Source organism: Carassius gibelio, chromosome B18, assembly GCF_023724105.1.
Source record: "Carassius gibelio isolate Cgi1373 ecotype wild population from Czech Republic chromosome B18, carGib1.2-hapl.c, whole genome shotgun sequence".
Taxonomy (NCBI): domain Eukaryota; kingdom Metazoa; phylum Chordata; class Actinopteri; order Cypriniformes; family Cyprinidae; genus Carassius; species Carassius gibelio.
Genome location: NC_068413.1, coordinates 21246755 through 21535112, shown reverse-complemented (window position 1 = coordinate 21535112; position 288358 = coordinate 21246755). Strand labels below are relative to the sequence as shown.

General features: G+C 38.5%; 1 protein-coding gene across 4 annotated transcripts; it reads left to right on the top strand.

Annotated features, from left to right (window-relative positions):
* The first annotated feature begins 53760 nt into the window (after window positions 1–53760).
* On the top strand, window positions 53761–268522 carry nectin1b (nectin cell adhesion molecule 1b). Of its 4 annotated transcripts, XM_052582556.1 has the most exons (10): window positions 53761–54516; window positions 113767–114135; window positions 116843–117142; window positions 118942–119059; window positions 125715–125866; window positions 206155–206302; window positions 228425–228518; window positions 243226–243327; window positions 250592–250776; window positions 265494–265629. In XM_052582556.1, the coding sequence occupies exons 1-9, from the start codon at window positions 54462–54464 to the stop codon at window positions 250730–250732; spliced, it is 1479 nt and encodes a 492-aa protein (XP_052438516.1). In that variant the 5' UTR covers window positions 53761–54461; the 3' UTR covers window positions 250733–250776; window positions 265494–265629. The 4 variants fall into 4 exon arrangements, with proteins under 4 accessions (XP_052438516.1, XP_052438513.1, XP_052438517.1 ...); XM_052582553.1 differs by lacking the exon at window positions 250592–250776 and having other exon boundaries at window positions 265494–268522; XM_052582557.1 differs by lacking the exon at window positions 243226–243327.
* The last annotated feature ends 19836 nt before the right edge of the window (window positions 268523–288358 follow it).

Here is a 288358-nt window from a genome sequence, read left to right as displayed (position 1 = left end):
GAAACTCGTGAATGCTTTTACTGCCATGAGCCTAGCCACTTGATTGCGACGTGTCCATCATTGAAAAAGAAAAACAAGGGGAAGTCAACTAAAAGTGTCGGTTTTGTCCATAAGATCGGTGGCCAACTTAATTCGGATATTGATGCAGCGTTTGATCCTTTTGTGTGTGAGGGAATGATTTCCCTTAGTGGATCTGAAGAAGATTTGGTTCCTGCAACCATGTTGCGTGATACAGGGTCTAATCAATCGTTCGTGTTAGCTAGGGCGCTGCCATTTTCTGAGAAAAGTTACTGCGGTTCTGATGTTCTTATTCAAGGAATTGAATTGGGTGTGTTGAAGGTACCGTTGCATAACATGTACATTCGATCCGGGTTAGTAACAGGCTTTGTAAAGTTGGCAGTACGTCATGAGTTACCTGTAAGTGGTGTTGCATTAATTGTAGGTAACGATTTAGCCGGGGAAAAGGTACTCCCAATCCCCGAAGTTATTGAAAATCCTATGTTGGATTCTGTTATTTCCGGTGAGTTAGCATCAGAATTTCCTTTGGTTTTTATGGCGTGTGTAGTTACACGCACTCAAGCGCGTAAGTTTGATGATTCGATTGGTCTTTCGGGTACCTTCATGGCCGCAGAGGGTAGAGCGAAAACTGAGTGTTCTGTGGTAACAGCTGAGTTGCCCGACTTTGAGGCACTGTCTAGGAGCAATGGTGCTGAAATGGAGTCGGCTGAGTTGTCGCTGTCCGCTGACAAGGTTCTGATCTCTGTTGAACAGCAGAAAGACCCTTCTTTATTGTGCTGCAGGAAAAGGGCGCTTACTCTTATGGACATTGAAGGTAAATCAGTAGGATATTTTTGGGACAGTGTGTTGAAGAGAAAGTGGACTCCAGCAAGGTCGGATGGTTTAAGTTGGGATACGGTTTACCAGCTCGTAGTACCGAAATGTTTACGCAACCAGGTTTTGAGCATAGCTCATGATAATGTTGCTGGCCATTTGGGAATTACTAAAACCTATTATCGAATCTTACGTTATTTTTTTCTGGCCTGGTATTAAATCCGATGTGGTTCAGTATTGTCGTTCGTGTCACGTGTGCCAGGTTGTAGGAAAGCCTAATCAAATCATCCGTCCTGCACCTCTTCAACCTATTCCTGTTTTGGGAGAACCTTTTGCTCTGATAATCTTGGATTGTGTTGGGCCGTTACCGCGAACTAGATCGGGGCATGTCTATCTGCTTGCGCTCATGTGCACGACTACTCGCTATCCAGAGGCAGTACCGTTACGTTCTTTAAAAGCGAAAGCTGTTGTGAAAGCTCTGGTTACGTTTTTTTCTACTTTTGGTTTTCCTAAAGTGATCCAAACGGACCAGGGAACAAATTTTATGTCTCGACTGTTTAAACCGTTATTGTCTCAGCTGAAGATTACGCATGTTACGTCTAGCCCGTACCGACCTGAGACGCAGGGAGCGCTCGAAAGGTTTCATCAAACCTTAAAGTCCATGATGAGTAAATACTGTGTCGAGTCAGGAAAGGATTGGGATGAAGGGCTGCCTTTACTTATGTTTGCTGTCCGTGAGACCGTTCAGGAGTCGCTGGGGTTTAGCCCGGCGGAATTGGTTTTTGGGCACACGGTGAGGGGCCCACTGAAGATGCTGAAAGAGAACTGGCTCTCTGAACAGCCATCCGAGTGTAATCTGCTGAATTATGTCGGTTGCTTTCGGGAGCGACTGCATGATGCTTGTAAACTGGCTCAGACTGCTTTGGAGAGTACGCAGACAAAAATTAAAAGACGTTTTGATAAGACTGCTGTGGTTCATTCATTCTCTGAGGGGGATAAAGTACTAGTTTTACTGTCAGTTCAGGGTGCTGCACTACAAGCTAAATTCTCTGGTCCGTACGTCGTTGACCAGAAGCTAAGTGACACGAATTATGTTATTCGAACTCCCGAGCGACGGAGAAAAACCCGTGTGTGTCACGTAAATATGCTGAAGTTGTATGTTGGTCGTGTGGAAGATGTGGAGTTTGCCAGTCACAACCCAGTCTTTTTATGCCCTATTTAGAGTTTTCTACTACCCTTAGGCGCAGGGCGTAATAATAATAATAATATATATATATATATATAAAGTTGTTAAGTGTGTTAATAACTGCTTTATTAACATATATCCCTGCTGTAATTCATGATAAAGTCATGTTTTTATAAAACATTTAGTAGTTTCCAGCTATCTATTTTTGTAAACTCATCTAAAGTGAGGACTATTTATACATTTAAAGCACAACAATATATATATATATATATATATATATATATATATATATATATATATATATATATATATATATATATATATAATATAATATAATTATGATCATTAGCTGGAGTGCCCATAACTCCAATAGAGGGCACTCCACTTAGGACTCTGGTATTTTTGTTCCCTTCCTCTTTTTCTAAATCTATTTCCCATCCTGCCTCATTCCTGGGACTGATTGCACACACACATACACCTCCATCTAATTACACACAACTACTACTAATACACCTGCAACTAATACACACACACACACACACACACATTTAAGCAGCACAATCACTCTCAGTCTTAGTGTAGTCTTGTTTAGTTCTGTCTGGCATGTCCGAGCGTTTTCCTAGTGTTTGTTGCTTCTGTGTTTGACTTTGGATTGTTAATACCGACTGTGATTCTCTGCTGCCTGCCCTGACCTCTGCTTGTGTCTGTTTTCGATTTTGGATGTCCTTTGATCATTGCCTGTTTGACCATTCTGAAAATAAACCACTGCATATGGATCTGAACGTCTCTGACTCCATGTTACATATATATGCTTCAACACTGTTCCTCAAAACACTTTTACTGTACAGTGCATGATTTAGTAGTTTAATATATACTACCATTTTTCATCACACGTATGGCCTTTACTGGTTATTTTGCTTTGAAAGTACTGCAAATGAGCCTGGGTTGCTTTTTTTGTTGTTGTTTACTGTGCCTGCACTTATTTTGTAACTTTGTAATATTTAAAATATTCTACAATTTAATAATTTTATTTTAAAATAATGGTTTTAATGATTGCATCAGTAAAAACAAATGCTTTGTTAAATATAAAATATTTGCATTTTACTTTATTGTGGTGTCCATACTATATGAAGCAAAATGAATGAAATTAATGATTTATCAAATAAATCACAAACTATTAACCTATATTTGATTACATAATCCATGTAATCACTGTGGTAAAGTAAATTAAAATATTGTAAAGCCGATGACTACTTGACCACAACTACAAAATAATGGTCAAATCAACAACATTAAACCAATTAAGCATCAGCTGGTTCAAATCATTCTAGCCTTTAACTTACCTTGCCATTTGGTTTAATAGGTGAGGCTTGACTCACAGAGACCACAGCTGTCACTGACTATTAATGTGTCACATTGAGTGGGATAAAAAATAATAGCAGTAATTTCAAAATGTTGCCAGCCAGAGAGGTTAAAGAAACACAACACCATGTGAATGCTTATCGGCTCTTTAATTAAATATTCTGTTCTGTACCATGCAATAATTATTCTCTTATGGCATTTTAAAGGGGAAATATTAGACAGTCACAAGCTGGTACAGCTCAAGTAAAGCCATTATAGCTTACAAAACAATGTAATTGTTCATGACATCAGAAACAGAACAGTCCAGAGAACTGAACATTTAATGAATGTGCCACTAAAGGCACTATTTTCAAATTTTAATGAAGTCTGTGCCACTAACAAAACTGCAGTATCACATGAATACTCATCTCCAACTGCCATATGAATCTGCATCTATTCACAATGCTGTTATTGCCTCACTGATGCGGAACAGAATGGTAGAGCAGCCTTTAGAAAAATAAAAAGAAGAAAAAAAGTAAAGACATGATGACTGAATATGCAATGACACTTGATTGCCCTTTGAAATGAGTCAACCTGCATATTAATACTCTCCTTAGTAGAACACATAGGGCAACAGACTCTACCAAACAAGTATAGTTTGATTAGTTGTTCCTCAAGTGCTGCAAGAAGTATTTGAAGACACATTTAAAATGTATGAAGAAAAACATTAAGAATAGCCCACTTCCAGGCAAAAAAACTAAAACAAAAACTTTCCCTCGGGGAATCATAAAATCACCAAATCGACCAATCATCAATTTATGTTCCTGTGGCTCAGTGGTAGAGCATTGCGTTAGCAGTATAAAGGTAGTGGGTTCAATTCTCAGAGAACACACATACTGGTAAAAAAAATAAAAATAATAATAAGTTATGGTAAGATGGAAAATAAATAAATAAATGACATAGCATAACATAACAACATTAAATACTGTGGAAGTAAATGGCTACCAGCAACTGTTTTCTAAAAAAAAAACTATTCCTTCTGGGTGAACTATCCCTTTAAGAACATGGGGAAATGAGAGTGTTTCATCTCTATTTCAAAAAAGTATAATCTAACACAGACATTAAAGTAAGACATAATGAAATGACAGTGAGAATTACTAAATTTTTATGTAGCTGTGAGCAGGTTAACTCTAGTTTAAATTTAGAAGTCATGGTATATAATTTTATGGGTGGGCCCTTAACCCTTGTGCCTAATGACCTTATCAAAGGGCCTGATACATTGTTCCAAGTCGGCCCAATGTCCATACAAAAGTGCACATTCCTGCATTTAAAACAAAATGGAATTTGACACAAAGTTCTTGGAATGTATTTGAAAAGTTTAATTACCTGACACTTCGCTTTAACAGACATTGCAATGATACAACCTTTGTGAATGGCACTTCGATTATGGTGGCTGGCAGCTCTCTGTCTGCATTCCCATTGGTTGTCGCCGCATTGCACCATTGCTCATTGGCATAAAGTTGAACTCTTCTCAACATTCGCTGTTCCTCACGTCACCTCAAATACTAAATGAAATTGAATTACTTCTTTGCATATGCTTTATTACTACTGTATGTTGCTGCAAATTACTGTCATTTCGAACACAACTTTAGAGTGATGTTTGGATTAGAGTATGTGTAATACATTTGCAAAAAACACATAATGCTGTTGGCTACTTGTACAACTCACTCAACAATTTAACATCTGCATATCTGTTCTCCAAAATTCATGTAAAGAATGTTTTGGCACTCTGAAATACAACTGTCAAATGAGAATGAATCATACTGATTGTTGTCATTCAACTTGCAAAAAATACCTAGAAGCTGAACTGCATTGAGTTTTTGCATAAGCTCACGACTTAAAGACTGCATATGTGTGTGGTCTTTTTAAGAGCAAGAAGGTTGCCATGTATTTGTATATAAGTCATTATAATGTGACTGAAAACAGTCTGCACCATAAGAAACAGCTAGGTGAAGTCAGTGAACCCCTAAAACTCTGTTTATATCCTTTTCAATTGCAGTCACAAACTGGTGGACATAAATTGTGTAATAAGAGCTCCTATTACACTGGTGCAACTCAGTAATGAATACAGAAAATTGGCACTTATAGTGTGATCTATAGCTCATTGTACACACATTCAGCACTCTCATTAAATTTAAATAATTACTCAAAAAAAAAAAAAAAAAGCTATTGATGCATTGAAAATACATAGACTATTTCTCTTTTCCTATCATAAATTGTGTTGAGTACTTTTAGACACTTACTTAAAATTGCATAAAGACATTACATTATTGTCTTCCTACACAAACCGACAGTTATAAACTCATCTACAAAGATCCCTGTAAATTATTATTTTTCACCAGATCAATTAGATTCCAGAAAGTCCTATTTCTCTTCTTGCTAACATCTGCTTCATTAATCCACAGGGCCTGTGATATGTCAATGTATTGAGTCATGTAAGCTGCTTCAAGATTAATTTAATTTTGAGGGGCAGATTTATTAACAGCTTGTGCCAATTGCGCAAACCCTGTTTTGGCGTTAAAAAACAACTGTCAGGATGTACTGAAAACACACAGTGAAACAATAGTAATGAAAAGGAGTCGACAAATTTATTGCATATGCACTTGTAGGAGTTTCCCACATAATTTATGGGAGGAGAGTATTTAAATAAATCATAGAAAGTTATTTACTAAAGTTTGTAGTAGTCCGTTTATTAGTATTTGTGGCATTATTTAACCCCCGAAAAGCAAGTCTTAACCCATTTTGCACCTGAGTTCTTAGTATATGGCCGATACAATAGAGTATAGAGTGAGTGAATCCAGCTATGGAAACAGCAGCATACTGGACCAGGACACCCAAAGATGTGACACTACCAACCGTATAATTAAATAGAAGTGCTTCTGCATATGGAGAAACAGAGAAGACCCAATATTGAAATAATGCACTTATATGCATATTAAATCAGTGAAATTAATTTGTGCAAAATGTAATACATTTAGAATGATTGTTGCAAAAAGAATGGATAAAACGACAAAATTGCATAGTATCAATTCTCTGCTCTTCTGAACTAAGATAAGGAAAATGAGCTTTACTCTTTCCTTTAATCGGATTGAGAAAAATCATCATCCTCTTTGCTTTTCTCCCAGAAGTAAGTCCTATTATCGGATCGGTGTTCCTGTGCTTCCATTCGCAGTCTTTGCTCTTTAAGTGTGGTAGGCTGATTCTGGCTCTGAGGTTAAGCCTGTTTTATGCAGGAGTCTTGTAGTATCACATGTGTTGCTGGGAATGTGCTTGTCCAATAGAGACTTCAACAAATATCCACGGATTATATATACAGTATATATATACTTATATAAACATGTACAAATTGTATTGAAGGAATTATTTCTATGAGCCCATCTTTTGAAATAAGAGCACAAAATGTCATTTCAAGACTAAATAACTGAAATGAGAATTTCAATTGAATTATTGAAATAAGGCTGCAAAATTTAATTTAATATTTTTAATGAAATATGATATGAAACTAATACATTTATTTATTTGCCGCAAATAAATAACAGATATATATTTATATATAGATTTATTATTATTATTATTATTATTATTAGTAGTAGTAGTAGTAGTAGTAGTAGTAGTAGTATTGTCACAGCCACACCTTCTACACTCCCGGAATCGGACACTTACGCCACACCCACTCGTCCCCAATCACCCGAATTCTGAACTCCTGTGCATCATCACCAGAACCACATATAAAGCCATCAGTCACCATCACTCATCGTCTGGTCTTGCACCGATCTCCTCACTTGCCTGAACGCCATTATTAAACCTACCTGAACTCTTGAACCCTCTTCATCCTCGTCAGTCTTCCTGTCCCCATCGTCTTCATCTGAGCACCATCTGGATCACCGTTCACCATAAGGGAAGTTGTGTTGTCACCATTCTATCCACGTGTCAAGATTCACCTGTGTCTGAAACCTCTGATTCACATTAAACTACCTTATCACTGAATCCTCTGTGTCCTCGTCTGTGTCTGACAGAAGACCAGACCGCATGCAGAGCTCTTCGGACACGGGCGAAGTTAAAATCCGTCTTTGGCCATCAAACTTCTGCATTGTCTGTCCATGACCAATTATTTACCATTCACCAACAGAGAGATGAATCTGTGAGTGATTATGCCATACGCTTCCGTACTCTCGCTTACATAAGCGGCTGGAATGAAACTGCCTTAATTACAGCATATCGCCACGGATTGCATGACAAGATACAAAGTTTGATAGTTGTTTACGAAGACTCACTAGGACTAGAGAATCTCATTCAGAAATCCATTCGAGTTGCCCAGAGACTCACTGCCTGTCATCCGCTCACTCCCGCTGTACTTCCTCCGCCCGCTATACCATCTGTCGCTCCTCCAGCACCTGAACCCATGCAAGTGGACTCTCACCATCTGTCCGCATCGGAACGTCAGCGGAGGATCAACGCCGGGCTATGTCTCTATTGTGGGGGAGATGGACACCTCTTACCATCCTGTCCAGTTCGACCTCCACGCCCAGCGGTGAGTACCATCCATATACCTCCTCAAACTGCTCATCTAACTAAGACCTGGGTTACTCTAAGACACCTTTGCTCTTCTGTTTCAGTACAAGCCCTCATCTACTCCGGTTCGGCGGGGAACTTCCTCAACCGGCAAACCTTAACTCGTCTAAAACGCCAAACATCACCGAAGCCCTGTCGAACTCAAAGTTACCACCATACAGGGAAAGCCGCTGGGCAAGGGTCGTGTCCACTATTTCTCCCCCACAATCATCCTCCGCGTGGGACTCCTGCACGAAGAAGACATCACGTTCATGGTGCTGGAGGAATCCACCGCAGACATCATCCTGGGACGCCCCTGGCTTAACCTCCACCAACCTCACATCCATTGGCCCACTGGCGAGATCCTGAAATGGGGAATGTCCTGCCATCATACCTGCATCACTCCTCCAGCTAAAATCCCCAAGGTCAGTCCTCCCGTAAGGAAGTCTTCCCTACCGGTCCAGTCCACATCAGTGGAGAGCCCCGACACGAAGATGGATCATATCATCCCTCCTGAATATCGGGCGTTCCAGGATGTGTTCAGTAAGCGGTTGGCAACGAAGCTACCACCTCATAGGCCATGGGACTGCGCCATTGACCTCCTGCCTGGAGCAACCCTTCCTAAAGGACGAATCTATCCCCTGTCCATCCCGGAGCAGAAGGCCATGGAGGAGTATATACAGGAAGCCCTCGCTCAGGAGTTCATCCGACCATCTACTTCCCCTGCCGCTTCCAGCTTCTTCTTCGTGGCCAAGAAGGACGGAGGCTTGAGGCCGTGCATCGATTATCGCCACCTCAATTCACAAACCATCAAATTCAGTTATCCTCTTCCCCTGGTCCCAGCGGCGTTGGAACAACTACGTGGAGCCAGGATCTTCACGAAACTGGACTTGAGGAGCGCCTACAACCTAATCCGCATCCGGAAGGGGGACGAATGGAAGACCGCTTTCATCGCTCCTTCCGAGGACTATGAATACCGGGTCATGCCGTATGGGTTATCCAACAGTCCATCCGTCTTCAAAAACTACATGAATGAAGTCTTCAGAGATTACCTTAACAAGTTCGTAATTGTCTACATCGACGACATCCTCATCTACTCCACATCCAAGCAAGAACATATCCATCATGTCATCCTCGTACTCCGAAAACTCCGGGAACACCACCTTTACCTCAAATCCGAAAAATGTGAGTTCCATACGCCCTCAGTCCAGTTCCTAGGTTACATCATCGACCCATGTGGCGTGAAGATGGACCAGGGGAAGGTGGACGCCATCACACACTGGCCTCAACCCGGCTCCATAAAAGAACTTCAACGCTTCCTGGGCTTTGCCAACTTTTATCGAAGATTCATCAAGGACTACAGTTTACTCAGCTCCCCTCTAACTTCTCTCCTCCGGAACCGGCCCAAGTCTCTGTCCTGGAACCCCGAGGCCACTGAAGCTTTCCACCTGCTCAAACAAGCCTTCAAGACCGCTCCAATCCTCATCCACCCTGATCCCAGCCACCAGTTCATCGTGGAAGTGGACACCTCATCCACCGGGGTCGGAGCAGTCCTCTCCCAGCGGCAGGGGAATCCACCACGACTCCATCCATGTGCCTTCTTCTCGAAGAAGCTATCCCCGGCGGAGCAGAATTATGACATCGGTAACCGTGAACTACTGGCCATTAAGCTGGCTCTGGAAGAATGGCGTCACTGGCTGGAGGGAGCCCAGTTCCCTTTCGAGGTGGTAACCGACCACCGGAACCTGGAATACCTCCGTGAAGCCAAAAGACTGAATCATCGCCAAGCTAGATGGGCCTTGTTCTTCACGAGATTCAACTTCAAGGTCACCTATCGCCCTGGCTCCCAGAACAATAGAGCCGACGCCCTCTCCCGTCTTCATCAAGCAGATCCCGAACCCGAATCTCCAGAACCAATCCTCCCTCCAGCCATGATAGTTAGTCCTATCCAGTGGAGTATTGATCATCTGATTGCACAGGAAAACCTTCAACACCCTGCTCCGCCGGGAGGTCCAGAAGGGAAACTCTTCGTCCCCCCTCAACATCGGATTACCCTCCTGGACTTAGCTCACACCTCTCCGGGCTCTGGACACCCAGGCAGGAGGCGGACCCTCTCGCTCCTACAACAGCGTTACTGGTGGCCATCGATGGCTCTGGATACGGTCCGCTACCTCAAAGGATGCTCCGTCTGCGCCATAGCAGACACCCCTAGAAGACTCCCGGAAGGTAAACTGGTGCCTCTGCCCATTCCTGAACGTCCATGGACCCATATCGGCATTGATTTCATGACTGACCTCCCTCTCTCTCAAGGCTACACCTGTGTACTGGTAGTGGTCGACAGGTTTTCAAAATCATGTAAACTCATCCCTCTCAAAGGACTCCCCACTGCGTTCGAAGCGGCAGAGGCACTATTCCACAACGTCTTCCGTCACTTTGGCATCCCAGAAGATATCGTCTCCGACAGAGGCCCCCAATTCATCTCTAGAGTCTGGTCAGCTTTCTAGGGGTGTCCGTCAGTCTCTCCTCGGGATAACATCCTCAGACCAACGGCCAGACGGAGCGTAAGATTCAGGAGCTGGGGAGGTTCCTGAGGATTTACTGCCACCGTAACCAGGACTGTTGGAGCCAGTACCTACCCTGGGCCGAATACGCTCAGAACTCCCTCCAGCAATCTTCCACCGGGCTCACCCCCTTCCAATGTGTCCTTGGATACCAACCTCCGCTCTTCCCATGGTCAGGTGAGCCCTCGCAGGTCCCAGCGGTAGATCACTGGTTCCGACAGAGCGAGAGGGTCTGGGACTCGGCTCACGTGCATCTCCAGCGGGCAGTGCGGAGGCATAAGGAGCAAGCGGACGCTCGTCGAGGACCCACGCCGCAATACCAACCTGGACAACAAGTCTGGCTCTCGACGAGGGACATCCGCCTCCGACTGCCCTGCCGTAAGCTGAGTCCCCGATACATCGGACAATTCACTATTGAACGGCAACTGAACGAAGTGACCTATAGACTCCAACTCCCTGCACAGTACCGTATCTCACCTTCATTCCATGTCTCACTCCTCAAACCCTTCACTGAACCTTTGTCTCCTCCATCCACAGAACCTGGTGATGATGCCGTACCTCCTCCTCCGGCCATCGAAGACGACAACGACATCTTCCGGGTGAGAGCTATCCTCGACTCTCGACGACGGGGTCCTCAACTGGAGTACCTTGTGGACTGGGAAAACTACGGCCCGGAGGAGCGTTGCTGGGTAAATCGTAACGACATCCTGGACCCCAGCCTTCTCACTGACTTTCATCAAGACCATCCAGACCGCCCCGCTCCCTGTGGCCGAGGTAGACCCCGTCGTCGCACAAGATCCCAGCCGTCAGGAGCCGCCCGTGGAGGAGGGGGTACTGTCACAGCCACACCTTCTACACTCCCGGAATCGGACACTTACGCCACACCCACTCGTCCCCAATCACCCGAATTCTGAACTCCTGTGCATCATCACCAGAACCACATATAAAGCCATCAGTCACCATCACTCATCGTCTGGTCTTGCACCGATCTCCTCACTTGCCTGAACGCCATTATTAAACCTACCTGAACTCTTGAACCCTCTTCATCCTCGTCAGTCATCCTGTCCCCATCGTCTTCATCTGAGCACCATCTGGATCACCGTTCACCATAAGGGAAGTTGTGTTGTCACCGTTCTATCCACGTGTCAAGATTCACCTGTGTCTGAAACCTCTGATTCACATTAAACTACCTTATCACTGAATCCTCTGTGTCCTCGTCTGTGTCTGACAAGTATTGTATAAAAAAAAAAAAAATAAGAAAGAAAATGGGAAACTGTATGTATTAAGGACAATTTTGCTTTGTGCTTAAGAGTTATTTTTAATCTTATTTAAAAAAAAAAGAAATAATAATAATAGTAATAATAATAATAATAAAACATTCACTATAGTTGCATAGAGATACATTTTCAAATGCCTTTTTATTAATTTCTGGTACATATGAATTATGTAAGAAATAATTGATGATGGGCCATTGTATTATTAGAAGTAAAAAAAAAAAAAAAAACACCTGAGGTGTTGATGCAGCCACGAAAGCAAAAGCGCTTTATTAGTCGTAAGTCATGTTAACAAACAGTCTACATACATGAATAACATATCAGTTGATATTCAGATGGTTTCCACTGTAGTATTAAGCTTACCAGTAGCTTTAGCGTTAGTACAAGTTAACATTAATAAAGATTAAATAATGGTGAACAAATGTGTTGTTCATTTCTTAGTTCATGTTAACTATTGCATTAACTAATACTATCTAATATACCCTTATTGTAAAGTATTATCAAAAAAGGTAATGATATGGTGGAAAGAAATTATATATAGGCACCATATGTACTATAAAAAGCTGAAGCACTGTTGCTGATAGTAGATATTCTTTCTTTCTTTCTTTCTTTCTTTCTTTCTTTCTTTCTTTTTAAATATATATTTTTTTTTCAAAACCAACAATATTGTAGGAAGTCAATAAACAAAAGCCTTTATGAAATGCAAATCGCTGTTTAAGCCAAACTCTCCATGAAACAGTTGAAAGGCCTGCCACAATCACAAGTGCAATTTATTTCCATCACAGATGTTTGTATTGACAGTGTTCATCTGGATAGTGTTTGGCTATGATTAACTCTTCACCCATGCCAGCAAGCACCTGCCATTGTTTATTGAGCCCTGTGCTACAACAATGACAATGTTCTCGCCTGAAATGACTTTTGAAAGCTTGTCTGATAGAGCCAAGATTTCCATTTTCTTGTTTCTGTCTCACTCTCGCTTTTTCTCTTTTGAAGACAAGATGTCGTCTGTTCTGGCAGCCTGAGAGAGGACTAGCACACGGCCCTTTCCCTTAGAACATTAGATACAGACCCGCTGCCATGCCAGCTCCACCAAAGAACCAAAGTTAAAATGGGGGATGAGGAATTTTCCTTTATACCCATGGTGAAAGAATATTTTCTGAAGTAAAGTATCAAGCAAATTTGACTAAAAAGATTCAACCTCCTTTAGCAGAACAAGTAAGTGAGTTAACCTCATTCATAGTTCAGTTACTCTTTTCAGCCTGTCTGTCTTAAAGTAAGGGTCTGGCTGCAGACTTGCACTTGCACTCTCAGACTTGAATTCTCAGACTTGCACTCTCAGACACTTGCACTTCCGCTAGCGACGTCACTTGCAGTCTTTATTTTTATGATTTTGATTTATTGATAACTTTTTGTTTGAATCTCTCAAAATTTTACAACAATAGTCAGGTGGTGAAGACAAGAAAAAAGAAACTAAATTACAATGTCACTTGCAATCGGCACTTGCACTCTCCGCTATCTGTGACGTCACTTGCAATCAGCACAAATCGTGCATGTTTCCGGAGAAAAGACGCTGTGGTGGTGATTAAACAATTAAAACTAAATTAATAAGCCTACTACTGTAACGTACAGGGACCTGCAAGAAAAAGACAAGACCGGCAAATCCGTAGCCACAGAATAGCAGAATAGGAACGCAATGCACAAAGTCTTTCGTGAAGCGTTTTTCTCCTGTATAGAAAAAACAAACACTTAATATGGCATAATGTATTAAGATACATTAAGTTCAATTAAATAGACCAATTTTTATATATAGTTATTATTTAATGTAAGCAGCAAATGGCTATGAACACAAAATGCGCAAACTTTTGTCCCCCCATACAAAAAACGCTTAATGCGGCCTAATAACAGACTAAGCTGATAAAGACAATGCAGTAGCTCTACTGTCTTGTTGTTGACTTAACGTATAAACAGACCAGCAAATATGAACGTGCATTGTGAAATGCATTAAGTGATTTTAAAAGGATCAACTCCGTACAGGCAAGCAGACGAGTACAGAACGCAGTGCGTTAAATTGAACATTAAACGAAAATCATTATAAATAAAACACGTAATGTTGCTTAATGGACAAAGCCCATTGCTATAAACAAGACAGTTTATTCTATATGGAATAATGCTTAGCGCGAAACTTTGCGTGTAGCATTTATTCTGGGCTCTCCTGCTTGCCTGTACACATAGGTTATGTATTTTAATAATGTAGAGAAGCATATTGAGTTTGGCCTTTATCATCTTAGTCCATTATGCCACATTTTGTGCTATGTGAGGAAAATGATATATACATATTCATTAAAATTATGAACTGTATATTTTATTTGATGTTTTAATAGCATCTTAATACATTAGGCCATGTTAAGTGTTTATGTTTTTTTTCTACTGGAGGAAAACGCTTAGCGAGAGACTTTGTGCAAGCATTCATATTCTGGTGTTCTGGCCACGGATTTGCCGGTCTTGTCTTTTTCTTGCAGGACTAAATTAGGTTTAATTCTTTAATCGGTAGCACTTTATTTTACAGTCCTGTTCCTCATGTACATACTATGTACTTATTATAGTAATTACAATAACTATGTAATAACTAGGTACTAACCCTGAACCTACCCCTAAACCTAACCCTACCCCATGTAGTTACCTTGTGTTACCAGAACTTTCTTATATAAATAGACTGTAAGTACACTATACGTACATGTTAGTACACGTACTGTAAAATAAAGTGCAACCGCAGAGAGTGCAAGCAGCGATTACAAGAGACATTGTAATTTTGTTTCTTTTTTCTTGTCTTCACCACCTGGCTACTGTTATAAAATGTTGGGAAATTCAAACAAAAAAGTAATAAAAAATTAAACAAAATAAAAAATAAAGACTGCAAGTGATGTCACTAGCGGAAGTGCAAGTGATTATGATAGATCATATATAGAGTTGCAAATTATTCAACCCCCTTGACCGGCAAGACATTTTGCTGTGGAGAACATTTTATGAAAACAATTCAACAACGGCATCAGTAAAGCATTAGAGAAAGTTTATTAATAAACTTTTGAGTGATTCTGAGAATGGAACATTGATGAATCATGATAAAATTCAAATTGGCTCTAAACATTCATGTTCAATATTATTCAACCCCCCCTTGTGCAGAATCTTTTATTCTTTAAAATCACCAATAAATGCTGTCTGTAAGTGCTTAGAAGCTTCTGTCACCTATCTACTACAGTCTTGGAACCCATCCCTCATCTGAAAAACTTCAAGATCACTAATTATCTTTGGTTTTCACATTGCCACTGCTTTCTTTAAATTCAACCAGATATTTGTAATGAGAATTAAGCCTGGAGACTGAACAGGTCACTCAAGCACATTCTATGACTGATCCCAGAACCAAGCAGTAGTAGATTTGGATGTGTACTTTGGGATGACTGTCCTGCAGGAAAGTCCATTGATCATCAGCTTCAGTCTATGCACCAAAGGTATCACAATTCTTGTCAAAATGGCCTGATATTTCAAAGAATCCATGATGTCCTTCATACAGTCATGCTTTCCACTTCCTTCTACAGTAAATAAACCACATCTCCAAGTTTGACGATGGAGATGGTTGACGATTCTTCTGCTTTTGAGATTTGCCCCTTTTTGCAGCAGACATACCGCTGATCCATGGGTCCAAAAAGTTCCAGTTTGGTCACATCACTCCATAAAACATTCCTCCAGAGCTCCACAGGTCTACACAAATGAATTTGTATCAAGTTCAAGTTGGCATTTTGTTCTTCTTGATCAAGAGTGGTATTCTGCAAGATGTCTCATCATAAAGGCCATACTTGTCTAGTGTTCTTCTTCCACGCTGCATTGAAATGGATTTCCTCCATTCTTCGGGTCATCTTGCAAGTCTTCGGCTGTACATTGCAGGTTTTTCTCAGTTGCTCTGATTAAACTTTTTTTTATGATATTCTGCTTTTTCTTCCACACCCTCAAAGGTTTTCTGGTAAAACACACTTTAAGCTAAGGAATAAGGCTGAGAGCTGTGTCTCTAGGGACTTTCAATGTCTTGGAAATCTTCATATAGCCTTAGCCTTTCTAAAGTAATATAATATTTATTCTCTTTAGCTTTTGTGAAATCTCTGTTGACATTTTTGCTACTCAACCTCAACACATGCATGGGCTAACTGTATGTGTAACAGCTCAAGCTAATTCTGTTTTTAATAGAGTTTCTAAAGGCTTAATTGTGTTTTGAGACTGTTTTATTCCCAACCATGTGAATAAGTGATTTAAAAACAGCAATGTTGAATAGGGGTTGAATATTTATGACATAGCAGTATTATTAAAAAATCTTAAAAGTAATACATTATATATTGAAAATATCACTTTAATATGCCAGTGAACTGTTATAGATGCAATTTTTATTTTATCCTGGATCTTCAGAAAAGCTTGTATTTGTAAGGGGTTGAGTAATTTTGATTGCAACTGTATATATATATATATATATATATATATATATATATATATATATATATATATATATATATATTACAAAAAGCAGGAAGAATTAAATTTGATTCATTCAACATAAAATATATTACACATAAGACCCAAATGGTAAGAATACAATGGCCTAACATAAACTATGGAACATAATAATTTGAGAAACACCTCAGTATTTTTTGTTCATACAATGAAAGTCTTTGGTAACCAAATCAACTTGGTTAACACCAACATTCTTCTATTCATGATATCATAGCCCAACTGAAATATAACACAACTTAACAATTTAAAATGGTACCAGTGTAAACATAAAATATATATTGTGACAAGTGTATTTTTTTTTTTTTTTTTTTTTTTAACTGCATTTTCTGCATTTGTTTTTCAGGGATGCATGTTTTAAAATTTAGTTTAAAGTTAATCGGATGCGCTCATGTAGAGCTGTCCAATAACAGTTCCTTGTTGGCAATTAGGTAAAAATAAATAAATATATATAAATTAATTAATTTCAGTGTAGGGCCATATTCGTTCAGTAGGTTCACTTTAGTGTCAGTACATGAATAAGAATGAACAGTGATTTGTTCATGACCAAAACACCACGACTTTGCATCCAAACATCAAGGTTTATATTATGATACTTCAATTGACTTAATCTTGGGAAGGAGGATTATGCATGGACATGCCAGCTGATATCTTGGAATTTCTTCATCTGTAGTGGTTAAATCAGCAGATTCGGAGTGCCGAGGAAAGGCAAACTTTAATCAGTGTCATGCAATAGTTGCCTTACCTGCAAAAGCAGATGCTTGCCATGCTATTTATATTTGCTTCCTTCTTTGCTTGTCACTTTAGTGTTCAAATACAACTGTTGTGGGCCGGGAGGAAACATCTTATTCTTTAATAACTACACAGGTTTTGTAGGCAGGTTTTAAAGCTGAGGTTGAGAACTGATAACCTCCTGCCATGTCTAGAAGCCATTGTTCAAAGCCACAGCGAGTGGCATGGGTCACTCAAAGACCTGAACACATTAAGAAACTTACTTACTCTGCATGGAGGAGGAAGGTGATCTACACAATCACTGGAATTGTTGACTAGAATTTTCAAAACAAGTGTCATAGTTCATCTCACGTTATCTGATGCATGGATTGCTGTTATCGGCGGAAACAGCTGTTGCTGGGGAAATCTGGGACGCTGAGGTGGACAGAATACTTATTAATATGGAGTAAAGTCTAGCACATTTGTGTCATTAGTTCGCAGTGACTGCTGCTCTGAGACAGACCCCTGCTGTAAGATATGTTGAAGAGCTCATTGAAATTCAGATGCTTGCCTCACATCCGTATTCAATGATAAATCATTTCACAGACTCCTGAGACATGGGACAAAATGTCCTACAACATTACCTGCCATTAGTTATTAAAATAGCAACATTTCCACTTTGTAATTTATCAGAGATGATCACTAGAATATTCTTAACACAGATGTATACTGTTTCAGTTTGAGATTCTTATTATTTTACATAAAAAAGACATTATCATTTACAATTGCTAAAACATATGATCTATTTCCGCAAAGAGTGACCATATTTATCACATATCAAAACCAATTTTTAATATATATATATATATATATATATATATATATATATATATATATATATATATATATATATATATATATATTAGGGGTGCTCCGATCACGATCGGCCGATCATTAATGCGCATCTCGCTCTAGGTGAAATTCAGTCACCTCATGGAATTAACCGCTGATTAGATAACCGGCTTTACTTACGAGATGCGCATAACGATCGGCCGTTAATATATATATATATATATGTGTGTGTGTGTGTGTGTAATACATATATAATATATAGAATTTTTTTTCTCAGTTTTCAGGTTGATCCTTGTTTTAAAAATGCCTTTTTGCCTTTTAAATAGAGGCTTATTACCTTGTTTTTTTATATATATATATGGCATGAAAGTAGCTGTAATCCTGCGTGGTGAACAACCAAGTATTTTTATTTATTTCTTTGATGGTTACGAATAACAGCTGAGGAAAATAAAAAATCAGTATCTCAAAAAAAATGTTATATTAAATTTTGATCTTGATTAATTTTGAGTATACATACTGGGTACCTCTTGGGTTAGTTTAGAACATGCAACCACAATTATGGGAAAGACCACTGACTTGATAATTATCCCGAAGACAATCATCGACACCCTCTAACAAGGAGGGTTAACCACAGAAGGTCATTGCTGAAAGGGCTGGCTTTTCAGAGAGTGCTGTATCAAAAATATATTCATAGAAAGTTGATCTTTGAGAAAATATTATATATTTTTTAATTACTGAATTTGTAATTTTCATAAGCTGTAAGTCATAACAATAAGAATTAAAAATATTTCAGTTTGTGTGCAATGAATCTAGAATATAAGAAAGTTAGCTTTTTTTATTATTATTAATTGCAAACAATAAACAACTTTTCCATGGTATTCAATTTTTTTTTGATGTACCTGTATATCTCACACTGTGCTTTTATATCTTGCAGTGTGAATTTGTGTTTTTGTAATTGCTATTTGCTTTTTGTAATTGTATTTCTTGTAAATTACTTAATGATTCACAATGAGACTTTATCTTGATTTTATGGCTTAGTTTCTACTTTGTATCTCACAATGTGAGATTATATCTCACATCTGTAAAATCTTGCATGTGCAACTTTAATTTTAATTATCTCTTTGTTTATGGTGTGACTTTTTTCTGTAATTGCGAATATATTATATATATATATATATATATATATATATATATATATATATATATATATATATATATATATAATATATTATAAGAACTATTTTAAGAAAGCTAATTTGCTATTTTAACAATATATCTTAGATTTGCAATTTTATTTTGTGTGAATGTGACTTTATAGGACTCACTGTTTCTCAGAAAGCTACTTTGCATATCACAACATGACTGTCTCTCAATTATAACTTCAAATATTGTATTTGTGACTATATTTTTCATAATTGTGATTTTGTCACTTTATACCTTGCACTCTGACTTTGTTCTTGTAATTGCAGCAATAATATCACAACAATATCACATCTTGTTATACCCGACTTTGTTTCATGAATGCTGCGTTTTTGTTAGAATGCTAATTTGGATCTCACACTATGACTGTATCTTGCAGTTTTTGTAATTACGGTTATTTCTTGTAATTGCAACTTTTTATACGACTTTTTATGCGACTTTGCTTCTCATGATTGTCACTATAATATTTTAACTATATCTTGCAATTGAGACTTCATTGCTCATAATTGCGCCCTCATAACAAATCTATTTTGGAAAAAGGTTGAAGTTCCTTCTCGTTTTCACTCTCATTTGAAAAGGAGGAAACATAAGGCCCTTATTCTGTTTACACATTTTGGCACACAATTTTCATGTTTGTAAGTGAAACACGAGAACAGGCTGGCGGAGGGCACACATCAATATTAATTACAAACCTCAGTCATTATCAAGGAAATCACTTCACCATTAACTCTCCAGCGCTGTATATCAGTCATTTACCTCACAAAGGCTCTAAAGATCAATGGTGGGTGTCCAGGAGAAAATGGTGACAGTGATGTGACATGCCCACAGTATTTTAACAGATACTCTTTTCCCTGCTGGAGGCTCTTGCCTAATAGAAGAACAAAAGCAGAAGATAAGAGCACCACATAAATCATGTCGTCTCTCTCAAACCACTGCAGTGTCCTCAGGAACAAGGCTGGAATGAAAACAGATTACCACTATCAAAACCTGTGATGAAAACAATTAACACCTGAGGCTTCTGACAGATCAGCTCTGTGATCGAGACAATGTTGTTTCAGTTAGGTAATCAATTTACCTCATTGCCGTCAAATCACTCGTAAAGCAAGTATTGCCTGATGGCAATTTCAAACTGTGTTGCTAAATAGTTTCTTGATTGGCTCTCTGGTTTGCTGAAGAATAAGGAAGCGATACGCGTAAGTCAAATATACAATTATTTTGCACCAGTGTCCACAACATAATTTTATCTACAAACGGCTTTGACAGACTACTGGCTGGAAGCACACCATATTGAAACACACACACACACACACACACACATACAAATGTAATTAACTTCTGTGCGGCTCAATTTGCCTGTTTGTGAACATTGTAGAGGCCAGACTGTTCTCTCCACCCGTCTGTTCACAGCAAGGAAGCATGTGACACCATCTTGGTCACTTTCTCTCTCCATTTGCGCAAGGTCTGTTGAACTGTCATTGAACTGGGAGTCCATCTATTTGCTCACTGCAGAAGCAATTTTGCTCCCTGCACTTTCATGCCAAGAACACATACTCTGTGACATCTAATAGGCTTCTCCTGAGGTTTGAAACGGCAGAGAGGGACACACTTCAAAGATAACCCTGAATTTCAGCTTGCTAGCTGTAAATAAATGCTGTTCGGACAATTGGTTCCAACTCAGAAGTCAAACCCGGCTTCAGCTGCAGCTTAAATTAACTGGTATTAAATCATTATTTAGGATAATTTATGGTATCAACTGGGATGTTTTTGCTAAATTTGTTCACTTTGGCTTAAGCATTTTTTTTTTCTTGCCAGTTTTTAACTCATAGTTTTGTGTTTTGTGGAAATATACTTTAAATGCACTTTTTTAAATATACTTTTAAAAGTCATAATCTCCATATAATGCCATATTTGTTTTATATTACTCAGTTTTACTCAATTTCTATCTTTTAAACATATGGTATCTACTCTGTCAAAAAAAATAAATAATAATAATACTAATGACAAAATGATTATATTATATTATATTATATTATATTATATTATATTATATTATATTATATTATATTATATTATATTATATTATATTATATTATTTTATTTGAAATTGTCATATTTATTGTAGGTTTTCCTTCCAAATCAATAATCTCATCTTCACGGTTATTGAAAAAAAAAAAAAAAAAATGTTAGTAATTTTGTTGATTAAATAAAAACTAAAACAACTCTTTATCGAAGAACAGTCTTTTTAAGCATCTTTTGGAGTGGGTTTTGTTATTCAAACTCCTCCAAATCTACATATCTTTAGCTTTACGGGGTGGATCAGACTGGCTATTTCATGTGCATGAATGACTTACACTGTAGCATTATCTTCCATAATGCTTTGCACACAGGGTTTCTTCGTTGTGAGCCAAGGCTCGCTCGAGTAATGTTTCGACACTTAAGCTTCGTATAGGGTGTTTCATTTCACAGCAGGACCCTCTGTGTTAATTCCTAACATCACTACGGTGGATGTATGGTCTGTAATCACAGGGTGGACAAAGAGCACTGTTGCGTGGTTCAAGTCTTTGGTGCTCTTTTGGCAATTTTTTGGTTTCTTTCTCCCTCCTTACTTTTCAAAAGCTTTTAGTTGGAGAAGTCTGTAGTGTTGAAGGACTGATATGGGCTGAGGAGAATGGCCGGGTCACAACAGGCATGTGGCATATCTGTAAATCTTAAATTTGAAGCTAAAGCTTCAAAGGACTCACTGCGAGGAATGTGTGCACTGTAAGTGACTAACTGCTATATGTGAAAATGGAAAAATTGATGGTCGGTCTAAATGGTGGATACACTGTGTAGATGCTCTCTGACGGATGTAGTCTGAATTATATGCTCGCGTGAAGTGAGAAACAGAGGATGAGGTGATCGAAAGATTCTGGCTGTCCACACACACTTTACGAGTTGATGTTAATAATTTTTAAAATGGTATTATTGACTTTCAAAGTGCTCAGACAAAAATAAAAAGGGGATTAAATGTGCACTTGTACTATAAAAAAAAAAAAAAAAATCCAAATGTCAAAGTTTAGAATTTTTATCATTAGCTTTTGTCATGCTTTAAAGACATACACTTATTTTCATGTGTTGACTAACATAGCTACTAAACAAATGTAAACTACTTTTTAACTTTAATTTAATTTTAAATATTGTGTGCCATTTGATATTAAATTTGATATCACACAGAAGTTATTATTTTATCATTTAATTCATTTTAATTCATAAATTTATTTTTTTCTTATGTTCTGAATTGTATCATCAATTACAACTTTGCCATTACAAACATATTCAAATACATGATATACAAGTTTCAGTAGACATTACATTTAATTTTAGTTTACCATAAATGATGTTACAATCAGCAGTATACTTTATCTATTTCAAAGACAATAAAAGTAATTATGAAATTACATATTAAAATGGTACTTTATATTAAGTTTAAATTAAGTGTGTGAAAAAAACAACAACAACAAAAACACTGAACTAAGCTTAACTAACTGCATTTAATAAACATTAACTATAATACTATAACACATTTTCATCTAATTGTAAATAACATTCATTAAGAATCTGAAAACATTACATTCATTTCACACTTAGGTATATTATTTTAAAGTATTTTACTTCCATAACAAGCACTCTTCTTAAAAGTATGCTAAAGTTTATTCTCTTTTTTTTTTTTTCATAAGAGAACTCTTGGGATTTTCCTGACTTATTATTTAACATCAGCATAGCTTAATTCACTCAGTGCTTCAAATAATTTCGGCTGGCTAATAATCGGTTTACAAAATAAATCAATATAAATTAAATGCCAGAAGAAAATGAGAGTACAGATGTGGATTTCTGGATTTGCAAGATGGTGGGATGTTTTCTCCACTAATGTTGTTAAAGAACATTAAACCCTGCAAAATCACATCTGTACATTTTCATGCTTCCATGTGAGTGATCCCTGTGAACGTTCACATCAATAACTGTGATTAGTGTTAACAACACAGGTCTCCATGGATGTTTGGAGCATTAACACACCAGCCTTCTTTAATCTGAGCATTACATGTGTTCTGTGTTTCACTGCTCCTGATGGAGCGCTAGTCTTCCCTCTGCAGCCATACGTACTCATCAGATTATCAGTGTATTCATCTTTGATAACGCTCATGTTAATGGACCAGCAAGGTCAGAAGGAGGTAATACATTTTGGAGCAATAAATCTAAAGATTGTAAGGCAGTTTATGAACAGTATTAACATAAGCTGGACAGCCTCTCAGCAATGACCAGGGCAAAATATGATAATATATGCAGTAATGTAGAGTTTGCCATTTATATACAAACACTTTTAACATTAAAATGATGTAGGATTTACTTTGAAAAATTGACTTCACTTTTTACACACATGGAAAGGGATGTGCTTTAGTCCAGCTGATGGGTTGATTTAAGGCCGTCTCTTGATCTAACACTTACAAACTTCTGTTAAACTCTTATCCAAATTAGTATTATTAAATAAAAATAATAGTATTCAAACTTTTCTAATTAGCATACTTATTATTATTATTATAAATGTAGTTTAAAAATAGGCTCCAGCCCACTGCAACCCTGGAGAAGATAGTGGTATGGATGGATGGATGTAGTTTAAAAGAAGAAAAAAAAAAAAAATCAGTAGTCAATCAGTAGTGCCATCATGTCCACCAGTCACATTTACCTTACCAAAAATGTGTGGGCAAAATCCAGAAATTCCATTATAAATCTGTACGATTCGAAGGGTTAAGAAATTTCCAGAAGCAACATTAGTTTGACCCTTTCTTTATAGACTAATAAAGAAAGAAAAGTTACTTAACAAAACAATGTAATAACAAATACATTCGCACAGTGTGATATATTGTCAGAGTTAAGACAAATTAATTTGCAATTATGAAAAATAAAGTTGCAATTACAAGGTAAAGAGTCCCCGTTGAATCCTGGTTGGTCATCCTCTCATTCCAAGTATGCAGTACTCCTTTCCAATCTCTAAAATAACATAATGGTGATAGATAACATAGCTGATACATAAATTATGAAAACATAAGTAGTAACCAATGGTGACAGAATATAATGTTAATGATGCATCCTTTTGAAATAAGGAAATTAAAGTGCAGCCTAAGGGTAAAGTCTGGGTTGGATTTTAATTTGGTCGTTCTGGGCTTTGACCATTCTAGTCTCATAAAGATGTCAAAGCAAACAGGTTTCACACATAATTACTGGCCTTGTACAAGGGCAGTTATTTCAGGGCTTTTTTTCTGCATTTTCATTAATATTCATGCATATAGCAGGATGTCAGAGTGTTTGTGAGCTGCAGAAACAGATTGGGCTTTACAAGAACAAAGCCAAAATTAATTAATCGGGGGCAATTTTGAACTGAACAAAATATAAACCCCGACCAAACACAAAAACATGTGCCACATAGTATCCATGTACTGTATTTTAATTTTAGGAGTGCACACAGGTATTTTGACAGATGGATTTATGCTTTTAGTTGGTCTACTACCATGTAGATGGGTGGTTCTGTCATTCACTGTGATAAGATTAATGGTTTTCAAGTTTGTTCAAGGGCCATGTAGAACCGTGATCTCTGGGCTTAAGTGCTCATTTTTTTTAATTGGTGTGATGTCATTTTGAACAAAATCTGGCCAAAGTGAAGTTCATTTGGAGTGTCAGATTGAAGTTTGTCAAATTGAAGTTTCCAAAAATGTCTACTCCATTTTGACCTTTGAACTACCACTAGTTGTGCTCTATGCTCCACTCTCTTTGACATTGAATTATTTACCAAATGATTTCTTCTAGAATGTTTGCAAACAGTATAGTCTACAACTGATATATATATATATATATATATATATATATATATATATATATATATATATATATATATATATATAGCCTGTGAATTCGAGGCATTCTATGTTGCCCTCTCTCTTTTCCCTCTTTCACTGCTTTCAATCACTTTCACTCCCTCTCGGGTTGCTATGGTACCTAATGTGGGTGGGAGTGGTCAGAAATTGGGAACAGGCAGGTTTATAGGCACCTGGGGTCCTCATGCTGGGAGCGATACATTGTAGTTAGCTGCTAACGTGTCAGAGTGCAGCAGTGCTTTGGGGTGCTGTTTGTAGCGCAAGGGGTTGTAGAGTGCTTGCCAACGGGCGCTATTGTTTGTGTGGGTGCACTCTTTCGAAACAACATGTTTGGAATGCCTAGACTGACGAGCGCAGAGGAGTACTCCGTGACCTTGGGGAGATTGTGACGTACCGGAACACGGTCTGTTCACCCAATCGCTAGATTGTAGGCAGGGGCTGCCACAATCCGATTGTCGGCTGCTGTTCTCTCGAATGTGTGTAAATGTGTATGAATGTACAGGTGCTGTGTTTTTTTTTTGATAGGCACGTTTCCGACTCTTTATTTATTTTTTTTTATTTATTTTTTTTTTCTCCCGCTACCCGGTGGATTGTAAAAGATTGATGTTAGTGAACTGATTGTGACCACCGGCTAGCGGTTTCCCTTTTTTTTCTGTTGTTGTTTTGTTCCTTCCCCCTCCCTATTCATAGTCTTGGGGTGGATTGGGCCCATAGGATAGACAGGCTTATTAGGGTCTAGTCTGGTTTCCTTAGTGTTTCACCCATTTTGAACTGATGTGTGCAGTGTAGTGCTGTGATGTGTGTATCAAGTGGCATGATTGCTGTGGTTATGTAGGCTGAGTTTGTAGTGTTGGTTCTACCATAAGAGTGGTGTGCTTTAGTTCTACCAGAAAGACTCGGAGAAGATATTGAAACAATTCATACATTTATTTATGACCCAGCAAGCTGTATGTTTGTATTTGGCGTAGGCCCCATTCGTAAATAGCTGTCCGAGGGTACGGATTCAGTATTTCCTGCCTGAAGATGAAGGCAGGGGCGCAGCCGACCCCCGTGACGTTTTAGGAGGGACCATCCTGGTGGTGGTGGGATGGTTGGAGGGGAAGAACATCCTGTGGTGGTAAGGGAGATGGAGAGAAGATGCTTGTTATTGTTGAGGGAGGAGCCAATCTTGGTGGTGGAGGGGTGGGTGGTGGCGAGTGACGTGTTCAGCATCTGCAAACTCAGACAAGTGTAAGCACAGGTTCTTTTATACTTCTATTATTAGAACGTGATTGGACGATTGAAAAGGTAATAGGTGACGCTAACAATTGAGTCTTCCTGGCAGAACTTATGCTAAAGCTTCCATTTCTACCAGAAAGACTCGGAGAAGATATTGAAACAATTCATACATTTATTTATGACCCAGCAAGCTGTATGTTTGTATTTGGCGTAGGCCCCATTCGTAAATAGCTGTCCGAGGGTACGGATTCAGTATTTCCTGCCTGAAGATGAAGGCAGGGGCGCAGCCGACCCCCAAAAACTAGTGGAAGAATAATTCTATTGGAATGGAGCATACCCCCAGAAATGGAAAATTAATATACTTGCCGGCTGTCTATCTTGACGTACCTAAAAGAGAGAAAAATGAATAAATAAATAAATAAAATAATTAGCAATGAACAATCATGATAGACATGAAAACTTCAATAACTTGTTTTAACAGTTTATAATAGGGTTCCAATTATGAATTATATATATATATATATATATTTTTTTTTTTTTTTTTTTTTTTTTTTTTTTTTTTTTTTTACACGTGACGAGCCACACATAGACAAGGCCACGCTGAGCCACACATAGACAAGGCCACGCTGAGCCACACATAGACAAGGCCACGCTGAGCCACACATAGACAAGGCCACGCTGAGCCACACATAGACAAGGCCACGCTGAGCCACACTTGGACGAGGCCGCGCTGAGCCACACTTGGACGAGGCCGCGCTGAGCCACACTTGGACGAGGCCGCGCTGAGCCACACATGGACGAGGCCGCGCTGAGCCACACATAGACAAGGCCACGCTGAGCCACATAGACAAGGCCACGCTGAGCCACATAGACAAGGCCACGCTGAGCCACATAGACAAGGCCACGCTGAGCCACATAGACTAGGCCGCGCTGAGCCACATAGACTAGGCCGTGCTGAGCCACATAGACTAGGCCGTGCTGAGCCACATAGACTAGGCCACGCTGAGCCACATAGACTAGGCCACGCTGAGCCACACAAGACGAGGCCGCGCTGAGCCACACATAGACAAGGCCACGCTGAGCCACACATAGACAAGGCCACGCTGAGCCACACATAGACAAGGCCACGCTGAGCCACACATAGACTAGGCCACGCTGAGCCACATAGACTAGGCCACGCTGAGCCACATAGACTAGGCTACGCTGAGCCACACAAGACGAGGCCGCGCTGAGCCACACATGGACGAGGCCGCGCAGAGCCACACATAGACGAGGACGCGCTGAGCCACACTTGGACGAGGCCGCGCTGAGCCACACATAGACGAGGCCGCGCTGAGCCACACATGGACGAGGCCGCGCTGAGCCACACATAGACTAGGCCACGCTGAGCCACACATAGACAAGGCCACGCTGAGCCACATAGACAAGGCCACGCAGAGCCACATAGACAAGGCCACGCTGAGCCACATAGACAAGGCCACGCTGAGCCACACATAGACAAGGTGACGCAGAACAACGCAACTAATACATGGCATGAATTATGAAAACTGTACTTTGACAGATAGATAGAGCATGGCACCACCACCAGTAGTTGCATAGGAATTTACCTGAATTATTATTGCAGAGCTTGCTGAGCTTCGAGGATGGTCTTAAGGTCAGGTCTTATGTAAGACTCAAAAGCGGAGGAAGACCATCTTCCCAGAATCTTAATAGCTGCTGTAGGAACGCCGCGTTCGGCTGCTGTAGTAGCTGCTCCTATCCTAAATGAGTGTCCAGTATACAGGGAAGGGGATAGGCTACAGTTTTTAAGGACAGAAACTAGATGAGATCTGAACCAGGTTTTAGAAAGAGGAGCTCCATTAGAGAGTGAGAATAGGGGTGAGTGATCTGAGGATCTAGGGCGAATTTTGAGGAATCTAATCATAGATGTGAAGGGACAGAAATTATTGCTTATTTTGGATATTGTTATGGAAACACCAGAACCAGAAGAGTCATTTTTAGAGTGTTTAAGAAAAAGTGTAAAGAAGTTAGGAGAGAAATGTAAGTCAGAGAGACAGAGACCACGGACAGGATCAAAACGTTTAGATGCTGAAGTGAATTCGCCTGGGCGCATAAATCCATAGAAAGCAGTTAAGAACACTGCTTCTAGCAGAATATTGGAGTATATGGAAAAAAGGCCATTGCGTAGGGAAAGGATTAATCTTTGCAACAGAGGCAAAGAAAAAGGCAACCTTTTGTCGGGGGAATTCGTAGAGGATTTAGCGAAGCCTTTGAGCAGTAATCTAACGGAAGAATCAGTGAAGAGACTTGGAAAATCGGGATTAAAATATTTAACATAAAATTGAATCCCAGCGAGCAATCTGCGAATTGAGGAAATTTTTAAATTGCGATTTTCGAAATTAAAAACAAGGAACGAGCAAACCGTGGTAACCAGAATAGGAAATAAAGGTATCTGGAAGGAGTAGCAAAACATTAGAAAAGAAGACCAAGCTGAAGTGTAAGCTTTAAAAGTTGAAGGAGCAACTCCTTTAGACATGTAATGCCTAGCTGATCTTTGCAAATCGTCTAATTTAACATAGTTGCTGATAGGGGAGGGCAGGGTGTTGGTTCTGTATTGGCTGAAGGGCAAAGTCGTCTGAACGTCTGAAAACGAAAGCGGGAGAGCGCGTCAGCAATAACGTTGCAGTGCCCTGGTATATGAGCAGCTTTAATAATAAAATTGAAAGTGACGGATTGCCAGATTAAACGCCTCAAAAAAGGCATGATCGTTTGGCACGATGACCTGCCTTTATTGATAATGGCAACAGTGGCTTCGTTGTCGCAAAACAGCAAAATGCGTTTCCTTGACCACGCTGAACCCCAGATTACACTAGCAACTACCAGAGGATAAATCTCGTAGAGCGCAGAAGACACGGAACCTGATTCTTTCTTAGGGAATTTGTTTGGCCACTTCTCTGCGAACCATTGCCCTCGAAAAAACCCACCGAAGCCGATGGATGGGGCAGCATCGGTAAATAAATGAAGGTCTGCGGAGGATTCAAAGGCGTCATTGTAAAAGAAAGAAATACCGTTCCAATCATTAAGCAACTGAGTCCAAAATTTTATATCGGAGAGACAACCGTCATCTAACTGGATCGGATCGCTTAATTTTTGGACGGAATGGGCCATAGTTAACAGCCGAGAGATAAATGTTCTGCCTTGTGGTATGATGCTCATGGCGAAATTGAGGTGACCGAGCAGAGAGAGCATGTCTCGTTTCGTGACGCAGTGTAGAGAGGAAAAAGATTCCAGAAATGACCTGATCCTTAGGAGTTTCTCTTGTGGCAAAGAAGCTTGCATTTTGACTGTGTCAAGGGAAATGCCTAAGAATTCTAACGAAGTAGAAGGGCCTAATGTTTTTTCGGCAGAGAGTGGAACGCCGACGTCGCTAAATATTTGTTTAAGAATACTAAGGATGGAAGATTGTGAAGATGGAAAGTCGACTAGCAGAAAATCGTCTAGTAAATGCAAAACGAAAGGAAGCTTACAGATGTTCAGTAGAATCCAACACAGAGCTTCTGAGAGACTGTTGAAAATATGCGGGCTACTTCTACAACCGAACGTCAGCCTCACAGCGAAGTAGAATTTTGAGTTCCATTTCACTCCAAAATACGGCCAATCAGATGGGTGAATTGGAATAATTTTAAAAGCGTCGGTAATGTCAGCTTTGGCTAACCAAGCGCCAGGACCAGCTAATTTTATTAACTGGATGGCGTTATCCACCGTAGCGTAATGAAGAGAAAAAGGTGTTAGGGGAATGTTTTCGTTAACGCTAGCTATGTTGGAGGAATGTGGAGAAGACATATCAAAGATTAGACGTTTTTTACCGGAATATTTGCGAGTTGCGATGCCGATGGCATTAATCCGAAAAGGAGAAAAAGGAGGAGAAGTGAAGGGGCCGATAACATATCCTTTATTAACCTCTTTATCTAAAAGAACTGACACCACTTCAGGTTCCTGTCTTGCGGATTGCAAATTTTTTGCAACAAAAGAGGCAGAAAGAGGAGAGAGGATACCCACCCGAAACCCTTGGGACAAACCGGTGATTAAATAATCAACAAATACCGGATCGGGGTGAGAAGAGAGGTAGCTTGAAAGGTTGGGAATATTAATAGGAGTAGATGGGTGTTTATTCAAAATTTTTTCCGAATTAGGGTTTTCCCTCGGGGTGCAGGTTTGTACCGGCGTGGACAAACAGATTTCGGGTGTGGATCCTTGCAAACACTACAAATATGAGCAAATTTGCAGTTAGGAAAAGAACAAACGGCCTCATTAAATTGAAAACATAGAGCTACGTTATTGAATTCTGCCGTAGTAGAGCGACCTCTGGAGTTTGAAGAGAGGCTTACATTTTCAGGACCGTGGACAGCGGCTGGAGCGTTACTAGCAAACGCTTTAGGGCAAAATGAAGCCTTGTGACCGTGAGCGCTGCAAATAGCGCATGTTAAGCTCTTTTGGCCTCCGAAATGGCGGACGAGCAGTTCGGTGTCGGTAACTGACCAGTCTAGTCTTGAATTAAAAAGTGAGATAAAGGAGGCAGATTTTGCTGAGAAGGACTTGTGGTACTCGTAAAATAGAGTTCCCCCGTATCTTTGACTGAAGTCCGCCATCATTGATAGATAAAGATCTAGCTCTTCCCTTCTCTCGGGGTATGTTTGACACATGTTGTCTCTATAAATACTGAATGCAATGACGAATTCGCCAAACGAGAGATTTCGTTGTAAACGGGGATCGGAAGTTTTAAGAAGTACTGCCACGTCACCACAGTCGACCATTTTCCTGTCGGCAGCAGGCGAAGGAAGCAGTAAGGTAGCAAGATTGATGTCCTTACCTTGGATGATATTGCTTCTTAAATGGTTAGACACTGTTGCGGCGGCTGGTGGAACAAAACGCCTACCAAATGCTTGTGCTGGAGTTGCTGTGGAAAGGTTGAAGTTTGAGGAAGCCGGTGAAGCGGAGACATTTTGAAAAGGCGTCTGGATAGTGAGCTGAGAAGGTGGCGAGGAAGCTGAAGTCGATGGCATGCTCTGATAGTTACTAATTCCAGAAGGAGGAGGACGAGATTGTGGAATAGCTGAGGAGTGTATTGCCGGATCTGTACTTGAGTGGGAACTGGTAAAAGAATGTTCGAGGTTAGTCATTTTTGTTTGTAGTTCTTTGACTGTTTTGGAGAGATTTTGAACAGCAGAGATGAGATGGAGATTTGTATCGGTGGATTCGATGCATTGAGGTGGAGACGGAGCTCTGGCAAGTTGTGATGTTCTTTTTGCGGGAACGGGTGAAGATGATTTAGCCGTTCTTTTCCTTCCGGATTGTTTTGTCTGAGTTGTCGATGTTGAAGGTTTTGGAGTTGTTTGGGTAGGAACCGGGGGATAGCCTAGCGTGTTATAGGCGAGGGAAAGTATATCTTCTCTTGAGAGACCTTGGCTTATTGGTATTCCGGCGTTTTCGAGAGCTTTGTATATATTTTCCGAAGACCACTGAGCCCATGGTGAAGTGCGGCATTGTAAACGCGAACTTCGGCGAGCGGTAACAGGAGATGGCGGGACGATTTCATTGTCGGAGTCGGAGTTATCACAAATGTATTGCGAGTTTTGAGACATTTTTTTTTTTTTTTTTTTTTTGGTCGGCAACTGAACGCGAGCAACTGAGTGACGTGTTCAGCATCTGCAAACTCAGACAAGTGTAAGCACAGGTTCTTTTATACTTCTATTATTAGAACGTGATTGGACGATTGAAAAGGTAATAGGTGACGCTAACAATTGAGTCTTCCTGGCAGAACTTATGCTAAAGCTTCCATTTCACTTGTGGTATTGAAACCTAGGCTTGGTCCAGCTTGTAACCCGGGGCCCGCCCTCCTATGACTTATCCCTTTGTCAAATTATGTATATATTTTTTTTTTATTTACTGATAACCAAAAGCGACTGAATTTTAATTCAAGAAAAAAATAAAGATTGTACTTTTCTACTTTGCTAAACAAAGCCTGTGCGTGTGCTCTTTTTGTAACCGAATCCCCTTGCCATTACGGGTTTGGTCCAAGGGGTGGTGTAGTTAGCATTGCCATAGCCCTTCTGGGGGGCTACATTTTGGCGTAGTCGGCAGGGTAGCATTTGTGTCGCTAGGTTAGTTTATTTGAGCAGCACCTGTGTGTGTGTGTGTGTGTGTGTGTGTGTGTGTGTGTACGTAAGTGTTTATAGAGAACAGCAGCTGGCAGCAATATGAGTGAAGGAGAGGAGTCCGCAGGGGAGCTACAGCAGCTACGACAACGTTTGGTGCAGCTCCAGGCTGAAAATGAGAGACTTTCGGGGGGCGGGACCGTGGGCAATGCTAGTAGCAGTGCTACTGGTACCCAGCCTGTTCGACGGGAGCAAGCGCTCTTTATACCTCGAGAGCGGCGGTGCCCGAAGTTTTCTGGCTCTGCAATGGCAGGGTCTTTGTCTGTTGAAGAATGGATTGAGGAAGCTAAAAGTTGTATTCGGGCGACGCATATGTCTAATTTTGACAAGGCATTGTTTTTGTTTGATCACTTAGAGGGCGAAGCCCGAAATGAGGTTAAGTACCGTCCTACAGCCACACGTGAAAACCCTGAGTTAATAATTGATGTTTTAAGAGAAGTGTATGGGTGTGCTAAATCATATGTTTACTGGCAACAGCGTTTCTTTAATAGAAAGCAAAAGGATAATGAAAGTTTGTTTGAGTTCTCTCATGCTTTAATGGAAATCTTGGATAAAGTAAAACAGTCAAATGAAGGTGCCATCAGAAACCCAGATGTGGTTCTGCGAGACCAGTTCTGTGAAAATGTCTCTGATCCTATGTTACGTAGAGAACTCAAGAGATTGGTACGAGCAGATAGTGGGTTGACTCTTCTAGCTGTACGGAAAGAAGCTATAAGGTGGGTGCAGGAGGGTCAGTCCAATCGAGATCGTAGTTGCCGTGCTCCAGGTGTAAGCAGTGAAGCTCAGGTTGTGTCGCAATGTGTTACAGCTCCCCTGTCCTTAGAATTCGCTGAACTAAAAGACTTAGTCCTTAAGCAACAAGCTCAGTTGGATATGCTCGTAAGGCAGGTAGGACACCTTAGTAGTAGATCACAGGCTCCTCCACCACCCCGGGATGGGCGATACAAACGTGCCCCTGATGGTCAGCCCATTTGTCTACGGTGCAACCAACCAGGCCATATAGCCCGCTACTGTCAGGCAGCTACTTCCACCAAGAATAGTGGGTCAGCTTTACGTCTGCCCCCTGACATCCCCCCTACTCTAGCACCAGGCCCCGAAAATCTCCTTAGCCAGTCGGGAAACTAGCAATTCCCAGTGTGCAGAGCCACACGCTGGGAAGGGATGTGTATGGCTCATTGCATTCTCAAATATATGATAAGTTAGTCAAAAATTGTCCTGTATTGTCTGTTTCTATGGGAGAAGTAAAAGTTCCCTGTTTAATTGACACTGGGTCAATGGTGACCACCATCACTGAGAGTTTTTTCCAAGAGCATTTCCATCACCTACAAAAGAAAGATTGTAGATGGCTTGGGCTTAAGGCCGCTAATGGGTTAGATATCCCCTATGTTGGTTACCTAGAGTTGGATGTGGGGGTATTGGGGCAATGCATTCCGAGGAGGGGAATTTTAATTGTTAAAGACCCAGAGAAGGGCCCTCTTAAAGACCGCAAGCTTATTACACCCGGGATACTGGGGATGAATGTGATCGGGGAATGTTATCAGGTCCTTTTTGAACAACATGGCTCTCAGCTCTTCCATTACCCTCCAGTGAAATCGGCGGCGCCAGCAGGCCGACGTGCCCTGAGACATTGTGAACAGATCCAGGCCATTGTAAATGCAACGAAGCCGTTTAAAGTGAAAGTCCATGGGAAAGGGGCTGTCTGTCTTGAGGCGGGAGCCCTAACCATGGTCCCGGTTACATGCCCCCAGCTTGAGTCCGTAGCGTTTTTGCTGGAGCCCTTGGGCTTTGATGAGGAGCAATTGCCTGAAGGCCTACTGGTGTCCCCCACCCTGGTGCCGGCGAGAAAGGGTTTGGTATATGCACCTGTGGTGAATGTTGGTAACACAAAGGTATGGTTGCCCCCACGCCACCCTATTGGCACTGTACAAGTTGTGGCGGCGGCTGTGACAGGAACAGCTGCCTCTATATCAGTTGACCCTTCTTGGGAACAGTGTCAAGCTTATGTCTCCACTCAGGAGGTGGTTGAGCGTTGCAGTCTCCCTGAGTTTACGGTGCCAGATTTTCCTGGGTTGACCCAGCAACAAGCGGCTGAGGCAAGGGCCCTCCTTGTCGAGTATAGTAACATATTTTCCCAAGGGGAGGGAGACCTAGGATGTACGTCTTTAATCAGCCAAGAGATTCCCCTGTTGGATAATGTTCCTGTTCGGCAGCCATACCGTAGAATTCCACCCTCCCAGTATGAAACGGTAAAAGCACACATCCAACAGCTCCTGGATAGTAAAGTCATTAGGGAGAGTAGCAGTCCATATTCTTCTCCGATAGTCCTGGTGACCAAGAAGGATGGGAGTTTGCGCCTTTGTGTAGATTACAGGCAGTTAAATGCAAAAACCCGCCGTGACGCATGTCCCCTTCCCCGTATAGAGGAATCGTTGGATGCACTTTCAGGAGCAAGATGGTTTTCCACATTAGACCTCGCAAGTGGATATAATCAGGTTCCAATGGTGGAGCAGGATAAATCAAAGACTGCCTTCTGTACACCTTTTGGCCTGTTTGAGTTCAACAGAATGGCTTTTGGACTGTGTAATGCCCCTGGAACGTTCCAGCGTTTGATGGAGCGTATGTTTGGCGATTGCAGATACCAGTCTGTTTTACTGTACCTGGACGATGTGATCGTCTTTTCCGCTACTGTTCAGCAGCATCTGGAAAGGCTGAGAGAGGTATTTTCCCGTTTGCAAAAACAGGCACTAAAAGTGAAACTGTCAAAATGCCATTTCTTCCAGCATCAGGTTAGTTACTTGGGTCATGTGGTCTCTGCTGAGGGAGTTTCCACGGATCCTGCCAAGATAGAGGTGGTTAAGGAGTGGAGACGCCCTGGACATCTGGCCGAATTGAATCCTTTCTTGGGTTCGCAAGTTATTATCGGCGCTTCGTGGAGGGGTTTTCAAAGTTGGCCGCCCCACTCCATCAGTTGGTGGGTAGACTCAGCGGACCTCGAAGAAAGGGAAAGACCCTCCCCCTTCCCCTGGAATCGGCTTGGGACGAAGGATGTGAGCGAGCGTTCCTGTCTCTGAAAGAGCGACTTACCTCGGCTCCAGTGCTGGCATATGCTGACTTTAAGAAGCCATTCATCTTGGAAGTAGATGCCAGTTACGGAGGCCTTGGTGCGGTCCTCTCCCAAGAACATGAAGGGAAGGTACGTCCAGTCGCATTTGCCAGTCGGGGACTCAGACCTGCTGAAAGAAATATGGAGAATTATAGCTCCATGAAGCTAGAACTACTTGCGGTCAAGTGGGCAGTAACAGAGAAGTTCCGTGAATATTTGCTGGGGAACCATTTTTCAATATTTACTGACAATAACCCCTTGAGCCATCTGCGTACAGCAAAGCTGGGCGCGACCGAGCAGCGGTGGGCTTCCCAGCTGGCATCATTCAACTTTACCCTTAGATATCGGCCAGGCAAGAGCAACCAGAATGCGGATGCGCTTTCTCGTCAGTATCTAGAACGCTTCACCTTCGGGACAGAGGTCCCCGCATGGGGTGCATTGACAAGACCTGGTCCAACGCCGGCTATAGAGGGCCAATGCGGGGAAGTGGTGGCCTTACCGGGGCGTTCACCTCAGGATCTCAGCTTGCTTCAGGAAGCTGACCCAGTCATTGGACCCTTGAAGAAGTACTATCAACAAGGGCAACGGCCAGGTGTAAGAGAGCGTGAAGCGTTACCCAAATCCAGCCGAGCCCTGCTCCGACACTGGGATCGCCTAGTCGACGAAGGAGGTGTTCTTTATCACCTGATTTATGCAACAGGGGGAGGGCCAGAGACTCTCCAATTATTGCTGCCCCAGTGCCTGCAAACAGAAGTCCTACGGAGTGTCCATGACGAGCAAGGGCACCAAGGCACGGAAAGGACACTCCAGCTACTTCGGAGCCGATGTTTTTGGCCTAGTATGACTAAAGATGCTGAACAGTGGTGCCAGCAGTGCCAACGATGTGTTGTAGGGAAGGCTGTCCAGCCCAAGGTTCGTACATATTGGAGCACCATGCAGGCTACTCGACCAAACGAAATATTAGCTCTAGACTTTACTCTGCTAGAGCCGGCCAGTGATGGACGAGAGAATGTCCTGGTCCTTACCGATATTTTCACGAAGTACTCGCAGGCTATTCCTACGAAGGACCAAAAAGCACACACTGTGGCCAGGGCCTTGGTGCAAGAATGGTTCCATAGGTTTGGTCCCCCAGCTCGTATACATTCCGATCGGGGACGAAAATTTGAGAGCCTTCTGATCCAGCAACTGTGTCAGATGTAAGGGATACAAAAGAGCCGTACCACTCCATACCACCCTCAAGGGAATGCCCAGTGTGAGCGGTTTAACCGCACACTCCACGACTTGCTGCGTACCGTACCCGAGACAGAGAAGCGTCGTTGGCCACATCATCTGTCTCAGCTCACCTTTGCTTATAATGTTACCCCCCACCAGACCACAGGGCATACCCCATATTATCTGATGTTTGGCCATCATCCAAGACTGCCAGTTGATTTTTTGCTTGGTACTAGGGAGGCTGACCCAGGCATCAACAGCTTAGAAGAATGGGTTGAAAAGCACCAACAAAGCGTCAGGATGACTCATGAACACATCAGACAGAGATCAGAAGAACTGGCCCTCAGGCGTAATCAGAGCCATAATGAGCAGGTGAACGATGCCGGGTTCCAAGAAGGGGATTTGATCTATCTGCGGAATCACCCATGTGGGAGGAATAAAATTCAGGATTACTGGAACTCTGCGGTCTACCGAGTGGTACGCTGCCCTTCTGGGGCAGGGGCGGTATATACGGTGATCTCTGCAGATGCAGGTGGATCTGTTCGACAAGTGCATCGTTCTGAGATGCGTATCGTTCCTGCGGGTTTGAGGTTGGGGCCAGGTGGGTGTCCTGGTCCAGCTCGGGGAGAAGAGACCCCCAAAGACCCTCCGGCTGGGGACGATGGTGATGCCCAAGACGTGATCATATGGTATGGTGCTGAACCAGAGCCCCAAGCTGTACCTGCTTTAACCGACACCTTAGCGGTGGGGGAAATGGACGGTGAAGATACAGCTGAGGTGCCTGAGGACAATACTGTGGCCATGCGCCGTTCAGCAAGGTCTACAGCAGGACAGCATTCCAATCCTTACCATCTACCCCGGTCGACTAGAGGCATAAATTATGATTCATCAGGAATAGAGGGTGAAGCCTCCCGGACATGAGGTATCATCGTCGGGTCGCCGATTCATTTGGAGGGGGTGGATTGTAGCCTGTGAATTCGAGGCATTCTATGTTGCCCTCTCTCTTTTCCCTCTTTCACTGCTTTCAATCACTTTCACTCCCTCTCGGGTTGCTATGGTACCTAATGTGGGTGGGAGTGGTCAGAAATTGGGAACAGGCAGGTTTATAGGCACCTGGGGTCCTCATGCCGGGAGCGATACATTGTAGTTAGCTGCTAACGTGTCAGAGTGCAGCAGTGCTTTGGGGTGCTGTTTGTAGCGCAAGGGGTTGTAGAGTGCTTGCCAACGGGCGCTATTGTTTGTGTGGGTGCACTCTTTCGAAACAACATGTTTGGAATGCCTAGACTGACGAGCGCAGAGGAGTACTCCGTGACCTTGGGGAGATTGTGACGTACCGGAACATGGTCTGTTCACCCAATCGCTAGATTGTAGGCAGGGGCTGCCACAATCCGATTGTCGGCTGCTGTTCTCTCGAATGTGTGTAAATGTGTATGAATGTACAGGTGCTGTGTTTTTTTTTTTGATAGGCACGTTTCCGACTCTTTATTTATTTATTTTTATTTATTTTTTTTTTCTCCCGCTACCCAGTGGATTGTAAAAGATTGATGTTAGTGAACTGATTGTGACCACCGGCTAGCGGTTTCCCTTTTTTTCAAGAAAAAAATAAAGATTGTACTTTTCTACTTTGCTAAACAAAGCCTGTGCGTGTGCTCTTTTTGTAACCGAATCCCCTTGCCATTACGGGTTTGGTCCAAGGGGTGGTGTAGTTAGCATTGCCATAGCCCTTCTGGGGGGCTACATATATATATATATATATATATATATATATATATATATATATATATATATATATTATAATAATTTTTTAAAATAATATATAATATGATAATATTTCTTTCTACTCGTAAATTAAATTTTATTTGTAAATGCTACTGCTTTATGTTACCCTTTTTATATTGTTTTATCCTGATTAAAGCTTTAATATTGCATGAGAACTGCTTGCACGGCCATGTTTAACTCTTCTCATATCTATGTGAAAATAAGTGTGTATAATTGGAACAGTTCATTGTTGGAGCTGAGCTGAATAAAAGAGAGAGACAAAGTGAGAGAGAGAGAGATGCAGAGCATGTACAAAGAAGTGGGATGTGAGAAACAGTATTTAGAACCACTGCTTTAGAACATAGATTTTGAAACTTTGTTAGAAGACAGAATCGCAATACATATATGAATAGATTTTTACATGCTCCTCTAGTTTTCTCTCTCTTCTTAAAAAAAAAATGCCAAAGTGTAAATCAAAAGAAAATGTGACGAGCGGACGACGTTTCAAGTCATGTGTTTCTCCCTATATAGAAGTGAGAATAGACACGAATTGACATGAAGAATAAAAGACTCGGGCCTCACCTGTCGATTCAGAACCCATATGTTGTGTAATGCACATATGCAGTCAACACACAATGAACGACTCACTCTCTGAGACAACTCGGTAGTCCTGAGTCATATTAAAGATTCGTTCAAAATGAACGACAAGTAACAGACTGCATCAAAATAAAATGAATCTGTCTGTGTCATTGCAGTCTGTATCATTGATAAAATATATGAAAGACAAAAGTAAAAAATATTTGATTCCAGCTTTGTTAATTGTGAATATATTCTAGTGTCTTCTCTCCTCTGTGGCTATCAACTGAATATCTTTGAGTTGTGGAAAAAACATTTGAGGACCATTCCTGGGCATTTGGGGAAACACTGATCCACATTTTTCTGACATATTATAGACCAAACAACTAACCGATTAATTGAGAAAATATTCAACAGATTAATCGACTATGAAAATAATCCAAAAACCCTAATCATTACGTACAAGTGCATTGCATTGGAACCCCTGGATATAAGCCTCCCTCTCTATTCCTCTTCTTCTTTTTTTATTCTCTCTGTTTTGTCATTTAGTAAACTTTATAGATTTCAACCTTATTATTCCTTCTTGAGTCTCTTTTACAAGAACTTAGATTAATGTATGAATTGAATAGTGATTGTGTGACCTATATGAGGGAACAACCAGTGATACCCTTGGTAGTAATATCAAATGATAGCCTATAGTGATGTCATCAGGATACACATACACTGGTAGGCAGTGGCCCACCTTACCGTGACCACGATGAGGTCACCCAGAATTTATAGTTTACCCACCTCTTTTTTTTACCACTTCACCTCTGCACATGACCAGGGCTCTGTACAAATAAACCTGACTGTCTTACCTTATCTAACAAGCACAAACTATTAATATTGAATATGAATGGCAAGACAACTAACGCTGTGATGTCACAAGTAACAGCACTGCAAGATGGCAGAAAAGTAGCTACAAAAGGTGTCACGGTGCAGGGTGCCGTCTCAGCTTCCCCTGTGATCTGTGTTGTCCTGTCTGTTCAGTAGCTCGTGGTCTGGGCAATCAGCGCTAATCATGGCGGGGTTGTGCAGATCACGAGCTTATTCTCCCCACCTGTTGCTCATTCCCCCACTCCCTTTATATGTCTCTACTTTTCTGTCTGTGGTCGTGAGTAGATTGTTTTTTCTTTGCCCATATTTTGCACTGTTTCTCAGTATCAGTCTCACCTTCTGTCCTTGTGCCTAACTCGGAGATCCGGCAGCGCGAGTGGTCCGCAGCTTCTCGTCGCGCCTACTCGGAGATCGCTCTCCAGCTCAACCGGCTAGCCGAACGGCTTGAACAGCTGCAGGCCAACCCCTCAGCTGCCCCGTCTGTTCCGGATGCCCCGTCTGTCCCACCTGCTCCTCGCCACGCGGAACCGCGACTCAATCCACCTGCTCCATACTCGGGTGAGCCCGACTCGATCATTTCTGTCCCAGTGTTCACTGACTTTTACTCTCCAGCCTTCCTGTTTCCCCACGGAGCAATCCCGGGTGGCATTCGTCATCACTCTCTTGGTTGGTCAAGCGAGAGAGTGGGGAACGGCTATGTGGGACAGCAAACATGACTGTTGTGCGTCGATTGAGGCATTCTCCAGGGAGCTGCGCAAGGTGTTTGACCGCTTGGCACACGGTATTGAGGCAGCACGAGCATTGTCGCTGCTTCAGCAGAGAGAGCAGTCGGTGTCCGGTTATTCTATTCAGTTCCGCACGCTCGCCGCGTCCTGCGGCTGGAATGAGAAGGCTCTCTGGGATCACTTCCTCCACGGCCTGGCTGAGTAGGTGAGGGACGAGATCTATTCACTAGAGCTGCCCCCTGGCTTGGATGGGCTTATCGATCTCGCCATTCGGGTTGATGACCGGATTACTCTCCGTTCTTGGCACCATAGAGAGGGGATTCCCCATGAACACGTCACTGGGGTTCCGTATGCTGCAGCTTGTGACACGATGTCTCAACGCCGCATTTTTGCAGCTGTATTTACAGGTTTCAGCATTGATTGACTCTGGAGCGGAGGGCAACTTCATGGATTCCAGACTGGCAGCTCGTCTGGGGATTTCGGCTGTTGCACTGGCCGAACCTATTTCTGCCAGGACACTTTGTGGCACCCATCTCACACCACTCAGTTTGTCACATTAACTTTGTCGGGTAATCATGCTGAGGAGATTAGATTTCATCTCATTCACTCGCACACCGCTCCAGTGGTGTTGGGTCACACCTGGTTGGTTAAACATAACCCTCATATTGATTGGGCCTGTAGTTCTATTTTGGCTTGGAGCCCTTTTTGTTTAGCTCAGTGTTTGGGTGCTGCTTTTCCCCCTGTCTTGTCTCATTCTGTTTTGCAGGAGGAGCTGACTAACTTGGTGGATGTACCGGAGGCTTACCATGATTTGAGAGCGGTTTTCAGTAGGTCCCGAGCTTCATCTCTGCCTCCACACCGTCCGTACGACTGTGCGATTGACCTGCTTCCTGGCACTTCTCCACCTAGGGGGCGCCTTTACTCTCTGTCGGGTCCGGAGCGGGAGGCCATGGAGAGGTATATTCATGATTCTCTAGTAGCAGGCATTATCCGTCCCGCATCCTCTCCAGCCGGGGCGGGGTTCTTCTTCGTGGAGAAGAAGGATGGTTCGCTGCGCCCCTGTATTGACTATCGGGGGTTGAATGACATCACGGTAAAAAATCATTATCCTTTGCCGTTGATGTCATCGGCCTTCGAGCTCCTTCAGGGGGCAACCATCTTTACGAAGTTGGACCTACGCAGTGCTTATCACTTGGTTCGGATTAGGGAGGGGGACGAATGGAAGACCGCCTTTGACACCCATACAGGGCACTTTGAGTACTTAGTTATGCCGTTTGGGCTTTCCAACTCCCCGGCGGTCTTTCAGGCACTCGTCAACGACGTGCTCCGAGACATGGTCGATCGGTTTGTTTTTGTTTATATCGACGACATCCTTATTTTTTCCCAGAATGAGCGCGATCATGTCCAGCGCGTCAGGCGAGTGCTCCAGCGGCTGCTGGAGAATCGTTTATTCGTTAAGTTAGAGAAGTGTGAGTTTCACGCACAGTCGGTTCCGTTCCAGGGTTTTATTCTCTCGCCTGAAGGTATCCGAATGGATCTCGCCAAGGTAAAGGCAGTTGCTGATTGGCCCACCCCAGATTGTCGTAGAGCGGTCCAGCGCTTTCTGGGGTTTGCCAATTTTTACAGGCGGTTCATTCGGAATTTTAGCCAAATCGCCCTTCCTCTGACTGATCTCACCTCCACAAAGAGATGATTCTGATGGTCGTCGCAGGCCCAAGCTGCGTTTGAGAACCTTAAGTGTTGATTTGTTTCGGCCCCCATTTTAACGACCCCTGACCCATCTCGTCAGTTCATTGTGGAGGTGGATGTGTCTGAGGTGGGGGTGAGGGCAGTTTTGTCTCAAAGATCAACTTCGGATGAGAGAATACATCCCTGCGCTTTTTTTTTCCTCATCGTTTAACCCCCGCGGAACGGAACTATGACATTGGGAATAGGGAGTTACTAGCTGTCAAGCTGGCCCTGGAGGAGTGGCGTCACTGGTTAGAGGGAGCACGATTTCCGTTTATCGTTTGGACTGATCATAATAATCTTGAGTACATTCGCACCGCCAGGCTCGCACCGCAGGCTCGCTGGGCAATATTTTTCGGACGTTTCAGGTTTACCATTTCTTATCGCCCAGGCTCTAAGAATGGTAAACCTGACGCGCTGTCGCAGGTTTTTGAGGCTGAGGCTAGTCCCACCCTCCCCGTGGCCATTTTGCATCCCGAATGGGTTGTGGCTGCGGTCACCTGGGGGGTGGAGTCCAAGGTCCGCGCGGCACAACACCATGCTTCTGTTCCCACAGGATGCCCAGAGGGTTTGCTCTTTGTACCTGAGTCAGTCCAAACTAGCGTACTTCAGTGGGGCCACTCTTCTAGTCTAGCTTGCCACCCTGGAGCGACTCGTACTTGTAAGTTAATCAAGCAGCGGTTTTGGTGGCCGTCCGTGGCTCAGGATGCTCGACGGTTTGTGTCGGCCTGTCCAATTTGCGCTTCGGGTAAGGGATCCAATCGACCCCCTGTAGGGCTACTTCAGCCGTTGTCGGTCCCTTCGCGGCCCTGGTCACACATAGCGATGGACTTTGTGACTGGCTTGCCTCCATCTAGGGGCAAGACGGTGGTTCTCACTGTGGTGGACAGGTTCTCAAAGGCGATCCATTTTATTCCCCTCCCCAAATTGCCGTCTGTGAGGGAGACAGCGACTACGGTCTTAGATCACGCTTTCCGTATTCATGGCCTCCCGGTGAACGTGGTTTCTGACAGAGGTCCCCAGTTTGTGTCTAGGTTTTGGACAGAGTTCTATCGACAGCTGGGGGCGACTGCAAGCCTATCTTCCGGTTATCACCCACAGACTAATGGTCAGGCCGAGCGTGCAAACTAAGATTTGGAGAGAGTCCTGCGCTGTGTGGCGTCTGCTGAACCGTCATCTTGGAGTTCCAGGTTGACCATGGTAGTGTACGCGCATAGCTCCCTCCCGGTCTCATCTACGGGTTTGTCTCCCTTCCACTGCTGTTTAGGCTACCAGCCACCTCTATTCCCCTCTCAAGAATCCGATGCCGTTGTTGGGGTACTGTCACGGTGCAGGGTGCCGTCTCAGCTTCCCCATGTGGTCTGTGTTGTCCTGTCTGTTCAGTAGCTCGTGGTCTGGGCAATCAGCGCTAATCATGGCGGGGTTGTGCAGATCACAAGCTTATTCTCCCCACCTGTCGCTCATTCCCCCACCCCCTTTTATATGTCTCTGCTTTTCTGTCTGTGGTCGTGAGTAGATTGTTTTGTCTTTGCCCATATTTTGCACTGTTTCTCAGTATCAGTCTCACCTTCTGTTCTTGTGCCAAAGGATCCGTAACTCGGAGATCTGGCAGCGCGAGTGGTCCGCAGTGCGCCGTCAAGCTCGGAGATCTGTGTGGGCCAGAGCTTTTCGTTATTGTTTATGTTATTTTGTGTTTTGTGGCGAGAATAAAGATTCTCCTTTTCTAAACTCTGCATCTGAGTCCTCTGTCCAGTACGCACCCCGTGACAAAAGGTATATCAGGACTTATTTTCTTTTCTTTTAAATGTTTACATTTTAGTATTCATTATATAATTGTCGGTTATAGAGGTAAGACAATTTAATAAATTATGCTAACTTGAAAAACTGCTTCATACTTCAAGATATTGCAAGATGATGCTGGCTGGCTGATGCTTCAAATGTACATGGATTACTATTTTTACAATCTTAAATTGCATTAACCTGGAACATTTTGTGTGTGTGTGTGTGTGTGTGTGTGTGTGGTGGTGGTGGTGGGGGGGGTGTATTGGGGGCCCTGATTCATAGCTCACCTTTATTCTCTGAGAGTCCTCATGTTAAGGGAACAGTTTTTGAGCACTTCAGGGCCAGGGTGCCCTAGGTCAGTATTTGCTAGAGGGCCCTAACGCTTTATGCATGACATACGCGAAGGGCCATGGAGTTCAGCTTTCTTTGACAGTCTCAGGTTTTGGAGGGCACTAACAATTCAAGGCTCAATGAATAATGACCCCGTAATGAAGAAAAGAACATAATCAGGAAAACTAATATTTTAAATTTAGTGTCACAAGATTTTTGCATGTATCTGATATGAGAGTAAATTTGGTGTGGATTTATTTAATTTTTTATTTTTTTTTCTCCTTAAGAAAATTTATTCTAAAAAATAATTTATAAATAAATAGGCCATCTGTAGATTTCCAGTGGTTTCAATATATCAGGACAATCTCTTTCAGGACAATCAAAAAATTTTGACATAAGTTATGGTAGACAGTAAAGATATATAATATAATATGATATAATATAATATAATATAAATAATTTTCAAAGTTGTAATAAAACAAAATATTATTAGAATATGTTGTACAACAAAATACGGTTTAAATCTTTCTGCTTAAAAATGTAATGTTTAATTCAGTGTGTTACAAATTTATTTGTAATTATTTGTAAAATTTTCTAGCAAATTGTTCCAAAGTAATCCTACACCTTTTTCTTTATTTCTTTACTTATTAATAATTTTTTTTTATTTTGTTTTTATTTATTTTTTATTTTGTTTGTCAGTGCATCACTGGGTATGCAAATAATGCAGTTCTTGTATACTAGTTTCATTTATTTTGAATGTAGTTACTTGTCAAATATTATTATACTTTTAACTGAGCGCCCAAAGCTTCTGTCAGTGAGTCTGTATTAGCTGACAAAGCGGGGCTGACGTGCTGTCTGTTGTCTTACCTGTAATCACAGGAGACTGTCAGAGCGTTGACCCGACAGTTGCGTGAGTTTCCCCCCTACAGAGTCACAACGGCAGGGAGCTGCATGAGCTGCAGCACTGATAAACACCCAATGAAGTGATATCAAGGACAGAAAAGCAAATTCATCCCAGATGGCAGGTGGTTGAGCGGGCAGATGGCACTGACTTCGCCTTACAGTCATGGCAAACAGTCAGACCTACGTGGAATATGTTTTTTTTTTTTTTTACTTGTACACACTTTCAAGTTTAATTAATAAGCAGTTGGCATGTCTCCTTAATACAGTTGTCTTAATGTGACTACGCTTCAGTTGGATCCAGTGAGAATTGTGGACAGCATGTGTTTACTTTTTCACTGTGACGTCTCAGTTCAGAAGTCTGTTTTTTTTTTTTTTTCATAAATAAATAAGTACATGTAAGAGCCCGCTGACATCAAACTAGAAAATACAAATTGCAGTGATCATCAAATGCACAACAACTGAACAATTCATCTACATGCATGTCTTGCCTGCTGTTTGTTACAACATAAAATAATGAATGTTCCACAGCGAGAAGGAATAAAAATATATCTAAGTTGGTGCATAATGTTAGATTTGATTGTTCTATCAGTAGAAAAACAAAGAGAACTGAGATTAAAACTGATAACTGATTCAGACTGGTGAAGTGAGATTGTGTCTATTTGAACTAATCATTGAAGATGCTAATCATTTGTGAAACAGATTGTGCAGGTGGCGATTTGTAAATGCAAGTTGTGCTCACCATTTACTGTTTTTTTTTTTATTTGTTTGTTTGTAATCTACAAGCAGTTTAAAACATGCCACTGTAGATTATGTCTGCATTTTTTCTATTGACTGTCTTGTGTGAGATTTTCAGTCTTTAAATTTGATCCAATTGTGTTTCCTTTCACAAACCCTTTGCGAAGCACAAACTACTTCTTAGTGGTGAAAATATTATAAAACATGAGTTTAAAGTATTTATTGCCATTCCAGCTCAAGGACAATAAAGGAAGTTTTAAAAGACCAACAAAACTAACAGACATAGGGAAAACTGAGATGTTCTACATGTTTCTAATGTGAAAAAAAAAAAAAAAAAAAATGCATAACCTTCGGCTTACGTATGTCAATTATACTTATTACAAAGTATTTTTCTCTGGTGTAATGTAGTTCAGCTTCTAAGTCTTTCTGTGAATTTATAATGAGGAAATATGTTCTATGCATTTTTTCTTAACACCACCACCAGCAGCAGAAGAAGATACCATTTATGGTTTGTCCAGCAAATCTTAGCATTGACTGTTTTGTGAACCTGTTGTGATGTTATGCTGATGCAAAGAGCTGTTGTCGAAGGATGGGCTGGGTTGTTACTTACATACTAAAAATATGTTTACATGGTCTTAAAAGCCTTGGGGGGAGGGAGGGGCTTTTCAATTACATGGGTGAAAACAATGTGTTCTCACTAACAGAATTTGTTTCTACCACATGTAAATGTACTTACTTCTGCATAGACTATTAAATATGTCATACCGAGGCATTTTCTCAGGGCTTTACTCCATATGCGGTGAAAAAACCATAGTGGAGCAAAGAGGAAATTGATAATATGCGATAGAAAAGATATAGTATATAGTACTGTGCAGCAGCGAGATATTCAGACCAATTGTTGAAAGGTACAACTGACAGCATCTAAAATGTTACATATTTATGTATTGTATAAATAACTTTTTTTAGATGTACACATTTAAATGGGTCAAATGATGTTGCTAAAAATAACATTATTTTATTGTTTGGTGTAATGAAATGTGGTTTACGGTTCAAAAAACATCATTTCCACGTACTGTACATTATTGTTTCTTCTCTATGCCCTGTGTTTCTGACACGCATTGTTTTTTGCAAAGCTCATCGGTCTGAAAAGCGAGGTGTGCTCTGATTGGCCAGCTATCCTGTGTGTAGTGATTGGCCGAATGCTGTGACTGGGTAAATGAGAAGCAACAAGCGTTCTACTCTACACTGCTCAAAACTCACATTTGAATTATCAGTTGCAAATCCTTTACAAGTGTAAATGTACTCTGAAAGTCAGAACAGCCGGCATTGTAGTCTAACATACTGTTCCATGATCAGGAAACAGTCCTTCATTAAATGTGCTGCACACATCTGAACATTTGAGTCTTAACTTTTTTTAAGAATATCTCTTTGGGTTTGAGATGTTAGTCTTTACAACTTTTAGGGTCTTATCTTTCAAAAACAGCTTGTAACACCCCAAAGAGAAAGGAAAACTTGAAACTGCATAATATGACCCCTTTAAAAATCCTTATTTCTGAAGATTGAATTAATGGAATTCATCAGCTAATACAATTGTATTTGTGATCACTGAGATACTTTTCAATAGCATCTATTTAATGCCTTTGACTTATTTACTAAATTGTTTAAAACAAGATTATAGTTGAAGAGTAAATCATAAAATGAATAACATTTCTGTAGAAAATGTTTTCTCAATATGCTGGGAAAGAAATTTTTTAATAAAATTAGCTATTTGATATCATCTTAAAAGTTCAACCCATTCATTTGTGCACTGTAATCTAAATCGTCAGAATGCATTGATTTGTAAGAAACTCAAATTCAAAGCTTTATTCAACAATCTTCAATCATTTGGACTACTTTTACGCCTTTTTAGCATTTTTTTGCAATAAACTATTTTGATTATACTTGTGCTGTATTGTGATCTCTTTCATACTCTATATATTCACATTATATTATATTATATTATATTATATTATATTATATTATATTATATTATATTATATTATGTGCCCTCTAGAAGCTTGCGTTCTGCAAGTGAACGTTGCTTGATTGTGCCACCCCAAAGAAGCACAAAGCCACTTTTACGAACTTTAAATTAAATGTTCCCTTCTGGTGGAATGACCTGCTCAACTCAATCGGAGCAGCTGAGTCCTTAGCCATCTTCAAGAATCAGCTTAAAACACCATCTTTATTTGACCCTCTAACTTTCTAAAAACTACCTTTCTAATCTTTTTGTATTCTATTTTCTTTTAATTTATTATGCAATTGTATGTGTGTGTGTGTTTGTGTGTATGTGTAAAGACCTCTTACACTAGCTTGCTTTATTCTTTTTTTATTATTATACTATATGTTTTCTTTTTATTTATTATATCATTTTAAATCCCATGCTACGTGTACTGTGTTAACTTAACTGAGACTTGGTATAGCACTTATATATCATTGCTCTTTTTGTTGTTTTTGATTGCTTCCACTGCCCTCATCTGTAAGTCGCTTTGGATAAAAGCGTTGTCACGCTGTCAGTCTCTGTTTTCCTGGGTGTTCCCTAGTGAGCTCACTTCTCCATAGGCACTTCACCATAGGCACTTTAATTCTTCTAGTCTGGTTCTGTCTTCACAGTAATTGCACTCCAATTATATCGCACCGGTGCTGACAATCCTTTGTCATTAGTCTCCCTATGTATAGCTGTCTTTCTCTGTCATCTGTATGGAGTCCTTACCCTATATGCCATATGTTCTCATCTCCCGAGACTTACCCCTACCTTCTCGTTCCTCCGAGTTTGTTCTTACCGTCTCATCCGGTTTCCTCTTTTGTTTTGTTTTGTTTGTCTCTCAAGACTGTTTATTTTGTATTTAACCTTTTTGTTACAATAAACCATACTTGCATTTGGATCCTACCCTCTCCTTGTGTTTCTCCTAAACCCAATCGTCACAAGCGTCTGCTAAATGAATAAATGTAAATATATTATATTATATTATATTTACACACGAGTAAGAAATGGTTAGGGCTAGATGCAGGAGTGGTATTAACGACTAAAAACAATCTATTTAGAATTTATTTTAGAATTTATTTTTTCATGATGATGATTAGAGCTTACAGCTCATGAAAATCAAAAATGCAGTATCTCAAAATATTATAATATTTCCTAAGATCAATCAAAAAAAAATAAAAAATAAAAATAATAATAATAATAATAATAATATATATATATATATATATATATATATATATATATATATATATATATATATATATATATATATATATATAATAATAATAATAATAATAATAATAAATAAGTGTGTTCATTAATGCACTCAATACTTGCTCAGGGATCCTTTAGCACAAATGACAGCATCAGTGAGGTGTGGCATGGATATACTGTGACTCAGCCTGTGGCACTGCTGAGTCACAGTATATATTGCAAATGGTTATACAGTATGTTTGGGCGTAGGGTTAAGGGATCAAAAATATAACTATAAAATGGTATATATATATATATATATATATATATATATATATATATATATATATATATATATATATATATATAGTTACATAATAATAATAATAATAATAATAATAATAATAATAATAATAATAATTTTGTATAGCTAAATATAATGTTTACATTTTATGTCCCTAATACATTTCATTATCTAGCCAAAAAAAGGTAAAACAAGTATGTTTTATAATGCAGTAATGCATAGACAGTGGGACAGGACTGGTTAAAAAATACAGGAAATGGCCATGTTAAACTGACCTTAAAATAATATTAAAATTCTAAGACATGTAGCTTAATATTTGTAAATATCCGTTTATTAATAGTGCAATGCGGTCTCATTTGAAATATGAGAGATGTAGGAACAAGAATGTAACACATCTCTACTCAACGACAGGCATGTTTCCTCTGTTTGGTCTTCTGATCCTGCGTATCATATTGTTTGTATTGAATGTCAATTACAAATTCAGTCATATGTATTGGGTTTCAACTGCTGCCCGAGCTGCATATCTACAACACAGCATTGTTGGTCATGATAAACACGTCCTAACACTGTTGCTGTGTCCCAGAGAAATCAATTTAATGGTGACATCCAAAGTGGAAACACATTCTTTTATTCTCTAACTTCCTGGAAATCGCTCAGATCCTGACACAGTCCAGATACACCATACATCATTCTGCTCTTGGGACGCGCAAAATGACTCGGAGCACTGCGTGTGAAGTCTGTAGTGTTATCCTTGCAGTTCTATAAGTTGTTTGTTGGATTAAACACTGTCAGTGCATTCTAAATATAAATTGGATAGTGCAAAAAGCATTTTTTTAAATGCATTATGATCAATATTCTTCCTTGCAATTCACTCAATCTTCATACATTGAGTTCTAGTCCTTTTTTTTCTTCGAAATTGCATTCTTTTGAATACTTGGTGACCATTAAAAATGTATGTCCTATATAGTGATCTAATATCAACTCCTCTCCCATGGTATAGAGTGTCCATTGGATGAGCATTTTTGTCATCTTGGCGGAAGTGAATTTGAACATAATCACCTTTTTACATATACCGTTCTTCACTATACAGTGGAGAAGTATGCATATTTGCATACAGCCTTACTCCACAATCGTTAAATCAGTCATGAGTTGAGTAATATCCAATAGCCAGGTCATTGGTGTTGATTCTAATAAATGATGTTCATCAGAGTGTAAATCTTCTGTAATTTTGACACACATACATCGGTGCACACAATATTGACAAGGTGGCCCGTTCAGTACACATTAAATGATTTAAGAGACTCAAATGTGCATGTGGTCCCATTCTGCTGCTGAAAATTGTTCAGTGCACAGCTGTGATTGCTGGTATTTTGATGGAACAAACTGTAATAAATATTGTGTATTTGTGATTGCTTTTAATCTCCCCTGGGCGTGATGTTTAGAGATGTGTGTACATACAATCTCACACAGCTACACAATGGATGGCTAAACTGCATGTTTGAGTGTGTCTAAACTAGCACATTTGTATTTGTGGCAAAGAAAATGGGAGGAGAAAGGAGTGTCTGTTTATTGTAGAAACAAACAGTAAACTCTCATGCGATGGGTATGTCATGTGTTTGTTTCAAGGGTCGATTGGTACAATTTATTTTTTTATTTATTTTTTAAGGTTTGTCTGTTTCCCTGGACAGAGCATGAAGAGCTGGTTGTTTGGGGGGGCTCTCATTTTCTTCCGAGTAAAAAAAAAAAAAAAAAAAAAAAAAAAAAAAAAAACTCCATGCATCAAACACCAGATCCTACAAACTAAACAGTGTTGTTCCATCAACACTTCAGAATGGATGTTTTGATGAATAAAATCATTCATTCCAATTTGTAAATTGTTGAGAGAAACTCCCACCCACCGCGCATGGGAAACTGGATTGTGTGCGTGCATTTAAATTAAATATCGTCACAATATTTTAAGCTCTTTTTTTTCACATGAAAATGGCATCTGTTACTAGCACTTTTTCATTTCAAGATTACTATGACTGTGGCAGCTGGGCTGGGTGGTATGATATATATATATATATATATATATATATATATATATATATATATATATATATATATATATATATATATATATATATATATACCGTGTGATGGTAGAAATTGTGTAAGCCAGTAGATATTTGGCTGCATCATTTATATCACTGTAGATATATTTGTGCAGCTATCACTGGGCAGCACTGCTTTTCACTATTTACACATGATAGTGATAAAAGAAACAATTAATAATATAAAAATAAAGAGCTGGATAGGTCCCAAACAGTTCAAGATGAAGGAGAATGTGTTATTAAAAGGTGTCAGGCAAATAAATAAATAAAAACATAAATAAAATGAATCGCACCATGCTGCATTCATTTATAATTCAATGCACGTGCAGTTACATGTGTATTGGCTATTTTACAGTGGTTTCAAATGTGGCGTGAAAATGGCATCCGTATCATATAGAAGAGAGTACCTATACCTACAAATACTCAACTCCTGTATATAAATAATGGCATTATAATTAGTAAATGCTGACAATTAGTGTAAAAAATGAATAATACTTAGTGATATTTCTGATATTAAGGTTAGGTTATGTATTTATTATTATTAATATTTTAACAGAAATGTGCTATCTCCTTGTGGTCTTCTTTTAGACCAGGGTGTTTATTTTCTTGCGAGATCTGGCAACAATGAACTGATTGATATCAATGAGAAGTACCTTATCTTCACGTGAGGTAAACTGATGCTGTAGTTCTGTAAAGAGAAGGATTTCGGTAACGGTAAACTCCCACACCGCTGTCTAATGCCCTGTCCGTTTGCCCAGAGGAACTCACGAGAGGGTGACCAGCAGAGGGAAGTGTTTTACTACTTCCACCTCCTCAATCACCTCACATTCTGTCACACTGACTGTCCAACCTGACTTGGATTTATGAAGTATGAAGAGTTACGACTGTTAACAAATTATAAAGTTAGATCAAATGTTAATTGACAAGGCGAGTAAAGCAACGCGCTGACTTCAAACCTCAGCGTTGTGACCGCAAAGTCTCTTAAAGTTGACCAGTGAGTGTTGGCTAAATTTAATGTAGAATAAAATAGGCAGTCGGTGAATAAAACAAGTTTTTCTCATCAACATTTTACCTCACAAATGTCCATTTCATGATGATCTTCCGGTTTATCACGCAGAAAATGTTAAGCATATATTTTTTCATCATGTCTGCGAATTTAATCCTCCCCTCAGAGTCAACTTTGCGCAATGGCGACTAAATCAGTGTTGCCAGATGTCAGTCGGGAAAATACATAGTCTGAGCTAACAATAGTGTGCAGTAGCAATCCCCCCCCCCCCCCCCCGTTCTCTTTCTTTCTCAAATATTAAGGATCATCGAGATTTGTTTTATTTATTTTATTTCATGTTTTGTATGGCGTAAAATAATCAGTGCATTTGTAAGAGAGGGACTGCATGGCAAGTCCTGTTCACAATTACAGTTTCTAGTTTGCCTTTGTGCTTTTCCATTCTATCCTGTATCAGATAGTTGGCCATTGCACTCTTACTGGTAGCTATTTGTCCATCATGTTGCTGCTTATTTACATACAGTTGTGCTTGTGCCCTGTTAGTCAAGTCAGCCAAAATCGCTAACTCTTTACTGAATATGAATGATGTCAAGTAAATTGCTTGGTCTTTTGAAGTTACTGTAAGTATGAACACCATTACAAATTGTCACAACATTAAAAACATCACATAGCGTACAGTGTGGCTAAAAAAGTCATTGGGTAGGCTATATTTGTCAGCTGCTATTTATTTGTGTACCAGCAAACCTAAGAAACCTACCTGTGTGTTGGGGAAATAATCCAAAATACTGTAGACCATCATTGTTCATAAGCTAAAACAAGAACAGAGCCGCTTAATATAAGCGGACATGGCAACAATGGACTAAATCCTCCTACTCGCGCTTCAAGATAGTGTAAGCCCCGCCCTTTTCTGACGTCACCCTGATTCGGATCTTTCTGCTCGCGCTGGTATCAGCTACACTAGAACAGTTCAGGTTGTGGCAGCAGTGCCCGGAGTGCGCCTAACCGCGGAATTGTTGCCATATTCTGGAGAATCGGTCCGTTTTCTCGGAGAAAAATAATAATAATAATAATAAATATAAAAATACTTGGAACGGATCTCACGTCCATTGATACATCTTCAGCACCCAACTAAAAAATAATCTGATAATCCCCAGACTCCCAAACTGGAACAGACCGGGACCGTTGGGACTTCTAGGACATTTTCTGATTACTACTGCGCAAAAAAAGTACAGAAGAATCGTATTATACATACTTGTATTGTGGAGCAAACGGATCGGATGCATTAAACGCCCCGTTATCCAGGGCACTATACACTTCTGTTTCGAGGGGGTTGAGCAGCCGCACTGGATTCAACGCTTGGGATGCGGGATCCCTGAACTTATCTGCTTCTTATGCGCCTCGTCGAGCGGACTTTTCATCTGCAGAATCAGTGAGAGTCGATGCGCATTTTATAGTCGGGCTTTGGATTTGATCTAGATTGCTGGCTGTAAACTCTCCTGCAGAAGTTGCACTGAATACAGTTTTATTAACAGTTGACTTTCTGTCGTATAGTGAAGGGTGGACAGAGGTGGATTGTGTTGAAGTTGCATGAATCACCGGATCGCTCTTTGCAGATCGCGATATATCAGATCGGATATTTGGCGCAAGGCGTGAAGAGCGATGGCGATGCTGGCGACTTTTTGGATAGTCCTGCTGGTCGCGTTAAACGCTCCAGGTAAGTCCATGAGCTCCATTGAAGCTTGTTTGGTCAGTCAGGAGTCTCAAAAAGACTCAACCGATCTATGCATGGTTCATAACTGTGTAAAGTTAAACTAAACAATGTTATGATACAGTGTTGACATAATTAAGATAAATGAACTCAAACTCAACGCGTGAAAGCATAAAATGCAGGCAGATGGCGATAGTGGTGCTAGAATATGTGTGCTGCTTGTTAGTTGTGAATTATTGGAGAGCTCAGGTAAGGTCCTATAAGGGTACAGAGAGATGAGTAAATTAGTTTTCAGGAAATAAAGGGTATTCATGCTTACACATAAAAGTGAGTATTGTGATTAGTGTATATCTTTATTTAGTTATTTATTGGGTTTTTATTTATTTATTTATTTATTTGACGGTAGCCTATCATTTGACGCCAGATATCAAATGAGTGGCATAGATGAGAAGGATCAAGTATCCCGAAGCGATGAATCATTCTCGTCACAAATTGATATGGAAATAGCTGCTGCTTTAATCATTACATAAACATTTTGTATCAAGTGTTTACTGTTTGAAAAAAAAAAAAAAAAAAAAATATATATATATATATATATATATATATATATATATATATATATACGTATATATATATATATATATACGTATATATATATACGTATATATTGTTAAAATATAAAACATTAAAATACAAAAAAAAAAAAAAAAAAAAACGCAGTTATAACTAGAATGCACCTCTTGATGTCTGCAAACTGTAAAAAGTAACTCGGGCATATTTTTTTTTTATCATTATTTATTATACTGTTAATAAATTAGCTATTTCAGGGGGAAAAAATATTTGCATCATTCATATCACCTTTGTTTGTTATCATTGGTCTATAAAGTGAACACTGAAAAAGCAATCAATTGAACTTAAATAATAATAATAATAATAATTGTTTTGTGTGTGTGTGTGTGTCAAATTGCACACAAATATTTTATTTTAGCATTAAAATTAGCTGCATTTCTTTCTTTCCTTTTTCTCCCATGACTCAACATTCTGTTTATTTATTTATTGTAATAACCAATTAATGCTGGCAATTAATACAGTTCATAATGTTCTGAGGTGTAGCAGCTATTGTTGTAGTCAACAATGGTTTGCAATTAGTGAACTTTCTCTTGGCTGCCAGATTAAAGCACTTGCTTTGTCTGTGATTGATATATGGGTGTGACTCCTCTGTGAAGATCAGAGAAGCTGCCTTCCTCGTTCATCCCCTCTACCTGAACCTTCCTTCCTGTGAAACAAATGCAACACATGCAGTGACACAATAACCTGATTTAAACAAACAGTCCCCCTTTTAAAAAGCATCCTGTTCTTTTATCAGCAAGTGTATTCAATTCATGTGCATCCCCCAGAGTCTCTAACAGTCCTACTTTTGGCCCAGCATTAGGTGACTTTTAATAAACCGCTCTTGAGAGTATATTTTCCAATCAATACTGCACTGCTGACCTCTAATGTTGTAAACAAACCGTCTGATGTATTGGCTGGTCTTAGAGCACATCTCTGACCTGCCCCCAGTGGCTCTGTAGAGGAAGTTAATCCAGTCAAAACAGCTTTTAGGGGCCAGCTGAGTGAAAGGCTTATATGATAACACTTTCATTGGGTGATTATTCCTTGTATCATCTCACTTTTAACACTCTCGAATGATGGAGAGAATATCATTTAAATGATGTTTTGCTTCTCAATGTACTGCTGCTATTTGGAGTGATAGAATGCTTTTGATTTTATCGCAAAGTTTTTTGTCATATATGGCACCTTGTACTGTTGCAAATATCTTAGCTTGAACATGTTGCCTTTGGCGTGACTCCAGAAACAAAACAGCCTTGTTTGAACCACACAGTGGATAAATGTTTGTTCGTCTCAAAGGGCTGCTTTCAGATTAAGTTCTTGTAGACTTTTGTTATGTAATCTAAACTTGCATGGCAAGATGATACAGGATCTAGAGCTAGAATTCTGCCCAAGCAAAAATTGTCGATGGTAGCACACAGTATTAACAGAGTCAGCAAATTTGAGCATTTGTTCCTGTGGGTAAGTTATGACTTCAGAAAAAAATTATCTGGCTTGCGTTTCCCACTGTTAGCAATGACGGCTAACTTAACATAGCAAAATATTTCACCTTCTTGGCATTAATGACATGCACAGAACTATTAATTTCTTCCCAGGCTATAATTTAAGACTTCAAAGTCGTACAGAATAAAATCCCAGGGCTTTTTTTTATACAAAATGTCACAAAGATCCGTTCAGACAAGATCCTTGAGCAAACAAACCCAAGCATGCCCTGTTGACAAGACACCTTGCAAATCTAAATGATATACACAAGCTGGGCACACTGAACACATCCCTCTTTGTTCACCTCTGCACAGTGTTTACTAGACACTTGCCATGCAATTAACAGCTGGAATAGGGGTCTTAGAAGACATCTGGTTATTGTTTCTCCTTCTGAAGCAAAGCAATCACTCAGCATAAATAAACTCTATGTGCACATGTACATGTCAGAGCTGGCAGGGCTGTCCTCTGTCTGCATTCGCAAACACGTGCAGCTACACGTACAGCTGAATGCTTAATGCTGTTTCGAAATCAAGTAAAATAATGAAGCGTAATGAATTATATGGATGCTGTGATTCGACGCCAAAGGCCCTTCCATTGAAAAGCATGGACAGAAGTGTTGAAATGTATAATGTTATCTGCTCTGGGAGTTACACCCCCATTTTTGCCAAGTTGGAACCCGCCAGACTAATCTATTAATAGGACAATTTGCATCGTGTTGATTGTAATGCAGCCAGAGGAATTAATCGGGAGCATTGATAAAGCCTGAAATGGCTCAGCACTAGCACAGATCAGTCAATAGATTGACACGTTATGAACTCGCAAGCTTTTTTTCAAAGCAATGTTCACCCAAAAATGGAGATTCTATCATGATTTACTGAGCCTCGTGCCTTTCCGAACATGTGTGACAAACTTTCTTTTGGGAAACGTAATGGTCAGTAGTCATGAAAACTGTTTGCCAACATTTTCAAAATATGTTCTTTTGTATTTCACATGCAAGTCTTGCAGGTTTGGAATAACATGAGGGTGGGTAAATGATTTTGGGTGAACTATCTCTTCTACTTTGTTAATAGGGCTCTTCTACTTTAACATGATGGTTTTCTTCCAGGAATATACAAATGCTGCTATAAAGCAAGTATGGTAAATTTAACCAACACATGTTGGCTGTGATACAACATGCCTGTGCTGCAATTCCCCTTGTTCATATAAAAACAGATCTAAATCTTCTTTGTGGCTAAAATTCTTCAACAAAGCAAAAAGATGGAAGACAAGAGTAATGGAACGGACTGTGCCGTTTGATAGTGATTACATGACTTACGACTCTCCCTTTAGAGTAAAACAGATGCTACATGGATAATTTTGTCTAACCTCCATTGTCTGGCGAACCATCATTCGTAAATCATAATTTCCTCCAGTGATACCTTTTTAGCAGTACCTTTTCTATTTACAGAATGGAAAACGTTTTAAAGCTCAGAAATAAGCATTCATCATGGTTTGGCCCAGTTTAAGGAGTACTTCATGGAGGAGCTATGATCTATACCTTAATTATTTGAACCCACCACAAACATCAATTTTACTAAGAAGGCTGGTTCAAGGTGAAATACCCAGGAAAATAGTTTGTGAGTGTGTGTCACAATCAGCAGAGTTAATCTAGGGTAGAAAAAAAATGGCTAAATGCCAAAAAAAATGTTTTTTTTCAGCTGTTTTTAAAGCACTTTCAACTACTGCATGTACAATATGAAAGGTGGTTTTATCAGGAAAATTTATGTACGAAATATGTTCAATATAGATGCTGAATTTCTTCAAGAATTGAGTCAATTAAAAAAAATTCTGGTGCATTGTGTGTGTGTGTGTGTGTGTGTGTGTTGGTGATATATATATATATATATATATATATATATATATATATATATATATATATATATATATATATATATATATATATAAAATAATAAGCACAGTAACTTCTTTATTTCCCTTTCTTTGAAATAATGTGCAATGATGAAATGTTCAATATTGTGGTTAGAATGAAAAATCAATAGGGTCAATTCTGATTTCAGGTCTAATATTTTACTAACCAGAACGTCACACAATAGAACTAATACCCGGTTGGCCTTTCCTAACCCATGAGTCCTCTTTCCTCAGAGCACGACAACTGATTCTGTGCGTTCTGCTCTTTGATCACAAAGTCTTGCCTGATTTGTGTAGAGATGATCCTGTGGTTCATGTAAAAGATCAGGATTATTTTCCTGGCTGGAGGAATCGTGTTTGAAGTGGTTCAATCAGAGAGAGAAGAAGAACATCTTGTGATATCCCCCCCTTGCGTGTTTTGATTATCCCATTGACTGTGAAAGCCATATTTGAGTGGCATTTTAAATTTGTGAGTTTTGCCAACGCTCTCTAAATTGCTGCGATGAGCAATATCAGATCGCCCGGGGTCTTCACGAATGTGCACAAGAAAGAATACAAATCCGTAAAAGAGTTCAGCAAGGGGAAAATATATGTCGTTTGCTGCAAAAGCTTGGCTCTGTTTCACGTCAAATGGCTTTACGCTTTTCTTTATGTGCAACAACAGGAATTCGGTCATTCAGTTTGAGGCCAAAAGGTCAGCCTATTAATGTCAGCCTGGTTTGAAGGTCTAAGTGATATATAAGCTGTTGTGACCCCAACAATAGATGGCTTAAATAGCAAACAAGTGTGTGTGTGTGGGTGTGTGTGGGTGGGTGTAAAACCATCACTTGCTCCACTCCACCCATGAGAAACTAGGGTAAATTCAGGCAGATGGTTAACACTCCTCAATTGTATATCCAAATGTGTTGAAAATCTGTTTTATTCCCAAGTAAACCGTTCATTACTTTTGCATTAGGTTACTCGCTTTGACGTGAGTCCCATAGCATTTTAAACCGTTTTCAGTTCACATAAGAATATATTATGTAAGCGTGAACTGAAACGGTTTGGGTTAAGGGACTCGATTTAAGCAGTTTCCGTCACACTTTGAGGCCCTTTAACACTTTTATAACCGCTTTCTTTGACTGTGTTTAACAATGAGGTGCATTAAAAAAGCCACTTTCTATTTATTGATTTCATCTGTCAGTGTCCTCATTCATCGAACTGGAGTTTAGTCATGCATTTTAAATGACTTAAGATGGCAGTTTTATTTATTTATTATTCTACTAAGAGAATTGTGTTATTCCTCCCAGTAACCTTGTTTTAATATGCTCTATGCAAACTGTTGTTTTATTTAATTGAATCTGGCCTTGTTCAGTATTAAACACTCTTTTCCACGATCCTGTACTGAAGTCTAGTTATCGAAGGCATCTGTTTGCTCTATGCAAATGCTGCAGACTTGGCGTAGATGCTGGCTCCTTTGTAGACACGATTTAAGGTATCATAGGTGAGCTCCCAACATGAAGCCTGTCCCAAAATATAATTATGTTGCCTTATAATCTAAGGTGATGTCTTGTAGCCAAAAGGAATCATCACACATAAGCTTTTTATGGAGAGAGCACTCCTACAATTGCATTTTGACCAATACAGCAATGTGCAAGTATGCATGAAATCTGTTCAGTATTGAAAACTTGCTTAAGAACATTCAGTAGACTGTTTTACCCAATAATTTGTGCATTTTATTTTTAGTGTACCATGTTGTTATGATGGCAAAATGCTAATTACATCTCTCACGCAGATGTCCTAATCATTCGCTTATGGGGGTCAGTTTCAGTTAGTAGCAGTTTTGGAACAGAGCCATTGGTATTGTTATCTGGGTAAATATAGCTTTTAATTACTGCAGTGTAAAACAAAGTAAGGTGTGATTTACAGGTGAGAGAGCAGGTTATCGTATACCCCTCATCATCAAGCAGCTGTGATCTATGGGGTGTGCCCAGCCATTCCTGAAATTAACAATCTAGAAAGCTATTAACATGAACCGTAGTCCTCAGCGGTGCTCAAGATGAAATTGACTGTGCCAAAACAGCAGCAGCATACTATATCCATTAGGCTTCAGTGAGCAGTGTACATTGTCTGCACAAATGTAAGAGATCACAAAAAAAAGCATCATTCAAATATGTCACACTAGATGCTAGTCCGTGTAGTTCTGTTTTACAGTTGTGTCGATGGGTACTTGCCTCCAGTCCTTCATCATGATGAGAACATGGTTGCAAAGGTGAGGTTTTCACAGCAGAGCATACATGAATTTGCTGTTTGTCAGTGGCGACACTTTTGAATTCTTCAGATACACTGAAAAAGAGCTGTTTTAGATTTGAAGAGCTGGAAATGATCAAGAAATGTGCTGTGTGTGGGGTTTTCAAAAAACTAGATTTCTATCATTATTAGATCATGAAAAGTGCGGGATTCAGCAAAATTGATCACGATTATCATCTCGCATCCCGATGGTGACCCCCATTGTCCAAGGTGATCGCAAAAACCTTGAAGTTGGAAATGGTTTATTGTAACTTTCAAAGCAAATTAAAATTGTGTTTTTGCATTGTATTTTAATGTTTAAATTGATTTATTATGACACTAAAAGCTGCTTGTCTGAGGATCCCGGAAACGCAGGTGACGTCATGATAATTTCCCTTCCGTCATGATAATTTAACTTCCTTTCCCATTGCTGTTTAATAGTCTAAACTGAGTTGTGCATTCTGGGGATGAGGAAGGCTGGGAACAGTCTATCCAGTATACTCCCTCATATAGATGATTGCCTTTCAGGCTGGTTAAAGCTATTTCCTCAACTCCAAATGCTCATCTTAGTTGGATTAAACATTCTGGGGGAATGAACACTTCCAATGATTGATGAGCATCAAGCGCAGAAATGCAATTATTCAGGATGTGAATTTGTCTAGCTCTGAAATGTAATCCAAGTAATAACTTGGCACCATGCAAACTTGATTCCTCAAAATGTGAATAATCTTGCTTTCAGACACCTTTGTTTACCCACTAGGCTTGTTGCTTATTGGTGCTTACCTTGTGAAAAACTATCTGTGGAGGTTCTGGTATCCAGGATTTACTTCAAGTAGTTGCTCTCATTTTTGGTTTTGTAATATTTGCTGTATACAAAATGTAGCATTTGATTAGGTTGTTTACCATGGCCAAAAACACTTTTCTTGACTAGCTGATTTCAGATGTTTACAATTGGCTCGTTCGGACTGAAATTGGCCCAAATGGTCCACAGTTTCATGTCTTTGAGCTGATTGGCTTGTTACATGCGCCTGCAATTTCCAGTTGAGAAGAGTTCTTATTTGAAGTGGATCTTTAAAAAAAAAACAAAAGCCAGATGAAGCAGGGTCATAAAAAAGGACGTTGATCCGAAGCAGGTGTCTCCCAAAGGGTCATGGAGCTTGTAAGGGTGAAAAACCTGCAGAACTCATCAGCCAAACCTCCATAAGCTCTGCTTAACCCCAAGAGGTCACAGGAAAAGTCTTTTATTGCATGTCTCTCTGTCTGTTTGTCTGTCCTCCTTAGAGAGAGATAGTCATAGCTGCCTGACAATGACACATGGCTCTGTGTTTGGCGGGGGCCGCTCACTGGATGGAGTTCTGCTGTGAAAGTGATTATACAGACATTTGGGTTGGATGGTTAAACATTAGCATGCAGATGAGAGCTCCATCCAATTCCCTTGGAGTAGCTGGGTTTATTTGGTACTGGGGTGATGCATGGAAAGCCGCCCCGAGCAAAGGAAGAACACTGAGAGTGACGGCCAAATAATATTACTATGGTGAATTTACCTCATGGACCACTGCTAGCAAACCCTGCAGACTGTTAATGCAGCATTTAAAATGCTGGTTGGAACTCCTGTGTTGTGCTCAGTGGGAATTTTGATGCAAGCGCAATTAATTTTTGTATCTTATTAATACGGATTAGTATTTTTTTTTCTTTTTTTTTTAAGCCAAAAAACGTGAATCTTATTCCTCAACCACCAATAATCAAGTTTAAATAAATACTTCCTGTGCTTGCAAAGCTTTTTAGCCTGTTTCTGCCACACAATAATAATAACAATAATAATAATAATAATAATAATAATAATAATTTTGACTTTTTATTATCTATTATTTATTATTTTTGACTTTGACTTGAGAAAACTGAATTCAAATGTTTTTAATTAGTTTTTTTTTTTTTTTTTTTTTGAATCAAGGAACTCTTAGTGTATATTTTGCAGTTCTAACTTTTCCCTCCTCAGCATTGCAATAAAAAAAAAAAAATATATATATATATATATATATATATATATATATATATATATATATATATATATATATATATATAATAATTTGTGAGATATAAGAACTGTACAGGTAATTCTGTATGGAAACATGCTTCCATATATATCTGCTTTTGGCACTTTAAAAAGTCTCAAATTGAAAACTGAAGTACGCCAGATTATCATAGTCAGCTGAATCCTTAGTTTACAACCAGCCTGCAAGATGAGAAATTGCCATGTGCATCCTGTGTGCCTCGTGATTTGCATATTTTGTGTGCAAAAAAAAAAAAAAAAAGAACAGTAATTTATTTTTATTTTTTTTTGCCCAGAATTCTTCCTGAAAAGTTTCTTAGTGGTACACAAATATATATATATATATATATATATTTTCTTAAAAGGCAGTTTCCTTTTGTAATGCAAATATGTTGCATCTGCAGGACTTCCGCTGTTGTTTTTCAGCTGAGTCTGTAGTGCACATTTAGGCGGTGCTGTCTAGATGTGGCGTAGCCCCTCGATGGTGAATTAAACATGAGTGAGAGCTCCTGATCTAAATAATGGAGTGGATGTGACAGCACAGAGTGTTTCTGCACTGCACAGCTGACTGCACAAATAACACTAAAAACAGAGTAAGTGCTAAATTAACACACATGCGCACACATACAAGCATGTCCTTTTTCTCTTTGTTTGTGGAGGGTCTTTAGGTAGGTCTGTGAAGTTTGTTAGTGGTTTGGGTTTTTAGGATAAGGTTGACCTGAAAGTGACATTCAGCATCCTTGTGACGTCTCAGTGTCTGTGTGCACCTGTGTCCGTCTCTGCGCATCTACACACACTTGTTTTCCAGGTTCCTGATCACACAAAACTCTCTGTTCCAACCGTCCAAATGGAGTTCTTGTTTCATCTGCAAAGCACAGGAGCAATTTTCTGCTTCAAACCCCTGAAAATCCCGTTCTGTTTCAAGTCAAAATGCTTCAAACAGCCGACTGAAGAAATAGGAAATCAATAAATGGGGGCCAATCTTGCTTGTGCTGTTCTGATTTGGTATTAATCTGATTTAGCGATTCTCATCTCGATTTAGAGATTAAATAGTTAAGCCCACCCATCCTCCCACCCTTGGTGTTCCACTTACTGAACAGATACTTCAGCTGTATTACAGCAGTTTCCCCTCCTCCTTCTGTTGGCTTCTCTTATTTTCTCTTCTTTTTCTTGCAACATTTCCAGAATTGGCTCCTTTTCAATTTATAACTAGAAATTTGAATTGAACTGGCCAGAGGATGATGAATTAGAAAGGCAGGAAAAGGAATTACAACTGAATGAATTTTAACACAGTCACTCGAGAGGAATTTCATTAGTCCAGTATTCACTAGTTAATTTTGCTTAATTATGGCTGTTTATTCACTGAAATGCAGAATATGAGACCACTAGTAGATCTTTTAATACATTTTATTAACTAAAAATTATATTATTAGCATAATAAGAATGTGTTTTTGCTTTTATAATTACTATTTATTTTGGTCACACTTTATTTTAAGGTCCAATCCTTGCTATTAACAAACCATTATATGACTTTTGTCATAATAAACTCCTAATTTGCTGCTTACTATTAATTAGTAAGGTAGCTGTTGAATTTAGGTATTGGGTAGGATTAGGGATGTAGAATATGCTAATGAATATTATGTGCTTTATAAGTACTAATAAACAGCCAAAATGTTAATAACAGGCATGCTAACAATTAGTTGGTTAATAGTGAGAACTGGTCCCTATACTAAAGTGGTAGCCTACCATTATTTTCTTTATGCTCATTTCTAGGTTTAAATCAGATCTTCAGTTCAGCATCCTGTTTCCTCAATCATTTCAAATTCTGGAATTGAATTTGAATTGTCAGTACATTCTTTATTCGGTTCTGAATGGTTTACAACCCCGGCTGTGTCATCCATGGATCAGCTCATTAGGATTCCTCAGGTCCTTTCCTTTCAGAGGTCGGCATAAATACGCCCACACAAGGCACACATTTCTCTCTCTGTTCTGTCCTTCACTATCATCTCTCTCTCTCTCTCTCTCTCTCTCTCTCTGTCTTCATGAAAGTCTTAACTTTGCTCAAACTCATGGTCAGCACAAGATTGAATGGTTTAGGGTGCCAGGTCACCCATTGCTAGTAAATAACTAATCTAAGTCACGTGTCCACTTTTATTAACTTCTGGATAAAAAAATAAATAAAAAATACCATATATATCGTCAGGCTGATTTGGCCAAAATTGGAAGCAGATAACATTTTGCTTTATATTCCTTTCAAACAGGATTCTCCTTTTCTATGCCAAAAGAGCTAAACAGTGATCCATCATCACTAATTTACCTTATAATGTTTAGATTTTAATTGAAACATGATATTGTAGATCAAAGGTTTGGTTTGAATTGGATTGTTACAAGTATATTAATACATTACATTACATTAATTTATCATTTTAAAAGTATATAAATCATCTAGTGAAAATATTTAAGTCATCTTATATAAAAAACTATAATTATTATAAATGTTATAATGTATTTTGCATAATACAGGTTTAAGTTATCATTGTATATTTATCATTATTTTACAGATTTCGGTATCACTGCTTCTCTATAATAAAAAAAAAATATTTCTGAAGTGAGTAGGAGAACTTTATAGCTGTCTATCAAATGCTGTCTATGTAAGGGTTTATGTTGAGTCTATATCAAGTCTTCCACTTCATAGGCTCCATATGAGATAAACCAGTGAGGGCTCTGCTGAGAGGCATCCAGCAGGGGTAATGGTGTCACGCTAGAGAAGTGGGGCGGTTAGTCAGAGCACTGATCTAGGATTGAGCGATTGGATAATTCCAGGCCTGCCGTTAAAATCCCGTGTATGCCTCTGAAATAAAATAGATCAGATTCTCACACATGTACACACACACACACACACACACACACAGGCCCTTCAGACTGAACAAGTCAATTTACTACAGGCAGCTGGGCTGATGTGCCTCCATTAAAAGAGACATGCACTGGCGATTACTGGACTGCGCAAAAGCATCAGTCAGGGGAATAGAGGGGAGGAATTCTGTGAATATGGCTGCAGTTTCCTGCCTGTTCTCTCTTTAAGGGGACAGTAAGTCTATGGGACCTGCATTGGATCGATGTGTGTGTATGTGTGTATGTTCTTGTGTAATTGGCAAATAAAAGATCGGATGAAGGGGCAACAAGGACTGGGGTTGCGTATCATGAATTTGGAATTTGATCAACCTAAGCCAAAATGTACCAATAGAAAAACACTTGAATTGTAGTCAGATTGAAAACAGTAATGTACTCTAAATAAATCGTATTATTAGAGCCACGTTTGAAGAAACTATAAAGTAGTGATGTTTTTATTGGATGAAATATTTACATTAATGAGTTTTGATAGTTTCTTGTTTAATATTTACAGGCTGCAGATTGTTAAGAGTTCAGACCATGGTTCAATCCAACAATATAGTTGTAGCAAGAAAGGTAGGGGAAATGGGTCTGCTTTAGAAAACAAAAACAGGCTTTAGTTATCCTGCTTGGCAGTGCACGTCTGCTCCCACTGCGTCCCGCTAAGACACTACACTGACTCGGGCGAGTGCTTGGATAGACCTACCTAAGATCAATACCTTCTCAGCTATCTCCAACTGTTCTGAAATCCCAAACCAGCTACCGATTGAGATGTACAATTTGGAGGTGAGGGAATTTTCTCTCTTATATCTGCTATGGCCAAAAATCCAGATCCTTGTTTTTTGGAAGGCTGTCTTTTTCCATTACTTGCCCAGAATTGGAGTAAACTTTTAATTCATGCTGATTTTTTTTCTGATTGGCCAGACAGGTAGAGATATAGACAGTTGCAGAGTGTAAGAAGAAAATAAACTGAGGGATGGCTTGCTGTTTTGGCATTGATCCTGTTCTGGCCTGGCAGGCTCTGATGCCAGAGTAACTAATGTAGTCTGATATTGATTCACCAGTTTTAGGCATGGCTGCACAGCTCCATGTTGCCGCTTCATTTAAAGAGGGAAAATTTCGGCCCAAATGCACCCACACATCCACCACCGTTCTAGCACTTTCTGTGTTTCACATGTCTGTGGGTAGTGGGTTCACAACAAATTTCACCTTATTGTGTATGTGTGGGGTTTAGTATAGGGTGTCAGTGTGTAGCTCTGCAATAAACGTCTGCTGAATTGTTTTACATCAAACGATTAACAGTAGTTATGCAAAGTTATCATGTGATGCCTCAAAATGCTGCCTACGTACACAGCTCACTAGATTTTGGAACATAACTTGTGATTGTGAGTGACAGATGGAAAGCAAAAAATAAATAAATGAAAAATAGAAAGAAAGAAAAAAGGAAGAGAGAAGCTTATAGATGTCATCCTTTACTGTGGTAGAGAAGGGATAGACAAAGGGTGAGAAATAATAGTGAGGTGTTAAAAAATGAGGGAAGAATATTCTGTTCTGCATTGTGATGGCCACGCTAATGCCACAGACTGCCGATATGTTCCACAGCACAGATTCATTGCCCCAGCATAATCATTCAACCCTGACTTGCCCCAGGCAATTTTTACTCTTGGCCCGGGGTGACTCTTTGTCCCCAAATGCATTATAAAGCCTGCCGCCTCACCTGTGATTAAATCACCCGAGAGCCACCTGCAACAGGGTGTGGTTCCTTTCTTTCACAATAATAGTGCATGTCCCCAGTGTCTCAGACAGCAGTGTGTATTGACATTAAAAGCCTTGAAATCTGATCTAGTGGATCGTTTTATCGCAAGCTGAATGTGTGATGTAGATAAATGCCCCAAGTAAAAGATAGGACCATTTGTAATATTGCTTTAGACACATTGACTCATGTTTGTTTATGAAATTGATAATCCACATCTTAAGTGTGTGGTTATATGTGCAGTGAGGTACACTGGCACATTTCCATTCAATGGGGGTGGCCTATGTATGATACGTCTGGTCATATGGAATTTTTAAGGTTGTAATCTTGACTGGTAACTCATAAAGTTGCTGGATCAATCTCCTTTGTGCAGATGAGCAAGACACTTAACTCCAGTTTGCTCTTTGGGGCTTTTCCCTGCCCAGGTCCAGATGCTGTGTCATTGCATGCATATCATGGAAACAGGCGACAGAGAAATGCATGCTTTTATCTAGATAGGTGGAGGATTGGCACTCCTAAAGCGAACAACTAGGCATGGTTCCTGTCACTAAGGATAAGCCAAAGACATAATACTCTTCCTTCTCCAGAACCCTTTCACCTCGTTCTCACAGAGGATCCACCCTTGCCCCTTCCTTTCGCACCTTCTGAGAGCAACTGTAATGTGCTGAGCTGAATGGGAGGTGTATCTCTGGCTCGTTTCTTGAGGCGTTGTGGTTTAGCTGTGCCATCAGCCAGTGTGGAAGCCACAAAAAGCTGTGATGCCAGTTAAAGTGGGGAGCCAAGTCCTTGTTGTGCTTCAGTCTGTTCCAAGAGTTATATCTGACTAGGGAGAGGGAGGGGCATTCACTCATACAAGCTAAACAATCTACCTCCCAACAACATGCACATAGTTAGAGACAATGTAGCACCCTGTGATGCCTATGGAAGCATGGGTTCTGATTCTACACTTCCAGCAGGTTAAAAAGAGTAAGAGGCAAAGTTTTCCTTGCCACGAAGAACGTTGGTGCCGTCACCGTTTGCCTCTCTCTAAATCCAAACAGATAATTTGTTCTCTCCCAGCTGTTGTTTGTCTACCCACAGTTGATGGACCAAACTCATATTTGGCTGGTTTGTCCTGCTAGGAGCCCAGAAACTGTACTCAGGAAAGGGCAAAGTGAATTTCATGGTGAAAATTAAGCAAAAAAGGAACTCAATTCAGTGCCCCATACTGTTCCTATGACTGCAAAAAAAAAAAAAAAAAAAAAAAAAAAACTGCAAGGTCTTGGATGTGACCCATCCATGCTTCCAAGTTCTGAGGTACACTGTAAAATGACTTAAATCTAAATGTTTCCTTTGTTAATTCACGGAAAACAGATTTGCAGGGGGGATGGGAGGGCTGATCTACAGACATGATCTGTAGGGATATACTAGAGGTGCTAGGGGAGTGTTATACCTTTTAATGAACGTCCATTCCAGGGTTGACCACAGTTCACGCTTAGATCGTCTTTCTGGCCCAAGCCGTGTTCTTAAGCAGCAAGGGACATCTGAATGGTTCAAGTCTCAATGGTTTTCCCTGTGTCGTTAATCTTTTTGACTTTTTTTTTCTCCTGCCTTTCCCCTTGTTTCTCATCTGGATCGTTTGGACCACAAAACCCCTTAAAGTTCCTGCAGCAAACACTTGATCTCTGCCACATGTTTAAGCAATATGTATAAATTTATGGATTCATAAAATGATGTGGTCATTAAACTGGCTTGTTTAATCTCAGGTTGAGCCTGTGTTTGAATATATAGATATATGAAAGTTCTGGTGGAACCCACCTGGGAAACTCAGAACTTGAATTAGGCCCATGGTGTTAAAGGGGAGCTTCTGGCCCTACCGTTTGTGAATTAACTACTACTAGAATAAGACGAAGAAGAAAATGTGGAGGCAGTGCCAGGATGCTACTCTTGTGGAAGTGATCATGTGGTGTAAAGATGTAGGGGCGGGGAAGAAGTGGAAAGGGTTAATCCAATTGGCTGGGATTTGGTAACATAATTCTCTTCACTAGGGCTCCCGACTTCAGATGTTATAGATAGATACTCTTTATTTTTTTGGGAATGAGTTCTCAGTGCTTTTTCTCCAGTAGGATCCAAAGCATTTGAGCCCTGCACAGTGTTCCTGCTGTGCCTCAGTGATGTGAGGGGGATGGATAGGGCATTTGTTTTTGTTAAGGGAACGGAGAGTTCGGCGAATGAGGGATGCGATGATGCATGAGTCCATGTGTGCAGAGACACACATGTCAGTATGTTTATGAGTACGTAAGTGTGCCTGTGTATGTGTGTTTATACTGTGGACGTGCAGCAGAGTACAGTCGGACACATTCCCTTTGATCCTGACCCACTTTCTTCATCTCTCTTTCTCTCTTTCTCTCTCTTTCTCTCTCTCTCTACTCTGCACTCTCCCCCTCTTTAATTGCTGCTCAGCACACTGAGGCCATCTGTTCCGCCAGGGCCAGTCGCCATGGAGATGCTGGGAGGCTTTTCGGATTTGTGACGGCACTGACCAACAGGGAAATAGGGGTCAGGGGTGTGTAGTATGAAGCAGTCATTGGGGCACTAGAACTGTGCCACAACAGTGCCATGCCTGGGATTCCAGCATGGGATTGGCTGACAGACGTACATACCCTTCCTCTCCTGCTGTTAGCCATTAGCACATTAGCATCTGCATAAATAAACACAGCCATAGTCCTATAGATTAAACTGACAGTAAACAAGTGAACCGTGTTACTGAAAAAAGTAACCTTAGTCAAGCTATGTATTTGATGAGGTACTTATAGAAGTATTTCGTTATTTAGCTGTGTTCATCACAGAACAATGAGGATAACAGCATCTGTCAATGTTAAACATCTCAACAAACCAACACATTACAATTAATCAATTAATTTGTTCAGATGATCGGTGGATAAAAATGACTTGTTAGTCCTGAAAAAGCTAAGTATATATAGTCCTGTTTAGTAATGTAGTTAGGTTAGTTGCAACATATTCAATGTCTTACTGCCAAAAACAAAGTTATTTTATTTTAGTTGTTTGAATAAGCTGTTTCAGTGTCTTTATTTATGCTGGGCTTTATATGGTAAAAAGAATGAGTAATAACAAGATAAGGTGTGAAGTCTAATCCTGATTACAGTCATTAAAAGTGATGTTCATAATTTCAGTAATCATATTTTTAAACATTCACTGCATGAACAATTCAGTATTTATTCAACTGATTTAAGAAAAAACTTGCTGTATATTTAACTATGAATATTGATAATTCCTGCCCAGGACTTTGGACTTCAGAGTTCAGCTGGGTTTACCTCTTTTAACCACATTCATTATAAAATATACAGTTCCTGCAGAATGGAAAACTTTAGGTTGACTGACCACAGATAAATATATTTATTAGTCACGCAAAGGCAGCTTCTACTTTTACCAACCACAGCATGAATAATTCTTCATTTCATGGACAAACCCAATTGAAAGGCGGTGATTTCTCATCCAAATGATGTGTTTATTAAGGGTCAGCGATACCGTTTGTTTGTTTGTAGTCTTGTTTGAGGTTTAATGAGATTGTCTGATCCCGGTGCATGGAGATTAAGCCGGTCCCTTGTATGAAGATGCCTGTGTGTTTTTGTATTGCTTTTTCTTTAATTGCCTCTCACTGACACACATCACTGGAGTGAGGTGTTAAATACAACACTCTCAGTTTCATTTTCCCTTCATGTCAGAGTTGCCACACCTGCCCTGTGACGTTCTGGAGCATCAGGAACATATTAGCCTCATGCTCCCTGCTGCCGTGAAATATTCAACCATTCTGAACATCCTCCAGCGATGCTCCCGAAGCTTGCTTCTCTAACTTTCAGCTGTGCTTTGATCTATGCCATTCGTGGGCTCAACAATTGTGTTTGCTTGGGTGTGCACATGGCTCGTGGTGTTCATGCGAATCCCGTGCAATTAACGACGGCTGCCTTCCTGGCATCTTGGATGCATGAAATGGAAAAACTGTACTTTAGATGATGGATTTGAGTAGCGAATGAATCAGTGCGGTGTGCTTGTTATATTTTTGCACCATTTAGTTATTCCATGTTTCCTTTCTTCCTGTATCAGTGGTTCTCAAACCTCTCCATGAAGTACCCCCAGCAACTGCACATTTTGTATGTCTCCCTATGTCTGACTTCAGGTCTTGCAGTCTCCATTAATGAGCTGATGAGTTGAACAGGTGTGATAGATGAGGGGACATACAAAATGTGCAGGACTGGGGGTACTCCTATATTATGGGAGTTGGAATCTTTGTTGATTCTGTTATTGACTGTTCACATTGTATGTAGAATTACGATTACTGACCAAGCTTCCAGAGCATTTCTTCCTGTTTCTTTAGTCAGTTTGGCTATTTTGAGCCAATTCTGCTCATATGTATACTCCATTTCATCAGGAAATGGTTGCGACTTTAAACTATGTGTACATTATACTTTGTATATTTATTGAGCTTATAGTTTTTGAGTCCATTAAGTGCCAGAACCAATTGTGTTCATCATGTTTTATTCCACCTGTGTAACATGACAAATCCAGATGTTTCTGTGCAAATGTGGGGGAGGGGCAGTTGGGGGTGGTCCTGTTTGGTCGTACATGCAGGGATCAGGATTAAAGCGCTCTCTCTGGAATTAATCAAGCCAGTGTCTGGACAAAGCAGAGAAGGAAGTGAGTGCAGGTGTCACCACGGTTAGCATGGGCTGTAAATAATGCTGCATCTCTCTACCACTTTAAGCTAATATTTTTTTGTCTTTGTCACTTAAAAAGTTAGTGTATGTGTGTGCATATGTTTGTTTGGACTTTTAAAATGCCCTGGAATTAAACTTCTTGTTGTACACATTTCAGCAGCAGGGTTTCGCTGAGCCAGCTATATGTAATGATTTGAGAGATGAAGCAGAGATTGAGAGAACTGCAGCTGCCGGCCCATTGCCCAGGTCTTGATTGTGTGTTGATTTGGGGCCATGTTGAAACGTTGCTGTAATTTATGTGATACTCCGGAGTATTTGCTGACTCTGCGGTTGTGTGATCTTGATTTGATACAGTACGTGTGTTTGTGTGTGTCTGTGCGACTAGATGAGTGAGTAATAGTGGGTGTACATGGGCTGTGATTTGTTTAATACATTCTCCTTAAGATAATGAGAGAAAAATCTCAGAGGAAAATTGTACTGCTCAATGTTTACTTTGTCATCGCACAAGATACTTTATATAGTTCTCGGTTAAGTGTTCATTGAAGAATCAATTTAGTTTCAGAGGTTTCTATTGAAATTCCCTGGTAGAAATAAAACTATAAACCATGTCACTTGAGGATATACAGTACAATTGTATAGTTATAAAACTATTGTGGATGTCATCAATGTCAGATCATTTGATCTCAGAAAAATCTGATGACAATTACTTGAGTTCATATTGAAAACTATTCCCATAAGAAAGACAAATCACAAATGAAAGAACTTTAATATCCCAAATTCTTAAATTTGATGAATGTTTCTCCTGAGAAAAATCCTACAGTAATCATATGTCTCCTCACTTAAATTCTCAAATGCTCATAAATTTGCCAAGGTTCCTTAAAAAATTTACAATCAAAAGTCATAAAGTAGATCTTAAAATGTACTATTCATATTTATTTACCAAGATAAAACATGGCATAAAATGCATCCTCTGAGAAATAAACAGTTCATCTTTTCACTGCAGATGTAGCAGTTTTAGACATTGTGATAGTTTTCTAACTCTTAAATTCTAAGAGAAACAACTCTTATGAGTAATTGGCCGAGCTGGTCATTTGCTGATGTCCATCTCTCAAAATGGCCAGATCATCCAAATAATCACTGTGGCCAATATGTTGATCCATCATTAACATCCATGTGTGTGTCCACTCATAATATGTGGGCAACCTGAGGATATCCTGCATAAATTGCAAGCCTACCTTTCCTCTTTGAGATCTTCTGGTTCTTGTTATGTATGAGACCTGCCTCTCTCTCTCTTTCTCTGGCCTGGGAGGTCCTATGGGAACAGAATGGAGATGCATTAAGCCACTCACTGTATTTACTTGTGCTGAATTGATGCTGTTGGGTGGGGGCAGGCCCAGGGCGGCGGAATAGGAGATTGATCAGCACTGAATGTGTGTCAGGGGAGTCTTGACATCCACAACTGCTTTTCACGCATCCAGGCTGGAAAATCCATCATTCAAGAAGCCCCACGCCAGTCCTGACAGCTCACGCTTGCCACAAAGATTAATCAGATATCAACGGTGGAGCCAGGATACATGGTCAGCACTTTATGATAGTGTTTTCTTGACAAAAACATTGTGTTTGTCAGATTTCTTGATAAATGACAGCTCATCACCCGCACTGTGACTTGAACGTGTGTGGGTAAACTGAGAGCTTGATAAGTACAGGAGAATAACGCAGCATTATTCGCTGCCGTAAGCATGTTGCTGTTCTTTGCATATGCAAAGGTGCGAACGAAAGGAAGCACTAGAGGTGTTACAAATCATGAGGCATTGCAAAGCTGCAACTACACTACATATCATAGGATTTTAAACTGTCCCTTGGGGCTTTTATTTCACCTAAATGAAGAGCCTTATTGGGTTTGTGTTCAGTACAATGTCAGTGTAATACAACTTATGCCATCCGTGTTTGGGAGTGTCTGTTGTATTCATCAGGAATGGCTGCAGACATACTGAAGCATCTCAGTTTTGATGTTAAAACCTGTTATTATAAAAAAAAAAAAAATTGAACCGCAGACAAAAAAAAAGTTCAAGTGAAGACTTTTTGCTAGATTCTGGTAGTTAGCTTGAATCTATAATTGTCACTTTATTGCAAAAAAAAAACAATTAAAAAAAAAAAATGTATATATATACCATTGTTTAGATTTGTATCGATTTTAAACCATTTTAACCATCCTTGAGTTTCCATCCAAAAGTAACCGTATTATGAAGCATAACATTACCGTAATTTAAAATTACCTATCTATGATAATAATAATGCATGGTGAACAATTTACCACCCACGTCCTTTTTTTAATTGAATTTATAAAATGATGCTGCATACAAAGAGTTTAGTGCAAAGAGAGAGCGAGAAAAGCCACATTTAGGATATTCCAGTTGCACTCTTTATCTACCATTACAAAGAGGGTTTTGCCATCCTCTTCCAGAGAAGGAGTCTGCTTTTTCCAACAGAAAGCAATTCCCTTCCACAGTGAAAAGCTGCCCAGCTGCGAGAAAAACAGATAAACTGTCATTAAATGCTACTTTATATTTGAATTAAACGCATTTCAAGCTCTGTTTGGGGTATGATAGTGCCTCAAATGCTTTTGTTACCTCTTACTTTCTTTATGTGTTTGCAAATTGGAGATAATGACTACAGAAGAGCCTTTTCAGATGCCAGATTTAAGGATCGTAACTGTGCATAAACAAGAAAAATGGGGATCAAAGCCATTTCAGTTTAAATCCATAATGCTGCTGTAACCCTCTCTGGCGTTTTTGACTTATATCTTCTCATTTAGATCTTTTCATTGAGACATAATCTTGCTATTTACGGTCCTTTTTTGGTTTGGCTTTGCCAAATAACTGGTCACTTGTCTGCTGAGATGCTTTGCTTCCAGAGCTATCTGCCATCTCTTTATGGACTGCTTTATTTAGTTGACGTATTTATTAGCAGTGTCTGCAATTGCCATTTTGTATTCCACACCTGACATGAAAAAGTGTATATACGTTTTATATTTATAAAGAAACGGTGCAGCGAGAGACCCTTGGACGTTTATCAGTGCCACAGCAACTTGAAAAAAAGCTGATTACATGCAACTGACTCAAGGTTCCTGGGGAAGAAGGCCACTGATTAAACCGCGAATGGGTGAAAGGTTGCATAGGACACAGGGAAACGCTTCCTCTGAAGGTGAAGATGAAAGATATCTCTTGCTGCTCTTTCTTTTCACTTGCCAGCCATTTAGTAGTAATGAAATGCGGAGTGATTTCGCAGCTACAAATCTGTGACGGTCTATGCCCTTATCATCGCAGAGGGCATTCGTCTACCCAGTGAAGTTCACATACCCGTGTTGGATATTTCAAATGAATGAGCCCTCTGCAACTGCAGTCGATCAGGTTTACACTGCCTCGGTTTGTTTCGGTTCAGCTCTTTAGAGTACATGATGTATATTTAGCTGCTCGGGCTGCGCTTTGTCCTCAGTTGCAGCTCGGCTTGTCGGAATACTGAATGGCGTAAAGCAAACTCAGATGGTGCTGTGTGTCCGGCCCCGAAGCGTTGCAGAAGGGATGCTCTACGTGCTGGAGGGGGTCACGTGTTGACCCCATTGTGCGCACGAGTTAGTGCTCGACAGAAGCACGCACCCTGCATATCGCCCAACCCCTCGCTTCCTCGGATTCAGGCCACTCCCCCAAGCTGCCACGCTCAGACTGAACTCAGCACATACAGCTAATTGATTGATTTGCTTGAATATCCTATATGGAGATGTCCCCATCCCTGCTCTGAGCCATCGGGGGAGAGGAAAGGATTAAAAAAAAAAGAAAAAAAAAAAAAAAAGAAAAAAAGACGGAGGCCTAGATTGAGAGTGAGAGACTGCATTAAAAAGGAAGGGTTTAATATTTTCATCCCTGGGAAGGAGCTGTCACAATTCATTACTATACTTCATTGCCCACACCCCCGCAGTTTTTCTTCTTTTTTTTCTACACTAAATGCGGCACACAGGGTTGATGTGCTTCAATATGGCAAGAAACAACGAGAGAGAACAAGTAGAGCACATTGGGCAGTGCTAATGACAAAAGCACATTGCTCCTAAGTCAACATAAACATTAATAGGTTTTACACCCCATTGCAAGCTGCCCTCTGTGTGTTTAGATAAGCCATTGATGACCCCTTCATTTGACTACGACCCCCTACATTTGGTCAAAAGTTGTTCTAGTCATCCTTAATGTCTTGACCATATGGTGCTTACATCATCTCAGCTTCGCCTCCATTCCAGTTGGTTCACAGCCTCTGAGTGTTGCACTAACTGTACCAACCCTTGTCACTTGATCAGGACTTGAAGTAAAAGCCAGCAATGGGGCCAAAAGTGTGAGTGAATCCTTTCCACTTAAGTGTCATTTCTTAGCACTGCCAGGTGTGGGGAAGACCACTTGGCATGTAAGGGCCTTTCAATTTATTTCCAGAGGTGAACTACACAGAGAAACGTTCAGAACTTGACTTATTTCTTTCTGAATTGAATCTGAATTGTTGTTGTTTTTTTTGTGCTCCGCAACACAATACATTTTTGCGGTCAAGATTATTAAATGTGAGCCTGTCGCAGATTCTACCTCCTCGAAGAGCACTCAGAATATAGTTTTTATGTGATTCTTCTTCTCCAAATTGAGTTTTCCTTCTGTTTGTGAAGCCGTGAGTCAGTGGGAACAGATTAAAATGATGCAGCATCTCTAGAGATACTGTTTTCATTTCATCGGCACAACTTCCTGCATCAGGGAAAGGAATGGCCTGTATTTGGTGGCATATGTGTGATAAGATATTACATGATGTATTTTGCCAAGGTCAAAGTTGCACTTGAGGTGCATAGTGTTTTTCAAACCCTATTCGGTTTAGATCATATAAAGACAACCTAAAATGAATTTACAATGACAAATAAAAATAAATAAATATATAAATATTTTGTCTGACATTGCTGCTTTATATATATATATATATATATATATATATATATATATATATATATATATATATGTATATATATATATATATATATATTTATATATATATATATATATATATATATATATATATATATATATATATATATATATATATATATATATATATGTATGTATATATATATATATATATATATATGTATATATATATATATATATATATATATATATATATATATAAAACCAAATGCATTTCACACTGTGCTGCCATTATGGCAATACCCTGCAAATGATTCTCATCGTACCTCTAATCTGACAGCTCAGCCAAGCGTAACAGTCATAGTTCATTACTTTTCCATCTATTGCTGTAATCTTCCACCTCACGCGGGTGAACCCTGCTGTCTATAATGCATGTGGTGAGCCATTGCCATGCATGTAAGGGGCTTTTCGAGAAGGATGTTGTTTTTGAAGATGACAACGATGATGATGATAGTGATGCTGAGCTGCCTATGCTTCATGCCCCGTTTCGTGCAGAATGGCATGGTACCATTCTTCCTAGTCCTAGAACCCTTGGGGCTGACATGTCACTCTCTGACGTCTCTCACACATGCCGCATGGGTCCTAAAGCTCCACGTGAAGTTCCACAAGAGGAGATGCAAAGACTCTGCTAAGAATTAATGATTTTGCATGCGGTTTTCGAGTACCAGATCGTCTTACTTTTAATACAGAAAAACAGAAAGAATGTTCTAAATGTTTTATCAATGTTGAAGTTCTGAATTTATTGTATTACACAAGGCGACCTCTTGAGTATGCTAGTATACAACCAGACAAGATTAAAGCCTATCATTTTATTATCAATAAAATGACATATCCATAAGAAAATGTTTAAGAATATTTCAAGAACTTTCCTAAAGGAGTTTCTGTTTTTTGTGCATCTGGCATTTGATTGTTCTAAAAGTATGTAAAGCTACACTGCATGTTTGGATGTATGCCCAGTATAATGTTTTCTCCTTGATTTGATAAAATACTGCTGCCATAATTGCAATGAAATGAGACAAATTAAATGTCTGTCTTAAAATTACAATATAGCGAAAAGCAGATGCTAATAGTGAAATGGTAAGTGCACCATGCAAAAAAGCACTGTTTTTGTGAACAAGGCACATTCTTTAATGAACCAAATTCATTCTAAAAATAAAGACAATTATGAAAATACCAGCCTTGTTAAACTAGATTGTGGATGGGTTATGAATAAGATACAAATGTTTGCATCAAAAGATTCTTCAGCAAGCAAGATTAGGATTTGTAGACAGGAAACACTCTGTTTAATGTCAGGTGTGATGAATGTTCATGTACAAGTTGCTCATGTTCACTCACTTAATTTATACATGTCATTACATGATTTAATTCACATAATCAAGATTACTTGGTGCGTTTGCGTATGACTAATTACATAACTACACTATGCAGCTAACATGTGAACCTGCGATTACATAGAACCTTTTTTCAGTTTCAAGCCTCTGGCAGTACAGCCTTTATAGCCTCAGTGTACTACCCAGAATTCCTTCTCTGCAACATTTTATTCTGCATGCGTGGATGGTACATATATAGAATCCGATCAATCACAGAGTTTTCGTTTGTGCGCACTAAAACCGCCTCACGTGAATAGTGCAATCTATCATATAGGACGCCTTCTCATGGTATTTCATCCCTGTTTGGGAGCTGCATGTGCTGTGGCACGTTCAAGAGAGATATTCCGCCTGATAGGGAGCCGCAGATGTTAAGTGAGTGTGACGCAGCAGGGCTGGAAGACTCACAGGGCCTGACAGCGTTCCCAACTACTGAACACAAGCACCCTCCACTATGGACGTGGAGAGAGGAAGTGGGGGTGGACATTTTGTTTTAGCACACGCTGACTCATGCCGTTGGATATGACAGTAAGCCAGGGGTTAAGGTTAGGACACGAAAGAGGGAGTAACACAACAAAGGATCTTCTGTGTTCATCAAACGTTCAGGCAGGCGTGCTAGTAATAGTTAACTCTACAGTGGTAATGTCAGGATTTTAAATGTTTGCTCTTTAAAATGAGTGTTGCATCAAATACCATCTGAAATGGTTGCACGGTTCACGTGTCTTGCTCTGTTTCTCCTGGCTTCACATTTGGTTTGGTAACATGAAAGACTGTGCCAAAATGGCTGCTCTGGTGTTTTTGTCTTTTTACTAGCTTTGAAATCTTTTATTAGGGAAGGCCTTAGATTTGGGAAAATAAGACCATATTTCTCATTGTGTGCCTTTTACTCCATTCTTTTATTACGCCTGGAAAAATGCTCACACAGACTGCAATGAAACAGTGGGATTTAAACGTGACTCTTGTTTACTTTGCTTTTCTTTGTATTTTTGGTGGCTTTTTTTCAGGTTGCAGCTCTCATTTTCCAGAACAAAACAATTTAATGCTCCAATAAAACTGTCACTTTTAGCTCTGGGACTTGTGGTCTTCCACATGCATGCCTTCAGCTTCACAGGTGCTGCTTACCCAGTTTTATGCTTTTTAATGTCCTTATGGAATGGCTGGCCTAGTGCAGTTTTCTTTCCAGTGTTCACTTATATTCCAGTTGAAATGTGAAGTTGAAGAAGGGCATATCAAAGGTGTCTTAAAAAGAATATGGTGTTTAATTGAAAAGTGTGTAAAAAATGGATATGGCTCTGCTTATTAATTATAAACTGCATGCAGTATGTAAAATGTACACTAGCATATAATGAACAACGCTAACAATAATGAGCTACTGGGCATATTACTTCAGTTTTGAAGTCTGAATATCTGACAGTCTAACTTAACTAAGCCTGCATATTCAGAAGAGTATTTTTAGCAAATAAATAAATAAATTGGCTACAAAAATACTTTCTAATGGACTTATGTAGATGGAGGCTTATAAGCTCACGTCTGATCTTCAGTTAAGCCCTTTTCACACTGCACGTCGGACCCGGCAAATTGCCGGAACATTGCCGGGTCGCCTTCTTTGTGAAAGCAAACACGTCCCGGGATTGATTCCGGCATTGAACCCGGGTCGGGGACCTAGTATCATTGCCCGGTTCAATCCCGGGACGAGCGCTGTGTGAACAAAAGCCAAATCTAATGCCGTGTTGAAGTGATGATGCACGTTATTGCGTGACTCTTTTACCAGCTGTTTTGAAGAAAGATCAACGTTCGCGACAAAAGAATGTGCAAACTCTAATGAAGCAGAGATCAGTTAGTTCCTCACATTCCGCTGTGATGCCGAGATCGTTCGCTTGTCGCTTGGTTCAGTTAAAGTATAACGTGCCTAATGTTTTCGACTCGTACATTACACGTCACACCCTGATGTCATGTGTCGTTTACGGGACCTTTAAGGATTGTGTGTGAAAGCACGCACATATTCAGGGTAATCACTGCCAGTGTGAAAGTGCAAAATATAGCGACATGGGAAAAAATTCCGGAACACTTTACCCGTGTATTTGCCGGAATCGAAGTGTGAAAGGGGCTTTACTTTCAGAGTGTGAGAATATACCAGACCAAAAAAACATAAGCAAAAATGATTGCTCAGCAAAGTATTACAAGTATTAATGACAGTGTGTCCTATGTGCTTCAAACAGTGATTTTAACTAGGTCCAACTGTTATTTCTGAAAAGTTATTTCTCTACAGAAAATCAGTTGAAATTCGTCTGACACAACACGAATTCTCTTTTGTCCTTCATAGCGTAGTCGGCAAACTTGACACCAACCATATTTTTAAGCAAGGAAAGGAACGATTTTTGTGATGTCTTAAATCTATAATAAGGTGATAATCACAGTACTTACATTTTGCATTTGGGGAACATACTGTTGCTGTGGTTACCACCTCAGATTTCTTTTCACAAGCACTTATTTACAGTGAGGTGAAAGTACACACTTTTACACAATTGTAATCCATCTTTGAACTTGTTGCTGAAATGTTACATTAAACTTTCCTTATGAATGATGTAGATTTAGGGCTGATTTAAATATTTGCATTTCATGACCCTTTCAAATCTTTTGTTTTGACTTTTTTGGTCCGGTTCATCACTTAATCAGGGGTGTCAGTTAATTTTTATTTACATTCAGAACATTTTGCGAAGAAAAATGATAGCTATTTAGCAATTAGCTTTTTTTTTTTCAGGACATTCTTGTCAGTCTGTCTAATTTTTCATCTAATCTGTCACAACAGGGGGATAAAAAGATCAGTCTCACTGCTCTGTCAAACAGTCTATGAATTAATAAGGTTGTATCTTTTATTTTCAAGGTTTCTAAGTTTAGCCCGTGTTGCTATGGAGCAAATGCTAATGTGTTTGGGGAATTAGGGTTTTACAGCTGGGGTTTAAACACCTCTCGGGGGCATTGTCAACTCATTTACATGAGAAAACCTTTTTAACCTTAATTCCAAAGCACACGGCTCTATTCAGTGTGGAGGCTAATGACTTTTGCTGCTCCCTGCGACCGTTTGATTTGCGTCAGCATTTTAAAGGAATGGTGCTCAGTGTTTCAACAAAGACAAGCTAACACACAATGTACAAGCACCATGGGAAAGGAAGGCCGGCATGGTGCACAGGTGAGACAGTCACTAGGGAGCCAGGACTTCTGTGTGATTCAAGATGCCGAGGACAGCAAATACAGGTGCATGAGTGTCGGAGAGCACAAGAAAGGAAAACTTACCAGGGGCTTGTAACCTGAAGTTGATGAGAAGTCTCTTTCAAACTTTATATTTTGCATGAAAATCTTGCAGGCTATTTAAGTGGCTCCTTTTTTCATGTGCATTAATAGATCAAGGTGTTTTGCTCTAAGAATGTTGTGGGCACTCAAACAACGTGGATAATGATAGAGGCAGAACTATCAATACAATTCTCATGTTATATGAAAGAGCAAGCCACTTGTATTTCATACAATGCAATGATCTTTTCATTTATATGCAGTAAAGTGCATTATCTCTGGCAAGTGGATGTATCTCAAGTCCTGTTTACAAACCCTAACCCAGAATTCATAAAAGCAGTAAGGCAATTCAGCCTCTATTTTTCTATCCCATGTCCTCAACTTCAAAGACCCCTCTTCCTGGTTCCATAAAGTGAAGCTGACTTCGCTGTGTCATGTCTTATCCATGTAGCCTCTCTGTTTTATTCACTGCACTGGTATAAAAGACCATCAGACTTGCACTGAGGTCGGCCTTTCTTTATTGAGTGGGATTGTTAAGAGGTTCCGGTGCTCAAGGTCTAAGCAGGGACAGCAGTGCTGGACTGCTACTGCTCACTGCAGAGTGCACACACACACACACACCCAATGATAAGTGTGTGCACATTCTTCTTATACTTCCAGTTATAGTTTTTCATCATCTCAGCACACAGTATTTCAGCCCATCACAGTCAGACTCCCTCCTGAGTTCACCTGGAATGACTGGGACACAGAAACACCTCCCAGTACATGGACATTGTTACACTCTGTTCTGACTTCTGTTTTCTTGCAGCGGTTCGTTGATCTGACACACACTCATTGGCTTCAGTCTTTTCTGGTCTGCTTTACGTTCTTTTTTTTTTTCACCAACCGCACAAGTTAAATATATTCCAATGTTAAACCATTAATGTAGATTTTTTACTTCATTATCTCATCTATCTATCTATCTACATACCTGCTTATCTACCAGGGTGTCACCATTTGTTTGGACAAGTACCAATGTAATGCTATTTTATTCTTTGAAGTCCTATCTAAAACCATCATATGTGGACGTGACAGTCATTCCACACCATTTTTCTAGAATATCTCATTGACTTGAAATCTCTTCTTTACATGAATCAATACATGAATCACAAGGACATGAAAAAGTCACGGGAAATCAATTGATGCGGAGTGTGGAAACTTTGAGAAGCAAAGCAGGGATGCAAGACAACGGCAGAGAGAGAAATGAGGCAAATGCACTAACACGGATAATACCTTTCCAACATCTTCATTTCCCACTTCATATTTCCCCTACAGCATGTAAAGTCAGTGGCCGGTTGAGAAGCTTGGTAATGTATGTGCAATTTAATAGGGTGCTAGAGGAAGTGAGTATAGAGGGGGCATTATGGCAGACAGATAGCAGCGAGAAAGACTCTCTATTGCATAAGCTCTTTCTATCTGATCTCATCTATTAGGTCTCTCACTATTTCTTCCCATGAGTTGCCCTGGGATCAGTAAGAGCGTTTAAGATTACATGTTTGCTGGCAGAGGCCAACCAAAGAGGTGAAAATAATTGGCTCTGTAGCCTAACCTCCATCTCATCTTGTCCTCTTCCTTTCCACCTGCTGCTGGCTGTCCTCTTGTGAATAACAACAAACATATGCTACAGTCCATGCACCTATCCCACGATTCCGCCCTCAATCCGTCTCTTCTCCATGGTGACTGATTCCCAATCGAGAGCCGCAACCAGCCTCCCCCAGGCATGCAATCAGCGTTGCTGGATATGGCTGCTGATTGGGTGCAAGGCTTGCTGGGAAATCCAGCTCAGGGCAATTAGTTGAAGAATGCCAGTATATAATGCCACACTGACGCTCAGGCCAGCCACGATGAGCTCGGTGTGTGAATAAGGCCAAGTGTAGGAAACAATAACAGCAAGCGCAAAGGCTTCTGGGGCATGGAGATCAAGGCCGCAAAACAATGCAATCTCAGTGGAGGGGAAAAATGCGCAAGAAGGGGGAAATCAGGAGGGGCTGTATAAACGAGAAAGTGTGATTATGGGAAAATGGGTTGTTTGGAGAAGGATGATAAACATTATGAAGGTGCTACAGATGGTTGCGGGTAGGGGACTGATCTGTGGGGGGAAACAATAGTGAATGGGCAACACTGTGGTCATTAAAGTCTAATTTAGGTTGACGGCAGAGAGATGTTGTTGATGTGTTTTCCCAGAGAGTGAGTTTACAATGCTGATGAGATCCTCATTGGTGCAAACTGAAGGTGTGACCTCACCTCAGCCCCACTTTTCTTCCCATAATTGCAATTTATGAATGTATGATTTTCTGCATGTAAAACTGGCCCTCTGCCTCCAAAGGGTTGTGTTAGTTCACCAGTACTTTTTCTCTCTATACAAATTATTGTTACCAGGCCACCCAATTGGTCTCAATAATAATAACCTAAAAATGTATTTATTTCATTTTTTTATTTTTAAGGGGCTCCATGGGAAAAGTTCATTTATTTCAGTAATTCAACTCAAATTGTGAAACTTGTGTATTAAATAAATTCAATGCACACAGACTGAAGTAGTTTAAGTCTTTTTTTTTTTTTTTTTTACAAAAACCCACAAAATTTACTATCTCAACAAATTAGAAAATGAGCCTTCAAAATGGTCTCTCAGTGTGGCTTACTAGGCTTTTGACCAATAGGTTACACTTTTATAAAATTAATGTGGCGTGTTCCATGTGAGGAAACAATGGCATACACAAAGTTTGGTGTCAATGTGTCAAAGCTTTGCAGAGATACAGCCTTTAACATAATCTGGTATTATGCCTCAAATTTGTTACGTCACTGTAGAAAAACGGTTTTGTCTATCAAAGGAAGAAATTCATATCTTTTTGTCATCATTGTCTGGTAATGATCTGATCCAAAATACAGTTTTGGTGAAAATTGTACCAAGGTCAAGAAGGAGTTTGAAAAAAGATTTTCATAAATCATAGGTTTTCAAAATAAATCTAAATAGCGTACAGGAAGTTCGCCCCACAGTGGCATAATTGTTATCTATGTTGTCGGCATGACCAAATAAATATTTTGAAACCAGTTTCAATATAATAAGCTAATCCAATCAAAAATGATAAGCATTTTTGGAAATTTCATAATTAATGGTTAATGAATGGTTCAAAAATCTTTACTAAATAGATGGCGCTCTTATCAATAAGATGCGGCCTGGATGGTGTGAAGTTTCAATGGCACATACAAAGATTTGCAGAAAAACAGCCTCAGATGCAATTTGGTATTTTTCCAGCAAATCTATTGATGCGCTAAACAAAAACTGTTTCATATATTGACGCAAAATCCAGAACTTTTTGCCTGCTTGATCTGAAGATGATCCCCTTCAAATTTGGTGAAAATCAGACCAACGGTCTAATTGGAGTTAGAAAAGGTAGGTTTTTAACATTCATTAAAATGGCAGGCAGGAAGTTAAGGCCAATTATGGAAAAACTGGTTTCAATGTTCTGAGCATGATCCAAGGAATCTATTAACAGTCTCAATACAATAAGTTGATGTAATTAAAAGTTATTAGCATTTTTAGAAATTTCATTATTACTTTTGACCACAAGGTAATGCTGTCCCCAAAATGTTTGAGTACCATCAGGACATGGTGCTGAAGTCACAGCGAGATTCGTAACGATACGTCTATGCACCTTCGTTGCTTGGCCCCTAATAATTAATAATCATAATTATATATATATATATATATATATATATATATATATATATATATATATATATATATATATATATATATATATATATATATATACATATATTTCTTTTTTCACCACATTAAGGTTTGTTGGTTGTGGCTAGAATTTGACTTATAATCAGTTTGACTGATATTATTAACTGTTTCATTATCTATTTTCAATTGATTGTACATTCATTTTACAATCATTAATTTTTCAAATGAGAAAGTCATACCATTTTAATCTTAACAGTTAAACGTAGTAAAATAGAGCAAAATTTGCATCCTTTAAGGTCACAATACAACTTTGCATACATGTAATGAAAAGTTGCTGTAAAGGCAATGTAATGAGAGATCACACAACAAAGTATTATGATGGGGAAAATGTAAATAAGGATGATGTTTTTTTATAGATGAATATGTAATTCTGCTCCATGTGGTGAGCTTGGACACAACACAAAGGTTTTAATAGGAATGTCGTTGCAGGGTTTAAGTCATCAAAGAGACCTCTTTTGAAAATAATGGAGGTTACTGAACTGTAGTGTAATTAACCATGAAGGCTATTGCGACTAATGGTAGAAAAAAAAAGGATCTTACGTAATTGCTTTTATATAACTGAAGCTCGGCTCAACATAAATGGCTGTGTTTTAAAAAATCTCCATCCCACCTTTGCTGTTTGGATCCAGCAAATTGTCAAGGGCGGTAATATCCGAGTGATTTGTTGAGTGGCTGATCATAAGAAAATGGGTCATTTCCATTTATGTGTGGCCTCACAGTAAAAATGCCTAATTGGGAATGATGGATCTGGGCATGTAGTTCCTAAATTCTGTTTCTGAGGGAGATGAACCAATGATAAGTGTCACTGCTCTAACTTTTCGCATGCAGGATTTCGATGAGCGATTACAGTTAACACAAGAAATCAGCACACCCTGTTGTCCCAATTTTCCATATTAAATGTCGTTACAACCCCCAATGATTATTTTAATGAAGGGAAATCTGAACAAACAGGAAAAATAATATTAAAGTAGGTCCATGATGTCCTGTGTGCTCATGAACATGGTAGTCGTCTGAATACAAATGGAGATCAGGTTCTATTTTTATCAGAGGAGCTCCTAGCGCACTCAAACTGCATGTTCTACCACTCCTCCTCAAGTTGTATTTTGAGCCAGTGTCATCAGAGAGATTAAATAAATTATCACAACATACATTTATTGTGCGATCACTGTCTTTCTTCGCTTTATTTGAGATGACGATGTAACTGTGACAGGAGGAACAAGTCTTTTCTGGCATCTTCAGCCCAATCGAAACACCCCTACGGCTATGCTTCAAAAATGAACCAAAAACACTCATCATTCCAGTTGCGCAGCCCAGATCAAGCTATTGTTCGCCATCACGTACTTATTCTGCTCTCTTCAGAGGCTGCGATTAGTGTGTGAGTGTTTGTATTCTGTGGGAATTGTAGAGACCCCGGCACTGTTTCCTGATCAGCGGAGTGCAAGCCGGGTTCAAAGATAGAGATGCATTTAACAGAGGCACCCTGCATTTAACTGGCCTGCAGCCAACAGCTACAAAACTGCTGTGTGCAGAGGATAATAACAAGCACAAAAAGGGATGGAAGTAAAACGAGAGTTTTTTAAACAGGAAATGCACTGTTTTTTTCCTTGAAGCATTATTAGTAAACTGGACGCTGTAGCCTACTTGTAAACTTTCTCTGTTTATAAGGGCCAGAAATTGCCATGGTAATAGTGGCATCATGGTAATCATGTTTCAGACGTGATATCATCATGGTACATGTCTAAAAAACATGGTAATACCATGGTACATGTTCAACAAAAATGGTATAGTCTTGGTAAATGTCCTTAAAGTATCATCATGGTACATCTCTAATAAACATTGTATTTTCACATTACATTGAAGTGTGACTTTGCAACATGTTGGCAGTACCAACCAAGCAACTTTATTTTGTCTTTAGTATCACTGAAGCATCTTGAATACCATTGTCTGAAGTACCTTGAATAGTTTTAAAATACCATTGTACATGAACATAGTAATTATTCAGTAATGTTATTTTGAAAATATATATATTTTTAGTTTTCTGCGACTGTGAAAACTGTTTTGTTCAGCCCTTACCATGGTATACAAAGTTGTGAACCATCTGATACCAACTGTAACTTACAGCCTATCACCACATCATATTTATAAAGATCTCTTTCCATCAGAACAAGCACATCTCACTTGCCTTTATCCTCAGTTGCGAATGTCCTTGATGTAGTGATTTGTCCCCTTAGGTTAACTGCATTCTCTTGCCCAAAATACACAATATCTTAATATAGAGTACAGCTATCAGCCACAGAGCTTGAGTGACACACTTAATGTGAATCACAGAGGCTTTTTTTCTGGCTTTTGGTTCTACTGGGTTTGTAGCCTTCTCATATTGGCGATGTTGTGGTCTTGCCAATATGTAGACAATTACAGGGAGGGCAACTACAGGAACAACTCTGTGGCAAAAACGGCCATTCCCGTCTTCCTAAGCGAGTCTGGGAAAAAAAGAGAGATCTTTCAACACACTGCGCCCGTTAGGTTGTGTCATTAATGCTGTCTCCTGCTGAGGACGTTAAAGTCAGGGAAGCGGTTTAACTGGTCCTCAGGTGAGATTTTACTGGCGTGGGCAGATTTTGTGTCTTATGTATACGTCCGTTTCTTTGCAAGAGAAGCAAATTTCAAAACTTGTTGACTGTATTGTCATCGCACTCTTCGGTTAACCTCACCCCTGAGGGTAGTAGAGTTCGGTTTCCTTTTATACTCGTCCTACACATGATCATTTTCCCTTGTCATTTCCTCGGCCTGAGGTCTAAGAGTATATGGCAAACACGTCCAATTCTATCCCCCATCTGCCTGTTTTCCGTCCAGACCTTCCCCTTGCCAGACTCCTCCAAAATTTGACAATGTCCCTGAATCCTACGATTGAAAAAACACATCCATCTTCTCAGCGTAGGCCCATTAATATTACTGGATCCTGTGTCTAAAGGTCCTCAGCGAATCATTCCATTTACTTCCAGCAATAGGAAGTGCATTCATTACGAACCAAATGCATTGGGCAGTCAAATCCCCATTCGATTCAGCCGAGTGCTCCCGTCTATATCCGTGGTTCTTTGGGGAGGTTTTAGCAGGTTTTCTCATTGTGTCTGCTGTCCTGTTTTTTATTTTTATTTTTTTATAACCATTCTGTGATTCTCCAGGCTATTTTCACCTCCTTCTTCCCCATATCCTTCCCCCAGCAAGCTGGCTCGGCTTGGGGTACATCTGGCACTTGCATCTGGGAGGCTGGAACACGGAGTTTGAATGCAGGTGTCTCTAATAAAGGGGTGCATATTAAGCACGATGGGCTTGGGAAGTGTATTTTTTCCCAGTGTAGATGGACACTCGACTCTGAGTGATTACTTTCCTGTCTGGTTTGTTGTTTTACAGCACAACAGAAGTTAATGGGAATTGAAAAGAAAGAAGTCGTTTTAACACAACATGCTTGGACATTTCTAATTTGTCTATTCTGAGCATAAAAAGAAAGTTCCCTGGTGGTTTTGCAGTGCTACGTTGTTGATGCCCGTGGCTCTCCTCTTGAGAAGCTGACCCCTGCTTGTGCAATTGCATTTTGGGTCATATTTCCCTCTGCTGGGAAGCCGGTTGACATTTTGAATTCTTTTTCCTGTCCCAGCTTGCTTCTCGATGCCAGTTAGGCCTATTGAATGCGAAACAGTAGGATTGTGGATGACTGGATTTGTCCCCATGTACTGGAAAGGGAGGATGGTGGGTTATTGAATTGCAGCAACGAATGAGGCTTGATTTTCAGCCTTTATTTTACGGAAAACATAACTATTGAAATAGAATGGAGCCGGTGTGCCATTGTTGTGTGAATGTGTCAAATGAACGGTTAATTTAACTTCAAACGTCAGGGCAGAAGGAGCGATTGCACCATCAAAACTGAGAACAAATAGCGAAAGAGCACATTGGTACAGTCACGCACCACAGTTCCTAATTAAACTAATTAAATTATTCTAGACTGTGCCCATTACGATCTAAAATAGAGTGCCTTTCCTTGAGGATATTTTTCTGCTGTTTTGCATCCATAAAGCTCATCTAAATTGTGTGCTGCTGCTCGGATGAAAATTTGATGCTCTGCACGCTCCAGTCTCTCCCGTTACACCATTTGGCATAACAAGCTCAGCACTTCCTCTTCTCTTTTTGATGGGGTTGCACAGTTGATATCTCTCTCTCCCTCTCTCTCTTGTCGCCCTCCTCTGCTGTCAAATCAATATTGTGCACGCAAAGGCAGCATGTCATGTGAGACACACAGAAGGAATTGTGCACAAAGCCAGGCATCATGGGACATGTATGTGCACACGTGAGCACAGTGCACTCACACTTCTCATGCATGCTTGAAATTGGTAAGGATAGCCGAGATCCAGCTTTATTTTTTCATGGATCGGTTTTCAGAGTGCCGCATTTGCACAATACGATACTTCAGTCTGCCAAACCCTAGTGGACGCTAGTGTGTGGTTTAGTTTTGTTTCTGCACTGACAAAGTGTCTGTAATAGTGTTATATTACTGCTGCTTATTTATGCAAGTCAACTGAAAGCAAGTGATCTGCTTTTTCCCTCTTTAGTGTTTATTATCCAACATTATTTGCAGACCATTCAAAGGTTTTTTTTTTTTTTTTTTTGTGAATTGAAAGCAATCGGTATCTCTAATTTTTGCTTTTCTTAGTTTAAATGTCTACGATAGAGCTGAACTATATAGCTAAAATGTTGTTTTTTTTTCTTTGGCAAGCACTTTAAAGTCTACCTTTTTATGTATCGTTGATGTACATCTCAAATTTATCCTATTTGATATATATCTCAAAGTATTGGCAAAAAGGGACAGGCATAGGATTGACTGAATCACTAAAATGAATCTAATTTACCAATTCTAACACTATTTTTGCTACTGAAGCTTAATTCAGAATTCAGAAGCTAAGTCGCCATTGATGTAAGACCCTCAGCAAGGCCACAGCCCAGACCTCCCCGCAGCGTGTTGAGCATCCTCAATGTCATTCCCTCTCTTGTTGTGCCCTGTGCCCTCCCCTCCTTCGTCTCTCTTTCTCCCTCTATTTCTCTTTGTCCTCAGCTTGGGAGACTGCAACTTGAAGGTCATTGAGTGAAAGTGTTGTCAGACAGTGAGGGAGTGTAAAAAGCATCCTCTCACACAGGCTCTCAGGCCTTATGATCATATTAATGCAGATGTTCTCTGGCCTTTGGTGACTCATCTGGCATTAAAACATCTCAGAAAGAGATCAGAAAGCGCTGCTCTTTGAACAAAATAGAGCAAAACTGCTCAACCTTGCATTTGTGTCCACTGTTTCACTGAAAGGTCATTCCGATATCTAAATAACACACAACGTCAACGCCAGTGCTGCAGGTTGTTTTTGTCTCCAAATCTGTGTATACTCTAAAAATCAAACATGCAATTTTCTAGACACTTTTTCTAGTGTTAAGACACACTCTAAACAAGAAATAAAACAGAGCTGTAATTTCAGAAAATTTGTCTAATAAACTGTTAAACTCAACATGAAATTATGTTAACAACCCATTTTACTTCTTGACTTTATTTTGAAGGAAATAGTAATCAGCAAGAAAAAAATGAGTGAGGTGTGTTTTTATGGGTTATGGGTTAAATGGGTGTTAGCAAAACTCGAACGCAAGTTTGTAGTTGCTAAGCTGTTCAAGTTCATCCTTTATCTATGCTATCATATATTTTGCTGTCATTGTTGTTAGTTTAATGCCATTATCTACAACCATAGCCTAAATATGGTTCATATAGCGGAAAATCATCTCAGAGGAAGGGCAAGTTATTTTGATAAAGATTATATAAATAAGATTAGGAATGTATTCAATAAATAATACGTTTTTGGTTTTGACCTTATCTTGAACACTTTAAATTGCAAATGACCATACAATCTCATGAACTTTTCGCTGATCCAGTTAGCCTTGTGGTGGTTTGGCTTGTGGACTCTAAGAGCAACCACACTTTTGCATTATTCACCAGTTATTTCCCAAACATTGTGTAATGGTAAGAAAGTATTGCTGCGTATTGCAGAATCGTCCACCAAATTGAACGGAGTGTGTCAAGTAGATCCTTTTGTCTTGTCTGATGTAGACCCCAGCACAGTGACCACCATGAACTCCCTTGAACTCCCACCATCTGTTTGTGCAATTTTTTAAAAGTTTTTTTACAACATGCTACCGCCTTTAAAAAAAAAAAAAATGTACAATGGGTTCATTGATACGCCATTTTCAGTGGCTACTGAGTGATCCTCTTGAGGAGCAAGACCTTTGTGGGTCTCATTTCCCCCTGACGGCCTAGAAGCAGCAACCCGGGGATTGTGGGATTTGGTCTTTGAATCATACACTAAGAAATGATTGCAAGGAAAGCTAGAACTGACACGAACTCGTTCAGTGTAGAATTTCATTAGTACTGTTCAACAGATGAGCGTGTCTTGACTCACTCAGCCATTGTGGGTAAAAGCCATTCCACCAGTACCGCATAAGATTTCACAGTGGCCTGCCTCCCTTTGGTTTGTCTGCTACGCCCACTTCTTGAGAAACATATGCGTCATTTGTGAGTCAATTAATGATAAGTGTACAATCAGAGCATGCTGCTGGTTGTGAGCCTTTGGGTGTTATAGAAAAGTAATGTTCCTGCTTGTTGTGAAGCTTCATTTCGCCTTTGCTCACACCGACTTCCTGGCACACCTGCATTGTGTTAATTCGGAATGCTTAACAGGTTTTTCTCAGGTGCGTATGCTGAGTATCATCTATAGACACCTTTGTTGATTAAAGAAACAGCTGCCATCTGGTGGGGCCGGGCAGGAGGTTTAAGTGTCACCTTTGCCTTGTGGGCTTGGCTGCTCTGTAGCACAAACAACCTTGGAGCCCCAGACTTGTCATAGTCCACCGGCCAAGCAGAGTGCTGCGAGCCACATGGTGGGAAGCAGAAGAGTCTGACCGTTCGAGTTTTGCACTGCAGGGGTGGGACACACCATTAACAACAGAAGCGGTGGAATCAGTATGGTTCGGTGTAGGAAGGTAGGGTCGTCCTGCCCTTCACAGGGCTAATCAACCAAACCCTGCGCCGCCTGAAGACTGCCCACACCATGTTGTTAAGGAGGCCTGTTTAAAATATGGTGCAGCATGGGGCTCTCTGCCATTTTTGACTGCAAGATGAAAAAGCATGAGATGGCCTTGTCATCTGGCATTCTTTTAAGTAGGTCACTATAAGGATCACTTGATTTCGGCTGAGCGAATCGGGTGCACGGCTTGGAAACGCTCATACATATTCATCAGTGCTGTTTTTGTTGTGCTGCCTGCATATTTAATCTTTAAAGCCATAGTTTTACAATAACAAATCAAGTAATTTGTGTGGATGCTTTGGCTAAATATGAAAATTAATAATTTTATTGCTGATAAATGAAAGAGTTGCATGATTTGGGAATACAACCAGGTTATTAACTGGAACTCAATCCTTGTTTTTCCCACAGCAGTGTAAACGGTTACCTTTGATCAATGTTGAATTAAATGCATGAATTATGGATATTTCTTGTGCAAACAAGTCTTAATTATCATTGTGCTTTTGCAGTATGTTTACATTTGGAACATTTCTGGGTAGAATTTGTTGGAGTTGAGTAACTCAAACGATGGTGTTAACAATGCCAAGGTCATGGGTTCGACTCAGAGGGAATGCATGAGTTTATAAAAGGCATACTTTAAATTCCTGTAAGTTTGGATACATTGTCAAAAGCATAAATGTTAATTTTATTTGTTAAGGTGTTTTTGCAATGATATTGTAAACCAAGGATGCCAAACTCAGATCCTCGAGGTCCAGAGATTATTTTCAACATTGCTCTGATGCACATACCTGTAGTTTAGAAATAACCCAGAAGGACTTGATTAGCCGGATCAGATGTGTTTAATTAGGGTTAAAGCTAAACTCTGCAGGACTATGGCCCCCCTTGAACTGAGTTTGGTGTAGACCAAAAGGTAAAGGGCTTCGTGAAATAAACACAAAGGGACTTGACACACAAGTCAAGTTTGTGTGAAATCCATGCCATGCTTTGTTAGATTAAATATGACTATACAAAGATGACAGTTATGGGAACAGATTTACTTATCTCATACCCAAGAGTTGAATCCTTCCCAAACTTAAACAAACACTCTTACATTTACACTCCACCAAGTGCAAATACATACCTTGCAGCTGTAGATAATATGACGTGAAAGCAAACCAGATGTCAGATTTGTTGAACATGAACCTTTCTAATGACCGCTCTCGAAATGGAGAATGTTTGTGTGAGGATGGGTTTTTGCAGAGATGTCTTTGGCTTGCAAAAGAAGAGTGATTTTTGCCTCCATTAACAGCTGTGGTGGCACTAGAAGCAGTTCATTACATTCATAAACTCGTTCCCCATGCAAATGTGTTCAGAAGAGGATCCATGGACATGTCGTCTTAATCTGATGTACACAGTGCCATAGCAACGCGGTGCTAAAGGAGCCAACTAAACAGCTTTCCCACGACTTGATTATAATAACAGCAGCCGTATCCGATAAACAAGCTTTTTGTGTGCACCATTAAAAAGGATAGTTCACCCAAAAATGAAACAAACAAACAAAAATATATACAAAAAATATGTCATTATTTACTCTCTCTCTCTCACACATCCCAAATGACCCATATGTCTTTATCTTCTTTGGGATAAAAAAAAATGTTTTGTAAAATGTGTGAGCTGCTCTTTTACATTCAAGGTGCACAGTAGTGTTTAATATCAAGGATCCTGTAAAATCAATGATGTGTTTTGGCTGAGAGTCATTGGGATCCACAGAATACACAAACACCAAGACAAACTAGTCTCAGCTTCTTGAAAATGATTTCCCATAGGGGTGTCAGAAGGGTCAGTAAATAAATATTAAAACGAAACATTGTGCAGAGAAAAAATTGAAACCTCCACCCTGCTTCCATGTTAGGTCATAACTGTAGAGTTACCGAACACGTAACTATTTTTTTTTTTTTTTCTATTTTTTTTTTTCAACGTTAACCTTGAGGTCATCAATATTACTATTATTATATTAATTGGTTAACATTTGAATGTTATTAAGAAAGACTGTGATTATTGTAAAAATGCTACTGCATTAATAAAAATAAAATGTGTGACCCACATTTTGTGAAAATGTTTTTGCAAAGGAACACTGAGTACATTTCTTATCTTTTTTCAAATGCCTGCTTTCATCATTGTGGGAAACTAAAGCAAGGTCAAGCAATCAACGGTTCTCTGTGTTGTTGTTTTTTTTTTTCTTCTTTTACTTGAGTCTCATCAGGTTGGACAGGTTAAGCCACTGTGTTGGATCAGAGAGGATTTCTGAAGTTGAAAAACAGGAGATACTCCTGCACCTGGCAGTAAAATGATGAGTGCCTGGCCTGATAGAGTATCCACAAACTGCATATAGGTTCTGAGAATATATTTGAGGTCACACTACACCATTCCCATTGTGGAGAGGAGTATTACGTGTTCAAACTAAAATGAAGGCACATAATGGTTTTGAAGGAGGAAAATGAGTTTTCAGCCAGGTTCTGGAGAGGTTAAAGTATTATCTTTGATGCTTGGGAGATTAATTTTGAAATATATTGCTAAAGGCAAGCATCACTATAACTATTACTCTTATTTAAGGTTAGGAAATTAACATAACCTTAATGTCATGTATTGAACTTCAGCATGTTTGAGATACCTTAAACATGCCTTGATGAGAGATTTATTTTATGAGCATCCATATTTACTCTTTTAAAAAGTGAAAAGGGTGGAAAACCCCTATATGTGCCGCAATATCATAGAAACGTACAGTATTGTTCAAAATAATAGCAGTACAATGTGACTAACCAGAATAATCAAGGTTTTTGGTATATTTTTTATTGCTACGTGGCAAACAAGTTACCAGTAGGTTCAGTAGATTCTCAGAAAACAAATGATACCCAGCATTCATGATATGCACGCTCTTAAGGCTATGCAATAGGGCAATTAGTTGAATTAGTTGAAAGGGGTGTGTTCAAAAAAATAGCAGTGTGGCATTCAATCACTGAGGTCATCAATTTTGTGAAGAAACAGGTGTGAATCAGGTGGCCCCTATTTAAGGATGAAGCCAACACTTGTTGAACATGCATTTGAAAGCTGAGGAAAATGGGTCGTTCAAGACATTGTTCAGAAGAACAGCGTACTTTGATTAAAAAGTTGATTAGAGAGGGGAAAACCTATAAAGAGGTGCAAAAAATGATAGGCTGTTCAGCTAAAATGATCTCCAATGCCTTAAAATGGAGAGCAAAACCAAAGAGACGTGGAAGAAAACGGAAGACAACCATCAAAATGGATAGAAGAATAACCAGAATGGCAAAGGCTCAGCCAATGATCACCTCCAGGATGATCAAAGACAGTCTGGAGTTACCTGTAAGTACTGTGACAGTTAGTCGACGTCTGTGTGAAGCTAATCTATTTTCAAGAATCCCCCGCAAAGTCCCTCTGTTAAAAAAAAGGCATGTGCAGAAGAGGTTACAATTTGCCAAAGAACACATCAACTGGCCTAAAGAGAAATGGAGGAACATTTTGTGGACTGATGAGAGTAAAATTGTTCTTTTTGGGTCCAAGGGCCACAGGCAGTTTGTGAGACGACCCCCAAACTCTGAATTCAAGCCACAGTACACAGTGAAGACAGTGAAGCATGGAGGTGCAAGCATCATGATATGGGCATGTTTCTCCTACTATGGTGTTGGGCCTATTTATCGCATACCAGGGATCATGGATCAGTTTGCATATGTTAAAATACTTGAAGAGGTCATGTTGCCCTATGCTGAAGAGGACATGCCCTTGAAATGGTTGTTTCAACAAGACAATGACCCAAAACACACTAGTAAACGGGCAAAGTCTTGGTTCCAAACCAACAAAATTAATGTTATGGAGTGGCCAGCCCAATCTCCAGACCTTAATCCAATTGAGAACTTGTGGGGTGATATCAAAAATGCTGTTTCTGAAGCAAAACCAAGAAATGTGAATGAATTGTGGAATGTTGTTAAAGAATCACGGAGTGGAATAACAGTTGAGAGGTGCCACAAGTTGGTTGACTCCATGCCACACAGATGTCAAGCAGTTTTAAAAAACTGTGGTCATACAACTAAATATTAGTTTAGTGATTCAGAGGATTGCTAAATGGAAAAAAAAAAAAATGTTTGTACAAAATAGTTTTGAGTTTGTACAGTCAAAGGTAGACACTGCTATTTTTTTGAACACACCCCTTTCAACTAATTCAACTAATTGCCCAATTGCACAGCCTTAAGAGCGTGCATATCATGAATGCTGGGTCTTGTTTGTTTTCTGACAATCTACTGAACCTACTGGTAACTTGTTTGCCACGTAGCAATAAAAAAATATACGAAAAACCTTGATTATTCTGGTTAGTCACATTGTACTGCTATTATTTTGAACAATACTGTATGTCCACCCAAAATATATTTTTGCATAAGCATACACAACTTTTTCTTCAGCAAATGTTGGGTATTCCAGTGACTTTATGGACTTCTGAGTGAGAAAATTAAATTTTCAGTGTAGTAAGTACAAGACACTGAGAAGTCGTGTCACACACCCATGTGCATCATATGCATGTCTTGAAACGAATGCTACCAGTGCAACAGAAATTGCTTTCAGTCAAATTAAGTTTTGCTCAACCACTATGAACAAAATCATGACAGACAAGCTGTATCTTGTTTAGTTCAGGCAGCACTGTTTGTCTTGGAGGACTGAGCAACTGCATCTTTATTCCTAGAGATAGCACAGAAAAAAAAACAGTGCTGCTGTATTCAAACTAGGGACAAATAGTCGTATATCTTAGAATTGACTTAAAAGTGCACTTCAGGACAGCTCCGGGTTTGGCTGAATGCAGAGAAATCTTGAGCCAGGAAGTAAATGTTTTTCTACAATGTCAATTGCTTTTTCAAACTGAGCATACTCGTCTTTCAGAGAAAAGCTCTGTATTTTAAAAGTATTAATTAATTCTAACATCAAACAAGAGTTACAATAAGAAACTCCTATTCCGTCTGAAAATAATTTTGTGCTTTTTGGTTTGCTGCCATCGGGGTTGCTGAGAGTGGATGAGGGTTAACAAATCGTTTCCAGCACCTTTAAAAGACGGTTTTGTTTGGCATTTAATGAAGGTGTTTTGGCCAAGACAGGTAGGGCATTCACCCATGAGTGTGTGTGCAGTGTTAGGGGGCGGCAGGACCACTTTATTGGAGTCTCTGATCGTGCTGTGATGAAGATCACACCTAGCGTCGCATTGAGTTGGCAGTGTGTGTATGGCCAGACAGGTGTTCACTCAATAGCTGTCCTACTTTTCTGACCTTAAAGCTTTTAATCAGCTCTGTCTGAGATCCCGTCTATCCTTTCAAAGCATGACAGTGGTGGAGAGATCGAGGGAGGGGTAGGGAGAGGCCAGCGTAGGGCTGGTGCTTTGACAAAATCCTTAAAAAGGAGAATGGGGGGGTTATTGCCCTGCCCTTGTGAGAGAGAGAGAGAGAGAGAGAGAGAGAGAGAGAATACACTGTATGTCTTAAAAATTAAATGTTCGTTTGATTCTCTGATCAGCTAACCAACTATAAGGTCTTTAATGGATCGTTCGCCATAAAATTTTAATTATGTCCATCCAAACAGCTGCTGGCAGCCATTGACTTAATATTTTCCTCATACTGTTTGGTTATCAAAATATCTAATTTGTTCAACAGAAAAATTAATTAATTAATTAATTAATTAAATATTCAATAATAATACTCATACAGGTTTCAAACAACACGAGGGTGAGTAAATTACACAATTTTATTTTTAAACTAATTTTAATTTTATTTTGCTATTTAAAAAGCAAAACACTTATAGCTTCAGATGCTAAAAAAAGGGGCCAAAAATATCAGAATATTCATGCTTTGTTAATGTGAAGCTATAAGTAATGATATACTGAGGAATGTGCTTATGTTATTTCAAACCTGTACACTTTTTCTTTCTTCTCTGGAACATAACAGAAGATAGTTTCAAAAATGTATCAGTGTCAAATAGACCCAATTTTGCAATATTGTTGTATGCTCAACATTTTTTTCCCCTCTATCTCAAAAGATATATAGTATGAGAGTGGAGTGACTAAATGATGAAAGATTGACATTTTTGTGTGGGCTACTGATATCATATTACTTAGCACAGGATATATATATATATATATATATATATATATATATATATATATATATATATATATATATATATATATATATATATATATATACATCATGACAACAAAAACTGTAAAACATTAGAATAAAGAAAAGGAAAAAAAAGTTATTTTTTAATTTTCTCCACACTGAATTGCAAATGTGTGGTCATTTGCATTGGCAGAAACATACTTCTGCATTCTCCAGGTGGGTGCCATGTGTTGGCAGTGGTTGAAATGAGTCGCTATTATATGCAAAAAATTTTGGTATTTAAAAAAAAAAAAAGCTATAGAAATTGTTGCTCCAGCGGAAGCATCCGGGGCATGTGAGTCATTTTCACCGGAATACGGTTTGTTCTATGAGAGGAAATGATGATGAGTTGAATCCTTTGCTACTAGCAAGTTTGTGTTGTAGCTGTAAGCTGCAGATTTCCCGAGACTGTGCTCGGTTTTGAGTTCTTTCTAGCGGTGCTCCTCCACTTGCAAGGTTCAGTGAGTGACATTAATTTCAATCCAAGCTAATTGAGTTGTTGAATCTCCCTTTGAGTTCCTTTTCTCGCTCGCTTCAGGGTCTCTGATCAATAGTAATACACTATTGTGATATGTCAGCTAGACTTATTTATATATTTACCCCATTCTTTCTTTATAAAAGGGTATCAGGTGAAAAGCAGACACTTTTCACAGCTGATTGTCTCCCCTTGTAAGAATGGCTTGGTAGACAGGTGGGGATGTTTGAATTCATTGTTTAGCCTGACACGATTTAGAGTTTAAATACATCTTTGAATTAGCAGGTAGATGTATTGTAGCTTAAATGGCTATTACTGAAGAAAATTGTTAAAATAGTTGTTACTGCATTTACATTAACTGTTCTGAACTCCACAATTACCTGCAGCCTTGGTTAAATCTTTTTTTTTTTTTTTTTTTGCTCATATAACACCTTTTACCAACAGAGAATCATATCATCTTTGTTTCTAATACCCCTTTATCCTTAACCAGACCTCAAATGGACATGCTGTTTGCTTCATCTTAATGCATAATCTAGTTGTTTTATGGAATTGAAAAGAATCTACTTCTCAAAAACCTTAGATTTTCAGACCCACTGCAAAATCCCACAAGTTCATTTCTCGTTTTCCAGCCGAGACCCTCTTTTGTGAGTCCACCCACCCTGCTGCTTTCAGACACCCGGGCGATTACCTCAGCCACAATTAACTAGCCATGCTATTTTCCTTCCCCCAACCACACTGACTTTCAGAACACTATATGCTAACACACATATGCTAACGTTCTTTGTAGAAGGATCCTCTGGTGGGTCCCTTTACCTCATGGCCTTCATGTCAATATACATCGTTGGACTTCTGAGGTCTTGTGGGGGAATACTGTAACTCATTCCACCCCTCGACATTTTCAGACGTTCTCCCTCTTCTCAACCTGTGGTTTTGTGGTTCTTGTCTTCATCTCGTAGCCAGCTACTTTTCATTTAATTGAAAGCCAAAAGTGCCTCAATGTTTAACTCTTCAAATGTGCAATCAGCACCCCGGTTCCGCACTTCGCTTCTGAGAAATCTCTCGTTCTGCGTTGTTCGAAAGAAATGTTCTTGTTTCTGCTTAGATGCTATCAGAATGTTACTATAGCTCTGCGCTGCTGTGCAGTCGTTCGCTTGATGACCGCAAAGTGATTTGGTGAGTTTATAAATGAAGAAAAATGTCATCCTAATATCAAGTTCCACCCATCGCACCGCAGACTGCCGGGTTTTGTTGGTGAGGGAGGATATTGACGGAAGGACATGCATTATGATAAATGATGTGTCATTTGGATTGGGTTTCCACTGCTCTTTGATGTGCGACCTGGAATAACAACATCCAGACTCGCTGAGATGATCGGACAGATTTTTGGAAAGCTTCCGTGATTACAACAAAAGTCACATTGAAAGTTTCTAGAACTGTAGGGAAGGCGAAAACTGGATAATGGACCTAGATGTAGTGTGCTCTGGACCCGCTATGCATTGAAGTTTGTACGTATGTGCGTGTGCATGTGAGGATATGGGAAAATCTCTGAAATGTGGTGTGTGGTGAAGAGTTGGAGGAGGGGGACTCGACGTCCCTCTACCCAGCTGGGTAGCACATGCACTGGAGACTAAAGGAGCACAAGAGATGTGGTGAGCATTCCGTGGGCTGTATGTGGAGAATGGAACGCTCCCAAAGAGCCCTTGGAAAGATCCATTGTGGTCTTGGTCATGGAAATAGTACAGCCCCGTACTCTTGGAGTTCTTCTTAGAAACGCTGAACAATATATGCATCACCCTCTTTACTTGTCTCCTCTTCTTTTTTCTTTTAGTTTAGCGCTCTGATAGCACTTTTTCACTGACATGATTCTGGTGCGGGTTCCAGGCCAGTGCCAATTCTCAAACTGTTCTGTACATTTCTACCACATGAAAGTGGGTTCCAGGTTCTGTGAGGTCTGCAAAGTTTGTTTCTAAACTCATTATAGTCAGGTAAACCTTACTTAGCAGTGTCATAGTTCTCAGGAACATGAACCATTCTTGAGACATGACTAGTCTAATGTTAGACTGGCTGATATGGAAGCCATTTTGGGCTTACTGACTCCTAGTGGTGTGGAGGCAGCATCCCGCAAAAGTAAAAAAAAAAAAAAATTGGTTACCCATGACATGGTGAGAAATTTTATGTTTACATTCAGTCATTGTTTGTTTATTTCATATGCAAAGATGTCTGATAATAGGAGGGATAGAAAGAAGAATTATCGCTTGATTATGTGACCTCAACATGGTTACGCCATGCAATCGGCCATTCCTGTATTTTTTTTTTTTTTTTTTAATGAAGCTTCTACTATGACCAAAATCTTCATCTTATGAAGTAAAGATTATTTTAAAAACCATTTTATAACAAAATATGCATTTATTTATTTGGGGGTAATACTTTTTTTTAATGAGGTAAAAGTTGTTGAGTTCTCTTTTGAATTGAAGATCATCATCCCAGAAGTTCATGTGAAATGTTAGTGCTTGCAAAAGCGATAATGACTGCTAACATCTCTGATAGTGCTAACTACACTGTCTTGACTGAGAAAAAGTGCTAAACCCTTATGTAATGAGTCAAGTGCCCCAAACCTTATTTAAAATATTGTAGAATATTGTAAATGTGATATGAAACTATGATGATTTATCCATTTATTTATTTATTTATTTATTTTTCCTCATAGTTGTAGCTTTGTATAAATATTCCCAATGTTCTTTCAGTTACACATCTCTATAATCTCATCTAGCACCAGATGACAGATGATGACACTGGCCGGTCGCATACTAAATATATGTGTTAATTGTGAGTGGTCCAGACTCTCTCACTACCCTCTCCAGTGGGAGTGTGAATTCCCAACCGGACATGTTAATGGATCAATCTGCTCTGTCGAATGAGGGGGAGACACCAAAGCTGCCCACTGGCCCAGCTGTCCTGTTTCCACAACACTGGCCTGTTTAAACCCTGATAATAAACCATGCTCTTTGATGTCAGATGGACATTTCATATTTTTCTGCAAATCGTTAAAAATGGATGAATCTCTCAACATGACTTCCTTCTAAGAAATCTTCATAAAACACTTTCATCAGAGATACGCAGGAGGGAGCTTGAGGATTTCAGCAGCACCTCAACATCAAATATTGATTATCTGTTCTCTTTTTGTTTTTAAATTAGTCCTCCCATCAGGGGGTTGTGCTACTGTTAGTCACCGGAGCCTTGGGAGTTTGGAAAGCTAATCACAGGTTAAGACATCAGGAAAGCCTTAATGAAAAGTGTCTAAAGCCAACGCCAGTATTGAGTCAATATAAAACCTATGTACAAAGTGTCTACAAATGTATGTTTTCTCTCAAGATGATATAGTCATTGACCAGTATTCCTTAAAATGGCCAAATATTTTGGTCTATGTTATAGGTCTGTTATGATGATATTGATGTACTATGGTATTTAGAAGATGCTTCAAATAATATATTAGGGGTATAAAAACCATAATATTGTCATGACACATCAATATAATTAATGCTACAGTAATAGCATGTAAAAATATATGTTACATTATTAAAAAAATGAATAAACAGATAAATAGTGACAAAAATATTTTCAGGTGATTTTTGCAAACATACTCAACCTGAAATCTTGCGTCATGCTCGTTCATGCATAGCATTTAAATCGTTCATCCGTGTAATCCATTTAATCATTATACTTACCTCCAATCCGATTTTCCTTGTGAACACTTTGGATTTGAACTTTTCCAGCCTGAAATTTTGCCCATTGATGATGATGGACAGGGAGAGGATTTGTCATGCATGGCCGTCTTTAGAATATCCCCCAGCCCCATTTTGACTGAACTTGAAATACTTTGTCAAGATGTGCTGAGTATACAGTGTAGTCCAAGGTGCACTCGGCCATCGGTTCAGCAGCAGACACAAAACACATCCCAGCTGTCACTCAAAATGCAGACATGGAGTTGCACCAGACAATCATTTTATCGAGTCTTCGGGCTTGTGTTGTATTGCACACTGTTGCATGACACCTCACTCTGTGATATGACTCATGTTGAGTGCATTTGGTGAAATACAGCAATTATTAGTTTTGTATACTAGAGTAAATATGTTTAAGAGCAGTGCCTCTTTGTATGGTTATATTTAATTAACCACCTTGGACACAGTTCAGATTTGTTCTCCCGAAGGAAATATTCATCCAACAATTAAATTTAGCTGAAAATGTACATCCAAAATGTAGGTGAATTTGTTTCTTCATCTGAACATATTTTCTCATCAATGGATCGTCTGCTGTGAATGGATGCCATCAGAAGGAGGGTCCAAACAGCTGACAAAAACATCACACTCCAGTCCATCAGTTAACGTCTTGTGAAGTAAAAAGCTTGTTTTTAATAAACAAATCCATCAGTGAGATGATTTAAACTTGCTTCCGGCTAAAATCTTCTATGTCCTGTTAAAGAATTGTCTTGTCTGATTTAGGACTTTACAAGCAAAAGCAGTTCAAAACAATTGTGTGGATTACTTTTGGATTATTATGATGTTTTTATCAGCTGTTTGGACTTTCATTCTGACGGCACCCATTCACTGCACCAGGTTTCACTGGTAAGCAAATGATATAATGCTACATTTCTCAGACATAGAAACTCATCTCATCTTAGATGGCATGAGAGAGAAAAAAGATAAATCAAATTTTTATGTGAACTATCCCTTTGAGGTTGATTATAATGTAACAATCTGTTCAGTACCCTACATATGATTTTCTTTTATAATCTGCTCTTTTCCCCTTTGTATTTCTTTCTCTCTATCTGTCCTCAGAATCACTTCAATTTGACTCCAATCCCCTTTACACCTCCCACCAACAGTAACCCGAAGACAAAGGCCGTCTCAGGTGTAATCCAATACATATGGCCAACCAGAAATGGCCGTGGCCACATTATTTATTGATTAGATATTTTTCACATGAAGACATCTAACAGCTGTTATTGATTTTACGCCGGAGGATATCACTGCATTATTGAAAAATTGCCAACTCTAATCACTGAACGCAATTGGGTGTATTTATCTGGCAATCTGTGCGATAAAAGATGAATTATGTTTTGTTCGTTATTTCTAAACTACTTCGCATTGGCCTTGACTCGCAGACTTGCAGTGGTCGGGTTGTTTGCTTGCGTTGCTTGTAAATCACCCGCTGTGATACGCTGGTCACTTTTGTGTTGATATCCACAGGAGACGGTGATTTGTTAAAACATCTCAGTGTGTTAGAGTCATTTAGAGATGTTTAGGTTGTTAGAAGCGGGCTCGCAATTGTCCCTTTGTACACAAACCTATCCTTGCACACACAACAGTGCATTAAACACAATCGAGCGCACACATGCTGAAAGACATATACATACTCCAAACACAGCATCAATCCACGTAGTAAAGGAAGCTGTCGCCCTTTACTGTGTACCACATAAAAAGCTTTTTTACTGAATGGGGACATCAATAATTTAGCTGAATACCGTTCTGTGTAAAACCCTCTTATGCATTTATGCACACATTTATGTAATGGTGCCAGCTGAGCCTTTTTCCCTTATCTCTGTGTCTCTGATGCCTAGTTTCTGTCTCTCTTTTGCAAACAAGCAGGGCCGTTTCTGAGTAGTCATTTTGTTGGCCTTTGCAATCATTAACTACGTAAGTTTTGTTGACCCTAACAGCTCCCCGCTTCCTCTGACTCTGACAAGTGGCCTGAATCTCGTATCGGGATGATGTCATCAGCTGTTAGGGCAAGTACAGACAAATATTGTGTTTATTTGTATTTTTTCTTCTCAGCCCGACCGAAACTATGACTGAGAAGAAACATTAGTGAGCATGACCTTGTCTCCAAGTCTTGTTTTGGTCTGTTAACACATTGTAGTTACTGTCGACCTGATTTGAACTTGTACAAAAATACATTTTATATGTTTTATTTACAGTAAAGGTCAAAAGTTTGGAATCACTGAGATTCCATAAAGAGACAACAAGTTTTTTTTTTATGTTCACCAAAACCGAAACTGCATCTATTTGATCAAACATAAGGTAAAACAGTAATATTGTGTATAATATTATTGCAAATATAGTAATTGTTTTCTAGTTTAATGTTTTAATATTTTCATTTTAAAATGTTATTTATTCTTGAAATATCAAAACTGAATTTTCATCATTTCATTACTCCAGTATTCACTGTCACACGATTGTTAACAAATAATAACAATCAATTATGAAAAGTTTCTGATGCCTATTATTTTCAGCATATACAGAGTATTAAATTGATGTGAAGTAAATAAATACATTTATAAAAGATTTATTTTTAAAATGCTTTAAAATCTTTCTGTTCATGAAATAATCATGAAAGGAAACAGATTATTAAGCAGCAAAAACTGATTTCAGTATTGTAGAAGAAAAAATAAAAGTTTGTTGAGCATCAAATTGGCATGATATAATTATTTCTGAAGGGTCTTATGACTGAAGTAATAATTTGACATCACTGTGATAAATTACAGTTGAATATATATTAAAATAGAAAACTGTTATTATAATTGTAATAATATTTTTTTTACCTGTAATTTTGATCAAATTAATCCAGCCTTTAAAAAAAAAAAAAAAAAAAAAAGTAACAATTGCTAGGCAAAAAAAAAAAAAAAAAAAAAAATATGTATTACATACGTCTATAAATTAAAAAAAAAAAATCAGCAATCTTATCCAGCAAGATCCTAGTATAAAAAAAGCAAAAAAAAAATAATATTTGGATTTTGTTTGCATGATGCAACAAACATTTAAAGTTTGTGCTGCATCCATTGACCTTTATAAAGAGTGCAATATGCCAAATAAGAGATTCAAAGCCTGTATTCATGTGTATTACATCATCTATCCTGCTGTTGGATTGTGGATATAAAAATGTAGTGGAAGAGCTGGCAGGCCGAGCTGTGAAAGATGAATCAGTGTGTAAAAAAGAGTGATGGAGAAGAAAGAGAGCAGAACACAGGTATGCTGATGAATCCCCTTGACATTCTCACAACGCCTTCAAATCACTCTCAGAGGGGTAGCAGCGTGGGCCTGTAGGCGCCTTCCTACATCGCACTGGACTTGTGCCATGTGGGGTTGGCTCCATAGTCTTATATGGAAGAAAGTAACATATGGTTGTATAATCAGTGCCTTCTTTAGATGAGGGCAATGTCCTTTCAAGTAAGCCATTTGACTTGGCGGCCATCTTGATAATGCCCTCGGCCAGTTATTTTCAAGTTATGCAAGAGCAGCTTTTATCTGCTTGAACGAGGAAAGGCCAAAAGCTGTTTTCTAAACCTACCTAAAAAAAAAATAAAAATACATATGGTACATCACTACTAAAATTTGACAAAAATGTTTTCCTCTTTTAGCTCAAATTGGGCTGCAAAACTATTCTAATTTAATAGTTATATATGTTGATATATACAGCTAACTGTAAGTTAATGATGCAATATTTTTATTTTTATTTTTATTTTTTATCAAATGTGCTGTCTAAAGTCACACATGACTTTTAAACAACTGATTTAAATGTCTTAATACATTATAATACTAATAAAAATTTCAAGTCGTAAAACAGTGACTTATTTGTTTTGTATATTCTATACTGACTGCATTTTAATATTGTGCATGCCTTTCTTTTCTGAGCAGTGTTATTTTACTATCATTGATAATCAGGTTGGTTTATTTGTTAATTAATTTATGTGCTGTTTTCATTTTAATTGTTTTTAAAGTTTTAGTAATTATATTGAGCCATTGTGTGTTTTGTCAGTTTAAGTAGTTTTATTATTATTATTATTATTATTATTATTATTATTTTAGTTCATATCATTATAATTTAGTCAAAAATAGCACGATTCCTCTTTAAACTATCCCTTTTAATCAGCCTGGAGCTTTTGGGAATGGTACCCTTAGGGTGTGTTGATGATATGTACCAAGCTGTCTGGCAAACAGAAAATGCACAACCTTTATAACTTCCTGTATAGCAGGATGGTTCAGGTAAACACACCGTCTCAATAAAGCAGATGGTGGATGGTCTATCAGGAAAAGGGATATTCAGGGGAAACGTGTGCAAAGTTTAAGCATTAATGCAGATAGGGGCGAGAGCAAAGCTCAAGTGAAAGCCAGAGTGCTGACCATATGCTGCAGCAGGTTTCTGTTATAGGTAAATATTAGCTAAGGCTGACACAGTAGATGAGGGAAGCTGGTAAAACAGGAATCAAATAGCCACGATTAGAGGTAGAGGCAGTTCTCAACATCCCAGTGTGTCTGCAGAAACGTGCACACGCTCAAAAACAGACACACTAGAATGAGTCGTACGTGCATGGCCGGATGTAGGATTCATTACATTCTCCTCATTGATTTTAGAGTTACTCTTTAACTCCGCTGTCGCAGTCTCTTCTCTGTTTTTAGCTGCTAACTTGATACAGTGTTGTAATGCGCCCACAGCATGAGCGGGATGTGCTGGCATGCACCGTATCATCACTCTCTAGCACATAAACATATTAGTGTCCTCACCGAAGCTGAGCTCTTCTTTTTTTCCTAACTGAAGGACCTGGATTGCTATTAGATTACCCACACACAATGGGGCGTATTTAGTAGACTCTCTAAACAAGCCTTTCTGCGGTTTTCTTAATGAGATGGGCCAAATGCCATCATTTTTTTTCTTTCTTTTCTGGGAGGCCTGAAGCAGGTCCAGTGTTGTGCCTTGTGCCCAGAGAGAGATGTGGATCCGGTCAGGCTGCTGTCCCGGAGAATGGTAGCTCTGTTTGGAGTGTGCCTCTGCGCTAATGCTACATGTGTCGTAGTCAAACCCCCACCCCGGCCACATGGTCCACGTGTGTGAGTGAATAGGGCAGATTCTATGTGAAAAATAGGCCTGGAAACAACAGCAGTTACCTTTATACAATAAAACAGGGTTTCTGAATCCCCCTTTTTCCAAGACAATATACATAACCCCCCACCTACACATTTTTACCAGGGGAAGTTAATGTAAAGCTCAGCAAGATAATTCTGCTTCTTCTTGCTGGTTCAGCGCGTCCCCTTGGAATTAAAAGGTTCTAACTGACATTTTTGTAAAAATTTAGTTATTCACATATTCTTATTCTGTCAACGTATTTACATTATGTGATAGATTTTTTAATGTTGTTTTCATTTTGGGACTTTTTTATTTAAAAAAAAAACAATAAGGTTCTAACTACACAGTCGAATGGAACACACAAACTTTGAAGCTCAGTATCTCAAAACTACTCGGAATGCAGATCGAACCTTATCATTCCAAGAGTACGAGCTGTTAATTGCTTGCCACTGACACCTGTAGGTTTGGAGAATATTGCATCTAATGTATAGTTAAAATGGATTTCCTCAAGGCAAATTAGGCTGTATTTAGTTTTTTTTCGAAGGTCTCTGGTCAGTGGTTAGGCTTATAAAACATAGTCGGCCTCAGATTAGACCCTCCAGTAGGAAAACCACATTCACCCTTGACGTCAACCTTCTGAAAGCTGAGAGACTAATCACTCATTTGTTGGACTTGTATTATGATAGTTCTCTGAGACATGATGGGTGGATGAAACGTGACTAAATGAGATTTTTAAACACACCTTGAACAATAGGGATTGTGAAAGGCTTTAGCATCTTCTGACTTCCACATTATGAGATTCTGCATGTAGTCCAGCTGAAGGGCTTGGAAAAAGAGTCCATGTTGTCTGGGTGTGTTTGGCAGATCCACTGGATGATACTTTAAGACCTACGGATTTGTTCAGCGGTGTGTTACTTCACTTTCATTGTTGTCTGCCAGTGATTGTCTTATTCAACTTTTTTGTGTGTGTGTTTTCAAGGGCACTATTGTGCCAGCGACAATTTTCTCTCATGGTCTGTTTGCTGTTGCTTCCGATTCGTAGCAACTTAACTTCTTGAAGTGTGTACAGAAGAGTTTAAATTCTCAAATTTTCTTTCTGATTGCCCTCCATTGTTCAGCTCCGCTGTGCAGGCTATAATTACTCTCTATCTCTTACTTTCTTTGGAAGACCCCTTCAGCCTCGAGGTGGAGGAAGAGGAGGTGGAAATGGGGTCAGGGGGCCCAGAGGCTTTGGGTTCCTTAGTATGAGGATTTAGGTTCTGGAGCCGTATAATTACCCCTCTCTCACAACTCCCTCAAAAGCGAAGACTGATCTTTATTTGTGGTGGTCTAAGTGGATGACTCAGAGGAGGGAGTTAGCAGAATATAGTCTCCCTGCTTATTCCACTATTCCCCCACTAACAACATCTTCATCATACAGCTGAAGTGAACTCGGATGGTTTTTCTAACTGATGTTGTCAAGCTGTAAATCGTATTGCTACTTCACAAGGCATTTCCTGTGTTTCGACCCTGTCATGGTAGCAAATGCAAGCTGAAACAGGGTCAAACAGAGGAATACAAGGACACAGGTGTTCCCCAAGGTAGCTGTGCAAAGGTTGCCAGCCGTCTTTCTGTCAAACTCGATTAGTCAATCAAGCTGTTGTTTCTCAGTTCCTGCTGATGGATCTATACACTCTGGTCAAAAATAACTCATCTGTACGCCTGGGTAAATGAGAAATGAAGGGTTTGGTGTGCATCGGTTAAAAACTGACACATCACCAGCTGGTTCCCTCCTTTATAAGTGATGTTTGCTAAGGATAGCATCACAATTGATTATCATACTTTTGTGGGGCTCTTATGACTTGGACAAGTAAGTGAGCATTAATAACACCATTGCGATGGCAACTTTTGCATGAGCAAGAAACCGTAAACATGTAGTTTAATCAATTTGCAGGTGCTTAACGGAGCTGAATTCATGGGTAAAAGATGTAACTTTCACATTCCTGAAACTACTAGTGTAACACTGCATGATAAAGAGGAAACTTTCTAGCAGTAAGAGTTAATTTCTATTCAAGGTTGATACCATTCGTTCTCTGAAATCTAGAGTGCCTTGCTTTTATACTAGTGTAGTGGTGACCTTGAACGATTTTTTTTTTCATGCAAACACAAACACACACACACACACACACACACACACACACACACACACACACACACACACACACACACAATAGACATTTATGTATTCATTGTATGGACAGCGCATATTTTGTTTGCTTCTCTCTCTTTCTCTGTAAATGCATAGCTAGTTTCAACCCCTCTGGTCATGCAATCCATTTTAGTCTTAGACTATTGGTGTCTTCTCAAGTTTAACTTTTCCCAGATTGAATTTCAAATGCTTAAAAGTCTTGAACTAAGCATTTAAAACACTTGCCAATAAACTTGCCAATACTTGTTTAACTTTTATGACTGATGACAGGCCTTTGCTCAAACCAGTTTTTCAGCTTTTCTTAAAATGGCTTAAAAATACTCTTATCAGTCGGAAGCTGATCCCTGATCAGTAATTCATCTAAAACTCTTCAAAATTGCCCATTATTGTCTCATTTTCAAAAGGAACCATTTAAATAAAGGTGATTTTTAAAATGCATACAATTGTGTGATTTACATTATTTGAAATTTTATATAAATCAATTAATTGGTGAAATTTTTTTGAATTCCTTTAAATTTTAACTAAAGGAACTCTTCACTTAAAAAAAAAAATCAGCCATATCAGCCTAGAAAATCACAACTTTCCATTTTCCTTCAGTCTTAGCAAAAAGTGTAATTACAGAAGAGTAAATTTAAATAGGAAAAATACTGAAACTCTTTGATAATTTTGCTAACATTTGAGATACTAACGGCCTAATCAGCTTCAAAAATCTATGCTAAAATAGGCTAAAAGTGCTAGTTCCAGAACTGGAGATTTGCTGAATGGATTTGAAAACTGTAAAACTCAACTGTTTAACTCTAGGGGAGTTGGAAATATGAGCCTATTCTCAAAAGAAAAAAAAGTGGAGTGTTCCTCCAGATTTTTATCTGTTTAATCTGACAGAATCTCAAAGTCATGAAACTAAAATATAATTTTTGGAAAAAAACGTATCACTGATATTTCTACAAACATCTATTTTAAATAATCTGTTGTTTCCTATAGAGACACATGGTAGTAGTGTTGACATTTTAAGACGAAGAATTAGCGAAATGTAAGAAGACAAACTAAAGTTTAAGTTGCGCTTGAAAGTTAACTACTTAAAGGAACGATGATGTCATTATTTTAGCAAATTTTATACGTATTTATATGAGGGATCTAAATAGCACTCATTTGGCCCACAGTTTCCCTCGGTTTTGTCTTCCCCTGCGATATTTCCAACTTTTATGAGTGGCTTGATTAAGCGCAGTGGTTCATAGTTACTTCCTCTTTGCTAAGGTCTCTCTGTAGGAGGTAATTACCTCTTTTGCCAGTCATAAATAAGAGAGGGAGAGGGGGAATGAGGGAGGTTAGGGTATGTGGTTTAGTATATGTTTGTGCAGGAAGCAAGGCCAACAGGACAGCACAGCACCTGACGGCGAGGAGAAATATATCTACTCGGGGTCTCCTACGACAGGTTTGTTAAAGGCAACAGAATTCATGGACCCTCCAGGGACACGTTTGCCTCAGAGTTATTCACGGGTCAGGAAAGTTTCTGTTTTGAATGGCCTCTGTAGAGCTAAACAGGAACTAAAAGTGCTCATGGATGTATAGCCCTTGTGTGGAAGCATAAGCCGGGTAGAAATGTAAGAAGAGCCGGTTGTCTGGTCAGGTGTTAAGGAAGTGAAGACAAAGAAAATATGATTGAAAAGCAGGGGGTGAGGTAAAGGGGGCAGTTAAACAAAAGTATTAGTAATAGCACGTGCAAGAAAGCGAGACAGAAAGGGGCAAAAAGGAGGGGTTCGAGTGTTAACACGTGATTCTCAGCTGGAGGGGGTAAAAGAAGGTCACCAGGGAGACAAAAGGCCAAGGGCCTGCCAAAACATTATGCATTTGACTGTGGGGCATGCCGTATTTCAGGGTTATCTTGAGGGAGAAAACCACTATTGTTTTCACTGGTAGCAGTGGAATCATCTTCTGTGTGACCGATACCTTCAAACTCCTGAAAGCCGTTGCTGGGGAAAAATAGAAAACCCATTCGTTTACTACTAATTGCTTGCTTGGTTTATTGTAACTTAATTCAAGTGGCATCATTGTGGGCACACTCAGACTGGATCCCACATTGTTTCCATTAATAGGTGCTTGAGGCTGTCACCGAGATGTTTACCAATGAGAAATAATTAGGATGGAGTGGTATGGGAGGGTTGGCAGTCAGGATCGGGGGGGGGGGGGGGGGGGTTCTACCATCATTACACATGCTGGGAAAGTCTACATCCGAAGCTCTTGAAGACCTAATGCTGCCTGTAAACACCACTGCCATACTTGTAATTAGTCCTGTTTGCCATTTGAAGTACTCTTGTTGAATTGGCATGCTAGTTGTATCGACGCATTTGATTGTAATGTGAAAGCATCGAGTCAATGAGTTTCTGTAACTTCAGTTAGGGTTGTCAGTTTTCATGATTCATATTCAAAATAAATACCAAAACACATATGGATAGATAACATATTCTTACATAATCATCTAAATATATTTTTGGTAACATTTTAAATAAAGGTGATATTGTTAAAATGTAATTACACAGTACTAGCCAATATGAATTAACTACTTAAGGTTAGGTTTAAGGTTAGTTATATGTGTAACACATAAAATGGGTAGCTCACCTTAAAATTTAATTGTTAATAAAAGGATGACTCACCCAAAAAAATTACATTTTAATTGCTCACCTTAATTTTGTTCCAAACCCATAAGACCTTAGTTCATATTAAGAACACACATTAAGATATTTTTGATGAAATCTGAGTGCTTTCTGACCGCAAAGCGACTGAAACGTTCCCAGGCCCAGAAACGTACTAAAGATATAGTTAAAATAATCTAAACAGAAAACAAAAATGGACTATATTAATGATGTCCTTGCTACATTTCTGGGCCTTAAACTGTCAGTTTGATTGCTGTCTACGTAGAGAAAGTTCTTAGATAAAAAAAGAAAATAAGAATTAATAAGAATAATTATATATATATATATATATATATATATATATATATATATATATATATATATATATATATATATATATATATGTGTGTGTGTGTGTGTGTGTGTGTGTGTATTTTATTTTTCTGAATATGAAAAAAGGTGTTATGAGTTTAAAACGACAAGATAGTGAGTAATAAATGACAGAATTATTATTTTTTTGTTTAACTATCATTTTAATATTGATGAATTTTGCTAAATTTCCTGAGTATCGATAAGTTTAGTTCATTAACAATCATTCTCAGCACGGATTGGTTGACTTGTTTGTAATGTCTCTCTTCTTGTCTTTCTGCAGCAGGGAACGGGCAGTCGGTGCAGACGGACCCCAGTAAGTCAGGATTTGTGGGAGATACGGTCGAGCTGCGATGTGTATTCATCAACGGTAAGCCACCAGTGAAGATCTCTCAGGTCACCTGGCAAAAGGTGATAAACGGCACAAAACAAAACGTCGCCACCGCAAACCCAGACTTGGGAGTATCAGTGTTGCCCCCTTTCAAAGACCGTGTGAGCTTCAAGCACCTGCGCCAGAGGTCCACTTCTACTCTAGAGGATACCACTATTGTGGTCAGCAACCTACGGCTCTCTGATGAGGCAGCCTACATCTGCGAGTACACCACCTTCCCAGCAGGCAACAGGGAGAATATGGTCAACCTCACCGTTTTTGGTAAGAGCACCACACTACATAGTGCTGTTCTACTTAGAAAAGTGCAAAACATTCACAAACAGAGCATCAATGGGAATCATTCACGGAACATGAGCAGAGTGAATTTCTGTTATTCATAAAATAATTCTGAGATTGTCACATTAATATTACAATGGGCTTCATTCGCAAATAACAAGCAGATCAAATTGTGTAATTTGTTCAAAAATATTTATATAACACGCTAAATTGTGTGTAAGATTAAACATGCATGTAGTTATTCACATTAAATGGTACAATTTATGTACGAATTTTATTAACAAAGTGAAATAAATAAACAAAATACTTAATTTTTTACAAAAAGCGTTACTAAAAAAACCTCTTTGGATGAATGCTATTTGAACAGTTTACAAAATTGTGCATAAACACTGATGCAGTTTGTGTGAATAATTTGTTTATGATTAACACAGAAATCATATTTTTCATGCAAGAATGGTTTTACAAACATTTTGAAGTGAATTCACATGAAATGTGACAGTTTTCAATATAAATGTTTTGTGAATGATTTTTATGAAAATTAGCATTCAGTGCCAAAAGACTGATTTGCACGTAGCAGCAGGTGCTCTGAACACATATAACACCATGCATGGACAGCAAAGAAGTAGGTGTCATTTTCTCAAATATTCTCCACACTCTTAGCACTGACATGGTGAGATATTTTTTATTAAAGGCATCTTCACGGTTAGCAGGTAGTAAGGTGTAAATGGATGTTGTTTCAGCAATATTTTATTCATAACCCTGTAAGCCCTTCAGAAAAATCATCTTTGTCCTTGACCGCTCCAGGTCTGTACTGTGCATGGTTAAAACCTTCACTACGCTTGAAATGTATTGATCAGTGTTCAACCCCAACAGAAAGAGCGGCATCTCAGCCTCGACCTGCAGGTATAATGTTTCCATACATGTTCTTGACAAAAGCTACATACCCAGGTGAAGATAAGCTTTCATTTTATTAAAGGAATCCAACCTTGTACTATGTTGTTGTTTCCTTGACATACAAAATCAGAGGTTAAGCAGAATGTCCAAGCTGCTTTTTGACAAAACAAAAGTGGACGGGGTTTTATACAGTATAGCTCCAAAAAGACCATTCACTCAGTAAAATATGACTCCAGATCTTCTGAAGCTAGACAGTAGATCAGGGTTTTCCAAAATGGGGTTTGTGTGTTGATCAAAAGCATACAATTCATGAAATCAGAAAATTGTAAATTTAATATATATTTCTAATAGAGAAACAAATGCATAACAATTGTTAATAAAAATGAAATGATGTATTTGTATTTCTGTATATTATTTAACTAATAACCAAGTAAAAATACACATGTGTTGTTAAATAATTTAAATGCTTAAATACTCCAAATAAATTGTTTAGGTAAAATCCATTTTGTGTATATATACACTTTTTTATTTTTTTTTCAGTTTTATTTCATATTTACATTTACATTTTAGTTATAATATTAGCATTTTTTTATTTTATTACAATTCAAGTAAACTAAATTCAAATTAGAACTGTTACATCATCAGTTGTATTTAACTATAATAATCCATTTACAGATAAGTGGCTCACAAAAAAAGAAAGAAAAAGTTTGGCCTACAGGTTAAAATAGGTTAAAATCGATCTGTATGAAATGAATTCAGAAGACATGGAATAAGGTTCACGATGGGCTACTTTTATGTTGCCTTTTTGAGCTTGTTTAAATCATGACCCACTTTCATTGTATTAAAAAAAAAAAAAAATTCTCAGACATTCTGCCTAAAATGAAAAATAAGTATGGTGTGTATAAAATGAGGGTGCTTAAGTCTCTGTTGTTGGGTGAACTTTAATAAATGTCCTAAACAGACATCAATAAAAGCTTTTCTTCCACACACAATTAATTCAGGAGCAGAGCTGGATTTTGTCTCTTAGGAAGCTGCACAGGTTAGGAAAAACACCATGATGTATGTGCATCTATCTGTGTGTGTGTGTGTGTGTGTTGGAGTGAAAGAGAGGAGTATCTCGTTAGAGAGGTGGGTTATGCTCCCACTGATTGCAGATCTAATTAGAAATGAAGTGTTGATATGTTTTCCATTAAGCCAGCAACGGGAGCTGCTTGGCTCAAGTACAATTTTTTTTTTACTAGTGTGGCTCGTTAACTCCCAAGCCCATTTTGTATATCACGTTCACATGCGTCCTCTGAGAACGCTGGGGCTGCAGTAAGAGTGAGCAACCTGAACGGAGATAACCAGCTCAGTGCTTTCAAAGAACCTCTTCATGTCATATCAACCCTTGCCACAAACCTCAGTCCTGCTATCAGTACTCTTTGACACGCACTTACATAAACACACATCTTCCCCTTTGATGCGGGCCTGCTAATTGCTAATTGGCAGCCCATAAAGGATCGAGATTGGATGACTTTGGGCACCGCGAGAAACGAGTGGTTTCTACATCTGTTTGAGTGCTTGACTGATGCTTTAGCTTTGAACACAGGGTAGGGGAAAAATAAATGAGTGAACTGCTTGATTTATACTAACGGGGGAAAAAAGACTTCAGAATGGTGAGATTAGTGTTAGAGGCACTGGATCAGTGAGAAAAAAAAACATTATTTTTTTTTTACTTTGCAACTTGTCAAGGGCACCTCTGTTCACACATTACTTTAGTATCTTACAGTGTTGTTTATTGTATGCTTCTTTCTTCCAGCACGGCCAGTGACCAAGATGACCTTGACTTCACCCACCATCGTGGCAAGGACGCCGAGACGCAAGATGCCCGTGGCCACTTGCATGTCGGCTAACGGCAAGCCTCCTAGCGTCATCAAATGGGACACCACTCTGAAGGGCGAAGCCACGTTTCAGGAAACGCGCAATCCGAATGGCACCGTGACCGTGCGCAGTAACTATATCGTATTGCCCAGCCGCGAGACCCATCGTCAGAAGTTGAGCTGCATCGTCACCTACCGCGCAGAACGCTTTATAGAAAGCGTCATACTCAACGTTCAGTGTAAGAACCATGGTTTTCTTCATGTCTTTCAAATTTTTGCAAGAACACAATAAATTATGTTGTTGATAAATATGTATAAAATATACAACTGGTCAAAAGTTTGGGATATTTCTTTATTTAATGTTTTTGAATAAAGTATTTTCTGCTCATCAATACTGCATTTATTTGATTAAAAAATACAGTAAAAACAGCAAAACTGTGAAATATTATTACAATTAAAAATAACTGTTTTCGGTTTTGATATATTTAAAAGCTAAATTTTCAGCTTCGTTATACCAATATTCTGTGTCTTGAGAAATCATTCTAATTTACTGTTTTGTCCTCTCAAGAAACATTTATTTATTTTTATTTTTTTTGCTAGCGAATTTATAGCAAATAAATAATAGCTTTTATTCAATAAGGATGCATTAAATTGATCAAAAGTGACAGGAAGGACAATCGTAATGGTACAAAATATTTATGTTTTGAAATAAAGGCTGTTCATTGAACTTTCTGTTTTTTTTTTTTTTAGAATCATATGATTAGAATTTCTATTCATCAAGAATGCTGAAAAGATGTAGCATGATTTCCACCAAAAATGTTTTTAAAAAGAACCATTATTAATAAGTGGGCACCAAATCAGTATAATAGAGTCATTTCTGGTGTGTCACACTGAAGGCTGCTAAAATAATAATAATAATAATAATAATAATAATAATAATAATAATAATAATAATCAGCTTTGCTATCATATGAATAAATAACTTTTTGAAAAAAATAATAATAATGTACATTCATTCATTTAAATATTTGTTTATATGATTTCATTGTATTTATTTTTATAAATGCAGTATGGTGACTAAGAAAAAATATTTCTATACAAAAAATATTGTGATAAAACTTTTCAGTGTTCCAAACTTTTGATCAGTATATAATATCCATCACATATTATCCATCACAAAATTACATAAGTGCATTTTATCCAGTTCTCTCAAAATTCAGATTTAATTAAACCGTTTTAATCATTGAGCTGATGTAACGATCCATCTGACATATTTGTATAAAACCCCACTCGAATGTCAAAGAATGTCTAAACAGTATTTGTGCTCGGTATTAAGATGTTAGCATTAATGCTGTACTGTTATGCAAGGCCTGCGGAGGAGGTTCAGAGCATGAAGAGATGTGTCACTGGCCTGTCTCAGCACTGTTGTTATCAGCTATTGTTTAGGGCAGTTTAGAGCAGGATTGCAGCCCCCATACAGCATACAGACAGAGGAAATCCACCTATTCACCCATGCACACTTCACTATTGAATACATTGCTTTTGCAGTGTGAAAGGCCGTTTTTAGAGCAATAAGTTCACAGAGAATCCCTCGTCCTGATTCTTGATTTACTTTGAGTGTTTTGTTAATTAAGTTACCCTTTGGTATAACATTTCCAAATGTAATTTGCTCGGCCTTAAACATGCTCATGAAAGCAATTAAGAATAAATCTGAAGAGACATAGAAATTACTGACCGGTACCATCAAGTATGCAGTGCATTTTAATATTGTCATTAATCGAAAAATTGTGCTTTAATGAATTGAAATTTGCCATTTAGCGGAGGTTCTTATCCATTATCTTGGGGCTAAGTGGGTAGCTAAAGGGCACAGTGGTGGTTGTAGTCTCAGTAACCCTTCACTTGTTGGCTCTCCTCCCAATCGCTTATGTAAACTCTTGACCTTTTAGCTATGAGCCCAGGCCGTTAATCAGTATCATGACAAGCAACCAGCGTCAAGTCATGTGACATGGAAAAGCTGTCTTTTTTTCCTTTTATATAGATGAGCCAGAGGTAAAAATCGAGGGATTCGACGGAAACTGGTATCTGAATCGTCAAGATGTAAAGCTGACGTGCAATGCAGATGCAAATCCAGCTGTCACCGTCTACCAGTGGAAACTGTGAGTTGTTCTTGCTTTCCTATTAATCTACATTACAAATAATCACTTTTTTTATCTCAGTTTATTAATATAATATGTTGAATGAGTAATGTATTTGAGTATAATGCATAAAGAGGAAGAATAAAAAGCAAACAGTTTTTTGCCATATATTATATATTGACTTTGTAATATTTGAAATCTTTTTCTCAGTTACACATTATTATCAGAAATGTCAAAACAGTCAAAGGTTTGCACACACCTACTCATTTTTATCACATTTTACATATTTCAAATAATAGACTTCACAACAAATGAATGAAAGAAATGAATGAACAACTAAACGTATGAGTGAATGAACAAACAAATGATAGATAGATTTAACTAGCTGCGTATATCAGCATCATTAAACTAAATAAAAGATTACTGATGTTTGAAGAGTTCTCTTCTGAAATATTCAGTTTACTGTAATACTACATGACAGCATCGATGTGTTATGACTGATAATATTATAATTTCCTTCCATAAACTACTTCTTTATCATTGGTGGTTAGCACTCAATCAAGTTAAGTAAAGCCGTTTACAATGGGTCTATTCAGAAGTCAGGGAGGCATTGATAACTTTTCAAACAAGATCAAACATGAGAAAATAAGCTATGCTTTGTGTACTTCTGAATGTTTACCGGTTTGAAAGAACAGAGAAAGAGATATACAGTGAAACCGGATCTTGAGTCTTCTGATGGCTATTGTTGTCGAGTTACTGGTGCTACGGGTTTGGATGCTGGCAGTATGTTGGCAAGAAGTATGTTGGCAAGAAATGACATCATTACTTTGCGTATCAAATGAATATGAATATGACAAGACAGTCTCAGGTCTTTTTTATAAACTTTTCTGTGGACAATACCAGAGTTTATGTGAGGTCAAGGGCGTTTTACATTTTATTATTATTATTATTATTATTATTATTATTATTATTATTATTATTATTATTATTATTATTATATATTTTTTTTAATGGCACAACATTTTAGCCAACTACAAATTTGTATTTGTGAAGCTTTGTGTGTTAGTGTCTTTTGAGAGGTTAGTTGTAGATGTGTTATTATTATTATTATTATTATTATTATTATTAATAATAATAATAATAACAATACTACTACTACTACTGCTACTACTACTACTACTACTACTACTACTAATAATAATAATAAATATAAAATAACAATAAATAAATAAACAAGTAACTGCTCGCAGATTTTACAGCTTACACTCTTGGGCCAGTGGACACAGCAAGCTGATGCCAATTAATTGGCCTGACCTATCAGCCTATCACTTGTTTCAACACCTAATTAATATCCATGAGACAAGCTGATAAGTTTTCTAATGTGCGGTTCCAGATTGTTCCTGCACCCCTGGGTTAGGTCAACTCTATAAGATGACCCATGTAACCTTCTACTCGAACTCCCTTGTGCACCATTATAATTCAGGGCCACAGCATTGGCGCATGTGCCACACTTATGGCAATTAGCACCGCGAAATATCCTGTCATTCATCACCTAACAGATCCCCATGAATGCATATGTACGTAAATGTGAACAATACTGAACACCACCAACAACATTGGACACAGTAGACGAGCAGGTTTTGTCTTACAGTTAAAAATGGAGGAATTATGCAGCAAAAAAAAAAACAAACAAAAAAAAAAAAACTGAGAGATAAATGTGGCAATTTGTTCAGTAATTAGGCAGCGAAAGCTGGGAAAGGAAAACATGTCACCGGACTTCAGCTGTGGTGGATTAATAGCTGGCAATGCCCAGGGTGCACTGCCTCTGTAGACTGGGGTGGGTTTTAATGAGAAAGGACAAGAGAGAGAAAGCGCTGAGCATTCTGGGCTATTCAGGGTATCAAAGGACACATATACAGCAGCCAACTCTGTGAAGAGGGACTCGTGGATGGCGCTTAGGTCTTCTTGAGGTAGTTTTTAATAGTAATTGGCATGCTGAGACTGGAAGTGGAATCAAAGAGAAGAAAAGGAAAATGATGAAATGCGGAAAATGGGAATTAATAAGGGAAAAGATGAGAACAAGAGAGTGAGAACAATGATGGATGTTGATGTTGTTTGTAAAATAGTATTATTCAAAGATAATTCTTTTTTTTTTTATGATTGTGTTAGCAGTAAAGGCATTTATATTTAAAAAGACTCAAACAGAATTGTAAACTAAGAATTTTTTATTTTTTTGTTCTACTTTCAACAACATCTTATAAGACACATCCAATAAATGCACTGAGCAGCACTGTCATCAGAAATCACCAAAAAGATGAAAGGATAGTATGACAAAGATATCACTTTCCTCCAATGTTTTATTTTGAATATGAGATTGAGCTAATGAATGAATGCTGTATCAGATTCAGATAATCACACTCGCTCAGTCCATCTCTCTATCATAATACTCTACATAATACAGTGAGCTATATACAATAATATGATATATTTTCAATAAAGCAACTCAACATTACTTCATAACTAGTTGTAAAGTGACATTTTCAAATTAGTAAAAGTGACTTGGGATCAGCTGTTAAAATGTCAGTTTTAGATTAGAATCCACGGCGGAGGAAAGCTTTTTATTTTTTTTTAAGGCACTCCATTGTTGTTTTTTACGTATTTACCCACACCGTCAATCTGTTGTATAAATGAAATATTACACAAGTAGCAGTGCGATATTGTGATTACCTAATTTTGAATCACAACCGTGCCGATATGAAAAAAGTACTAATTCAATATATTAATAAAAAAGTATCAGTGATGAATGAATAGGATCAGTATTGCAAAAATAATCCTGTATAGTGAACACAAACACACACACACTAACACTGATGTAACACTGATGACTCAACTTTGAAAAGCAGATAAAAGAAAGATGCAAGCACCCCTAAAAATAGCAAGAATATGTATCTCAACAGTGGGAGTTGCTTGAAAAGCAATAGGATAAACAATGGGAGAATAAGGTAAGATAGAGGAGAATGGTGTGATTACAGAGTGAGGTGGAGGAAAAGACAGTGATGGGGAGAGACACGGGCGCCAATGTGACAGATAAGAGGGGACGGCCACAGCAGCAGTGGAGAGCGGACACCAAATGTGTTCTGAAGGGTCCCCTGGGCGCTACACAGGAGGTCATCACCACACTGTTGCAGAACGTTTTAATCCAGAGCAGCTATGGACGCACCCACACAAGCACTAGCTGCAGTTAAATTACAAATGTGTGGAAGTCTGTTAAATGGCATAACACTGAATATTGTTACTTATTACACAAACGGCCTTCTGAAAATGCACAGAGAATTGCATTGGGAAGAACACAGAGTATGTGTCAAAGTGTGTCATTTCTGCACCACTAGCTTCACCAGATTGCAGGTTTTCCAAACACTTCCATGATCTGCTACTGGTCGACTTCCCCAAATTCACGCTATTGGTTGAGCCAACGCTGCTATGCCAGCCTGGTTGGATTCTTAAAAATACAAAGCAATGTTTTGAAAGCTGCATGGTGTTTACATTTTCTGTCAACCTACAAATAATGCTCTCTGTGTACAAGGTTACAAGAAAGTGATTTTGATAGAACTCATTCCTAGTCTTGTGGTGAAAAAAATTATTCTGTGCAAGTTAAATCACTTTTTTTTTTTTTTCTGTAATCTTAAATCAAGTAGTGTTTCATCTCTGATTTTGCAAAACATCCTTAACCACTCTCTTCCAACCGTCAGTCTGCTATGAGCTAAAGATGGCAAGGAAGTGCACTAAAACCAATCCATGCCCTCTGTTTTGTCTCATTTGATATTGTTTCATTCAGAAATAGCCTACCTATAAAATATTGTAAAGTCGACTCAACTTCACAACAAACTGAATCAAATATTCTTTTAAATTGATTTACACAAGCTCCAGTCTGGATCCAGAACACCTGAGAAGAGATGATGCTGACCATCAGAGGACCTCAGATGATGCTAACCCTGAATCAACAAACAGAACTAACAATTATTGCTAAATGTGTGACTGCATCATATAATAACTTAATAATATTGATAGTTCATCATCTAGCTGACTACGTCTTGTATTATTATTTTAATTTTTTCTAAAATCCTGTCAAATGTGCACAAACTACTAGCTATTACTAAATATTGTAGAAACATAATTGTCTGTAAAGTTGCTTTGTAACGATTTGTATTGTAAAAAGCGCTATACAAATAAACATGAATTGAATTGAATTCTCCATTATATATTCAATTTAATTCTAAAATATGTTACAATAGTTTAAGATCATTGAATCTTTGCAACAAGTAAATTCAGTCGCAATATCCATTTCACACAGACTTTTGTATCCTCTTGATGCATATTGCACACAATTGGAGTACTTTTTTGATCTGGTAAGCTCTGATCTGATTGGATAGATTTGCAACTATTTAGGATGACCTTTCCTGTAATGAAACTGTGAACAGCGACTGATAACTTAACTTGTCTTCCAGACAGTCTTTTCCAAAGTTGGTGATTCTTGGCTGATTCTCGGGCCAGACTTTAACGGTGATGCTCAAAAGTCTGGCTAAGCATTACTATATGAAATATAACTTCTATTTCAGATTTCTCTTTGAAATATGATGAGACTTCTCTTACACACCTACGCACCCTTTAAGTTTCAGATTTGCATTAATTTCCCAGCTATCAAAACATGCCTCAGAGATTCCTACCATAAATATATCATAAAGCAAGCAGAACAGTCATAAACACTCACACTCAGAGTTTATCTTCAGACAGCTCATTGTGACAAATTTCCTTATCTATCTCTCCTCCCGTCTTCCGTCTGCTGGATCTTATCAGATTGCTTTGCAGCAGTCAGCATTTAGGGAAACACATTATACCTTCTGCGTTTTTTGGGCTGAAATCTGTCTCACAGGCCGTGTCCTCAACTAGGTTATGAATAATACAACAACAGTTTAGAAAACCGATGACTTCTGCTTAAAGACGAAAAAAAAAAAAAAAAAAAACACATTTGAAAAACAATACAACCCAAACCAGGAGTTGTTTTGCGTGAAATTGTCTGAGGATAGACGTAGTGGTGTGTGTTAGTAAGGGTTATACATTTTGTAATTGAACTTTTAGTAGCCATTGCTTTGCTTTGCATCATACCTAATGACACCATTTATCCATGGTAAAATCACTGTAGTGGTTAAGGTGGCTTTGCATTTATGAAACAGTGAAGTACAAAAGCAAAACGATAAAATAAATAATTCAATGTGTTAATACAAATAATCACAAATAATGATTCATCCTCTGAGTATACTATAGGTCATTAGCATAGCTTAATATTGTGTTCACTTTTAAGGATTAGAAAGTTCCGTTTTAAAATTATTACCCAGGGTTGTTGATAGCTTCAGGCATCCTTAAAATAATGATTTTATTTTATGATGTATTTCCAGTCATATTAAAACATTAAACATAGTATTTACTATGGAAATATTAAAATATAAAGCATAAAGGTGGTTAATACTGATGCTATTTTGGTTCTTTTTACTTCACATCACGATATTTGGAAAGCTGAACATACAATTTGGTCAAATTCGGCAAGTCTGAATATTATAAATTTAATAATATTAATGTTTATGTCGCATTAATATAGAATTAAGTTCATGTGCATTCACAGTTGAGTATAATGTGAACAACTTCAGATGAGGCTTACTCAAATCAGAACTGTGCTCTTTATCATTCATCTTATAGTACACAATGATTATGCATGTTCTGTTCTGTTCTGCTCTGACTGAGACTTGACCTGATTTCTACCATGCTTTCTTCTCTCACCCTTTTGTTGACCTGAATAAATGGTCCGTTATATTGTTTGGATGCCTTATTGTACTAGCAGATCAACTGTTTCGTATGTCTTGCTTTGAGAATACCATTAGAAGGTTTGAAAACCACCAGTCACCCGGACCCTAAAGTACACCGGGTGTCATTGAGATGGAAGGAAGGAACTTGTTAAGTGGGAACTAGATGATCTGAAGGTGCCTGGTGCCTGGGGAGGCATCATTATACTGATCTCTGATAAGAGGCAAAGAGAACATCTGCCACAAGAACATTGCCAGAGATTGTGACCTCTGTCGAACTTTAGAAGAAGAATGATGCACGTCTAGACCCACGGGGCAGTTGAACCATGAAGATTCCAGAATTAGGACACTATAGTTAAAGTCTAAGAGTAGCCACATTGTAAGTCATACTCCATATTTGTCTTGATCGGTTTGTCTTGATCACTTGGGATCCAGTGTCAGGTGCAGCAGCCCAGAATGGAGAGAGTGGCAGCAAAACAACACATTTTTTTCCACATGTGACATCTCTACTTTTTGTCTTTGTTTGTTTTCACCATTTCAAACTACTCCCTCGTTCCCGGGGCAACATTCAGGCCTGTAGGGGCCCGTTCGCACGTTTTGTAGTACCAACCTTCACGTCTGCCGGTTTAAGATGTGCAGTTGTTGGAATGCTTGGTATGTTTGTTTTAACAAAGAAGATTGAATCTTTCCACATAGTAACAGTTGATCTACTGATAATACCTATCATTTCAGTCTTAACCAATGTGAGTTGGTGTTGTCTCCCAGCCAACTCTGTTTTCATACGGGACAGCTAAAAAATATTATCTGTTTGTTTTTCTCAGGTTGAATGGATCGCTCCCCAACAATATTGAAATCAAGAACAACACCCTGTTCTTCAAAGGCCCGGTGACCTATGAGTTCGGAGGGACGTATGTCTGCGACGCCACCAATAGCATCGGCACACGCTCTGGACTGGTAGAGGTCAACGTGACGGGTAAGTTACGGATGCTTATCTGAGTTATCAAGTGCGTGTGTTGGTTGCTGGAAAAGCTTTAACATGGGCCCAGGTGATAGTAGCTCCAGAAATGTGAGTTTTGTAGGAATTGACCAGTACAAAGAGCAGTAGAATAAGAATTATTTATTTTACAAGCTCATTTAGAATTTCGTTGAACACTCTTCATCAAACACACAGATACAGTGGCTACAAAAAGTATTTGAACACTCAAGTCAAGGTTGTTGGTTTTTATTTTTGTTTTTTGTTTACTTTCTGATTCAATTGAGCGCTGATGATCAATGAAGAATAAATAAATCAATAGATTTATATATATACATTTTTGTTAGTTTTTTGTTCTATTGTTTTTCTCCAAAAAGGTATATTAATATATATTTTATAAATGTATATTATATATATATATATATATATATATATATATATATATATATATATATATATTTACAACCAGTGTTTTTCAATTTTTATTATTTTTTTTTTAATCCAAGGGTTGTCCAAAAGTGTAATAGTGCTGTTTTAAAAAATAATTGCTATTTGATTTGTTAGTTTATTATCTAAGGCAAATGGCATTCAAACATTTGACATGTGGCTTTAGTGTCAAAATACTTTTTGTTCATGTTGAAGCCTGCACTTGCATTGTTTTTGCACTGCTGCATGTATAGAGGTTGGCCTCCTACCTACGGTACGACCTGACAGTGAAGAAGAAGAAATTGCTATAATTTCCTTTTCTTTAATTTATCTCAGTCACATCACACATCAGGCTACAGTGCCAGCAGCCACACAATTAACTCACAAACAGATAGATGCTAGATTCAGAATAAAGCACTCTGTCATTTTCTCCCCAAAATAGCATCACAGTTTTGTTGCCTCTTTAGTATTGATCACAGGCACTTTGCAACAAACTCACATTTCTCCAAGCTACTTTCGCATCCCACATCTTCTTCGTCTTATCCGCCTTTACTTGTGTGAAAACAAGAACTACAATTGAAAACAGAACAAAACTGGAGCCGCTCCTCTGCCTTCACTCTAATTGTCATCTCAAACACCTGCAGTTCGTTCTTCAGGCTTTGCAATACATTAAGAACAAAAGATGATAATGAAAGGAGGTGATGCTGCTCTAGATTGCTGAGCAGAACCTCAAAATTGGTCCAATATTTGAAGAGAGCTTCTGCAGTTTTGTTCTGATAATAGCTTGTGCGCCTCTCTCTTCGCTTCAACGGGGAGCTTTTAACATGCATAGCTTTGCATGGTGGAGTCGACGCTTGGCTGTTCTCTGTCATTGCATTTATTTGTTTGTGTGGGTGTGTTTGCGTGTAAACTTCCAGGCCTTCGTCGTCCCGCCACGTCTCAGCTGGAGATTCTGGTGATGTGTTGCGGATGTGGTGATGTCATCTCATTCCGTGGCAGGTTTTCGATGATACGCTCCGCAGGCACAGGCAATGCATTAATGGAAGTCTGAATGGCTGATTTTGAATGAGGAGTGGTGAAGGAAAATATTCTGCAGGCGGGAAATTTCCGCCGCTGATATGTATAGAGCACGTCTGCTTCGGGAGAGATGTTGTTGATCATTTTCAAAACGGCAGTTCAGGAAATTGTGAGAGTTCAGCAATAGGTCACGATGTGAGTTTACAGAACTTTGGTGCTTTGCAGTGGAAAATGTTATTGCTTTTTTAATAGTTTATCTATTATATTTCACACGAGTCTCAACTTTGCCTTAGATGTTTCTCCAGGAGATTTTCGTTTGAACAATTAAAGAACATTTAGTATATATATATATATATATATATATATATATATATATATATATATATATATATATATATATATATATATATATATATATATATATATATAAACGACCACTTCAGGTTGTGGTACACATCTTTTTGCAGATAAATCTTGCTTATTTTTTAAAAGTAAAAGCTTTTATATTGTTAGTAATATCTTAAGATGAACACTTACTGGACTGAGGCAACTAAGGTTTACTTTATTATCCAGAACATTATCATTGTATTGCATTGTTCGCAATATACAGTATATTTTGTCCCCCAATGATGAAAACTACAGAACTTTGATCATAAAACCTAGGAATTTAAAAATCATCTTACTAAGACTTATTATTGGGAGATTTAGAGTGACAACTGATATTAATGTTATTATTACTGTAATTATTATTATTATTATTATTATTATCATCATCATTATTATTATTATTATTGTACGTTTTGTCAGAATCATAATTGTCTTTGTGTGTGTGTTTTTCTTGATTTTCATATTGTTTTAGTTAATACTATATGAGCCGTAAAAAAACTCATGTATCAAATATGATACTCAACAAAAAACACATATGCAATTCTTTAGTTTAGTTTAGTTTAGTCTAATTCCATATATATATATATATATATATATATATATATATATATATATATATATATATATATATATATATATATATATATATATATATATATATTCCACTGGGTGTAAGGCTTTACATGGAGAATAGATTAATAGATTAATACATTGAGAGAATAGAAGTATAAATTGAATGCCAATACTGTACAGGTGTAAAGAGAGATTAATATAGTCATAAAAATATGGGAAGCAGGACACTTTATCCAAAGAATCCATTTTCTTTTTAACACTCAACCTATTAAATACCTCCCATTTGTGAAACATTTCCATATGAGTTCCATATCCCCTTTACAGAAAAAAGTTTCTCTTCAGAAAACAGTTCAAAACTAAGTTGCACGTCTCCTCTCTCCTTCTCGCTGTCCAAAGGTTGCCAGCAGAACATGCACTGAAAGCCTTATTTGTTCTTTCCGACCTCTGTTTGGCAATGCCTGGGGATTGTTTCCGTATTGCATGTGCCCATTTGATGATAGATCCCTCCTCGATGGGAACGTCTATCCTTTGATGGATCATTCCATCCGGAGGTCGTTGAACCTCTGTCTCTCTCCCTCTCTGTTTGTGGGAGAGCTCACAGAGATTGAAGTATCAAAATTATACTTATGAAGAGGGATTGGTGGTGTGATGTGTTTCATGAGTAACTTATTTTATTCTTTTTCTTTTTCATTTTTGTGCAAGACAGTTGCAGGTAATTGTTTGCAGGCAGTGTAAACACTGTGGTGTTCAACTTGCCAACTTCTGACTCAAACAGTGACGTGAGTTTGAGGCTACCTGCTTGACTGAACAATAAAAGACATGTTTGGGAAATAGTCATTAGTTTAGCAATTTTGTCTGGTGCCACCAGTGGTGCTGAAATGACACACTGCGGCTTTAAACATCCTATACGATGTGCTCATCTGCAGTGTTGAATCTTTCAATTTCGTCGTGCCTTTTTTATGAGTTCATTATAGTTTTATTTGTAGTCACAACTTCCATGGCAGCAGCTGTTCTCCCTTTACGGCTCCATATTAATCTCATTCACATTCCTGTGAGTATTTCATTAATAACCGTGACTGAAATGTTCGGCCTACGCACAATGCATCGAGGACTGTAGCCACTGCAGAATCGTTTTGTTTTAAAGTCAACATGAAATCAAAATGGACCCTACATTTACTTTCTTGGTCTTATTTTGCTTCCAAAAATCTTTGCAATCTAAATGTAATAATTAGCTTTGCCTCTAAAAGGAATTTTCTTATTGGCTGACGTCTCGAATCTCTCTTACTCTTCGATCCTCCTACCACCTGGTTCCATTCTGGTGTATAACAGCTACTTCAATCAGTTCCTGATGTATAAAACCAAGTCCTGCCCTGCTAATTTTTATTGCTGAATGTCCAGACGCAGGTTGCAGAAGTAAAATGGGTTGCAAACAGCTCATGTTGACTTTAAAGTGCAATGGCATAATCTAATCGCTGTCAGTCCAGGATGACAAGGCAAAACCTCCTTGACTGTCTGTACATTTTCAACGACACAGCTCTATGGTCCCTGTAGTTTTGTACCGTGCTCTGCATGGCCAAACGAGATGCTAATAAGGCTTTTCCATCTGTTCTTATCATAGCTAGAGGGAAACCTCTCCACGAGAGAGCACATATGGGCTATTACAGCTCCATTCTCATACCAAGAGTGGAAGTGATACCTCTGGCAAAAGCAGCCCACTCAAACGCTGTAAAACAGTGTTCTGTGCTCATTTAGTTCCTCACACATTGCTTCTGAAAGAGTCCATGTGAGAACTGAAGCCTCCACGTGACCGGTTACCCAGTGTTGGCAACGTTGGGGCAACTGCAAAGACGGCGTCTGTGCCAGATGGACGCAGCTTACTCCGAGTACCACGTCTCTGCCGCGGTTTCTTGTGAACTGCGTAAGCGGTTGTCCATTGTTCGCCTGGCTGCACCTGGGAGAAGGAGAGTTTTGTGTGTGAAGCACGCGGCGAGGCTGGCACTCCCTTGCAGGAGCTCGCAACAGCTGCGAGACTGTGTGGAAGAGATGATAACATTGTGAAGATGAAACTGTGGAGATCTCAACTTTAACAGCTGTGCTCTCTTTCTCATTGTTGCTTTTTGTTTCTTTTGCATGTGACCAACACGTTTTTCTCTCTGTCTACCAGCGTTAATCCACTCAGCAAAAAATGTGTCAGAAATTGTCTGTGATGTTTCTTCTTTTTTTTGGCAACACTAATAAAGATGAGATGAAAGATGCAATGTAATGTCAATAAAATTATTTTAAACAAACAAAAAAATATATATATATTAAAAAACGTAATTAAAATTATGCCAGCAGCAATTTGCGCTAAGTGTAAATAGCGAAAGAGGCTATTTGCAGTAAGTACAAATAGCAATAGATTCTATTTAAACTAAGTGCAAATAGCTTAAGATTCTATTTACTCTCTGTTAAAATTGCACGATTTTCTGCTATTTATAATACTACTACTATTGAAAATAGTGGCAATTATCTGCACCTCAGTATTGTAGTATATTATAAAACAGTATGCAAAAATAACTTTATGAGTGTAAATTCTAAAATGGATTCCATCTTATTGGGACAATAAAGGCTTCCCTACACCTACCCTTACCCTGCCCAATTCCTTTTATTTTCAGCTTTTTGATTATGTACTTAAATGTCATTGAAAATAAATTATTTTCTTATGTGATTTAAATTTTGAAAAGGGAGATTTTTTTTTTTTTTTTTTTTTTGCCAAATGGCTGATTCAAACCCAGGTCGATCGCGTCAAAATAAATGCAACACACGTGTTACCATCTGCACCACTGGAGCTGAAGGCTGTTGACTGTATTTCGAAATGTCGACTAGCCGAATCACACATTGGTGGGTGGAGTTAGTGTAAATAGCTTCTGCAAACAAGGCGGGCTATTTGAACATAGTGTAAATAGGCACTCCGTTAAATTATTCAGTAATACATAAAACATAATATTGAGTCGAGGGCAATAGTTTAGAGACTTTCAAAGAAACACATTTACGTCATTTAACTAATGTTTGTTTTGTTGACTGTAAAAGCATACCATGTCAGTCAGAGTGAAATGTAATAAAATTAATAAATACAGTATAACAAAGTATTGACTAAACGTAAGAATTCTTTTCAACAAAAAGACAAAAAAACTATGACTAAAGCTGTGTTGAAATGAAGAGTGCCTTCTAATATCCTCTTTCTTTCTCTCTGTCTGTTTTCCTGTGGTTTTCCCCCTCTCTCTCTGCGCTGGATTGAATTGGCATTAGAACTGTAAGGCTCAGTTAAAGCGTGTGCTGATGCTTCATAAACTTCAAACGCAATCTCTCTTCTCGCGAACAGCTATGGACAGGCCTTGCTGAGGCCAGGCAGATTTTCGTTGCTCTGCTTCTCACTGGATTATACTTAGCACTCAGACAGGGCAGAATGCAAAATGAGGTGTCTTCCAAATAAAAACACACGAAAACAAGTGACTGTCCAGTAGCCGTCTTTCATAGTGTTGGAAATTTACCCAAACCCTGTTGCCACTAATGCATTCCATATGACCTGTGCTCTGCATGCATGGAACTACCGCATTCGGTGCCCAGACATGGAGTAATAAACATCTGGCTCCATTGAAATTCACCTCGTCAAACGCGGTTACACTGCACACAATTGAATGGAAATCTACAAATGGGGTGTAGTAGATTCCACTAGATATACCGGGTAGAATCTCAAGTACCCTGACCCACCCCAGTGCATCTTGATTAAAAATCTGCTTCAGTGGACGATACACTTTTAAAAAGCTCTGAGGAGTGTAATTTGTCAAGTTGTTTGATCGCTTGTCTCATGTGCTGTAGATTAACAGTAGTGCTTTGACAAAGCTCTTCAGAACTGAATCTTTCATCTTATCTCTCATGCTGACTATCTCTCGCTCTCTTTCTCTCTGTAGATTTGAAGATAAGTGGAGTGAATGCTTTATAGCTGAAGCTGAATGCATGAGAAGTGTTAAACAATTTAACGCTAAGTTCGTTTTCAGGCCACCTAACTGTGCTAGTGGTTTCCCTAATGTTACAATCAGGATAATATATATATATATATATATATATATATATATATATATATATATATATATATATATATATATATATATTTAAAAAATTCTGTAAGCTATTAGCAGGGTAGTTATTGTCCTTTTTACACAGTCTATGTTTATTGTTGAATGTGTGCTATTGAACATTTCCACCATTACTGCTCAGGAAAAAATATATAGTTCATTGAACATGTTGACCTTTTGTGAACGGCATTTAAATAGCCTATTACAGCATGTCTTAACCAAGTTTTTCAGTGACAAGCAATTTGTGTGTGGAACGTAAGACAGTCAATCACAGCCAGTCAATAAGATGTTTTAGATTTAATGTACAGTCATGAGGGAAAGGATTTGGAGATTTTACAACAGACTCTAGAAATTGATACAAAACCATCTGCAAAATTCTATTGATTTTGCACATGATCTTCTTTTGATATGGGTTTACAGGTCAATCAGCTAGACAAATAAGTGAACAAATAAATTAATTAAATGCAACACAAAAATACATAATGAAATGTTAGTGTAAATACAAAAAATATCGAACGCTTGTTTTGAGTGATGAAAAAAAGGTAACATATAAAAATATTAAACCTTTGTTTTGTCCATGATATATTGTATTAGTACATTACATTAGTGACAACTTGTCCCTGAATCTATATATTTATTTAATTAATAAATACATACATGCATACATAAGTAACTTACATGAATATCAGCTAAATAATAATAAAATCAATAAAAAACAAACAAACAAACAAAAAGTCCAAAAACGTAACAATTTTAATCTGTTAATTGGAAGGTTTATTATTTTATTTTTTTCAAGGTCAGGATCATTTGCATTAATGTTACTATGTGCATATTTCCTATGATGTGCATTTCCTTCAGCTTTATGTAATGAAATTACTCGAGGTCTTACATTTTTGAGGAAACGGATACTCTTCAAGAGATTCCTCAATCAGCAGTTCCGTGGGGATTTGTAATTAAAGAAATGAATGAGGAGATTTATGTGCTGACTGCTTTAGTCTTTTCAAACTGTGTGTTGGGTTTTTGAGTGGGAAGTGTTGAAGACCGCTAGTCTCGTATGTATGTGAACAGTGAGTAAGAAAGAGAGGTGTAAGATGGTCCCGTAATTATCTAATTATCGCGCCTGAGAAAGAGAAGAGGGCAAGTGTGTGGTTCTTTCCATCTGCTTTCTCTCTTTCCTTCTTTCTGCCTTTCCCTCTGTCTCTTTTGCTTATCTCACCCTCAGAACTACTCAATAAACCTTGAATTGACCTTGTCAGATGTGAGAAAACCGTTTATTTTTTATATTTATTTATTTATTTGTAATCATAAAGCATGTCTAATCAATTAAAATTATGACATGCATAGAATTTAGCAATGATTTGTTAAAAGTTAAACAAACAATAAATTTTTTTGAGCACTTGTTTCTCAAATTCAGTTTTCTGATTTTATGTTTTTGGGTTTCATTGTAATGGTTTAATTAAATTTTGAATAATAATCAAAACAATAAAAAATTTTAAAAGAAATTAAAAATAATAATAATAATAATAATAATAATAATAATAATAATAATAATAATAATTTATATTATAATATTATTACGTAGAGAAGTATGTTCTGTTATACAGTGATTATGTATTTCTGTCACAATTTTGTCAAATTACTCTGAACTTTTATTTTGATGGGTTGTTTTGAAAACATTTTTGCTTCTGTGCTCACAGTATATCTGACTCATGATGAGGTTTATCAAATTCAGTGGTGAATTGCTGGTGAGGTGACTCTCAGAGCAGCCCTGGATATAAAGTTCATGTCTTAGTATTTAGAGACGACAGACACTAAAAACACAGAGCATAACGTGTGCTTGAATATGTGTAAAGAGCAGCTATTTTATGCTTTAATATACACAGACACAAAATTCATGATATTCTACATTTCACCATGAATTGCAGTTTTTTTATGAATTGACTGTGTGATTCCATCCATGTTTTCAGCATCACAGAAATCATAGGGCACTAGTTTTAATTTCAGTGTGCGCTTGCTGTTATAAATTGACTTAGTGACACTCTGATCTACCATCAGGGTCAGGAAGGCCCATGACGTCGTCTGTTTGTAGTCGTGTTGCACAACACGGGTTAATGTGGCATAGGTGACTTAGCTCCCCTCCGTTTAAGAAGCCAAGACCGCTTAGCTTTAGTGCCGCTACACACCGCTGACAACTGTTCACGCTCGCCTGAGCAAGCAATCCCTCACAGTGAAGTTCAAAATGAGAGGAAGAACCAGAAGGAGAGAAAAAAAGGCTGAGTGAAGTTAGAAAAATGCCCACCACAAGGTGAAAATGAGATGAATAAAACATAGCCACACCAAACCAAAGTATAAATAAATAAAGGAATACTTGTCGCTGGAAGAAACGCTTGAGTGTACCCAATATTGGGATTCGTTTGAGACCATTGAATGAAATGGAAGCGTAAGTGAGCCCTTGAGGCATGAGGGTGAATGTAGGGACAGAGTGACGGAGGGTGTTTACTGGCTTTATATAAGTGGCTGAGTCAAGGCCTGGCATCTCCCTGCTCTCTGTTCGCTCCTGTCACATGTTCTGTCCTCCCAGGCTTGACAAGGGAGCAAAATGTGAAGGAAGAAAAGGAAAAAAGAGCGGCATAGAGCAACAGAGTGAAACACGACACAAAGAAGAGGCGAGAGATAGCTTGGGATATGAATTGATAAGAAGCCATTTGAGAGGCATTTCATTTGCATGGAAACGTCAGGGTTTTTAATATATTTGCCAGCCTCCGCTCACATCACACAGGCCTCATTTGAAATCCATTCACGCTGCGGTTCGGAGCAAAGGGCTGATTCGCCATACAAAACTCCAATTATACAAATCCCAGCGAGTGTAGAGCTGCTCACACGTACGAGGAATTGTGACTCCTGCTGTTCACATGGCCCTAGAGGGGGACGGTGGGAGGGACAGACATCGTACACGTCGGCTTTTTATGTTCTTAATAAATGTTTATGTCTACCTAAGACTAAAAATAAATTGTGTTTAATTGTATCTTTATCATTTTTTTCTCACAAATGCAACTTTATATCTCATAGTTGTGTTTATCTCATAATTATGACTTTATTTCTTAGAATTGTCACTTATTTTGTCATAATGTCAACATTATTTATTACAATTGTAGTTCACACATATAACTATTTCTAATGATTTTGAATTTATATTCCAGAATGTCAGGTTCGCAAATTCAGAATTGTTACTCATCGCTCATGTTACTCGATTTCTCATAATTGCCATAACATTTTTTCATCGTTTCAAACTTATTTCTCCTAACTGGAATTTTATCTCATAACTATACTTTGTCTCATAATTTAAATTGTAAATCTCATAATTCCAACTTTACATTTGACAGTTGTTACTTTATATCAAAGTTCTCTTTTTCATAATTCTTACCTTCAGTAATATCTTAAAATTCCAGATGCGACTTAATTTCTCATTGTTGCAATGTTGTATCTGACAGTTAGACTTTATTTCTCATCATTTAGTTTGTTATAATTTCAAATTAATTTCCTATGATTTCATCTTTATTTTTCATATATCCACCTTTTTTACTCCTAATTTTATTTTTAATTTACAAGTAGGATTATTTCTCATAATTGCGACTTTATCATAATCTCAGCTTCATGTATCATAATTTAAACTTTATTACTTTATGTAATTTTCAGTGACTTCCAAAATTAACATTTTTTTTTTTTTTCAAAGATGAGATTTCTCCTAATTACAATTTTATCTCACAACTGAGATATTTTCATAGTTGTGATTTTATATATCTACTGCTTTCCATGATTGAATCAAATGTTGGCAACTCATTTTACTTCTGTAAAGCATCAAATCATATTCAAAATGAGTGAAATAAGATATCATTTGATCACTATAAGACCAGGGATGTGTATGAAGCAATCAAATAGGATAGGTTTCATTTCAAATGAGCTTATTTGTCTTAGTCTTACCTAAATTTAACCTCACTCCTTGTCACTTCCACTTGTTTCCTTCTCTCCATCCCTCTCGTTCATCCTCTCACTCCCTCTCCTTCTTTCTGAATAGCACCCTGATGAGGCGTTTTAATGTCTTGCTTGGTGTGACATCCCTCCAGCGATGTGAAATTTGTTTGTCTTGCTTGTCATTGCGGAATCGGTCTCAGTCGGACTGATATGACACTGTGAGCTCCCACACACTGCCTGCTGCATAATTCATCCCTCCGCAGGACGTACATGTGGATTTTGTGTATCATTAAACTCTCACCACAAGGACAACGTGGCTGTCAAGGCGACTGAAGAGCAAGCTCAAAGCCGCGTGTCGGGGGGTCTGTGCCGCCCAGCCACGGGCGAGCGCTGCCGCGTCCCGCGAGCCTCGGCGGGTGAGCACCTGGGCGAGCTTTGAGTGTGCTGGTCTGATGGAGTGTGAAGTCAGGCCTGCACTGCTCTCTACAGGAAGTGACTTCCACTTTTCTGCTCCCACCAAGCTTCTGCCTCATTATCCAAATGAGATATTAGCATATGCACATCGTCCTTTCTGCATTTTTTGCATTTTCGGTCTCTTTCTTTGCTGGGAGCACAGAGAGAGACCTTTTTTTGTAAGAGAGAGAGACAGTTACAGTCGGTCCCTTTTGAAGTCTCTTGATAACTGCAGTTTTCAGTCCTTTGTTGACATATTCCCGGTTCGTGTGAAGAATATGTGTAAGGTTTAGTTATACAGCACCTATAAACAATGATTTAGTTGACTACAGGTGGAATGACATGGGGTTGGACATTCTGTATTTTACACAACATATAATTGGACAAAATCTGTTTAGTGCAACACATGCAAATTTCACTACAATGATTAATTAATTATTTCAAATAGTATGACATTAATAGTACTTTAATCGTTTTAATCTATTAACAGTTCTAATCTAATATTCCATAAAGAAAATTCCATCAAATACATTTCAAATGCCATTAAAAACCACAGGCAAAGAAATTTTGCTCACGAGGCTCTGATTCTCACAGAAATCTTCCAAATGATCCCGGTTTAGCATGAAGACTTGTTATTAGGGATGCAATGAAGTGAAAATTATTGGCCGAAACCAAACACTGAGCCTAAGGCCGAATACCGAACTGTTTTTCGCGGTTTTTCCCTGATGTATTTTGCCTTTTTTCGTTATTATTTTTGGTATTATTGTCTTTGTTTTATTTTACAGATCAACGGTAAATGATTCTCATTAAGAATTTGGAAAGATTTTTGTCGTATGTATTGCATTGTCACATGCCTTGTAAAAAATAATAAAAAGGTTACTGGGCAACTGGCTAACAAGCAGATATTTGAATACACACATTTTGTTTGTGTATTGAAAAAATATTACATTCTGCAGTATTTTCAGTATTTGAGTCATCACACAGTAACCAGCAACAACCAGCCCTTACTCTTCTCATCGAAGACATGCATTTATTGTTTTCAACATTTTTCTCAGACAGTTTTAAATACTTCTAGACTGCTGACATGTTTTGATCATGTCACGTAATTGTTCGATACAGTTTATCTATATATATATATAAATTCTATATATATATATATATATATATATATATATATATATATATATATATATATATATATATATATATATATATATATATATATATTTACTAGCAATTACTGAGTAAATATTATTTTAAACTAAATCAGTTAATTGTATGGTTTCATGCATTAATTTCAATACTTTTCCGATTTGTCCTCCTCTTCCTTATACCACCTCTGTTACATCACAGGCAGAGTGCGTGTTCCCGAAGGGCTGAAAACAGCCACAACACATATCTGCGATTTATGACGCCCCTGTCCCCTCCTACCACGGAGGCCATTTTCTGCTCTCTGTGGAAGGAGATTTGCAGTCTGTGATGGAGTAGTCACACTGCAGGACACACAGCCAGTGCAGAGTTTTGTCTGGCAGTGATCAGCCCCCCGTCATCTTCCCTTCCCCTCCTACTATCATCACGCTGTCTGTTATCATTGTGAGCATCAGTCCTGGGAGGGTGAGTAAGTGGGTCAGACAGTAACCCAGGGTCAGAGCCTCGGCAGTGAGTCACTCATTAGGCAAAGCATGCCAAAATTATCAGGGAAAATTCAACAAAAACAACAGAGAGGAAGGCTTGCACACTACGTTGCTATTTCATAGAAAACGATTGTGAAATTTACTAGCAATTTCTGAGCGAAAATAGACTCTACACTATTTTGTAGTGTATTTATATAAATATGCAGCAACAAGCATTAATCTTAGTCAAGAGATAGTCAAGCATTAATCTTAGGTAGAGCGGTGTTTAATTTTTGACAGGGATGAAAACATGGCTGTGAGAGATAAAAGTACAGTGTGTTCAATGGACCGAACTCTTGTTTAACAACATATTGACTGTTCAGCTGACCAAACATTGCAAAAAAAAAAAAAAAAAAAAAAAAAAAAAATTCACTATAGACAAAAACTCCATATATCAGTTTTGGAAAGTTTTGAGAGAGAATTTTGAAAATTACATGTTCCCGCGAGCCTTTTATACAGTGTATGTAACTGTAAGTCTATAACTCGCAGTATTGTTTTCATCCGTGTAAAATTCAAGCATGATTAAGGTCTATTGGCAGTAACCAAGGAGGTTGTGTTAACCAAACATTGACCCATTTGCATAATCATTCTTTTCATGTATTATTAAAAACACATAAAAAATGCAATTCCTAATTAAAGTGATTGTAATTAATTTCTGTGATAAGCATATTAAATAAATAACTAAATAATAGTTATTTTATTATTATACATATTATTTTTTATGATTATATTATATAATATAAATATTATTTATTTTTATAATAGGCATACTCTTTCTCAGGGTTTTTACATTAAAATAATAATAATAATAATAATAAAAATAATAACTTATTGAGTAGGTTTGGACAAAATCTTCATTACTTATTAATATACATATATATATATATATATATATATATATATATATATATATATATATAAACATGAAGCAGTCATGTGGTGAAGTCAACATAACAATAAATTATATAATAGTTGTAGTTAATACCATGAAAAGCAAAAGTCAGTTGTTGTAATAATAATAATAATAATAATAATAATAATAATAATAATAATTATTATTATTATTATTATTATTATTATTATTATTATTATTATTATTCATAATTGTGTATTCAAGGATACAGGAAAGTATGATATTGTTTGATTCTTGATTGTTACACCAAATTACATTTTCAGAAATGATTTGTTCTAGGATTATTTGAGGTATTTCTAAAGATATAAGCAACAGTAATACAGATGCTTGCCTCATTTCTTTCCTCATATAATCTTGCTTTCCTCCTCTCTTCTCTCCTGACATCAGCTGCTTCTGACAGCCAGATGAAGACGACATGTTTGCATTTGACAAACCGTACAGCTTATCTGCTAAAATGATTATTAATTTGGTCTTGATTTGGTCAAAATCTCATGCATATCAGCTTAGAAATAGCAAGCCATGCCTTCATTGTGTTCTGCAAGAGCCACGCATGTTCCGTTCTGATTCTCAGTCGTTCTGATTATATGTCAGGAAGAGAAATTGTTTGATACGAGGATGTCGCGACCAAATGAGATTAGACCAGCGCTTCGGTAGGATGTCTAAAAATCCAACCCCGTTCTCTGGAGAAAATCTCTTGTGAGCTGCGGGTGCCAGCACGAGTTCAGGTCAGAGCCATGAATGTCATCATCTCTTCATGTCAACAGTTTACGGCATGTTATCACACAGCGCAGACTCACGTTTAAAGCTTGACATTTTTACAGTGACATTGAAAGGGGTAGCTCATGCAAAATAATTAAATAAATGGAAATCTGTAAGCGTTCACTAACTCACGTGATTTCAAACCAATATGATTAAGATTGGTAATACTTTTTTTTTTATAAATAAATAAAAGCATTAAAATAAACGTTAACTGGAAAAAAATAAAGAAATACATTTGTGACAAACTGAGGGACAAGTCAAAATAATTTTCTGAGGTAATTGGCAGCATATCACAAAACTTTTCAACAGAGCTTAACTTTTATTGAACCCGGGATATTCCTTTAGGTCATATTTGGCTAAAGTGCAAAGCCTTGTAAGGAAGAAAGGAAAGGAATGATAGCATGCTTGTAAGAGGATGGAGGGAAAGTGCAAGAGAAGGAGCCTTTTGTGTGGTGTTCTGGAGAGAAAGTTTGCTTGTTGAGTTTAGCCCGCTGATGAGGATTTATCCTTTGTGGCAGCATTACATTTCCATGACTTCACAACCGTGGGCAAATCCAGTCAGGAGAGTAACAAGCAATTTCTGTCTCCCCCTCTCTTTCTCTCACACTCGCTCTCTCACTGTCTCTCACTTGATTTACTGAGTAAACACATCCTCCTCCATCACCGGCCCTCCCTAACTCTCTTTTTTATGTCATTATATTTTTCCTATTCTCCCTCTCTTTTCTTTTTTTTTTTTCTTTTTTTTTTGCTCATTCACTATATTCTGCTCACATCTCCTGCTGTACGATTTCCCTGTCTTTATATTTGCTTTCATCTAGTCTCCCTGCCTCAGCTGGACATTTATTCTGTTGTGTAGAAATGAATAATGCTGATGGAGGTTAGGAATATGAATAGACTCCTGCACTTGTATGTACACGCTCATACACATCAAACAGCTGCAAAGCTTTAGCCAGCCATCACCTCAAATTTGAACAATTTCTAAATTTCAAAATTAACCACAGAAATAGTATGTGTGTGTTAACATATTCCATCAGTAAAATTCCATACCTGAGATCTGGGTAAAGAGAGGGGGGGGGGGGGGGGGTGCATGTGTGTGTTTGAATAATAATATCATGTCTTGCAATATCCAACACTTTCAAATATAAACTGTTAAATTATTATTAGATGAATAGCAACTGATTAGTGCAGTTTATTAACCGTCATAGTACTCCATGAATAAAATTCCATATTCAAACTCTGACTAAACATAGAGAGAAAAGACCATTTTAGTCACATAAAAAATAAAATAATAATAATATAAAAAAAAAAATATATATATATATATATATATATATATATATATATATATATATATATATATATATATATATATATATATATATATATATATATACACACACACACACACACATTAGGTTTAGCAACAGTGCATTTCTTTTTAAAGTAAAAAAAAAAAAAAAAGAAGCCAAGTAGTTATTAAGATAGTTATTTCCATCACATGAGGCAAGATCACACACTTCAATTTTCTCCCAGACAGCAAAATGCAATGGGCCACTGAGGATACCTCAATTATGAGTTCAGGGAAAGTTTTGTTCGTGACTAATAATAACTAGACTTGTACATTTTTACATTCTCTCGGCAAAATGTAAGTGAAAGTCATTGTGAGGGCGTTTCTGTGTGGTTTCGAAATGTGGTTGACTGTCAATGTAGTTACTGTAGTGTTGGTTGATTAATTAATAGTACTTTGAACATCACTCTTCAATTATGATCAAAAACATGGAGGTGTCTGAGTGAGAAAGTGCTCCCTAGTTAGTAGACAACAACAGTATTTCATACCCCTGAACTCCCCCGGAGTCTTTGTCTCACACACATACTATAACATAAACACCCGCACATTCGCACAATGCTGTTTGCTTCACACGTCTTCCATCTGGTGAGAGCTAAATTCAGAAGTGCCGTCAATCTCACATAAGACGAGCAGAGCAGCTCATCAGCTCATTTAGATTTATGACAGTGACGGCAGCCGCCTGCCTGACTGAAACTTTTGTTTTACTTATCTGTTTTATTCAATGTATTTATAGATTTGGTTTTATGAATACATGTTCTTTATGAAGTAGCTGTCAAGCGTCTGTTCAAGCCAGTGTCTTTATTAGCGTGGAAGCTTAGTGTTTGTTTATGTGTTTTAATTTACATGTTATCTCCACGTTTCTCGGTGAGCATATGTTGGACCGTGTTTTTCCGCTAGTAATTGTCACAACCGATTATACACATTCACGAAGACATGCTTGTAAGGGAAAATGAATGTAAATAAATGTAAACGCTAGCTAGAGATGCAATTCAAAGCCAGCTAATGATTAGCCAAACAGAAAATCATTTGGAAGTCTGCAACGCCGCACGTCACACATTATAAATCCATGCGCTTTGATTGAATTTAGGTTTTTCATGGTTCTTCGACGAGTTAATCTCAACAAGGCCCTGTTTGTCCACCGCAACTCAAGGTTACGGCAGTATCTGCATATTCCCAGAGGCTTGTTAATAGGCGGTTTCTTTTGTCAGCTTTAATGGTATCAGGGCAGTTGGAGACACACTGCGAGTGAGGTTTTATCTATCTTCTGGCAGGTGTAGCCGTTGGCGACATGGCACTGAAGTCTGAGCTCCCCCACCGCCCCTCTCGCAACCACGCTACGTGTCTGTCACCTCGCTCTGTTTCCCTGCCATCCGATGAAGAAAAGCAGCCAGAGACTGCTGAATTATTAGTGTTGTGGTAATATGATTAGTCTTGTGTGATTAACAACAGGCCCACACAAAATGTATGTGGAAGACGTAGTACCTCAGGTTTATAAATGATAGCTGTTTTTGTTTTCTTATTATTATTATTATTTTTTTAGCTAGGGGTTGCTAGTTAAATGCAAACGGTATTAGCACTGAGCTTCATAGTTCAGTTAATATAAATTAGTTGTTAAGGATAGGTAGTATGTGTGTTTTAAAATAAATGTATGTGACCCTGGACCTCAAACCCAGTCTTAGGTGTCAATTTTTCGAAGTTGAGAGGTATACATCAACCTGAAAGCTGAATAAATAAGCTTTCCATTGATGTATATAAAACTGTTTGAAAATCTGTAATCGGAGGGTGCAAAAAAATCAAAATACTGAGAAAATCGCCTTTAAAGTTGTCCAAATGAAGTTCTTAGCAATGCATACTAAACAAAAAGTAAGTTCTAATATATTTACGGTCGGAAATTTACAAAATATCTTCTTGGAATATAATATTTACTTAATATCCAAATTATTTTTTGGCATACAAGAAAAATCTATAATTTTGACACATACAATGTCTTTTATGGCTATTGATAAAAAATATACCCGAGCAATTTAAGACTGGTTTTGTGGTCCAGGGTCACATACTGCATTAAGAATTAGAGTCTCGAAGTGGGGTGATTAAATTAAATTTATGCATTTAGCAGACGCTTTTATCCAAAGTGACTTACATTGCATTCAAGCTATCAATTTTCTCATAACATGTGTTCCCTTGGATTCGAACCCCCAACCTTGTGCTTGCTAACTTGATGCTCTATACAGGAACTCAATATGGGAACATTTTTTTTTTTTTTTTTTTTTCCATCATGCCTTAGTAATTTGGCTGTAAGGCTAATTCTGCTATTGATTTGCTTTGCAAATCAAGTCTTCGAGGACTTCATCTATCGGCTCAATGCCTTTGATTATCTGAAAGCTCTAGTAAGCCTAATGGAGTATTTCTAAAGATCTTTTAAAGGATCTATAGCATAAAACTAAAGAAACACTTTTAAGGTATAGTTCACCCAATTGTTTTTTTTTTGTTTTTTTTTTTTCATTATTTACTCACCATAAAGTTGTATTACTTATTTTTTTTTTTTTTTTTTTTTTTTTTTCTGTTACATTAAACATGGCATTTTGAATAATGTGTGTAGTGTACCCAAACAGTTGTAAGTATATAATTGACTTGGATCGAATGAAAAATGGTAATCATGAATAAAAGAAAAATGTAATGGAAAAAAAATATTGTAGTTTAAAAAACAAAACAAAAACACAACACAAAAGCATTTAATAAAATGAAAATAGAAATATATAAAAAAGAAAATACAAATAATAACAAAAAAAAAAAAACCTTTCAAACCATTAATACAAATTATACATTTCAATTACTTGCCTCAATGATACTAAAATAACAGTGGTCTGAATGACAAAACTAGTCTGATATAATGTTTGCACCAGTCTAACATGCATTAGTGTTCATTTTATTGAGATTTTGCATTTACAAGGATTTAGTCTGCCACATTTTCCATATTAATTTTTATTTTTTTCAGGAAAACCCCTCTTGGGTGGCAAATGTTTATAGGCTTCATAAGGGGCCTCCAGTTTGAAATAATCTGCGATAATTTTTCATGGGGGTCATTTTGCAGTTTTAATGCTTCTGTCTGGTCACAGCTAGTTATGGTGTGTCATAAATATAGTAGCAGTATAAACACATGCCTTCAGCAGGAAAAGAATGAGGGGCACAAAACGAGTTTACCAATTAGAGTGATGGAGCAAGAGCTGAGGAGATACTGACAGAAAGGTGCACTGAAGGAAAAGAGGAATGCATTAGAAGAAGGAGACTGGTCCTTTCAACTCCTCCAGTCCTGTGGATTTCTCTCCCTCAGTATAATGAAGGCCCCAGTTCGTCTAATCCCTTTAAAGGCCAGATTAATACTTGAGAGCTGATAGCTGAGAGAGTGGTCGCACCACCAGTGGCAAAACCACAGTGTGGACACTCTCTGACTAAAGAAAGAGCAGCGGAAGGAGAAGCAGAGAAAGGGAGGTAGAGTATACATAAATGGTTTCCTGTGGTTGAATGGCTTTTGCCATGGATTGTCACAGTAATTAAATTTGAGAGAAAGACTTCAGAAGTCAAATTGTTCTCTTGACCCCCCAATATGAGAAATGGCATCCTGTTAGTCTTAACATTTGCTATTAAAATTAATGAGATGTGTTTGAGAATTTGAAATAATGGTTTAATAGAGTTAAAACAGGACATTAAATCGTTTAAAAGCCCATTATATTATTAGACCTTTATTTTAACCAGGAAAGAAACACTGAGATTAAAAATATATTTTACAGGAGTGTCCTGACAGAGATAAGTGGTCAATTAAGCAACGCACAAAAGTTTATAAATGAAATGCAACAGAAAATATGTTAAGGCCCTTTCATAACCTTCTATCTATCTATCTATCTATCTATCTATCTATCTATCTATCTATCTATCTATCTATCTATCCATCCATCCATCCATCCATCCATCCATCCATCCATCCATCCATCCATCCATCCATCTATTTAATTCATGTTTGTGCAGAAGTACTGTGGTGGTAACTATCTTCCACACTCTAGGGGGCAATAGAGTTAGCTTAAAATAACCAAGGCTAATGTGTGAGCTAATGTGTTGAAATACTGTTGGCTATAAACATTCATAAACAACTTTTTCTTGCCAGGGCTCTCTTCTCCTATCATCACAGTAGTTCACATTTGAAAAAGAAAACTGACCATAGAAGCAGAATATTTATGCTTAAACTCACTTTAGAATCATTTGCAGCAGCAAAATTGGTCTCGAAATAATTTTTACAGAAACTGCTAGTAGTCAATCATGGCAAGTAACACATGGAATTAAAAATACAATTATCTAAGTAGAACAACTAAAATAGCAGTTTCCTATTAAATGTATTTATTTATTTATTTTTTTTTTTTACAAATTATTATTATTATTATTATTATTATTATTATTATTATTATTATTATTATTATTACGTATTTATTATTATTTTTTAACAGAGTATACTGGTTCTAGTATTGTGTTACGAATTGTACAATATGTAGCAATATGTTAATGTGAGCTTGCTAGAAAAGTTTTTATTTGCGCATGTTGTGTATCCTCTGAAAGTATGCTATGCCTTTCCCCTTCCCTATTAGCATTTAACTTTATATTCTTAGATTAAAGGACAAGATGGATTAAAGCCCTAGAGGTTTTTGCCTTTTATGACCGTAATCCTTCACAAGCTGTCTGAGCATGTCAATGAGACATATCTGACCATCACCGCGTGTGTGGTGGGTACCAGATGGTGCTCTGCCAGGTCTAGAATGGAAGCTCATTAAAGAGCTGGAATGTGTCAAATGCAGCTCACCCTGACCGGCTTATTACTGCCTATATTCAATAAGTCACTGTCGCATAAGGCAGTCAGAAACCTTCACAAAGCAGTGGCTGACCTTTTTAACCGGCATATTCTATTAGCACATGTAAATGGCATTGACTTCAGACTGGAAATATAATGCAGGGTGTCTAGCGTCTACTGCCTTGTTATCAGAAGTTGTGTTGTGCTGCTAACTACGCACGACTGTGGCGTAAACACAATGTGTGAAAGGCAAATTTGTAGGCAGTTTGAAGAAGCTCATAGAAGACTGTTGGATGTCTTTGTTTCTTAAGCCCCTTTCATACTGCACGTTGGACCCGGAAAATTGGCAGAACATTGCTGGGTCGCCTTCTGTGTGAACGCAAACACGTCCCGGGATTGATTCCGGTATTGATCCCAGGTTGGTAACATTGTCGGGTTCAGTCCCAGAATGAGCGTGTCGTACTAATGACGCACCTTATTGCGTGACTCTTTTACCAGGTGTTTTGAAGGAAGATCAACGTTCACAACGAAAAAAAAAAGTGCAAACTATAACGATTCAGAGATCAGTTAGTTCCTCACTTTCCACGCTGAAGGTGAGATTGACGCTAACTTAAGTGTAAGTTAATGTGCCTAGCGTTTTAGAATCGTACATTACATGTAACACGCTGAGGTCGTGTCTTTACGTGACTTTTACGGGCTGTGTGTGAACGCACACACATATTCCGGGTAATCACTGGCAGTGTGAAAGTGCAAAATCTAGCAACCCAGGAACAATTGTCGAGTGTTCCGGAATCGCAGTGTGAAAGGGGCTTTACATTGTGACAGTCGGATCCAATCAGACATTCTAATTTGGATTGGGATTTTGGATGTGACGACTAATAAAATGTATTGTAGAAGACAACTACTGTAGCTTGTTGCTTTGTCTCATTGTAACTGATTTTAGAGAACCCTTTGGTTAAGTTTTATATTTGAGTGCTGGTAGATTTTTGCACTGACCTGTTGTAGTCCTTGTTGCTTATGTTTACAAGGAGTGCCGCACAAAGAAAAGCCTTTAGAAACTGCATGTAAGCTGTTAATCCAGCTATTGTGAATGATCCAGTGCTGAAAAAAGTTGCATGTCTTGCTTTTGTGTATGTGTGTGTGAATTACTTCTTCAAATCTAATTACTGTTAGCAAATCTCAGTGCTGTGGGTACTAAGAAATGGTTTACTGACTTTTTGCATGGGCTTATTACAGGCTGTGTCAGATGCTTTCTGTTGGATGCATGTATTTTGTGTGCTTTGAAAACATAAGCAGTTTGTCAGCAGCTGTAACCATGTACAATAACCTTGCAGGGGATTCATGTTCCAGCATGTCTGTAAAATCCACATCACTCATTAGAAAGACTTTATGAAGTTTTGAAAGCGGTAGTGCTCGTTTTGCCTTTCACCTGCAGCATTAGGGTCTGTTATCTGTTATTTAATTCACTGAGTAAGAATAACTAAATGTATTTCATGAATGGTTTAAGAGAATTAAAGGTTGCAGGTTCCAATATATAGATATTCCATATAAGTCAACAAGGTCAAGAGCTTCACATACAAGACACCTTTACTTAAGTTGAATTGTGAATATTGAAATTGCTCAGATTTAAAGAGTTGTCTGGTCTATTTTTATAAGTGTATTGGGGCTGATTGTTACTTTTAACACAAGCTTTACCTCCAGTCAGATTGAAGTGCTGCAGTGAATTACTTTAAATGATCAAGGGCGTCTAGGCACTAGAGTTTATGCTACGTCAGACAATGCTTTGAATCAATTGATTTCAATAAGTGTATGCATCACAAGGACATATCAGACAAAAACACAAACTTTTCAGAAAGTAAAGCATCCAAAAGTTTTAACGCGACACCTGTTAATATTCAACCCATTCACTTTCCCAAGGATGCAAAAACTAAAGCATGGTTAAGTGCCTTTAGCATCACTATTAGGATGCTGAAGGCATACCTCAGTTGCTCTATTGAACTAGGAATTCCATTGAAAAAACATTTTATGTCAATACTCAATTTATAATAATTTAATTATAATTTGGTCTTCATGATATATGTTGAATCTGTCTCAATCTGTTGAATAAGGCAAGCAATTGAAAGCAGTGGAGTTCCAAGTTCATCGATATATTGACACCTATGGGTAGGGATTTCCAACCCTGCTACTGGAGAGCTACCATCCTACATGTTTCAGATTAATTCCTGCTCCAACACACCTTCCTGTTATTATCAACTAACCACCTTGATTAGCTGGATTGGGTGTGTTTGGGCATGGAGCTGCAGGATGGTGGATCTTTGGGAGCAGAATTGAAGGAAACCTTTCTCCTTGTTCTATCTTAACAGTGAAGCACAAGGTCCTTCAGTTCTTGGTGCCTTAGGAGTGAGGATGGGTTGTACTATTAGGTTCATTTGGTCAATCAAACTCAATCTTTTATTTAATACCTTTCACGGTTCAAATTGTGTCCTTATATAATTTTGTACCCAAAGCTAAAGCAACATGGTACAACCAATTTGCAGAAAAAGTATGTTAGGTGGGTATTAGAAACTGGTCCCAGTGTACACTAAATGAAAACATCATGCCCTCGCTCTAGCGTACAGGCGCCCCAAATTTATTTGCTTATAAAATGGTTAGAGTGCTTGTTCTTGTGTACCTTACATAAAATGCATGATGATACTAAACATCCAGCTCTTGCTTTTCTGTTTTAAGTTGTCATAATCGATTGGTTTTGTGGGAGTGGGTGGTTGTGGGTATGGGGCGGGGGCTTCTTCCTATATTCCCTTTTCTTTCTCCTCCCCTATTTTCCTTTCCTCATCAAAAATGAGCACCTGCACAAATGCACCTCCTTCCCACCAGAGCACTGACACACTCTCCCCTTCCATCTGTGTTTTCCTACCCAGAATTCCCTAACTCCCTGCCTTTTGATGGCCGTGAGATCCCACTGGAGGAGCATAGTTCCGGTGCTGTCATCGGTGGTGCAGTTGGTGGAGTGGCATTGCTGGTGGCTGCCATCGCACTGCTCGTCTTCTTCCTGCGGCGGCGTCAGCGCACCTTTAAGGGCGACTACAGCACCAAAAAGCACGTGTTCGGGAATGGATACAGCAAGGCCAGCGGCATGCCCGCTCATCCTCCGATGACCAAGAACCTGCAGTACCCTGACGACTCGGACGATGAAAAGAAACCTGCACAAATCAGCGGGCCCGGCGGTTTCGAGGGCGGCGATCGGGATTTCGATGGCAACTCTGAGGATCTGAAGAGACCCTATTTCACCGTAGACGAAGGAGAAAGTCGTGATTACGACGAACGGACTCTCGCCTTCCAGTACGACCCTGAGCCCGAGATCGCCGATGACATGGTCTCCCAGACCGACGGCTCTGTTATTTCAAAGAAAGAGTGGTATGTGTAGAGTGGCATGCAACGTCAAAAAAAAAGAAAAAAAAAGATCAACAACCTTTTGTCCTCTCTTGCATCCGACCACACCCATCCACCTCCATCACTAGAACCCTCCCTCAATGTGTTTATCCCTATTTGCACATCCCACCCCTGACCCAGTAACCTCCGCCCCCATCAGATTCCATCGAAATAAACAGCTGTAGAAAAATAGCTTGCAGCATCAACACGTCAACATCATTACACATCCACGCGCTTTTTAGATGAACCTGCTACAACAGCGAGAGGTTTTCTCACAGACTGATGCCAACCAACATCCAGTAAGCCTGGACAGGCAGGTTGCTTGAAAATATTACAGTGTATTATCCTTTTTGTCTCATTTTGTTGTTATTATAAATGTATTAAATGTATAAAAGAGACTGTAACCGTTTTGGAAAGGGGTACATTGCTGATCATGTTGTGAAAGTCTTACACTGGATGTATGATTATTTTTTTTTTTATTGTTTGTTTGTATTGTTTTTATCTCATTAGCATATCACCATTACTTTTACATGCATCATATGTTTTGTTTGTTTTTATATAGTCTTCTTTTTAAATGGAGTGTTGGTTACCAGAAAATGTGGAACAAAACAGTACAATAATTATTCCCACCCACCGTGTCATTACGAGGTCGAAGGTTGCATTAGCACTATTGTGTTTAATGGAAACATCATAATCCTGTGGTTCTTGTTACAAACACCGCTCCCAACTCCCTGAATGGAGATCCAGGGGTCCGAGAATGTGGCATGGCCTGGAAGTGTACAATCCAATGAAACAAAAAAAGCATGTGGGTTCTGACTGCTCTCCAAAAACAGTATTTATTTTAAGACCCTGCTCTGCTGAGAGCTGAAGAACACATCTGCAGTGTTAGTCATATGCACACTGCAGACAAGCATGCAGAACGGGGCCTAGACAGATATACCGTGCCCACCTACCATTCTCCATGCCAGTCTTAGTAATTCTCCATCCACAGATCCACCTAGGATGTGCCATCATGTTATCATAGCGATGCTTTCTAAAATCCATTTCCTCTGAAACTCTTAAGACGCAAAAGGATAATCCTGTATAATGTGGTGTTGTTATAAAGACAGGGTGTTTGTTATTTAGAACTGGTGATGTGGAGTGGTCAAAATGTTTTCAAGATCTTGTAAATATGAGCAGGTTCAATGGTAATGTTTAGTTCCACAGGAGATTACGACACGGGCGTGTAGCGCTTGTGTCAACCACCATATAGAGCCTTTTGATGGAAGTAGTTTTTCCAAAAGTAGGTAAAAGCACAGAAATTAAATTACGGAAAAGTTTTGAGCCAAAGCTAAATCAGAGGTAAATATGGCAGCAACTAGGCATCACAGACAGGCTTGTTATGTACTGCTAGGTCTCTGAAACCACAGGATCTGCGGCAAAGCCTGGATTCCTTTCCAAATCCTTCCTGATCCTCTATAAGGAGCAGATCTGTTGGCTACAAATTAGTATATATTTAAATAAATAAAACAGACATTCATCAAAGTCCTGACATAGCTGTTCAACCACAAAATGTACAATATTTCAAGGCCTTTTTCAATGCATTTGTGTCTTTTTAAATTGCTTTTTGTTTGGTTCAGCCTTTATCACCCTTTTTACATCAGGGTTTGGTGTTTTTGCAAATGGGTGGGCAGTTTTCCACTAAATTATTTTACTTCCAGAGACAAATAACCTCCCTAACTGTATCCATATCTATTTCTAGACTCAAAAAATGCTTTAGTAGAATTTATCATGGCTTGTCCATGAAATATTTAATTCCCGTGCCTGCCTTAAACAAGGCTCTTTACAAGTCGAGAGATTAGGATGCTGAACTGCTGTAATCACACAGACAATCTTGGCGGACTTGAAAATATAGAAAACATGAGCAGGCCCTCATGGAATCTGGGGGAATTCTTTTTTTTTTTTTTTTTTTTTTTTTTAAATTATAAAATGCATTTATGCTAGTAAATTAAGCCATTATTAAAATAACCCAAATAATAAGCAAACTGGAACTTGCAGCCGCAGATTCCTTGTGGTCTGTCCCATGAGGAAAGTCATAGTATGCCTACACCTAAGATAAAAATGAATAAAAATCTTGATGGCAGACCTTATGCACATCTTGATTTGACCTAAAACGGACCACATAAGGAATAAATGTACATTTGTCGCGTAGCAAACCTTGTATTTTAGCTTAGTCAAGTCAGTGTGCAAAGTTATACAAATCGCAGTGCCTATGACGTGTGAGATTTAAGTTTTTTATTTTGTTTTTGTTTTTTGTTTTGATCTGAATCATGTACATATTATTTCTGAGTTATTGTATGCCATTAGTGTACATTTGTTTGTTTGTTTTTTTTAGTTTTTTTTTTTACAGTATTTGCATGATAAACAAATTAATCTACACAAGTCAGTGTGATGGAAAGCGTATCATCTGGACTTCAAGTATTAATAAAGCTGTATTTTTATCAAGTTTTTTAAACCCTCATGAATACAAATATTATCTCTCTGCTATATATGATGACAAGATACAAAAGCAACCCATCGCTGGTCTGTCAGCACTTTGTTAACCAACTCGCAACTGGAAACCTGCTACACAATCATGGCTATGATTAAAGAGACTGACACCACTTTAGCTAAAGCACAAGTTTTGTTCCAGAAGTTTAATTAGTTGTTAATGTTATATGTAATTGTGTATTGATTTCATTTCTCTTTCTCTTTAATTCTTTTCATTGACCCCTTGTGTTCCCAGGGTTTTGTTAATTAAGTGTTTTTTTCTATTTTTTGTTTTTACGTTTTCTCAAGCTAAGCACAAGTTACCCATTTACCAAATGGGTATTATGGCTTTAAATGTCAAATAAGAGAATTCAAGTGACTATAATTAATTTGCATGACCCATACCAGCTTCTTTTTTTGTTTTAATACAGCAGTCTGTCTGCTGGGTCGGTTGATGTTGACGCTTCTAGCAACATTAAATAGCCTGCATAAGCGCATGAGCATACTAAGTAAATAATATTTTGTCTTTTTTTTTATTATTATTATTTTCTTTTCTTTTTTTTCTTTTTTTTTGAATATTGCTCTAAGGAATTTTTTTTTTCTTTTGTATTATTTCTTTTATATATCCTCGGTTTTAGGTAGTTATCAAGGATTCATTCCTGTCTCATGTCTTTCTAACTGCCCACTTCAAAGCCTGACATTCCACTGTAAATAATGTATGTACCTTGGAAACTAGAGTTGAGTTTACTATATGTTAGGGGGACAGAAACAGAGGAGTTCAAGTCTGGACGTTAAATAAAAAGCTGAACTAGAAAACAAATTAGACAGCTCAGATGACTGGAGATGTATAGCTCATTGCCATAAATCTACTTCGACATGGACTTGGGTAGATAGGTTTTGATATGTTAATGGATTCTGTATAGAGATGTGGGATTGATGCATTACAGTGATTTTGTACATAACTGCAACAAAACAAACAAACAAAACAAAAAAAAAAACAAAAAAAAAACATAAAGAAAGATCTTGTCTTCATGCAGCCGTGTGAATGTATGTCTGCTGAGGTCGGTAATGATATGAAAAATATACAGTATATATTGTTCACATGTGTTGACCCAGTGAAGTAAACTGTATTTGCTTTAAAACATTAAATGATTTAAATGTTCAAAGATGTGTTGTCCTAGTTCACTTAATATAGATTGTTTTTATTTGATATATTCTATTACAATTATGCAACACTTTTTTTAGTGCCACACACACATACACACACTTAAAAAAAATAGTATATTTAATATTACAACGAATATATTTTGTAAAAATATATTCAAAATAATTATATTATGACTTTGTTCTGTAAATCTGAGATTTTTTAAATGCTTGTTTATACAAGTGTTAGCATACAATAATAATTATAAATTTTTTTATTTTTTTTATGAGTCAAAGACGAGTCTTCACATTTTGGTGTTCATGCATAATTTTATAAATACAGAAAGCATATTAATTGCATGCAAAGTGTCTATGTATCAAACATAAATTGTATTATATCTTAAATGGTATACAAATTGTCACACCGAATGACCTACTTAGTATTTTATGTATTTTTAAAGAACATACATAACATGTATTTCAACAAGTCACAACAAGCCAAGTTGTAGTGAGCGATGCTGCACTGTAAACAATAAACCATAAATAAATACAAAAACAATAGGGGTTATTGGTCCGAGATAACATAGTTTACACAGAGTGTAAATATAGAAGTTGTGTCATACAATCCTCATTAACAGTGACATTAAAACACATTTTAGGCTTAATATTAAGAAATGTATATTAAAAGTAGTAGCCTACTCCAAATAAAGTTTAATTATAAGTAAATCCAGAGCAATATGTGAGTAAATACTTTCATATATTTAATAGAACTATACTTGGTATTAAATACATTTATTTTAAATATTTAACTTTTTTTATTAGCGCACAGTTAAAGGATCAAAATCAATATGGCAAAAAGTCCCACTATGCGATTGTGAACTGAATTTGGTCACCTATGGTGGTGGTCCAGCAATATCAGTTCTGACAAGTCTAAAAGTTTTTGTTGTTGTTATTGTTGTTGCTTTTGTTGTTGTAGATTTTGTCAGTATGTCAGTATTATAAGTTTTACGGTCTATGCAAACATATATAAGAATACCAACGAGCAAGCATGAGCTCACGCTGCATAAACTTGTACTTGTATTAGTTTCAGGAAGTTAAATGGCTTGTAACTCTTGAATTTGACATGGCTTTTTAAAAGCTTTTGTCTGTGAACAAGAGAACTGTAACTATGAGCTCCAAATCCCAATAGTGCTAACAGCTGGATGTGGCCTCCCCACTGCGCAAAGTGATAGTTCTCTTGAGCAATGCTAATTATTCATTTCTGCACTTAGAAATCACATTAAAATAGTTAATAAAAAATTAGAGAACAATTTTTTTTTTTTCTATTCACTGCGAAAAAGTGATACAACGTGCATGGTCTATTTTCACAGCGAGGGCAATTACTTTTCCGTCATCCAGCCCTTGATCAGCTGAACCAACCCTGAAAAGCAATCGCATATGGGAATGAGAGAGTGCAGACTTGCTTGCCAGGGTTCCTGGAGAGCAGCTGCCCCTGTCCGTCTCCTCAAAGCTCTCTTTGTAGCCCCATGGGCCTTTGAAAGCATATTCCCTCATGATAAGCTTAAATGATACGGAATCAGTCTCATTCCCTCCAGAGCGAACTTCCATGCTGTGTCACTCTGCAGTGCAGGGAAAGGGAATCTGGCTACATGAGACATAGTAGGATTGTAAATTTGATATGAAATATTGTGCTTAAAGGAACAGTTCACCCAAAAATTATGTTATTCCATAGTTTTGGGTTGTTGTTCACTGCACGGCATAGTCATTATACAAATATTAAATGTAATATGTCAGGATTATATAAATGACAGGTCAGTAAAGACATTTGCATGGTTTAATGTTCAAACAACAATTGTTTTACCGTATCTCTATTATAATTTCATTTAAACATCTTGGTTACATATGTAACCCTTGTTCCCTGAAGGAAGGAAGAGAGATATCACATCGGATGACCAATCTACTGCAAGTGTAAACTAAATGAGCCAGTGCACATCCAGCTGCCACTGAACACAGGGTGAGTATAAGTAGGCAGCAGGTGCAGCACATATTCAGGTTTGTGCTGAGGAGCCTAGCTGGTGACCCGGCCACTCAATGGTGGTACAGAAGCTGTGGTGATGGGATGATCGACGAATTGGGATCCTTACCAATGGGCTACAGATACTGCCCCTTCCAGTGTCCTTTGGAAGCCTTTGGAAGACAATGTAACTGTTGCCATGGCACTACCCACTAGTAAGACTGGATAAAACTGGTAAAATGTGTCCGTACCACTTTGGACAGGAATGTTACGAAAGCCCCATGCTTCCCGAAGGAGGTTTCGGAAGTACTTACACATTTGAACAACTGTTTAGGTTCATATGGAAGACTTATTTGACTTAGGTCTCTACTCTATTGGGGCCTCAGTATTACCTGGGAGTAAGCCGACCTAAACTCTAGGCACGAATCGCAGAACAAAAATGCATGCAGGTCCCTTACCCCTCTTGTTGTAGGCCTGGTTCAAGACACGCAGGTCCAAAATCAGTCATAACCCATCGCCTTTCTAGGGTGAAATGAAGTAGGAGCTGTAAAACCCCATCTCCATAGTGGCTGGAGGGACCAGCTCTATTGCATCCCTCTCCAGTAGGACTGTGATCTTCACACAAGACAGGAGCATCAGCTGCCTTCAATGCTGCTTACTACTGGTGAGAAAGGTGGATAAATGTGTGGTCCGGTGTTGGTCCATCTGCAACTCTCCATGCACTCTTGGGAACCAGAGACGGAGAAAATCACTCTCCTGTTGAGATTTTTGGGAACCAGATTCTCCATCCGGCCCTCCTCCGGGTAAAGGATAGGTGCATCCTTCTCTTTCTTTGTCATCCGTCCCGAGGCCTCATGCTCTTCTGCTCAACACCAGGTTGCCTACTCCCAGCTTCACTGCTTGAGGCTGTTGTGGATATGGCACTGGAACAGTAGTGGATGCAAGGGGCCACCCTAGGCAATGAGCAGACTAGGGCGCTGCAGTCGGCACACGGGTGCAGACAGCAGCTGCCCACTAGGCAGAAAGTCGGACCATCTCAGTCTGCTCCTGTGCAGCTGAGAACTGCTGGGCTATGTTTTCGGTTGTGTTGCCAAAAAAAGTGTTGTCTAGGACACAGGGACCTTAAGGAACCAATATTTTGTCGGCATCCCTTATTTGTACTAATAATTGTACAAATTATTGTATTAAAGTGATTGTACAAATGATCAAACTATCATTAACTACCAGCCAAATACTGTACAACTTTGCATAGCAAGACCCAGAGTGACTATAAAACGGGCATATGTATTTGAGTAAATCTGTGGGAACTGCATGTATAACGTCCAAAATGATGGTAACAAAACTGGGTTTAAAATTTTAATCAAAAACAGCTCATCTAATATTTTGTTAGACATCATGAGGCTGATAGTCAACTGATGCCTTAGCACATCACTGACCATTTGATGAAACATTTTACCCTATTTTGGAAGGTGTCAAATATATCATTATATATATAATTGTGCCAGACATGCATCAGTGCTACAGAGGCATTTCTCCACTAAAGACAAGAAGACTGGCTTCTGCTTACAGCTCTGCACTCACATATTTTACTATACTCTACTATACTGTACTACTATACTATATGGGGGCAGCTGTGGCCTAATGGTTAGAGAGTTGGACCTGTAACCCCAAGATTGCAGGTTTGAGTCAAAGTGCTGGCAGGAGTTGTAGGTGGGTAGGAATGAATGAACAGTGCTCTCTTCCACCCTCAATACCCACGGCTGACGTTCCCTTGAGCAAGGCACTGAACCCTCAGTTGATCCCCAGGGTGCTGGATAAACTGTAGCTGCCCACTGCTCTGGGTGTGTGTTCATTTCTCACTGCTGTGTGTGTGTGCACTTGGATGGGTTAAATGCAGAGCACCAATTCCAAGTATGGGTTACCATACTTGGCAAATGTCACAACTTTTTTTTCACTTTTTTTTTTTACTTTTTTTTTATTGTAATACATTAATCTAGATCAGCATAAATAAAAAAGTAGTTCAACAAATATTTCCATTAATTAATTTATTAATTTACTTTCTTACTTTACTTATTTTGTTTATTTACTTTAAAAAAGGTCCCACTTTATGTGTCCCTAATACCTGTATACTTACATACTAACTAAATGTGTATGTAGTATGTAACCACAGTGTAAGTGCACGTAGTACTGTATCTGCAGATATTATCTCAGATAATATTTCTGTAACTACACATATGTAACAACCCTTAGGGTGGTTTGTGTAAGTACAAATGTGTAACAGGATTTACAATTGAGTAATACATTAAGTAATACATTTGTCAAACAAGACAAAATCTACATGCACAGATTATTTTAATGTGAGATATAAACTCAGAGATTCACTTACAGTCCTTAAACATCAGATTAACATCAGTTAATGCAAGAGAAAGACAAATGTTTATCATGTGATGACACAATGATATTGCTGTAGAAATGGTTTTCCAACCCTGAGAGAGAGAGAGAGAGAGAGAGAGAGAGAGAAATAGTATTTTGTCTTCGTCCAATTTAACGTAAACAAAAATGTGTTATTTCTCTCAGACTCACAAATATGACGTTTGCACCAGCACTTAAATAGTTTACAATAGATTCTAGCAAATCATAGTCTTTTTTTTCATATAGATTAAACAAATACTGTATTTTCTGTTACTAACTCAGTTTGAATTTGAATATCATAACTATGAAAAAAATGTACCCTTCATGAAATGAGAAAGAGAATAAAACAGAAAACATGAATATGAACCAGGTTGTTCAATATAAACTACAAGCACTATTTGGAAACACATCAGAACAGTTACTCTACATGTTTTAATAATTTGTAGTATTCCCCAAGGATTCCCAATGAAATGTCAATCAGAGACCATATTCATAAAAAAATAAAATAATAAAATAAAATAAAATAAATATGTAGCACACTGTTTTAGGTTAGAACTTGCAGAAAATTATATTTATTAAGTTAGAATGAATGTATCCTAAGTACATATAAGATCTCTCCTTTAGAGTCAGGAACATATTTTATTAGCTGTGCCTGCTAAGATGAATAATATCACTATTAATATATGTTATATATGAGTTCAGCAGAGATTGTTACAATTTTAACAAACCCAAAACCATCAGTTTTAAACAATGATGCAACAAATCATCCTTCTATTTTCTCAGCAATCTGATTTTTTAAAAATGTATTTATGCAAATAACCTTGAACTAAACACTAGAATCACATAGCAATTCTCTGGCAACCACCTGAAACACCTTAGCAACAACCCACAATACCCTAGCAATGTCCTGAAAACCACATGCAACACCCTTGCATCCGCTTATAAATGCCACATAGCAAACATCCTCGCAACCACCCACGATACTCTTGCAACTCTATTGTAACATCCCGACAACCACCCACTACACCCTACAGCAACAGTAAAGCAACATGCTGACAACCATCAGCTACTCCCTTGCAATGACATACCAATGCCTTATAAACTACCCACCAAAATGCCAACATATGCATGTCAATGCTGTGGCAACCATCCACAACACCCTAGAAACCATATGTAAATGTCCTGGCAATAACATACAACAACCTAGCAACCACTTAGAAATGTCCTCCCAGCCACCCCTTTCAACCAAGCAATTGCATTTCAACTTGAAACAAAAGCCACCCACAACACCCTGCCAACCACCATAACACCCACATATGAATACCCAGGCAACTCACAGCAAGCTAGCCACCACTCAGCATCATCCTTAAAATACACCCTAGCAACCCCATTGAAATGTACACTACACCCTAATTAGAGCATATTATTGTACTGGAAACTTTATTCCAATGCCCTGGCAAAAACATAGCAAAACCATGGTGAACCACCAACACCCTGCCCTGCCAATCACCCTAACACCCACAAGTACTCTGGCTAACAGACACTTATAGCGACCACATAGCAACATCCTTTCCTCCACCAGCTACACCCTAGCAAAAGGAAAGAATAACCCTGGCAATGACCCACAACACCCTAGCAACCAGATACTAACTGTCAACTACCTGCAACACCTTAGAAGCTGCACAGCAGTTTTATGGCAACCAGCCACAACACCCTAGCAACCACCTACAACACCATAGAAACATGCTGGCAACCAACAACCACCTTTTCCTGCCAATTACTATAACACCCATATATAAATAACCAGGTAACCAGTTACAACACCCTAGCAACCACAAAGCAACACCCTGGCAACCACCTACAACACTCTAGCAGAACCCTGGCAACCACCCTTTCCGGCAGAACACCCTAAGACCCACTTGTAAATAGCCTGTAAACCAGCTACAGCACCCTAGAAACTGCATAAGAACACACTAGCAAACACCTGCAACACCTACCCAAATATCCTTGCAACCTGTTACAACATCCTAACAACCTCATAGCAACAACCTGGCAACCACCTCCAACACCCTGGCAAAGTCTTCACAACCACCAGTCACCCTACCCTCCCAACCACCCTAACACCCTCATTCAAATGTCCTGGAAACCAGCTACGACACCCTAGCAACCACATAACAACATACTGGCAACCACTCACAATACTTTAGAAACTGGATAGCAAAACACCCTGGCAGCCTCCTACTACACCCTAGCAAAATCCTGGTAACCACCAACCACACTTTCCTGGCACCTTAACACTGACATATAAATACCCCGGCAACCAGTTACAACATCCTAGAAACCACGTCAACACCCTGACAACCACTTGCAACACCCTAGCAAAGTCCTGAAAACCACCAACCACCCTGCCCTGACAACCGTCTTAACACCTACATATAAGTACCCTAGCTACCAGATAAACCACCCTAGCAACCACATACCAATGTCATGGCAACCACCAGCTGAAGCCTAAAAAAGCATAACAACTCCCTGCCAACAACAAACTATATCCCAGTAACTGCATAGAGGCACTTTGGCACCTCTGGCACTTTTGCACAACTTGCTGTAAGCACTATTCTCTCATATTGACAATTTAAAGGGGTAATATATATATAATTTTTATTTTGGGCGTAACATTTCCGTCACACGCTTGAGGTATTTGGCCTATCACAATGCACTGAACTAGTTGACTAATCAGAGCACACCACGCTTATCAGAATGATGAGCTTTGTACAAAGGAACGTGTTTCAGAAAGGCGGGGCATACAGGAGCAACAATAATTCACAATGTACAGCATGTGGAAAATAAACTGTTTTTTTTTTTTTTTTTTTTTTTTTTTTTTAACCTTAAACCACATAATCACATTGCAATACACCAAATACACAAAATAATGTTCTTTGTATCAATGTATGTATATTTGAAAGGGTTTTACTGAGTATGTGTTTGGTTTATTGCTATCATCAAGGCACCACCTTTTAGTTGTGTGTTTATTTATCTGTAAATGAGTTGCTGAGCAAACAAATGCATGAAGTCTTTGAGATTAACTTTTTGGGATTTGTTTAAATGAAAGTGAGCCAGCGTACCCATACAATTAATACTACAATGACAGCACATTGAAGAGATAGTTCACCCTTAAATGAAAAATGTACTAATTGAATTAAGTAGAACAGTAAACTTCTCTTGAGTAGAAAAGTAAAGGTTCCTAAAATGTAAGTCAGTTGGCACTTTTGAGTCCAAAAAGCCCATATGGGTAAGATATAATTATTACCCTTTATAATCTTATCAAGCCTTACTATCCGTCTATTCAAGAAACTGAACATTATTTACAGCATTATTACCCGTAATCCAGAGGCTCATGCATACAGTCTTGAGTGATGTCTGCTTCGCAAATGAATCATTAGTTTGAACTGGTTCTTTTTGGTGAACAAGTTGAACCGGTTCCCAAATCGGACTGAACCAATTTACAGTGACTAGAAATTAACAAAAATATCCGAGTATATGGTTCTATAATGCCGGTTTCTGCCAACGCATTCAATGCCCCTGTTCCTCCAACAGTCACTGAACAGAGGAAACAGTTCCAACTCAGAACAAAGACTGTTGAACCACTGATATGGGCACAGAGCACTTGAATGAAGGGGCCAAATCTGGAAAAATAAATAAATAAATAAATAATAATAATAATAAAATCAGATTTCCTGGATAACAGGTTATAAAATTATAAATCATGTTCAGTTTCTTCTACAGACCAATTGCTTCTTTCCAAAGACTTTAATATATGTCAAGAGCCATGGACAATAATTAAGTGTTGTCTGTATATGCTTTTTTGACTCCCAAAGTTCCGACAGCCTCTGACCGTCACACTCCAAAACCGTTTTCATTCCCCATGTGCTCTGTGTGCCCCAGTTTCTCTCTCCTGTTGATCGTATCATTATGTTCAGGTGTGTCTTGTCAATTACCCTCATTAAGTTCCCCTTATAAGTTGCATTCTGTTCAGTGTTTGGTTGTCCAGTATCTGCCTTCTCTCTATGGATTACCCCTGTGTAGATTATTAAAGACTGTGTATCATTATCTTCCTTGTTTATGTGCTTCTCTCCCACACTGTAACACTGACTTGCATTTTATGAATTCACCAGGACCACAGTTTTAGCTAAAAATCTTTACTTCTACTGAAGAGAAAAGGTCACATCTTGAATGGCCTGAGGGTGATTTAATTAACAGCAATATTTTCATTTTTTTGGTGAACTATCACTTTTAGAGTTGGACATTACTGTTCTATTAAACACAGCCTGCCAAGATAAAACTCAAAAACCAGTGCCTCTGTGGAAATGCTGACCCCTCTATTCTGCTAAAGCCTTTTGGGTAAGATGGGGATCCGAATGAGGAGTTTCTAAAGTGAGTCGGGTTTTGAGAGATTTGAGTGTGTGTTTGTGTGTGCGTGTGTGTGTGTGTGCCTGCACGAGAGACAAAAAGAAAGAGAGAGTTCTCTTTCTGGTTCTTCACATGTCAGTTTGACTTTGTGTTAGACTCTTGAGACTGTGGTATGTGTTTCCCCACTTCTGTCTTTAACTAAGCATGAAGAAACAAAACTGTATGATATAAATAGGTAACATAAATGAAGTTTCCATTCAACAAAACATTTTGAGTATTTATGTCTCAAGGCAACTGCCTGTCAGCATATATGCTATGATTTACAGTGCCATACCTTAACACACAAGATGCACAAACTGTTGCCAAGTTACTTGCAGGTTTTAAACCTTTCTGCACTATTAAAGACAGCAAACAGAATGATTGTATTAAAAAAGAAAATGCTGTCAAACACCATTTTCTTCTGAATATAGAAAAACAGTTTCTGTATTTCTTGACTGTAAAACTGAAACCTTTCAAAGATAGGCTCTAAAACAAGATCATATAGCCTTTTTAAATTAAATTATTATTTTTAAATAAAATCAAATCTTTGTTTGCCAAAACATTTAATGCAGCGCTTACAGTAGTTAAACAATTCGACTGTGCAATACAATACAGACTTTTACTGTTTTTTGTTTTGTTTGTTTTTTACTTTTAAATGCATTTTTGAGCAATTAAATGCTAAGCAGAACCATCTCACATCAATAGACCTTTCCCAAAATATTATAATCATAATAATAATAATCCTCAAAATGTTTATTATTAAATGAGCTTTTAGGGATAAAAACTGACTTTTCCCAAAACATCTAATGAATTTTCCAAGAAGTTAAAAGTTTATGAGCCTCTCAGGTTTGTTTCTATTCACTGTACATTAAAACATTTTGGTGGTCTGGGCAGCTGATCTCATCATGCATGCCTTGGAAAAATACATTTCTGGGTTAAATGTTTTTTTTTTTTTTTTTTTAAATGCACTCTTAAATGAGCAAGCTTTTAAAATTCACTGCATTTAACCTTGAAACTAAGGAAAGGGTTTCGTTCTCACAGCTGAGCTCCAGATGTCTTTTTGTTGTATTTTTGGACTTCTGTTTGTATGTTCACGTCAGGCAACATTACTGTGGCAATTTATAATTTAATGAACTTGCAATATGTTCACAAATGCAAGGTAAAGGTAGATTACTAGACCTTCTGTCCTGCTGCAGCTCTTTTATCTGTAGGTACTGTATTACCTTGCCAGGCCCAGTAAAAGTAAGGAAGTTATGTCATGGAATTTTAGATATGGCCTGGAGATGTTGTTTAGAACATTTTTTCCTGAACACAGTTTGGACGTGAGTAAGACAGAAACTAGCTCTGCAACATTTGTTATGTTGTGACATGGTCAAAAAAGCTTGTTCTCTGTCATCATTTATTTTATTTTATTTTATTTTTTGTGCGTGCGTATTGCAACATGATGCAAACCTGTGAAAACAGTGACACCTCTGTATTTGCCTTAAAAAACAAATATTTTTTCTCAACATATTGTTATTTGAACCATTACATGTTTACCTATCCTCCTGGCCTGTCCAACATCAGTCAGATATTGGTAAGCTCTGTGGTGCATAGACGACATGAAGTTCCTGCTGACAGAGTCTAACCTCTCTTCTTTACCTGCAGAGTCAACAAGCCCACGAAACTGATTAAGTTACTAGCGTGGATTTGCCATGCTGCCCTTCTGTGCTGATTCCTGCAAAATGCAAACACACTTCAACCATCAGACTCAGGTCCCTTTGTTGCCAGGCAGCTCAGGGACAATCAGTACATACTGCACTGCATTATTAACTGTGGTAGAACAGCAAAATATTAACAATGTTTATCATAGATATGATATGCAGTCTTCATAAATGCATGTTCAATGTAAATACTTTAGTTTTCTCTGTTGAATGAGAAGAAACAACTGCAAGTCAGTCACAGTAGGGCTCTCTAAACATTATTTTGTGTATTGGAACTAACAGAATCCATTGTCTGGCCAGTGGGAGTTAGGTAGAAGGGAACAGTAATAATAAAAAAAAAAAAAAAAAAAAAAATATATATATATATATATATATATATATATATATATATATATATATATATATATATATATATATAGGCATTAGTTTAATAAATAGGTTAAATAAAAAAAAATACTGCATTAGTTTAGTAAACAGATGAAAAAAGGATAAAGCTTTAAATAAATTGTATGTTTGCTATTTTACTTTTTTATGTTAATGCAATGTTAATTATACCTATTTATTTATTCCATATACAATTTATGTTGTTATTATTATTATTATTATTATTATTATTATTATTATTATTATTATTATTAATAATAATACATTTTGTAAATTAAAAAATTTAACTTTAGACTGATTTATTTTTTAATAGTATGTATTTATTTCATTAGACAGTGGTTTTGACAATACATTTTTTTTTTTAAATCATAAAACTAAATTATTATTTGTATTCATTTATTTATTTGTTTGTTCATTCATTCATTCATTTATTTATTTTAAGGCATCATCCTCAAGACACGTGGAATGCTTTATTTCTTCATGAAATGGCATGACATTAATATTAATATTGAATGACAATGATAATATTATTGGTCATGTTGCCCAGCCATACATACACACACACACACACACACACACACACACACACACACACACACACATATATATATATATATATATATATATATATATATATATATATATATATATATATATATATATATATATATATATATATATATATATATATATATATATATATATGTATTTGTAGGGCAAAATGACTTATATAATAATATACTGTACACTAACGCGTGTAAATACTTCAGTTAGCACAATGCATTTTAATGACTATAGTTGCATTATTGCACTTGACAATGTGACAGATATGTGTTTTGAAAAAGCTGAATGGAGCAATAGTTGCGTTCCAGTTTAACAGATTTCCTTCTGGAACCCTTATTTTTTTGAGTCAGTGACTATGTTTCCTCTTTGTCGATTACAATAGTGTTAAATTGACATGGTCTGATCAGAATCCCTCCTGGACTGTAATTTCACAGGCTGCACTGCACAAATAAAAGAAGTAAGGGAGGGAAACCTCTAAATGGAGTCCCTAGGAGAGGGAGGTGCAGAGAATAACAAAACAGATAGCAGCATTTTGGCTTAGACCCCGGTAAACCCCAAAAGACCTTAAACAGAAGAATATTTGTTTCTGGTAATTTATGAGGATTTTGACCTGTTGTAGATCTTAACTGTGACAACAAAGAATATTTGTGTTTAACAGCTTTAAAGGCTAAACCTAGCCAAGTAAAAGCCCCCTATTGACATTCATGTCTGAGTACAATAGTTGGCATCAATCAGTAAAAAGAGATCCGGTCTCCAGAGGGTTTTGTTCGGATCTGTAAGTGACACAGGACAAATGCCACTCTTGTTAAAGGAATGTTGAGCCTGGGTTTTAACTTAAAGGTGAGTTAAACAATAGAAGCAGAGGTCAAAGGTCGCAGTGGGTCATTTTACGTCTTTTGCTTACAGCTTTGTTGTTTTATCTCTGTTTTGACTGGCTTTGAATATCTCTCCATCTTCCCACCCCTTCGTTCCATGTGTCTGTTTTTTGTTTCTTTAATTACTGTTTCAGGAAATACCTATAATGTCTGTCAAACTTTGGAAGTTATTAATGATGAAAAGCTAGTTGAAAGTATTTTTTTTTTCTTTTTTCTAGTTGCAGAAAGATTTTTGGCTTCATCTGCGCTGTTCTTTAATATGATAAACACAAGCTGTAGGAGGCAGTGGCAGAGTAGGGCAGTCTGCCAGAGGATAGGTGTGTGTGCTAACATACCATGTTAAACACAGAAAACAACTCTTAACAGAATTTAGACCTTCTCGTTCCCCTCTAAAAAAGCTCTGCATGTCCTAACACACCTTTGATCTAAGATCAAGGGCTAATGCCACGTGTGCATGCTAACAGGCTTAAAGCAGGATTTGTATTTAAACTAAGTGTTTTCCATGAAGAGTGACAGTATTACTAGCCTTGTGCAGTCACATGTTTGACCTTGTCTTATCCACATTGTTGCCACTTAAACAGGACAAGCAACAGACCACAGGTTAGGGACTGTTTGTGTAAAATAGTTTCTAGTTACATGGGGGGGATGGAGTAGTACTGTAGCTTATTTTCTTGAAAAAGCTAGAATTTTTTATTTTTATTTCAGCGGGTGTTTATTAATTTGTTTCATTCCATTAATTTTTACCAAAAATGGCATTTCAGTATCCTGATAATGCAAACTTTTAAAAAGGGGTTTCATGCTGTCATGATCTTTGAACTGCCATTAATTCACCACACAGACTCTCACACTACTCAGTACACCCTGGACTACATTTCCCTACGATCCACCAATCACAAGTTCACCTGATACCAATCATACCATGCACTGAGAACAATCACACACACACACACACACATAGCACAATCATCAGACATGCTTTATAAGCATTGGACTTATTCTCACACACTGCCGAGTTTTGTTCTGCACATATCCCTCTCCTAGCGATAGCTGCGAAACCAAGGCATTCTGTGTTTGTTTTCATAGTCTTGTTTCAGTAGTTTTCACAATCCTGTTGCAGTTTATAGTTTTCATAGTCTTGTTTCAGTTTATAATTTAGTCTTTTTCTTGCTTTGCCCTGTTACTCGTGTTTTGACCCTTTGCTCTGATTTCTGGATTACCCCTCTTGCTTAGCCCTCTGGATATTGATCATTCACCGTAGACCAACGTTGGCCCTAGGATTATTGTTGTTGCTTGCCCTCTATATACCTGTTTGCCATTGTTTGACCCAGGCCTGTATTGACCACGTCTCTGTCTAATAAGAGCTTGTACATGGATCCGCATGTCGCACTGCCAGGTTTTGTAAATAATACCATTATCATTGCAGCATAAGCTATGAAAATGTGAATTTATGAAAATTGGTTGAGTCATATGCATGAGCATTACTTATTCTGTCTATATTCAAGTAAAATGTATTTTATTTGCTAGTAAATTTGCTAGTATATTTAAAAACAGCAAGTAACACATTTGATTCAACATTACATTTAATGTAGAAAGACTGAAATAACATTTTTTTTTTTTTTTTATAAGAGACACTCCAATAATATTTGCTATTATACAGTGTAATTATTAATATTTTTTACTATATAAATTAGTTTTAAAATAAAGATTATAAGTTTTACAGTAAAGTAGTATTATACCTTTTTTTTACCGTTTTTTTTTTTTTATTTTTTTATTTTTATGTATGAGCACTTCAGAAGGCAAATATCATCAATGACGTCGGCTCGGCTGCTGAACTGGACAATTAACTATATTCACCACAGAACTATTAACTATCTTTAGATGAGCTATATGAAGGACATGCAAATTGCATGAAAAGAAAAAAAAATACAACTATCGGGTCTTTTGATGATGTGGTCTTTCAAAACACTGAATCCAATCAAAGCCATGGAACATGTAAAGAACGATTTCAGGTAGAACTGTTCATGGACGTCAAACAATCTGTGATCCAATTGTGCTGATTTGCACCATTAGCCTGTAATATATTATCTGAGGTCTATGGCGGTCTCTTAAAGGAAGACTAAATCAGCCTCTCTTTCCCTCCTGCTCTCCATTTTGACAACTGACAAAACTCATCTCCTACGGGGAATTGAAATAGAGGGTCCTGTTCTGTTCTGGCAGTTCTTTCAGGAGTCCCATCAATCAGAGCTGCTATTGTGCTGGACAAAGAGACCTTTTTTGTATTGAATTCAGTGGAGGCTTCTTAAAATTGATAAAATACAGACACTGAACCTTTGATATACAGAGAGGTCAATGTAATCTCTGTACTATGATGGAAAGTCTGTCTGCAGTGGAATGGAAGATCAAACCAATGGCTTTCTTAACATATGTTGATGTGAATGATAGTAAACATAATGCATATTATGTATTTCTCATTTTTTGTGTGTACCAGTGTACATCTGCTGGATATAATTTATGTTTCACAATCACATTTATCCTTAAGCAATACTTTAAGAAACAGTATAACACTTTTTTATGCTATGGAATGCCAAGAACTTAAGATTACGAGCATTTAGACATCTGTAATCACATTATATCGGAATACAACAGATATTCTCTCCACCATGGTTGATAACATCAACTCAAAATCTACGTTCTTAATTTGCAGTTTGCAGTTACGGAGCCAATAAAACTATTGGCCAGATACACCTAGAGCAATGTTACATTTTATCAAGGTTCATATCAACCTCATGAAATCAGGCAAATAAACAAGCAATTTCTTATCACATCTTTTTCTAGCATAATCAAAGAATGATGCTTTAGGGGTGATTTTGATATACCCGATATAAGTCACAAAATACTCCAATGACTTGAGCTCAGAGTACTGGCTCCATTCACATGTACATATTGTTGGTCACAGTGGGCATTCATATTGATGCACACCCTAATGCTATTGGTGGGCTACACAACTGGCCACAACTTTCTAACTGTCTGGAATGGAAAAGTAATAAAACGGTTGTCAAGATGATACCTAACAATGCAATAAATATTAGCAAATTAAAATATCCTGCATCTAAGGCTATCACTAGTTATTGAGAATAAACAACAATGGCAGGTAATTTAGGTAATTCATGCATGGGTAGTGGTTTGCATGGTAGAAATGGTAGCATGGATTGCAGTGCATGAGCCTTAATACTTCCCAAATAAGTTATGTGTGTGCTCTTTTCCATTTTGTGTAACAGAATTTTCACATTTGGGTGAACTATCCCTTTAATTTCTTTAATTTCTTTATTGCATAAACTTAATCTTTCTTCAACTTTGTAACATTTCCGGATATTTTCAAATCACATTTGCCAACTGGAAATTAATGTCCTGTGGTCACTTTTTTGCAAAAAATCGCTGTATGTGTGAAGACTAAGAGTAAGTGGGCTGCTTTTAATTAAGTTGCTTTCTCTCGTGATCTTTATCACTGCCTTTCCTATCCGCAGCTAAAGAAACAGCTTGCAATTAAGGCTGGCCGATCATTCTACCATCGAGACCTGGAGGAAATGTATTTCATTATTTCAGGAGAGAACAGAACCGGCACTGCAGCCCAATATGAACATACGTTGGCTCTTGCTAACACACTTGGTGGCATGCCACCAGCCACAGAGCAGGAGAAAGCAGATAGAGGTATTTGGCTTGAAGCCGCCATTGATCGATGAGAAGCCTGGAGTTTTGGGAACACATGACAGCTTTCGCACCCTGTTTGGTGGAGCTTGAAGAGAAATCAGAGGAGTGGCACTTTGTAGGTCTTAATTTGCACGCAGTGTAAGTCACTGGCTGAGGGCACTACTTTTATTTGATGGACGATAAACAACGGTATGGATTGCTTACGACTGCATGGACTTACATGTTCCCAACTGCCCACGAGAGTGATTTATTCTTGTGCAGAAAAACAATAAGACTTTGTCAGCATGGGCTATAGTAGCAAGTGATCCATGCAGGGATGGGTGTTTGTTTTTGCAGGTAGTGAGTCTGGAGTTTGATTAATTGTATTTAGAATGTGGCCTGTATGATTAAAATGTGCTTCGGGACCGAGGGCATAATATTTTGTTTTCATCCCAGAACAGTGACTCTAAGCGCTCAGCTGGTTGTCATTAGCTGCAGAGATCTGATGTGGTTTCGGCAGCAAGGAGATTCCGCCACGGACTCCTAATATTGTTTGTTGTAGCCACATCTGTTCATGGAAGTGCTTGAACCCCTATATGTACTTTTTGGAGTTCACAGCGGCACATTTGCAAGGTACTCTTAAAGGGAACAACAGCTGCACAATACTCAATGTTTCAAACCCAGTACCATCTGGTCTTGTTTTAAAAATCTTCATCACACCAATCAAACTGCTCCTATTTCCCGCATTTCTTCTCAGGAAGAATGAAATGCATGTTTTGTGATTCTGTCATTACCCCTTCTCATCTATCATTTGGGAAAACAAGTCGTCATGTCCTAAATTCTCACCACCAGGCCCCACAGAGCCCACCATTTGCACCCTTAAGTAAGTCAACATACAAATGGCTCACTCTTAGTGATATTTTATACATCAAACACACACACACACACACACACACACACACGTTTGTTTTTGTGAAAAGTGGGGACATTCCATAGGGGTAATGGTTTTTATACTATACAAACTGTATATTCTATCGCCCTTCACAAACCCTACCCCTAAACCTAACCCTCACAGGAAACGTTGTGCATTTTTACTTTCTCAAAAAAAAAAAAAAAAAAAGAAATAACAACAACAACAACAAAAAAAAAACTAATTCTGTATGATTTAAAAGCATTTTGAAAAATGGGGACATTGGTTATGTCCTCATAAGTCACCATCTCCTTGTAATACCTGTGTCATACCCATGTCATTATACATGTCCTGATATGTCACAAAAACAAGAGCACACACATTCGTTTTCTGTGAATTGTGGGGTCTTAATAAAATGAACATACTCTTTTTTTTTGTTTACTATAAAATAGAGACAAATTGCACCATTCACCAAGTTGAATCTATTTGAGCTTGGACTTGCAGCACACTGATGCATAATAATCGGGGTGGTAATGGTTGATAATGTTTACTCTTGACATTTCCCGTAAGGCGTATGCTTTCATCAGACCTTATTAGGATTTGTGTCTCCGTTTTTATAGTTCTGTAATTATGCACTATACATCATCAAAGCCTCAGCGCAGAGATGAGACAACCAGATTCCATCTCATTATTGGCAGGCAAGGTGTCTCTCAGTCCTCACCTGGTACTTTAAGTGCTTCTTTACAACACGCTCTAGATTCCATGCCATCAAAATTCTACCCAAGTACTTTCTCGAAGGCAGAACATTCTAACTCACCTTGTGGTTTAACTTGGAACAGACTGCCCATTGCCTTATTATGGGACCAGGCTTCCTTGTACTAGCTTGTGACATTTCAGTCTAATGGAAGGTTTCAGGCAGGCAGTGAACAGGGAGCCTGTTTTTATCAACTCTGTCTGTCTATAACAGCTTTGTCAGCACCACAGGGCCCGAGTCAGGGATGACATTTCAGCTTGTGAAATGGCTATAAAACGCTAAGATCTTAGCCAAACATGAGTAATGTGTTTATTCATTCATAGACATGCCTAATTTAAGAGGAATTTTGGTAGAAAATGCATACATCTACAACAGCTGTGAGGTTTAGGACATTAAAATTAACATACTCCCGAATGGAAATGAGGAATTACGCTTCGGCAGCAGGTAACAAGCTCGGTGTAGAGTACGCATTCATCACTCAGGGCTGTAAACAGTGCCTGTGACCTTTAAAAGAATGTACCTCATTTCACATTCAACATCTGCCACAATCTACAGCACGTCAAACATCAAGATTCCTGTCAACAAGAGAAGAAGGTCTACAAGCCTGAGAGTGACAGAACACATGCTTTTTTTTTTCTCCAATAAGATCAAAAACATGAATGTATACTGTCACGTCAATAATATTGTTTCTGTTTATTTCTTTATTTTGGGAATTGTCTAGGGAATTTGAGAGCGACTGAAATATAAAGGCCTAACTAATGTACACGCTCCAGATAGCAAATTTAAAGGAACCAGTCCAATGAACAAATTGTTTTTGTTCTCTGAAGCTGATGTGACAAGATAATCTAATGTATGCTAGCATCTCACACATGAAAGCCAAATGGCTAGTGTTGTGTGCTACACTGTGCTGTCAGAAAAAAAAGTGTAAAATGTTTCATTTATATATTTTTTAATGCTTCCATAGAAATACATATTGTATCAATTCAACTCCTTGTAAATTTAGCAAATTTGCGCTTATTTTTTTAGATATCTTTTTTTTTTTTTTTTTTGAGCAAGTAAACAGTATATTCGACCTATGTAGCATTTGAATTCCAGATATTCGATCAGGTTTTAGCCATCGAAAACTTTCCCTCCACTAGTCTAACGTCCACCTCTGGTTCAAAGAGTGTTAACACCTTTGCTATCTTCGGCTTTCTCGTTGAGTTTAAAAGAAGTCGGAAGGGGAGCACCCAACAAGGAGTCCCCGCACCAAGACATACTCAGAGTACACATAATAAAGGACATTGGTTCCATTTATCCACAATCAAACTGTCCCAAAATGTGTATTGTGTATCCCTGTGTCATATGCATGTTCCTAAGTTATAGTAGCTTAGTTATAACTCTGTAGTACTGTAGTGAAGCTCCATTTACTTGGATATAAACATGAATGTATTACTGCCTTAAAGTTTCCCAATCCCTGGCATGCCAGGTATCAAATTCCTGGATTAATGATGTATATTATGTCACCATAATTTACACCATGCCCTTTTTAACTTTTTTTCACTTAATATTGGACACTTCCTCCAGACCACCATAAACCATGCAAATAAGATGTTGTGTGAGAAAAAAAGGAACCTCTCCAGCTCAAAATTCACACCTCTACATTGGTTAGTCTGCCAAAGATGGGTGTGACAGGTAGACCCCTAAAAGTCCCTAACCCACACCAATCATGCCTCAAACTCTTTGAGACAGACTCTCCAAGACTCCTCACCCTGGAGTCTGACTTTTAGGCAGTTTTTATCTTCAAGTAACTTTGTTGATTCACTGTGGACTCTCCAAACTTCAGAACTCGATGAAAGCCTCCAACTCACTCCTGCAGAACTCATCAAGAACCTCCATTGTCTACCCTATCCCGATACCTTAACAACAACAAAGACAAGGGAAGTAACCATCTCCAACTAGTTAGATGCATGTATAAGTTTGTGCCCCTTTGCCAATGTGATTTATGATTCTCTGATGATTTTCACATGATTGTAGTTAACGGATGGTAAATAATGCCATTCTTTGTTTTTTTTGTTTTTCTCCTCGTCTTTCCTTACTTTACTTCATTCTGTATATGTGTTTTGATTTGTCTTGTTGTATGTTAGCTGTAGTTTAATTTATTAAATCCCTTATATTCAGAATCGATTGCCTCTGTGTGCTGCTCACACTGAATGTGCTAATTTAATGCTTGTACTGTATGAATTAGGAAAGTTATTCTTTCTTGGCCAGGAAGAAAATCTTTCCTGGAATTGATAATTTGTAATACTGTCAGTGGATGAACAGATTAAATCAATGTAATATTGTTTCTGCTATAGTTAATTCTAAGATCTGATCAAATTTTTCCTAATTATAACCGGTTATTATAACTAGTATTTGTTTATTGATTTAGCTTCAGGGTTTATCTACTGTAGTAGCGCTCATTTTTGATCTGGATCTTTACATTTTATTAAAAAATGTGTGTTGTTAGTATTGACGTGGGAGCAAAAAAATAAAAAAATAAAAAAAAAATATATATATATATATATATTTATATATTTATATCTTACTTTTTCTACTATATGCATTTAGAAAAGTAAAAATTTTTTACCACAAAAAATATGATATGAAAATATGAAAACAAAATGTATTTTTATTATTTTATAAATGTTTTATTTAAAATTTCATTGTTTATTATTTATTTATTTGTTTATTTATTTATTATTGTTTTCACCCTCAAGAATATAAACTTGAAAAACAAAATATAAAAATATCTGGACCCATATTTAACCAAAATAAATGTCTCAGATTACTCATGTAAGCATGGTTCCCAAAGAAGGGGAACAAGACACAGCTTTCCCCTAGAGGACACTTTGTGGAATGCCTTCAGCATAGCCAGTGTCTGGAGTGTATGTGGAAACATGACAGTGAACTTGACATTGGCCTATGGCATGCAACTGGTGTGACAACGAGTATAAAAATGCACCTGTAGAACACGTAATTAGCTTCCTCATCTGAAGGAGACATGCATAGGAATGCATGAAGCATGACAAGTGGCTGCAGTGTCTTGTTCCCCTTCTCAGGGAAACATGGTTACATGAGTGACCTGAGATGTTCCCTTATCAAATGGGAACTCGCACTGCATCCCCTAGAGCAGGGATCCTCAAATCTGGACCTCGAGATCCACTTTCCTGCAGAGTTTAGATCTAACCCTAATCAAACACACCTGAGCATGCTAATCAATGCCAAATCAATGTCTTTGGGATAATTCGAAAATCGCAGACAGGTGACTTTGATCAGGGTTGGAGCTAAACTCTGCAGTGCATTGGACCTCCAGGGCAAGATTTGAGGAAAGGGGCCCTAGAGGATACTTTGGGGAACGAATACCCATGCCGCCATGCTGAAGTAATGAGTGCCTTAACAGCAGCCAACACCATAGGAAGGAGTCCTCATCCCTAGGGACACACCAGCAACAGTCACATAATCCTGACCTTCCTCACATACACTTTACATGTACAACACTTTGAGGACTACATCTGAGGAAGTGGGATGCGAGCCACGGAATAGCCCACCCTCTTAGTGCACATTTCATGCACACTGCTCTCTCCTATTGTGCAACAGCCCCCCCTGCTCTAGTGAGAAATATATTATAAGAAGTGGGAGCGTGAGAAGCGATACTGCCCATCTCCTTAGAACATTATAATATTGTGAGGATCACAGCTGATGAGGTGGGATGCAAGCCACGGAATAGCCCACTATTCTCACAGGCATCTCACAATGTAAGCATTAGTGAACAATATATATCAAAAGAAGTGGAATGTGAGAAGCTATACTGCCCATCTCCTTAGACCATTATAATATTTTGAGGATCACAGCTGATAAGGTGGGACTCAAGCTGCAAGATAGCCCACTCTTCTCACAGGCATCTCACAATGTAAGCGTTAGTGAACAATATATCATAAGGAGTGGGAACGCGAGAATCGATACTGCCCATCTCCTTAGACCATCATAATGTTGTGACTATCACAGCTGATGAGGTGCGGAATAGTCTGGTCTCTTCACAGACATTTCACAGTTGTAAATGCACTGCATATTATAAGATTTTGGATCGTGAGAAGCGATACTGCCTGTCTCCTTAGATCATTATAATATTGTGAGGATCATTGCAGAATAGCCCACCCCTTCTGCATACATCTCACAGTCTAAAGTGCAGTACAGAGGGGAACCTAGTCTGTCCTATTGCGCAACAGATTGAGAAGTGGGAATGCGAGCTGCAATACTCCGATCTCCTTACACCCATAACATAACTTGTAATATAGCGAGGATAATAGCTGAGGAAATGGGCCACGGTTTGAGGGATAGCCCATCTTCCCTAACACTCTCAGAGCGCTAAGTGGGTACAATGGGGAAACTGCAGTATTGTACTACCAAAGCTGTGTAAAAACTACGATATGAATTCAGTTACTGATCCCAATTACATGACAAAATGTTGGTTGGAAAATAAGTAATAATATATTTAAGTTGTAAATGACAATGTGAAAAAATAAGTCATTCAACTACAAGGCAATCAATAAAAAAGACTAACATACAATCAAAAGCCTGGAGAGAAAATAAGACATGGGACCTCAGGGTCTTGACTTTCCCTTCCTAGCTTCTATGACTTTCCTGAGGTCCTTTCTCTGCTTCAGATGAGGCAGCTGCTGGGTCCTCAGAGGTAGGGCTCTCACAGCGACACTCACCTTCTGACCATGCCACCAGCTAGGATCAGGTTCAGGTTAAGGAGGGTGAATGGAAGGACGCCTCCTAAAGCAAGGGATGTATAACTCAAATGCCTTCGCTTCTCTGAACTTCAACAGCAGTCCCAAATAGTCCAGTAGGCAAAACCAGGGCATCAAGGAGAAAGGACTTGTCCTTCTCCTTTAGCTCTGACAAGTTAAGACATAAATGCATCTCTGTGACAATCAGAGCCACAAACGAGCGGCCTATGGTACGAGCCGCTTGCTTGGTTGCACGGAGGGCCAGATTGGATTAACGGCGGAGCTCCTTGATTTCATCAGAAGCCACACCCCTTGCTGCATCAATGTCCTTTTGCAGGTCTGTTTGGTATGCCTGCAATACAGATATTATATGCAGGGTACTGCCAGCCTGCCCAGCTGTCGTGTATGCCTTGCCCACAAGCCCAGATGTAAATTGGCATGGCTTCGAGAGCAGAGTAGGAGCCTTCCATGAAAATGCCCGGGGAGGTGCAAGGTAACGCAAGGTAACCCGCAAGGGTTTTCTCCATCTGTGGCATATTCGTCTACCAGCTTTCTCCCAGCCCCTTCACATTAGCATAGTTGTATTTGTTAGGCAGATCAAAACGCAGGTAGAAAAAGGATTCCTTCATGACCTCAACAGCTCACTGTGAAGCTCAGGGAGGAATGGAAGGCGCAGGAATGGAGCCTTTATGACCTGCTAGGAAACACTCATCCAAACCGCTGCTGGGAGCGCATTCCTTCATTTTTTGCAAACCAATCCATGCTAAACCTGGCAGTGGCGCGAGCCATGATGTCCAGAAGTTCCTTATACGTGGGTGATGAAGAGGAGGCAGTTGGAGATGCAGTGTTTTCCTCACTTCCTGTTATGTCCACCTCCTCTGAGCTCTACTGGCCGAGTAACATGCTCTCCACCGTCTCGGAAGGAACTGGAGACCTGGCTTCAAGATCCAGCTCAAGAGCAACAGAACTGGTGACCGAGGATTGAGAAAGGCAAAGATCTAGCTGTGAGCCCCACAAGTGCAGATGGCACTCTGCCTCATCAGCAGCGGGTCCAGCACAGCAGGGTGTCAATGCTTGGCTTCTGTTCTTTGCAAACAGAGCCAAGCAGCAATGCAGTTGCTTCACTGTGAAAAAATCACAATGAGCATGATTCCCTCGAGAACCGACCATGCTCATCACACACAGCTCATGCTTTTTTATTTTTGATATATCATCCGTCTCAAGCATACACAAACAAATGGCCCCTGAAGGCGAGAAGATAATTATGTGTTCTACAGATGCCCTTTCATACTTGTTGTCACACCAGTAACACATCATATGCCAATGTCAAGTTCATTGTAGTGTTTCCACATGCACTTTAGACACCCGTCATGCTGAAGGCATTCCCCAAAGTGTCCTCTAGGGGACGCAGTGCAAGTTCCCATTCGATAACAGAACTAGATTTCCAAGACTTTTCCAGTTGAATTTAACTATAGATCCATTCTACTCAATCGTCCCCAAAAACAGCCCAGTAAATGTGGGTAAAACATACATCCCATCTGCTTTGATAATTTAACATCTAGTCATTCCAATTTAAAGTGGTAAAGAAACATGATTGCTCACTGAACAGCCAGTGACCTGCTTGGACCAGCTATTAACCAACTTGGACAACCTAAAAACATGTTACCATGTCCCAAAACATAGCTACCAGTTTAAAATCAATGGATCTTACAGGGTTATTAGCTGCACAATCCCCATTTGCATAATTAATTTGCCAGATTATATTAATTTACCCTCCCAGAACATATCCCCTACCATTATCCCAAACACAATTCTCCTCAGTACAACCCATTCACCCATCATCCCCAGCTCATGTTACCATGATAAAATGGCTGCCATTCAAATCTGCCATTAGCCCAAAACTGCAGTGGTGACAGAGTAAATATCTTGTAGCTGCCAATTAATGTACAAGCATCGAGCTGGTAACATAGTTAGACTTCCAAATCTAAAGAGATGCCAGCCCCCAAATATCCTTCTCTATTTCAGTCTCTCATCTTTCTCAAGCTCGGCTTCTTTCTATCCCCCCTCACAATTGGTTAAGGGCCCTGCAGGCTGGCAAAGTGATCATGATTAAATGTGAGACATAAGCCGCCTAGCCAAAGAAAAGAGTAAGGGAGGGGAGGGGTATTGGGAAAGGGGCTAGTTGGGGTTAGAGAGACTTGAGTTTGGAATTTATTTGCTGTTTGTCACACATGCCGAGAAAACTCAAAACAGATGGGGATGAGGAAAGAGAGAGTAAAAGAGAGAGCAAAAAGAAAACAAATTCTGCCCAGTTTAAAGGTTTTCTGCAAGCAGGCCTGACATACAGGCACATTAGGCAGAACAAGATCTTGAAATAATATGGTGGTCATTGTTTTCCTTCAGGTTTTTCTAAAATGTTTTAAGAATCCTTTTTTTGTGATTCATGAACAAGGCTAACTTCTCAGTGGGTTTGGAGTACCATTCTCAAGAGATTTGTCCTCAGAAAATCCCAGAGTGCTCTTTGACATTTGGTTTAAGATAAAACTTCTCCGGCCATGAATGTTCTTCATTTCAAGATGTTTTGGTTCATCTGTCCTCTATGTGGAACACAAATGCCTGTAAATATGCAGAACAGTTTCTGCTCTTTACCCCTTCTGAGAGAAAATGAAAAAGTTTTACAATAATGCTGACCTAGAAGTAAACTACAATATGTGATTCATATCAACAAATACATCTTCAATTAAATATTACATCTGCAGAATTTATTCACATACTTTTGTTTTGTCTCTTAATATGAAATGAAAAATAATAGACTTACCTTTGTCATTCCAATAGTTGTATTGTGTTTTTCTTCTGTGAATTTCCAACATTGGAAAATGTGCCTCTACCAACAGTTAATTTTTGTAAAACTCCAAAAACGTACCTATGCAGGTACAAACTATTCACTACAGTTTTCTACTGAAATGTATACTAGTCTAAGGCTTTTCATATAGAACAAACTTAGACTTACGACTTACTTCGGTCAGCAAAAACAGGTTAAAATCCTGTTCAGAAACAGAATGTAGCGTGGCTGCTTTGTTTATGAGATTGCTAGGGTAACGTCTGTATTTCTGCTGTTCCATCAGTGCCATCTGCTGTCATAGAGTGAATGTGCATTTTCCTTCAAAAGGTCTCCTTCACTGGTTCCGACATAAACTTCTCATCTGTATTAGCCAAGGTTGTCAGGTTTTCACAACAAAACCCAGCCAATTGCTACTCAAAACTATCCCAATACTAGCCTAATCACATTTCAAGGGTGGTACCCCATTACCCCTTCCAGGGGCAAAATATCATGTTATTGGGGTAGTTTCAACCTGCGGACTTTAAAAAACTACCCGTGGCAATGGTGTTCGTTTGGCCATTCATTTACACAACATTAACAATGACAACAAAACAATTATTGTCTCAGTGTAAACTAGAAAAATGCTAATTTGTGTAGATGATGACGATGTGCATATGTGTTTTACATGTGCAGTCTAAAGGCATGCACAAGTAGGCTTATTAAATAATGCATACGTGTGAAGGCAACTAATGGCCTAATGATATACTTATTTTAACAAAGCAGTGTGAATAGACATGATTTTGACAACATCATCATCTTGAAACTTTAACATTATTGACATGTAAATGTACCCTTAGCCTCAGATGTCACACCTACGGAGTGCAGGATTAATGTCAGACAAAATGGCTAACACATCAGGAGATTCGAAGCTATCATCTGATTGATTAAATTATACATGATTTCTGGGCTGGATTTCACAGCATAGACTCTTGACGACTAAAGATAACATTCTTGAAAGAATTATTTTTTGCCTGCATGCCGGTCAGTTATTGTAAGGACATCAACTTCACATTGTCAGGCCCCTAAACATGACGCTGAACAAAACTAACTGCAATTAGATGCTTTACATATCGGTCAGATGACCTCTTGGCCAATTAAACTTTCTGCTGTCAGTCTAAAGGCCTGGCTACGAGAGAATGAAGAGTCTGATTGATTAGTGTCATTCATGTCAATGTTTGGTTAGCAGGCCTTCATTAGTCCCTAGTGGCAAATATCACAACTACAGTACATCATCTGGCCGCAAATGGCTTCTTTTGCATTAATGTCCATTCATTGTGACAATGTATTCTCAGGTATAAGGGCGAGCTAATGACTAGCGTAGATCATCTAGAAACTAGCTACCATGTTTCAAAACACAGCTGCTTTATACCTGCTAGGTATAATCAAAGTCTGAAGCATTAAAATTATATACACAGTGTAAAATCATTGTTTTTTTTTTCAAAAGTGACAGCTATTTAGCCGCATTAATGTGTGATTAAATGCCTCTGTGTGCTCGTGTCTAGGGCTTATGACTAAACCTGTGTGTGCACGCACTGTGTGATGTGAGCTTTGATCTTCATCACACTTCTGGTGAATCGTTGCTAATCTTTGTAGGGAAGCTGCCACCATTGCACAGCTGGTAGTGATGAGAGTTGGTGGCAGGGGCCATCTCCGTAGAGCCCGATTCATTTGAGAAATAAATGAGTTCTGTGAGTAATTTGGGAGATAACCTCAGCAGTGGCCAAGAGTAAAAGAAGATAAGAAGCAGCCTCAAAATGAAGACAAGAAAACGAGACAATTTTTCACCTTGCCTCCTCTGAATTCAACTTCTCCCAGTTCACATGTAACTTTAATTAAAACACACACACACACACACACACACACACACACACACACACACACACACACACACACACACACACACACACATAGACACACCTACACACTAGATTATCCAGCAGCAGCGGCAATCAGTTAAAGTGCAAAAAGCAGCCTGTCAGGAATAAACTTCACACACCCTCAATTTAACAACACATCACATTGTTTGAAGGATTAATTGATCTTTTTTACTGCATTGCAGACTGACAGAATTTACTCTCTCATTGACTGCTATGGGCCCTGATGTTTTGAGAGCCTCAAGAGTATGAAAGCAAAACAAAAACTAGTTACTTCAGGAACTAAAGTAAAAGAAAAAAAAAAAAAAAGTAGAGCTGCTTGGGGGAAATAAACCAAAAAACTAAAACGTTTATATTTGCTCAAATTAATGCTCTGCTGACTTTATCTTTACAACTTTATATCTGTCATTTGTGACTTTATATCTTGCAAAGTGATTCTGAATCTCATATATATAATTTTATATCTGGTAGTTGCATCCATGCTGCTCATAACTGTGATGTTATAATTTCACAATGTGGTTTTATATTTCACAAGTGTGACTGTTTCTTGTAATTGCAAAAGTAATATAAAGATGTAATATAATTATAAAAATATAATATAATTGGTTATTAATTTAATGACTGATATGTCATAGAGCAGTATATATTTTGCAATTACAGTTTTGTTTTTTGTAATTGCAAATATATCTCACATTTGTGACATGATATTCTCGGAACTGTGAATTAAATTATGACTTTATATCTCACAAAGAGAATGTAATGCAACTGCACCCTTGTTTCTAGTAATTGTGGTGTCATGTCTCATAATGTGACTTTATCTCTTGTAATCACAAATAGTTTTCACTTTATCTCGAAATGTGACTAAATCTCACATATTCTAGTATTTGCTATGACCTTATATGCCGCAGTTGCATTTTTCTTTCGTAACAAGCAAATTGTGATGTAATATATTACGGTGTGACAATATACCTCGCAATGTGACTCTATATGTTGCAACTGCTTCTTTATTTCTAAAACTTGTGATTTTATATTACAATATTTCTTGCAAGTGTGACAATTACAATAAAAGTATTACAATTTTGGCTACTTGTCTGATGTTGTGGCTTTATATCTTACAATTAACTTTTTTTCTTTTCTTTTTTACTTCTTACTGTAACAACTGTACTTTTTATTCAGAAGAGTAAAAGTACACCTTTCCTCAACAAGCACATGATTTAAGCAATCATTCATGTCTGTTGCACAAAAAAAAGTTCTGTTCGCTAACACTAACTAAGAGCAATAGTAATAGCGAAGCTCGCCTCGCTTGTGCCATTATTAGAATCTTTCCAGATGAATCACATGTCTGTGAATTCAAGTACTGGAAAATGAAACTGAATCACTGCTGATGTCATGACATTTTATGTTGACTATTATACCTGGACCAATTTCCTTTAATATGAAAATCAGAGGACGTTGAGAAATGAAATATTAAATGCGAGATATATGATGATGATGATCAGTTCTCAAAGGTTGGATGCTCAGAGAGTTTCCACGGTCACATTAAGCGTTTACAGACATAGGGAGAATGTGAGGTGCATAGAGTGCTATTTTGTTTGGCCATCCTTGATATATCACAGAAGACAAGGCTAAACCGCACGACTGGATTCCAGTGTGGCACTTTCATCCAGGCTTGAGAAGAGAACAGTTTCCCTTTACCTATTATGTGTGTGTGTGTGTGTATTTGTGTTTGAGTTATCGTATACTCCCCAGTGCCTTTTTTGCATGTTTGTGTGTATTAGTGTGCTTTAGTACATCTGTCTAGTTCCTGTAGGAAAGCTGGATTTGTTTGCACAGTGCAGATTCCATGCTGACATATCAGGATGTGAATTCACTCGACTTCATTCAGCTCAAGTAGCTTTCATGGTAACTTGTGCATTATGTCCTGTGTGTCTAAAATGGATCTGATAGAAACATGTCAAAACATTATGTAAATATTGTCTGACTGTCACTATAAAATAAACTGAGAAAGTTTATTATTCTTTCATGGTGGTCTCTTTAATGAGGAAAGAAAAAAAGATAAATATAATAAGTAAGATTCTCAGCTGTTTTCTCGACATGAAAAAAAAAAAAAGATTGTAAAAAAAAATATTAAATAAACAAAAAATCCTTCCATACTTCCAGGGCGAAAGCCAATAATTTGCCCATGTTTATTTGCAAAAGGTGTGTGTGTGTTCATGATGGTCTGCATTGGTTTCTCAAACCCATAAGCCAGGTCACAGCACTTGGTGTTTAAATTTAAATGAACGCCTGGTGGAAACTGTGTTTTTCTCATGTGTTTTTGCCATTTACACATTAAGTAGCTCCTATTGTTAATGTTGGGTCCAGCTCTGGAATTATTGGTCTATTTTAAACTGTAATTAATGGGATTTCCATATTCCAGCACCATAATAAAAACTGATGAAAAATGCTTGTATGTTCCAAACCCCTCAGTTTTCACATGAGAACATCTGAATAGCTTATACTTTTATGTAAGGGTCTTTCATTCAGGCTGACCTCTCTGTGTTTCAGTCTGCATTAAGAAAATAATAATAATAATAATAATAATAATAATAATAATAATAATAATAATAATAATAATAATAATAACAATTAAACAATGGAATGTCTTGTTAATGCGGTTTTTAATTTTAAGTTGAAACAAAAATAATTTCATGTATTTAAAATTATTACAGAATATCCGAAAAAAAAAAAAAAAAAAAAAAATCTTTATGATTATGATTCTACAGTAAAATATTTTCCTGCTGACTGTTGTAAGACACATTTACTGTCATTGTATTACATTGTAAAAGTAATACAGTAAAAAAAAAGTGTATAGTGTATATTCATTTGTGTGTGTTGGTAAGTTGAAACTGAGTAGATTCCATGGTAAGATTGTTGACATTCCCATGTGTGGTTTAGCAGTGTGTAGACAGGGAATGGACAGTCTGTGGTCTGGGCACTGGGTGAGATGGTATGCATGTGGAATTGCGATTTTCATCCTTATTAAAGAGACCAGAGGCATATCGAAGCTTAGCCTACCTCCCAGCCTGACAGCAGTTTCCCCTCCTCATTCTTTGAGGATGACCTTTTTCACCTCCCTATCTTTAAAGTTAGTGCACTGACAGCAAGCTGTGAAGTGAAATTAGGCCGTGCATTAAATAGCCTCATTCTACCTGCCCAAAAAGCATCAGGCAGGAACAGAATTCCCAACAGGGGACATCATAAATGTTGGGTGTAGGTAGACATCGAGCAGTGAAAGATGCTTTGTTTTTGACTTTGCCAACTCATTTTTCCTAGTATAAGTTGACATTTTCTCCTTCTGAGTGGACCTAAGCTCTCTCATCATCTGTCCTGGTTGAAAATGTGTGGCCCTCTGCCATAAAGTGTTTCAGTTCTCTTAAATCAACTGGTCAATTTACCAAGGATGTGTTGGAATTGATAGTCTATTACCCTGACTATCACATATAATCGCTTGAGGCTGATCTTTGGCCTGGGATTGTTAGATTACCCATCTTCCTGTGGCCTGTTCTCCTGTACTCCCTGAGCACTGGGACTGCATGATCATATGGTAGTAGATTTTTGTTCGCTGTGAAGATGTGCATGTTTATCATTTTGTGTTCTGTCTTAAAATGAGATTTAAGCCCTGTAAACTATCAGGAAATAAATTATTAACAGCTGCAAATTCAGACTCACTGGAAAAATGTACCTCCAAACTAAATTAAAATAAAATAAAATAAATGCATATACATACAATTCACTGCAGTTCCCAGCTGACATAACCACTAGTGGGAGGATACACCAAAAATATGTATTCCTTGTCACTAAATTATTATAAGTGCAGATTTTCAGTTATTTTCAGATTTTGACTTGTGATATGCAGCGCTTGGGTGAGACACAAGGTCCAATAATAGCTAAAAAAAAAAAAAAAAAAAAGCACAGTTGCTTTAGAAAATATGTTTTTATCTAATGTTTACCTTTTTTTTACACTATCGGCTCTTTTTAGGGTGGGGTATAGTATTGCTGGCATGTTATTTAAAATGTGATAGAGCATTAACTTTTACTTTCACATACCAGACATTTCTGCCACTTACTGGACACAATATGTGTAAGTAGCAGCATAGTATCATTTGTTTTTATGTTAGCAATATCTTATGTGTTGTTATAAAACAACACAAAATATAGCATCATGTCATTTATCTATATTTAGAGTAATGCCAAGTGCTGTCAATGACCTCAAACACTTTTGGTTCCCAATGGGTCGATTTCCAGTGAAAATGACAGGTGTGTAGACATACAGGTTTTTAATGACTTGGGGATTAATACATTTTGACTGAACTTCCATTGCTGGGTGAACCATCCCTTTAATCGACAAATGTGGATGACATGCGTATTATAACATAGCTGGTGCCTGTTATTGGTGTTACAGCTGTGCTGAACATTTGCTTAACTTTGTTGGCCATGTGTTCTGTGCTGCACAATTGCTCTTTTGTCTTCTGTGCTCTACACCAGCTTTCGGCTCATTATGTTGTTGTTTTTTTTCTTCTTGCCACGGAGCCAAACCATTTCTCACATTCTCTCTCCTGCCTTGGCTTTCAGATCCATTCGTCTATATTTTTCAACAGTCTCCCTGCACTGGCTCAGGTTGCAATCTTTGGCTGTGGACAGAGCCAGGGCTCAAGGGGAAATGCATTCTAGATTGGAGAGCACGCTCCAGTGTTTCTTTAACAATAACAGAAGGTGTGGATCAAGCGTAGTGTTCTTAGGCCTGGGGGAGGGCCGCTGAGAGAAGGGGAACGAGGGCGAACTACTGTTTCACACCATCAATGAGACGTCTAGAGAGTGTTATCTGTCTAACTTGTGTTTTTGGAGGGGATAAAAGACCCCACATTCCTACTATGAATAGAATTCATGGCAGGCATTCTCTGAGGGTTGCCAGCTATGAACCCTGTGAACAAATTGCTTCATAAACCTCAGTCTGCGCTTTCTTGATGATTAAGGCATCTATATCCTTTTCAGACGCATGTGCCTCAAACCTTGCCAAAACTGTGTACACGATCACTTTAGCACTTTAAGAAAATACTGGGAAAATGTGGAAAATACACATCACATCGTTTCATTTCCATCATGTATGAAAGAGTTCAAACTGAATGATTTATGTGTGCACTTGAGTACCTGCTTAACCTGTGTGAGTTTACTAGATGTTTCCACATATGCTGAAAATCCCTTCCTGTGTTGACATGTTTATGTAGGTTTTCATCTATGACATCTATTGCATCTACACAGGCACATTTTTATTGACCATCAGCTTTATTTGATAAAAGAAAAAAACAAATGTTGGAAAATGTTTAGGTTTCTTTTTTCTGTCCTGATGGTGGTGGCACCATGGTACAGTGGCGGTATCAGATTGTAAAACCATTGTATTTTCATGCATAGACCCTGCATGGAAATCCAGCCAAAACTAGCTTAAGTTGGTAGCTGTGTTTTGGAACATGCTAACTGGTTATTAGCCAGTCCATGCTGGTCATTTGCTAGACAACCATCTGGTGGGGATCTGGCATGACTGGAATACCATGCTTGGACTATCTACCATGATCCAAAAAACAGCTTGACCATTAAGGGGATATTTTTACCCAAAAATAAACATTCATTCATCATTAACTCAACCAATGGCATTCCAGACCAAAGAAATAAAGGATTATTATTGATTGATTTATGTATTTATTTATTTATTTATTTCATCATCCTTTATTTATTATGATAAAAAATAAAAGTGTACTTTGGTTGTCAAGGCTCAGTTTCTAAAGCTACCATAAAGCTTCAGATGTCTTGGAATATACTTTTATGGAGAACATTTATAGTGTTCTTGTGCAATTTTGACTCCCTGATATCTGGTTTATTGGTTGTCTACCAGCATTTACAAGGACCAACTAGAAACCAGCTACTGTGCTTTAGCTGGATTTCCCAAAAGTGATTGTATTGAAAGATGACTGAATGTATCTGTGGATACATTTCTTCCAAATTATATTGCATTGCTTCTTACACATGTGGCCGTAGTTTTGAAGTGAATGTCCAGTGAGTTGCACTCAAAGCACATTCAGTTTTATCTTAAACAGTGTTTTATTATGTTGATCAAGCAGATTGCAAATGACTGTAAATGTCCAGTAAGTAGCTGCGTTTACATGGACCCTACTAATCCGATCGTTGTAGGACTAGAAGCACAATCAGAAAAAAATCACTTGTAAACACATCAATCAGATTGAATTGGCCAGATCCGACTAAAATTTGTTCGGATTGTAAGGGGTGGTTTATTTCTTTCGTAATCTCAGTGAGGGGACATGTAAACACTTTGTCTGGAAAGTACTGCACATGCGCAGCGACATAGAAATAGTGTAATGATGTATGATGCGCGCATCGAGCTGGTGAATACAATTTCATAAATGAATGTTTCGTCATTATATAACTTTCACTTTAACTTTTCAGCATCTGTGAAGTGGAGCAGGACAATGTTCCACTAGTTGCTTAAGACTCGCATCAACAGACAACTAGTTTTGGGTGTGGGATGGGGCACTTTCACTACTTATTTTTTTTTAGTAAGCCACACAGCACAACAGTTCATGTGCTGGTCATCACCTAATTAGGACCTGAAATAGATTAATAATATCACGTGTGCTTTATAAAACACTATGCAACAGCAGCGAGCGCACATATCAACCTGATCACTTTATTCAGCGTGTTCCACAGGCCTTATACCAACGCAAGTTTCATTGCAAGTTTAATGCTGTACCTGGTGAGCTTCTGACAGGTGGACTAAATATATATATATATACATATAAAAATGTATATACAATATCTTACTCAAGACAGTACTATGAATAAATAAAAAATAACATGCATTTTTTATGATCTCTCTTATTATTATTATTATTATTATTATTATTATTATTATTATTATTATTATTTAAATTATCAGCATTTTCACAGATTCAGCAAGGGGTTTCCAAACTTTCGCATGCGGTTTCGCATGCCCCTTTATATGCCCTTATATATATATGGCAAATGGGTTTCCCTTCAGCAAGCTATTAAATGGAGTCAGAAATTAAAGCACTGACATCTAGATGCTAACCGTGGAGACACTTGGCTTGCAGAAAGAAGCAATTTTGCTAATAAAAATGGAGAGAGAATCAGAATCTACCAAAGTACTGTGGGGTTCCTGTTTTGAGCTGATATAGATAGATGCCCTGAAATTATAACTTGGCCCTGGCACGTTGAGGGAAACAGCATTGCTATAGAAAGGGCTTTGGTGGGGCTGCTTATGAAGGTAGTAGTAAAGCAAATGGTACTGAATGAATTGAATTTTCCTCAATCGTATAAAAGCTAACACCTGACCTTGGACCAAGAAAGCATTAAGGACACATAAAAGCCTCTCAAGAACAGGAAATGGGTCTCACCTTGGAACAACTTGAACATCACATGATGTTGTAATATTTTCTCACGGCTTTGTGAATGGTGTTACTATGACAACACTTCATAATAATATGCTTTTATTATTGTGCAGTGCATGAAGGTAACATACTGCCTGTAATATTTTCATACACTTCTGTTAGTCATAGTAAGCTTGTGTTCACTGCATTTCATTGGGCAAATTAATTTATGGTACTTGTACATGCTGCCAATGTTCTTTATATATGGTGTGCAAATGCCTCAAACAATTCAAAAGCTACATCCTCACCACATGTGTGCAGGTCATTCATATTGTATCAAAACTGGACTAAAAGAGCTGAGAATGGTGTGACAGCAACATATGGAGCTTAGTACAGTGCAGTATTGAGGAGTAAATAACTAGATTATTGGTGTGGTAGTGTTTAATTTCACTTTAAAAACAAAACACTCTTTTAATGTCACTATATTTCCACCAGAACTTGTAGAATAATAGCCAGAGTTTAGCCAATTAAAATGAGGGAATGATCAGACTTCCAAATCTGACTTGTTGTAGTGAATCATCTCTAAATGGTCCTGTCTCTCAAATTTAACATATGTTACATTGGAGTGTCTTAATCATTGTAGTGTAAAGGCTCACTCTAAATGCGCTTCTCTCACAAATGTAAGAGAAGCAAACCCAAATCATTTGTGTGAATGGTTTCTTCTTAAATGGACTTCTCTGCAATTAAAATGTTATTTTTATTCTAGTAAATCAGTTTGTCCTAGATTGTTGTCTGTCTCATAAGTAGCATTGGAAAACTTAGTTCATTTCATCAAAGCACTGATTAATTTATGAGCATTATGAATGAGTCATTCATTTAATCAATCTGTTCAAAAAAACACAGAATTTGTTGAGGATTAAAACACCACTACAATGCATTGCAGAACTACTTTGACTTTGTTTGGAAATATTTTTATTGGTGTTATTGAATTCATGGTTGAGAAAGTAGTTCTAAACGAAGAGAGTCTTTGGGACACCAGATAAATTATCTTGTCCATGTACAAGCTTGAGGTATTCGGGCAATCACAATGCACAGGATAGCTGGTCAATAAGAGCAAACCTCACTTTTCAGACTGATGTGCCTCATAAAAATCAACGCGTTTCAGAAGGCGGCGACATAAAGGAGAAACAATAATGTACAGTTTGTGAAAAAAAAAAAAAAAAAAAAAAAATATATATATATATATTTTTTTTTTTTTTTTTTTTTTTTACCTTAAACCACATAAACCTATTTTATTACACCAAATAGACCTAAAGTCGTGGTCTAGAGAGTCTGACTCCTAACCATAGGGTTGTGGGTTTGAATCTTGGGCCGGCAATAGCATAATTGGCTGCCCACTGCTCCGGGTGTGTGTTCAGTGCTCTGTGTGTGTGCACTTTGGATGGGTTAAATGCACAGCACAAATTCTGAGTATGGGTAACCATACTTGGCTGAATGTCACGTCACTTAAATAATGTTCTTTTTAGCAGAATCATATGACCCCTTTCATTTTTTTTCCAGCTGACTGCATGACAGTTCCTTATGTTCTCTGGCAGTTTAATTAGAGCAAAACCTACGTGTGATTTCAGCTGTCACAGAACAGGACATCTAACCAGCCATTGCCATCCTGACAGACTGATAATTCAGATGTGCTGACAAATGCCGGGTTTGCTTATATCCTTATGACCAGAAACACAGGCCTTCATTGGCACATTGCATACAAATTTTGCCACAGTTTTGACTGTTTATTGTGACATTCTCAACACCATCCAATTAAACTCCTACCTGTATGCAATACATTTTTTCAGTATGTTTTGACAGTGTACAGGTGCATCTTAATAAATTAGAATGTTGTGGAGAAGTTCATTTATTTCAATAATTCAACTCATATTGTGTTTAATACAACGTTTGTGTATTAAATAAATTCAATGCACACAGACTGAATTAGTTTAAGTCTATGGTTCTTTTAATTGTGATAATTTTGGCTCACATTTAACAAAAACCCACCAATTCAACAAATCTCAACAAATTAGAATATGGTGACATGCCAATCAACTAATCAACTAAAAACACCTGCAAAGGTTTCCCAAGCCTTCAAAATGGTCTCTCAGTTTGGTATACTAGGCTACACAATTATGTGGAAGACTTCTGATCAGACAGTTGTACAGAAGACAATCATTGACACCCTTCACATGCAGATAAGCCACAAACATTCATTGCCAAAGAAGCTGGCTATGCACAGAGTGCTGTATCGAAGCATGTTAACTGAAAGTTGAGTGGAATAAAAAAGTGTGTAAGAAAAAGAAGCACAACCAACCGAGATAACCGCAGCCTTTTGAGGATCGTCAAGCAAAATCAATTCAGGAATTTGAGTGAACTTCACAAGGAATGGACTGAGGCTGGGGTCAAGGCATCAAGAGCCACCACACACAGACATGTCAAAGAATTTGCAGAACCACACACAACGTCAGAGGCGTCTTACCTGGGCTAAGGAGAAAAAGAACTGGAGTGTTGCCCATTGTTCCTCTTTTCAAATGAGAGTAAGTTTTGTATTTCATTTGGAAACCAAAGTACTAAAGTCTGGAGGAAGGCTGGAGAAGCTCATAGCCAAAGTTGCTTGAAGTCCAGTGTTAAGACAGTGTTTCCACAGTCTATGGTGACTTGGGGTGCAATGTCAACTGCTGGTGTTGGTCCATTGTGTGTTTTTTTTTTTTTTTTAAACCAAAGTCACAGCACCCGTTTACCAAGACATTTTGGAGTACTTCATCTTCCTTCTGCTGACCAGCTTTTTTAAGATGAAGGATTTGGCACCTGCCCACACTGCAAAAGGACCAGAAGTTGGTTGAATGACCATGGTGTTGGTGTTCTTGACTGCTTAGCAAACTCACCAGACCTGGACCCCATAGAGAATATATGGGGTATAGTCAAGGGGAAAGGAAAGACCAAAAAATGCAGATGAGCTGAAGGCCACTGTCAAAGAAACCTGGGCTTCCATACCACCTCAGCAGTGCCACAAACTGATCACCTCCATGCCACCTCCAGCCTCCATGTAGATGAACATACTTTCCAGATGGCCAACAATTCACTAAAAATGTTATTTATTTATTTTGTCCTATGATGTATTCAAATTTTTTGAGATACTGAATTGGTGGGTTATTGTAAATTGTGACCCAAAATCATCATAATTATTAGAACCAAAGACTTAAACTATATATATATATATATATATATATATATATATATATATATATATATATATATATATATATATATATATATAAAACTGTATATATTTCTTGATTCCAAGGCATTGAAAATCAAGAATTTGGAGACACTTCCATCAAAGGGAGTCCACTTCTCTTTGCTACCCATTTGCAGTTATCTAGAGCTGATCATTAATTATCCTCTAGGTCGCTCACTAATAGCAAGCCCAACTTGAATGTATGACGCCATAAAAATGGTCGTCTGACTCAGGGGTATCTAATAAGCAACGATTGTAAAGGAGCACAATAATTATGTATGTTCGTTTTTAAAAAGGGTACAGCCATTCTTGGTATTCCTCTGCTGGACATGAGGCTTGAATGGTAAACTCACATCTTGAGCTTGTTAGTTGCACCCAGCCTGCTGGAAAGCCTTGGGTTGCCCAGTTTGTGGTATTTTAACAATCTATTATATTTGAAGGATGATTACCTACAGAGATCTCCTGCTGGACCTTACTGGACAGACAGGAAACAATGGACATAATGATCTATTTTTTGATTGTGTGCCATCACCATAGTGGTCATGCAACTGCTATTTATGTATCCATCTTTGTTTTGTGGGAAGGAATGAGATTTTCATTAAAGTACGCTTTAATTACAAAACGTTACTCATTGTGAACACAAAAGCCCCAAAACACAGCCAGAAACATGCTGCAATTGTGGGTCTTTGTACAGTCTATGACTGAAACAAAACAAATGGTGTATGAATACATTTATATTAAAGGGGTCATATGATACGATATCACGTTTTGCTTTCTTTTTGGAGTGTTACAAGCTCTTGGTGCATAAAGAAGATATGTAAAGTTGCAAAGACTAAAGTCTCAAATCCAAAGAGATATTCTTCAATCACGCCCTCTGCAAATGGCTACTGTAATTCTAACAAGCCCCCACGTTTACGTCACGATGTGGGAAGATTTGCATAACACCGCCTAAATGTTCACGCAAAGAAAGAAGGCATAACTTTTATCCTCGCTGTTGCGATGTTGTGGAAATGTTGTGTGTTAAGTTGTGAAAACATAACTACTTTGTTTGGAATTCCAAAAGAGGACAAAACTAGAAATCAGTGGTTAAGTTGTATTTATAAAACTGTTCCAGAACAGTTTAACCCAATATTCAGATCTGTGAAGCACATTTTACAGAGGATGAGGACTACAATGCTTCTGTACACAAAGGCTGTTTCTATAAAGTGGGGCAGTTCCAACTGTACAAGGACAATCTTGTACTTCTGACTCACAGCCTGTAAGTATGTGTACATATGTGACCTTGGACCACAAAACCAGTCATAAGGGTCAAAGCTTAGAAAGTTTAGAAAGCTGAATAAATAAGCTTTCCATTAATGTATGTTTTGTTAGGATACGACAATATTTGGCAGAGATACAACTATTTGAATATCTGGAATCTGATGAATTTGGAATCCAAATTAAATTCTTGGCAATGCATATTACTAATCAAAAATTAAGTTTTGATATATTTACAGTAGGAAATTGCTAAAATATCTTCATGGAACATGATCTTTACTTAATACCCTAATGATTTTTGGCATAAAAAACAAAACAAAAAAACAACTAAATAATCATAATAATTTTGACCCATACAACCTATGGTTGGCTATTGCTACAAATATACCCCAGCAACTTAAGATTAGTTTTGTGGTCTAGGGTCACATATTTAAGGAATTGGCCACTGATTATTCAAACGCTTTGAGCAGTGTTGAGTAACGCTTGTTGTTAGTAATTTTTCAGATAACAAATGCAGACATGGTTTTATGTTTATGCAACGTGATACACAACACAACGCATAAAAAGACAGAATGACTCATTATAATCAGTATTTATTAAGCGTTTTAGAAAGGTTGGGAATAGAGGAGCAACATTATGTACAGTATGTGCAAAATAATGGTATTTTTTTTTTTTTTTTTTTTTTTTTTTTTTTACCTTAAATTGCATAAACACATTACATTACACCAAATACACAAAGTAATGTTCTTTTTTAGCTACGTCATATGAACCCTTTAAAAAAAACTTGTAAAAGAAAAATTTCCGACATTATGAAGCCTTGCCATCTTGTAACAAGGTATAACAGCTGGGTGGTTCTTTTATTTGCGATTTATTTATTTATGGGCCACAAAGAGGCTGAATGGCCTCAGGTGCTTCTCCCCTCATACCAGAGGATTCAGAAGCCAATAATGTGCCCGGATTTGTCTTAATAAACACATGCCAGGTGTTAGCAATTTGTCCTTAATAAAGTGTTGCCCTCTGAAGAGTAGTGAAGAACAACTATCAGAAACAATCACAGTTGCTTTCCCAGGAGGCAGCATTTAGGGCTGAGACCGAAAGGGCCGGATGGATGACACGGTCAGGACAAGGCAGAATGTCTTACTACATGGAGCGTTAGTGGGAAAACAGCAGTGGAAAACAGGATGACATCAAGATCTTGTGGTTCTGAAGGAGACAGGCTTGAAAACGTGTAACTTTAATGAGAGTGTGGATTTAGAATGGGGTGGGCGGGAGCAGGGTGAATGAGGAGGGAAGGATCTGCAGACGCATTAAGTGGCGCTCCGAGTTGGCAGCAAATAACACAGATTTATGAACTTCATTAAACCACATTTCTGTTTCTTTATTGGGGCCTGTGGTATTTGGCCCACATGGAAAAAAACAAGGGGAAATAAAAAAGCAGTAATGCTACTCTGAATAAATTGCTTGCAGATCTTCTCCATACTCACATGATTCCTCAACCATTCTCTCTCTCTCTCTCTCTCTCTCTCTCTCTCTCTCGATTCTGTTTTTGATGGAGTTGTCTCAGTGTCTTGGCACCAGGAGTGTGAGGTTGTAATAACATACCCATCACTGTAGTCTTTGGAAGGAACAGGTGGCTATCATTGGCAGGCGTATTCTCTTTTCATTGCCATGATGGCATGAATCGGTTGCTAAACTTTCAGTCTGTTCTCTTGAAGGTGCCCAGAAACTCTGGAGTGAGGTATGGAGAAGCTATTGCTTCAGTGTTTTGCGGTAAGCAGAGGAGACGAACATCAGGTTCAGCCTTCGGAAAACAATTCGGGCCAGCGGGAGCATTTTCCGTTTGAGATGTGCATAGTGTAGTATTAAAAGCTTCGAAAAAGCTGTTTTGTCTAATGTGCACCGCATTAATGCAGATGGGAGTGTGTCGCTACACATTTAGTACTTTTGCAGATGCATCCTTCTATTTGATGGTGCATCAATTGAAGAGAGCCAGAAAAAGAGTGCAAAAACAGAGGTTTAGAAACAATATGTGATTATGCGTGTATAGACTCTTAAGTTATAAAAGTTAAAAGTACCTAACCCTAGTATAATAGAAGTGCTGCTTAAATAGTCTATTTAAAAATGAAAATTTGCTTTAAATCTGCTCCCCCTTATTCTCATCCAATGAGTTTGTTTTTCTTTGGAACAGATTTATGCATTACATCACTTGCTCATCAATGAATTATCTGCAGTGAATTGGTGCCAGAATGTTCAGGTGCTCAGAATGAGAGTCCACATAGCTACTAAAAAGACCACAAGCAATTCACGTGACTCCAGTCCATTAGCTAATGTCTTGTGAAGTGAAAAGCTCCATGACAAGGCATTTTAACTTTATCTGGCCATAATACATAATAATGCTTCCTCCCCTGTTGTCCATCACAATCCACCAATATTTTTTCATAAAATTGCAAAAATGCATTTTTCGATTTAGATTAGATGACTTTTTCCACTACAGCCAGACACATATGGATAGATGACTCATATTTTAGCTGAATACAATGGTTTTATAACAAAAAATGTCTTCAGGATGGAATTGTTTATTGCACACACAGCTTTTTATTTCAGAATATGTTAATTGATGGATTGAACTTGTGGATTATTGAAAGGGTTTTATCAGCTATTTGGACTCTCATTCTGACGGCACCTATTAACTGTGAAGGTCCGTTAGTGAGTAATGCTAAATTTCTCCAAATCTGTTCTGATTGGGAAAAAAACTGGTCTAAAAACTAACATTTGTCTTTTATATATATATAAAAGACAAATGTTAGTTTTTAGACCAGTTTTTTTCCCAATCAGAACAGATTTGGAGAAATTTAGCATTACTCACTAACGGACCTTCACAGTTAATAGGTGCCGTCAGAATGAGAGTCCAAATAGCTGATAAAACCCTTTCAATAATCCACAAGTTCAATCCATCAATTAACATATTCTGAAATAAAAAGCTGTGTGTATATATATATATATATATATATATATATATATATATAAGATTTCTTTGCATGGACAAAAATGAGAACACATTGGTGAGAGAATCAGTAGCTAAACCTGTTTCCATTTAAAACTACTAGCATGCCAGTCATGGTGACAGACTGTTAGTCAGTTGGAAGAGGTCTGGTCCAGGTGGGCCAAGCTGATTTCAGGGCCTCTTATTTTAATGTGCGACTCACACTGCAATGTGTGACTAACATGTTACAGCGAGAGTCTTGTCACTTTGAACTTTTGAAAGAACTTAAAACAAGGGTAAAAGGCCAAGATGGAAAACACCCAGCTGAATGGTGACAGAGCTCTTTACATAACATTTGAAATGCCTTTCCCCTTTCATTTTCACACCAAGGTTACATGCTCTGCATGAGATGTACTGACAAGGAAGCATGCGTGGTAATTCAAGATGTTTGCATGCATGAGTCTTAAGATGTACAATAACATTCCATAATCTTATGAGCTGCCATCCTAGACAGCTTTTTAAGGGACCATATAGGCACACAAGATGGGATGCAGATGGAAACATAACTATGCCCTCTTTTGGTGCCATTTTAAGGCACCTTAGCATGTATTCTTAATGTCAGGATATTTATTTGTATGCATATTCATAGGCATTCAAATCTGGGTAGATGTCAAAACTTACAATATGGACATGCTGGCTAGGGTAACCATATATCCACTTTTTCTAAGACATGTAATGGCTGGGATTTCTTTGTTATCCTAGTGTTTTCATACTTGCTGAAGGTAATGACTGAAAAGTATTTTGACCAATAGCATGTAAGCATTGTACGTAATTTGAGGTGTCATATAAGGTCCGATCTACAGTGAAGGGACAAAGCAATGCAAATATGTGTACATATAATGAAGGATATAATGAAAAATCATAACAGATTCACAAGTTTAGTATTTGTTGCATTTGGCATGCTCACTGGCAGCATAGAATAGTTTAGTGTGGGATAAAGACTAACATTTTAGCACTCCAACATCCCTAAAAAAAAAAAAAAAAAAAATATATATATATATATATATATATATATATATATATATATATATATATATATATATATATATATATATATATAAAGAAAAAATCATTTATTTTGTGTGTCCCATATTTATGTCAACTGAGCCAGCCATACCATTATTTCTGAAATAATCATTATGTTGAAACCGATATTTATTTTTATTTATTTTCACAAAGCTGGCCAAATGAGTTTGCAAAATAGTCAAAATTTTTTTTTTTTTTTTTTTTTTTTTTTTTTTTACGTGAGCATGTATTGAATAATGATAATAATAATAATAATAATAATAATAATAATAATAATAATAATAATAATAATAATAATAATAAATAAATAAAACTCCCCTCTGTGCATGCCCTCATGTGAAATCCTGCAGACGCCCCTGACGTTTATATTTATTTATGTTGCATCTGTAGTGCATTTTATGGTCTAAAATAATTACATAAATTTGATTTATTTAAATATATTAAAGTGTATTATTGATTAAGAATGTAACCCTTTGAAGCATGCTGGCACCAGAAGTCACACAGAACAAACTTAAATATATAATTTAAACTTAAGTAAATGAGTCAACTGCTTTTAATGAATGCTATTAAAAATATAATCTAATTTCTTACACATACAAAAAAATCAACCAATATGTTCATGTTTGCACAAATGTAAGAGTTGTTCATACTTAAACCTCAACTCTGGACCTCGAGAAGTCAATGCTACTGAAATAACATTCTTCAAAATTTCTGATTAAGATGACAGAATTTTTATTTTTTTATTTACAGTATATGAAAAGTTTCTTTAGGCAAATGCATGTTTGCTAGAAATGCATATGAATGTTGCCATTTCAGCAAGGGTAATAGTCTAGAAGCCAGCTGGCTGTATAGACAGTATTAACCAAGACCGTTCACTAGGTTTTGGAAAGGCCAAATATGTTATTCATTAGGGACCCAACGGAAAAAAACAAAAAAAAAGTGGTTGCCCATTATTACCTCATCATGCTCATAATAACAAATCCATTACTAAACAGGAAATACTGTTTATGTCAAACCATATGATATCATCAATAATCAGTTACAACTTGAAGTGGTCACAGACAGGAACACATTGCTAACCAGTTTGTGGATTCCATGTAGTGAACTGGGCTGGAGAATGACGGCAGAATTAATAACGCAGAAAGTTCAAATGATAAACAAATGCAAATCTGCATGGCCTAGCCCTTGCTCCCCTCTGAGAACTGTGACCGGCACTGAGGCCTGCATCGCTCTGAAGGGGAAGGAGCCTGCTGTGATCATCATGCATTAATATACCAGCCTTCCTCCCTTGATCCAACCCTGATGAAATCTGAATCTTCTCAGCATGACGTAAGATACAGAGCACAAGTTCACATCTGCAGAGTGAGAAACTGATATGTCATGCGGTGTCTGGAAGCTGGATCTCACATTCACGTCTGGCACACTGTGTGAGGTACATGAAAGTGCCGTTAGAGGAACGTTTATCTTTTAATAAACTGTTCGTATTGTGTTGAAGTTCCCTGGGTTGCTTATACTTCTATACAGAAACGGCATCTGTGGAACAAGACTAAGTATAAGTCTAACATTCACTAGCATTGACATTCAAGCACTAAATAACAGTGGTTTTCTAGAGTACAGGTGCTTTATGAATATTATACCATGGTATTAGCATGAACCTAAGGTGCCATTGTTATTTTAAATTAATGTTTTACTGTAAAATAAACTATACAGTATGGAGGCTTGTTTCTGCCACTAAATAACATTTTTTTTTAATTAAATTAAATTAAATTAAATTAAATTAAATTAAATTAAATTAAATTAAACTTTTATCACACAAGTCTCACATCCAATATGGCACTAGAGATCAGTTTTTGTTCCGAGGAGCACAGACCATTCTGGACAAAGAAACTGTGGTTTCTGTAAACATCTATATCATTTTGTCACATGACATTTACTAGAATTTAACAAGAATTTAAGCCATACTGTATATGATGCATATACCATTGAATGTTAACTTACAAAGGACCTTACTTGACAAAATGTTAAGGATCTGAGGCCATGGAGCTGCTCAGGGGGGCTGCCTTAGAGCCAATGACAGGTGATGGAGGTGTCTGCCACCCAGAAGGAGGCTGCATCACTAATCATCAAGGTCGTATCCTGGAGGGGCAGAGACATCACTCTGCTGACAGGGACACTACAGGTCTATATGTGGGTGGATTCTCTGCTCTCATTGAAAATCAATGACAATTTTTCACTTTCTTAAAAACAGGACAGAAGTGGCATTTCTATATTTTTCTTAAATGATGTGATTTATAAGGAACCAAATATCTGGTTACTTAGGTGGGTTTCACAAATTTTTGCTTATTTATAAAGCTTTTTAGAGGCTTAAAGTTGGTTTGAAAACAGAGACTGGGAATATTGTTAAAGCCTGTGGCCCTATGACTTCTACGATGTGGAAAATGCTAATAGAATCATGGAAACATGGACAGAGTCATATAATTTAGACAAATAAATCAGAAGTAGAGCTATACACTTAATACTGCAACATAGTGCATGTGAGCATAAACATAAAATAAATAAGCTCTCAATCAACATGTAACACTCATTGTGTTTTCAGTATATGTCATCTCAATTCATAATTTGGAGGGGGGGAGGGGGATTTAATGAATTTTAGGAAAAAGTAAATACAAATAAATAAATAATAAAGCAGATTTTATAGGGACCTGGTATACACAACAGAACATTTATTCACATCAAACCATAAAAGTTTTATTGAACTTTTAAAAAACGTGGAAGAATTTTAAATTGTGTTTTCCCAAAATGCCATTAAATTTCATCAGATCCTCTCATGTGGTAACTCAACTGTGATCCCCCTAAATGGACTTTCTATTGTTGTCTCGTGGCCACAAATGTCAAAACAAATAGAATTTTCAATTAGTTTGCTCACAGAGCACCTTAACTGAGCAATCATAGCAGAATAGCTGTCAAACGCTGCCCCTGCGATTCTTCTTTTATGATCCACAAACAGGCTGTCATGCCAGCTCGGCCGCCTGTTGAAAGTTTATAGTGCATTACAAACCTATTGATCACAGCTCTGGGCAGGCCTGCTGCTCTTATAACAGAAAAGAGCCTGTTGTCTGTAATGCAGTTGCACTGATAGGCCATTATTTAACTCTAACATAATTCAATGGCATTTACCACAAGCTATCACAACAACTGAAGAATAATATCGAGTCCCTGGGGTCAGGCCTTAAAGGATCAGCTAGCAAAGCGATTGCGATTGTGATTCCTGCTGCCGTGAACTTTATGTATCTCTCTCGAAGTGACTGACAATAAAGATTCAGGTTATGCGCTGATTAGAAAGTTAAGTTCCCATGGGAAAGCTCATTGCTCAGAGGTTGCTTTTTCATGGCTGAAAATACTTGATGGAGTTCTCTGTGATGCATTTATGCATCTCAGATGTTTCTCCAAGAATGCCTAGAAATGAATGGTTAAGAACTCATTGCATGTATGAATATATTGTTAAATGTATGGTTTAAAAAAAAAAGATAAGCACCGAAAATGAGCTTCCTATCAGTAACCATCTTATGGGACCTCCTTTATCTGGTACAATATAATACAGGTTATCTAAAAAAAAAAAAAATATATATATATATATAAGTATCTTTAATATCTCAGTCTTCAAACCTGGAGCACAGGTGTTCCATAATCCAGTTCAGTGGGCAAGATCATCAGCAATTTAATCAAAGAAAGGATCATACGTTGAAGTTGAAATGGAAAAAGTTGACTCTAAAAGTTGTTTTAATACATCCCTCTCGCAGCAATGCATTTCAAAGTTTAATTGAATCTTCCAGCGTGCATGGCTTTACTACTGTAACACCGTCCTGCAGGGGCTAATTGAATTTCCTTTTGTATGCTTAGCTATAAATTTTGAGAACTGGATCGATTTTTCCATCCCTCATGGAGCTAGGTCTTGAACAAGGTCGTTAATAAGAACTGCTGAAACAAAGCCTTGCTCCAACGTTCGCCATGATGACAGAATTATTTCAGCCTTCTGGGTCACGGCTGTACAACTCTGGATGTAACTGGATTTAGTGATTCCAAAGATAATTATTATCATTATTAAAATTATTAAAACTTGATTACATTATTATGTAATTACATTATTATTACAATACATTCTTCTTCTTCTTCTTCTTCTTCTTCTTCTTATTATTATTATGTTATCCTTTTTTATTGAACCATAAAGAAAAAGAGAGAGAGAGAGAGAGAGAGAGAGAGAGAGAGATTTTAGAGGTTCTGGTTGGCTACTTGGTGAGAGAAGAAAGGCCAAAAAGCACTGTTCCTTTTCTCTGCAGTGTATCTGAGGCTCCAATCCATAAGAGGGAAAATTGCATTTTGAAACTTTTCTTGTCCTCATTGTGAGTTTGTGTTATGTAACACAAAATTGTATCTGACTGCTGCATTAAGGCAATGGAAAGCAGGCCCAAAGGGCAACTACAGTTATGGGAATAAAACTCATAGCAGAAAGCCCTTTCTTCTTTTCTCTCTAACATGCAACATCTTTCTCCTTATTGTCACACATACCTTTTTAAAATATGTTGTTTTAAAACGATCTGCAGATTAGTGATATATATATATATATATATATATATATATATATATATATATATATATATATATATATATATATATATATATATATATATATATATATATATATATACAGTAGGTGGCCAGTCTATATATATATATATATATATATATATATATATATATATATATATATACATATTATAAAAAAATAATATGGGTTGAATGGTCGAGCTATATATATATATATTTTTTTTTTACTTACAATAAGTGCATCCAGCTGCAACCGATCAGAATCAAGTATTCATAACATACATGTATAATCACAATTTTGACAGTGTTTTATGGTTTTGATTGTTGGATTAAGTTGAGATCTGTGAAGAACATCAAGACTACAGTAGTGAAGAACAAAAGGTATAGGCTAAAATGATCATTTTAAGAGGGGATACAGACTTTTGATATGTTTAAATTCGACTTTCCCTGCTTGGTTAATGTTAGGTAATACGTCTAAAAGGTCTCACAAATAAATAAATAAATAAAAATAAAAGTTTGCTCTCTGCCTCCAACACTTTTAAAAATACCCAAGGAACACCAATGTGTACCGTACTTGTAAAATAAGTGGAAATTTTCAGCACGCTATTTTTTGTGTTATATCGATAATTCAGCATTAATTAATTTCATCATTCCAAATGGCCTTTGATTTCAGAGGTTCTGATTGGCTACTCAGTGGAACACTCCCAATATCTTAGCAGAGAATGATTAAAAATCACAGTGTAGTTATCTGAGGCTTCCACAAGTATGGTTTACACAGTTTTATTAATATATAATATCAACCATGAAATGTAGAGCATTATCAAATGTCTGTATATTTAATTGTGTCTTTTTAAAAACATCATAGGAACACCAATGTGTAGTATACAAGTGAAAAGTGCAAGTATTTTTCCCGACTTAAGTTAAGTTTCAAACATCATGACTTCCAAGTAAACTGCAGAAAGCACAGCGTCTGAGGTCAGCAAGGGTCCCAAAAGCAGTTGTCCCGAAGTGAAATGTAATTGCTTACGCTGTCCACGCTGAGTGTCAAGCACAAAGTGAGAGCGGTGTGGGCCGGTTTACAGGTGTGGAGGCTTGCGCTGCCATTGTTCGCCGTTGTGTGAAATGGTGCTCTGAATGTCCGTCATTGTGCTCTAGAGAGAGTCAGCCAAGTGATCAGAGGCTGTCGGGGAAAAACACCCCAGGGACAGAAGCTTCGTCCTGTCAGGAGAGACAGTCATGGTCAGATAATAATGAAGACATCATGGGGGCTATAGATAGGCGTCTTACTCAGTAGAGTCTTGGAAGTGTTTAGAGATTCTCACAGCACTAGGGGAGAAGCCATTGATTCTGCCCAAGGTTTGCTGGGTTTTGCTTATTGAGGTTGGCAGACTTTGTTTGAGGACAGAATCCTAATGCTGCTCTGCCATTCAGTTTGGGATCTCTGGAAGTAAGTCTGAGCCATTGTGCCTTGATGTCTGACGGAGTACTCAGCAGTTAAAGATTTATGAGAATGCATTATTCTGTTTTCTGCCTGTATTTCTAGTACTATTGAATCAGAGAGAAAGCACACGCTTTTGTGACATGGATGAAACTTTAAAAATCCGTGATCATAATCTTGGATCAGCCAGTGATTGAGGATTGGAGTTCAATGAAAAATACTGATTCATGCAAGGACAGATCCACCCTTTCTCAGAAACAATGATAGTTATATAATTATATCACATATCTTTTTTTTTTCATATCACATTATTAGAACATACCATTTACTTGTTAAGTAAGTAAAAACTCTTTTCTGGACACTTAATATCAGATCCAAATGTATTTCTTGGCTTCGACCCCAGACTTAAAAAGAGAAATATACTTCAGCTGCAGTCTTACATTTGAAACCAATAGAGTTTGAACTCCCAGAGGAAATACAAACTACAAATTATATCTCTTTAATATTCCAATTATTTTTTTCTAGACAGCAATGAGAATAAATAGAAAGCAGACAGAGTCTCAAGTGTCTCACTTCCAAGTTTTTTCTACACCACAATGATCCCACGTTTCTCCTCTAGAGTTAAAGAATAGATATAAATAATATATCAAAATGTGCTCAGATTTGCCAAGATAACAAACTCTGCGATCAAAAGTCATAGACATCAATATGAACTCCAGTATTTCTCATCGAATGAATACTCCATTTTAATTTTATAGCTATGTCAAAATGTCTCTTTTAGCTTGAGTTCGTAACTAGACTCGCACAGAGAAATACACTTAAACTGCAGTCTTAAATTGCAAACGTTTGAACTCCCATAGGATATACACATGCAAATGAGATCTCCTTAATATTTCAATTACTTCTTGAGCAATGAGATTAAATAGAGACCAAATGGAGATCATTTTAGGTTTCAGAAATTATATAAATAATGTCTCAAACTGTGCTCAGATTTCCCAAGATACCATGTTATATAATCCAAATCAAAGATACCAAGTTCAAATGAATACTTTGCTATCCATTTTAATTTTATAGCTATGCCAAAATGTCACTCTTAACATGAGTTAATAACTAGATTAGCAAAGAGACACTAAGTTCAGCTGCAGTCTTACTGTACATTTCAAACCAGTACAATTAGAGCTCCCACGGGAAATAGAAATTACAAATGAGATCTCTTCAGTATCTGAGTTGTTTCTTCTAGACAGAAATGCCATTAAATAGAGAGACACAAATGTCCGACCCCATAAATCCCAATTTTTTTTTTCTCTTCTATAGTTTCAAAAGTATGTGTCAAACTGTGCTCAGATTTTTAAATACTTCAGTTTAAATTTTATAGCTCTCTATACTTGTTTTCTGTCCAAACGTGTTCCATTTACGTCCATTTTTTATTACCCTTAATGAATTTTATCAAAACCAGCAAAAGTTGATATTTCAATGAAACAGCTGAGACCTCCATAAAGTCTTTCAAACTATGAAAGATCAACCACTGTGCAATAAAACATTCCTGGCTGTAAAAGCACTTGCGTGTTAATCAATCAAACAAGCAAATCGATCAAACTCGGCACTAAGTATATGACAGCACAATCTCCTAGAAAGCCATGGAAGCACAATAAAAATCTTGCAAAACAAGCCAGAATGCCATCAAACAGCAGAATTGAAATGTTATTTATGACATGAGCGTTAGAAAAATAGCACCGAAGCCACAAAGAGCTCACACTTATTGTGTTCAGTTATATTACATTTCTTGGCCTGGTTCCTGTCGACAGTAATTCTGTCATCTGCTGTATTTAGTGATTAAATCTAAGTGTTGCACGCCTGAGCATAATTTGGATGGGTTGTCTCATCTATGCAGACAAATTATGACATGTGACTGATTGTAGCCCATATGGTGCCACCGTGAACGCTCTCACCCCCTGCTGGCCATCAGTCACACTGCACCAGTTTTATGAAATACCCCTGACAGTGGAATCGGTTGCCATGTTGACATTTGCTGCCAACATTGACTGTTTTTGACACAAACTAGAGGCCAATCATAAAGTCAGCAACAGCTGCTGCAGTCTTCAGAACATATTTGCCCCTATAGTCTGCCAAAAAACCCAGTGGCTTAACACCCACGAGCAGCTGCTCAGTTGGGTTAAATGCGAGAATGTGCTTTTGCTGGAATGCATTGTCTGATTGTTTTTGCTGGCATTTTTGCATAAATATTAACATCTTAAATTATAGTGCACCTAAGTTCATGCACTTTAGCTGAACCCACATATAAAAAAAATAAAATAAAAAAATACAAAAAAACTTTACTGCAGTCTTAAAACAACATTAGTTACTTAGGTAAACGTTAATGGTTAAATCTAGCAAGAAGCTAATATTATTAGCCTTAGTGGAGATCACTGCACTGTGGCTTTTCTGTTGAGTTTCATCTGCTGAAATACAAAGGAAACTCTTGCTTTCAGCCCTGATGCAAGGATTACAGAAGAAACCTCTTTACCTTCACACCTCAACAGTATTGATTGAATTCACACATATATTGGCTCTAAGTTTCAAGGGTTGTGAGAATGTAGCTTCTCGCAACCTTTGAGACGGACTTAAAGTGTTGACCTTGCTTTTTAATGCACAGGTAAAACTGACAATGTTTTTTTTTTTTCTTTTTTTTTTTTATGTCTACCACAAATTTAACATTTCCTCACCATTTGCTTACCCTCATGTCATTCCAAACTACAGTAGTATGAGTATCTTTATTCTGCTGCACACTAAAGAAGATTTTCCAAAGTCTCTTTTCTTTCTTTCTTTCTTTCTTTCTTTCTTTCTTTCTTTCTTTCTTTCTTTCTTTCTTTCTTTCTTTATTTCTTTCTTTATTTCTTTCTTTCTTTCTCCATACTATGGAAGTCAGTGGAGACCAGCTAATTATTTTACGCTCAACAAGAGAAAGAAACCCATCCAGGTTTGGAACAACTTAAGGGTATATAATGCCAGAATGTTCATTGAAGGTGAACTGTCCCTTTAAGCTCTGACATCAACCACAATGTCTCTTAAAAACACTGACTGGAATCCTACTTCCAAAGTAGAACCTGTTCTCAATATTAGGCCTAATTGTTGATTAAATAATGCATCTGAGGAAAAGATGCAAGCAATTAAATTGAAACGATTCTTGATCCCACACTGCGTTTTCTCCACGCTGACTTAACATGCAGGAATGAAGGAGTGTAAACACAGCGATGTTTTGATTATCTGTGGTCAGCTGATGCTGTGTCAGCCTGCAAACTCTTATATTTGTGATTCAGAATCGCTGATTGTTAAATCGTGGTGGGATGAATCAGGCACAATTCAAAATGCTCTTTCTTTCTCTTCTCCCGCAGAAAAGCCGATGGCACAAGGACCTCCTGGTGGTATTTTTGGCATCTTGGGAGTTGTGGTGGTGGCCGGTCTGATTGTAGGAGTGGTGGCCACAATATGTATGGTGTACAGGAGAGGAAAGAAGCCCCGCACAGAAACAGACAACGATCTGTAAGTACTTCACTCGCAAGTGCCAATCAAAAACGTATGTGGTGTGGCTGGATTCTGGAATAAACACAAGCATCAACTAGAGTGTCAAAGCCACACTTCACCACAGACGTGTGCAGTGTAAATTGTAATTTATTAAGCATTTATGGTAAGGAAAGCGCCTTATGCTGGAGAGCAGCCACATAGGAAGAGGTTCTTGGAGGTTATGTTACATTGAAATATGATCATATGACTTTTTACATAGGCCATGTGACCTGTAAATGCGGGGAAAAAAAATTTCCATTGCAGTTTCACAAATTATTCCTTTTTCGCACTGCCTAAAAAAAACACCTCATGTGATTGTAAAACCATCTTTGCAATATACGGGTGATTTTGTGGTTTACATTTTGTGTATTTTCAATTCAACGGAAACGCACCTACTGATAGTGTGCACTTTTTTCCATGGCCAGTTTTGTCCCCAACACTTTATGTAATCGCTTACAGCAAGGACCAATCTCCAGAATCACAGCGGAAGTCCTGAAGAGAAGTTTCATCTTGTTTATGGGATTTCATTGAAATCCTAAAGCAAAATGCAAACAAATCTCTTGCTGCAATCAATGCAAGCATATTAAATATTTCACTGTTAAAAAGGTATTGCGGTTGTGGTCTATACCGACTGACATGCAACTGCAATCCTGGTTGACAAAAATAGTAAAGGTGATAATAAAAAAAGGTAAAAAAAAATGCATTTCAATTATTTGTGGATAACCATAATGACAAGTTTTTATTAATGCTACCATCTTTTGAAGGTTGGAGAGAAAGAGGTGATTGAAACTGTAATGCAGAGCCTGTCATTGTCATTAAGAAGAATTACACTTCAGAAACTCCATCGGAGTGAACATTTCATACTTCAGTGGCTGTTTCTGAAAGTATTACTCTGCATCATCCCACCATAATGCTGGGCTTCCAGTTACCTTAATGAAAGCATAACCTTCAATACTTTGGGGTCATCACACTTAAAATATTCAGAGAAGCAGCATTTATGAATGCATCTCTCATTTTGCTGTTAGTGGATGCACTTGATTGCTTAAGAGCATGTTACCTATTTGCTAAAGAGGTTTCCTGATTGCTATGTAGACCTGATTTGTCCATTTCTCAGTTTGAGAGACAGGTGTTTCAATCAGGGCTGATTGCAGGAGGCACATCATATTAGCAGCAGAGCCTGTCAAATCCCAAAGCATGGCAAATAAACAGAACACTTGACAGTCAACGGTTTGAAGCGCACACTTCACAAAACTAAGGGCTACATTGGAGCTCAGAAAAGACTGAAACTTTGGCTCCGATGATCTACAGTGATTGGGGGCATCTATAGTTGAGAAGGCTGTTTTATAGAAACCTATACCATTCTGCTCCATGTTCTCTAGAAGCATTTTATGCCCAAGTAGAGTGTAGAAAAAAAATTGTAAAAATTATCTTAGAATTACAGACTCATTACAATCACAACTGTATTTGTAAAAATGACATTGAAACAAAAACAAAAATAAAACAAAAAAATATTGCTTTTATTAATATGTATTACTTTAATTAAATTTAGTCAACGTGTAGTTATTTAGTTATAGTTAGAAGTCTAAAGTGGACTATTGAAATAAAATATTAATAATTAAATTATTGAAATTTATAATGCAATTATTAAACTAGTAAGTACTAGTTTAAGTACTAGTAAGTATAAGTACTACAAAGTACATAGATTTTTCTGGATGTGGTCTGTGGTATATGATTTTATAAATTAAATTAATTGAGAGTGGAGATGTTTTAAAGGGGAAATGTTCCGGTGGCTTATAAAAAATAGGGGGAATACATCAGTGGTGCCATCAGAATGAGACTCCAAGGAGCTGATAAAAGCATCACGATAATCCACAAGTAGTCCACATAACTTTGAAAAAGTTGAAAAGCTATGTATAAAAAAAGAAGCTATGTAGCTATAAAAAAATAAATAATAATAATAAAGATGTTTTAATTTTCAAACATTGCTTCTAGCTAAATTGCAAGTCCTCTATCCATAACATTGTTTTCACCAGTTAATTTTTTCATTTTTGCGGGCAAACTATTAATTTAAATCACAAATAAATAAATAAATAAATACTTTAAACATCATAAAGCAAGATAATATTGTTTAAACCACAAAATTACATGAGATAATTAGACTTGTTTTTTGTTGTTGTATAAATAAATGTTTTATTACAGTTTATAAAGTTTTATGGTCAAATAAAGGGAGGAATCCATGGCAAGAAAAAACAATTAAATAAAATCAAGATGTCTTAATAATTTGATGCAGTTTTGTTGGTTTACCTTTAAATTACCATTCAAGATAAAATTACATTGTGATAAATATTTTTATCGGCTGTATAATGTTATATTTAATAGGTAAATTTTCAATATTCCACATTCTTACAGTATGTAAGAAACATGTTGACATTAACATATTGTACTGAAACATATTGCAGCCAGTTTCCAGCTAAGTATTTCCTCTGAGATCCTTCCCAGAATGCTCAGTGAACAGGCCAAAATTCAACGTGGCCACTGTCTTCATATAAAATAAAAACACTGGGAGATGAATGTAAGGACACATGGCTTTCTTTCTCTGCCACACTGAGATGTGGACTCACACACCCTGACTGCTTCCAGAACCAGTCCTATTAGCAACTTCTTTAGTCATGCTTCAGTTCAAAAACACTAAACACAGGTAATTATATCACTTTCACCCTACACTGAGTCACTTGGATCAGTAAATCAGCATATTGCCGTTTATCCCCATGTAATAATTTAATGATATTTAAAGTTAGTGTAATCTGTCCTTCTGAGAGGGTAATTAATCCCTCACTGGAGAGTGTTGGCTTCTGTCCTTCATGGGAATATTGCCTTGGCAAACCAGTGTGAGGGTGCATGAAATCTGGCACAGGAGTTTTTAATTACCTCAGAGATGAAATTATGATGCTCATTTGAGAGACACTCACATTTTGTTTTATGATTTAAAAGCTTGATATTTGAGTTTGGAAGCAGGTCTAAGTAAGCATCAGTTGGAAAAGTGGTCTGTATTGTAGCACAACATTTTAACAAACCTGCTACACTGCTTACTAATATTTGAAAAACTTTTTATTTTATTATTATTATTTATTTATTTTTATTTATTTTTGCCAAATCAAACAACAAGTAAAATCATGTGGTTTTGAGCAAAATCTAAGATAACATCCTTTTTTATGACAAGGTAAAACTCTATATGGTGTAGCTTTCCAAAAAAGAAAAAATAAATAAATAAATAAATAAAATTTTGAATAATGATTGATATGCATAAAATGCATATTATAGCAATTATTGTAAATATGAAATGTTATAAATATAAAACATTCAGTTTATAGCACTATTTTCACTTAGAAATTGCTAGTAAACGTTACATGCGAAGAAACAGTAACACATTTAATTAATTATTCATCAGTAAGAAATTTTGAAGTAAAAGGACTGAAATTGCATTTTCTTGTAACCCCAAAGCAAGCCCTTTCTTGTTTTCTCGTTATCACAACTGAATTTTCTTGTGATCTCGACAAAGTTAAAGTTGTTTTGGAACTCGAGAAGGAAGCTGTTAGGTGTGTAACTTTATTACCGAGCTAACGTGAATGAAACACGGTGCACTTACAAGGTGCAATATTTCTCATCATTTTTTAAATTAAAAAACAGCTTTTTATGTTGAGAAAACAACTTTTTTAACTTGAAATCACAAGAAAATTTGTCAGGATCATAAAAAAAAATAAAATAATAATAATACATTTACACTTATTCATTTAGCAGACGCTTTTATCCAAAGCGACTTACAGATGAAGACAGTGGAAGCAATCAAAAACAACAAAAAGAGCAATGATATATAAGTGCTATAACAAGTCTCAGTTAGGTTAGCACAGTACACGTAGCATGGGATTTTAACTAATATAATAAATAAAAAGAAAACAGATAGAATAAAAAAATAAAAGAATAGAGCAAGCTAGTTAGAGGTCTTTACACATAAACACACACATACATATACAATTGCATAATAAATTAAAAGAAAATAGAATACAAAAAAAGATTAGAAAGGTAGTTAGATTTTTTAAAGAATAGAATTAGAATAGTGAGTGTTAAAGTTAGAGGGTCAAATAAAGATGGAAGAGATGTGTTTTAAGCCAATTCTTGAAGATGGCTAAGGACTCAAATAATAATAATAATAATAATAAATAATAATATGCAAAAAATAATGCATTTGCCTACTAGGGCATCAATACTTGTAAAACATATGTCAGTAATCATTGTTTTATTTACAGCTTCGCAAACTCTTTTTTTTTTCTAAACAGTGTGTACTGTAGGCCTCTTGGCTGTTTGTTTTCTTTCTCTTTCAGTCCTTCTGTGATTTACTCAGAATGCCTTATTTTTCCATCCTACATGTAATTTCACTATTTCATTATTTATGAAGGCAAAGTAAGGGGGTTTTCAAACCATCATAATTGAATGTAGTGCTGTTGTTTCCCCACAAGAATTCTAAATTTACCACCCAGCAATAAGCACTTGTGTTTGTCGGTAATGTAAATCACCCCGTGCAGCTGCAATAAGTGTCAAAGCGTTCGGCTGAAGCTCTAACACGCATCCTGTCGCACCTTTTATCTGTGTCAAGAGTCAATATGCTCCAGTCGACCTTGTGAAACGGCACCTAAGATGGAGTAGCCTGCTAAAGACCTGGCATCTGCCCACGTTCTCTCTCTCGCAATCAATCCACAGGCCTAAAGAGACAAATAAAGCACGCTGATTTGGTCTCACAGGAATGAATTAGGAACAAATGAGGCTCTCCTCTCTCGCTTGCTGTCTTTCTCTGCTGCTTTGCTTCAGTAACCTCTCTCTCTCTCTCTCTCTCTCTCTGGATCCCAGCATCGCAGTGGCTGATAGCTGTGTGACAAAGCCAGAGGCCCCTGGGAATAAGGTCCCAGAGAAACCCGAATCCCCCACCAGGAAAGTAAAGGCCAAGGCCTCCTAGTCTACCCCCTTTCTGAATTTCCCCTCATAGAGTCTTTGTGTGGCATGATGGCCTCCAGTTCTGTTTGTTTGGAGCTCTGCGTGAGCAGCATTTGAGCATTAATAAGACAGAAATGTTGAATATATAATCAATCCGAAATTCTGTCATGTTTCCAATATGAATAACCAGACATTCTTAAATCAAGATACATTCTGAACAAAATGACTTAATTTATGCTTAATTTAAAGAAATTAAGCATAAAATTTTGTATAATATATATATATATATATATATATATATATATATATATATATATATATATATATATATATATATATATATATATATATATATATATATATATATATATATGTGTATATATATATATATGTATGTATATATATATATATATATATATATATATATATATATATATATATATATATATATATATATATATATATATATATCACGTTTTCCCTTTTAATTTTAATATCTCACAGGTCAATACTAAAGATTTATTATTATTATTATTATTATTATTATTATTATTATTATTATTATTATTGCAGTAAATATTCGGGAACCCAAAGGTCACAATTATAATTCATTCATTCATTCATTCACATACATACTCACATAAGTGTTCCCTTGGGTTTCCATTTGAATTGACTGGAGTACAATCACAGAATCATCCAACTCTACACGTCTTCCTGTTAAATTTGATGTGGGGTGACTTAATGATTATTTGAATTATAATCTAATGGTCATGTTAGGTTAAAATTTTCAAACTAGTTTTGCTTGTATCAGATAAATCAAGGAATTATATCAAAGTTTGAGACATGATGTGAAAAAAATAAATAAAAATAAATAAAAACTCAGATAAAATAAGTAGAACACTGCCCTGTCTCTCCTATATTTGTAGATACGTCTCAGGAAAATAAAAAAAAAAATAAAATAAATGTATGAATTCCTTACTGTCCAAGTTTTAATAGTTGTGATAGTTTTTACCCAACCGCAAACACGGTAGTTTTTTGGATGACTGCAGTAGCAAAAGAAATGAAGATGAAGAAATGCCTAAATGATGTTTGCAAGCTACAAAGTTAAGCTTTTTGAAGTGTGCACTTTCATCATGCACTCTTTTGATGAAAAGTTATGTGTGTTACTTCTAAATCTCAAACTACTTTACACTGACTCACACGGCAAACTCTGCTCAATATGCTAAAACTCCCTAACCTCCGTTGGTCTCTTTTCTCTCTCTGTATTGCCTGCAAGCATGTTTCTGTCTGTTTCTGTCTGCATGTCCAGAATACGAGTCCCTGGTGAACAGTGGTCCTCATCTAGTGCTGATTGTTGCTGATGTTTCAGTGATAGTAGAGCTGTCTGTGCTTGTATGTTTATTAACACTATTAAGAACCGTTTTGCCTAGATATACATATTGAAAAAAAAAAAAAAAAAAACTTCCTCAAATAATTTTTCAAATATTGATTGCTGAATGGTGAGTTATAGTGAATATAATATAATATAATTTAATATAATATAATATAATATAATATAATATAATATAATATAATATAATATAATATACACTGTAAAAAATGTCTGCGATTTTAACTGTAAAAAAAAATTGAAATGCTACAGCATAAACCTGTTAAATGGTTAATGGTAATTTCCTGTAAACCTTATAGGGAAAAACCGTAAACTTATGTTCCGAGAATTCTCTGCATTGCATTTCAAATTTTGTTTGAATTAGATGTTTTTTTCTTTGAAATAACTATGTTTCTTCTTATTTTTATTTTTTTTCTTATCTGTTATGCTTATTAGGGTTCTATGTTACATATAATGTTTATTTCAGTTTAATGAGTCTCACCATGATGGTATTTAGTGTCTATGTGAATCACACTCTGTACCTTCTATGTATCTTATTATTTAAAAGCTGCTTGTTTCATGACATGACTTTTTCATCACCACCTTCTTTTGGTGGTTACCAGTGTAATACAAAGTTACAAAACAGATTTCAGTACTTCAGTAAGTTGGTGTATTAATATTATATCAGTTAAATTACAGTATTCAACTGTAAATTTAAGGTAAAGCCATTAAACCTAAACTGTAAATTTAATGTAAAGCCATTAAACCTAAAACGGTGTAACTGTATTTTTATGGTATAAAACCATCAAACCAAACACAGTGTTACTGTCTTTTTACGGTACAATTCTGGAAATCACAGCTGCCGTTTTTTTTTCCGTATATTTTACGGAACATTTAAAAAAAAAAAAATATTTACAAAGTATAATATAATATAATATAATATAATATAATATAATATAATATAATATAATATAATATAATATTCTGTATGTTTCATTTATTTGTTTATTTATTTATTTTCCTTTGGATAGGATTGCATCATCCTTTGTGATGTTTATGCAGTGTTTAATATCACAATGGAGTAGTTTTGAAATCAAGGTGAAGTACAAATCAAAGCTTGTCAGAGTCGCAACAAAGAGTCTGGTAACAGGGATATCTATAAGAGTTTGTGAGCTCAGTGCCTCTTAGTGGCTTTACAATGATTTGTCAGAAATAGTCAATTCCCATAATTCTCAGTTCTCACAGAGGCCTAAATGACACATAACGGCTGGTTGCTGATCATGAAGAACGCCACTGGCAGTTCAAGGAGTCAGTTACTGCTATTCAGTTCTCAATGGATAGGCAGTCTGTGAAAACAGATAAAGGCACAATGCAATAAAGCATAATATCTATCCCTAGGGATGAGTTTGTGATAATAAGTCATTTTATGTTGACTCCGAGGTATATAATCAATGCAATCTATTCCCTTGATTCTAAATGTGTTCCTGTGTAAAATAATAATGTGGCACTATTTGATTTTTGAGAGCAGTTTGGCCCATAAGTGGGCTGGTATTGACTTCTGACAACCAGAGCTGAAGTGATATTAAAGGTTGTGCTGCAATAATTTAACTTCCGTGCACTAGCAGCAAGCATGATCAAGTGACAGAGCAATGACAGGGTTGATTATAAGCCATAGACAAGAATATGGATCGGCTATAGGTTTTCTTGAAGAGATTTCACAGCACCTGAAATTTGCTGTATCTCAGCAACTACAGTAAATGATTTAGCTTAAATACATTTAAAATACATTCAATCAATCAATCTATCTATCTATCTATCTATCTATCTATCTATCTATCTATCTATCTATCTATCTATCTATCTATCTATCTATCTATCTATCTATCTATCTATCTATCTATCAGACAGAGACAGATAGATGGATACATAGACGGATGGATAAACTGAAAGACAAAAAGATAGACCTATACAAGAACAGATGGATGATAGACAGACTGATGTACAGTATAGACAGACAGATAGACAGATGGACAGATACATTGAAAATACACAGAAAAAACGATAGACAGATGGCTTGATAGACAGATGGATAAGCAGATAGATAGATAGACTGACAGATAGACAAATACACAGAGACAGAAAGATACATTGACAGATGGATAGATAGACAGACAGATATACTGATGGACAGATAAATAGACAGACGGTTAGACCAGCGTATCATTTTCTCCCCCACATCAGATTGCATTTTCCATGTTGCACAATTAGAAGTGTCATTAGCATTTAAATTACCAAATAAGATTGTGATCAACAGAGATCAATGAAGGTGCCAGAGAATGGCCACACTTCACATCCTGCCCATGGAGATCTGGACCTGAAGTCATAAAGAAACACAAGATTAACTTGGATTCACTGGCAGGCCAGGTTGCAGCTCTAATTGTAAAAAAACAAACAAACAAACAAAACAAAAACAAAAAACAGAGGGACAAAAAAAAAGACATCATATTTAAACCTTTTCTTCTTCTCTATGGATTTAGACTGCATCTCTTGACTGATAGCCTCACTTCCTTTGTCAAAGGATTCCAGAAAGTAATTTCACTTTTTTTCTGTCTCTTCTCCTTCTTCCTAACTCTTTCTCATAGATTACTCTTTTCAGAGCAGGGATTAGCTATGTTTTTCTCTCTATCCCTGTCAAATCTCCACTCTTAAGCTGCCCTGAGCCTTTCGTGGCCGACAGACCAAGGAGAAGGGCAAGTCGTGAAAGTGGCCAGACATCCTCGAGAAAACCGTAACTCCTATGTTTCCTGTCAACAATGGTTTTCTGTCAACACCGTTCCCAATGCAGGTTTGAGTATTTGGATGGAGCAGTCAACCTGTAGGCCGGTTCATGGCACAATATTTTAACACCCAAGAAAATAAAAAAATAAAATATATATATATACACACATATATGGGGGATTTCTGTCCCTTCATATTGGATCATAATAGATGTGAAATATGGAGACTATGGTATACCCCATATGCAGCTGAAAAGATTTTGTCTTCTCTTTTGTCTCTCCCCACATCACCGCAGCGCAGGCTGCGTACACTCATATGCGTCATTCATATGCTGTCGAAAACAGTGCATCCTTGTGATGCGGCTGACACAGAAGAGTGTATGCAGCCTACACTACAGTGATGTTGGGAGAGACTAGAGTCATTATTTTAGTTTTGTAATCTCGTCACTTCAAAACATTATCGTTGAACCACTGATGGCAGATGGACAATTCTGACAATGCTTTTCATACTTTCCTGGACCTTGACAGTGTATTTTAATTGGCAGTTTATGGGACAGTAACAAGCCTCTTGGTTTTCATCCAAAAAATATTAAATTGTGTTCCGAAGACGGAATAAGCTTTTTCGGCTTTGAAATTATATGGGGGTAAGTGATTAATTGTCTTTTATTATTATTATTATTATTATTATTATTATTATTATTATTATTATTATTATTATTATTATTTAGGGGGGTGGGGTCCTTTAACTTCTCTTTACACTTTTGTGCAGATAAATTCCATTTAATTTAAAGAAGTATTAAGAGTGATTGTCTTCATTCATCAGATATAAGATTGTTAGAGTATAGTGAGCTATTTAAACCAATGCAGCTGAAATGCAACAGACTGGAAAAATGAGTTCCCTTCAGATCCCAATTTGTTGGTCACCATCTCACGTGATGTCTTCATTCCCTCCGGGGAACAAGGGTTACATACACAACTGAAACATTATTTTCTGCTTGCTGTGTCTGGGCGTCTTTCATTCCTGGTGGATTTTAAAAGCCAAATCAATTGTTCAGCACTGTGATTCATACTTGGTACACATTTGAATTAAAGCACTATTCTGTGTCTCAGCTTAATACTCAATAAGAAAAAAAAGGTAAACTACTGTGGTACCTCATAAGTCTAATTAAGTCAATAATAACATACATTTTCTTTATAGAGCAATCACATTGAATTCAAAATGGGATCAAAGAGTGAGTTATTTTTTTCTATGAAAAGAAAAGCTGAATTATTTAGTTTCCTTTCATTAGTTTATTCATTTGAAGAAAGATAATGGTGCTTCTGGAAGTGACGCTGTCTGTCAAGGCTTATCTCTCTGGAAGTCTGGGTTTCTCTCTCTCTTACACACAAACATACTTCCTACCTGTTCCAAAACATTGTGAGCTACCTACCTAGACGGTAGGCGTGTGATGAGACACTTATTGTAACGATTCACGACCAGTGAAACACAGGGAGAAAGAGAGATCCAATCGCAGATGTTTATTAACAATTCCAGGGTAATCCAAATCGTGGTAAAACAAGCAGAGGTCAAAGCCAAAAAATACAGTCCAAAAATAAATAAAACAAAAGAGGGAAGAGGCAAGGAAAAGGAAAGGGAACTCGGAGATACGAGAAGATTATGAGGGAACTCGGGATACGAGAAGGCTGGTATATGAAGGGACAACAGGGAAAGACTGGTATTTATAAGGAGGCTAATGACAATAGATTTCCTGCAATTAACTGGAGTGCAATTACTGTGAAGACAGGACCAGACTAGAGGAATTCTAGTGCCTATGGTGAAGTGCCTAAGAGGAAGTGAGCCCACTAGTGGACACCCAGGGAAACAGAGACTAGACAGCATGACATTACCCCCTCCTCCACGGAGTAGCTGCCAGATGCTCCACCCGAACCCAAGGGAAAACCAAACAGACAAAGAGACCAGGAGGGAGGTGGAGCGGCGTAGGACTAGGGGGAGGGACGGAAGGCCAGATAACATGGTAAAACAGAGACAAGAGGACCAGGTAGAATGGGGAAACAGAGACAAGAGAAGTGCAACACAAAACAAGGAGTCCAGGAGGGTGGTGGACCGGCGGAGGATCAGGGGGAGGGATGGAGGGCCAGGTCCTAGAGGGAAATGGAATGACAGACACAGACTAGAAACCCAGGAGGGAGGTGGACCGGCGGAGGATCAGGGGGAGGGCTGACCGTGTGGTCAGGGCGGAAGCCCCCCAGGGCGGAGCAGAAGACCACCACCTCCGTGTGGTCGGGATGGATGCCCCCCAGGGCAGAACAGAAGACAACCACATCCTTGTGGTCGTGGCCGGAGTCCCCCAGGGCGGAGCAGGAGACCACCACAACCATGTGGTCAAGGCGGAAGCCCCCCAGGGCGGAGCAGGAGACCACCACAACCGTGTGTTCAAGGCGGAAGCCCCCCAGGGCGGAACAGGAGACCACCACAACCATGTGTTCAGGGCGGAAGCCCCCAGGGCGGAGCAGAAGACCACCACCTTCGTGTGGTCGGGACGGAAAAGAAGACAACCATGTCCTTGTGGTTGAGGCCGGAGTCCCCCAGAGCAGAGCAGAAGACCACCACAACCATGTGGTCACGGCTGAAGCCCCTCAGGGTAGAGCAGAGGACCACCACAACCGTGTGGTCAGGCCGGAAGCCCCCCAGGGCGGAGCAGAAGACCACCACCTCCGTGTGGTCGGGATGGATGCCCCCCAGGGCGGAACAGAAAACCACCACATCCTTGTGGTCGAGGCCGGAGTCCCCCAGAGCGGAGTAGAAGACCACCACAACCATGTGGTCAGGGCGGAAGCCCCCCAGGGCGGAGCAGAGGACCACCACAACCATGTGGTCAGGGCGGAAGCCCTCCAAGGCGGAGCAGATGACCACCACAACCGTGTGGTCAGAACGGGTGCCCTCCAGGGCGGATCAGAAGACCACCACGTCCATGTGGTCGAAATCGGATTCCCCCAGGGCGGAGCAGAAGACCACCACATCCGTGCGGCCGGGCCAACGGAAGGACAAGTCTGGTTGGGCAAGTCTGCAACATAAGACATGAACATGTAAGGGGTAGCCTCCGTGGCCACAACAGGAACAGTCGGGTGCTCAAAGAGTTCGACTGAGACATGATGAGTCTCTGGAAGTTTCACAGAGGCGAGGAGATTCTGGTAGTTCATCAGAACCATGGAGAGGCTCGAGTAGTTCCACCGAGAAGTGACGAAACTCTGGTAATCCCATGGTGTTTATACTGGATTCCAGAAGATCAGTGCCGACTTGACTCTGCTCATGAAGATTATTGGTGACTTGCATTTGTTCATGAAGATCACCTGTGACTTGCCTTTGTTCATGAAGATCACCGGTGACTTGAGTCTGTCCTTGAAGATCACCAGTGACTTGAGTCTGTCCTTGAAGATCACCAGTGACTTGAGTCTGTCCTTGAAGATCACCAGTGACTTGACTTGACTCAGGAAAGTGAACAGTGACTAACCTTGACTCTGGAAAGTCCATGGTAACTATCCCTGACTCTGGAAGGTCAACGGTGACTAACCCTGACTCTGGAAGGTCGACGGTGACTAACCCTGACTCTGGAAGGTCGACGGTGACTAACCCTGACTCTGGAGGGTCCATGAGCATCTGACTCAACTTTGGAGGGTCAACCGGAACCTGACTCAACTCTGAAAATTCAACGGGCACCTGACTCAACTCTGGAAGGTCGACAGGAACTAGCCCTGACTCTGGAAGGTCAACGGTGACTAACCCTGACTCTGGAAGGGCGACGGTGACTAACCCTGACTCTGGAAGGTCCATGAGCACCTGACCTGGCTTTGGAGGGTCAACCGGAACCTGACTCAACTCTGGAAAGTCAACGGGCACCTGACTCGACTCTGGAAGGTCAACAGGAATCAGTCTTGATTCAGGAGGATCAACTGGAATGTGACTCGACTCTGGATGGTCAACAGGAGCCTGACTCGACTCTGGATAGTCAACTGGAATTTGACTTGACTCTGGAAGGTCAACAGGAACTAGCCCTGACTCTGGAAGGTCAACGGTAACTAACCCTGACTCTGGAAGGTCGACAGTGACTAACCATGACTCTGGAGGGTCCATGAACACCTGACTCAACTCTGGAGGGTCAACCGGAATCTGACTCAACTCTGGAAAGTCAACAGGCACCTGACTCAACTCAGGAAGGCCACATTAGCTGCCATCCTCTGCAGTGGCTCCGGGCTGGCGTCCATCTTGTGCAGTGTCGCTGGGTTGGTGACCATCTTGTACTGTGGTGCTGGCTCAGCAGACGGGACGTGAACAGTTTTGGGAATCTCTAGGATCTTTGACAGCCTGGAGAAATAATCCAAAAACGTCTCAGCGGCCATTTTGGGCGTTGGCGCTGAGCTGCCGGCCATCTTGCACCGTGGCGCTGGGCTGGTGACACCTTTGTGCTGTGGCGCTGTGCTGGCTTCCATCTTGCCTCGTGGCGCTTGGCTGACGGCCATCTTGTGCTGTGGAGCTGGGCTGGCTTCCATCTTGCCTCGTGGCGCTGAGCTGGTGGCCATCTTGTGCTGTGGTGTTGGGTTGGCTTCCATCTTGCCTCGTGGTGCTGGGTTGGCGGCCATCATGTGCAGTGGAGCTAGGTCGGCGGCCATTCTGTGCAGCGGCGCTGGGGTGGCGGCCTTCTTGTGCAGCGGCAAAAGCAGTCTTTTGTGGTAGAAGTGATGGTTCTTCCATACTTGTAACAAGAACTAGAATTTACAATTTTGGCTATATGAAGTTTGCACAAAACTAAATAATGATCTGAGATATCATCACTTGGCTACATAATTTCAACACTAATCAACATAAATTCCATGTGACAGTATTAAATCTAGAGTATGATTTGGACAATGAGTAGGTCCTGAAACGTGTTTTCTAACCCCAATAGAGTTCAGAATGTCTATAAATGCTGATCCCAATGCATTTTTTTCATTATCAACATGGATATTAAAATCACCAACTATTAAAACTTTATCTGCAGCCAGAACTAACTTGCATGTAAAATCACCAAACTCTTAATAAAGTCTGTATGGTGCCCTGGTGGCCTGTATACAGTAGCCAGTACAAACATAACTGGGGATTTATCATTAACATTTGTTTCTCTGGATAATGTTATATGAAGCACCATTACTTCAAACGAGTTATACTTGAAGCCTGCCCTCTGAGAAATCCTGAAAACGTTGTTATAAATTCAAGCAACACCTCCCCCTTTGCCTTTTAGACGCGGCTCATGTTTATAACAGTAATCTTAGGGGTTGGACTCATTTAACCTGTTAGCCAGCACCCCGAGGCCCTCATCCTGAAAGCCCATAAACTCGCACGTGTTAGTGTTTACGAATAGATTAAATGAAACGGAACAAATTTAATCTTGACAAACTATGTATCATTATAAAGATCTAAGCCTCAAGCATCAACGACAGATTGCTGTTTTTCAATGGAAAGCTTATAAAGACTGTATTTGCTACATTTGTGTAAGCAGTACACATAACAATTTGAGCAATGGAAACACTGTACATACCAGATCCGTCGTAATAACGACTCATAAACACATCCACTGCTGTAAATCCCGGTTTAGTTAGAAAGGTAAGGGTCCACTGAATGACATCTCATGGAGCACGTTTAGTCCAACGAAGCAATAATTTTGTAATATGGATCATAATTCCTTTGTTTACATTTCAGTTCTTCAGAGACAGAATTGTTTGACTCCGTTATGGAATAACTCACGGTCAGAAACTGCGTCTTGGTAGTAAAAAAATGGCATGGTTTTGCAGTGTACAGTGTCACAAACAGAATGAGACAATCCACCGGAAAGAAGAATTAATTAAAGATAGTATATTTTAATTTTGGCACTCCCTCCTGAGGGCTCCTGACGCGGGCTGTGAAAGCTCCAAAATAACTTGGAAGCATATTAAAGCATATTAAATATAAACATTAAGTCATATAAAACATCAACAGCAAAAAATCAGCATTTTACTTTTACAAATTTTTATTAGTAATTCCTTGAGTCAGTGTACATGAACTCAAAATGGTTCAGACTCTTAAACCTACTAGACACAGAGATTGTCCTACTATAAGGAGATGAGAAGGTCTGTATTACTTACTATTGGAGAAAGCATAATTACAAATTTGGATCATGAGTCCCTTAATAACTAATCAAGATTGTAAGTCTTGACATCATTGAATTTCAGTCAGAGTTGGGTGAAAATCAATTGTCGTTTACGGATACCATAGGAATGAATGAGTGCCGTAAGCTGAATCCCACCTGTTTCAAAAGTCAGTGACTTCTCTTATAGAACAGCATTTTTGTATTTTTTTCATGGTAAACTATAAAAATATTTAAATCCAAAATTATTGTTTAGTGTAAAACATGTTGAAAATTTGCAGATAGGCTGTTGATTAATTAAATGATAAGCAGTTTCCTCTAAAAAGCTGTTTATTCAGCATAGTGAGGCCCCAATTCCACTGATATCCACTCAAAAATAAAAAAAAAATTATAAATAATAAAAATAAATAGATAAATAAATATTAATAATAATAATAATGGCCTCTAGTCTCCTCTCCCACTTTCTGCCAGACCGGAAGCATTACCTTTAGCCGTTACGCTTTTTAGGCTATTGTTTTACATAATGTTCAAATTGCATTTTAGCATTGGTGAATGGTTAAGTCCTGTAAAATATAGAGAAACATGTCAGTCCTAGAACTGCAGACAGCTGCTGATTGGACACTGCATTGCTGCAGTACATCTGTCTCCAGTTGTGACCAGTTAGGAACAGCTTCTGAGGACACGGGTCAAGAAGACCCAGTCTGCTCTAATTGCACTGTGTGTCTGTCTTAAATTTAAATAGAAGCAGGCTGGGCACACAAGGTCCTTTTTGCTGTGCAGTAGTGATGTTATAACATTAGTTGATTTTGCACTAGACCCCCCCCCCCCCACATACACACACACACACACACACACACACACACACACACACACTCTAGACATAGAAAACAACAGAAAAAAGGATAACAGAATATTGCTTTCTTGCAACTAACTCCACACCATTATACTAAACTCTGACATTTTGCATATTCATTTTTTTGCATATTCATTAGTTTTTTTTGTTGCTTTTTACAAGCAGACAGTAAACGAGATGTGATACAAGATGATAGAACCTCACAGCATTGTAGTACAAGAAACTGTACATTCTAGAAACTCGGCAGAATTCACATATTCTTTTATCACAGCCTGTAAGCGGTGTTTAGACTGGCAGTTACATTACTCATATTTAGAGCACCTTAAAACAGCTTCAGTCATTTGCATGCTTATGCAGATATGTGGTTTGGTAGAATTATGGACTCTTGACAGCTTTTATGTTAATTATAATGCATCATCATTATCCTGTGTAATTGTTGTCTGTGTGAAAAGTGCGTATGTACGTGTTCCATTTCTTCAATTATTTATCTTTTTGGAGCTCTTTTCTTTTTCATTTTCATCTTTTATTTTTTGATGAGTGTGTCTGTAACAAAGAAGCAATACCTGGAGAAAGCTTTTGTGTTAGAACCGCCAAAGCATCGAAATTAAAGTTAAAATGACACCCTTGGTAGAATGTGACTTGAAATATGGGTCATTTTTACTTATGAGACATTCGCATCAGCTAATTAATAAAATCTTTTAATGTAAAATTCAAAATGTGTTCTCCAGTGCAATAAAACTGTACTTTAAGTATAATTTGCTGAACTCAAAGATCTAAGACTTTTTCTATGTACACAAAAGGCCTATTTCTCTCAAATATTGTTCATAAATCTGTCTAAATCAGTGTTAGTGAGAACGTCTCCTTTGCCAAGATAATCCATCCACTTCACAGGTGTGGGTGGGTGGGTTTGGGGTTACAGACATGCTAAGTGGGTGATATGTCCGGTCAGTATGCTGGCCTTCAGCTTCCAGTAATTGTGTAGAGATCCTTGCAACATGGGGCCATGTATTATCATGCTGCAATATGAGCTGTGATTGTGGATGAATGGCACAACAATGGGTCTCAGGATCTTGTCATGGTATCTCTGTGCATTCAAAATGTCATCAATAAAATGCACCTTTGTTTGTTGTCCATAACGTACGCCTGCCCATACAATAGCCCGCACTGCCACCATGGGCCACTCCATCCACAACGTTGACATCAGCAAACTGCTCACCCACACAACGCCATACACGCTGTCTGCCATCTGAACTGCACAGTGAAAACCTGGATTCATCCATGAAGAGAACATCTCTCCAAAGTGCCAGATGCCACTGAATGCAAGCATTTGCCCACTCAAGTCAGTTTTGACGATGAACTGCAGTCAGGTCAAGACCCCGATGAGGACGATGAGCATCCAGATGAGCTTCAGTTTCTGACAGATTGTACAGAAATTCTTTAGTTATGCAAACCTGTTGTTGAAGCAGCTATCTGGGTGGCTGGTCTCAGATGATCTTGGAGGTGAAGATGCTGGATGTAGAGGTCCTGGTCTGGTGTGGTTACACATGGTCTGTGGTTTTGAGGCCGGTTGGATGTACTGCCAAATTTTCTGAAACACCTTCAGAGACAGCTTATGGTAGAGAAATTAACATTCAATTCATGGGCAACAGCTCTGGTGGTCATTCCTGCAGTCAGCATGCCAATTGCACGCTCCCTCAAAACTTGGGACATCTGTGGCATTGTGGTGTGTGATAAAACTTGTTATTTTAGAGTGCCCTTTATTGTGGCGAGCCTAAGGCACACCTGTGCAATAATCATGCTGTCTAATCAGCATCTTGATATCTGTGAAGTGGATGAATTATCTCAGCAAAGGAGAAGTGCTTACTAACACAGATTTAGACAGATTTATGAATGATATTTGAAAGAAATAGGCCTTTTGTGTACATAGAAAAAGTCTTAGATCTTCGAGTTCAGCTCATAAAAAATGGGAGCAAAAACAAAATGCCTGCGTTTATAATTATGTTCAGTATATATATATATATATATATATATATATATATAGAGAGAGAGAGAGAGAGAGAGAGAGAGAGAGAGAGAGAGAGAGAGAGAGAGAGAGAGAGAGAGAGCTCTTGTGTTGACCACATACCTTCTTTGGGGCATTTAACCAAACAACCCCCCACCCCCTACAATTAAGTTCAAGATGATGAAATCAGAAGTGCTAAAATGCGAACTGGTTTCCAGGCCTACACAAATACTCGCCACACACCCCCATCGCCCCTCGCAGGCCGGGGGGTACCCTTGAGACTGCGCTCTACTCCCAACCCCCCTCCCTCCGGGGGCGACCGCTAACGGGGACCTGCAGGAACCTGGGGATAGGACAGACGAAGCGAGAGAAAAGGAGATGGAAGGAGGAGCGACAGGGACGAGAGAGGGGAGAGAGAAAAAAAAAAAAAATTCCGGTTCCCAGACGCACTGCTGCTCGGCCCTCCACCAGCTGGGTGATCTCCTCCGCGGTGCCCGGCGGTGGCACTGGATGGCCCTCGGCGGACGGCACGACACTCCTCCGCCGCCCGGTGGACGGCAACGGCTCCTCCGGTTTTGGGCAGCCGGCAGGAGTCCCCCGTTCCCTGCCCCTCCGGATTCCTTCGCGGAGGCAGCAGGCTCCGGCCCCCTGGCGAACGGCGCGGACTCCTCCGCTCCCTCACAGACGGCAGCCGCCCCTCCATATCGCCCCTCCATATCACCACAGCGGCGAGGGATCTTCAGCAGCGCGTCCCTCCTTCTCCCGGGCTTCGGCACCACTGTAACGATAAAATCTCCATAATCATCGGGAAGAAGGAGGCGGGAACCGGCGCACAATCAAAAGACATTTTAATAATCACAAAATAAATACAAAACAGCACACCAGCCCCTCACGGACGACTGGTGCGCTCAAAATAAAAACCAAAACATAAAATATGGCCCAGGCCTGGTCCTCTCTCGTCCTTCACTATAGTCGCTCCAGTTTTATATCCTTCCATCTCCTACGTGGGACTCGATACCGGCGGTGGGGCGCAGGTGCAGCTCATCTCCAATCACTACACCTGGCCTGACTCCTCGTTCCCACGCCTCTCGGCCCCGCCCCACTCGCCACAGTTTAATTCCTTTTAATTCTGTAATTCTGTCTCTCGTAATTCAGATTTTTTTCTTCTCAGCATTCCGAGTTTATATCTTGCCATTCTGAATAACAGATCATATTTCATCACAAATCATATTTCATCTCATATATCAACTTCCATTCTAATTGTGAGATAAAATGTTGCTATTTATTTATTTAAAATGTATCTAATTTTAATTCCGTGGCAGAAATTGGCTTCCATACATTCCAATTACAATAATGCATTTTTAGAAATTTTACATAATAATGTTATAGTGGAAAAATTGTAATGGTTCAAAAATATGTTTGATTTTTTTTTTATATGCAAATTTCACTCTTTATTTTATTTTTTTTATGAATGTCACGTCACTTATTGTTTTAAATTCTGACTATGAATGTCAGAATTGCCACTCCTCTGTTCTGCCGTGATACAAGGTGTTGTGAAGTGGAAGTGATGTGTATAAAAGAGGAAATGGAGAGAGGCACTCATGCGCAAAGCAGCCCTGACTTTATATAGCCCGTTTGCCCTCGTGGAAAGGTCAAGCAACTCCACAGTGACATGAGGCGGTGTGTTTGCCTCTAAAATGTACGTTGTAGTGCATTTGTGTAAAATGTAAAAGCATTATACATCCTGTCTTTCCCTTGCTCTATTTTTGACACACACACACACATGTTTGTTTTTGTGAAAAGTAGGGACAACCCATTGGCGTAATGGTTTTTATACTGTACAAACTGTATATTCTATGGCCCTACACGAACCCTACACCTAACCCTTACCCTCACAGGAAACTTTGTGAATTTTTACTTCTGTATGATTTACGTATTTTGAAAAATGGGGACATGGGTTATGTCATAAGTCATAAGTTATGTCAAAAAATCACCCTCTCCTTGTAATACATGTGTCATACCCATGTCATTATACAAAGTTGTGTCCTGATATGTCACAAAAACATGAGCACACACACACACACACACACACACACACACACACACACACACACACAGAGAGAGAGACCATGCTTCATTATCTATCAGCACAGGCATCTTGTCAGAATAAGCAGGATGATGTCTGACTCCTAACATGTTTGAGGAAAGAGCTTTCCTCTTTCTGGAAATTAGATGGCAATGCCTGCGCAGCTCACTTGTCACATTGAATTATTTGGGTCTCCTCTATGTGATGCAAATAATGACACTCAGAAACGTATTAGAGCAGCGTCTGTGTATGTATGGGTGCGTGCAGATGTGTATTTGTGTATACACCCACATTCTCACATCATCTTGCATAGGAACGTGTGCTTACGTGTGTGAGCTTGTGTACGTGTGTGTGGCAGTTTGACATCTGCTTTGGAGTTTTGTCTGAGTTCTCCTCTGGGAACTGGCTTTTATTTGAATTTTCAGGCTTTATGAATGAAATTACAGTGCAGAAAATTGGAGAGTTTATGATTCGCCAGATGTCGTTCTACAGTTTTTGCTCAGTGACTGGTGACTTATTTGAAGTAAAACTGAATATTGGGTGTTTGCATGAACTCTCCAGGACCACATCAGGTGTGCGCTGAGGCCCAGGTGTGCTGAAGTGTTATGTGTGAGGTCATGGGTTGGGTTAGAGAGCAGGTGACTGAGTGCTTTCTGCAGTATAACCACTGCAATGCACAAGTTAGAGTTTAGCTAAACGTGCTACTAAATGCAGAGCACGAATTCCAAGTATTGGTCACATGGTATTAAGTTATGGCAAATTTTTTACTTAAAAAGTAATGCATTACTTTACTAGTTACTTGAGAAAAAAGATATCTTATTATGTAACTCTGTTACTTGTATTGTGTTGCCTCCGACACTAGACATTCGCTAAATGTGATGGAACTCCAGATTCATTTCTGCAAATCAGTTTCCTACATGTTTTGGACCTAAAACAAACAGGACATTCAATGATGCACAAATACAGATGCGTCCTAGATGTCTAAAATAAATGCCTTTCTTCAGCAGGGAAAAGATGGTGATAGTATATATAGCAATATTAAGGACCTTTAAAAGGATCATGTCTTCAAATCATGTCGTCAGGTGAACGTATTTCTTCAAAAATAGATAGATAAAGAGAGAGAGAGAGAGAAAAGAAAGAAAGAAAGAAAGAAAGAAAGAAAGAAAGAAAGAAAGAAAGAAAGAAAGAAAGAAAGAAAGAAAGAATAGTGAGGATTCCAGAGTTGATTTCACAAATTTGGCAATTGAACAACACTAGTTAAAAGTAAAACCAAATTAAAATAGAGTTATTTACAAGCCAAGTTAACCCGATACTAGTTATTTGTGACCTAGTGTGAACTTTATGTCTCAATTTATACTACGTCTGCAAATTATAATAAAATTCATGAGGCGTGGTATGACATTTTCACAGCGTTCCCCGTTGTCTCCCAGTTTGATGGCGACTCTGAATTGAAGTAACGAATGGCTGGTGCAACTCTGCCCTACTGCATCTCACATTATGGATCAGACCTGTGTGCTCTGTTTGCTGTCTGTCTGAGACTTTAAGGGATTGATGGGAACATTGGTGGGCTATAATTCAAGCCGCCCTTGTCCTAACGCTCCCATTCTTTCCTCTCCATTTTGCCCATTACAATCCGGTTTCATTATCTCTCTCTCCATTGCTAGTGAGAGCCATTGAAAGGGCACGGCTGAAATGGCACTGGCTACAACAAAGGCAGTGTAAGGAGATGCCTATCAAACCCCCGGCAGGCGGGAAAGGCAGACGTGGGCATGACTCCTCATTACGTGTGCTCATACAAGGCTTAAGCCACGGGCGCATGAAAGCTCTCTCAGGGTACCGGGTGTCAGTCTGTTTTTTTTTCTTCCAACAGGACTGACCTCCCCCCTGCTCATAAGCCGGCCCCTCCGCCACCTAAGAAAAAGAGCAGCGACATGAAAGGCAGCCTGACGTCTGACGAGATCCAGGTAGGGCGTCTTTCTCTTTTCCACACACGCCATGTCTCAGGAAACACTTACAGCACCACCCATGATCTTCAGTGTGCCTCTGAATCAATACTTTCACTTGTTTAACTTCATAAAGTTGCACTTTTTCAGTTAAAATATGAGTTTTTTTTTTTTTTTTTTTTTTTTTTTTTTTTTTACCTAAACCTTGTGTTTTGTTATCCAGATGTTTTTGATGATGTCAGGCCTCAGTTTATACAGAAAAATGCAACCATGTTATTTTTCTGCACTCCCTGTAATTGCTTCTACTTTCTAATGGGATTATTTAATATATACACAATAATTCATGCATATATATTTTACAACATATATTTGACCATTTAACATATGCAAAGTACATAGACACAAGTCTTTTACATTAAAAGCCATTTACTTTTACAGAAACGTAACATCAAAAGTTTTATTTCTGTAAAACAGACTGGACATTAACCTTTGTTTAAATATAGTTCATGCAACAAAAACACTCTGCAAATTCTGTCTTTAATTACTCCCCCTTATGTCGTTCCACACCCCGTAAGACCTTTGTTCATCTTCAGAACACAAATTAAGATATGTTTGATTTAATCCAAGAGCTTTCTGACCATGCATCAACACCGACCGTGAATCAACACGGAACACAGAACTAACACAGAGGAGAAGAAATTGTTGAATTAAATCATTATTTTTGTATTCTTGTGGCTTCATAAAATGATGGAGACACATGGGCTAATTTAACAATGCACTTTTCTGGTCCTTGAACATGGTAGTTGCACTGTTGTCTATGCAGGTTCAGAAAGCTCACCAATTTCATCACAAATATTTTAATTTGTATCCTGTAGATGAACGAAGGTCTTACGAGATTGGAATAACATGAGGGTGAGTAATTAGTGAGATAATAATAATTATTATTATTATTTATTTTATTTTTTTGGGTGAACTAAACCTTTAAAGCATCCTTGCTGAATAAAAGTGTTAATATGAAAAGATAAAATCATAAAAAGGTAAAACTGCAGCTGTGCTTTAAAAGGTAAAATGCTGTGATTTTCAGATTTGCATTCAGTACAGATCTACTAACGCCAACCACAGGTCAATTGGTTTCTCCTGATCCACCCATTCCAATGATGATCAAAAGAAACCACAATCTTTTGTAAATGCAGTGTTTCAACACCATGCATCAGTTTCTGGTCATTTTTAGCTCCATTTTAATGAAGCGCTAATTTAAAACCGCTTATTTCCAATTCCGCCTGAGGAACCAAGAAGTGCCATCGCAGAGCATTTGATTGAAAATACTAATTTAATCTCTTCAACAGCTACTGAAAAACTGTTGATTTAATCACCTTCAACAAAACTGAAAAACAGAGCTTGCATGACTGCATCGAGGGAAAAAGTAAAAAAAAAATATAATAATAATCTGGTATAGCTCTAAAAATATTGTTGCGTGAAAGTCCCAACAAACGCAGTGAACATGTTGAAGCAATTATGGATCTATGAAGGATCCAAATAGATGAACTTGAACGAATGATGGCCACTATGCCAAGATGATCTCATGCTGTCAAACAGTCCAAAGGCTATGTGAGATGGAAGTCGGGAGTCCAGGGCAGCAATTTCACATTTTCCAGTTTGTAATAATAGATTCTTTATAGTTTCCTGCATTTCTTTTTTCTTTTTTTTTTTTTTGATTATCTGTCAATTATATTTCCTTTTGTGGTCTGAAAAGTGATAATTTGTTTGAAATAAACACACCTACGCTCCTACGATCTTCATTTTATCATTTACAAAGTAGCTTAGCTCATTTTTCTATCATTTTGCTGTGCTGCAATGTTTGCCAATGATGTAAATTATGTTAATTAGCACCACACAGATCCGTTTTAATTTGCAAGATTACACTCTGTTGACATTTCTCAGTCCATGTGAGGTTTCATGCAGATGTCCAATACTGTAATTAGCATTCGTGACACACCAGAATTTGCATTTGCATTTGTCTTCGGCTATGTACTTGAAATGAGGTACATTGTCCTTGGTGGACAATGTTAATTTCGAAGGAAGCTGAGCAAAACAAACTTCCCTAAATCGATAGCATGTTTTGAAGGTCACCGTGGTTCTGCTAAATCTTTCCAAATGCATCTTGAACTGATTTTCCTTCAGTATTCGGTGCCATTTGGCTCTAACTGTGCCGTTTTGAAAGTGAAGAATCCTTGCGGGGCACAGAATTGTGAAAACCTGACAGTAAACATGTTCAGGCTGTGATTGTGTCTCCCTGATCTTAAAGCACACAGGATAGGGGAGATCACAAGCGAGTAGCATTTATAAACAGCAGGTGTTTCGCCTTACTCTTTCTTCCCATACAAATATCCATCACTGGCAGAAAACAACTGCGTTTGAGTTTGTTTATGTGTTTGCTGTGCTTTTTTAAGTCATTGATTTGCTTGAGTCATGCCGGCTCAGATATCTGACCTGCATAAATCTGTGTGTGTGCATTTCCTCTGGCGCCCTGTTCAGATCCCGTAAATGTTTGTTTCATGTAAGTTTCAATAAGATCAGGCCTTCGCAGCGGATGGCAGGGTCGGCCGATGAAGGGAAGACCTGTTGTTGGTATTAACAAAGGACAGTTGCCCTCACAGTCAGTGTTGCTAGGAAACTGCTTACAACAGACCTCTATAGAAAGTTGAGTGTGCACGTACATACCACTGTACTATGGCACTTTCCTTGTTATCTTCACCCCTGTGTGTGCTTCAATTACACCACAGACACACCATGAACGAATCCCTTTTTAGCACATGTGTGTCCTTGAACTTTCAAAATGCTTCAGAGACATCAGAGGCATTCAAAGGGTCTGCTTTAAAGTCAACATGAAATCAAAGTAGACCAGGTTTATATTGTAATACACATCTTTGAAGCATGTCTCACAATGGCTGTCTGGGATAAGACTTGCTTAGTTCAGTTTCTTTCTTTTCTTTCTTTCTTTCTTTCTTTCTTTCTTTCTTTCTTTCTTTCTTTCTTTATATATATATATATGTGTAGGTAGGTCCATATTCTGTATGTTTGGAGACTGATACATTTTCTTATAACTTTGGCTCCGTATGCCAACAAAATAAATTAAAAGCGATACAATCAAGATTTAATTGAAGAGCAGATTTTAAGCTTTAATTCAGGGGGTTGAAAAAAATATATAACAAAATGCTTAGGAATCACAACATTTTTTATACAAAGTCCTCACATTCTCAGGGGTAATGTAATTGGACAATAAATGTAATCATAAATAAAATGTTCATTTTAAAAATTTGGTTGAGAATCATTTGTGGTCAAATGCTTTGGATCATGAGCTGTTCCAAGCCTTCTACATATTTTTTCTTCCCATCATTCTGGTACAGGTTGATCTTAATTTCTGCCGTCCAAAGAATGCATTTAAAGAAGTGGTCTGGCTTTCTTTTTCTTTTTTTCTTTTCTTTTTTTTCCTGCAAAGTCTAATCTGGCCTTGTTTCCACCTTGTGGTGAACCCTCTGTGTTTGCTCTTCTGAAGTATTCTATTGATTGTTGACTTTGACAGTGACACCCCTACCTCCTGAAGAGTGTTCTTCACTTAGCTGGATGTTGTGAAATGGTCTTTCTTCACCATAGAGAGGATTCTCTGAGGATTTGTCTATGTTGCTGAACTCACCAGTGCATTATTTTTAATGAATTTTTCCTCAGAATGTACCAAACTGTTGAGTTGGCCACATCTAATGTTCCTGCTTTCCTTCTGATGGATTTGTTAAAAAATGCTGGGTTGTTTCAACCCAACATTGGGTCAAATATGGACTAACCCAACTTTTGGGTTTTAAAATGTAATGTAAAAATTGAACCCAACAGCTGGGTTAGTTCATATTTGACCCAAAGTTGGGTTGAAACAACCCAGCATTATTTAGAGCGCAACAATCGTTTCACCTGTATGGAGACCACATGATGTGGTTCAGAGCAAGAGCTCCCAAATGCAAATGGCACACTTCAACTCCAGAACTTTTACCTGCTTAATTGATGTAGAAATAATGAGCGAGTAACCCACGCCTGTCCATGAAAAAGCTTTTGAGTCAATTTTCCAATTACTTATGGTCCCTTGAAAAAGGGGATGTACAGTATATATTAAAGAGCTGTAATTATTCCTACAATTTTGAGGTGAATACCCTCAAATGAAAGATTAGAGTCTGCACTTTTAGCCCAAATTCATTATACAATTGCAACTTGAAAACAAAAGTTTTCTGTTTTAATATATGTTGAATTTATTCCTGTGATGGCAACGTTGACTTTTTACTGTGATGTCAAAGCTGAACTTTACTCTAGTCTTAAGTGCCACATGATATTTCTAATATGCTGATTTGCTGCATAAGAAACGTTTCTTCTTATTATCAATGTTGAACATGATTGTTCTGATTCTTTTTAAGACATTTTGGTGAAGAGAAAGATCAAAAGAACAGCATTTATTTGACATAGAATCAATATAAATATCTTTACGGACATTTTTGAACAATTTAAAGCACCAATCAATTAAATAAATATGGACCCCAAACTTTTGAAAGGTAGTTTGTAATATAATGTAAAAGCTTTATAGATAATACATGAAAAAAGCTTTTTTAAATGACAGAGCTTACTTACTGTAATTATTTATTTATTATTTTTGTTTCTAATAGGCCATGTGCTATTAGTGTCATATGCACATTTTACAGTTCATCATAAACTCACACTCTTAAGAAAAATGGTTTTAAACAGTACCAAAAAAAGGGTTCTTAGGTTCTTGTAACAAAAGCAGAGCCTTTTTAGTGCTACATATAAACTTTTTTTATAGGGTTCCGATGTGAAATACACCTACAAGGTGCTTTCTTCGGTTAGTCATTTATGTAACCATAGCTTTCAGCCATAATGCCAGCCAGATGTCATCAGGTGGTTCCCAACCTTCCTTGAGTGTTTCAATCCTTACCACAACACTCTCTGTTTGGTGGGTTGGTAGTGGTGGCCAAGCCACTGCCCATCTGCTCATGTCTTCCAGCTTTCTTCCTCTCTTTTGCTCCATATCCAGCATGAAGCCATCCTGTGAGCAGCATGTTTCTTCCTCTTCTCATCCATGCCTTAAGCTGACATCAGCCTCCGTACTGATTTGGCAGGGAAGCCTCTACATCCTATTTCCACTGGAAACTGCGATGCCTGCCATCCTTTTGCTTTACAGTCCTGAATTAAAGGCTGTTACTTAGAGTTGGGTTCGAGTCCACCTTTGTCGAGTATGAGTCAAGACCAAGTCCACAAACATCGAGTCCAAATCCGAGTCCGAGTCCGAGTCCAAAAGGGTCCGAGTTCTTAAAGGCCGAGTCCGCCCGAGTCCAGAAAGTAATTAAATTAAAAAAGATTATAAATTGGTATTGTAAATTTTTACATTCTATTAATATTTTAACCTTTCAACCCATTAAACCAATGGCAATATAAAAATGTAATAAACAAATACCAGTTACATCTAGTCATTGCCATTGAACATTTTTATTTTATGTCAACAGAACTAGTTTCCTATCAAAAAAGGGTTTCAAAGGTTTTATTGTATTACAAGTGCATGAAAATACAAATGAACCTGTTTTATTATTGTATCACACTATATTGTCCTCCAGTTAAAGCTGACATTTCAATTATTTAATGCCTCTCCCCCACATTTGAGAGAGGTAAAGTGCAGCCAATGAGGAGATCCTTAATGATGACATTATGAATTTCTTGTTGTCTTGGAGAACTTTCATCATAAAGTTGCATTGCTTGTTTGGTCAATTCTGGTCTTGCAAATCCTGCAATGCTGAGCTGTGCAGCATCTGTTCGATGCTGCTGCTGTCTTTGGTACTCGGTTGCATCGGTTTTTGGATCACCAGTACACTGAACCGAAAACCGTTTCTTTCGGACGCGTCCGATTCGAGAAACGAGGAGCTGATGATACTGCGCATTCGTGATTCAGCATGAAGCCGACTGACTCACACCGCGTCTGAACCGAACTGATTCTTTTGATGATTGATTCTGAACTGATGTGCTAATGTTATGAGTGCGGATAAACCGAGGGCTTGAATGAAAGGCAATCTGACGAAACGTTCATTTAATAACAAATACATCGCAATGGATTATGTATAGTAAGTGGATCATGGTCTGCGCTGATGACACCTAATTTACTTTATATCTTCAAGACTTAAGTCCTCGTATGCACATTATTGCTGTTACTGTATTTGGGTGTGTTGTTGCAAAACTTAATTGTAAACTTTTCATGATTATGAGGTTTTTAACTGACTGAAGTTATGATTAGTGACTTTATATATTTGAATGTTTGATAGACTTGACGGCATAATGTCATCGCTAATGCCAGTCATTACGTCGAGCGTAAAAGAACCGGTGGACTGTTTTTTTCAACCGGTTTATTGAATCAAACCGTCCGAAAGAACCGGTTCGCGGAAAAGAATCGAACTTCCCATCACTAATCCACATTGATATCCAGTGAGTGGTGCGTGTGTTTCGTCTGCAAGCATGAGATGATATGCTACTGCTGCCTGCCCGTGTGGTGCAGTAAAATGACATAAGGGGAGAGACATGCATTAATTTATCATCTCAATTTTATGCTGATTTTATTGTTACACATGACGCTGACTCGACTGTACTCAGAATATTTTCCGAGTCCAAAATGTTCAAGTCCGTGTCAAGTCCGAGTGCAAATTCACCCGAGTGCGTGACAAGTCCGAGTTCATTCAAAATTGGACTCGAGTCCGGACTCGAGTCCGAGTCCAAGTTCGAGTACCCCAACTCTACTGTTACTTCAAGGCCTTTCTCTCATGAGCCTCTTCACAACCCTCCTCCCATGGCACAGTCAGCTCAATTAAAATGATTTTATCATCTTTGGCTGACCACAAAACATTATCTGGGCAAAGAGCTGTGTGGACCACTTCCGGGAACTGCAGCTTCCTTCCAGCCTTGACTGTCATCTCCCAAGACCCTGTGGCCTGCAGCAAGTTTGATTTTGCTAATACCCTAGTTGTAAAGGGTGTGGCTACCTCCTTGATGAATGTGATGGTTACCTTGCCTGTGCTGCCTGGCCTCTTCTTGCACCTCTCTCGCTCAAGTGTATCGGCAAGGTATAAAAGCACATTGTCATGGCGCCACCTATATCGACCTTGGGTTAAAGATTTTTTTTTTTTTGTACACCCTGACAATGTGTGGTACCATCTCTTTTGGCCACAGAGCTTCCAATATGGGTCATCCTTCAACCCCCAAGTGTGCAGATGAGAGGGTGAAGGATGGGTATCAAACACAGTGCAAGAGGAAGGAAATACGGTAGGGTTACAGTCTCTATAACTCTGCCCATATGATCTTATGCTTGGGCAAATCCCATTTTGTCCATGCCCCCTTGGATGCTTGTTCAACTGCTCTGGACAAATGCCTCTGCTCCTCTTGAGCTCAGATTTCTGCCTGAACCATACCTTGCCTGCTTGTAGTACTAGCATTCCCAAACTGTTGGAAATGTGTCGACCCCAGGCCTTGACGTCCAGTGCTGGTGTTGCCAATGATGTAGTGCAACTTCAGTGAGCATTCTGCCTATTCAATGGCTGCATTGGCTGCCCATTTATGGCCTGATCTTGTTGTGATGCCTGCTTGCTTTACCAGGGCATCTTTAGACTCTCAGACTCATTGCGACTCTGCATTTTACCACCTTGAACTCCTACAACAGATGACAGAGGGAGATGCAGCTGCCCTGATCGAATGTAGAGGCCCATTGAAGAGAAGCTTGGGGGAATCCCCAACCACCTCCGCAGGTGCTTGATAATTTTCCTCTCAGTGCTTTCAACAACTGTTAGAGGGAACTCATAGACTGTAAGGAGCCAAATAAGCCTGGGTAGAAGGCCATGCTGGTACAGCCAGGATTTACATTTTCCAGGGAGTCCGGACCTATTGATCTTCTTCAACCTCTCTTCTGTTTGCTTCACAGTGTCTGCAACATTGGCACCATATTTCAGTGTTGCATTGTTTTTCATTAATATCAGTATGTTTATATAATTAATATTAGTATTATTTGTATATATTATTTATTATTATTGGTTTTCCCCCTTTTTCTACATGATCTTATAATATCTTGTCAGGGTTTTACATAAAATCAACAACAAAAACTGCAACAACATGCCAATTAGGTACTTTTTGACAGTGAACTAACAACAGTTAATAGCAGAATACATTAATGAATGACAATGGACATTGAATGTGTATATATATATATATATATATATATATATATATATATATATATATATATATATATATATATATATATATATATATATATATATATATTTTTTTTTTTTTTTTATTTCTTCAATTTAATATAAAAAATTCTGTATCTTTGTTACTTAGAGAAGTAAAGTAGAGTAACTGAACAGAGTTCGTCACACTTACATGTTCTCTTAAACTACAAAGAGAAAAGACATAGGAAACCAATTAGCATTTGAAAGTTCAAATTTATAGACATTTTTAGAAAGAAATAATTGACCTGGTGAGAGTGTGTTGACAGTCAGTGTAGTTGGATGCCTGAGCTGCAGAAAATCAGTAATGAGGCATCTCAGAGAGTAGCCTCTGTTAGGGTTTAACATGAAAACAACAACAACATTAACCACAACAACAGCATGTTGTGTGAATTGTTTTTATTGACGTGCAAAATTATCAGTGATCTTAAGAACAGTTATTAGCTGAATAAATTAATGAATGACAATTTAGATTGAACATAAATAAATGCATAAAGAAGTGAAACACACACACACACACACACACACACACACACATACACAAAATAAAATAAAATAAAATAAAATAAAATAAAATAAAATAAAATAAAAAGAACACCAAATAGATGTGATGAAGAAACAATCACAATCCAATCAATATGATGCCTTAAAAGTCCATCATTTTGGTTTGATTAAGTAGCTATATTTCTCAGCAAATTATAAGGTTTTGGGATGTAATACATCTGAAATACACAATTGAGTATAGAGTTACTGTGTGTCCATGTGTCTGTGTGAAAACAATCATGTTTATAGGCCAAAAGCAAAAATGGACAGTATCTGAGCACTCCACAATCGAAAAAAAAAAAAAAAAAAAGTTTTAATATTTATTGTGACTGGGTATGTTTATACATAAACATGTATAAACTGATTGAGTAATAATAATAATAATAATAATAATAATAATAAAATAAGTACAGTGTGAATTATACATGCATTGTCTCTTTTACTTAGTGGAGAAGAGGAGAGACGTTTCCACAGCTCAGAGTTGCACACACTTATATGTGACCAAAAAAAAAAATAATAATAAAAATACATTTTCAGAATGAAATAATGTACATGTCGAGAGTGTTGAAAGTCTGTGTATTTGGATCACTGAACTCCAGAAAATCAGTAATGAGGTGCTTTGTCAGTCACAGATTTGAACAGAAGGGTGGGATTATAGAACTCTAACACAAAGAACCATTTCAGCATGAAAGGGTTCTTCAGAATTCTATGGTTCTGAATAAACCATTAATGCATGTAAAGAGTCTTTAAATATCCATCTTTGTTTAGAGTGCAGCATCAACCCCTGAGTTGGCCCAGAATATTTCTATTGTGAGACTGCCAAACTTGATCTAAACTTGGTTTGAATTGGCTTTGTCAACTTGAACCCAACAGTTTAACTAACTTTTGAGACAGGGATTATTTATCACATATTTAGTATTTGTCTTTCTCCACCTACGAAATGACTTTTGTTTATGATTGACGGTACAAATCCCTTTTTCTTTCATAGCCTCTCCCCTTTAATCACCTAGCTTCATTCTGGCATGTAATAAACACATTCCATGTTCCATTCAGCTCTCTGTAAATCATGTTCTGCTCTAAAAGGTTTTTTTGTTGTTAGCGGATATCTTATTGCACTCGGATACACCTCACATCACGGAAGTAAAACAATTTTGGAACTGCATCGCACATTGAAAAGAGCAACCGTTTGTTGTAAAAACAAAAACAAAAACAAATTATACTTCTGTATGTCTTTCAACACAACTTCCTGTTTACTAAAACTAGGTTGCTTCTGGAAGAGGTGATAGTGAGGCCAGCAGGGGTTGCTCACCCTGTGGTATGTGTGGGTCCTAGCGCCTTGGTAAAAGGGCCTTTCGCACTGCTATGATGCTTTACATGATACAAATCATTGCAAAGCAACTTTACAGAAAATAACGTTTCTACAATATATTTAGTAGCAGCTTATCAGTGGTGACTGCAAGTTAATGTGCATATGGCAGAAATGTACAGAAAAATTATTTCAAGATGTAAACAAACAGGCAATGAACACTATTAGCAGCAATTATTATATGATGCAATCAAACATATAGCAAAATTTGGTAGTTCTGTAAGTTATTTCACGGTTGGCATCATCTGAGGTCCTCTGAGGGGTTGGCATCATCTTTTCTCAGGTGTTCTGGATCCTAAATCGTAGTTGACATCCCGTGGCAAAAACTGAGAAACAAATAGAGACATAATTAGCATAGCTACTGTTCCAATCAAGCAAAATGTATTTGTTTAACCCAAGCTAAAGTATAGTAAAGTGCATTTGATCAGATGTAACTGTAGTACAAGATTATGAAATGCATTATTTTAATGCTTGGCCAAAGAGATGTGTCTTTAATCTAGATTTAAACAGAGAGAGTGTGTCTGCACCCTGAACATTATCAGGAAGGCTATTCCAGATTTTGGGAGTCAAATGTGAAAAAGCTCTACCTCCTTTAGTGGACTTTGCTTTCCTGGGTACTACCAAAAGTCCAGAGTTTTGCGACCTTAGGGAGTGTGATGGATTGTATCATGGCAGAAGACTAGTTAGGTATGCAGTAAGTTATATTTATGTCTAATATCTAATACCGAATCTAATAGAATAAAATTATTGGTCATCATATCTTTTACATTTTTAACACACTCTGTTAGCTTAGATAATTTAGAAGTTTTTTCTAGTCTTGTTGAGATATACAGTGGAAACTAATCCCATATTTTCTAATAATATTACCAAAGGGAAACATGTATATTGAAAATAGCAGGACCTGGGACAGATCCTTGTGGCACTTCATATTTTACTGGTGATAATTGAGAAAACTTCCCATTTAAATAAAAAATGTGGTATCGATATGGCAGGTTTGATCTAAAGCCTGCCCTTGAAATCCATTATAGTTTTGTAATCTATAGTATGTTATGATCTATATTGTTGAACAAAGTACTAAGATCAAGTAAAACTAGCAATATGATGCAGCCTTGGTCTGAACCAAGAAGCAAGTCATTTTAACATGTCAGTTTCTGTGCTAGGTTGGGGTCTGAAACCTGACTGAATTTCTTCATATAGATATTTTTATAAAAGGATTAACAATGCAGATTAATTTTCACAGCCTTCTTTGTCCATATTTTTGGGCATGACTGTAGCTCAAAAGGCAAAACCTGTCATAGAATCACCCAAAGCTGACCCACAGAATACTGTACCTGCACCAAATTGATAAGCAGAATGTACATGAAAGGCCACTATAAGGCTGACTGACAACATCCCCATGTTACTTTTAGTTAATGAGGTAACCTGCAAGAGCATCCGTAGCATTTTCCTCCCTCCCCATTCCTCTCAACAAGGCCCCAGGGAAGAGATAACAAGAAACAAAATAGTTGGCTGCCATAACAAAGACGCAGCAAAGCCTTTTATTCTTCCTTTAAATTGATTTTTTTTTCCCACTGTCTCAGAAATCTTCCGTTAAGCTAAAGTCCTCTTAACAGTGAATAGATATCCCTCAGAAATGTGACATAGGCAGGCGGTGATTGTTGGGAATCTTTACTCAAAGGCCATCTTTGCTGGAGGATTATCCCACATTTAGGCATTTCGATTCAGTCACATCAAACCACTAAAACAGCCCTCCAAGCCAAACAACCACCCCGCTGTAAATGTAAGCGGCTCCGTCTTTTGTTTTGTTTTTTCTGTTGTTGCTGTTTTCTTTCGTCTTTGATTCATGAGAAAATACGAAAAGGCTGGCTGCTATCGCTTGATTGTTCTCGCTTTTCTTTCATTCGATGACAGTCACAATTTCAAGCAGCTCCAGACGTTTTATTTAGGGTTGGAAAAGACTTTCCGCTTTAGTACTTAAGGGTTGAGAAACTATCCCATCCCAAACTTCTAAACACATTGCGCTTGCTGCCAGTGAAGCGGGAAGGGCTTCATAAGGAGCACACTGTAAGCCTAATGAAAATTGCTCTGAAAACAATGAGGCCGAGGCCTTTGCTGAGCTCGTTGGATGGGTTTGGACATCGTTTTTCCGTCTAGCAGTTAGTTGAAGAGGTTTTGCACACCCCATTAAACATGACGGAATGAAAAGACTATTCTGCTGTGTTCGTTTTCATAGGCAAGAGAGCATATGGCAGTTTTAAGGTGGTTGTTCCGTTGTGCTGTGGGCAAAAAATGAGCCCCTCATTATTTTTGCCACCCTACACATCTTGTGCGTAACCCATTTTAGTGTTTTTGCATCCTCAGGACGATGTTGTTGTTTTTTTTCTCTGGGCCCCAAGAGGAACTTCTGGTGTGAAATATTGCAAAACTTAAATTTAGTCAGAAAAACATGTTTGTGTGCATGTTAGAGACACTTTCTGTCAGAGCTCTTTTATCCCTAGTTTTCTTTTGCATGTGATGCAAAGAGATCAGCAGGTGGCCAACAAACCTTAGAATGAAGCTCATCAGTTTCAGAGAAACAGACTGATGTTATAAATGGCGCTGTGAATTCATAGGCCTACATGCACAACATTAACAGCCATATTTATTTATTTATTTATGAACTAAGACCCCCTAGTGGGCCCCGGCCCCTTTGTCAAGAACCACTGCTGTAACAAGAACATGAAATACACAGTGATTCTGACGTACCATTCACATAATTGGCCTATTCTCACCGAAAGTGTATTTCTGGGACAACAACACAGATTTCAAAACAATGTCATAGATCCCTATGTGCTCCTTCACACTGAGGGTTAAAATCGAAAATGTGATCAAACAGTATTTCATAACAAGGACTTGTATTGTGTTGCTGTGGTTCAAAAACCAATAACATAAACTTTTGGCTTATTTGTCCAGTACCAGCATTCTAGAGAGACATCCATCTGTATATATCACTAATCTCCAGATACCAGGACCACAAATAGCCACAGACAAGTGGCTAAATCCAAGAGAATGACACAATATACAATACATTTTGGATAGTTTTCTCTGTAATCTGCTTTTTCATGGGTTTTATTTTCATCAAGCAAGGCATTATGTACAAGTAGCCAGTCATTATCTTAAAATAAATCTTGATACCATTAATGTAATGGTGCTTTACATGAGTACTTGCCTAAAAAATAAATAAATTGTCATGATATATATAAAAAAAAAAAATTGTATCGTGTTAGAAAGAATTATACAAAACATACTAGAATAACTTTACAAGAAATATTGGTTGATTCCCAGAGATACATGCAATTTAATGAATGACAGACTGGAATGCATTTCACTTGGAATAACAAAAGACAAAGTCTTTTCAGAAACTCATTGCCAAATCGCACCATTTCTTTGCATCATTTTTGTGAATATACCTTAAGAAATTATACACTGCCAGAAAAAAATAATAATAATTAATAATTATAATAATAATAATAATAACAACAACAATAATAATAATAATAATTATTATTATTATTATTAAATTGAAAAATTATGCCTTTAGGAGTATACAAATCAGTTTGTACCTGGGCCAGGACCCTCAAAAGGACACCTTTGTACCTTCTTTATGCCTAAAATGTGTACTGTACATTAGTACCCATCACTGGGTGGTAACTGATTAATTGTTATCTGGATTACATAATCAGATTCCTAAAATTAATTATTTTTAATTAGAGTATATTACATTTTAAAAAATAAATACAATTACAGTTTTTTTGGATTTTCATACAAAGTTTCATCTATAATTACTGAAGAAAATTAAGAGTCCATAGCATTTGAGCACAAGACCACTGGACGTTTTTTCTTAATATTTCACCAATTACTGATGGACATTTTTTGTTTTTGTTTTTTGTTTACTACGCATTACTTTATCTTTGGCTTTCCAACATTTTAAAATGCATACATTCACATTAATTAAATGTATTCCAGCAATTCCCAAAAATCAACCAAAGTCTTTCACCTAATACATTTACACTACGTGAACGACTCCCTGAAATATTGGGATAAGTTAATAACTGAGTAACACATTTGCATATTCATGGTTCTCTGATATTGGTTAATGGTCACATGACATGAAGGTAATGGATTATGTTACTAAATACAACTTTTGTCATGTAATTTGGAATCAGTAACAGACTACAATTTGTAAGTAATCTACCCACTACCTTAGAGTAGTAATATGTATCCTTAGGGTAGTAAAATTTACTCTTGGTACTGTTATGAACCCTTTACCGTTAGAAGGTATAGAGTTGTCAGTTTGAGGGTCCTGATCCAATGAATGGTACAAATTTAGCACTTTTTTTTCTGAAGCTGTACTGTTTAAGTGTTTAGGTCTTTGTACAGATTAAGCGTGCATGTAGACAGACAGGTTAGCACAATTCCCAGGCGGCTGTGAATGGGGTCTTCATCTCAGGTTCTGTTGCCTTCGAAGGTTGTTCATCTGGACAAGGAGGATGAGATTCAGAAGATTCCTCTCCAGCCTCCATACTATGACATGGCACAGTCTGAGTCCACTGCATTCACCGATAAGCCGGTGAGTAGCGCTGCTAAACTCATTGCTGTTTGTCCATTCTCTTGCTTTGGTGGTATCGTTGAAAACAGGCGTCTGCGGTCAGGATGTTAGGGAGCACATCTTCTTATGCATGTTGTTGCACAAGATGAATTGCCTTCAGAAAGATGTGTAGATTAAAAGAGGAATCCAAGGGGACTTATTTTCTGGCTTGTGCTGTGTCAGCTGGGAACAGATGACAGGGGTTTGTAATTCAGCTGGTTCTGCAGAAGGTTTTAGGTTTCTCATATGTTTGAGGGAATCTGTTGCAGGCATATACTGTAGCATTAATACCCTGGCTCTGTGTCAAAACCTAGTGAGCTGCCTTCTTACTTACTGCCTTGATAGGAAGCTGTCTATACCAGAGGCTTACTAGGTTTTGAAACAGAGCTTTTGTTTCAGTCATTTCAGCTTGGAGGAAGGAAGCAATGCAGTCTTGAAATGCATTTACTCAATGAATCCACACACTTGCTTCATGTCATTGAATTACAATAGTGTCATATCTCCACAGCAAACCAAACGCAGACTTGGTGAAATATAATCATACAGCTCTTTACACTGAAACTTGGCTGTCCTTGAGGTGAAGGTTTATTTATTCTGGTCACTCCACACTTTATTCTTTCTCGTATAATGGTGTTCTACAGTCCAGGGCAATTAAGACACTAGTTACCCAGCAACCCTGCATGGATATATTGTATGGCTCTACATTGAACAGCATTGTCTTTCTGCCCTCTACTCTCATTTGAAGGCCATGTTGTATTTAATGCATTTGATTCTCTATAACTCTGAGCTGCATACCTCTTTAAGAGCCACAGTCTCCTGCCTGATATAGGCTCATTGTTTATCATCTTTTATAGCTTTGTTGGGCTTACTGTGTGTGAAAATGTTGCATTTGTCAGGTTTGTGTTGACGGCATGACATGGCTGTGGAATGATCGGAGTCTCATTCTCATTAAACACGGCAACACACTAGCAGGGTGTTTGAAGGATGTGGCTTTTGTTTAGACAGTCTTTTGTTGTTTAGGATTTCTTTATTGGTAGAAATGAAAAGCATGCTGTAAATGTGTTGCTAACAAAGAGAAAGAGTACAATTTAATGCACCTACTGGAAACTAAAACAAACATTATTTCTTTGTTATTTCTTTCATTTTTTATTATTATTATTATTATTATTATTATTATTTTTAACGTGAACACTTTAATAAAATGGTCAACATACTGCTGACTTTTTGTGTAAAGGGGGGGTGTGCAACAACAAATGGAACTGTAATAATACTAATAAAAAGATATAGAAGCCCACAGAGGCCATGCAGTATTATTAGTTTACTGCGATATTTGTTCCTGATATAACTTAAGGAAAAGTTGTTAAAAAAAAAAAAAAAAATATATATATAAAAATCTTTCAAAAAATGCCACAAGGACAAGAATTTTGAATATTTCCATAGTGGGGACACATTTTTTCACAAAAGGGAACCACACACATCAAATGACATTAAAAGGAAAGGATAACTGATAACTGATCTTAATATATATATATACTTTAATGTTCGTAATATTTAATATAGAAATAAACAACACATTCTCTCTTTTAGACGCACAGGGAACCCCTATAAATAATGCTAAATAAAAATAATGCTAGATGGGTACCTTGATTGTCAAAAAGCGACGTCAAGTTGTCTTGACCAAGTGCCAATATATGACGAGATGGGAGTGAGAAAGCGTTGAAATAAAAAGAAAATAATATAGGTTAATTTATATCTGAGTAGCATTCTATTCAAATAAAAGAAAAGAAAAGAAACATTAGATTCACTCACAAAATGTTATCCTCTTTGTCTTTATTCTGTTTTGACCACTGAAGATTACAAGTTACCCCCAGATGAATAATACCAGAGGGTTAAAGAGCTGAATATCATAGAGACTTGAGAGTGGGATTTTCGGTCTTCAGCCAATAAGCGACCAACTAGCAATTCCCTATCAACCATCCAAAAGTGATGTAGCCTTGCGGCAATGTGTAATTTTCAAAATTCTATTTGGAGTCTGATAAAGTACTTCACGCAATATCCATGCACATGTTCAAGACTCCACACAAAACAAATCAACCAACATTTAATTATAAATACATATTTTTGTACACCAACTGCAAGTCAATATATTGATGTGATACACAAAAAGCCAAGGGAAACCTTTGTAGTGAAGTATTTTCTCATTCTAACCTGTCTAAAGCATACAGTCGGAATGCAGTGCGTCTTTATGATGCTGAGTGTGTACTAGAAGGACTGTGGAGATGATTATACTATGAAACAGCGTTAAACTATTGCTTGTGGTATGGTGAATAAACAGCTATGCAACTGTAGAAACACTCTTCTTATAGCAATGCATGTCTAAGAAGAAAAAAATGAGCTGAATTTGTTGTGCTGTATTTAACTTGAACTGTCAAACCCTAATTACGCTATAACTAAACAACAATGGATTAACAAGTCTTCATATGAGTGCATAAAGTGGTGTAATTTAAGTAATATAGGATTCAAAGCACTCGTGCTGGCAAAGATCTAACATAATTCAGTTTTTTTATGACAGCTATTTGTAATACTGCAGTGGTACATCAATATACATTATCTACATGCAGAGAATGAAAACAACACATTAAATTCGGAGACATAATGTGATGAAAAACACATTGTCTGTGATGTCAAAGTGACAGTGTGGGTGCTTAAGTTTTTAGTGTTTTTACTAATGAAATGAGCCGGAGACTAATGAAGGAGCTTTATCCGATCCAGAAAGCAGGCTCCCAGAGGGGACACACCACCCCCCAATAGCTGACGTGACTGTAATTAGCTTGACTAGCATTCCCATTGTGTTCACTGGATTGCGCTTCAATCGTTGAAAAGGGCAGAAGCATTGCAGAAGTGATTGGTGTGTGGTTGAAAGCCATTTCAGAAGGGGTCTTAAGTGATCAATGTCAAATTTCTTTCTTCCACACACCTCACTTCCCATCAGGGGCCCTACTGTCAGGCTGAGGTAATACTTCCTGTTTGCTTTTCACAGACTGTGCTGCGTTCTAATTTTCCTACTTCTACACACTAAAATTATGTACTGGTTTGGAGAAATTGCATTGTCTTTATTGCTTAGTTAAGACAGTATACCAATATGTCTTTGATGCATATGATTAGCATCTTGCTAAATTACCTAGCTCATAATAAATTGTTCCTCATCATGTAAAAACTATCAAAAACTACTAGGACTGAATGTCATTGCCAACAACATAGACAGCTTCAGTGATCTGAACTATGTGTACAGGGGGAAAAATATATATATTTTTAAATAGCGTTATTTATTTATTTATTAAGTTAATAATAGTATTCAATTTTTTTTTTTTTTTTTTGCTGACATTTGTCATAATATATGTGACCCTGCACCACAAAACCTGTCATTAGTATCATGGGTATAGCATTACTACTTTTCTTCAAAAACTGTTCGAAACACCCTACACAAGGACATTACTGCCTTTTTATTATGAACCAAAATGTGACCTTGATTACACATAACCAAATCTCTAACATAAATATAACAGTACATGTCCACTACTCTAACAGCCTTGTGGCAGGGACATTCGTGAAGGAACTCAGTTGCTCACATCTGTTTGGGGTGACCTTTCAAGGAACAGTGCCCTTTACAGAAGCAAAAATTAAATTCAGAATGCCCTCCGATTCTTGGGGACTCCCTAATCCTCATCTAGCAAACTCTACAGTACGGATAACAGCTAGGTGAATTGGAATGCAGCCCGTGTCTTCCTAAATTGTCTCGAGCTCCAGGGACGGAAAATCTGGGGTAGGTGTAGCGTCGACCTGGCTCTCTGTTCACTTTGTCATCTTAAGCAGAAAAGGGCCAGGGAGTCAAGCTTGCCAGCTCTCACCACTGCACCAAAGGCACAGCACACAAATACCGCGAAGCTCCTCTCATCTCCCATTCACAAAGAGCACTGCCTGCGGAAGATACCTCAAACTCAGTGTCCCTTTGCATTACTATCACCCAGACATCACAACCAATATCTGCAGCATCTGTTTACATGCAATGACACCGGCTTACAAACCTAGTGAATTACAGAAGATTACAAGCCCCTTCTTCCGCCGCAGCATCGCTCCGATAGGGAGTTTGTCATTTGAATCCAAATAAAACAATTATCTGTTAGATCTTATCATGAACTATGGGATATAAAGAGGATAGGAACTGTCAAAGTAGAAGCAGAAATCCTGCTGTGCCAGAAAACGAAGGGAAAGTAATGATAAAGGAAGATGACAGTTTATGTTCCTAGTTTGAATATAAAGTGCCACCACTGAGAGATTATAGAATTCCACCCGAGTGTTCATTAGCTCCTCAGCAGTGATTGGATAATGGCTGTAGAGCCGCCACATTAATGCGGCCTGCGGGTGGAATCTGCCGCATTACTCGAAAATTGTGAATTCTTTTATTACAATTCAACGATTTGTGGCCAGAAAAAAAGCAGATAATGACCTTTTTATGAGATTCAACTTGTCTCATAAACATTTCACGGGCTAAATCATTTCAAAACATCGCCATCTCATCTTATCCTAATGTTTTTGGGTCCCAGATTGCGTTGAGTTTGTCATTTAGTGTGTCCGTTTATTTTGTTTTCATATTATGCTTGTCGTCTTTTGCAACAGATTGTATGCTGTGTGAATGGCTGATTGTTTTTGACTGTGGTGCTCTTTTATTATTGTTTTCCAGTGAGTTCTTGATGATTGATTCTACCTTTCTGTGTTTTCCTGCTCATGTCTAAGACTACTTGTCTCCTTCTACATTTGTTATATATGTTTGTACAGTGGGACCCAAAGGATATGCAGACATTTGGCATGCATTTAAAGTAATAGTTGTAAATATACCCCACCACCACCATTTAAACAGATTTGAGGAAATTGAGCATTTCATCGTTTGCTCACCAATGAAACCTCTGCAGTGAAATGGTGCCATCAGAATGAGAGTCCACCACTCCAGTTCATCAATTAACACAAAGCTTAAAAAGTTGGATTTTCGTAAGAAACTGCACTTGCAATTTTACAGTATGTGTACTAACAGTGTACTTATAGTGTATTTATTTAAGAAAGTTCTGGTAACACAAGGTAACTACAATGGGGTAGGGTTAGGTTTAGGGGTAGGTTCAGGGTTAGTACCTAGTTATTACATAGTTATTGTAATTCCTATAATAAGTACATAGTTTGTACATGAGGAACAGGACTGTAAAATAAAGTGCTACCAAAATGTCATTATGGTGTTTATACTGTTGTTTCCAGGTAAAATATGAGTAGATAAATCCATGATAACGCTTCCTCTAGTGAAAAACCACCTCTCACATTAAAATCCACCCACATGTTTAGAACTGTTTCAAACTGTTTTTACTTGTGAACTTTCCTTGATTTGTGCAGATTTCTAGTGCAGACAAGACAGCTTTTATTCATATATTTATTTTTCTGGCACTGAAGGAAACATATTTTGCCAAGAAGCAATAGTTAGAAGTTAAAAAATAAAAATAAAAAGAACAGGTGGATTTGCTTCTTCATGGACCGGAGTGGATTATTGTGGATTGTTGGAATGTTTATATCAGCTGTTTGGACTTTCATTCCAATGGCACCCATTCACTGCAGATAATCTATTGTGAACGTGATGTAATGCTAAATTTCTCCTAATCTGTTCTAATGAAGAAACAAACTCATTTACTAAATCCAATAGAGTATAAACTAAATGAAGCCAAAAAAAACAAACAAACAAAAAAAAAGGCTTGTTTTGATATTTTGAAGTGTACTGCAATGTCATTCATACAATGTTCCAGTGCACTCACATATGGGGCTGCTATATGTTAGCTCACAGATTCACATCATTGATTGTCATTTGCTCAACCTTGAGAAGCTGTATTTGAGTCCTTGGCCCTTTTTAAGAGCAGGCTCATGTTTGTTTGTCCTAGCTTGATTGATTTATTGGTTACACGCCAGGCCATCTGTCTTCATGTGAAAACATCACCACGTCTGTTTTCTGTGTTATCATTATCATGCTTCATAATGTCTGTCCATTCATCTCATCTCTGCTCTTCCACGTCACTTCACTGGAGGAGGCTCGTTATATTGCCTGAGCTACATGATTTAACAGCTGCAGAGGCAGACGGCAGTCAGAAAGTCAAGATGGTGATACCAACATAGAAACAATGAAAGTATCTGTCATTTGCAGAGTCAATATAAATACATTATTAAAGCTTTAAGAATATGAATCATACAATTCATTGCATACAATGTACATAAAGAAAGGTTAATTTTTTTTTAGGATCATCAAGTTTCCATGAGCATTCCATGATGATACCTTTTCTTTCTTTCTTTTATTTATTTATTTTTCAGTAGGCCTACCATAATTCTCATTACTGTGATTCTAAATTAGTAAATTATCTTTATTAAAATGTAACAACTTCTAATCCTGATTCTCATTACTGTATAATGTCACATTATAAATTGTAATTAATGTCATTAATTAATGTTATTATATTGCATATTATTATATATGTTAATTAGAATTATTAATGTATAAATTATGATAATTATATTAACATATCATTAATGTTAATATGTCATATATATATATATATATATATATATATATATATATATATATATATATATATATATATATATATATATATATATATATATATATATATATATATATATATATATATGACAATTAAGCACCTGACATTTATCAAAACCAAAAAGCAAGCAAGCAGGTAAATAAATAAATTCAGATGTGTTAATATAATGAAAAATTAAGCAGAATTTCATAAAAAGTGTCATAATGCAATGCAAATTCTAATAATACAAAAGTTGCTTAGACATTGATTAATTTAGTTAGTTAGTTAGTTATTTAGTTAAAATAATAATAATAATAATAATAATAATAATAATAATAATAATAATAATAATAATATTAATAATAATACTCCTTGGTGAAGAGTTACATTATATATATATATATATATATATATATATATATATATATATATATATATATATATATATATATATATATATATATATATATATATATATATATAGTGTGTGTGTGTGTGTGTGTGTGTTCATGTAACTAACCTGGAGTCTGTGCTCACTGATTGGAGTGACAGCTCTGTTCTCTCTCACTCTCTCTGTTTGAGCTCCACTCCTCATACACCCTCTCCACCTCTCTTATCTCCAGAACTCTGGTCACAAGGACTGTGATGTCCAGTATGCGGAACTGGATACTGCAGCTTTGGCTTCTTCTCCCAGCCCACGAAGCTCTGTGCACACTGGCGGGGACCTTGTCGAGTACGCAACCATCCAGCCTAGCTCACACTAACGCATGCCATTGTAGGCCTTTCCCCCTATGACTCTGGCCTCAAGGTACACAGACTGATGCACTCCTATGTTTCTTTTCCTCTGTTTGTCCCTCACTCTCTCTCACTGAACACTGAATTCCCTCTGTGTTTCCTGTCTGTGTCTTCTTTCTTCTATTGTTTGCTTTTGCCTTTATCTATGTATCTATCTGCTGTCCCTGGCTGCCTTCTAATTGGATACACATTTTGTATTGTTTAATAAAAATCACAATAAATAATAAACTGTCCACAAATAAGCTACACACACACACACACACACACACACACACACACACACACACACTCAGTATATGTAAAATGTAACTTTTTTACTTAGAAAAATAAACACCATAATAACAACAAAGACTACACTCTTTAAAACTCTTTGTTTTGTTCTTCTAATGCAATTATATTCAGTATTATATTATTATATTATATCATTATTTTCAGGTTATTACATATTGATATATAACATTCAGTACAAAATACTGAACATATAAACACACTATGAGCCCGTATATAATTTTTTTGCATTACTGTAGATATTTTTTTAAGGAAATTAACAACAACAAAAAAATTACACTATATATTAAATGATTATTACTATATGATGTGATCTATATTTATAACATTGAGAAAAAAAGGCTTACATACTATGAGCCCAAAAAGTATTACCACAACCAAAAAAATGTATATTTGCATTAGACATTAAACAGAAAATAAACCACATAAAATACACTATTCAAAAACTCATTGATTTTTTTTTTCATCTAATGCAACAACATTGAATACAAACTATGTATTCAAGATTTTATTATTATTATTATTATTATTATTATTATTATTATTATTATTATTATTATTATTATTATTATTATTATTATTATGTGTTTGTTTGATTATTACTTATTAATCAGATCAATCTGTTATCCACCAGAATAAACCAGTAATTCATCAAGATTAATTACTTGTTTATTCTGGTCAAGTTAGAATAAACCAGCATTAATATTTTACTGTTATTATTATTATTATTATTATTATTATTATTATTATTATTATAAAGAGTAATATAGTATTCATGAATTTCATTGTCTGAAAAAAGAAGTCTGGTAAGGTCTGCATTGTCATGCATCAGGGCTCGAATCAGGCATGCGTGGTCTAAAGAGTGTGGTTTTACAGCTGAGATTGATTACATCGCTGCAAATGGTTTAAATATTATTTAAGAACTTGATTAAGTGAGGAAAACTATGTTTAATGAGGATTCGGAAGAGATATATGAGTGGACGTTTGGTTAATTGCAATTGTGGTGGCCATATGTTAGAAGTGACTAAATACCAAAGCATTTAATCATAATAAATGAGCTACCATGATGTTGACACGATAACGTCACTAATGTCAGCTTGATGGTACAGTATATCTAACAATGATGCATGTAATTTGTTGTGTTAAAAATAATTATATCATTGATTGACAGTTATATATGGCTCTTTGACATTTCACATTATTTGTTTGAACATCTCAACACAGCAACACTGCCTTAACCAATGGTGTGAGTGTTGGGCGGGAAATCTGATTTTTCAGCCTGTTTGGAAACTTATAAACCTCATTGAAAAATATAATTTTTTTCAACATGTATGCATTCAAATGATCAAAAATGACTATACATTGCCCTCCACTATTAATGGAACCCTTGGTAAGTATGTGCAAAGGCTGCTGTGAAATAAATCTGCATTGCTCACTCTTATGATCTTTCATTCAAAGAAATTCACAAAATTCTAAACTTTCATTGAAGTAAAACAATTGAAAGTGTGTGTGTGTTTGGGGGGGGGGGGGGGGTCTCATGATGAAATAATTGTTTTTCTCCAATGCTTGTTGGCTTGTTGGCACCCCTTGAAATGATTTTAAGTAAAATATCTCTGATGTATATTAGCATTGATAATTACATTTTGTAGCACATCCGGGTGACTAGGAGCATGAAATTGTTCAGCCATGTCTTCCTGTTCAACAGGATTATAAATATGAGGAACAAAAAGCACAAATACTCCTCAATCATTCATCACAAGGAGTAAAATCAAAGAATATAGTTCTGATGCGCAGAACGAGATTGTTAAAGTTCACAAAATAGAAAGTGGCAGTAAGAAAAGAGCTAAAGCATTGAAAATCCCCATGTCCACCATCAGGGCAATAATTAAGAAGTTCCAGTCATCTAAGGATGTTACAAATCTGCCTGGAAGAGAACATGTGTCTATATCGTCCTAATGCACAGTGAGGATGAGAGTTTGAGTGGCTAAAGACTCTCCAAGGATCACAGCTGGAGAATTGCAGAGATTAGTTCAGACTTGTGGACAGAAAGCCTAATATATATATATATATATATATATATATATATATATATATATATATATATATATATAATAATCATAATCAAAGAGCCCCTACATCACCACATGTTGTTCGGGAGGGTTTCAAGAAAAATTCTCCTTGCTCATTCAGAAACAATCTCTAGCATATTCAGTTGTCAGACACGACTGGAACTTCAAATGGCATTGGCTTCTATGGTCAGATGAAAAAAAAAATAAAAAATAAATAAATACTTTTGAGCAGCAAACCCACCAGATGGGTTAAGTACAATCAAGGATAAAAAGTAACCCATGTCCAGCATTAAATATACTGCTGGATATTTATGTTGTGGACCTGTTTTTCTGCCAGAGGTCCTGGATGTCATGTTCAGATACATGGCATCATGGATTCAATCAAATACCAACAGATAAAAAAATCTAAACCTGGCTGCCTCCGTTAGAAATCTAGTAATGGAGCTGTTTTTGGATCTCCCATCAGGACAATAATCCAAAACAAACATCAAAATCAACACAAAAATGGGTCACTGACCACTGAAGCTTCTGCCATAGCTTTCCCAGTCTTCTGACCTGAACTCTAGACAATAAAAGCTGAAGCACCAACATGGAGCTGTGAACCTGAAGGATCTGGAGAGATTCTGTATGAAGGAATGGTCTCTGATCTCTTATCAGGTTTTCTCCAAACTCTTCAGGCATTAAAGGAGAAAACTCAGAGCTGTTATCCTGGGCAAAGGATGTTGCAATATTTGGGTGACAGTAATTGTGGCCTACATGAACTAGAGAAAACATTTATTTCACAATGAGATATCCCCCACCCACACTTTCAATTGTTTTACTTCATTGACTGTTTAGAATTTAGTGAATTTTATGTATTCATTTATTTATGAAAGACCAAAAGGATAAACAATGCAGATTTATTTTCACAACTGCCTTTGCTCATATTTACCAATGGTGCCAGTAATAGTGGAGGGCACCGTGTATACAAAAGATTCAATTTAAAACAATTAAAACTTTCAGTTTAACAAGAAATACTGAAAAAAAGCTTTGTATCTTAAAAGTTATTAAATAGATCTTTAATAATCTCACAGTATTGTTGTTTTTTATTATTAATTTTTTAACTATATTTTTTGGACAAGCATAAGATTCCTTTAAAAACATCAAAAATCTTAATAACCCCAGACATTAGAATGGCAGTGTATGTAGTTGTATTCTTTAACATTATGCCATTTTGCTCACGCAGTAGGTTTCAGAAAGTTCCTTTAACGCTATCTCCACTGTATAAGATAAACACACATGAGGGTCCGACTTGTGCCTTTAACAGTCCCAGCATGCAAGAGATTTCCCATCAGTCCAGAAACTCATCTCTTCTTCTTTTAGATAATAGCAGCCGAGAGGAAGAAGAAAGAAAGAAAGAAAAATGCAGTTCTCTGGGGTAAAGTCTGAATGAGGCAGCCTCACTGTTAAAACAAGCAATTAATATCACAGCGTGGATTTCTCAGAGGACCACCGCTGCAAACACTGCTGAGCAGGAACATCGTAAAACAAGAACAAAATAACTCAACAAAAGACTTGGCAGCCTTTCTTAGATGAGAATGTAAAGTTTGAGCGCAAAATCAACAAATGGAATTGCTAAATCATTGTTAGCTGCTACAAAGTGTTTCCACATAGAGAGAAGTGACACGCTGTGGATCATCAAAACAAAAAGTATAAAACATAATATTAGCTATATACATTTATACAGTAAATCATTTTATGACATACAGTTTTTCAAATGCCATCAATAAATTATGATCCTGCCGAAGTTTGTTTTTCTAAAAGCTAAAAAGCAGTTCAGATCAAAGCATGTTATTTTCTTTCTATTTATAGTTTAATATTGCACTGTAAACAAATGTCAGGTTCACACAGCATGAGGACTGATGCTAGGCGCAGACTGCATGGTGAAAATAATCATTTCTTTCCGTGGAAGAAAAAAAAAATACTTGATAATAAAATAGTCAAAAAATAGAATTCAAAGCTATTTGATATTTTTAAATGCATTTTTTTTTATTAAATATTAATAATACAACAAGGCAATTTGAATATTATATATATATATATATATATATATATATATATATATATATATATATATATATATATATATATATATATTGATTTTTCAATATTTCATTTATTTATTTATTTTTGGCACTAAATAATCTGAAATAGCACTGAATAATACGTCCAACTAACAATTCACTCTTTCCCTTTATTCAGCATAAACATGCTTTCACTGTGAAATTAGGTTTATTATGCAGTGCACCTGATCACAAAACTCATAAAGCTGATTTTACCTGTGTTAGGGAAAGCGTGTGCTAAATGACATTTTGTTTAGACGACTAAATGTGTGTGTACTTTGTATATTAATAATGGAGGTAGTAATTTATCAAATGATGACTGAATGATGGAGAACAGCGTCATAGTATGTCAGATCACAGTAGTCTCTAAAATATTGGTCTCCAAACTGTGATGTGCAAATAGCTTTTAGCCCTTATTTTTGGTGGAAGTTTGCGCTGGATTTGCATAATTCCTTTAGTGAATTAAGTGCTGCAACAACACAGACTGCATGCGCTATAAACAGTACCATCAGCATTGTTCATGGTGAAAGTGCTTTTAATATTAAATTTGATTCTTAGAATACATTAAGAAGTCATGGAGTTCCTCTTTTACTTTGTCTGCTGAGGTGCATTTTTTTCTAATTGCTTAAATGATACAATTACATTCGCTTTGAATTGCAATTTCCAAGTGTTTTTATTTTCCATTAGTACTGATTAACATTAATGAGATTCAGTAGCATTTGTAATGTCATTCAAGCTCAAATGTGGCCTTTAAAAATGACAATTACCTCTTCAGCGTATTCCTCAAGAATGGCTTTAGCCAGTTGACCCTCATTACCATAATGATTAATGACTGACATTCCAATATCTGTCATTAGAGACCAAACATGTTTTTATCTCTTATCCCCGTCTGAGCTGTGATGATTTAAAGTCTCAGATGGCAGACTTTCTTGCAGGAGATCTCGCAGCAGATTCTGAGTATTGTGCATTGAGCTTTACGAGCTCACTCACTTATGTGTGTCTCATTGCTTTTTTCTTTGTGAATCTTGCTTCAGTCATCTTGTTAGTCTTTCCTTTGTGTGTGTGAAAGATTTCGCTGAAGAACAAAAGAAAAAAAGCATGAGAAACAAAGAAGAAAAAAAAGTGTGATTTGTTTTTATAGACCAATTAAAATTAAAGACAAGTCCTAACAGATTTCATGACCTTATCAGAAAGATGCTTGTAAAAAATACTGGTGAAGAGAACATTTGCTGTACATTTCAACATACCTTACCTTAAAAAGATGCTAATAAAATATTTTAAAAGAATACACTTAAGTCCAAACTGAATGAGCAAATGTCAAACTTGTCATTCACAATTAAATTAAACTAACAAAAATGTCCAAAGGGTCGCACAAGGGTTAACACACTGAGTGAAGCAGAAATCTTGATCACAGTTAAAGTGCAATTTATCATAAAGCATTATTGAACATGATCAGAATGCTAGCTGTGATTGGCAACTTAAAAAATAATAAATAAAATAGCAGTGAGAGAGTCGTATACTTCCCTATAATTGAACTGACTCCATATGTATGATGTTGATAAATTAGTTCCTTCTTCTCTTTATTTAGTCATTATCCTTCCTTAACTTCTTGGTCTTTTGTACTTTACTATAATTTCATTTTCAAAATTGATTTAAATTTACTTCAGCATATACCAGCATACTGTCTATAAACTTAATTTTCTCTTCCCTGTGAGAGTGTACTTGTCTGAGTGTTGGTTTTGTCTGTTTAAACATGCACTGCAGTGACCTTTCCAGCAGGGTGGGCGGCTCTGTGAGTGAGGTAACCAGTAATTAACCTGCCAGCGGAGAGAGACGTGAATATTGGTGAATGTGTAGCGAGGATCCAGTGGGTAATCCAGGGTGGGGATGTGTCCTTGCTATTGAGCCGAAGAACAGATGTTCTGAGATGAGAGATGGCTAATGATAACACTAACTTAATTGCTAAGGTGTTATACTGTGGTTCAGTGAGATGGTGGGTGCATACTGTAAAACTGCACCGTGAAAAAGTGATGAAGTTTCTTTTGGAAATCTGTGGAGATGATGATCCACACATTCCTGTTATGTAATTCATGGCTTTGGAACTGTGTGTGTCATACTATGCAGTGGAATTTCTACAAGATCTGAAATGCTTGTCACACACACACACACACACACACCATAGTTAATGAGAAAATCATGTTTTCATAGTAAATAACTATGACGATCCATGTGGATTCAATTTTTCTTTAGCTCCTATTATCATATACCGAGACAATTCCTAGTAAGTCACAAGAGATTTGAGAGCAGTGTAATCAATTATCAACATATTTCAACATATGTTTTCATCATGTTCACTTTAAAAATATAAAATAATTAAAAAAAAAATATTTGAGGATAAATTTTGCAGATGTCCAGAAATACATATTGCCTCTGGTGGTCATTGTTAAGACACTATTATTTCTGATCATATTTAGGATTAAGTAATTATTTTTATGTTTTTTATGATAATTTTATTTAATCATACTTGTTAACTCTTGTTATACTCTTGTTAACTAGATTTCTCACTGTCAAAACATACCTTTTTGATATTTAAAATCAGTCGACCATCTGTCATGTTAACATTTCTAATAGTTGGGAGAAAGAGGAAGAAAAAGTGGTGATGATGTGATGCATGTTAAGAATGCATGGTTGTTCCTATGCAATTCTGGAAAAGTTTAGAAGTACAGACAAAAAAGTTGTCAAAATGATCCCTGTTCATGAATTTTTTTTTTTTTTTCAGAATAAAAAAATAAATAAAATAAATAATAAAAAAAAAAAATATATATATATATATATATATATATATATCTTCACGGAGTAATCCAAAGGATATACAACGTTAATCTAGGGCTTCAACATGTTTTCTAATTGGCTGTACAGTGTAGATTCAATACAACCATGCATAGTCAGAGCATAGTCCTCTTTGGAGACCAGTTAAAGGAAAAATAGAGGCATGTTTTACATTGTCAAAGGAGCACTCAGAACGACTGACAGATAAACTCTGGATTCCACCTATTTTAAATGGGGTAAAAAGAAAAAAAGAAAAGAAGGTCCATTTCAATCAGTACATATTATTAGAAAGCATTTTCAATCAGCATTGTAACTGGCTTTATGTAGAGCCACTAGAGAGGCCAGAAGGTCAACGTCCTTGTCTAAAGATAGTGAAATAATTGCTTTGGCCAATTCCAAAGCTCTGGAACGTGGCAAAGCTGTGATGAGGGAATCATTACATTGTCAAAAGAGATAAAAGAAGCCTATTTAGGTCAAATTCCCCAAGGTGGACTATCAGAGAGAACCCTACTCGCCTACTTCACTGTTGAAGGTATTGGGAAAAAGAAATAAAGAAAAGGACTTCTTATTCGGCCAGTGATTTTCATTTAGATTAGTGCTGCATTTTATGCAGGAGTGAAGTGGCTCTCTGAATCTCATACTGTCTGTGAGGAAGGTGTTGTCAAAATGGTTCACCTCCTCCATATGTAGACATTTTAATACTTACGCTTGTTAAGAAAACACAGATTTTTTTAAAAGCTGTTGTTTTTGTGCCTGTGCATATGTTTAGCAATACCAGAGTTCAAAAAAACACTTCAAATCGAGGTTTAGTTACACTGTGTTTGGTAGCTTATTAGTTCAGCTAACATTAAAGCTTAAAAAAATGTCTCTGTTTAATTTCCCAGAGGCAGCAAATGAACCCCTTAGTTCTTATCTCAGCACTGTAAATGGGTATAAACATCATTTTTATTCCTCCGCATCCCCTTTTTTTCTATCTAAAGTTTTTTTTTTTTTTTTTTTTAATACATTATTTATTTATTTATTTACCAGAGGTGCTTTAGAATCAGTTCTATGGGTGTCCAATTCGAATTCATTTTGAGGGGGGGGGTTGGGAGTTAAATATAAAATTAAATATATTTTATGTTCCATGCAAGCAAAAAAGCCATAAGGCTTTGGAACAACATGAGAGTCTGTAAGCAAAAATTATCTGTAGATTACTGATTTAATTATTCTTTTAAGTTCAGGTCTCCCCTGCTGGGTGCATCTTATGTATTATCAAACAAATGCTAATTGGAGACTCTGAGGTAAAGTAGCTGTTGTCACTGCTGAGAAAACATAGAGATTTTTGAACTGTCTGTAACTTTATGCACCAGATCACTTGAAATCCTTGTGTAACTAACTGAAGTAGCTGTAATGATGGCTTTCTGTTCTTCTGAAAACTAAGCCATATTAAGTTATGTTTTATTTAATCAAGAACATCTTGAGTAAATATCATCTTAGTGATTAAAAGGGTCATTTACTTTACATAGTTTCCAAGCTCTTTGTGCAGAGATAATATGCTTTCCATGTTACTTATAATCTTACATAATAATCTTACACATTATTACAACATAAAAAAAGCTATGACACAGTCCTGTTTCATCTGATAGATGTCTTTATGTGCACACAAAGATGTCTGTGACATCTGATGAATGTGTGAGCAGATTCCTTCACACATCCATCTGTCCATTTCCGCTTTGAACTCTGGTTCCACCTGTCATCTGAACCTTTTGTGTCCAGCTTGCGTCTTTAACTGTCAGCTCTGAGAAAAAAAGATGGCCCAGTGGTGAGCCCTGGGGTACATTGTTCAATTTTTATTTTGAAATTGTTGCTCCTTCCGTTACTATACTGCTCACAGAGTTGGAATCATCATTGTCGTAGACGTAAAGATGCTTGGGGACTCTGCGTAAGTCACCTTTCCATTCCACTTTTATTGTATTCATTCTATCTGACCCAATTTACACCTGATGTTAACATTTGTCAAATCACAATTGGCTTGCACTAAATACAGGTATAAATGGGGTCCAAAACATTTTGTGATCCAGTAACTCACCATGCTAATAAAGCCAATATTGATTTCACTGTTCGCAATACCAGGTGTAAATATGGCCTTTCTTTCTGTCTGTCTCATTCTCTTTTGCATACTGCATTTTGTTCATTTCACTTTACATTATGTTGTATTCCAGTCCTTTATTTATTTTATTTTGTCATCTCTGTAACTCCTGGCTTTAACAAGCAATTACCAAGTACTTATTGTAGAAAGCTAAGATTACAATAGCCATAGTCAACACATTAGATTGTTTTCCAGGATCTGTCAAATTGTATTAGAATGGGCTACCTGCCTCACTGATCGTCAAGCTAAGAAAATGTGTTCTATTTCCAGTTTAACTGCACATATGAACAAGCTGTTTGTGTGAGACTATTGTGTTTCCATTCCACACTGGACTTACTGTAGCATTAGTGGCTTTAGGCATGGGAACTGCAAACTAATGAACTTCATACTGTATATAGTAAAACGTACTCGGTTACGAACGTAACCTCGGTTCCCTGAGATACGGAACGAGTACTGCGTATGGGGAAAAGCTCCTTTTTTCCTCGATACTGAAGCCTTTTTTCAATAACGCAGTGCAACTGCACTGCCATTGGTTTAATCTGTAAACTTTTTTAAACCAATGACAGCGCTGCGTAGCTGCGCAAGCCTGTGGCAATGCAGCGCGCCAAAGCCCGGCAGAATGGGCGGGGCGAATGGCTATATAAGCAGGCAATCGCCAGAGGAAATCAGGTCATATGACTGAAGCGACGACACTGAACCCGCAGCCTCGTGGCACGGCATATAACGCAGTACTCATTCCGTATCTCAGGGAACCGAGGTTACGTTCGTAACCGAGTTCGTTCCCTTTCGATACTTCACTCATACTGCGTATGGAGAACAAATTCAACCGCGCCGTGCCACGGAAGGGAACGACAAGACTTATCTTGAACACCCTGGGGTCCAGAGGATAAGCGAGAGGGCCAGAGCCATCGAACCCTTGACGCTACACTGCTAAGAGGGAGCTAGCTCCCTGGAGGCGGTATGATGGCGGAGTCCGCTAGAGGCCGTCGTATCAAACCGAAAGAACCCGAGCATGCAAGGTCGGGATATCCAAGTTATAGAATCTGACAAAAGTGGACGGCAAGGACAAGCCAGCCACCTCACAGATGTTCTTGATAGAGACACCACTAGACCAGGCCCATGAAGAGGCCATCCCTCTAGTAGAGTGGGCTCTTACTCCTATGGGGCACTCAAGGCCCATAGAGGAGTAACATAGAGCGATAGATTCAACTATCCAACGCGAGAGGCGTTGCTTTGAGACCGAAGACCCCTTGGTGCGGCCACCAAAGCAGACAGAAAGCTGGTCAGATTGCCTGAACGGCTGTGACCGCTCAATGTGTATCCTCAAAGCCCTCACTGGGCAGAGTAAATCCAGCTCCCGCTCACCTGACAATGGAGGCAGAGCTGAGAGGGAAATTACCTGTGCTCTGAATGGCGTCGAGAGCACTTTAGGTACGTAGCCATGCTTGGGTTTTAAAATGACCTTAGAGTCATTGGGCCCAAACTCAAGGCATGCAGGGCTCACCGAGAGGGCCTGCAAATCGCCAACACGCTTGACCGATGCTAGAGCAAGTAGCAGAGCGGTTTTGAGCGTTAGGGGCCGAAGGTCAGCTGACTGCAGCGGTTCAAAGGGAGGTCCTTTGAGTGCTCCAAGGAGCGTGTGAAGGTCCCAAGTGGGAACGGTGAGAGGACGTGGGGGCTTCAACCACCTAGCACCTCTCAAGAAACGCACAATGAGGCTGTTTCGACCCACTGATTGGCCAGCAATAGGAGCATGAAATGCTGCGATGGCTGCTACGTAAACCTTGAGCGTGGAAGGGGTGAGACCCTTTTCTAGACGCTCTTGGAGAAATGACAGTATCGGAGATACGTCACACTCAACAGGGACTTTGTTTTGTGCTAAGCACCAGTCAACAAAGACTGACCATTTCTGGGCATAGAGGCATCTTGTAGACGGGGCTCTTGCCTGAGCAATGGTGTGTAGCACGTCCCCGGGGAGGCTCAGAGGCTCCCATCGAGGGACCATACATGCAGAGCCCAGAGTTCTGGCTGTGGATGCCAGATTGTCCTGTTCGCCTGAGAGAGGAGGTCCCGCCTCAGGGGGATCGGCCATGGGGCTTTCATGGAAAGCCTGAAAAGCTCCAAGGACCAAACTTGGCTCCTTCAGAGTGTGGCCACTAGGAGGACTCTGTGCCCGTCTTCCCTGACTCGTCTGATGACCTGAGGGATCAGAGCGATCGGGGGAAAAGTATAAAGAAGGAGGCTGGGCAAGTTGTGGGCCAGCGCATCTGTTTCCTTTGAAAAATAAGTTGGGCAATGAGAGTTGCTTTCTGAGGCGAAGAGGTCGACCTCTGCCTTCCCGAAAATCTCCCAGATTTTGAGAACCGTCTGGGGATGGAGCATCCACTCGTCCGAGGGGACATTGCTCCGTGAAAGCATGTCGGCTCCCAGATTCGTCTTGCCAGGTATGTGTGTCGCCTTGAGCGATCGCAACCTGGGTAATGCCCATTCCAAGAGGCGCTTTGCCAGTGCACAGAGGCCTGGAACACTTGCAATATGGCCATGGTGTGTAGTGCTGAAGTGGCTTGGCCCGCAGAAGTGTAGGCTTTGCCAGCCATGGCAGAGGTCGTCCTGCAGGGCTTGGAAGGAAGGGCTCTCTTGTTTTTCCACCCCACTGCCACGGGGGGACAGAGGTGAGCAGCCACGGCCTCGTCCAGGGGCAGCAATTGCTCATAGCCCTTCTCCTGAGAGCCATCTACTGAGCTGAGAGCTGCAGAGGAAGTGCGTAGGCGGGCCGAGTAGGGGGCGCGCCACGACTTTGTCAGTTCATCATGAACCTCAGGGAAGAACGGGGCAGAGCGCTGGCGGGGGGCCTGGCGGCGTCCTGGCGGCGTCCTGGCAGGTACCACTCGTCCAGCCTGCTGCGTGTCGGCTCTTCAGGGGGGGGCCCACTCCAGATGGAGTTGCTCAACGGCATTGGAGAGGATGCTGAGAAGCTCGGCATCCATCCCAGCTCTGGCATCGATTGGCTCCAGTAACGGCAAGTGGGCGGGGTCAGAATCACGGCCCAGTCCTCCGTTTCAGAAGCCACGAGTGACATGGAGTCTTCAAGCGGCTCGTCCTCCGATACGCCAAAAGAGACAAGGTCGCTCGCTTCAGCCGAGGGACGCTGCTCTGTGCGTGAGAAGAGGACAGGGGATGGCTCTCTCATTGGAGAGGGTGAGGCACGCGTGCGCTGAGCCGGCGTGAGCTCACCCAAATCCGGGCGCTGAGCCCCTCTTCCCCGCTGTCTTTACCTGGCCGGCTCGCGGGAGGAAAAAGACGGGGGGGGCGCGAGGGGCGGGATTGCTTTCATGAAAGAAAGCAATCCGCGAGCGCAGAGAGGCGAGACTCATGCTCTCACAAAAGCAGCATGAAGTCTCAGTGAGTGCAGCCTCAGCGTGGGGTTTTCCCAGGCAGAAAACACACTCACCATGGCCGTCGTCATCATGCAGAGGGGCTCTGCATGTGCCACAGCTGTGGCGCGACATGGCTGCCGCCGTTAAAACGGCATTAGAAACGCTCTTTTGGAGCGGTGAAAACAGCTGGAAAAAGCTCTTTTGTGATCGCCGGATGGCGGCAGGAGATCGCTGAGAAGCGGCCGGAAGCGAGAAGCGGGCGGCGCGAGATCGGCGCTAAGAGCGGCTGTCTGCGAGAACGCCGGCGCTGCAGGCGGTCGGCAGTCTCAGCTGGTCCGCTGCGGTGCCTCTTCAACGGCGAGAGCTCGTTCCAGGCGAAGGCGTTCAGCAAAGATCCAGCGAAGTGAAGTCGTCGCTGAAGGAGTAAGATCTGATTTCCTCTGGCGATTGCCTGCTTATATAGCCATTCGCCCCGCCCATTCTGGCGGGCTTTGGCGCGCTGCATCGCCACAGGCTCGCGCAGCTACGCAGCGCTGTCATTGGTTTAAAAAAGTTTACAGATTAAACCAATGGCAGTGCAGTTGCACTGCGTTATTGAAAAAAGGCTTCTGTATCGAGGAAAAAAGGAGCTTTTCCCCATACGCAATATGAGTGAAGTATCGAAAGGGAACTTATTAAGCTGTATATTGGTGGGAAATATAGCTAATATTTTGATGTGTATCCTCCAGGTATATTCATATAGTTTTATATGTTTTAGTGTATTTTTTTTTTTTTCTGAGTATTTTGCTTTTGACTTTACACTCACACAGTCATAAGACATTAAACAAATCAAATGACTTGCATAAGTTACACACCTTCATGTCTTTCCAACACCATAAGACTCCCATTCATCTTTGAAACACAAGTGAAAATGTTTTAATAAAACCTGTGAATATGTATTAATAAAACCTGAGAGATTTCTGTTCCAGCACTGAATGCCTGTTCCATTTCAAAATGCTCACACACCAAAAGTCATTCACAAAGTCATTGTAAAGTAATTCACATGATGAACACATGCAATATAGAGCACATCAAATATGGTAAACAAAGCTCAACTGCACTTGCTTTGCGAAATAATATTTATGTATATTTGATGTGCTATATAAAATATGCGTTGAGCAATGCTTTTATATGTATAAAAGCCTCAATTAAATCTGTTCAAATACAAAATATATAAAGCAATAGTGTCTCTTTAGAAGACTTGGATTAAACCCATAAACTGTATAAAAGCATGGACGTAGTGTCCGTGAAACAACTGTAGAGACCTGAAGAGCGTTTTTGAAGCTCAGAGTGAGTGGAGCAGACCGTCGCCAGTGTGGCAGCGCGTCACCATTTGTAACTCCTGGATAATGTTCGCTGAAACCAGGCCCACCTATATCGACGGCGGTGACAGCAGTGGCAATCCACCTGTCACTCAAGTGGCCACACCCTTAATTACTACGAAATTTAAAGCTTAATATAATTTTTACTGTTACTGTATAGAACAATACACCCCCTCACAGTTGTCATGAAGGGCAAAATTAGCTATTTAGACCAAAAATCACTTTTTGTAACAGGTTGTAAACAGATTTTTATTTATTTTTTTGCTGTAAAGTTGGCCATTTTGACATGGGGAGTCTATAAGACTGAATCCCTTTTGCTGCCAGCCTCTTTCGGCAAGTTTAAGTCACTATGTAGGCTTCACAAGAGAGAGCAGAATGTTGCCGCTCGATTAAACCGCTGTTTATTTGGATTATTCTGACAATGTCTTTTATGATCTTTTTAAAACATTACATTTGGACCTTCAATAAAACTTCTCAGATTATATATATATTCTATAAAAATATGAAAGGCCTTTACAGTGTCATTTATCATTGTGTCTTCCACTGGTTGCTCTAATTTTCTTGTTTCCACAGAACTCTGGGAACAAAGAGCTACCGAACCCAGCTGACTATGTGAGCCACCATCTTCCGGGCAACCAGGAACAATTTAATGAACCTCCACCTCCTTCTGCTTACCCCCCTGTAACTTTCCTTCCCCAGAACCCTTACACCCAGCACCCTTCTAATGCCCCCATGTACACCTTCCAGCCAAACGCGGCACCTCCCACCCCCCTACCCCCATTTAATTACCCCAAAGAGCAGTCAGTCTAAACCCATGGCCATCCCCTTACAGGATAGCTATTACGCGTCACACCAGGAGAGAACAACACTTCCTTCCTCGTTACTGTTGTCCTGTGCTGGCCACATCAGGATGCGGGCGGTCTCTCGGAACAATGAATAAAAGTGTCAGTAGTTTGTGGACCTGAAACCGTGTGTGTTGTGCACTGCATGTTTCACTATGAGGCTGTGGTTAGAACCCCGTCTTGTGCTGTAAATATAGAAACACCGCACCACAACTCTACCCCCTCCCTCCCTCCCTCCCCTCACAACAGCACACCTCACTTCTCCTGAACACAGGGTATCAGCCTTCGCTCTGCCTAAACCTCTCTTAGATCTTCCCCTCCTTTATTTAATTCTGCCAAGTGTCTGACCATTGACAGTGTTTCAAGAAATTGTCACCCAAAAGGGAAAGTTCGGTCATTATTTATCCACTCTCATGTGATTTCAAAGCGTATGCAGATTTTTTTTTTTTTTTTTCCAAGAGCATAGAAGATTATTTTTAATAACCTTCTCGCAACTCTTTTCCAATAAATGTTTCAAGGTAATTATGTCTGTCAGGTTCCAAAAAGGAAAAAAATATATATATTTATTGCCATCAGTTAAGCTTTTTTGTGTGTGTGTGTGTGTGTGTGTGTGATTTTTTAAATGTTCTTCATACTAAGTAAAAGTGGATCTTTTAAGTAAAGTTCTTTGGGAACCAAAAATGGTTCTTCTGTAGGATTGCTTTGAAAACCGATTTTAGGGTGGATGGAAAATAACTGCTTTATTTAAGTTTAAGAGTTTTCTTTTTGGTGTACCTGTTAAAACATAACCTCATACAGATTTGCAATTGCATGAGGTCAAGTATGTAATGACAGAACTGTTTCTTTGTCATTGTGTCACCTTTTTTCTTTTTTTTTTTCTTTTTTCTTTTTTCTTTCAGTGAGTTTTGTTTTATCGCTTGTTACACATTTGTATGTTGCTCTTTTATTCTTCAGATTATATTTGCTTGCTTCTTGTTGTACATGCTTGAGTTGAGTGACTGTTAAAATGTAAAAATTTGATTTATCTATTGACATTTTGTCAAAATTACGACATGGCACAACACCCCTACAGTGATTCTGCTAAAACAACATTACATGGGTAAATAGGCAGTGCCCATTTTTTCTCAAAGATATCCAATTAGTACCAAATATCAATCAAATATTGTCATTATAATCTAAAAAGTGAATGTTCCCTCTGCTCTACATGAGAAAAAAATAAAAAATAAAATAAAGAGCTCTATTTCACTTCCTCTCATAAGATAGCATCCGATACAATGCCACAAGTGAAACGCTTCAGTTTAGATGGCATAAACAATTTCATCTCATTTTTCTTGTAGTTACCAAAGAAATAGAGCATACCATATTTTCATCCACACAAATGTTTACATTTGGTATAATTAAAGATTCAGAGAGATAAACAGATACTTTTCATCAGGAAACTCATTCACATTTAAAGCGATCCAGATAAGCACAACTCTCATGTATCAATTTTTTTTTTTGAAATCTTGTTAAAAGATAACGTGTTTTATTTCCGTTGCTGCTGTATTCATAAATGTAGGTTGTCCTTGAAAATGCATGCGTTTCCATACAGTTTTATTTTCATCATCTCTTTTTCTTAATCCTACTATTAATGTTCCATTTTGTCTCACTGGTTGGCCTACACAAAACCTTTTCAGGGACAATCCACAACTTTCTTCCTCATTAAGCTATTTTTGAAAGAAAAGCATATGTTGATGTATTTTTTTAGAGAATGATCCTAAATATGCGCTTACCATCTAGAACATATTCAGCGTCATATTCAGTCCTGAACCATTACGAAGAGCCAATGCAAATCACTGCTGCCCTCTTTACAACCTCAACCAGACCTCTTTAAAGAATGAGATCATCTGACAAGAATGACGCTCATGTTGTTAAGCCATGTCAAATGTACATGCTGGAAAAGAAGAAAAAAAATGTGCTCAATGTTTGTGGTCAATGTAAAAGTTACAAGTGATTAAAGAGAAACCCTTAGAGTTGTTGAGAATTGGTTTTAAAAATGTATTTTGCAGTGGTTTGTGGGATAGGTTACAATATGTGAAGCTATCTACTGTGCACACCTTTATGTCTGGCATTGATTTTTATCTGTGTACTAGTGTAGCATTAGAATCATCTGTTGTTCCTGGTCACATTGCTGGAAAGAAATACCTGTCCTCCATGTTATTGCTGCCACATGTATTATTATTATTATTATTATTATTCACTGAAAAATGCATCATTTGCCACTAGTTGATTTTTCTTTGTTGTCATACTGCCTCAGATAATGTGAAATTGTAAATTGTTTTTCTTCTGTTCTGAAATTGCAATATTAATTTACTTTATTTCTATGTTCGCAGTCCTGCCGAATTTGTTTTTTTTACATGTGAGCTGTAGGTTGTTGTTAATATTTTTAACACATACGACGTATACATTCTATCTTCATGTATGTAAAGGAAAATCATTACCCGAGTCATCGTGAACACATGAACTCAATCATTGTATGTGTCACTGCTAGTTATTTTTCCATATGTGAAGCATTATGACTTTTTTGTCTTTTTTTACATGGGGATTATGTGTGGTGTAAAAATTTACTCTATGTACCAGACGTGTGAAAAAAAAAAAAAAAAAATCTCATGCAAATGAACATTAAATCTCACAAAAAAAAGTGTTTGTATTGAAATATATTTATTGCAGTCTCTGAAACATGATGTGCTAAACTAAATATTTTTTAAATCAATTCGTTTCCATAACAGCTAGTTGAATAATTGTCTTGAAACTATGTTGGTTCTTTGATCACCTGACCTTGAAAACAGCTCGATGGAACCCAGCAACTGTTTAAAAGCAGAGCTATTTTTATCTTCCACAGCATTTTATTATTATTATTAATAATAAAAATAATAATGCATGCCTTATATTGACTTGAAAACAACAGCAGTATTAAAATAAATATGTATTGACTGTTCTTGAATGTCTTGTAAGGACTTCTGGTAACACTTCTGCATAATGAATCTTAGAAATTCTTTTGTCTTTTTTTTTTTTTTTTTTTTTTTTTTTTACGGTACAATGAAATGAGATGTCTAAATAAACTGATTTACTCAAATAAATTAGACTTGAGAGAGAGCATTTTAGGGTCAGGTTATTAAGAACGCCTTAACTTGCATCTTCTGTTATTCTACACTGAAGCAATGCTTGTTTTCCAGACGAGCACATAGATCTCATGATTAAATGGAACTTGAGTGCGTCATTAGAGAGCTGTGATATCTAAATAAGCTGAACAAAGCTTAAATGTTTGCCAATAGCCTGGTTCCAAGCCTGTATCTTCAAGAGTTTGTCTCCCTGACATAAAAAATACTGTTTATTTGAATATTAAATTGAAAATACTTCTTGAAATTATACAATTATATTTAAATATAATGTTGTTATAAATTGAAAACAGCTGAGCTAATCACATTGCATCATTACATTAAGTTATTCTCTAGTCTCTCAACACTGGATTATTGTCATGCATGTGCTACCAGAACAGCCAATGCTCTCCGAAGAAAATAGATTTTCCTTCATGGCATCTGCTTAACCCAAAGTTCTCCTGAAAAAGAAATATTCTATATTTGAAAGCTAGTGTATGTCTGTACTCTGATCAGTGGTATAAAGAGACTATGAACATTGCTTTGTCACAACCTGTAGCTGATATACTTGCAATAACATGTCTAAAAAAATATTTTGGACAGAAGAACATCATTCAGATTTTATAGCTCGCAAGGCATTCATTTTCATTTGATTGGGAAGACAGGATGATTTTCTCCATGACTGTGATGTGCCATTAAATCCATCACAAAGCTGTTTTTTCCCCCGTGTCCACTAGAGCGGCAGGCATTGGCAGATATTTTCTCTGTCTGATCGGGCATTTGCTGGTAGTGCTAAATTCCATGCTGTTGAAATTGTTTCCTGTCCCAAATGGCTTGTCCTGTTACGGCACTTTTTGACAGCTGACAGTTGTATTTTATGCATACTGATCCAAAATATGTCTTCACATTTTTCATTTCGGAAGGTTCAGGATTGGGAAAACACACTGAAAAACACAAGTAATCAAAATAAATTGGAAGGGAAGTGTCTCCCTCAGTGGAATCAATAGTGGATCCTGTTTACATCCTTCCAAAAAAAAAAAAAAATATTGATATTTGTTGCTTTAAAGGGACAGTTAAACAAAAAATGAATACTCTGTCATAACTAAAATAATGTAAAGAAGGAATTTCTAATGTGGAACACACACAGTTATACACAAATGGGGTCAGATGTCGTATTTGATCCCATTGACCTTCATGGAAAACAACAATTAAAACATTCTTTAAAATACTGAAGCAAAGCACAGTGATGTTTCATTACAGCTTCTCTAATGGCATGTTTGACTGTGAGTCCAAAGCAGCTAAACCTCCAAGGTTAACAAAAGAAGTGTAACAACAGTGTAACATCTACTTTTGTCAGAAATTTGTTGGGAAGTTTATCATTTTGTAAATGGATAGCATACATTCTAACATTTGTAATGCATTGATACATTTTTAGAGCTAAGAAGTCTTTTATAAGAGAAGTTGTGTAATTTTGCAACAGGTAGGATTCAGTTTATGGCACTTAATTTCCATGGTATAAACCTTATGTTGCTTAGCCCATTTTCAGCATTGCACTCATTGGCTTCCATTTGCAGGCTATTTTGCTGCATTCACACCATGTCGTAATTACCGTAATTCCAAGATGGCAACATGTGACATTCAACTCGGTGCTGTTCACATGCACAGACTGGGGATTATTCGTTTATAAAGCAACAGTCAACAAAATGAACCTGTGTTACAGAATGTTACTGGCAGCTGTAAAACACAATACAAGTATCAGTCGCTATGCAAATGCACTATGATTACACTTTATAATCGTTTCTTTAGATTGTTCTTACATGGATGGCCTAGATATCGAACTCAGTGCTGCATGTCTTTCATTTATGTTCACATTACTTTGTTTGAAGACATATACATTGGAAAAAGTAAATTATATTATTTTTTTTATTTTTTTAAATTATAATTATTAATTACATCTTACTATTTTAAGTGCCACCATTTTCCTCTGGTTCCTCGTGAGGTGCACTGGACACATGGTAAAACTACCAGTTCACAAGTTGTAATTCCAAGTTCAATGAGAACGTGTGCACTCTTTTTCAATTTGGTATCTCCTAAATATGGGATTTAAACAAAAATTGGTAATGACACCACAGTGAGTGTTATACTTTCTGCAAAAGCAATCCGAACAGCGCACATGGACAGCGCGGACAATGGACTACTTTTATTTATACTACAGAAAACATACGCTGATGGTCTGCTCTGCAACAAACATGTGAACAAGCTATTGCCCAGTGTTATTGTACATCTTGCTGTCTTTATATTGTTTTATCGACAGATTGTACAGGTTCGAGTAGCAACGGGCTTCTTCGCACAGCCAGTGCATGTGCAGTTGGTGCTTTTGTAGCCTACTGACCAAGCGTACTTGTCCGTAAGGCCACAAAAATTGGAGGTATACGGATGTCTGCTCAGATCCTTTGTGCACACAAACACCGATGATGATTTTTACATCATGCATACCATAGCGGACACTAGATGCGAAAAAGACAACACTGGCTTCATTTGGCTAATCTACAACAATGCGTACAGAGAACAGGTGACAGATTTGACAATGTGATGCCATAAGAATGATCTGACCGTGAAAAACAGCAAAATAACATTACAGATTTGGTGACAGGTGACATGGAGGTGTCTTAGCTGAGAATGACGCCAAAACTTAAAAAACCTAGAATAGATGGCCTACATTATGAACCATGTAGTCTGTCAAAGCTTATATTGCAACACAAGCCTGAAACTGTGACAAGCCTCAACTGACTGTATTTATTGTATTATTTAGAATTATTTATAAAACCTGTTTATATACACGTTCGGAGTTGGTTAACAAAATCTTGCTTACTAAAAGTAACTGAACTGATATTGAAGTTATCGTCAAAACAACCTGAGAAAACTTAAAGGAACACTTTACCCAAAAACTGAAATTTTGACACTATTTATTGATTCTGATTCTGAAAATAAGCCCATAATTTCATTTATTCAATGAAACACGTTTAATCATACAATGGCAGTGGTTTGCTATTCAGTCAGTTTATAGTCTCCTGATTTCATATGATAGCATTAATTTATTTTCATTTTGGCTGAGACATTCCTTCACATAGGAATAGGAAGGAAATTATTTAGGGAAGAATTGTCATGTCACTGTTGCAACTTTAGTTATGTTGTTTAAGGCTGGCTAAAATTCCTAATAATACTGAACTAGAAACCATGCAATAAACCAAAACTCTACAAACCTGGAGCAGGATCACACAGAAAAAGCACAGAAAGCCATTTTCCTAATCCTGTTGGGCCTCTATATCCCTTCTCCTCTTCCACCAGGCTCAGGTCACTAAAAGTTTACTCAGAGTACCAAAAGTTGCTTACAATGCTTATATACTACATATAATGTATCTTTTGATTTCACTGTTCTTTCCTTTTTAAGTAAATGTTTGCAAAAGGCAAAATGGTGTCAGTTTCATAGAAGAATGTTGGATCATAATGAAGATTTAAAACATTTTGTGGAATGTTTCCCTCAGAGTTTCTGATGAGAATAACGTTCCTCATCCTAAATAAGATGTGATCCTTAGACTACACAATTCCCAGAAGAAGACCTATTAAGTTTTATTTTCTGGAATTTATAGATTTCTTTTTTTTTGGTCTGGACATTTACAGAAAATTATAAAAGAAAGCTTTGGGATTTTGTACAGTTTAACGAGAGTAAAATATTAATCAAAACTATGAAGGGTCTACTTTTATGTGTATACACTCACATTAACAACAATTGGTGTGAGATGAAAATTCATGTTTTCTAAAGGCATATATCTTATTGTCAAAAATGAATCTGCGTATGTTTAATTGTGTATTGCTTGATTAAAGGTGCACTAAGCAATATTTATAAAAAAAAAAAACTAAAAATAAATAATGATTAAAAAACACTTTTGACCACATTGTCAGACCGAATCCCAAAACACACTTGTAGCCAATTCGCAGTAAGAGGCATGTTTTGTTGTGACAGAGAGAAGAGAGTGCTCAATTTGAGTGCACATGGATATTAGCAGATTGTCTGTAGATAAAGAGAGATGGCAGATAAAAAAAGGAAATATCAGAGAAATAAAGCATTAAAAATAAGGATTACAATCAGGCAAGAAAGTGAAGTGACATTCAGCCAAGTATGGTGACCCATACTCAGAATTTGTGCTCTGCATTTAACCCATCCGAAATGCACACACACAGAGCAGTGAACACACACAAACTGTGAGCACACACCCGGAGCAGTGGGCAGCCATTTATGCTGCGGCGCCCGGGGAGCAGTTGGGGGTTCGATGCCTTGCTCAAGGTATAGAAGGTGGAGAGAGAGCTGTTCATGCACTACCCCCACCCACAATTCCGTCCGGCCCAAGACTAGAACCCACAACCCTTCGATTGGGAGTCCAACCCTCTAACCATTAGGCCACGACTTCCCTGCATAAATATCAGAGCAACTTTCCAAGTGGTGGAGAAAACTCAAGAACCAGGAAAGCCTGGAATCGGATGGCAAGGTTGTGCTATTTCTTCTTGAAAGGTGAGTAATGTTGATTTTGCTTTGTTTCACACAACTTATCTGTGTTTGCTTTTGTTTGAATATTCTTGTGTGTCATCTTCACTTGTTTCCGCGATTGTCATTGCCATGGTTGTGTATGTACGTGTTGGGTGGAGATATAAAAATAGGGGCGAGGCCCTGTTGGGCTATTGGCATTTTTTTTTGGTTGCTTTCACATATCAACATCGATTGGCAAAATTTTCTTAGTGCACCTTTGATGTTTAATCAAAATGCATTTCTCTGGTGATGTATGCAGGACTTCTCCAATTTAGTCGGCTTAAAAAAAAATTAACTCATAACTCAATATCCAATGTTTAAAAAAATAAATAAAAAACTGTCAAGTCCGGGACACACCAAGCTGACTTTAAAGAACTAGTGGCACATGGATTTATCTTGTAAAACTTTTGCTTCATTGTCATGTTACTGTGTCCTTCAAAACTGTACCCATCATTTTTGTGTATTGGCACTGTTTTGTAATCCCAACAGATCTGGCTGATGTTAATAAGCAGATAAGTGGCACTGGTTCCAGAAATCTTTTCTGTATCAATCCAGTGTACCTCTAGGTCACTTGTCATCTTGACACCTTTTAATAAGCATTAATTGTGGTAATTAGTAATCCGGAGCACAACCCTCATTATATCATACTACCAAAGTCATTACAATTTAGCAGTACATTAGGCAGCCAGTGACACACACCAGCTACAAGAGCAGGGGAGGAGGATCTGAATGCAGATTTAGATTAAGGTTTCAGTCATCTTGGCACCTTTGAGATCAGGCCCACCTCCAGGGATTGATTCAGACACTCACCCGTGTCCCCAATGAAGACACTCTTCACAATGAAGAGCTAGCGAAACCGTTTCCTGCAAAATAATAAAAATATCTGACTCTTGTGAAATAATGTGCAGAAATCGTCTCGGTTATGTACGTAACCCTCGTTCCCTATCTGTCGGTCACTACGAGTTATGTCGACCGACAAATGGGGTCTCACTTGGGAGGCCAATCATCTCTGATTTTAAGAGAAAACGCCAATGAAATTGGCAAGTGGATTAACACACCTGAGCCACTCCCCGTGCCAACGGGTATAAATAGGGCGACAGGTGCATCCACTCATTAGATTTTTGCTTCGGAGCCGAGTAGTTGATGACAAGAAGTCGCTACAAAGCCATCATCTTTGTTTTGTTTGAAGCTGTTCCTGGTCGGTGTGACGGCGCATTACAGCGGTGTCCCTGCGAGACGGCGATTCCCCTAGGCGCTTCGGCTAAAAGAGACAGTTTCTAAAAGAGCAAATCACGGACGATTCGCGTCTTTTTCAAGATGCCGTTTCGTCCGTGTCCTTCTGGATGCGGTCGTTTCCTGTCTTCGGTTGACGGTCACGAGCATTGTCTGCAGTGTCTGGGCGTCCAACACGCTGAGGCTGCGCTCGTGGATGATTCATGCATCTACTGTGGGCGTATGAACATGGCAGCGCTGCGATCGCGTCTCTCACTCCTCAAGGGGAGTGCAGCAGACCCCTCTGTCGCCACCCATCCCGGTCTCTCTGGCTCGAGCAGAGGGCCGCCGGCTGGCGCTCTGGGAGATCTGAGGATCACAGTGAGAGCTTCTCCACCGGGCCACGCCCCACGGACCTCTAACTCCTCACGCAGCGACTGTCCCGTGCAGCTGCCGATTGATTCTGCTGGGCCGTCTCACGCCGCCCGAAGACCAGATGTCGATTGCTGCATCGGGGGATGGGCTATCGACCTCTGAGGATGAAGGTTCGGCGGGGCTGCCCCCCTCGGGTGTTGTCGCTGCTGCCGAATCGGACTTGGAGTTGTCGGCCATGCTTGCCCGGGCAGCCGTGAGTATCGGGCTGGAGGTGACTACACCGCAGCAGACCCCTCTGTAGGCTGTCGGTGCACCTGTGCCCGCAAAACGCTGCCACTTGGAGGAATCGTCCGCGTCTCCCATCCAAGGCCTGTAGGCTGTCGGCTGCACTCGCTGCCAAGGCTTACAGTGCTGCGGGCCAAGCTGCCTCTGCCCTGCATGCCATGGCCATCCTGCAGGTACACCAAGCCAAGGCACTCAAAGAAATGCACGAGGGTGGTACCGACCCGGGGTGATGCAGGAGCTGCGCACGGCGACTGACTTCGCCTTACGGGCGACGAAGGTCACGGCGCGATCCCTCGGGAAGGCGATGTCCACGCTGGTGGTCCAGGAGCGGCATCTCTGGCTGAACCTGGCTGAGATGAGGGACATCGACAAAGCTCGCTTTCTCGATGCTCGCATCTCCCAGGCAGGCTGTTCGGCGACACTGTCGAGGACTTTGCCCAGCAGTTCTCGGCGGTACAGAAGCAGACTGAGGCCATCCAGCACATCCTGCCCCGACGTGTCTCTCCGGCTGCCACCGTTCCGTCGCGGGTAGTGCCTCAGCCTGCTCGTCGCCGTGGGCGCCCCCCTGTGTCCTCCACACCAGCTCCGCCCCGTGCTGAGAGTTCTTCGAGGCCGGCGCGTCGAGCCCCGCGCAGGAGAGCGGCGCCCCCCGTGTCACTCCCGGCTGTGAAGTCCTCGAGGAAGTCGACTAAGCGGCCCTGACATGGGCAACTCGGAGATGCGGAGAACTGCTCTTCAGGAGATGGCGAAGACAGCGCCACTCCTTCCCCCGGAGGAGGGCCGGGTGGAGAATCTTCAGTTTCTGTTTTGTTCTGTTCCGCCACTGGTCGAACGGCCAGTGGCACCCACATTTTCAACAAAAGAGCAAATTCTCCTTCCTCCGAGTTGCAAGGCTCGTGGGTTGACAATGAGCGACGCACAGCTTCCTCACTCTCACCCACGACGCCCCCTTTCGCCAGCGGCCAAGAGGTCGCGGTTCGGAGACGCAACGCCTCTCCACGCGTCTCTGGCCAGTTCCTCCGGGAACACAGGGAGTGTGGTTGTGATGACCCAGGACGCAGTGCCTTCTGGGCCTTCCGGCACGACTCCCCATCGCTGCACCACTGCGGGTATGTCGACTGTCCCTTTGGTGCCACTTGTACGGAATCTGGGAGCATGGCTTTCGCTGCCCAACCCGTCACACTGGCTCATCCGGACGTCCGACTCGGCTATGCGATTCAGTTCGCCCGGCGACCCCCCAAGTTCAATGGCTTGCTCGAGACTTCGGTGGCAGTCCAGGACGCCCCTGTCTTGCGCGAGGAGATTGCTGTCCTGCTGGCGAAGGATGCAATCGAGCCGGTCCCTCCAGCCGAGATGAGGACGGGGTTTTACAGCCCTTACTTCATCGTGCCCAAGAAAAGCGGTGGCCTTCGACCTATCCTGGATCTGCGAGTCTTGAATCGGGCCCTACACAAGCTCCCGTTCAGGATGTTGACGCAGAAACGCATTATCAAATGCGTCCAGCCCCAGGACTGGTTTGCAGCGATCGACCTGAAAGACGCGTACTTTCATGTCTCTATCCTCCCTCGTCACAGACCGTTCCTGCGCTTTGCTTTCGAGGGTCAGGCATGGCAGTACAAGGTCCTCCCCTTCGGGCTCTCCCTGTCCCCCCGTGTCTTCACGAAGGTCGCGGAGGGCAGCCTTGCCCCACTCTGGGAAGTGGGCATCAGGATCCTCAACTATCTCGACGACTGGCTCATTATGGCCCGGTCCCGAGAAGAGTTGTGCGATCACAGGGACTTCGTGCTTCGGCACCTCAGTCAGTTGGGGCTTCAGGTCAACCGAGAGAAGAGCAAGCTCTCCCCTGTGCAGAGAATCTCTTATCTCGGTATGGAGTTAGACTCGGTGAGTATGACGGCACGTCTCACCAGCGAGCGTGCCCAGTCAGTGCTGAACTGCCTGAGTTCCTTCAGAGGCAGGACAGTGGTACCACTGAAACACTTTCAGAGGCTCCTGGGGCATATGGCATCCGCAGCCGCAGTCACGCCGCTTGGGTTGCTTCATATGAGACCACTTCAGCACTGGTTACACTCCCGAGTCCCGAGATGGGCATGGCGCCGCGGTACACATCGTGTCACCATCACACTGATGTGTCGCCGCCTATTCAGTCCCTGGTCGGACCTTGCTTTTCTACGGGCCAGCGTGCCCTTAGAACAAGTGTCCCGGCACGTTGTTGTCACAACAGATGCCTCCAACTCGAGCTGGGGCGCGACATGCAATGGGCAGGCAGCTTCAGGGTCCTGGACAGGACCTCGACTGCTTTGGCACATCAACTGCCTGGAGTTGCTGGCAGTGCATCTAGCTTTGCGACGGTTTCGTCCGCTAGTGCTGGACAAGCACATGTTGGTCCGCACGGACAACACTGCAGCTGTTTCGTACTTCAACCGACAGGGCGGTCTACGATCACGTCGCATGTCTTAACTCGCCCGCCATCTCCTCCTCTGGAGTCAGACGTGGCTCAAGTCGCTGCGCGCTGTCCACATCCCGGGGGAGCTCAATCGTGCAGCCGACGCACTCTCACGACAGCTCACTTTCCCCGGGGAATGGCGACTCCATCCGCAGACAGTCCAGCTGATCTGGAGTCGATTCGGGGAAGCCCAGGTAGACCTGTTTGCTTCCCACGAGTCCTCCCACTGTCAGCTGTACTATTCCCTGTCCCAGGCCCCCCTGGGCACAGATGCACTGGCACACAGCTGGCCTCGGGCTTTATGCAAGTGTGCGTTTCCCCCAGTGAGCCTGCTCGCACAGACTCTGTGCAAGGTCAGGGAGGACGAGGAACAGGTCCTGTTGGTTGCACCTTACTGGCCCACCCGGACCTGGTTTTTCGGAACTCATGCTCCTCGTAACAGCCCCTCCCTGGCGCATCCCCCTGAGGAGAGACCTTCTCTCTCAGGGGCTTGGCACCATTTGGCACCTGCGTCCAGATCTCTGGAACCTCCACATGTGGCTTCTAGACGGGACACGGCAGACCTAAGTGATCTGCCCCCAGCGGTGGTAGACACTATCACTCAGGCTAGAGCCCCTTCTACGAGGCAGGCCTATGCTCTGAAGTGGAGTCTGTTCACGAATTGGTGTTCTTCTCACCGAGAAGACCCCCGGAGATGCCCGGTCAGAGTCGTGCTTTCTTTCCTGCAAGAAAGGCTGGAGCGTGGGCAGTCACCCTCCACCCTGAAGGTGTATGTGGCTGCCATTGCAGCCCATCACGATGCAGTGGACGGCCGGTCCCTGGGGAGGCTTGACCTGATCGTTAGGTTCCTGAGGGGTGCCAGAAGGTTACATCCTCCTAGGACACCCCTGATTCCCTCCTGGGACCTCTCTATTGTCCTGGCGGGACTTCAGAGGGGTCCCTTTGAGCCGCTGGATTCGGTTGAGCTGAAGTTCCTGTCTCTCAAGACAGCGCTCCTGATCGCGCTCACTTCCATCAAGAGGGTCGGGGACCTCCAAGCATTTTCGGTAAGTGAAGAGTGCCTTGTGTTCGGGCCGGCCTACTCTCACGTTGTACTGAGACCCCGGCCTGGATACGTGCCCAAGGTTCCCACCACTCCCTTCCGAGACCAGGTGGTGAACCTGCAAGCGCTGCTCCTGGAGGAGGCAGATCCAGCCTTGTCGTTGCTGTGTCCCGTAAGAGCGCTTCGCATATACGTGGACCGCACCCAGAGCTTCAGAAGCTCTGAGCAGCTCCTGGTCTGCTTTGGAGGTCAGCAGAAGGGGAAGGCTGTCTCTAAGCAGAGGTTGGCCCACTGGATAGTGGACGCCATCGCCTTGGCTTACCATTCCCAAGGCGAGCCGGGCCCAGCATTGGTGTTGACTCTGTCAGTCTCTTCTGGCAGCTGTTCCATCACTACTCTAAGGTAGGACCTGCCTCAGAGACCCCTTCCATATGTAGTACTGCCCCCTGGGTCAGTCCATATCGGTATATCCACATGTCACCTCCCTACGGGTAGGATGTGGTCTCCGTAGCGACCTTTTCCTAAAGGCTCGCTTCCCCATTGTCTTGCCAGCTGAAAGAACAAATAGGGAAGATTTGAAGCAATCTTTCACTGAAGGTTGAAATCCCTTCCATGTACTTTATGTGGGCGGAACAGCAGCATGGCCTTCTCCAGCAGCGATGTACTCACCCTTTGGCCCCTTCGGTACCAAGGTCAGTGAATTTGCGCTGGGGCTTTGGGAAGGTTACGACCTTAAGCGTAGCTTTTGTGGCATGCCAAGGCTTGTCAACAATTGCAGCGCCTCAGGGTTGTGACGAGGTTCAGGTTATGGCGTTTTCCATAGGACCCCATTTGTCGGTCGACATAACTCATAGTGACCGACAGATAGGGAACGTCTCGGTTATGCTAGTGGATTTAATTGGCTAGTGGATTTAATATACCTGAGCCACTCTCCATGCCTATGGGTATAAAGAGGCGACAGGTGCATCCACTCATTAAGTTTTACGCTGGGGAGCTGAGAACATGTCCCGGCAACAGCTAATATTTCAAGGTTGTGGAATGGGGACATAATGTCTCCTTTCCCTCCATCAGGGAACGAGGGTTACGTACGTAACCAAGACGTTCCCTATCTGTCGGTCACTACGAGTTATGTCGAATGACATATGGGGTCATATGGAAAACGCCACAACCTGAACATGTCACAACCCTGTGGCGCTTCAATTGTCGACAAGCCGTGGCATGCCACAAAAGCTACGCTTAAGGTCGTAACCTTCCCAATGTCCCTGCGAAAATTCACTGACCTTGGTACCGAAGGGGCCAAAGGGTGAGTACATCGCTGCTGGAGAAGGCCATGCTGCTGTTCATCCAACACAAAGTTAGTGGAAGGGATCTCAACCTTCGGAGAAAGATTTCTTCAAATCTTCCCTATTTGTTCTTTCATCTTGGCAAGAAAATGTGGAAGCGAGCCTTAGAAAATGGTCGCTACGGAGACCACATCCTACCTGTAGGGAGGTGACGTGGAGATACTGATATGTACTGACCCGGGAGCAGTACTACATATAGAATGGGTCTCTGAGGCAGGTCCTACCTTAGAGTAGTGATGGAACAGCTGCCAGAAGAGACTGACAGAGTCAACACCAGTGCTGGGCCTGGCAGCAGACTCCTCTGCCCAGTCTGACTGCCGAGGGTGCTGGAGGATGCTCGACCTGGGTACGCTAACCGGGGAACTCTACTGGAAGAAGAAAGGTGCTCACATACCCATGTTGGGGGAATGGCGCAGCAAGCGTAACACCCTCTACTTGCAGGTTCACCACCTGGTCTCAGAAGGGAGTGGTGGGAACCTTGGGCACGTATCCAGACCAGGGTCTCAGGACAACATGAAACTAGGCCGGCCCAAACATAAGACATTCTTAACTTACCGAAAATGCTTGGAGGTCCCCGACACTCTTGATGTAGGTAAGCGTGACCATGAGCGCTGTCTTGAGAGACAGGAACTCAAGCTAGACTGAATCCAGCGGCTCAAAGGGACCCCTCTGAAGTCCAGCCAGAACAATAGAGAGGTCCCAGGAGGGAGACGGGTGTCCTAGAATAATTTAACCTTCTTGCACCCCTCAGGAACCTAATGATCAGGTCATGCCTCCCCAGGGACCGGTGTTCTGTCGATTTGTCCTACGCTGTCAGATTTTCCTACCTCCCACTAAAACAGTGGGTAGTACAATTCCACAACGAAAAATGCTACTGTAAAGTTATGGTTTATTAATGTCTACACCTACCACAACCCTAATCATACCCTTACAGTACTATATACTATATATTCGCGGATGTAGCTAGAAGGGATACAGCTAAAGGAAACCAACAATAAATATTATTTTCTACCAATTAGATTGCGTTTTAATTAAAGTCTACACCTACCCCAACCCTAAACCTACCCTTACAGTAATGCAGATACATTAAATATCGTTGTTTAGCATGAGACAAAGGACGCGATATTGATGTGCACTTGCGCAGTAAACCCGGGTAGGAAAATCTGACAGGGTAGGATAAAATGTCAGGACACCGGCCGTCCACTGAATCGTTATGGGCAGCCACACATATTTTCAAGGTGGAGGAATCACAGCATACACTGGAACCTTTCTTGCAGGAAAGAAATCATGACTCTGACCGAGCATCTCCGGGGGTCTTCTCGGTGAGAAGAACACCAATTCATGAACAGACTCCAATTCAGAGCATAGGCCTGCCTCGTAGAGGGTGCTTTAGCCTGAGTGATAATGTCTACCACTGCCGGTGGCAGATCACTTAGGTCTGCCGCATACCCTCCAGAAGCCACACACGTGCCAAATGATGCCCAGCCCCTGAGAGAGGAGGTCCAGGTGGATGTGCCAGGGAGGGGCTGTCAAGAGGAGCATGAGTTCCGAAAACCAGGTCCGGGTGGGCTGGTAAAGGACAACCAACAGGACCTGTTCCTCATTCTCCAAGACCTTGCACAGTGTCTGTGTGAGCAAGCTCACTGGGGTAAATGCATATTTGCATAGGGGCCGAGGCAAGCTGTGTGCCAGAAGTGGGCTGTCGTAAGAGAGTGTCAGCTGCACGACTGAGCTCCCCTGGAATGTGGATAACATGCAACGACTTGAACCATGTCTGACTCCAGAGGACGAGATGGCGGGCGAGTTGAGACATACGACGTGATAGTAGACCGCCGTGGAGGTTGATATATGAAACAGCCACAGCGGACCAACACATGCTTGTCTAGCAAAAGTGGCCAAAACCAATGTAAAGCTAGATGCACTGCCAGCAACTCCAGACAGTGGATGTGCCAAAGCAGTCGAGGTCCTGTCCAGGACCCTGAAGCTGCCTGCCCGTTGCATGTCATGCCCCAGCCAAAGTTGGAAGCATCTGTTGTGACAACAACATGCCGGGATAATTGTTCTAAGGGCACGCCGGTCCATAGAGAAGCAAGGTCTGACCAGCAGCTGAATAGGCGGAGATATATCCATGGGATGGTGACACAATATGTACCATGGCGTCATGCCCATCTTGGGACTCGGGAGTGCAACCAGTGCTGAAATTACCTCATATGAAGCAACCCGAGCTGCGTGACTGCGGCTGCGTATGCCATATGCCCCAGGAGCCTCTGAAAGTGTTTCAGTGGTAGCACTGTCCTGCCTCTGAAAACAATCGCACTCTCCTCCTGGGGAATGTCGACACACCCCCTAGCTGCCCCACCGTGAGGGCAGTGAGGATGGAGGAAGGAAACGAGTGGTTTCTGGCCTTAAAAAGGGGGCATCCACGACAACATCACTTCCTCATGCACATCCTGGAAGAAAGGAACCAGATCAAAACACGGTTGTGAGCCACGCTCTACTACGAGAACCAGTCGAACAGCCATGAACACTTAGGGCTGGGTGGTATATTCACCTCCATCCTGAGGCTCACAGCTGCCCAGGCAAGCACGGCTGTCAACTCTGGGCCCAGTTCGACAGTGGCAACAACACCCGAGGGGCGTGGCACGGCAGAGAAGCTCTCACTGCCACCTTCAACCCTCTTGCATTAGCCGGCGGTCCTCTGCTCGTGACAAATAATGTAAGTAGGAGAATAGTGTTTATTACATTTGAAATATAGATATTTTTCTTACAAAAATTCATGCATTCACTACAGAAGGCCTTTATTCATCCTCCTGAACCTTGTGAGGTACATTTTATTTTTAATGCTCGTGCTTTATTTGAGGATTTGTGGACTGTTCAATTGCAACACCTGCTGACTGCAATGACAGAGTATGGAATAGCCAGGACTATTTTTATATAACTCCGAATGGATTCATCTTAAAGAAGAAAATCATATACACCTAGCCTAGGATGACTCGAGTGTGAGTAAATCACAGTCACATTTTTATTTTTGGGTGAACTAACTCTTTAACACTGAGTTCATCACAGATTGAGCCAGGGAGGTAATGTGAAAATCCTCCTGCTGATAAGAGTTTAATTTGCCACCATCGGAAAGGAAAAGGGGAAAGAAGCACATAATCACATTAGTTCATGAATTACTTGTCTGCGAGGTGAAATTTGTAGCCTTCTTCAGCACAGGTTTTAATACAATTATCCCCAGCTTAAGAAAAAGGTGAGAATGTGAATATTTCAAGGACGTTTTTTCTTATTGGGTCTGTTTTAGTCCAGCCAGTTGTAGGTGAGACTGTGGATGGAACAAAAGCATTAAACTCTAGCTAAAGGTAAAGCGCTACTCCTAGTAGTTGACAGTGAACACACTGACTAAACACTGTTAATCTTATTAAACCAAAGTAAACTGAAAGTCAAGTGGCTTCATGCCATTCCATCAGAATGTGCCGGAAGCTTCAACTCCAATTAGTTAGAAAACACAATCCATTTAGATCAGTGATTTATCCTGTGCTTCATCCAACAAACCTCAAAAGAACAGCCATTAACCAGATTTACTTGAGTCACGATCAAATACTTGAGCTTCGGCTTGATGAGAGCCTTAAAGGGAGAGCTCATCTAAAAATAACAATTATTTACTCACTCTTTTTCATTCCACATAGATTGAATTTAGAAGAATATTCACACAGCTCTTTTCAGGACAGTGACAGATCATATCAGCAATGTTTGTCAAGCAAGTTAAGGACATAACCTTAAAAGAATCACCATAAATGCAGTCTGCATGATTTGTATGCTACATTCCAAGTCTCCTGAAGTCTTATGACAGACAATCTGCTATTCACTGATAAGTTATTTACTGATAATAATAACAACCTCCGCTGTAGCTCTCTTCCGCAAGTCTCATCCATGTTCCTGCTCAGATATAAAATGTGACATTGATATGGTATACAGTTCCTGATGTCACTGAAGTCAAAAAACATAACTTGTAATTTATGTTGTAGCATAAAGCTTTATGCAAATTTCATGCTAGGCAAAAGCAGGTGATAATACTGATAATAAACTGATACTGATAATGATAATAATGTATATATATATATATATATATATATATATATATTTTTTTTTTTTTTTTTTTTTTTTTTTTTGGTGTTACTGTAGATGGAAAATAATTGAATGAATAGTTTACTAAATGTGTCTTTTTTTGTTCAATGTTTCTCCAACTCATCTTGAGGGTGAGTAAATAATGGAAACTTTAAGTGAACTTTTCCATTAGCGAATCCTCCCCTAGTCAATACTAATAACACAGAATAATATCAGAAATACATCATCCTGCAAAGCGCATATAAAACCGGTAGCCAAAGCTTCTTGTCTTCATAATCTCCTTTCAGGACTTTGCACTCAACCTGTCTCTGATCCACACGTTGAATGCATCAATTTCTTTAGCAATCAATAAATACACAATACATCAGCAGCAGAGAGCAGTCAGGTGAGTCAAGGTCCGCTCATTCAGCCTAATTTGCTTTTCAATATCTCACTGTGGGTACAACCAGTGGTCTACGGATCGGTTGTCTAAATGTCAGTGAAAAGGAAAAACTAATGGATGTGGGAGCGTGTCACACGAATCGACATGGCGAAACATCGCTGTCTGTCTGTGACAAGGGCAACCAGCAGGGTAAGGGCAGGGAGAAAGAGAGAGAGAAAAAGAGAGAGGGAGAGGATGTTTCAGTTTATTCTCATTTTGTTCAGTTTTATTGTTTAAAACAGAAAATCATCAGATCTTGGTATATAATTGTACAAAATGATATGACACTGTCATTGGAGAGAGAAGTATAAAACTAGCTATGAAATGGATGTTACGATGGTTTCATACTTGCAGAACTTATCATTTAAGATAAATTAGTGAGGGCTAGAAGTCTAATCAGATGACGAATATTCAGCCTTTGAAACATTAAAGACCTCCGTGTGTGTGTGTGTGTGTGTATGTGTGTGTGTAGAGGTCTTACGGGTTTGGGACGACATGAGGGTGAACAATGTTCATTGGTAATTAATACTGAAAAGTAAAATGTATTAATAATAATAATAAAAATACAAAACAATGCTTTGTAGGGTGGGGGGAGCATGCATTGCAATACAATGTTGATTGAGATATGAACAAAATTGTTTTCCTTTAAGTCCAGCTGTCTCACATTTGATATTCATGTTTAAATAATAATAATAATAATAATAATAATAATAATAATAATAATAATAATCAAAACAGTATTAATAATAATAATAATAATAATAATAATAATAATAATAATAATAATAATAATAATAAGTATTATTATTATTATTATTATTATTATTATTATTATTATTATTATTATTATTGAGTAAGTGCATCTTGTAATATTAATGAATATAACAATTTTCTTTTGTTTCCTTTATAAAATAATTCAAAAGTAACAAAAAGGTATTTTACATGCAAAAAAAAAAAAAAAAAAAGTAGAAAACAGATACACATTGTTTATTAGCAAAATTTTCATCATGTTGACAATTCAGAGGCCTTAGAAATTTGCCAACACTACTAATATCTACTGGCATTTATTTATTTATAGATAGATAGATAGATAGATAGATAGATAGATAGATAGATAGATAGATAGATAGATAGATAGATAGATAGATAGATAGATAGATAGATAGATAGATAGATAGATGTAAATATAAAATATAAAAAAGTGAATGACTTCCTTTAGAGGGCACAATCATTAATTACAGGTGTTAAACTAGCCACTAATTTACACCCTGCCTGTCAACTGATCCGTTGGTCCTTCACTTCTTGTCTCTGCTAGGTTTAGATCACCCTATTGAGTGTGAAAATGCTAAATGTGGTCTATCAGGAAAAACTCTTTTGGATAATCCACAGTGGGGAGGTTCGGTCAGAGAGATGGGGTGCCAAGAGATATTTGTTCATCTTTATTGATTAAGACTTCAGTAATACTGTTTCTAATCTGGTGTTATCATGGAGCATCCTAGAGGATGCCTGGCCTCAAATAAATATTTGCTTTCAAAGACATTTTTGGGTTTTAAACCTACTCCTAAAATCACTGCAAAGAAGTTTGAACTATGGCCTAACACTTGAGCGGCAATTAAATAGCTTCTAGTGCTGAAAGATCTTCAGATTACATAAAAATGACCAAGCAATTTAGAAGTCAATGAAGACTGCTCATTTACATTCCAGAGATGGAGGAGTTCATTTAGAGGCAACAGCAGTTCAAGATACTAGCTTAGCTCTGCCTCTGGTTGATTTAACACACAGGCAAATGTTGAAGTTCAGTGCTGTATAGCATCTATAAATTAATTCAAATCCTATTCCGTCTCACCAGAATGCCAATCACACTGAAGAGGAATGTTGTAGAAGCATGCAAAATTATTTTTAAACTACATGCATATTAAACATATATTTTCCCTTCTCTAAAAACAGGCCAGATGTTGGAACATAAAAATACTCTTTCTTCTCAGAACAGATCACGCTATTGCTGTACCTTTATTGCTGTTCAAAAAAGTTATGGGACAGCTATTTCAACACCGTTTAGAAAAATTGAGTACTAAAATTGCCAGAGCAATAATGCTGAATCATTCTCCATCAGTGGAATTTTGGGCAGTGATGGCTGCGCCCAACATATACAAATAAAAAAAAAAAAAAAAAGTAGAAGAAGCAATGATTGGACAAAGCAGAAAATCTTACACTTCTGCTTTTATTCTGCAATAAAACAAGAAGCTTTTTGTTTTAGATATTAAAGCATGGTCGACTAATGCTGCACAGATGGGAAGTCCTTCACATCAGAGCTTCAGGGACAAAACTGGAATATGAGCTTATTGTTAAGAATGACCTAGTGTCCTGTTTTTATAATTCACACACAGATGTGTAACATATTACCAGAGAAGAACCGAGAAATGATTTTTTTGAGTTTCTCTTTGTGCTTTTTGGAATGAGTTGAAAAAAAAAAAAAAAAAAAAAACTTCCACCCTCTGCCATTATGTCAGTCTGCTTGAGTGACATTTTCTGACCATGAGATCGTGTCTTTCAGCGAGTATCTGGGAGGTTAACGGCAGACAATGAGCCCAGTGGTGTTGGCCCACACTAGACTGCACCTCTAATTGGCCCATCAGAGCTGGTGAAAGAGAAGTGGCCCCGCTCCCATCAAGGCTTTGACTGACAGGGACCTTTAAGGGTTCTGATGACAGATCACAGGATAGCAGGGTGGAAGTCTCTGCTGTCTCTTTCCCCACTCAATAAGTGTTATTTATGCACTCAGACAGATGATGAAATGGTTGTTGGTTGAAAGTCAACTTCAGTTTGACAGATAGTTTATCTCCTGACACTAGTGGGCATCGTTTGATGTGATGTTTGACTTGGGAAATAAAGTAGGAGAGATTGCAGGATTACAAACATGGTGTGAGAGTTCGAGTCATGATGGAACTCATGGAGTATTTATTTTAGATTATTTATTTTTTTAATGAACAGGTGTCAGAGCTTGACTGGTTCAATAAGCAAAGGAAAGTTTCAAAGGTCAAATGCAACTACAAGGTAATTTGATAGTAATTGCTGTATGGAGTGGATTAGTTGGTGTTTGGTTGTTAAGTTAGTAAAGTTTAGTATTATTTTAAGTTTTTTACCGTACAATGAAAGCAGGCTCTGAAAATAACATTTTAGTCTACCAGCCAAGGTGACTGAAACATGTAAACATTTAGCTAGCTAGATATCTTGCCTATTGAAATATGTATATGAGTTCATGCAGGTACACACACACACACACACACACACACACATGCTATTTAAAAGCATGCTTGAGCATGAGAGTGTCTCTAATTCTCACCAAAGCTGCATTTTTTTTCAATATGCATCTGAAAAATTGTAATTCTGAAATTATTGCAATTTAAAATATTTGTATTTTATTTTTATTTATTTTAAAATATGATTTATTAATGTAATGGTAAAGTAGAATTTTCTGCATCTATACTCATGTTTTCAGTGTAACATGATTCTTCAGAAATCATTAATATGCTGATCATTAAAAAAATGAAAAATAAATAAATCCGAATTCAAAAGAGTTCAAATTAAAATGTTAAAATAACAGTATTAATTACAAATTGGAATT

What these genes read in the sequence shown, in the direction of transcription:
- nectin1b (XM_052582553.1), top strand. Translation starts at nt 54,462, where the DNA reads ATGGCGATGCTGGCGACTTTTTGGATAGTCCTGCTGGTCGCGTTAAAC. An exon ending in ACCGTCTACCAGTGGAAACT is followed by an intron (nt 119,060 to 125,714) that starts GTGAGTTGTTCT and finishes TGTTTTTCTCAG; the next exon opens with GTTGAATGGATCGCTCCCCA. An exon ending in ACAGAAACAGACAACGATCT is followed by an intron (nt 206,303 to 228,424) that starts GTAAGTACTTCA and finishes TTCTTCCAACAG; the next exon opens with GACTGACCTCCCCCCTGCTC.